The following is a 286998-nucleotide window of genomic DNA, read 5'->3' on the forward strand; positions in this document are numbered from 1 at the left end:
GTATGTTGTTGTTTTTTTTTTTAAAGACTCCGTGAGTCTTTTTTTTTTTTTTTAAGATTTATTTATTTATGATAGAGAGGCAGAGACACAGGAGGAGGGAGAAGCAGGCTCCATGCTGGGAGCCCGAAGCGGGACTGGATCCCGGGACTGCAGGATTGCACCCTGGGCCAAAGGCAGGCACCAAACCACCGAGCCACCCAGGGATCCCTTCATTGTATGTTTGAGGGATATTTTTCACTTCTGATTGTTGTGACAGTTTGCCTCCGTTCTTAATCTCATAAATCTGAAATATAAATCTAGCCCCAAACACCTTGAATCGTGATGCGGTGGCCCAGTTATATAATGCTTTGAATCACCCAGAGTGTAACCCATGCATGCTCAGGTAAGTCCCAGCTGTGTCCTGTAGAGAATGTCTCCAGTGAAAAGGTGGTCAGAGTCTGTTATAGCAGCAGGTCATGGTGAATGTCCTCTGGGGTTTGCAGTGGATCATGCTGCTCTCATTGTCCCCCCACCTCCAGTAGATTGGCCAGTGAAGCATGGAAGATAATAAATAGTTAATGAACTCTAAGTGAGACAAACTTACTAAAGTATAAAACAGGGGATCCCTGGGTGGCGCAGCGGTTTGGCGCCTGCCTTTGGCCCAGGGCGCATGATCCTGGAGACCCAGGATCGAATCCCACGTCGGGCTCCCAGTGCATGGAGCCTGCTTCTCCCTCTGCCTGTGTCTCTGCCTCTCTCTCTCTCTCTCTCTCTCTCTCTCTCTCTGACTATCATAAATAAATAAAAATTAATAAAAAACTTTTAAATAAACTATAAAACATACCGCTCAGACTCCAGGATCCTTATTCCTTTCTCTCAAATCCTAAATGTTCAAAATTTGAGCATTCAGATGCTCTCACACTTGTGTGTAGATAAGATCCAGGATGATAATGAGTTCTCTATACTCCTGGAACCTCAGAACCACAAATATAGCAAATGCAGGAATCCCACAGAAGCATCCTAAAGGCTTTCCCAAGTTCAACCCAGATGAATAAGTCTATCAGATACACATACGTTCATGGTTAAATACAAAAACTTATTCTCTTTTGAAGAGACCAGATGATGGCAATTAATTGTGATAAAACACTATTTTATAGGAAAGATGATTTTTAGTTGGGTTAGCCTGTTCTTGGTTGGTCAGTGGGATGTTCCTAGCATTCCACTGGAGGCAGGAACCCACTGTGGGGTGAGGAGAGTAACATAATCAAGATCAGGGGGGATCCCTGGGTGGCGCAGCGGTTTGGCGCCTGCCTTTGGCCCAGGGCGCGATCCTGGAGACCCGGGATCGAGTCCCATGTCAGGCTCCTGGTGCATGGAGCCTGCTTCTCCCTCTGCCTGTCTCTCTGCCTCTCTCTCTCTCTCTCTCTCTCTCTCTGTGACTATCATAAATGAATAAATTGAAAAAAAAAAGATCAGGGGATGGACAGATGCTCTATGTTGCTGCTAGCCTGTGAGAAGGGTCAGTTGTAAAAACAAAAATGAACCCTACAGTTTTGTTTGGATGCTATGAGAGAATTCTCTGAGTGCTGTTGTGAAAGATTGATAGAATTATGAAAGGCAAAAAAAAAAAAAGAATTATGAAAGGCAAAAAAGATATTGGTGGTGATCTTCCTGATTTGAAGACCTCTAAATGTATTCTGTTGGAATGATCCTGAGTAGAGATGGAAATGAGGCTTATCTGCAACGAGCCAGGACTGAAACCTCATGAAGGTGTATGTGCCGCTCTCTCAACAGCCCTATTATCAGCCACATAGACTACAGTTGCTTCATGTTGTTACCTGTGGAATTCAACTGTCAAAACACCTGGGGTTGGGTCCTGGTTGTGCCCTTTGAACTTTGAAAAAGACCCTTTAAAATCATTCTTTCTAATGTGTTTGTCTTTACCTTGAGAGGATCGAGTATGCTAATGTTCTGTCATTTTGAAAGAGTATAAAGTATTATTTACCAGTGGACCTAAATCAAGAACTAGAGTAGAACAAATGTTAACCCTTAACCTACTTTGGTTGGGAAGGGAGATTTGAAAGGATGTCTGGGCACAATCCAGCTAAAAGGGTTCTCAAGTGTCAGTCACTCAATAGGTCCTTTATGTCCTTCTCTTTTTATTGTGTCTGCTGTGGCTTTAGGTGACACATTCATCTCTTAATTCATCTGCCCTCATCTAACCACCCCCGAAAACCTGCTTTCCCAGTTTCCATTATCTTTCATGCTGGCCACTAGTTATTCTCTAGAATTTATTTAATTATAAAATTCCTATTCCAATAGCTCCTTTTAATTATCAATATGCAGAATATATAAAAACTATATTGAATATAAATATTTTAAAAATAAAAATTACATATAACATTTTACATATATGTATAAAATTACCTCCGTTTCTATCCCCTTTTCTCTCTGTGGAGATGAGGGATGAGGCTGAAAGTTCCAAACTTCTTACTATGGCTTGATCTTTCTGGTGACCCACCCTACCCCCCAGAAGCCCACCCAGGGTCACCTCAATAGAACAAAAAAACACTGCTGTCACTTAATGAAGGAATCGAAGGGATTTAGGAACTCTGTTCGAAACCAGGGTCAAAGGCCAAATATATTTTTAAAATAATTTATTTATTTATTCATGAGAGACAGAGAGAGAAGGAGAGAGAGAGAGAGAGACAGAGAGAGAGAGGCAGAGGCACAGGCAGAGGGAGAAGCAGGCCCCATGGTGGGAGCCCTACAGGACTCGATCCCGGGACTCCAGGATCACACCCTGGGCCGAAGGCGGCGCTAAACTGCTGAGCCACCCAGGGATCCCCATTACTAGGAATTTAAAAGGATTTTAAGAGTGCTGTGTCAGGACCCAGGGACAGAGTATATATGTATATGTATATGTGTGTGTATATATATATATATATATATATATATATATATATATATATATATATCTTTTCTATCCTCGCATTCACCATTTACTATACTTGGCTCCCTGTGTTAAATCCCATTATTATTTGCCTAAAGTGTATAGAAGCTTTCTTCTCTGGTCGTTTTTTCAGGTCTTCATTCTTTTCTGAAGCACCCCGCCCCTGCCATGTACACATAGAAATATAAGAACAGTTTTACACTTTTCTCCTGCTAATCTTTTATCAGTTTAATTCTTTGGTCCAGCCAGAGACCCTAAGAGGGTTTTGGAGAATTTTTTCTTCCCAAACACTAACATCTTCAGTACAGTGCTGAATAGAAGTAGTGAATAGCAGACATCCTTGTCTTGTTCTAATTTTGAAAGGAAGCTATATTAATTTGCCAGGCTGCTGTAATGGAGTACCACAGGTTGGGTGACTTAAGTAATAGGAATTTATGGTCTCACAGTTCTGGAGGCTAAAGGTCCAAGATCAGCATGTCACCAGGATTGGTTTCTTCTGAGATTGTGAGGGAAAATTGTTTCACGCCTCTCCTGTAGCCTCTGGTGGTTTACTGGCAACCTTTGGTGCTACTGGGCCATAGACATATCACCCTGACCTCTGCCTTCATGTTCACATGGTGTTCTCAGTGTGTATGTGTCTGCTTCTGTGTCCACATTTCCTCTTTTTGTGAGGACACCAGTTATAATGGATTAGGAGTCACCCTAATGGCCTCATATTAACTAATTACATCTACAATAACCCTATTTCCAAATAAGGTCACATTCTGAGATATTGGTTAGGACTTCAACATATTAATTTTTGTGGGATACAATTTAACTCTGACATTTTGCTACTAAATGTGTTTGCCATGATAACCTTTATTAAGTAAGTTCTTTCCCGTTTCCAGCTTGCTTAAAAGCTGTTATCTTGGATGTTAACCTTTAATCAATGTTTTTATGTACTTAATGAGAGTTAATATATGGCTTTTCTTTAATCTGATAGCGGGTGATTTATTCTAATAGCTTTTCCATTTTAGTCCATGCCTGAATTTTCAGAATAAATCCAAATTGATCATGATTCTTAATACATTTCTATATTCAGTCTGCTAATATTTTATTTGTTTTTTTTAATTAATTTATTTATTTATTTATGATAGTCATACAGAGAGAGAGAGAGAGAAGCAGAGACACAGGCAGAGGGAGAAGCAGGCTCCATGCACCGGGAGCCTGACGTGGGATTCGATCCCGGGTCTCCAGGATCGCGTCCTGGGCCAAAGGCAGGCGCCCAACCGCTGCGCCACCCAGGGATCCCCAGTCTGCTAATATTTTAGAAGATAGTTTCTGCATCTTTGTTCATAAGAAAGATTGGCTTATAAGTTTTATTGTTGTCGTTGGACCGTCTTTACTTTTTTTTAATATTGTTAAAATAGTGGGGACTGTGACAGAGGTTGTTGGTTGGTTCAGTTTGGGATAATGAAAACATTTTGGAGATGGATGGTGGTGATGGTTGCATGACATTATGACTGTACTTAATGCCACTGAACTATACACTTTAAAATGGTTAAAATGGTAAATATTATGTTATGTATGTTTTACCACACACACACACACACACACCAAGCCCACAGCTAACATGCTTAATGATGAAAGACTAAAAGCTTTCCTTTAAAGATTAGGAATAAAACAAGGATGTTTGTTCTTACCATGCCTGTTCAGCATCATACTAGACATTCTAGGCAGGACAGTTATGAAAGAAAAAATAAATAAAAAGCATCCAGATTAGAAAGGAAAAAATAAAACTGCCTCTATTTAAAGATGACATGATCTTATATATAAGAAATTCAAAAGAAAACACATACAAACCTAACAGAGCTAATAAATTCAGGATGGTTTCAGAATATAAGATAAATGCACAAAAGGTCATGGATTATATAATTCCATTCATATAAAATATCCAGAATAGGCAAATCTAGAGACAAAAAGATTAGTGGTTACTAGGAGCTGGGGGAAGAGGGGAATCCGGAGTGACTGCTTCATGGATATGGGGTGTTTTTTGAAGGTGATGAAAATGTTTTGCAATAAGTGGTGATTGTTGTGCATGTTTATGAACAACCTAAACCCCACTAAATTGTATATTTTAAAATGGTGAACTTCAACAAGATTATATAGATGAGAAGTGCACATGAAAATATACTCAACAGGGATCCCTGGGTGGTGCAGCGGTTTGGCACCTGCCTTTAGCCCAGGGCACGATCCTGGAGACCCGGGATCAAATCCCACGTCGGGCTCCCAGTGCATGGAGCCTGCTTCTCCCTCTGCCTATGTCTCTGCCTCTCTCTCTTTCTCTCTCTGTGACTATCATAAATAAATAAATAAATAAATAAATAAATAAATAAATAAATAAATAAAAGAAAATATACTCAACATATTAAGGAAGTGCAAATTAAAACCATTGTGAAAAGAGGAGCCCAGAGAGAGATGGACGAAATGTTATATGGTATCTGGGATGGAATCCTGAAACAGGAAAAGGACCTTAGCAAAAAAGTAAAGAAAGCTGAATGAAGTATGGACCTTAGTTAATGTGTTGGGGCGCCTGGGTGGCTCAGTCAGCTAAGTGTCTGCCTTCAGCTCAGGTCATAATCCTGGGGTCCTGAGATCGAGCCCCACATTGGGTTCCCTGCTCAGTGGGAGCATGCTTCTTCCTCTCCCTCTGGCCTCCACTTGTTCTTGCTCTCTCTAGTGCATGCTCTCTCTTTCTGAAATAAATAAATAAAAACGTTAAAAAATATAATGTGTCAATTCTGGTTCAGTAATTGTCCCAAGTGGACAGTACTAATACGTTTAAAAGGGTTTTTTGAGATGGTGAAACTGTTCTGCATGATTAATCTATCTATACATGTGTTAAAATTCATAGAAATGTACAACAAAAATAGTTTACTGAATGTTAATTTAAAAAAATAAAATTTTTAAATGATTTGGAGGAATTGGAGAGTAACTAAGAATCAGGAGAACCTGTAGATTTGGTCCCTGAAAGAAGCAAACTGCACTGGATGAGATCCATCTTTACAAAGGTTTCTCCTTAGGACACTCACCAGGCTGCACAGTGTAGGTGGCTCAGATTCATGCACAAAGCCACAGACTTCTTGGCTTAAGATAGCAGTGGATTTTAGTGGGGGAGTGGGAAAAATGGGTAAAGGTGGTCAAAAGGCACAAACTCCCAGTTAGATAAATAAGTCCTGGGAATGTAATCTACATCATGGTAACTATAGTTTAAAAAAAATACAAAAGATATCAGTGGATAAAGTTTACTGCTGCCAGAGCGGCTGAATATTGGAGGAGAATACCCAGAAAGGAGGCACTGGCAGGGAGGAAGTCCCCTCAAATCCTTAGAAGACCCCTTTCTGCACATCTACTTGGGTGAGACTCCAAGGAGTACAGTGGAAAGCAACAGTCAAAGGCAGGAAGCAAAGGCCAGATATTTCAGCTGATGCCTGCTCTAAAAGAGGTGATATTTGTAGTTTGCTTTTCACAAACTCAAAGGGGCATGGTAAATGCCTTAGACTGTCCACTGAAATCCCATAGGGGCCATTTGTTGGAAGACTATGTCCTGGGACTAAGGCTTTTACTCCAATAATAATGGGGAAACTTAAACCATAACAAAGGTTGAACCCAAACTACACAAATACAAGATCAAATTCCAGCTACTAATTTGACTGCCTGCTAATACAAAAATCAACATTCTTCAGAAGATAAAAGAATGTAGAATCTGTGTAATGTCATCCCAAATGTCTATTACAGAATTTTAAGAATCCTAGACATGCCTGCTCCCAAATGTAATTCAGTATTTTTTTTAATTTTTATTTATTTATGATAGTCACAGAGAGAGAGGCAGAGACACAGGCAGAGGGAGAAGCAGGCTCCATGCACCGGGAGCCCGATGTGGGATTCGATCCGGGGTCTCCAGGATCGCGCCCTGGGCCAAAGGCAGGCGCCAAACCGCTGCGCCACCCAGGGATCCCGTGTAATTCAGTATTAATAGAAAGGCCAGACAATAGCAGTAAATACCAAGACCACTCAAATGTTGGGGGGGGAGGGGGGGAGAATTTGAAGCAGGTGTTATAAATATCTACAAAAGAGTTTAAGGAAAAGAGTTATAATGAATACATGAATGAGGCATTTTAACAGAGAAAAAATTATTTTAAAAAATAGAAATACTAGAACTGAAAAAATAATTCAGTGAGTGGGTTTAACAGCAAATTGATGGTGTCCACACAAAATGTGAGATCAAATATCAAGAGACATCTCAGTTAAGGGACTGAGAACAAAATATTGAAAAAGAAGACTTATCAAACAATATTCAAGTGATGGGATTAATTGGAGTTCCAGAGGGAGATGAGAGAGAAAATAGGGTAGAAAAAAATGTGATTAATTAATGGCCAAAAAAAAAAAAAAATCCCTACATTTTGTAAAGACAAAATATTTCAGATTCAAACTCTCAGGGAACCACAAGACGATAAATATGAACAAAACCAATCTTAGACATGTCACAATCAAGCTGCTGAAAAGAGAGATAAAGAGAAAATACTGAAAGCAGCTAAAGATGATAAACACATGACACACTAGAGAACAAAATGACTGGACTTTTCACTGACTTCTCACCTGAAACCATGAAGGTTGATAATAGTGGGGAAGGGCGGGGGCGGGGGGTAGTATCTTCAAAATACTGAAAGAAAAAGATCATTAATAAAGAATTCTATATCCAATAGGATAAATGAAGATTAAATAAGTATCTTCAGATTAGAAAATCATCTAAATTTATTGCCAGCAGATCTGGACAAGAAATGCTGAAGGAAATTCTTCAGGCTAAAGGGAAATAATATCAGAGAAAATCTTAGACCTTCACAAATGAATGAAGAGGACAAACAAAAAAATACAGAGAACAAACTGGTGGTTTCCAGAGAAGAGGTGGATGGAGAGATGTATGGAATATATAAAGGGGATTAAGACTTGGCTTGATGAGCACTGAGAAATGCATTGAATTGTTCAATCGATTTATCGTACACCTGAAACTAATATATAGCACTGTATATTAAGTATACTTTAAAAGGAATGAATGAGCAGAAATGATAAATATCTGAGTAAACATAGAAGATGTTTGTCCTTTTCTCTAAAAGATAGGACACTTTAAAGCAAAAATTATGTTACCTTGTGGTTTATAAAGTATATAGTTATATATAACAAATACAGCATAAAGGATATAGAGGCGATGGGGTAAATGGGCCCATGTCTTCATACAACCCATGAAGTTGTATGATATTATCTCTAAGTAGTTGTGAAAAGTTCAGTAGGTGTATTGCAATATTTAGAGACACTACTCAAATATAAGACAAAGAGGTAGAGTTAACTATCAGTAGATAAAATGGAACTCTTAAATACCTGACTGTGTTAAAAGACAGGAAAAGGAGAACAAAGGAACAAATATCAAAAGAATTTTTTAGATGGTAGACTTAAGTCCAACCATATCAATTATTATATGAAATATTTGTGGACTAAACAGTTTAAAGGCAGAGATTGCCAAAATGAATAAAACAAGACTATATTCTGTCTAGAAGAGCTGCACTTGAAGTATAAAGAGACAGACTATAAGTAATAGGATGGTAAAAGAACCTGCAAATGGGGAGCATGACATCAGATGCAATAGATTTCAATGCAAAACACAGTAGCAGAGATAAAGAAGGACATTCATACTAATAGAAGGTCAACTCATCAGAAAGACATCACATGCATAAAGTGTTTATGTACCTAATAAAAGAGTTTCAAAATCCACAGAACAAACTTAACAGAATTTTTTTTAAAGATTTTATTTATTTGAAAGAGAGCACAAGTGGGGGGCGGTGCAGAGGGAGAGGGAGAAGCAGACCGCTGAGTAGGAAGCCCCATTTGGGACTCAATCCCAGGACTCCAGGAACATGACCTGAGCCCAAGGCAGATGCTTCACCACCTGAGCCCTAAATTCAATCAAATTAAAGGGAGAAATAGACCATCTCTCAATCATAGTTGGAAGTTTTAATATTCTTAACAACTGAAAGAACAAAACACAAAAAATCAGTAACGACATAGATGATCTGAACATTATCAACTACACTGACCTAATTTATATTTCTAGAATACTGTAAATGTGCAAAGTAAATATTTTTAAGTGCACATAGTATAGTCAACAAAATAGACCATATGTTAGTCGATAAAGCAAGCCTCAATACATTCAAAGGGAATACAGAGTTTCTCTGACCACAATAGTGTGGGAATGGGGCACTTGGGTACCCTAGAGGGCCAGTGAGGGGATAAGTATGGGTTCAGAGAGCAAGCACAAGCAGGTGTGGAGGTAGGGGCAGAACATTATGAAGAAGAGACAGAGGATGGGTGAGGGCACCAATAACCCACCCAGACCCCAGCCTCATGGTCATTGGCTGCCACCTGCCTTCAGAGCTGCCAGGAGGGAGTGCTACTATCAAAATGGCCTAGGCCTTAAAGCTCAGGACAGAGCCCCAGGGCTTCCTGCTTGGCTTCCTTGTCTACCTGAGGGACTAATAGCTTGTCCTCCCTGCTCTGGCCACAGAAGGAGAGCACCTAGCAACATGTGGAGTGTGGCCACTCCAAGGTAAGCTGCTTGGGCTGGGGGGCTGGGATTCAGGTGGGCTTACTCTGTGCCAAAAGGGAGGGATGAGCAAACCCTTTGAAAGGACAGGAAGGGTCAGAGCGGAGTTTACTGAGGGCTCAAGGGAAGGGCCTGCTCTGCCCCAGTAGGGAGCCTCAACCCTTGTTCTGACTGAAGGTACCAGTTGAAGGCAGCGACCCCAGAACCTTCCTCCCCACAGAAGAACTCTGTCCAGGGCTAGGCTGAAGGGGGATGGGAGGGGTTGGAAGTTCTGGTCGGACTACAGCCCCAGAACCAAGAGCTGCCACAGTGGCCCCACAATGTCTGTATTTAGTGACAGGACCCCATTGGGTTGAGGTCCAGGGCTACCCTCATCATTCTGTTCCCCTGAAAGCCTCAGGTGAAAGGAGATAAGCTCAGGCCCCCAGCAAAGCCCCAGTGAAGTAGGCAGCATTGTCAGGACAGTGCAAAAAGAGAGGTGCTTTGTGCCCCAGTCTCTTGCTCATGGGTCGGGCCCTGCTCCTTTCCTTTCTTACAAGGAAAATGGTGGCTTGGTTCAATGAAAGCCAAAGGGAAGAGCGGCTGTTTCTCCTGGTCAGGAAGGGAAGGATGCACTTCCTAGTGGGGGTGTCTGGGGGAAGGGGGCCATCGTGTGCTAGCATCATGAGAGCTGTAGTACTTGTACAGTGGTGGAGGTCAACGGCACTAGACCAGACCCTCTGGGGTTGAACACTGGTTTCTCCACCTACTAGCTTATAATCTCTCCAAGCCTTGGTTCCCTCGACTGTAAAATGGGAAAGCTAACGGCATCTATTTTATGACAGTTGTTGTTAGGACTAAATGGGGTTTTAGCACAGTGTTTTGGCAGTAGATATTATTATGGGTGGAGCACCACATGTAGACCTAGATCCTCTATCTGAACGGACATCTCATCCAGACTCTGACTCAAATTCCAGGGCCCGGTTGAAGGTGGCCGGAGTGCTGCAGGACTCCTACCTCCACTGGGGAACTTTCAGAGGGAGTCAGGGGTGGGACCCTGCTTGCCCGGGCCTTTCCAGCTGGGTGATTCTCTGAGAGCTCTGGGCCAGGGGTCACAGGGAGGCAGCCAGCCTCTGAGGGCCCATTGTTCTTCTCTGAGCTGGGAAAGATGCCTTCTCCCCACCTCTCTTCCCCCTGATGCCTGACTCTGCATGCTCAGGAGCAGACCAAAGGTAAACAAACACTGCCTTCTCTCCCTGTGCAGCTCACAAAGAGCTCTCAGTGTCTCACAATAGTCCTGTGATTCCCAGCCTTCTGAGCTCAGTGCCTCCAGTTCACAAATGAGGAAATTGAGGCCCACAGGGAGGAAGTGGTATATGTGATGCCCCAAATAGAGAAGTGGCTCATCCAGGATTCGGTCTCCCAGTCCTGTATCTGGTATTGCAGACTCAGGGGCACAACAAGTTCACAGCCATGCACCGACAGCTGCTCCCCCCCCCCCATGCACATACACACAGACACACACAGTACACAGCCCAGGGAGATACAAAGGGAGGGGCAATGGCCTAAACCCTCCCTCCTCAGCAGCCAGGTGATGATAGCTAGGTTTCTTTTTGTTTGTTTTTTTGTTTGTTTTCCTCCCTAGATGAGCTTCACAGGTAACTGGAGCAGCAGAAGTCCTCAGCTTGTCTTGTCTTCTCCCCAGGTGGGATGCCTGCTGCCCCAGTAGGGGCCAGGGTACAGCTGTGGCCACTACTTGGCCTAGTGTTAAAGGGGGGAGAGGGAAGCAGGAACCAAGGTGCCCTCCCTACCTGAGGGATTGCCAGAGAGTATGACCAAAGGCTGAGGGCTGTGCATGTGACTCGTTTAAAATCAAAGGACGTGGAAGGGGAGAGACCAGAGTCTAGGGTGACCATTCAGGTTTTCCTGGGTTTGGGATGTGCAACTTTCAATTTTAAAACCTGGAAAGTTCCAGGCAAACTGGGATGAGCTGGTCACAGTCTTCCACAGCTTCTAGTCTGGGAAAACAAGACCTCCAGGAATACATAGAGGAGACTACAGGCTAGGTCCAAAAAGGAAACAAGAGTGTCAGGGATGAGAGAGACACAGCCACATGGTGGTTGGCACCTCTGCAACTTTGGCTGAGTAGCACCACTCCTCCTCGTTTGCATACGGGTTCTTCCCACCCCAGTCAAATCTGTTGGAGTCAGGCCCCTCCCTTCCAACAAAGACACCCAGAGACCTGGGAGTGGTGGGCCACTTCCTTGCAGGTCCTTGCCAGCCTGGGATGGGTCAGTGCTCAACAGGCCCCAATTTTCACCTTCTTTCCTGGGGAACTGTCTCAGACCATATCTCTGGCACAGCCCAGGAGGCCATCTTTCCAAGTCCCCAGATGGCTAGTTCCCAGTAGATATGAGAAACCTCTTCCTTCCATATAGGGAAACAGAAGGTAAAGGTGACCAGACACACAGCTGTGTGCCTTGGTTTTCTTATCCTGAAAACAGGGATACTGTCCCTTTTTTGTAGAATTGTATTAAACATCAAATGAGCAGCTGCTCAATAGAGGTTTGCTGCCGAGCCTGTTGGAGGAGATGCCTCTCTTGGGTCCAGAGGTCATTTGGGTTTCTGTTTCTTCAGCTCAACTCGGGTACATGCAAGTCCCAGGTGTTGCCTCCAGGGAATGGCAAGATGGGAGATGGTTGAGGAAGGGGATGCTGAGGGTGGTGGGAGTGGGGGGAGGGAGATTGGAGAGGCTGGAATTTAGGATGAGAAGAACACACTGGATGAGGAGCAGGTCCCAATTGCTGGGAACCGAGGGGTTCTCAGCAGGCTCAGGGTAGGATTCATTCGTGATGCCCAGGTCTCTGGCATTCTTCAGCACACAGAGGCATGGGTCTCCTTGGGCCCTGAGAGGCCCAGCTGACCTGCTGCCCTCCTGCCCAGTGGAAGGAATGGGCTCCCCCGTCATCCCGGCCTGTGCAAACAAACCCCCAGCGGTCTGATCCCTGTTTCCTCTCAGGCCCTGACCAGGGCAGTCAGCACCATTAAGTTCTTCCTCTCTGAGGCTTTCCTGGGTCGCCACTTCGAGGCCGTGGAGTTGGAGGGCAGCGAGCCCGAGCCAGGAGACCTCTTCCTGTTCAGGCTGTTGTCCCCCACCGGACGCTGGTGCGGGGCCCACGTGGGTGTGTACTGTGGCCACGGGGAGATCATCGACTTTGAAGGTGAGCATGTCCGGCTGGGACACCAGTGGGTGGGGCAGCGAGAACGAAAAGCGGGTTCCATGCTGGAGGTGCGGGTCTCTGAAGATGGGCGACCCGGCACGCAGGGTGCAGGGCTCAGGGCCCCCAGGGCCTGGGAGATTTGGCTGCAGGATCAAGGCTGATCTGCTCCCACTGGGCGACCCCTGCAGGGAGGAATGTCGCCGGCCAAGGGCCTCACCCGTTACTGGGCTCCTATGAAGGCATCATATCCAAACAGGGGCAGCGCCCAATGCTGCGCTCCGGCTCGCTGTGGCGTGTGCTGCGTAGACGTGGCGGCGTGGACCGCGTGGCTCTGGAGCGCCGCGTGCGGGAGGCAATGGATGCGGACCCGCCCCCATATCACCCCACGCGCAGCAACTGCGTGCTGCGTCTGCTGGGCCCCATGCCCATCCTGGACCCCCTGCAAATAGATAGCGGTCCTATTAACTCGGTGAGTGCTGCCCAGCTACCCTTGCACCACCTCACCTCACCTCCCAAGCCAGTTACCAAATGCCGCTAACCAGTGTGCTTCTGCAAAATTCACACTTTCCCTCCCAGCCCGGGCCACGTTCCTCAAACACAAGGTCCACTTTACTCTGGCAGACCCAAAGCACCCAGAGGGAAACTAGGCCTGCCAGCTCGTGGAGATTCCACTTCTCTGAAACTCTTGGGCCCACTCCAGGAAGGCCCCAGCTCACAGATCTTGGCTACATCTGTTTCCTTCAGCCTACCAACTTCTAAACCCAGGCGCTGCCCTGGTCCTTGTTACCCTCCATTCCCGTTCCCCCAGGGGAACCTGCCTAGGAGCCATCTTCCTGGGCCCTGTCCGTTTACACCCAGGCCCAAAAATTCTGGTTCTGGAGACACTGGGATCCTAGTCTATAGATTAAGACTCAGCCCTATAAACTCTTCTTCTCACCACTTCTTCTGCTCACCAAGTCAAGCCCTCTTCAGCTCCTCCTTCAAGCCCAGGGAAGAGACCCCAGCCATCCAATCCGACGCCCAAACTCACGCCCAACTAGATCCCACCCCTTTACCAAACCTGGACACTACTTTCTAGATCCAGGCCGTCTTTCCTTGGGGTACTTCTGGCCTTGGGAACTGAGCTGGGGGCCTCACATGATCCAGGGGTCCTGACTGTCACAGCAGACCTTACCCCAGCCTCTTTCTTCCCTCTCTCCCTTCCTTCCTAGGTGTCGGTGGACTTGAACTTGGCTATGGACTAGGTGTGATCTTAGGCCCTCCTGAATAGGCACGGGGCCTCAGAAATGGCCATTAAACTATTTTGCAAAGATGAATTCCGGGCTCACTGCCGCTTCTATTCAGTCTCCGTTTCTCTGCCTGCAGCCTGCTGTAGGCTCCTCACTAGGACAGACCTCCTTAAATTCTGTCGCGTTCAGGAACCCCCACCCCCGGCTTCCTGGTGAGAAACCAAAACACCACCAGAGGGCCCAGATTTTGCAGGAAAGATGTTGCAGGGAGACGGAGGGTCCTTGGTCTCTGAAGTGGGTCTCGGGGTGCAGTGCCTCCCTCCCGCTCTAGGACCCCCCCTCCCCCCCAGCGCTGTGACACAGCCTCCTCTTCAGTCCCCTGCTTTCCTTCCTCTGCGTGGGCTAGCGTGTGTGGCTGTGTCTGGAATGAGCGGAGCCCCTAGAGGCCCTTCCACCGAGACCCTGCGTCTCCAGGAAGGCTGTGCCACCCTCAGTCCAGCGGCGGGGCGCGGAGGTGCATCCAGTCCTTCTACTGGACCGAGGGTTCCTGACGGGCAGGGGGAGGGGGCGGGGGTTTCCGAGGCCTGCGGGCGGGCCCCGCCCCCTTGGCTCAGCCCCGCCCCCCGCGGACCCGCCCTCCGCTCCGCACGCGCCGGTCCCTTTAAGAGCCTCTCGGCGCGGCCCGGATTGAGAAATCAGCGCTCCGCCTCTGCCCGCGCCGATTGCGGCCTCTGCGGAGCCCGGCCCGCGCTGCTTCCCCGGCCCCGGCCTCCGCCCCAGCCGCCCCATGTCGGCCGCCCCCGCCTACGGCGAGGACAAGGGCGGCTCCGCCGGCCCCGGGGAGCCCGAGTACGGCCACGACCCGGCGAGCGGCGGCATCTTCTCCTCCGACTACAAGCGGTGAGGAGCCCGCGGCGCGCCGGCACCATGGACAGCGCCCGGCCGCGCGGACCGGAAGCCCGCCCTGCCCCCTCCCCGCGCCCGGCGGCGCCCGGGCCCTGCCCCCACCCTGCCCGCACCCCGTCCCCAGCCCGTCCCCAGCCCGTCCCCGCGGCCCCAGCCCTGCTCCGGGGCCCAGCGGGGACCGGGAAGGGGCTGCAGGCCCACCAGGAGGGCCCGACCCCGGCCCCCCTCCCCCCTCCCCCCTCCCCCCGGGCGCCGGCGGTCTGTGGGCTTGCACGACAGCTTCCCCGCCTCTTCCACGCGGGGCGAGCTGGCTCCAGAAGACCGTGGGGGAGGCTCAGCGTCGGTGAGCTGAGCCTGGGGCCTGTCCGGGAAAGCTGGCCCTGCGTGTGCCCCCCGAGCCTCCCGAGCCGGGCCTCTCCTGCGGATCGTTTCCCTCGTTCTGGCCCCACGCTCAGGCCCCCAGCTCCCATCAGGCTGGCGCTCACACACCTGCTTCCCACTTTGCCCCTGGAGTTCAGCCCTACGAGGTCTTTCCACTCTTGCCCTCCACCTTTGGCTCATTCTTTGGTTCTTTCCTTTATCTGTAAATCCTGAAACCAGCATTTTTTTAAAAAGATTTTATTTATTTATTCATGAGACACACAAAGAAGCAGAGACATGGGCAGAGGGAGAAGCAGGCTCCCCGCGAGGAGCTTGATGAGGGACTCCATCCCAAGACCCCGGGATCACGGGGAGGGCCCCACCCTGGCCCTCTCCGTAGGCCTGCAGCCCCCTTCCCGGCCTGAGGCAAAGGCAGAAGCTCAACCACTGAGCCACCCAGGCGCCCCACGAAACCAGTATTTTAAGGGGGTGCTATGTCCATTCTTGTCCTAGTCACTGTGAATGCAGGACCATTCTCAGTCCTCATCCTCTAGTGACTCTAGACGGGAGCACAGAGGAAGAGTCCATGCTGTGGAAGCAGTCAGAGGGAGGGATGCGAGGAGTTGGTGCCTGGCCTGGAGAACAGAGGCAGGGGAGCATGAAGGGTGTTCTAGGCAGAGCAAAGAACTGGTAGGGAGAGGGGAGATGGAGAGCCAGGCTTTGTAGGTGCTAGTGGGATATGGCCCAAATCGTTGTGCAGTCCCCTGGAGTGACCAGAAATGAGGGTTTTGAGCAGGTTATACAGATTTGCATTTTAGGATTCTAGGCTGAATTATGCAGAAGAGATTGGGGTGTGCTAGTTTGAGGAGGAAACAAGGGGTGGTGTGGAAGTTGGGGGAGGGGACATGATGGTGGTATAGACTGTGGGAGGGGCAGAGGATTTGAGGGCTCACAGACCTGATTAACTGGGGGAAGAAGGTAAGTATAATACTCAGATTACTATTTCTTGTAACTGGATAGATGGTAGTGCCTTACAGTGTGTTTGGAAATAAAGATGTTACAAACAAATTTGTGAAAATAATGTGGAGCCCAGCTTTTGAGAGCCCGAGATTGTAAACTCTGGGGGGTATTTAAGCCTAGGAGCTAGGAGATTTTAGGATTTGGATTCCAGGACAGATTCTTTATATATATATATATATATATATATATATATATATATATATATATATATTTTAAAGCCACAGAAGGAAGTGAAGGTAACCCAGGGATATAAAATGAGTACAGACAGTGCACAGATAGGAACTTTAAAGACACAGACATTAGGGATGACCAGAATGCAGGGGAAGAGTGTTTCAAGGTAACTGAGAAAAAGTAAACTGAAGGCATCATGCGGTTTCAAGGAGGCAGCAATCCATAATGTCAACCCAAACAAGGGAAAGAAATCACGACCATTGGTTTGACAAAGAGTCGGTCAACCTCTCCCTGTTCTGCTCCCCACTTCCTGTTCTGTGGGACAAGTCTGGCGAAGTCAGAAGAGGGGGAGCTGGGTTATTTTTCCCCAACATTCTATTATGAACAATGTTAAACATACAGAAAAATTGAGTTCATAGTACAAGGAATACATACATACCCTCCACCTAGATCCAACCATTGTTGACATTGTGCCATGTTTGCTTTATTTATTTTTTATTTTTAAAAAATATTTTATTTATTTATTTATGAGAGACACACACACAGGCAGAGACATAGGCAGAGGGAGAAGTAGGCTCCCTGCAAAGAGCCCGATGTGGGACTCAGTCCCCGACCCCACCATCACGCTCTGAGCCAAAGGCAGATGCTCAACCACTGAGCCACCCAGGCATCCCTGCTTTATTTTTTTTATAAAGATTTTATTTATGTATTCATGAGAGACAGAGAGAGGCAGGCTCCCTGTGGGGATCCCGATGCAGGACTCCATCCCAGGACCCCAGATCATGCCCCGAGCCCAAGGCAGATGTCCAACCACTGAGCAACCCAGGTGCTCCTCAGCCCTAAATTCTTATCAGCGTCTCAAACCAGGTTAAAGTGAATAGAGGAGAAAATAAGAGATAAATAAATAAAACACAGTGAATGGGAAATTTGGTTTCCAGAAGTTTGTAAAGGGAGAGAGAGAGAGAGAGAGAGAGAGAGAAAAGAGTAGCTGGAGATAATTAGTTCAAGAAGGTTTATTTTATTTTTGTTGTTATTTTTGCTTATTATCTGGATGGGGGAGGGAGCCTGGAGCAAGTCTAACTGCTGATGGGAAGGAGCCAGTTGTGTGGGAGAGGCTGAAGGGAGCTGAAGCAGGCCTGGACCCCTGGGTGGTGGGAGGGGAAGCCTACAGAGCTGCCTTTGAGGAGGATCACTGCCCACGGGGAGGAGGACAGGAGAGGAGACGCAGATGTTTGGGAGCTGCAGGGGATTTTATCTGAGGCCTTTCATTTTCATGAGAAGCAGGTGGTGAAGCTCTCATAGCCAGAGAGCAAGGCTGTGGGTGGGGACTTGAGGCGTATTGAGCAGGTCTGAAATCCAGCGAATAAAGCCAACTACTCCTGGCAGGGTAGGGGCAGCAAGGATGGGAGGGCCCTGGGTATGAGAGAGAGAGCAGCTAGGACAGGCTGGGGGGCCTGGGCCAGGTGGGGAGGAAGTAGAGACCAGAGAATACTGAGAAGAAGGAAGGAATCAAGGACCTGGCTCTGGGTTCGGGTCAGAGTGGGAAGGGGGTGTACAGGGTTTCTGAGGAAGAGCAGTTCTGGGGAGGCAGGGGTCCAGATGTGGCAGGAGAGTGGGAGTGAGGAGGGCATCCCTCACCTCTGTCTGGATCAGCTCCCCTGGCCCACAGGCCAGAGATAGGGGTGGTTTTCTCCCCAGTCCCTGCCATCCTCCCCATCTGGAGTCCTATCTCTGAGCCACGAAAAGGAAACCAGAGCCTCCTTCCCTGCCAGTGTCTGGTTTCTGAGTTTCGGGGGCAGGCCGTCTAGGACAGGGACAGGCGTCCCTGGCTCCCTGGTTGGCTCAGTCTCATCTCAGAGCAGGACCCGGTGCCCCATGCAGCGATTCCTGCAGCTCCCGGGGGCTGTGGTGAGGCCAGGGGGCAGAGGGGCTGGCGCAGCTGACCAGGAGGCTGCCAGCCCTGTGCTGGCCCCTGAAGGCGGGCCCCCACCCTGGTACCAGGCCCTGCAGCCTGAGGAGCTCCGGTGGCTGCAGGCCCCTGAGGAAGACACAACCCCGGAGGCGTCCCTGGAAGGGCCTGGCCCGGAGCCTGGCCAGAGCCAGAGCCAGCTGCTAAGGTACAGAGGAGCTCCCAGGGCCCCTCACCCCCATGCCAGGAAGGGTGGACAGCTGCTGCTCTAGCTCAGACTCCACCTCCCCAGGAGGAGGTCTAGGCGGGTGGGGGCATCAGGGGTGCAGTGTGGGGGCTGAGTGTATGAGGCGATGAACATAACTCGGGCAGCTCTGGCGGGGGGGATAGTGTTATGGTTCCACCTGGACCTTCCCCCTCTCAGGTCCCGGCTGCAGTGGGCTCTGGGTGAGGTTTGGAGACAGGCTCAGACGCAGAGTTTGGGCAGCCCACCCCCACTTCTAGTGGATTGGGATTCTGGTGGTGAGGAGAGGGAGGAAGGTGTATATCAGGGAGGTGAGCAGTCTGGCCTCAGTGTCTGGGTGGCTCTGGCCACCCCCTGGAGAGTTCCTCTGCCAGGTCAGGCCAGGGGTCAGGGCAGAGAGAGTGCAGTGTAAGGGGATCTGACCACAGAGGCTAATGTTTCATGGCTTCGGAGCCTTGCTGTGCATCCCTCGCTCCCTCTCCCTCTCGGGCACACAAGATGATGGCCCAGGGGTGGTCACATCCCAGGAGGGGGCTGATGTCTGCTCATGGGCATTTGACAGTCCTGCCTGGGCTCCCTGTGCCGTGTACCCACAGGCCCTCCCCTCCCTCAAGTCCCCTTGGCCGGCTGGAGCCTCCAGGGCCTGGAGTATTTGCACCAGGCCGGGAGGGTGGGAGTAGTATGGGTGCTGCAGCACGGCCCCAGGGGTGGTGCATTTGACAGGGGCCTGTGGTATTTCTAGGAGTGGTGAGGACACTCCGGGTGAGGAAGTCTGCTTTAGAGAACACCCAGGCAAACTCCAGCTGCTCCCAGTCAGGTCACCCAGGCCCACCCCTCAGGAGGAGGCCGGAGGGTCCATGAGGCTGCCTGTGTTTGATCCTAGAAGCCTAAATTCATCTTCCAGCATCTCAAATAGGAGTTGACTGGACACTGGGGAATGAGGCCAAAGTGACAGTTTTGTCGGGAGGGTGTATGTGTATGTGGTGTGTGTTGTGGAGGGGCTTGGGTGTGGGGTGCATTGGGTGGGATGTGCACATCCAGATGGGGGTGTGGGGGAGAATGGAGAAGTCTTGTGGGAATGTGTGTGTTTGTGGGGGTCTAGGGATGTGGGTGTGAGATATGTGTTAATGCATATGTGGGTATATGTGTGTAGAGTTTCTGTGGGAAGTGTCTGAACGTGTGGTGTATGTGTCTGTGATCGTGTGTTTCTCCATGGGTCGTGGGTGTGTATGGGTTTATGTATGAATTGTGTGTGTCTGGGGGTACAGGTGTGTCTGGGGATGTGTGGATATATCTATGGGGTGGGGTTGTGGGGGTATGGGTATGTCTAGGGGTGTAGGTGTGAGGTGTGTCTGGGTGTGAGAATGTCTGGGGTGCAGGTGGTCTGTGGGGTGTGGGTATATCTGGGGGTGTATGTCTGGGGTACAGATGTGTCTGTGGGGGGGATGTCTGGGGTACAGATGTGTCTGTGAGGGGTACAGGCATGTCTGTGGGGTGCAGGTGTGCCTGTGGTACGTGTGGATGGTGCTGGAGCGTGGAGGGGGTATTGGGATGTGTGGGTGTTTGTAGGATGTGTGCTGTGAACTGTCCATATGGTGGAATGTGGCAGTTCAGCGGCCTGCACTCGTACTCGGGGACCAGGGTGGCCCAGCATTTATCCTCCCGCAGCCCTAATGGTACCCATGCTCAGCTGCACCGTCTGGGCCTCCTGTACCCCGGGGGCCTGAGCTCAGCCTGCAGGAGTGGACCACCTGGCCTGTGTTTGGGAGAGTGAGAAGATCCTCTGATCTGGGGGCGTTTAGATGAGCATGGCTGGGGCTGGACATTCTTCTGCCTTCTGTGACAGCAGGTCTTCTGTGTCCTGGAAGACATTAGCTTTCTACCCTGCTTTCCACCAAAAAATCTGTTCAGGAAAGACCCTTTCTAAAACCCTTGGATCATCCATAGCTTAGCTCTGCTTCTGTCCCTTCTGAGTGTGCGTTAGGCACTTGGGCATCTGTGCAGAAGGCAGCCCATGCATCACGTTGGCTTCTTCCCTTCCTCTCGGCCTTTGTCGCTGACTTGCCTCTCAGCACCAGCAGCACGGCCACCCTGGCCTGTCTGTGACTGTTGTCCTGCTCATCCCTGCTGTCACTATTCCCTTCAATTTCTGACATTCTGCTGTCTCTAAATATGTCATTGCTTTTTTTTTTTTTTATGGGTTGTCATTGCTTTTTAATTTCTACTGTTGGTGATAACCTTTCTAGGCTGGGTTCTCCTGCCTGGCTCAAAAGCTGTGGCTTATTATCTGGAAGATGAGAGAACTGTGCAGGACTCTGCACACACTGATCACCACATCTTGGAACCGTTTTGGCAACACATGAGCACATCAGTTGTCCCACAGCTGTCTTGGCTGTGTATAGAAGCATTTTTTCCATGAGTCTATTCACCGGTATCTGTTCACTTCTTTGACCACCTACCCCTAGACCTCTGAGTATGGTCAGGCAGGTTGTTCACTGCACAAGGGCACGTGGCTGAGGACTACCAGACTATGCTCCACTCATTGAAAGGAGAGCGATAGCTCAGGGCTATGTCTCCTTGGAGGGACTAACAGGTGTGGATATGCTTGCAGCAGCCCTTACAATGAAAGCTGGATATAGACCTTAAATCTATATTGGTGCTTTATTTTGTTTTTGTTTAAGATTTTATGTATTTATTCATGAGAGACAGAGAGAGGCAGCGACATAGGCAGAGGGAGAAGCAGGCCCCATTCAGGAAGCCCTATTCAGGACTCAATCCCAGGACCCCAGAATCACAACCTGAGCAGATGCTGAACCGTTGAGCAACCAGGCGTCTTAATGCTTTATTTTGAATATTAAATTTTTGTTTGCCATATCCCAAATACTTTCCTTTCTGTTGCTTTATAGGCTGTATTGTGTCCCCTTTAAATTCCTATTGCTGAAGTCCTAACCCCTGGTACCTCAGAATATGACTATATTTGGGGCAGGGGTCTTTAAAGAGGTAATTATGTTAAAATGAGGTCATGAGGGATCCCTGGGTGGCGCAGCGGTTTGGCGCCTGCCTTTGGCCCAGGGCGCCATCCTGGAGACCTGGGATCGAATCCCACGTCGGGCTCCCGGTGCATGGAGCCTGCTTCTCCCTCTGCCTATGTCTTTGCCTCTCTCTCTCTCTCTCTCTGTGTGACTATCATAAATTTAAAAAAAAAAATTTAAAATGAGGTCATGAGAGCCCTAATCCATTCTGATTGGTGACCTTATAAGAAGAGGAAATTTGGAGGCACCTGGGTGCCTCAGTGGTCGAGTATCTGCCTTCGGCTCAGGTCGTGATCCCAAGATCCTGGGATCGAGTTCCACATTGGGCTCCCTGCACGGAGCCTGATTCTCCTTCTGCCTGTGTCTCTGCCTCTCTGTGTGTCTCTCATGAAAAAAATCTTAAACTAAAAAAGAGGAAATTTGGACATAGGGAGACACAGTGGGAAGACCATGCGCAGACACAGGAAGACCACCATCTATAAGCCAAGGAGAGAGGCCTCAGAAGAGGCCACTCCCCATGCCCACTACCACCATCTCAGACTTCTAGCCTCTAAAATTTTGAGAAAATAAATTTAGGTTGTTTAAGCCCACACAGTCTGTGGTACTTTGTTATAGCAGACCTAGCCAACAAATACAGTTGCCATATTTGTTTTTTTTATCTTAAATTTAGTTTCATATACAAAAGTTTTAAAAAATTAAACCTTAGCCATCTGGTTACTGATAATTTTATGACCTTGAAAATAAGAATTTCCCTTTCCTCTTCCATAATTAAAAATCACTTCATGATTAATAAAAAATGTGGGGTTTATTTTGGTCAGAGACATGTACAAGTTAAATTTTTTGCTGCATAGCAGTTGTCCCAACAGCATTTATATATGGGAAGGAAAGGTTCTTCCTTCCATTGGTGAGTTGTTCCTAATGTATCACTTTAGATTCATTTATGGGAAAAAAAAAAAAAAGAAATTGCCCCCTATGACCTTTGACTTTCTATTGTTAGCCTGGTACCATGCAGTTTTGTCATTGCTGTGTTGATATGTGTTTGGAATTCCAGGAGGATGAATTGTCTGTCATTTATTCATTGTTCTCTTCTTTCCCCAGACTATTCTTTGGAGTTCTTAACCTATTCATTATTTTTAGATTTCTCCAGGCAAATTTTGCTGCCACTTCAGGATGTTTGACAAAATGCCTTCATTGAACTTGCAAGGGGCATTGCATGAAATTTATGTATTGGCCTGAGGACTACCTCTATTCCCTTCAGCCACGTGCAAGGGGTTATTTATCCAAATCTTCATTTATTTCCCCCATGAGGTTTTTATAACTGCCTGAAATCACTGTTGAATGTTAAGGGACAGCTCTGGCTTTTGCTGTGAAGCCATCTCAGTAGATTTCTGGAGCTCTGGGACCCATCCAGTCCCTGGGGTTAGATCAGTCTGTGGAGTCGGGGCTCAGGACACACCTGGGGTGGGCTAAGGGTATCCTGTTTCTGTTTGGATACCAGCTCCAGATCCTTCCCGTCTATCCAACTGGCCTTTTTCTGGGCAGGGTCCATACCTTTCCTACCCCAAACCTTTCTTCTTCTGGTTCTAGGTCCCCGGCTGTATAGGTTTCCTGGGGTGCTAGAAAGAAGTGCCACAGAGCAGGTGGTTTAGAACAACACATGTATTATCTCACAGATCCCGAGGCTAGAAGTCCAAAATCAAGGTGTCAGCAGGGCCATGCTCCCTCTGAAACTTGTAGGGAATCTGTGCTCATCACTTTGTAGCTTCCGGTGCTGGCGATCTTTGGTGCTCCTTGGCTTATAGATGGATCACACCAATCCTCTGGCTTCACATGGCATTATTTCCATGTCTCTCTCTTCACACGGCTGTCTTCTTATGAGGACACCAGGAATACTGTGTCAACCATTCATCCTAACTAATGACAACTGTAGCAAGTCTGTTTCCAAAAAGGGTCCCTGGGGTCCTGGGGGTTAGGACTTCAGAACTTTTTTCAGGGGCACCCAGCTCAACCTGCACCACACCCTGGCCCACGTTTCTCTGACCCCAAGTCCCCTACCCATGTTGCTTCTTTCTATCCTCTTGATGGATACCCCCACCCCCACTCTTGTGGCCTCCCCTGACCTCCTGTGCACCCCCAGGCATGATGACCTGAAGGAGATGCTGGATACCAACAAGGATTCCCTCAAGCTGGAGGCCATGAAGAGGATTGTGGCTGTGAGTGGGAAAGGGGTCCTCAGGGCAGGGTGGGTGGCGGGTAGGAATCAAAAAGCTGCTCTCCTTGTGTCCTTGTGGACTTTCCCCTAATGAGTGTGGGCCCCTTCCCTTCTCCTTCCCACCACCCAGATGATCGCCCGGGGAAAGAATGCCTCAGACCTGTTTCCCGCTGTGGTGAAAAACGTGGCCTGCAAAAACATAGAGGTGAGCACCACCCAGTGATGCTCACCTCCATCGGGAATCAACTCCGGCCGGTTGGGGTGAGGAAGGGAAGGATCCAGCCCCTGGGGGCCTGACTTGCTCTGAATGTTCTTGGTTCAGGATATGTCCCTGAATCAGATGTGGGTCCGAGTGGAGGCCCCAGGGCACAGTAGGGATGCTGCCCCCCACTGGGGGAATTTGCCTGTGTGATCACAGCCAGCCAGGTGATGGCATATCACAGGGTGGGGGGCACCAGTCCTGCTGAGAAACCTGCTCTCCCCAGGTGAAGAAGCTCGTCTATGTGTACCTGGTACGTTATGCCGAAGAGCAACAAGACCTGGCCCTGCTGTCTATCTCCACCTTCCAACGTGGCCTAAAGGTCAGAGGTTTCGGTTTGCCTCCCTGGCACCTGGGGTTGTGGATGCCATGTAGAAGGAGGCCGGGGAGAGGCTGGTGCCTGAGGGAAGCAGCTCTGGCCTTTCCTACCTGCCGAGAATGGGGAGGGTCAGCGTCAGAGAGAAGGGCCAAAGGGACCCTCGGACAGTGGAGGCTGGCTCAGTAGGGGGTTGAGACGCAGAGTGGGTGCCCTGAGAGCGTGCAGCCCCTCCTCTGAGGAGCCCAGGATGATGGTCGCCTCAAATGTGAACCAGTTAAAGCCCTGGAAGTAGAGAGCCCTGGGCTCCCTCCCAGTCGCACTGGTGTGAAGGATCCGGGTCCATAACCAGGCAAAAGCCAGCTTCCTTAGGACAGGACTGTGAGGGCCACGGCTGACCTGGGCTCCTCAGCTCTGTGTGTCAGAACCTGGGTGCCAGCAGGTGGGCCTGGGCTGGGTTTTTGTGGAGAACAATGAGTTTGGAACCTTTTCACCTGTGACTTGTTATGGAGGACAGAAGGGCTTACTGAACAGAAATGAGCTCTACCGACAGGAAAGCAACAGAGTTTACCCTGTAGGAGAGCTGCCTCAGACTCCGGGGTGGGTTCAGAGGTCAGCGCAGATGCCATAAACACACATGACTGTCCACTTCCAGTGAGTTCAACACAATTATCCCTCTAGAGCTGAAGCAAGCTCTAGGTGATCATTCTTCTTCCTTCTTTTTAAAAAATTTATTTATTTTTTAGAGAGGGCGAGACAATCTCAAGCAGACTGTGCACCAAGCATGGAGCCGAGGGCAGGGCTCGATTCCAGGACCCTGAAGTTATCACCTGAGCAGGAACCAAGAGCCCCGAGGCTTAACCCACCGTGCCACCTAGGCGCCCATGGTGACCGTTCTGTTTAGCACCAGAAGTAGTTGACTTGTCTTAGATGTCCTGGTGTATGCAAAATACCTGCTTTTAAAGGCTGGATCATGTCTGTTGTCCTGACAGGCTCTTTGAGGCAGGTAGAAATTGAAATCACCGAGGGGCACCTGGGTGGCTCAGTTGGTTAAGCATCTGACTCTTAATTTCGGCTCAGGTCATGATGTCTTGAGAGATGGAGCCCCATGTCAGGCCCTGCACTCAGGCAGGAGCCTGCTTGGGATTCCCTCTCTTCCTCTCCCTGTGTCCCTCCCCACCTTTTCCCCTTCTTTAGAAAAATCAATCAATCAATCAATCAATCAATCAATCATCACCTAAAGGAAAGAGCAGTGGGAAGATTCAAATCCTTTAGAATGGAGTGGGTGCTAAATCCCCTCATACTATTTAAACTGAATATTCTCCACTTGTGTTTTGCATATGACATGCATGCATGTGTGATGGTCTCCACAGCATGCTTTCCTGGTTGGTATATGTCAAGGAGACAGAAGCCAGTATCTCTGAACGCCATTCTGTTCTCTCTCCACAGCAGCATTTTCAGCTCAGATGACAACCATTAACTCCCCTAGTCTTTCTGCACATGTAGCTCACATTCCTGTGAGAGCATCTCTGAAAGGTCTAGCTTAGCTTTTCGTGATCAGCTGGTTCAGTAGGTTGCTGAGCAGCCTGAGGACTGACTGCCCAGATCTGGGCCGAGCCCTAGGTCACTGTGCTGTGGCCAGCAGGAGAGCCTGACAGGGTCTGCCTCTCAGGCGGGGCAGCGAGCAAGGGCACTTGCATTTACATTTTGTCAGCTAGCAGTACCTGGGTATCCCCGGCCACACATTGTGCAAGGTTAATTCTTAAAGACAAAACCAGAGGATCGATCTATCTAGATTGGCAAGTGATCTTTTTATTTGAATCAGGGTTAAATCCTCTTAGAAGAACTATTCTAGGATTTTTGCATAGGCAAGTTCTACATTTACCCAAAGCCTCCTTAGTCCACTCAGTGCAAGGATTCTCGAGAAGAGTGGTCAGCAAACTTTCTGTATACTGTCAGGCAGTAATTTAGACTGTGTAGGCCAGATAGCTTCAACCCTGCAACCACTCAACTTTGCCCTTGAAGTGTGTAAGAACCTGTCAATGAGTGGGCATGGTTGGGTTCCAATACATTTTTTTAAAAGATTTTATTTATTTATTCATGAGAGACAGAGAGAGAGAGACAGAGAGGCAGAGACACAGGCAGAGGGAAAAGCAGGCCCCATACAGGGAGTCTGATGTGGGATTCGATCCTGGGACTCTAGGATCATGCCCTGAGCTGAAGGCAGGCGCTTAACTGCTGAGCCAGCCAGGTGTCCCTAAATTTTTATTTATAAAAAAGGCAGAAGACAGATTTGGCCTGAGGACCATAATGTTCCAACCTTTGCTCTAGAACATATCCAACAGGCCATCTCCAGTGACAGAGATGTCACTCCTTCATAAGGCAATTTGCTCCAACTTAGGACAACTACAATTTCTTTTAAAACCATTATATTGTGGGATGCCTAGGTGTCTCAGTGGTTGAGTGTCTGCCTTTGGCTCAGGTCGTGATCCCGGGGTCCTGGGATCGAGTCCCACATCGGGCTCCCTGCAGGGAGCCTGCTTCTCCCTCTATCTATGTCTCTGCCTCTCTCTGTGTCTCTCATGAATAAATAAAAATCTTAAAAAAAATTAAAAATGAAACCATTATATTGTCTCAAAACCTCCATAGCTACATTTTTAAAAATTTATTTCAAACTCACAAAAGGCACAAAGAATAGTATGATGAATATCTATATGCCACACATAAGAAATGAAAAATTTATCAATAGCCAAAGCCCCTTATGTATCTTCTCCTGTTTATCGTTCATGTGCATGCATTTACTGTCTTACTACCTATTTATGCATTCCTAAATAACATATAATATTGTTTTGTAAATGGTATCATATGATACATGTGTTCCTCTAAAACTCATTTTCTTTCTGCTGTTGGGTTTGTTTTTTTTTAAGGATTTTATTTATTTTTGAGAGACACAGAGAAAGAGAAAGAGGCAGAGACACAGGCAGAGGGAGAAGCAGGCTCCATGCAGGGAGCCCGATGAAGGACTCGATCCTGGGACCCCAGGATCACTCCTTGAGCCCAAGGCAGATGCTAAACTGCTGAGCCACCCAGGGATCCCCATCTTTCTGCTGTTGTTAATGACTCTGGGCTCTCCTGTACATTAGAACCATTCATTTCCATCAAGGACTCTCCCTTCTTATCGATCCAGGCTGAGACTAGGTTTGGTTTCTCAGCAGCCCACTACTGTGTTTGGCTCAATTCAGACAAACCTCCAGTGGGCAGTCAGATAATCTAGGTCTCCCCACATACTGTCTTTATGCAGTTGGTTCCCTGAATCCCATATGACATCCCATTACATTTCATTTTATTGGTTTAGCACAGCATCCAATTCAGGGCAATTCTAAATCTTCATTTTTGTCCTCTTGAGTCTTCCTCCAAGATATTCATAAGCTGTACAGACCAGGGCAACAGACTGTGAGCCCCAAGGTTATCTGTTAATAAACGTTCCCCAAGTACAATGTTTTACCAAGTTGTGGATTCACCTAATTATACAGTCAGCTGGCATTTTCTTATCTTGTTAGAAGGGATCTTTTTCAATAGCAGAGAAATTTCTTAACACCTTTCACGGGCAAAGGGCTGTAGGGATACAGAAACAAAATAGACAGGAATTCTGCTCTTAAAATGCTTACATATTCAGTGAAACAAAAAGCCTGCATCAAAAATGGCAAGCCAGGGGACGCCTGGGTGTCTCAGTGGTTGAGCATCTATCTGCTTTTGGCTCAGGGCATGATCCCCGGGTCCTGGGATTGAGTCCTGCGTTGGGCTTCCCCCATAGAGCCTGCTTCTCCCTCTGCCTCTCTCTCTGTGTCTCTCATGAATAAATAAATTAAAAATCTTAAAAAAAAAAAAAAGGCAAGCCAGGAAATGCTAACCCTAACCCTAACCCAGGGATGCCTTGCTGAAATCAAAATACACAGTGTTAATATCGACCAGCCTAGTTACTCTATCAGAAAGGAAAATGTGTTTTTTTAGTAACTTCTTGTGAATCCATATTCATTTCCAAATAAAAAGGAAAAAATAGGCTAGAGCAGTGAGATATGACATGATTTGACTGAGAAAATACAGACTCCTGCTTTTTAAATAAGTGCTTCTAAACCATGTGTTTAAAAATCAGTTCTAGAATTTTGACAGGGATTACCATTATCGTCCCCTGTCATTTCGTGGATCTTCTTTTTCTGTTTTAGAACCTCAGGGAGTCATCTGCCATTTAGTGTTCCAAAACCTCTCCCATTGTCCACCATTCTCTAAAATTCACAGCAATTTACAGTAGTGCTGCTGCCATGATTGCAGTATACTAAAGGCTCTTCCCAGGTGTGTATTGGATGCAGCAGGAGCAAAGAGGAGGGACCTGTGCACCTATGTATTTTAAACACTGGAGGAAAAGAAGAAGAGCAACTTTTGGGAAGTTGCTGGGAAAAGGAGCGTTAAAGATGAACCCTGGGAAGAAGGCCAGTTTACATTTGCTTGCAGTCAGCTCTGGCATAAATACAAAGGCCCCCCTTCCCCCAAAAATCCCACGCAAGGACCAGGAGGTGTTTCAGGAACTTCAGGTATTCTAGAAGATTTTTACTCTTCCTGAAAGTGAAGCAACCCATTGCCACAACTGTTCAGGTATCAGATTTCTGCAGCGGGGGCCAAGAGCCAGTTCCCTCAAGTAGTACCCCCCAGGTACTAGCACTGGCACATCATTCAGGGAGTTGGGGAGGTAGCCAGGAACAGTGGGTTCCAGAGGTGTAGCCTTTCCTATCAGCGCACTGTGTTCTCTCAGGGCTCTGCCTCCACCTCTGCTCTTAGGACCCCAACCAGCTGATCCGGGCTAGTGCCCTCCGTGTCCTGTCTAGCATCCGGGTGCCCATTATAGTGCCCATCATGATGCTGGCCATCAAGGAAGCTGCCTCGGACATGTCACCCTATGTACGGAAAACAGCAGCTCATGCCATCCCTAAACTCTACAGGTACGCCCCAATCCAGCCCTTCACTCCTCTGGGAGCAGTTCTCAAGTCCCCAGCACCCCTGACCCCTCTCAGGTCTTGCAGATTGCCCTTTTTCTTTTATACTTGGGATGCTTTGAGATGGTTTGGGGAACTGACAGAGATGGAGGACGGTGGTGGTGGCAGCTCACACCTCTTCACCAATGGGGTTGGGGTGCGGGAGGTGGGCACAGCTTGGGCAGATATTGGGAAGGTGGGAGATGGGGCGAGGGGCAAATTCCTTTTCACTGTTTCTCCTTCAGTCTGGATTCTGACCAGAAGGACCAGCTGATCGAGGTCATTGAGAAGCTTCTGGCCGACAAGACCACGGTGTGTACACCTCACACACGGCCGGGCGGTGGAAAGGAGCGGGACAGAGGCTCTTGGCCCCTCCTGCGCGCCCTCTCTAGCCACTGCCCCTTCCCCAGTTGGTGGCGGGCAGCGTGGTGATGGCCTTCGAGGAGGTGTGCCCGGAGCGCATCGACCTGATTCACAAGAACTACCGGAAACTCTGTAACCTGCTCATCGACGTGGAGGAGTGGGGCCAGGTGGTCATCATCAGCATGCTCACCCGCTATGCGCGCACGCAGTTCCTGAGCCCCACCCAGAACGTGAGTGCCAGGGCCCCGGCCCTCGCCCGGGCGGTGCAGGGGGGAGGGCGGCCGGGAGGAGGCGCCCACTGCCCGACCCCCGCCCCGCCCCCGCCCCCAGGAATCTCTGCTGGAGGAGAACCCCGAGAAAGCCTTCTACGGCTCGGAAGAGGATGAGGCCAAGGGCCCGGGCTCAGAGGAGGCGACCACCGCGGCGCTGCCCGCCCGCAAGCCCTACGTCATGGATCCCGACCACCGGCTGCTGCTGCGCAACACAAAGCCTCTGCTGCAGAGCCGCAGCGCGGCCGTGGTGATGGCGGTGGCGCAGCTCTACTTCCACCTGGCGCCCAAGGCGGAGGTGGGCGTCATCGCCAAGGCCCTGGTGCGCCTCCTGCGCAGCCACAGGTGCGCAACCCCGCTGGGCCGGCTCCACGGCCCACTGGGGGCACTGCACGCCCTCCCGGCCGGGCCCCGCCCCACCTACACCGTCGGGATGGATGGGCTGGTGCGCGGAGCCTGCCCCGCCCGCTCTGCGGCTGCTCGGGCTGCTGGGGTGGATGGGCTGGTCTGCCCCGCCCGCTCTGGGGGCTGCTCCGCCCCCGGCACGGCCCACACTGGTGGCCTGCCCGCTGAGGCCCGCCCCGCCCCGCCCACAGAAGGCTGGGCGGCAGGGCTGGCCTGCCTTTGCCCGCCCAGCGCACTCCGCAGGCCCTCCCAGCAGCCAGCTGCTCTGGGAGCACATAGCACCCCCAACACCCCAGACCTTGTACTGACCCCATTCTTGCCCCCCCACACACACTGGTCCCCTCCTCTCCCTCCTGTTTGGCCCACCTCCCTTCCCTCCACTCGCTGCCCCTTGGCCTGGTGGAGGGGCCCAGGTACCTCTGACCTGTCCTCTCTCCGTAGTGAGGTGCAGTATGTGGTACTCCAGAACGTGGCCACCATGTCCATCAAGCGCCGGGTGAGCAAGTGACTGAAGCCTGCCCAGGAAGCCCGAGGCGTAGCTCCTGTGGGTGTGCGGGGCACTGGGGAAGGGCTGTGCAGAGCATGGCAAAGGGGAGACCCCAAACCCAGGAGGATAAGCAGGGCTTGGATCCTGGGGTCCGCTGAGAGAGGAAAACCCAGTGAAGAAAGACCTGGTCAGATCTGAGAGGGAGGATTCTGGGCCTTGGGCAGGAGAGTCGGGTAGCTCTGGGAGAGAGGCAGGTCTACTGCTGTGTTGAAGCTCCCTGGCTGCCTCTCTCTGCCAGGGTATGTTTGAACCCTACCTGAAGAGCTTCTACATCAGATCCACCGACCCCACCCAGATCAAGATCCTGAAGGTGAGTGATGGACAGAAGTGCATGGGGCCTTCCCACCTCACTCCCACTGCACTGACCTACTTAGATATCCACAGTGGCCACCTTGGGCCTGCCTGTTTCTGCAGCTGGGCCCGTGGCTGCTCCAGCCAGAAACGTTTGCTCAGGAAGCCAGGCTGACGAGAGTGGGAAGGGACTCACCCTTTGCCTCTCACCTATTAGACATCTGTTACTTTGCACACGTAAAGTAATCTGATTTTTGTACTAAACTCAGGAAGCATACATGATCTTCATCTTATAAAAATGTAGACCCAAGGAGGTGAGGTCTGTGGCCTGCTGACTCCAGAATGCCTACTTAGCTCCCACTTTGGGCAGGCTCCTGTGTTCCACCCACAGTGTTCCTTTCCCTACGCATCTACCCCCTCAGGCTTCCATGTACACATACACCCACAGAAGATGTGTCAGGAGCCTGTACCCACATTCCATTCCATCTCTGCTTCCTCTTTACTGAGTAATTTCATTCAGCAGCAGGTAGTCCTGACTCTGAACATCTACTATGTATCAGTCACAGCTAGATCTAGGGATAGGAGAGATGGCAAACTCGTCAGACACCTCACCCTTGGGTGCTTGCCGTCTAGTTGGGATGAGGAGGAGACACTGAGCAGCTAATCCCAAAACACATGGAAAAATTCACTTGAGAGATGTGGTAAGAAAGAGAATTGCAGAGGACCATCAGAGCATAGACTTGGAGAGCCTGATCTAGTCTGGTGTCAGGGAAGCTTTCCTCCAGGCAGTGAGGCTTGAGAAATGCCTGAGAAATGAACACGAATTATCTAGGTGAATGCAAGAACAGGAACGACAGAACAGCTTCACACAGAAGAAGCAGTATAAGCAAAGGTCCTGAGACAGGAAGCAGTCTGACAAAAGGCCAGTATGGGGTGTGGAGGCCAAAGGGGAATGCAGTGTGAGAACAGAGGTAGACAGCGGTCAGCTCATACTGGGATTTATAGACAATGATAAGGATGTTGCTCTTTATCCTGAAAGCAATAGGAGGCTTTGTTTTCAATGGAGGTGGAGAGGTGACATGATTGTGCTATGAGTGTACTCTGGCAGGAAATCCATTTACGAGGCAAACTGGTCCTCCTGCATTTTGGATGAGTTTCACAATCTGTCATCTCTTTCATTGGTTTAAGGATGTTGCAGGGCTGTCTGTAGGATTGTGTTCTGGTCTGTGGAGGGTGTTTGGAATGAGGGGTTGTGAAAGCACAGAGAGCCCACTGGCCATGCTGCCCATTTTCTGCCCCCCTGCAGCTGGAAGTGCTGACCAACCTGGCCAATGAGACCAACATCCCTACTGTCCTACGGGAATTCCAGGTACGGGCCAGGGCCCAGCTCCCAGCAGAGGGGCCCTGGAGAGTTGCCCTGTAGCCCCTGTGCTCAGAAAGAATCATCTCAATGGGCCAAGTTTCTCTTAAGGGCTGAAAAAGTGGAGAAACTTTTCTCTTCGGCTCCTTGCAGTGCCTTCTGCTGGCTTTAGACTGGGGAGTCACTGCATGATGGCTGAGGCTGTCACTCCCTCTCCTGGAGGTTAGTCTCCAGCATGATGAGTCGTTGAATGAGGGTGACAAGCTGCCCCAGTGGTCACCCTCAAGCCTGCAGAATCACTGAGGTCACTGCCTGCATGGTCACCCCCCAGAGGGTTCACTCTGTTGTGCTGCCCCACAGACCTATATCCGCAGCATGGACAAGGACTTTGTGGCAGCCACGATCCAGGCCATTGGACGCTGTGCAACCAACATAGGCCGAGTCCGGGACACCTGCCTCAATGGCCTGGTGCAGCTGCTATCCAACCGTGATGGTCAGTGTGTGTCTGAGTGGCCAGCTTTGATGACCAGTGGCCGTTGGCCTGTCTGTCCAGACACAATGCATGTTCATCTGTCTGTCCATCAACCTCATTTAGCATCTGAGTGTTGCTACACCTTTGGGGGCCATTGGAGAAGTGCAGGGAGTTGTGGAGGAGACCCAGGGGTCAGGGGCCCTTGCAGGTGTGTCTGTCCCCCTGCCTGTGGCTGTCTGACTACCCTGGGGCCCACACGCTCATGTCCCGGTGCACAGAGCTTGTGGTGGCAGAGTCCGTGGTGGTCATTAAGAAGCTGCTCCAGATGCAGCCTGCACAGCACGGAGAGATCATCAAACATCTGGCAAAGCTCACAGATAACATCCAGGTGAGGGAGGAACCCTAGTTTCCCTCCCATCCCAGCGCCCCCCACCCCAATGTGATTTTAAAACCCTGTAATTAAACACTTCTAAGCCTTCATAAGATCAATGTCCTTACCTTCCATGCTGGCTCTGAAAGGTCTGCAGGTGGAAGGGGAAAAAGGGAGCATCCACGTGGTCCCCATGTGTTGCCCAAGACTCACTTACCCCCTGAGGGTCCCTTGCTGAGCTCCATGCTCCTCTTATACCACTGCTCCTCTTTGCTCTGAAGCTCTGGCCAATTGACAAAGCTTATGTTTTTCTGTTGCACTGCGAAGCTGAAACATTTAAATAAGGTATTCCTTGAAGATTCAGGAAGAATAACACAAAAGTAAAACAGTGAAGGTGCAATGGATCTAGAAAATCAGTCTTCTAAACTAAACCAGGGCTGACTTTGGCCCTTGAAAACTGTGCCTGTGCTAGTAAACCCCTGGGGAGAGGGGAGACGCTGCCCAGGCAATGCTCACCTTTTAATCTCTCTCCCACCAGCCCCCTGACCCATTTCCAGAGATCCCCATGATTCATAAGCCAGCACAGTTGGTAGGATCGCCATTGGTGTGGCAAGCCACATGCCAACCCACATTTCCACATGTACACCTGTCTTGACCCTTCTCATACACCAACAGGTGCCCATGGCCCGAGCCAGCATCCTGTGGCTTATCGGCGAGTACTGTGAGCACGTCCCCAAGATTGCACCTGATGTCCTGAGAAAAATGGCCAAGTCCTTCACGGCAGAGGAGGACATTGTCAAGCTACAGGTCATCAATCTGGCAGCCAAGCTCTACCTGACTAACTCGAAGCAGGTAAGGATTGAAAGATGCCCCCTAAAACATGCTGGGCCCTGGGAATGGCTGAGGCAGGAATCTGTGGGCCCTCACCAAATAAGTGTGAACTCCAGCATCTCTTTTGGAAGAGAGAATGCAGAGCAAGAGTCTAGTGTATCCAGGTAACTGGTGTCCCCCCAGTGTCCACAGCTACTCTGAGGACGTGGGGCCGGTAGGGATGGTGGCCATCGTTGAAGAGGCTCTGCTGTGGGGCTGTGACCTCCAGTCACAGAGTGTTCCTACCTGCTACCTTGGGAGCAATGGGGCCGTAAGAACCACAGTGGAGTGGGGCTGAGGAAGGGGCCAGTGATGACAGACACTGGTGGGAGAAAATGTGTCCTAGGAGATAGGGTCTGTCCTTCCTTCCAAGGCTTGGTCATGTTCGGCCAGTCTGTGCCAGGGATGTAAGGGCAAGTCTCTGCTCGGCTGGGGCAGTACTGGTGTCCATTGTCATTCTCAAGGTTAAAGGTTATGAGAGGTACCATAGCCAAGGGCATGGCTCCACTAAGCTGGAATATCAGGATATTAAAAGCCTCTTAAGTGTCGAGCAACCCCTGAGATGGTTGAAAGAGATTGTCCTAAAAATACAGTGTAATGTGCAGAGTTTTCAAGGTGTTGGAGAGGCTAAGCACTGTGACAGTTCCTATACTCACTACCCCACTCAGTTAAGGGAGTTGGGAGTTGGTAAATGATCACCTGTGGACCAAATCCAGCCTGCTGCCTGTGTTTGTAAATAAAGTTTTATTGGGAATGGAAATGTCCATTCATTCGTTTATTGTATATGGATGCCTTTGTGCTACAGCAGAGTTAACTAGTTTCAAGAGTCCATATGGTCCACAAAGCCTAAAAGAGTTACTCCCTGCCCTTTCTAGAAACAATTTGGCAATCATGGAGCAGAGCTCCTGGGCGGCTGGTTGGGGTCAGCAACATGGGTAAACCCTAGAGATTTTGACATCCCTGCCCACCTGCAGGTGGTTTCTTTGCCTTCCCATCTAGTCTTTGGATGGTGGCATTTGTGCTTCTTCAGTGGCTCCTTTGATCCATGTGCCTACGGTGGGTGCCGTAAAGCTGGGGAGGCAGGGCCACCATAGGCTGGGACACTTGTCGGGAGTTGGGACAGGCATTTGTGCTTCTTCAGTGGCTCCTTTGATCCATGTGCCTATGGTGGGTGCCCTAAAGCTGGGGAGGCAGGGCCACCATAGGCTGGGATATTTGTCGGGAGTTGGGACAGGCAGCTGTCATGCATGGGACCAGGTCTGTGAGTGTCAGTATTGCGGGAGAAGTGGGTTGAAGAGAGAAATTAGAGCACTGTGGGGAGGTGTTCAGTCCCTGAACAAATATTTGTGTGCCTCCTTCGTTCAGAGAGGAGGAAGGAACAGGTGGGAGGAACATTTGAAAAGATGAAGCCGCGTGGGTGGGGAGCTGCCCAGAGAGGCTGAGGACCGAGCAGGACTCCTGAGCCCCAGGATGGTGATGTGTGATGTCGGCACATTCTCATAAGCTGGGTGCGTTCACATGCCATTTCCCTAAGCTGGCACTGTTAGCTATATGTACATTTGCTCAGTGCTTTACCTAACATGCATTTCCTGCATGCTTACTGTGCCTGGCACAGAGATATGTCCTGGGATAATGACAATGAGTGAGACATGTTTACTGACCTCCGAAGGCTCACAACAAAGTGGGGGAATTGGTACAAAACACAAAGCAATAAGAACTGTAGTCAGGGTTGGAGCAGAGAGTGCGGGTGTGTCCAGCTGAACCCCTCTCCTAGACAGGACACAGGGGTCCTACTCCCATCAGGGCGGCCAGTATAGCTGTTCTGGCAAATGGACATTAACTCCAGGTGCCCTGTACTAAAGGTGCGCCCTCCAAGGTACAGGCCCTATAGGATGGTTCTTTGATTCAATAAAGAGAGCTTTTCTCCTCCCTCCATTTTTTTTCCCAATTTTTTTCTTCCCAGCCTGTTCTCAGAGTGGTAGAGAAAAGGGAATCCCTAGCACACCAGAAGGGAGGAGGTTTGCGTGTGCATATGGATGTTCATGTAAAACAGTGGTGATGCTTCCTCCTCCTGCTACCATGGGTGACATTCTGGGGCTGCAATGGGCCATAGCAATCCCAGCCATTCCCAACTTACTGACCCCCAGCACACGCCAGATCCTGGCCCAGGCTGAGGCCAGAGGGATGACCATAGCTCTGCCTGCTGTGGCTCAGCAGATAACCAGGTTCCAGGCCACAGGCCACCAAAACTCTGATAATAGATGTATTAACAGAGGAACTGGGGTGGCGGCAGCAGTGAAGGTGCTCATTATAGCACCAGGGTACGGCACCAGGGGCAACTGCCTGGACTTCTTTTGACAGTGAGTTTGCTTTTTGTGTGCCAGGTGAGATATGTGGGAGGAGGGTCCTTTAGGAGCATGGTGGGAGCTAAAATCTGGCCTCCACGTTGGATGGAAGATTTTGATAAAGTTCTGCAGAATTAAAAATTAAAAAGGTAACTTTTTTTAATATCATGAAGCTTATGCATGATCATCATAACATATTTTGAAAACCCAGGAAAATAATAATTAAAAATTTAAATTAGGGAACCCTGGGTGGCGCAGCGGTTTAGCGCCTGCCTTTGGCCCAGGGCGCGATCCTGGAGACCCAGGATTGAATCCCACGTCGGGCTCCCGGTGCATGGAGCCTGCTTCTCCCTCTGCCTGTGTCTCTGCCTCTCTCTCTCTCTCTCTCTCTGTGACTATCATAAATAAATGAAAATTTAAAAAAAAATTTAAATTAGCCATAGGCCTACTACTTAGAAAAGACAACACCATTAATCTTATATTTTCTTAGCTCTTATTTATTTTTTAAAGATTTTATTTATTTATTCATGAGAGACAGAGAGACAGAGACACAGGTAGAGGGAGAAGCAGACTCCCTATGAGGAGCCTGATGTGGGACTCAATCCCAGGATCCCGGGATCACGACCGGAGCCAAAGGCAGATGCTCAACCACTGAGCCACACAAGCGCCCCCCATTAGCTTTAAAAAATACATTTCTGGTGCCTATAGATAGCCATCTAGAAGTTGCCCATTGGTGTCTTATTCAATATATTAATTTTTTCATTTCTCTTTCCTTCAAGTGCCATCATATTTAGAAAGTTTTTTCCCCAGTCATATGTCATTTAAAAATATCACCAGTAATTTCATCTAGATTTCTATTTTTGTGTTTTTTAAATCCATTGTAGTAGTTTTCTCTTGCTGTGTAATAAATTACCATAAGCTTAGTGGCTTAAAACAACATGCTTATTTTCTCACAATTTCTGTGGGTTAAGAGTCAAGGCATGGGGTTTCATTGGGTCTTATGCATAGCTACCATTGAGATGCTGGCAAAGACTGGGTTCTCATCTGGGATTCTACAGGGAAGGGTTCACTTCCAGATTGGCAGGGTCGGTGCTTGGGTGCAGTTCTTTGGGATGCTAGGACTGAGGCCTTGGCTGCTTACTGGCTGTCAGCTGGAGACCACTTCAGTTCAAGAGAGCACTCTCAGTTCCTTGCCGAGGGGGTCTCCCAACACCACTGCTTATTTCTTCAAAGCTACAAGGTAAAAAGTCTCTAGAGCAAATCTTATATAATGAAACATAATCATGGGATTAGATTTCACCCCATCACTTTGGCCATATCCTATTGGTTAGAAGCAAGTTTTAGGTCTTGCCCACACTCATGGAGAGAGGATTGCATAAAGGCACAAACACCAGGAGGCAGGAATTGTGGGGGAGGACCTCAGATCTGTGGGCCATGTCCATCTAGAGTTTATTTCTATATGTAGGGTCAGGATGTATTTTGTTGTATTTTTTTCTGAGGAGCTGGTGTCCCAGTGTGATTTTACAGGTGGTTGGAAGGTGGCAGGTATGTTAACATCCATTCTTGAAAAGGAGTCCATGTTCCTTACTTAAAAGTCTACCCCAGAAGCTGGAGCCCACTGGTCCATGGGGACCTGGTTCTGTTCTTGGTGCACTGTCACATGTCTCATAGGCCCTCTTGAGCTGCCCATAAATCCTGCACATCCTGGCTGAATGAGGTGACGGTCCTGCTGGTGCAGGCTGGATGCTATGATTTCTGGTGAATGGATCCTTGGTATGGAGAAGGGTAATGAGTTGTTATAAGCAAATCCTGCAGCATAGAGGTGGGTGAACCAACCCCTTCCTCTATTGGTTGTTGATAATACAGTGAAGTTTGTGGACAGACAGATCCAAATCCTTAACACTTCTTTCCAGAACTAGGCAAGGACTTGGGGGGGTAGGGGTGGGGGGGAGTCTGATCAGCCAGCTGGGAAGTCTGTAGAAGGGAATCAGCAGCATCTTGATGATGGACCATGTTGATGAGGGCATCCACCAGCCATGAGCAGTCAGACGATGTCTGGCCCAGGGAAGGGAAGGTCTGTGACAGAGTCCATTGCAAGGCATCTGAGGGGGGATGGAGTTGAGAATACTTACCTGTGATGGGAAAAGTGTAGCAGGCGCTGCTACTGCTAGGAGGGACTGAGCCGAAGTCCCTGTGGGCCGTGTCATAGGCACAAGGAAGTCACTGTAGCTCTCTAGCTTTGCCACAGCAGCAGCTCTGATCCTTTGTGATGCTCCCACTGGGTTACCCAAGTCAGCCATGTACTTGGCTGGATGTCCATAAACCTCAGGCAGACCAGGGCTGGTTCAGGACTACCTCCACTGGTTCCTGCTGCCCTGGGCACTCTGGCTGTAGGGACAGGAGATCTATGTACTTGGTGGTTCTGTCTTGGTCACAAGACATAGAGACCCAGCTGGGGATAGCCCCCTTATGTCATCAGTAGGCAGTGCAGATTGCTGGCTCTGGTGGGCCTGGGCCTAGAAGCAGCACCAACTGGCTCTTTAACCTGAAATATGTCGCTTCTGACTCTGCTTCTCCTCTGTAAGTGGGGGCAATAGTCCCTACCTCTCAGAAGGGCTGCAGACATTCCATGAGGTCATGTGAAGCACCATACATAACACACAGCCCTAGAAGGCCTCTATCAATGACGTCTGCCCCCTATCATGCTATGAATGCAAGTCAGAGCAGTCCAGGATCAAGATTTTAGGTCCTGGGATGTGGCTGCCTCCATTGCAGACAGCGGATCCTGCATGATTCCAGCAAACCCATAGGCAGCTCCAGTTTGCTGTGATCTCAGAACCTTCCAGGGGAGGCCATGGCCTCTGGAGACTCCAGGCTGCTCAGAGTCTACCATATGGGTTAATGGGGCATGAGGACAGCCCTTGCCCAGGGGATCCCTGTTTGTCCTCCGGTCTCCTTCTGTTGTCTACTTTTCCTCTGGGTGATGCTGGCTGGGAATTGTGGGATTTCCAGTAGAATGTTTCAGACCTTCACTCATCCTGCCACCCCAAAGTACCCGGCCTGGAGTAGGCGGGGTACAGTAGGGACCCCAGACTGAGGAATGATGGGGCCCACGGCCAAGAGGGAGGAGATTCCAAAAGGGCAACCTATTTTGCTGGGCCATGGCAGTTGTCAGAGTTCGGGTCAGGCATCAGCCAGGGACGTGAGGGGAACGGCAGAGTGGTACAACAGCAGGTGGGAGAGGGCGTGGTGGGGGCAGCTGGCCCTCAGCTGGGAGGGAAGCACTTGCTTGGAGGTGTCGGCTTACAGACTGCTGCTGGGCCTTCTGTGTCCCCACCCTTTCTGATGGCTGCTGATCATCTCTCATCCCCCAGACCAAGCTGCTGACCCAGTACGTGCTGAGTCTGGCCAAGTATGACCAGAACTATGACATTCGTGACCGAGCGCGCTTTACCCGACAGCTGATCGTCCCTTCAGAGCAAGGGGGGGCCCTCAGCCGTCATGCCAAGAAGCTCTTCCTGGCACCCAAACCAGCCCCAGTCTTGGAGTCATCCTTCAAAGGTGTGAGCGGAAATCAAGGGTGACCTCCTGGTGGAGGGGGAAGAATTGGTCAGAAACCCAGATCCAGACTGTGCCCCTGAGGTCCCAGTCTTAGCCAGACATCAGGACTTCTGGAGAAATGCCAGTCTCCCACTTCCCCCTAGCCCACCCCCTCTTGCCTGTCCTGCAGCACCCAGGACTTAATCACCCACTAACCCACAACCATACCTCCCAGCTGGTATGGGCTCCTGGCTCCTTCCCCATCTGGCTCCCCTGCCCACCTCCCTCCCTGAGCTGGCACTACCTATCAAGATTTAAATACTAAGGACCTGGGAAGGCAGGAAATCAAACAGCATTCAAAGGAGAGGTGTATGTTTGTAAAATTCCTGAGGAAGAAGTTGCCAGCACTCTGGGCTGTCCCTGGAGCTCGGCCCAAATGCTGGGTCGTCAGCGTTGCCTCTCTGTCCTTGGGTGCATCTCCTATGACAGGGGCCTGGGGAGAGGCCAGGAGGGGAGGGTCCTTCAGCTGGCTCTCTGGACCTTGGAATCTTACACAGGGGGGAGCCTCTATCACAAAGCTCAGTTCTCCGGGGTGCCTTTCGGTTCTGCATTTTCCCTTCCCTGGACCTCAGGAATAGGGAGATTCTGAGGGATGGAGCAAGTTTGAAAATCTCCCAGGAAGGAGGAATTCCTCTCTCCTCAATACCATCCCCATTCATCAGTCTCTGATTTGCCCTCCGATGCCACAGGCTGGACCTCAGGCCCCGACTCTTTCCCACTCCCGTTCAGACTGCACGTGCCTCCCCACGGGGTCCAGAGTCTGACCAGGCATGTCTTCCAGTCTTGATCCAACCTGCCCAGCCTCTTCCTCCTACCAACCAGGCCGCCTTTCCAAGCCTGGCTGTGCAAAAGCACGCAGCCCACATTGCCCCGGAAAAGGAGCCACGCTCTTATGTCTGCCTCCCCTTTAGATAGAACCAAGCAGAGGAGCTAGCAGCATCTTCTAGGCCTGGAGTCCACCACCCTCCGCCCTTCTCCCTCAGCCCTTGCTCTAGTCAGGCCAGACAACCCGAGGGTGCGATCAGGGTGGAAGAATCCTAACGGAACATGCTCACTGCTTTCATCTGCCTAGAGGGGGATCCTGACCAGAGTCGTGCTCCCCACCCCAGGAGATGACTCTCTCAGGGGATTTCCTAAAACCTACTACTGGCCTGACCTCTAACCCTGCCCCCAGACCGGGATCACTTCCAGTTGGGTTCACTGTCCCACCTGCTCAATGCCAAGGCCACAGGCTACCAGGAGCTCCCAGACTGGCCAGAGGAAGCTCCAGACCCATCTGTGCGAAATGTGGAGGTCAGCAGGGGTAAAGGATTGAATTGTATGTGTGTGGGGGGAGGGCAATAGCAGAGAGTCCTGGCAGTGCTGCCCGGCCCTCCTGATACCCTCCCCACATGCAGGAAGAAGATCTGTCTCTTATCGAGACCCACGTGGGCCTGTTGGGCGAATACACTGAGGTCCCCCTGCCTGTGTGCCATGTGCCCTCTACTCTGTGTGCAGTGCTCTCTCTCCCACCCTGTGCTCCCCTCTCACCCTCCTCGTGTGCTGTACCCCATTTCCTCCTTGGTTAGCAGTGCTCCCTCTTTCAGCAGCCTCTCCTCCCCTCCACGGACAGTGCCGCTCCACTCATCCCCACTTTCCCTCTTGGAGACTGGTCCAAGTAGGGCTCAAGAAGAGGCAGGTGCAAAGTTAAAGCCTTGTGCTTTCCTTCCTCTGCCCCAACCATGATTTAATGCTCCTCTTGCCCCACCCCCATCTCCAGGTACCTGAATGGACCAAGTGCTCAAATCGAGAGAAGAGGAAGGAGAAGGAGAAGCCCTTCTACTCAGACTCTGAGGGGGAGTCAGGCCCCACAGAGTCTGCAGACAGTGGTGAGGAGATTGGCAGAGCTGGGATTCTGTGCTCCTGCCTGTGTGTGTGTTTCACATGGTTTCATGTGTCTCTGGGGTTGTGCACCTGCTTGTGTAGACCTGTATGTGTGTTGGTAGACCTGAGGGATTGCATGTCCCCTACTAGTCCACCTGTGTCCTGGTTGGTGCAGGTGGCATCTGGGGCCAGAGGCAGCTCAGGGGGTTGCAGCTTCAGTGCTGAGTCAAGGTGGGGTCCCAGGGCACCTGCTCTGCACACAGGGAGGGGGCCTGAGACAGTTCCTCCACAGACCCTGAGTCCGAGAGTGCCTCAGACAGTAAGAGCAGCAGTGAGAGTGGCTCTGGGGAGTCCAGCAGTGAGTCTGATAGTGAAGACCAGGAGGAGGAGAAAGGGAAGAGCAGTGAGAGGTAAGAGGCCAGCCAGCCAGATGCTGGTGGGGTTTAGGAATCTCCTCTGGAAAAGAAGGGGGAACGCTCAGCCTTAGCCACTCTCCTAAGAGCCCCTGTGCTTCCTCATGCAGACCTCCTGCAAACCCCAGTCTACTCCCATGATCGCTGCTGTGGTTGGCTATAGAGGGTCTCTGTGCTCTCATGGGGGGCAGCCTGGAGAAGCAGTCTGGGGCCAGGGGCCCCAGCATAGGAGCCTGGGTGTGGGCTCCACTGGCTTAGGCTCCCTACCCTCCCTCCCACTTTCCTGGGCTTCTCCTGCTCTTCTGTGAGGCAAGAGGGGTGTCCAGGCTGGGTCTGAGCCCCACCTGCCCTCTCTCCTCCAGTGAACAGAGTGAAGAGGAAAGTGGGAAGAGGAAGATGAAGAAGAGGAAGAAGGTAGCCGAGGGACAAGGAGAAGGTTCATCCTCAGATGAGGGCAGTGATTCCAGCAATAGCTCATCAGAGTCTGAGAGGACATCAGACACCGAGGAGGAGCAGGTGGAACCTGATTCTTGGAGGAAAAAAACAGTGAGAACCTTGGGGTGGGAGGGGGGCTCATGGGCCAGGCCCAGTCATCTCCCTACCATCTAGAATAGACCATGGTATCACCTACCCAACCCAGAACAGGCCACATGCTCTCCTCCTGCACCTGCATCCCATTCTTCTCTTTCAGCCTCCCAGCAGCAAAAGTGCCCGCGTGGCCAAGGAGATCTCCCTGCTTGACCTAGAGGACTGTGAGTTTGGGTGGTAGAAGTCACGGGGAAGGACACCTCGGGAGGATGGCTTAAGAAGGTCCATGGGAGCTCTGGGTTAGGCTCCCCAGGGCTCCAGGGTAGGAGAAGCAGACGGAACACACTTCTGGGTTGAGAGGCAGCAGGGCGACCTCCCCAGGTGTGGGGTTGGGATCAAGGACCAAAATCTGCCTGGAGCCCCCAGGCGGCCATGTGCCTCGCTGTCCGTGGTGCTGAACCGTGTGCTCCCCGAACTCTGGGCTCCCTGCTCAATCCAAGCCAATTCCACATTGGCTGTCCCTCATCATCCCCTCCCTCATCTTACTCCCACAGTCACTCCTTCCAGTGTCCAGCCTGTGTCTCCCCCCACGATTGTGTCCACCAGTCTGGCTACTGACCTGGAGGGCCTGACGCTCACAGATTCCCCGCTGGTGCCCTCGGTGAGTGGGATGGTGGAAGGACTGCTGGGGCGGGTCTGCATAATCTCTGTGGTGCATCCTATAGTGTGGCTTTGTGTGTGGGGGGATGTGAAGTAGGGGATAGCATTGAGTCCCCATTGCTCGATGACTGTAGATGAAGACAAGGCAGGGATGGGCGCTCTCCTTGCTCTTCCTCCCCTCCAGCTGCTGAGTCCGGTGTCTGGTGTTGGGAGGCAGGAGCTGCTGCATCGTGTAGCTGGCGAGGGGCTGGCTGTGGACTACACCTTCAGCCGCCAGCCTTTCTCTGGGGACCCCCACATGGTGTCTGTGCACATCCACTTCTCCAACAGCTCTGAGACCCCCATCAAGGGCCTGCACGTGGGCACCCCCAAACTGCCCCCTGGCATCAGCATCCAGGAATTTCCTGAAATCGGTACGAAGGGCCTTGGACATGGTAGAGAAGGAGGCACCTGGGTAGAGTCCACCTTTCTGTGGCTGCCAATGCCCTCTCTGCCCTGGGCCAGGCTGTGGGAGTACATAGAGGGCATCTGATGTGATCATGCCCTGGTAGACAAGATAGATTGGGAAACCAGCAAGTCCATATCAGAGCAGAAGGCCTTTGTGGTTTCCGGACTGATTTAAATGGGGTGAGGGTGGGGTTGGGGAAAGGGTAGTTAGATTTAAGGAGAAAACCAGGAACCGTCTCTAAAGGCCCAGAAAGTCAGGAGTGCCTAGAGGAGTGATCAGTTCTGGCAGTGGTGGGTTCTAGACCTCTCAGGTGATGGTGTCTGCCCCTCTCTCCCTTTCCCTGCCTCATACCGCTGCAGAGTCCCTGGCGCCGGGAGAATCTGCCACTGCTGTAATGGGCATTAATTTCTGTGACTCAACCCAGGTGGCCAACTTCCAGCTGTGGTGTGTATCCAACTCCTGGTGGGGTAGAGGGTGGGCTGGGGAGAGGAGGGAGCAGAATGTCAGGGATACATCTTGAGCTGCTGGATCCAGAAGCCATCTCAAGCCATCAGATCTTCTCTCACTTTCTTGTTGCTTCCAGACAAAGTGGGGGAGTGAGGGGAAAGACGCTGGCCTCATTTCCTCTCCTTCTGTCTCCTCCCACCCTTCCCAGTACCCAAACCCGGCAGTTCTATGTCTCCATTCAGCCACCCGTTGGGGAGCTGATGGCTCCCGTGTTCATGAGTGAGAATGAGTTCAAGAAGGAACAAGGTGAGCGCTCCCTGGGGTAGAAGGGAGGGGGCTCAGCACCATCCGCTGGGGCTCTCAGTAAGCTCCCAATGCAGTCCTGCTGGAGGAGCCTCACCATCTTCAGACAGAGGGAGGCCTCATAGCCTGTGCCTCCAGCAGAAGCTTCACAGAGGGTGGGACACTTCAGTGAGGGTTTAGAGGGAGTGGGACTTGGCCAAGCAGAAAATTCTAGGCCAGTATTCCAACTTGGGGAGATACGATGAGTGTGTCCCAGTGAAAGTTTATAGGGAAGAAAGGAAAAGAGTTTGGTTTGGAGCTCAGGAGTCCAGCACAGAGGGGTAGTCAGAACAAAGCTGAAAATGAGATGTCTGGTCTAGTTTCTGAAAGCCTTGATTGCTATGCGAAAGGATTTCAATCTCAGAATTTCAGAGCTGGAAGGGGTCACCAAAGTTATCAGGTCCACCAAGACTGTGAGGGAGATTAGGACTGTAGGCCTCATTTCCCTAGCAGTGGAGGACCCCCTGAAAGGTGTCTGAGGAAGGGGCCAGGTTCAAATCTCTGTTTCAGCCAGGAGAATCCGGCAGCACTCATTGCTAGGACTGGATGGGGAGAGCCAGCACCAGGGACAAGATGCAGGACAGCGTAGGCAGTGGAAGCATGGCGTTTCGTGACTTGTGGCTCAAAATTCTGACCCCACTGCTCATTTGCTGTGTGACCTTGGCCTAAATTCTGTCACTGTGTGCAAGACTATTGCAGTAGCTCTGGTGAGGGATGGTGAGGATGGAGATGAGAGCCCCAGCAAAGGGACTGCAGGGCTGGGGCGGGTAGTGGTGCTGGGAAGGGGGAGCCAGGGGCTGCTGCCCTGATGAGGAATAGAGGGAAGTATCCAAGGATGGCAGGAAGAACTGTACCCTTCACCTACACCAGGAGTTGACAAACTTTTCCTGTAATGGGCCAGAAAGCAAATGTTTTCGGCCATATAGTCCCTGCTACAATTACTCAACTCTGCTGTTGTTAACACAAAGCAGCCATAGATAATGTGTAAATGAACAAGTGTGGCTATGTTCCAATACAATTCTATTTATGGACACTGAAATTTGAATTTCACATCATTTTCATATGTCACGAAATATTGTTTGATTTCTTTTCCCCTGACTCTTAAAAAATATAAAAAACATTGCAGGCCATACAGCCCACTGGATCAGGCTAGATCTGGCCTGCAGCCTGTAATTTGCCAAAGCCCTGATATGGGAGAAGGAGGAATGGGCTAGTCAGGGGAGGAGGGGAGATCATGGTTGGTTTCAAAGAAGCTGATTGTGAGGTGCATTTGGGAGATTCAGGAGGCAGCCTTTAGCAAGTAACTGAAGATGTGCGCCTGTGCCCTGGAAACACCTCTAGGCTAGAGTCATGAGTACAGAGGTGAGAGCTGAAGCTGTGAATGAGTCAGAGGGCCCTGGGGGAGAGACCGGTGGGAAGGGAAGGCCAGGGAGCATCCTTGCAGAAAACCTGCATTCCTCAGGAGAAGGAGGGGAGGGGTAAGAGAAGGAACAGAGTGAGAGGCAAAAAGAGAACCCAGAGAGAACACCAGAAGCGTGCCCTGGGGTCAGATGGTGACAGGCCAGAGCGCTGCAGCAGATCGCAGATTGGAGGCTGCTGCTTACTTCAGCGGGCAGGTCATTGCAAATGGGGGACAGAGGCCAACTGCAGTGGGTGGGAGGAGACCAGGGCTTGAGGCAATGGAGCCCTCTGTGGAGGACTTGACCATGCATGGAGAGGGAGACATGGCACTGCCATGAGGAACTCTTGTTCTGGAGAGGACTGTGTAGGGACTCAGAGACTTGGCCGCAGGAAAATAAAGGTACAGAGACAAATGTCGCTAGTCAGAAAGGAAGGGGATGAGGGCAGCAGGAGAGGGAGGTCTGTTCTCAGAAAGAGAAGAATGAAGGAGGACAGAAAGGCTGAAGAAAGGGCGGCAGGAGGGCAGAAGGAGGACATCACACGGCTGGCCTAGCATGTGTGAATGGAGGGTTGAGGTCAGACCTGTAGAGTGAGGGGTTGTAGGGGTTTCAGGAGCCCTGGCCAGGCTTGGAGCTCTTCCCACAGGTGGAATGAGAGGTCCACCTCTGAGAGCCTTGAGTGGCTGCTGGGCTCTGGCTTGTCCAGTGAGGACCAGTGCCCTGACCAGGAGTGTAACAGCCACCCATAATCTGCTTGTGAGGGCTTAGCTTCCAGGAGCTGGGAGGGATTTGAGCGTGGGTGGGAGAGCCAGCTAGGAAGGACCAGAGTGTGAGGGCTGGATTGGAGAAAACCTCTTCGAGCTGACTGGGCACCACGTCCACTGGTCCTTCCTTCCAAGGGGCAGATAGCCCAGATGTCTGACAGTGGGGAAGTGCCAGACCAGTCTTTGGTCAACAACATGGATAGAGCTTGGGGTGGCATAGGGTGGGGAGGCTGGCTTCCTAAAGGAGGGTGTGGTCCAGCAGGAAAGTAGCCCCTTAAGATCGAGAGATTCAGACCCCCTCTTAGCATGAGACCTGGCCAGACTAAGGGGAACTTGGTGCTCAGTGGACAGACTCAGGTGCCAGCCTATGGTCCCAGCATGGCCTCTGCCCTCATCACAATCTCTGCCCCCAGGAAAGCTGACAGGCATGAGCGAGATCACAGAGAAGCTCACGCTGCCAGACACTTGTCGGAGTGACCACATTGTGGTGCAGAAAGTGACAACCGTTGCCAACCTGGGTCGTGTACCCTGTGGGACATCTGATGAGTACAGGTACAAGGCCACCAGCAGAGGGGAAGAGGTGGGCTCTGGGGAGGCTGGCTCTGCAGGAGGCCCCAAGCCACGAGGCTGAGCCCCTTCCTCTACCCTCACCTCAGATTTGCAGGCAGGACACTGACCAGTGGGAGCCTGGTCCTACTGACCCTGGATGCCCGGCCCACTGGAGCCGCCCAGCTGACTGTCAACAGCGAGAAGATGGTGATTGGCACCATGCTGGTGAAGGACGTGGTACAGGCTCTGACCCAGTGATTCCCAAGGGCTAGGACCTCTTTGACCTCCACTTGTCGCTCCCTCATTGTATCTGGGCTGTTAGCCCCCCTCTTCTCTCTCTCATAGCAGATAGTATCCAGGGGGGCCTGTTGCCCTCTGCTCATTACCAGGCTCCCTCCACAGGGCCCCTCCCTATAAGTTCCACGGTGACCTATGCAGGGGGAGCCAGCAGCTGCTCCCCTCATCTTCCTGGCTTTCTGCAGCTATTTATGTAGCAATATCCCAATAAAATGTCTTCTCCCTATATGCTGGTTCAGCTTTCCTTCCTTCTGGGTTCTGATAAGGCAGTGGGTGACCTGTGGTCCCTGTGACTTTCTAGGGAAGGCTGTGGCTGATTCTCACAGGTGACTCCGCTTGGACTCTATGGTGACTGTCCCTGAATCTCCAGGTCTGTCTGTGGAAGAGACACCCAAGCAGAGACAGGGAGACCAAGCCGGAAGAACTCCCTGGTCATTTTTATGAGCCTCTGCAAAAGCAAGGCCTCTCCAGTAACCATCCAGCACTCTTAGGATTCTGCCTTGGTTTCCCCCATGGGCTTTTGGGGAAGACACATAATGTGGGGAACTCCCCAGATGTAGGTGTGAGGTTCAGAATATGTCTGCAGTGGAGCCCCCACCAGGATGACCCAACCAGCCATCGCAGTTGGGGAAGAACAGGAGAGGTGGAAGAGTGCTTCCCAGATGTCCCGTGTCCCATCAGCTGGGGATTTTATTAACATGCAAATTCCGGTCAGTGTTTTCAGGGGGGCTTGAGATTCTGCATTTCAACAAAGTTCCAGGGGCACAGGCTATTGCTCTGTGGACACTTGAACAATGAAGACATGCCTTCTGGAGGTGGCAGTGAGGGTCAGGGCCCTCCTTGATGCCTTTCCCCCTGACAAAAGAGGCTGAGCAGTGGTTCCAAAAGGTGTAAAAAGTATCACATTAGCATGTGTTCTATTAAAAAATGTCTATGATCAACAAGATTAGGAATAATGGATTTAAATGAAACAAGTTTATTTCCCACATACCTTCTCAGAGCCTTTACTATGTCAACTTGCACTGCGACCTATCCTTCCCCCAAAGAGGTTGGAGCAGTGTTACCCAAACTTGGTTTTGCTTTTGAAACACTTTTTCCCCAGAACGTGTTGATTGCCTGGGTTACAAGGAACACACTCAAATGATGGTTTGAGATGTGATGCCTCAGCCTCTGGTCCTCTGTGACCAAGACTCCACTCCCTTGGCCATACCTCCCTCCCCACAGCCCTGTCCCTGAGGCTTTCCTGAGCAAGTCGCTGCGGGGTAGAGACAGGTATAGCAGGTGTGCCCTCCTCTCAGGGAAGGGGGACAGAGGAAGTGCCAGGGGATGCCCCTGCTGCTGTCCTTGGAGACCGGCTGGGCTCCGTGGCACCAGAGAGCAGCTGGAGCCCCACAGTCTCCCTGGGATCACTGTTTTTGTCGCTGCTCTGCCAGTCAAGGGCAAACTGGTCGACTCATTCTCACTCTTGTCTCTGAATCAGCACTGCCCAGAGCAGAAGAAGGTGAGAGTGGTTTTCTGAGGAATCTGGACAAAGACCATCAGAGAATTCTAGGCTGACCTATCCTTTGCAACAAAAGCCCCAGAGCAGATTCTGTAAGAGCCAGAAGCGTATAATGCATAGCCCCCAACATCCCTCGAGCGGCTCCCAGCCCCAATTCCCACAGCCTCTCAGGAAGGGTCCTGGGGTCTCCGATCCTGAGTGAGAATCCTACGTGCTGGAATCTGGTTGTAGCCCTGTGCTGGGTCCTCTGGAGCATGTCCCAGCCTGTGGGTTTGGTACTCGCAACCCTTTATGAGCAAATGGTTCTTGTGCTGGTCTCAGGAGAGAGGCAGGGAGTGGGGGAGTGAGGTGTGGCCGGAGAGTGTGACTGGGCAGCTGGCCAGGAGGAGGAGGAGCCCAATGAGCAGAATGTGCAGCTGGGGCTGGGGATGCTGCAGCCTCCAAGCTGGGAAGCTGAAAAAGCCCAGGCTGTGCTGAGGGAATGATAGAGGGAAAGAGAAGCTTTGCCAGAGGAAGGGATCAGCTGCCCCAGGACCCAGCCCCCAGACCAGACCAGCCCTCCCAACACTCTAGGTCCCTGGCTGAACCTGCCACAGCCCTGCCATGTCAGCATCCCCCGAGGTCTCTGCAAGGGTAAGAAGGGGCCCACCCAGCACACACTGGGGGGAGCAGATGAGACATGCAGGGCAAGGGGACCTCACTCTCCCCTAGAACACTCTTCTTTCCAACCCATATCATACCCTGTATTTTGTCATGGACCCAAGGCTTTGCAACTCTGGTGCTGCTTTGTCCCCAGGGCCTCAGGGGTTTGGGCTCAGATCTCCTGGATTTCACACTGTCCCATTAGCAGCATCAATGGGGTGGCCAGGAAGCTGGCCCAGGGCTGGGGCCCACAGAGCACTAAGACTAGGAAGCACTCTTAGGATTCTGCTGGTGCATAAGGACGCTGGGAAGAGGTGCAGGTGGTTGGACTCACAGGGGGAGAATGTGCCCCCAGCAAGGATGGGGCACAGCAGGAATGCAGACCCAGGAGGTCTGAGTGTGTCTGAGCCTGACCAGAGGCCTCCACAGGCCAGAGGACAGTGAACTGAGTGAGGGGCTGGTCACAGAGCCCAGTCCAGCATGGCTTCAAAGTAGTGCCCTGGAAAATGCAGAAGAAATAGCTTCAGATTCTTGCCAGGCTGTGGCAACTGGCTAGCTGCCATGACTGGCAGACAGATCTATCTAGGGCTGGTAAGGAAGCCACTATGAGGCTGTGCCCACGCCAGGACCCCCACCCAGCCAGTCCCTAGGGTAAGGCTCTGCGCTAATCCTTCTGGGCATTCTGGGGGCACCTCCTCCTGGCATAGCCTGCAGATCAAAGGGATGGGTGTTGTGTGGGTAACTCAGTGTGACAGGGCTTTCCCTGGTCTGACCGGACAAGGAAGGGAATGTACAAAAACTATGCCCCACAAAAGGGCCTGGGCTCTGGATAGTCAAAATCCTCTCCACCAATTTCTTACCTGAACATTGCTGAGCCATATGCATATCCTGCTCAATCACCCCCATCTCTACTATGGCTCAAGATGACAGGGCTTAAAAGGGGTGGTTGGGGAGGGAAGGCCTGCCTAGGTCCCTCCTTCCTCTTCGGTGACCGAGCAGCTGATATGTCCTAGGTGCTATGGTGACAAAGCTATAAACTAATGACTATGACAGGACTGTGAACCACAGAAGGCCTACTCAGCCCTGTAGGTCCCATCCTACTCTACCAGATGCAGAGCTAACTGGGTGGGGAGAGTCTCAGCTCTGGGGTGCAGACAGGAGAGCTGGAGGAGGGTGCTCAAGGATGAGAGCTGTGTCTTCCCTCTCTGACTGCCTGCTCTGTTCTGTCTCCCGGGTCAAGAGAAGGACAGTGAACTAGGATCTGGAAGCATGAAACCCAGGATAGGGTATGGAGCACAGGGGGTACCAGCAAGGCACACCATCTTGGATTTTCTACTAGAAGGTCTGAGCCCACTGTCTCCCCTATCCCCCACCCCACTGATCTATTAAGAGAAAGTGCTTAGGGCTGTGCTGTTTGACCCTGACCATTAGGAGCTCCATCCTTGTTGCCCCATTACTGTAGAGGATGCTGTGGGATCTCACAGTGGGGCCTGGAACGGTGCTGGGAGTGCCCACACCCCCTGAACTTCTCACCACTTCTTATCCTGGTGTCAAGAGTCCTCCAACTTTAGTCCATTTTCAGATCTTCCACCCTGAGATTCTGCTTAAACAGAGATACTGCATGGCTTCTCTGTGGTACCTGGGGACAGAGGTTGGCAAGAGCACAGAAAGAATGCTTATCTTCTGGGAATATCCCAGACACCTCTATATTTTTAAAAGACTGTTTTAAAAATACTACTCAAGGGCACCTGGGGGGCTCTGTCAGTGAAGTGTCTGCCTTCGGCTCAGGTCATGATCCCAGGGTCTTGGGATGGAGCCTCACATTGGGATCCTTGCTCAGTGGGGAGCCGGCTTCTTACTTTCCCTTTGACACTCCTCCCTGCTTGTGTTTTTTTTCTCTCCCTCTCAAATAAATAAATAAAATCTTAAAAAAATAAAATGCAAATACTATTTAAAAGAATTATGTATAACATTCATATAGAAAATTGTGCAAATCACAAGCATGCAATTTGATGAGTTCTCATAGAATGACACCCCCTCCACCCCCGGCACGTAAACAAGAAACAGAGTGTGACAGTACAGCCCCCACATGCTTCCTTCTGGTTTGGGGCAGTGTTTTATTTCGCTGAGAGACCACGGAACTTTGAAGCCATCTGACACCCGATTCCAACTGGCAGTGGGATCCCAGGTGGCCAGCATGGACTTGTGTCTGGCAATGCCTGCACGGTAGTATATGCTACTCTCTGGGGCCACCAGAGAGGGCATCAGCGACCCCTGTAGCAGAGGCGAGGGATGTGGAGATAAGCAGGACTGTCTTCCTGTCTTACCTGAAGGAGAATGTGAGGGGCAGCTCTGGGGTCGGGGAACTCTTGAGGGCTTGGGCAAGGTGACTTTGATCTAGGCTTTTACATGCCAGAGCCCAGCATCTGCACCTGCAGAGGGAAGACAGGGAGAGATGGGGTTGGGAGAGGGTGTCTCCCTAGGACAATGCAGCACGGAGACCCCAGGATCCTGACAGGAATGGCTGCATTCTCTCGAGTGAATCCTGAGACATCTCAGTTTCCTTAACTGAGAACAGAGGCCACGGCCTCCTGAGTTCTGCTCCTGGTGCTGAGACTCCAGTTATCTCTAACCCACTATGAGCATCTCAGGATAAGCAGCTAGCCCTCCGCTTTCACTGTGATCAGTGTGGCAGTTCACCTCCAGGACAGCAAGCACCCAGGGATCCCTGCTTCTGGACATTTGTGCCCTTGGGCCACTCTCTCATACACTTCCTCAGGCTTGACGGGTGTGAACAACGGGAAACTGCAGAAGTGACGGTATGTCCTTCCTGAGATGAGGTTATGAGAGTCACCGTACCTCCATCCTAGTCTCCCTCTCCATCTGGTAATTTGCTCTAGAGAGGGCCAGGTGCCATGTCTTGAGCTAAAGCCAGCAGCCCTCTGGAGGGAGAGGCCCTTGTGACAAAGAACTGGAGTTTTGCCAGGGGCCACTTGAGTGAGCTAAGAAGTAGACCTGCAGCTCTGGGCAAAGCTTCCAATGACTGCAGTCCTGGCCAACAGCTCATCTGCAACCTCAGGAGGGATCCCAAGCCAGAGCCACCCCGCTAAGTCATTCTCGGATTCCTGACTATCAGAAATTGTGTGAGGCGAGACATTTTGTTGTTTGGAGCTATTTAGTTTGGCGTTAACTTTACAGCAATGAATTAATACGACTCAGCCCTGGACTCAACTTGTTGGGTCAAGGGAACGTCCCTCAGAGGGGGCCTGGGCCTTACAGGCCCTTTGCTCTGGCCCTTACAGGCCCTTTGCTCCCACATCATGTCGGTGGTGTGCTGGAGCGGGCGTGCTGGCTCGGAGCACTGACTGTCTGCTCCCAGGAATTCTGTGACACTGGTAGGGTGAAATCAGGTGTGGTGGGAGTATTTATGTCACAGAAATAGGTGACTATGGCAAATCACTCCCCTTCCCACAGCTAACCGTCAGACGTTTGCCAGCACACTACTGCCTTTAATCTCTGCCCCTTATTTCTTTAAAAAACTGTGATATTTAAAGAATATCACATAACAACCACGAATGTACTGATTCCCAGGCTTAAGGAAGAAAGCACTTATCAATTCAGGCAATACTCCTTGTCCTCATTTCACAAGCTCTTCTCTCCTCACCTGAAGTAAATCACTATTTAGAATTTTCCATTTATCAATGTCATGTGTTTGTTTTGTACTTTTACTACATATGGATATGTCCCTGAACAATAAATAATATGGTACTTTGTGATAGCAGTATACTGCATGTTTTAAATTTTTATGTAAATGGCATCATAAAGTTTGTATTCTCCTACCTCCTGCTTTTTTCACTCACTATTTTTTCTTAGTCATCTATGTTGATATAATTTGGCTTTATTTAATTTTTTACTTATATATAGTATTTCACTGTATGACTATACCAAAATTTATTGACCCACTCTCCTGCTGGTGGATATATAAGGTTATTTTATTTTTGCAATTATGAATAATACAGCTATTGGCATTTTTACTCATACCTCCTTTAACAAATACAAAAGTTTCTCTAACAGGTTACCCTAGGAGTTGAATTGCTAGGTCATAGGGTATACACACCTGCAAACCACCAGCATCACCAGAATAACAGCAGTTCACATCAAAAATGATCACAGTACCTTTGTTCATAAGAGTCTTCAAGCTGGAAGCAATTCAAATACCAAACTACAGGAGAATAGAGAAATAAATTCATTATATCCACACACTGGAACCCTGCTTAACAAGAGGACTGAACTGTTGCTACAAGTGACAACATGCGTGGGTCTCACAGATACCATATTGAATGAAAGACACAAACACTTATATGAAGTTCTACAACAGGCAGAGTGAATGTCAGGAAATGAATGAGAATAATTAGAGATACACAGTGGGAAGGGGTATGATGGAAACCTACGGGGTTCTGGAAAAATTCTATGCCTTGATGTGGGTGATAGTTACCTGGCTCTATATGTAGGTAAAAAATTATCGAGCTCGACACTTAAGATTTGTGTATTCTACACTGTGTGTGTTATCCCTCAAGTCAAAACAATGTAGAAAATAAAAGCAAAAAACTTAAGTAGGGGAGCCAATTTATACCCTCGCTGGCAGGGATCCTGCTGTTGGGAAAGTGAGACTTTTTCATTTTTCTCTCCTGTGGTTTCATTCGCATTTCCCTGGTAATTGCTTAAAGTACACATCTACTGATATGTTTGTTGGGCATTTGGGTTTTCAGTGTCTGTCAATTGCCTGTTCCCATCTTTTGCCTATTTTTCTATAGATTTGTCTTTTTTCCTCATTAATTCCTCATAAGGAGTTCTTATGCATTCTGGAAACTAGTCCTTTATAGATCTCACATTGCAAATATCTTCTTCCAACTTATGACTTTTTTTTTCCAGATTTTAAAAATCTTTTGTTAAATCAAAGTTTTAAATTTTAATGTGGCCTGGGGCACCTGGGTGGCTCAGTGGTTGAGCATCTTCCTTTGGCTCAGGTCATGATCCTGGGGTCTTGGGACTGAGTCCTGCATTGGGCTCCCCACAGGGAGCCTGCTTCTTCCTCTGCCTATGTCTCTGCCTCTCTCTCTCTCATGAATAAATAAAACCTTAAAAAAATAAATTTTAATGTGGCCAAATTTAACAATCTTCCTTATGTCTTGTGCTTTTTGTTTCTTATTTACAAAATTCACCCACACTCTGAGGTAACAAAATATTCTCGTATTTCCTTCTGAAACATTCCCAAGTAGTGCCTTTCACGTTTATATCTTTTTTTAAAAAAGATTTTTATTTATTTATTCATGAGAGACGGAGAGAGAGAGAGAGAGAGAGAGAGAGAGAGAGAGAGAGAGAGGCAGAGACACAGACAGAGGAATAAGCAGGCTCCATTCAGGGAGCCTGATGTGGGACTCCATCCCAGGACTCCAGGATCACGCCCTGGGCTGAAGGCGGCGCTAAACCGCTGAGCTACCTGGGCTGCCCTCACGTTTATATCTTAACCCACTTTAAATTTGCATTTGTGTATGATGAAAGGTGGGGCTGGTCCACATTTTAAAATCCCACTTTAGAAAACATTTTAAAAATACCCAAACCAAAGAACATGGTTTCTTCTCCACAGAGCTTGGGAAAAGTCTAGCAAAGACTTGTGTGCTTATTTTACCTCGTAGTTTTGAGTTCCTAAGTGAATCCCCCTTCTGATCTTTTTTAACCAGGAAAATTATTTCCTCCCAGCACTGCCTTCTCTTCTTTCAGTTCTCTGCCTGCGGTGGAAGCAGTGAGCATGACTACAGGGTTCCTCCAGTCCTTCTAGTACATGCATTTAAAACTTAGTCCAGCCAATTACCGTTACACTTAGAACCTGTACTGTAAATCTGGGGCTTGACTGCAGAGACAGTGCCAGGCATAGCTGGGCTCAAAGGCTGTTTGTTGACTCTGAGAATGGATAATGCTGCCTATTTGTTCCTGCTACTTCTGTCAGTGACCAGCTGTGGGGACTTGACCGAGTCATTTAATATCTCCACCTCTGCTGCTTTCCACACCCTACCCTGTGGATTGTGGACACCTTCCAGTCAGAGGTACTGTTCTTCCTGTTCTACCTGCAGGTATGGCCAAGTAAGGGCAGGGAGCAAAGGGGCATGGCTACACCTGAGGCCGTGACTGTATTTTTGACTCAGCCACCCCTTCCTCCACCATCTGCAATAAGCTCTGGGGTCAGTCTGAAGAACTGCACACATAAGGGTCCTGGCAGTTTTGTTCTGATCTAGTTAAGGCTCTGAAACAAGGATATTGTCTGAGTTTGAGTTCCCACTCTTCCATTTCTAGCTCAGAATCCTTGGGCTAGGGATCCCTGGGTGGCGCAGCGGTTTGGCACCTGCCTTTGGCCCAGGGCGCGATCCTGGAGACCCGGGATCGAATCCCACATCGGGCTCCTGGTGCATGGAGCCTGCTTCTCCCTCTGCCTGTGTCTCTGCCTCTCTCTCTCTGTGACTATCATAAATAAATAAAAATTTAAAAAAAAATTAAAAAAAAAAAAGAATCCTTGGGCTAGGTACTTTGCCTTTTTTTTTTTTTTTTTGAGCTTCAGTTTTCTCACCTAACACAGGTAAAACACTTAGAACTGTGCCAAGCACATAGTGCTCAGTGAAGGTCAGCTGTTATTACTGGGACAGCAATTTCTGTTCCAAGTCACCTAAAAGATGCCTTCGTTTTCTTATGGCTAGAAGCTTTAAAATATGAAAGACTTCCCAGATACCTACTCCCTTGGGCACTATTCCAGGTTTCAGATTCTTAGCTTGTTCAGCTTTGGGTCAAGGAGAAGGTTGTACACAAGTTGGCGGCAAAAGAGCTGCACGGGGACCCTAAATATACTGGGCTTTGCTCTTTTAATTTGAATTAGTGGCCAGATTTAAAATTAGGAAAATTTCACGTTTAAAAAACCCAAGACAACCCAGAGTGTCTTAAAAGATCTGGCTGGGTGGGGATCTCATTACAACATGGTATTTATCAGCTAATTACCCTTTTAGATACGCCCAGGCCTTCTCCATGCTCACTCACTCACCCTCATGTGGCTCCTGTGCCACGGGTGACCAGGTTATGACCCCCAAGAAGACAAGATACACCACCCCAGAGCAGCTGTCCTATGCTGTGTGTGGGCCAGGGTAAGACTTGGGAGTGGGCTGCTCCCCAAGAAGGGTGGGCCCCAGGAAGGACCCCCTGAGGGAGGGTCCCAGGGAAGCTGAACCAGGAGGTATGGTTTTCTGGATGGCTGGGGTGCACTACCTTAAGAAGGAGGGCAAAAAAAAAAAAAAAAAAAAAAAAAAGGAGGGCAGATGGCTGGGCAGGAAGAGGGTAGAATAGGTGACAGGTCGGGGATGCAGGACCCCCTTTTGCTCTACCCCTGCAGCCATCACTCTCTGTGCCTGTGACCCCCAGCAACCCAAGAAGTTCCCCGCACAAGGACCTAACTGTGAATGGAGATTGGCCAACTTTCACTGTCACTCTGAGTCCTCCTACTCCATCTGTTCTTACCCGGGCCACCTTCTCCCATTAATCCTCCTGATACAGTAGGTTTAGACCACTGACTTCCTCTCCTTCCACAGAAACCTGCAGTTACCCTCACCCCTCATCCCAGCCAGTAAATCCAGGCCAGCCTCACCGGTCTGCCAGGAACAGCCCCGTGCATAATAAATGCTTTCTAAATAGTGTTATGATGAGCTTACACAGGTAAAACCCTTAGTAATGCTTTACAGATGCTGGCTCCTCTCCTCGCTCCAGTCCCTGTTTCTCCTCAGCTTCTACAAGTCTCCAGTAACATCTCAACAGACCTGATACAGCCATTCCCGTTTACAATTCTTAATAGCTCCCTGCTGTCTGCAAAATAAAGGCCCTTCACAAACTGGGCCCAGGCTTCTTCCCTCCGGTGGTATCAGCACACAGGATCCTCCGTCCGGTCGGATCCAGCCGCTCCGTTCAATCCTCCCTCCCCGCCTTTGCTTGGTCTCCGCCTGGAATGCCATCTCCGCCTCTGCGAGCGCCCGGGGCTTCCGGTCTGCTCCTGCACCAGCTACCCCAGGTCGCCTTCCGTGGCCACAGCCAGGCCCACGGTGGTGCCTCCCGTCCTCTCTCCCTGTAGCCTCCCTTTGCAGGAGGGCAGGAGCGTCGGAAGCGGTTTGCCCAGGGAGCTGCGGTCCGAACAGGACCGCTGGTGTCTTTGGAACTTTCCGGAATCCCCGACGCGTCCCCGTCTCCAGCACCCGGTGCAGCGGAGTGGTGTGAACGCGCCTGCGGAGCCCGGGGACGAGGGCGGGGATAGGGGGGCGGGGGCAGGGGGGCAGGGGGGCAGGGGCGCGCAGGGCTGCCTACCGCCCTGGAGGGGTCCTTGGAAGAGCAGGAGCTTGGACCCGGGGCTCTGCTTGACAAAGCACCAGGTCGCCGCGTCGCAGGGGCTTGTAAGTGGCGCCCCACACGAGTGTACGGGGCGAAGTGGGGCCCCGAGGAGGTAAGTGACTTGAACAGGGTCACTAAGTGAGCGGCGCGCTGGGGCGTGGGGCTCCGGCCCCGCAGGCGCTGGCTGCCACCCTCCAGGTCCCCGAGCCCGGCTCCGGGTGGGCGGCGAGCCCTCAGCCCGGCCGGCTGGGAGGGGCGGGGCGGGGGCGGGGGCCCGGGCGGGGCCGGCACAGGTGCTTCGCATCCGGCCGCGTTGGGGGGGGGGGGGAGGCTCCACGGGGGCTTTATAAGCGGCCCGGGGCGCGGCGCTGCGCGCGGCTCGCTGCAAAAATAGCGCCCACGTGTCTGCGCGTCCCTCGCCTCGCCGGCCCGCCGCCCGTCCGTCAGCCCGCCCGCCCAGCAGGGCCACGCCGGCCCCATGGCGTTCCCGCTGGTAAGAGCCGCCCGCCCGCCGGCCCGCCGCCCGCCGGGGCGGGGCGGGGCTGGGCGGGGCGCGGTCCTGGCCGCGGCAGCTAACGGTCCACGCGCAGCCTCGGCCAGCCCGGCGGCCCCCTCTTCCCCGCCCCCCCCGTGAGCGCGAGTCCCGGGCGGGGCGCGGGTCACGTGCCCGCGGGCGTGGGGCCTCGTGGAGGGGCGTGTGGCGAGGGGGGCAGGGAGCCTCCTCGTGACTCAGGGCCTTTGGGCTTAAAGGCGCCGCGGCCCTCCGGGGGCGGCCGGCGGGGCCTCCAGGCTGCGCTGCGGGCTCCCAGGGGCCTCGAGTATATGTCCAGACGGGAGCCCACCGGGCGGAGGGGCGCCTCGGCGCCGGGAACGCTTCCTCCTCCCGCAGCCGTCGCACGTGAGACCCGAAGCCGCCAGCGCAGGGAGCTCCCGCGCCTCGCAGCGCCCCCAGCGAGTCTCGTTCGTACCCAGCGGGCGGCGGGGGCGGGGGCGGGCGGCCCGGGTGGGGCGGGGCTGCGGACGGCGGGGACCCCCGCGCGGGGCCTCGGCTGGCGGGAGCGCGCCGCGACGGCAGCTGGCGTGGTTCCTTTAAGGCGGAGGGATCGGCCCCTCGTGCGGGCCGAGGTGCCGCGGCCGGGGAGGTCACATGGCTTCACACGTTCGACTGCAGGAGCCGCGTTCTGAGAGCGGGGTCGTCTAGGTGGGGTCGCACGCGGGGGCGGGGGGCCGGCGGGCACGTGCAAAGGGGGCTTCGCGGGGGGCGGGGGAGGCCCCAGGCGGCGCCTGTGAGGTGAGTCCTGCGGGCCCGGAAGGACGGACGGACGGACCGACGGGTAGGCGGCACCTGCTTCTGCTTCCCCGGCCGGCCGCGCGGACGGAGGGCAGGCGTGCGTGTGGCCTTGGTTTTGTCATTCTCTCGTGCACCCAGGTCAGCGGGGCCAGGTGCACCAAGCTGGGAGGAGGTGGAGTTACAGACTCCGCTCCGGTTCAAGTGTGGAGCTGCAGCTGGAGGGCTGCTGGCTTGGAAGGCCTGGGCCGGTACTGAAGCCTGCTGGGGGTGCTGGGGACCCTGACTGAGGACAGGTCACTCGCTCACCTTTGGCTGTGCCACTCGGCGTCGCTCCTGGGCTTTTTCCTGGTGCCGGTGTTGTCTGTCGTCCAGGAGTCCCTGACTTCGTAGCCTCGTTCGCAGGAGGCCCTGGCCAGGTAGAGGCCTGGTGAATGGCCGGGTGCTGCCCGGGCGCCTGTGGGAGCTAAGGCACACCTGGGTGCTGAAGCACACCGCCGCACGAGCGCCGGGCGCCGGAGCTGGCGGGGTGCACCTTGCGGGCCTCGGTCCTCTGCACGTGCCTCCAATTGGGATTTCGCTCCGGAGGGAGGCCAGAAGCTCGGCAGCCTCCGTGGCAGCGCCGAGAAGCTGGAGGGGGGGGGGGCGCTTCTGGGAGCCCCGTGGGGGCCTCTCCCCCCTCTCCCCTCCCCCACCCCTACCCCCACCCCGCAGTCTCGGTGCTCAGCGCTGCATTTCTCTGGCAGCTGCTTCTGGTCTCCCTGGCTACCACTCCGAAGCCACACTCCCTGTTCTGGCACCTGGGTAAACTGCTCTGCGTCATCTGTCGGGGCGAGGGGCGAGTGGGCCACTTGGCTCTCTGGGAGGCACAGGTGTGCCGCCTGACTCGTCTGCGCCCCCTCGCCTCCCCGCCCCATCAGGTGACAGAGTGCGCCAGCTGGAAGTGCGACTGGGAGGTTGGGAGGATCGTTTGCACCCTCAGGCTCCATTTGAGCCTGGGATGCACGCTGGGTTAAAAATAAGTAAATCCAAACAGGCAGCACAAAATCTTGGAAACCTCAGCTTGGTGATTGTTTCCTTGCGTGGTTGATTTGGGTCATAGGGTAGGAGAGGAGTAAAAGTTCTCCTGGAGCTCAGGGGAGCCCCTAGGGATAGCAATGCTGCGGGGCTCAGCCCTGTCTGCCGTTCCTTGCAGGACTGGCTTGGAGCTGCACTGCCCCCAGAGCACGTTGCCATAGAGTTTGGTGTTTGCCAAGTGATTGAATTGAAACTTGAGGAGTGGCCCGGCCCTGCAGGTCAGTTTGTAGAACTAGAATTTGGGAGTTGGCTACCCCATATGTAAGTCAGTCTTTGTAATATAAAAATGGTTGCCTTGCCCCCTCCCAAGGCTTGCCGGCACAGTGAGAGCTGATGCAGGTGGTGAATGATCACAGATATGTTCAGTTTGGGATGGGCCATAGGCACCTGATAAAGGAGTGAGTCTTGTGCTGTGGTTCACCTCCCATGGCAGTGATCCTGAGACAGAAAGCAGAGGAAGGTGGGGAAAGTAGGAAGACTCCAGGCTTCACACCGAACTTGTTAGCAAGTAAGCCTGTGTTAATAGCTGTCTCACTAAGTATTTTCATGAGTCATCAAGCTATTTATTTTGTTTTTAATTCTGAAAACTGGTTGCATGCTCAGATCCCTGCAGGGAACTGAGGTAACGTAAATGAGGGAAGAAGGGAGAGAAGAGTAGTGCCTACTGAGCTACAGAGTTTGTGTCTAAAGGGAGCAGCTAGTAGCAGGTTAGTGTCACACACAGACATGCAGCCAGAATTGATAGGTCTTTGACTTTTTTCCTGGTTAAGTTGACAGTTGCGGTTTTAAATGTAGAGCTTAAAAAATTGTGGCCTGCGTAAGGTTTTAAGGTAACATGTCTCTGAAGAGGAGATTAAAACTCAGGGCTGGTTTGGGATCCCAGTCTTCAAATCTTCCTTTTAGATTTTTCCCCTATTTTGCAAATGATGAGACAGGCTCAGAAATTGTTACAAGGCTGTTGGGAGATTCAAGTGTGAACCTAGCTCTTTCCTTCTCCAGGTATGATACTGTGTGCAGTCTGGTAGGTCAGAGGGATCAAGGAGTTATTGGTGGTGGACATTGTATAGGAAATGCAGTGGTTTATGGGCTGGTCCCATTTATAGGCACAGCGAAACTTAACTGCATTGGATGGAATCTCTGGTTGTTATGGAAGTCGGTGTGGGTCTTCTGAGCATTTGTGCAGTGGTGGGGTTGATGTCAGGAGGAATGTGCTGTGTCTATCATTCCGGGATGTGTGTCAGAGCAGTTAGCTGATCTGAGAGAGCCAGAGGTTTGGAGAAATCAGGCTCCTCCCACTGTGGGGGTGACCCTCCCCAATCCTCTGAGCAAAAGACTTTCCTTTTTCAGGACAGTTAAAAATTTCAATAACTTTTTCCTTCCGAGATTAGGCAAATGTGATATTATATAATTGTTTTAAGACCTTTGAAAGTAGAATATGGCTTATTAAATCTCACCTTTTCTCTCTTAGCTAAAATTCCCATAATCCTGCCTCCTAGATTTTCAGGAAGAATTAATAAGGGTTTTAGCAGTATGTGCTTAAGATCTTCTGGAATAAGCTTCCAGAACATAAAGTAGCCCTGTGCCAAGAATGAGCAAATGGGTTTTCATTCTGGGTGAAACTTAGGCACACAGAAGTGTACATAGCCACACTAGCAGATGTAAAGGGGTATGTACCTTTATTTCCATATTTTTTCCCAAACGGCTTAAATCATAAAGCAGTAGAGACCATACTCAGAGCCTTTGCCAAAGAGATTTTTTTTCTAAAAATGCAGACTCAAATACAAATTAGATAACTTTTTTTTTTTCTTTTAAACCTGTGGTCTGGTAAGTTTTTGGAAAGACAGAAACTTTAGAATGTTTTCTGGTGTCCAGCTGATTCTCTAGCAAACATTTTTATTTTTATTTATTTATTCATGAGACACACAGAGGCAGAGACCTAGGCAGACGGAGAAGCAGGCTCCCTACAGGAAGCTGGATGTGGGTCTTGCTCCCAGGACCCCAGGATCACGACCTGAGCAGAAGGGAGGTGCTCAACCACTGAGCCACCCAGAGGCCCTTCTAGCAAACATTTTTAGTTCAGGCACTCAGTTGTGAGTTCAGTGTTTGTGAATTTGGGGGTGGGTAGGAGAAAAAGTAAGGTGACTAAAATAGCTGTCTCTTTGCATTTTAGTATTCATGTGGTAGACATTATCTGTGCAGACTTTCTCATTCATTGGTTTCCCGTCCCTTGGCTAAATGACCACTGCCTAAAACAATGTGTTTAAAACGCTAATTAATTAATGGGTTCGTGCTTCTGGCTTGAAGTTTGGGACAGGAAAGCATATTATACCTGGATATTAACGTGTAGGCTGTTGTCTTCAGCCGCTAGTTGTGGAGTCAGTAAAAGAATCCTAGAATCAAATAACAAATTATTCTTTTCCTATGGAAGAGCTGTGCTAATCCCATCCTGTTCTGCAAATCTGCGTTTCCTAAACAGTATCTAAGCTATACTGACTCTGGGGAGAACTTGCCAGAAACCCTGGGGACAGAGGGTGAAGGGTAGGAAGGGGGCTAGACCTAGAGGTTGGAGCAGAGGAGGTTACAAGAATTTTTGCTCCTGTTTGATTGAAAGCCAAGAAGTGTTGATTGCACCCTTTCAGTATTAAGCCTTTTGCTTACTGCCAACTCAGTCTCCCTGGCCCCCCACATTGCAGCTTTGGAAATACTCATTGTTTTCTTTCCTGCCTTTGTTGCTGCCTGTTTTTGGTTATACCTCCTCTTGAGAGCTCATCCCTTCTGCTGTAAGCACAGATTCTCAGGGCTGAAAGTTTTTATGTTCAAGATAGGACTCCCAAAACAAGGCTACTATCTCAATTATAGTAAACTGGCTGAAAGTACAGAACAAAAAGGCACATCATATATGTAATATTTTGCATTTTTCATGGGAAAATTTCTGATTCCATAAAAAGTCAATACCCAAATTTCAGTGTTGAATTTGTCTTGTAATGATAATTTCCACTGAGTTTTGTTATTGAGAGTTTAGAAGTGTCCTGTCAGGGATTGTTTTGCTTTCTTAACCTATAGTGTGTTTTTAAATAACAGACGCGTGGGGGAACATTCCTTACTAAATGGGTTGAGCTTTGTGTGCAGAAGAACACTTAGGCATGTTTCTACTTCGTTTCTAGTATTCCTGTATGGTTGGAGCACCCTTTAGATTGCAATGAGTTAACACTCTTTTGTTTTGATTTTTTTAAGGCATTTTGTGATGACTCGCCTTGAGGTAATTGTAGAATCCTCAGAGGACAGGTCTAAAGATTGATTTGTGTTTGGAAAATGGGTCACAGTTAAACCTAGCTGTTGACTCTGGGAGTAATTTAACTATACAAGTATTACTCGTTTCTTTATTCTTGGCCAGCATTATATGCAGATACATGTACCATCCTGATGGGTTTAGCATCTTGATCCAAAGTCTCCTTGGATAAAGGTATGGGAGTAGCTCTCTGTTGGAGGCAGGGAGTTACCTTGAGGGGCTGGTTGTGGTTTTTATTTTTATTTTTTTTTTTTTTGGTCTTTTTTGTCTTGTCTTTTGACGGAACACTTAATCTCTTGCTACTTAACACCTGTGCTCTCTACATTCTGGCTTTGTGCTCCTGGCTCTGATACCATCTGTCTCCTGAGTCCTTTCTCCTGAGATTTTTTTTTTTAAACTAATTCTGGAATTGTTATGAACCTCAAAAGATATTAGAGACCCATCTCCCAGGTATAACTCAAAGTTGACACCAAACACAGATTCTAACGTCTACCTATTTTGTCAGACAGGAGAACTAAGCTTAGCATGAGAGTGATTGTTTTAGGGTAATTCAGTGAATGGATGATAGTCATCTTCATTTCCATACTGGTATTTCTAGAATTCATGTACCTCGACCTTTGCTATATTGGTCTCTGATTATCTCCTAAAGTTTCCGTTTGTCTCTAAGATTCTGTAGCTCCACCCCCCCACCACCCCCAAGTAGATCTTTGTCCAGGCACTTACAAGTTTCCTCCTCCCCCTGAATGCCACATTCCCTACGGTTCATTCTGTTGGCTCTTCTTTCCCCTTATACAGAGGGCTTGTGTATTCCTGCTGTACTAGTTCTCTGAACAAATTTAAGGTTGAGCTCTAGCCCTGATTGTTCTCAAAACCCATGGTTTTGACTGGCCTACTGAACGAGTTGTCAGAGGCATATTAAATTCAGCAGGTTTAAAAACAACCACAGGGCAGCCTGGGTGGCTCAGCCATTTAGCACCGCCTTCCACCCAGGTTGTGGTCCTGGAGACCAGGGATTGAGTTCCACATCAGGCTCCCAGCATGGAACCTGCTTCTCCTCTGCCTGTGTCTCTACCCCTCTCTCTCTCTGTCTCTCATGAATAAATAAGTGGAAAAAAATTTAAATGCTAAAAACAAACAACCAGGATGTCTGGGTGGCTCAGTCAGTTAAGCGTCTGCTTTGGGCTCAGGTCATGTCCTGCATTGGGCTCCTTGCTCAGTGGGGAGCCTGTTTCTCCCTCACCCTCTGCCTGCCACTCTCCCTGCTTGTGTGTGCTTGCTTGCTCCCTTTCTCACTCTCGCTCTCTGACAAATAAAATCTTTGTAAAAACAGAACTAATTTTTTCTCTCTACTCCTCTCCTGGGGCTAATCTAATTCTATCTCCTCCACCCAATTAGTGTATTTTTCTTGGACTAGACTCTAGTGTTCTCTTGGGGGAAAGGACTGTATCGGGGGTGTTTTGGTTCTTATGTTTTGTATTTTTAGTCAGTGGAGGCCCCAGTACAGAAGGACGAATGCATACTTGTAGCTCTTCTTTGGAAACCTCTTCGCAGTTTCTGTAACTATAAAGCCTTGACGTGGTCTGTGTCTTTCTTTGCTTCTGCATCCTTTTATTGGTTCTTTTTTCCATTGCTACCGCCAGGTCAGATCTTCCTTGGAGAAGAGTTTTCAGTCTTCTCTTTCTACCTTCTTCCTCAGTTGTTGCTACCTATTCATACCCATTGCTCTGAGTGGAGCGCTATCATGCTAGTGATCTTCTTGCTTCCCAGACTTATCCTTCTGACCTTTGGTCCCTGGATGGGTGCATCTCCCAAACTCCTCCCTCTGTGCCCCTTGCCTCTAGGAATTGACTACTGAGGTATTTCAGCTTGATTAAATCCACGAAGTGGTTTTTGTTTTTGTTGTGGGGCTCCAAACTCATGATGGTGAGATCAAGGCCTAAGCCAAGATCAGGAGTCAGATGTTCAGATGACTGAGCCACTCAGGTTCCCATTAGTGTAGGAGTTTTAAGATGAAATTCAAAGTTGCTTTGGATTTTGGACTTCAGAAAGCTGAATTTAGTTCTGCTGGTCAGGATGTTATGTCTGCTCCAGCACCATCATGCTGCTTTGCTTGTTCCTGTTGCCCTGAGTTTGGGAATGTCTCTTAATGCCAAGGGTTCCAGATGTTTCACATGGAGCATTGAGAACAGTATTTCTCTTCCCTTGTGAGAGCCTCCCATACAGTTCCAAGTTGCCACAGAGCAGTTCCCTGGCCTGCCCTATCTCCTCTCCTCTCTCTCTCTCTCTCTCTTTTTCTGGCTTCCTTGATGCAGAGGAAGAAGACATTTGGAGTCTGGGATCCTCATTTGAGTCCTTGTGCTCTGTTAACTGGTTGATTTTTGAGGAAGATTTTCAAGTTCTTTAAGCATGTCGCGTTAATACTTTGCAATGTGAGATGGATACAGACTTATATTGTTTAGGCTAAAAGACACTCTCAGCTCTGCAGTTGGTCATCTAGTTGGTGTTCTTGCCTTCTCCAATTGGACTTGCTCTCATTATATTCTTTATCTTCAGCTATTGCAGGAGTGGCCTTCTCCCGGTTCAGAGAGCAGTTTGTGCATTGGAGTCCATCTTTCTCACACCCTCAGGACCTTTTGGTACATTGTTTCTGCCACACCTTTCACCTCTGTTGGTGAACAAGATTACTTCTCTCCTTTGTTTAGACCTTACTTTAGTACAGCACTCACCTCAAGCAGTCAGCCTCAGTGGCTTTGCTTGGCTTTTTCCTATCAAGCTTTTGTACATAGTACCTCCCTCCCCATTTTGGCCTGCCCTTTGCTCATCTCTTAAATCCTTGATATCTGACATCAGATGCTCCTTTCCTGTTTCACATGTGCATTTCTGAAACTTTTTCCCTAACACTGTGCCGTTAGGAGCATTTCTTCAGGCTTTATGGATGTTTGTATTTCTGCCTGGATGTTCCTATGTGATCTTTGAAAAGTGCCAGTTTGATTACCTGTTGTAATGCAGGGGTTCTCAGACATTTTCATCTCAGACTTCCATTACTGAGGACCTCAGTATGTGGATTGTATCTATTGTGTTAGTGGATTGTATCTTGATACTTGTGTATGTGGATTGTGTTTATTGATATTTGCCCATTAGAAATTAAAACTGAAAAATTATTAATCACTTCAAGTTACAAATCCATTTCATATTAATAAAGTTATATTTTTGGAGACAAAGGAAGATGAAAAGAGTGAGCAGTCTTTTGTATTTTTGCAAATCTCTTTAGTATTGGATTTATTAGAAGATAGCTGGCTTTTCCTGTCTCTGTGTTTAATCTGTTGCCATATGTTGTTTCAGTTGAAATATATGAAGAACATTTGGCCTCATACAGATGCTGGGTTGAAAAGAGGAGGAATATGGGGATCCCTGGGTGGCTCAGTGGTTTGGTGCCTGCCTTTGGCCCGGGGCATGATCCTGGAGTTCCAGGATCGAATCCCACCTCGGGCTTCCAACATGGAGCCTACTTCTCCCTCCTCCTGTGTCTCTGCCCCCCCCCCCATAAATAAATCTTTTTTTTTTTAAGAGGAATATTTAAATAACCTTTTCATTTAATTCTGGCTATTCCTTTTTGATACTACGCTAAAACTCAACAAGTATTAACTTCTTAAAGGTCAGTTGCAACATGGATTCCAAAGCCTTATAGGAGTACTCTTACTCTGTTAGATTAAAACACATATATCTCTCTCATACTTTGTATAGATCGTTCACCCATGCCTGATTTTGTAACACCGTAATCATTTGACAAATACTGGTTCATTGTTATGCAATATTGCATAGTAAATGTATAATGTCTACACATACACATATATACACTATGCTGACACACTAATTACACCATCAGTCTCATCAGAGGAGTCTTAAAATATTGAGGAAAGTGGCTGATGAGGGTTTCCCAGAGTTCTGTTTTTTTTTCTTCAAATCTCAAATTTTAACCGTTGGCAACAAATACTGACCATTATTTTATTTGAAGTGTCTGACTTGCTTTGTTTTCAAGAGAATGTTTGCCAAGTACCCAAAGTTGGATATAACTATAGTATATCAGTTGTGGTTTCAAGTGAAAAAGCTATTTCTTTAAAAAAACAAAGACTAGTTCTTCCTGAAACTCAGGCACATAAACACTTTCCCTTGAGACGACTATTAAACTTCAATATGCAGCAATATGGGCTTTATGCTTACTTCCCATTTGTCTCACAGAATACTAAAGGCTTGTACTCAGGATTTAATACATTTTTACTGCTTTCTCAAGGACCTCAATAAAAAAAAATCTGTCTCTGGGATTGCAGAGCATGAAGAATACAGTAACTGCTTACTATAGCTTATTGGCATTGCTTCAATTCCTGTTAAGGTGGTAGTTTTACCCACACTTATGATTTTTGTACCATCATTGCAAATGTCAGCATAGTGAAAAAAAAAAAACTTACAATTGTGAAAGTAGTTTTGGCTTAGGGGGCCTCTAAAAGGATCGTGGGGACCTCCAGGGACCAAGACCTCACCTGGAGAACTACCACCACACAGGAAAGGTCAAGGCCCTTAGTGGTAGCATACAAAGCCCGTTATGGTCTGAGTTTAATTTCTACTGGTCTCCTCCTTGAACTTTTTTAAAATTGAGAGAGAGAACATACACATAGTAAAAAGCACTAATTGTGAGTATATAGCATAATAAGTTTTTATATATTTGTTATTTTTACACACTTAAGTAACTACCACACAGATAAAGATCTGGAACGTTTTCAGTACTGGTTAAGGTTCCCGTGTGCCCTTCCCACTCTATCTCCCCACCCTCCCACCCCTAAATTAACTATTCTGACTTGTTTGTCCTTAATTGGTTTTGCTTTTTCTTTGAACTTCAAATGAAATCCTGTAGCATGTGGTCTTTGGAGTCTTACTTCCCCCCGCCCCCCACCACCACTTAATTTAGTATCTGAGACTTCTACAAGTCACAGTGAAGTCCCAAGTTTACTGCTGTAGTCCCAGAACCGATAGAGTGACTTACTACACCTAAACTGTGCACACAATGTGATTTATGCTGAGTACCTGCTCTCCTCCTGGAGTCTGGAATTTGGGCATATTCTAGGAAGAGGCTGCCTATGTGACCACTCTTCAAGAAAAATCCTGGGTGCCAAGTCTCTAGCAAGCTTCCCTGGTTGGCAGCATTTCATGTGTGTTGTCACAACTCATTGTGGGGGAGCTAAGTAACTGAGCTTAATTGTATGACTCCCTTGGAAGCTTGTACCTGGTTTTCCCCCCTGACTTTGTTCCAAGTGCCTTTTCCCTTTGCTGGTTTTTCTCTGTATCTTCTGGCTGTGATAAATGTTATCACATATGTGCTGAGTACAATTGTATACTGAGTCCTGAGAAATCTTCTAGTGACTCATCAAACCTGGGGGCCCCAGACTTGGGGACCACTGACACAATGGGCATCAGTTTTCAGTTTTTATTTCTTTTCAGTGTCCAAATGTAACTAAAATTGCTGTGGCTGTTCTTCTACATGCTTTTTTACAATCTCATGTACTCTTTTCTCTTGCATATAGGAGCCTGAGTGCAATTGCAGGGTCATAGGGTGTTCCTTGGCACTTAAAATTCTAGCAGTAGTGTATTTCTAGCTGCCTAAAACCATCCCTGTTTCATACCTCCTTGCCTTTGTACATGTTCTTTTTGTCTAGAATACCCTCCCCACCCCTACTGTGACTGGTAAAACCTTTTAATCTTCTTACTTTCCTACTACTCTTGTTACTTATATATTTATTGTTGGGCTTATATAGTACAGCATATACTTGTTTATGTGCTGTGTTCCCATTAGGGTAACTCCTTGCGTGCAGGGATTGTCTGACTTACCTCTGTCTTCAGAATGGCTCCTGGCATATGATGAAAATACAATCAGTAAGTGTAATTATAACCTTTGAGTCTGCAATCACCAGGTGATGTTGTTTATGGGTTCTTTGTTTTTTGTTCATGTGAATTGTCTCTGGTCCAAGGGACTTAAAACCCCAAATCCTGAAATGATTGTGGCTTAGAGCTTTGACAGAAGAGATAAACTTGATGACTGAATATTGATTCTGATCTTGTCTTAAGATTGAAGAAAGGAAAAAAACTGAAGGAGTCACTGCCATTGATGGAGCTTGTGATCGAAGTGGTGGAGCATACCTGTGAAAGGGGTGTGCTGTGGGTCTGCCCTTCCTATGCTGTCTGTATTGAGTACCTGGGAATGCTGCAGGTAGTACGCTGAGTGCTGCTTACTTAGATAAAGGCCTTAGAGGACCTTACCATATATCAAACACAGAGCTAATAGTGCATATAGCTAACAGTTTGACAAGTAAATGTGCCAAGAGCTACATTTACAGTGACCCTGTGTTCTGGATATTTTTGAGCAGTCAAGGTATTAAATATTCCCTTAACATTCTCATAAACCTGTCTTGGAAATTATATTTCCTTTTCCAGACTGCATTGAAACGAGAGAGAGCGAGAGTCACATTTGATGTACCCTGTAGAAACTGAAAACTAGAAAAGTAGATCGATGAGAAGGAATCCTGAATTAAGTGAGTGGAGAATAGTTAAGGATCGGATATCCAAAGATTCCAAGTAAAATAAACCTGCAATACTGGTTTGGTTTGGCAGTTATGAAGTCATCAGTTTAGGAGCAATTCTGTAGTGTTGTTCTGTTGTTTGTGGGGAGGGTGTCATACTACCAGGATATTGTGGATTGAGAGGACAAGCAGAAGGTTAGGAACTAAGTATAGCATATTTTCTAGAAGATTAGGAGTAGAGCAAGAGAAAGAAGGCAGTGGCTTGGATGTTTTAAGTCAAGGAAAGTGTGTTTGTTTTTTAAAATGAGCCTTGGGTATACTTACAGTGGAGAAGAAAGGTCAGATCATGAAGAGGAAGAAGGGGGTGGTATCTTGAGTCTTGTACCTGGTGATGGATTCACTTTGTCTTTCTGTAAGTAAGGACCTGCAGCCATTTATCCTTTATTCCTGGTGAACCTCCCTGTCTTCCACTTCCTTTTCTTGAGTTTATAGTGTTCTGTATCCACTCTGTGCATATTCTCTGCTTGTCTGTTTTTTCCCACCCTTGGAGAAATTCTGATATTTCATTCTTCAGTTTAGAAGTCTGAGTTGTGAAACCATTCCAGGTACCTTTTATTTACTACTCTCCTGTATATGTGGCATTTTGTACTTGCCTAGCTAGATTTCCTTCTCTTGCTTGACTAATTCTCCTTAGGGCAAGGATTATGCTTCCTCTATCTGTAATCTCAACATCCAACCTAACAGGTTTTTTGAATTTATGAAATAGATTGAACTGTGTGAATATCTTATTTTGTTGGTTGCAAAAGGTAGAATGTTGACAGTTCTGTGTCAATCAATCTAATAAGTTTTAGTTCGTATAGGGTTGCACAGAAAACTTGAGGTGGAAGTTCAGTTAAGATTAGACAGGTAAAGGTCAAGGAGAAAATTAAACATAACGAAGCATTTCTTAGCAATTGTAGAGTCAGTAAAGTTCAACCAGAAACTGACTTTGAATGGCCAGATGATTTAAATTCTTCCATAAAAGAAACCTGTCAGTTTCTCAGGTGAGTCTGTAGCATTTCCTAATCTTTGATCTGAATGACCTTTTTCTCAGTGGGTATTTATAGAAGGGGGCTGTTCAAAGTTGTAGTCAAACAGCATCTTCGAAATCATGAGTATAAATGCTATAGATAGGTTCTGTTCAGCTTTATTACTTACTATAAAAAGCAAATTGCCAAAGTACATCTCTGAACCAGTTCTTTGGGGGCATCTAAGTATATCTGTTGGTATGTCTTTTTTTTTTTTTTTGAGTAATCTCTATACCTAAGGTGGGGCTTGAACTCACAACCCCAAGATCAAGAGTTGTTTTACCAACTGAGCCAGCCAGGCAGGCGCCCTTCTGTTGGTATGTCTTAATTAAAAAACCTAAATGTTCAATATTAATGCTCTCATGTAAAAAACATTTAATTAGAAAATCTCAGAAAAAATTTCAAGGGTGAATACAGTTTTGCAGGAGACTTAGTAGATGTTAGTCTGTGGACTTCAGGTTAAAACTCCCATCTGGAAGAATAAACTGTATATCCTTCAGATAGTATTCCATAAATCTCTCAACTGACTTTTCATGAACATAGTAAATGGCTAGTAGGAATAGTCTTGAAGGGGTCTGCAATATAGGTGTTGTGTTTTTGACTAATGGCAAACTGAACTATTATCAACCCAGAGGTGGTAGACTTTGCATTCGTTTATGACCATCAGATATCCCCAGACCAGGATTTTGACCTAAAGCATGGCTGTCCCATCACCATATTGATGCTGGGTTGTATGGTATCTGAAGGCAAGGCTTGGATTTCCAAATTGGGCAATTCTAGTATACAAATAAGTATAAAATTTGGGGATCTTAGTCTATAAGTAGAAAAACCCAGCTAGATGATATGGGTTCAGATTTTTAAAGAGTTAATGAGTAATAGTTTCAAGCCACAAATGCAGAAAAACCTCCAGTTAGAAGTGCTAAACAAGTAAATGAGCTTCTTAGTGAACTTGACTGGGATGAGCCTATCCAGGCACTTCATAGATTTCTCATTACTACAGAGTCTGCAAAGTAGATGGTACTCCATTTTATACCTAAGACAACCAAAGCTCATAGCGGATACTCATATGATAGAGTTAGTATTTACGCTTCGAGGGCTGTGTTCTTTCTGCTTTGTGAAACAGTGGTTCAGTTTGGGGAAGATTTTTTTCCCTTGTGGAAAAGGGGAATGCTGCTTTCTGAATATTGTCTCCCTCTGGCTCCCAGTTGAGAACTATTACTGTAGGAGACCTGTGTGTCATGATAGGAATGTCAGCTCTTACCTGTTGAAGAGCAGAACATAGAGACCTATAAAATAGCATGTATTAGCGAAGATTCCTCATGAACCATTCTTTCTGACAATGAGGAGGTACAAACTGGTTTTATCTTGACACCATTTTTAGCCAGTGACAGTAAGCATTACTGTTTCTTTTTTCTAGCATTGCGAAGTAATTTGCTCTTTTGATCCATGGTTCTCAATAGTATTAAGATTTGCATTCCAAGTCTCTGATCCTCTTAAAATCTCCTTTCCTGTCCATTGTGAAAGACCAAATAAAGGTTTAAAAAAACCTTTGCAAATGATCTCATTTTTAAGACAAAATATGCCAAAAATAGGAAAATTATTAGACAACAGTGGTATAACCAAGGGGGTTACTTTTTCTTTATGGTAAAAAAAACAAACAAAAAAAACCCCAACAAAACATTGATGTGAACATAGTTGCAATAGAATATATAGAGTAATGGATGTGGACCAAAGGTTTATGTTTTGAAAATGAGAAACTGAATTCATTTAGCTGGAGAATTTGAAGGATCACTGAATTGTGGTGTTAGGTACACATTTTAGGCAGTTCAATTTATATCCAATCTTTAGTCCTTTTAATTAAGCTTTCTAAATGAAATGATTAGGAAAATTAGGCATGGAAGGTCTGGGGTCTTCAAAGAAATAATTGGCTTGTGTCCTCAGTACATTTTCTCCTCTAATGAGCAAATAGTCTTGTTTTCAGGGACTCTTGTGGTGGCCTCTGACCCATTGGTGTACTAGTAATGATACTACTGCTAGTCCACAGTTGTCTGTTTAGCATATCGTCATGTGCCAGGTACTGTGCCAAGAATGTTATGTGTATTCACAAAAAGCCATCTGAGGCATAGTATTAACTTTTATCCCTGTTTTGTACATAAGGAAGGTGGTAGATCTACCCCCCCCCGAAGTTGCTTGTTTTGATCCCCCCCCCCTTCCAAACCATTGGTACTTAGTGATGTGATTAAGCAGTTTGGGGTGTTAATCGAATGCTCCATTTCCTTAAGTTCTAATTACCCAGAGTCTTCCAGATAACTGGATTGGTGTACCTGAGAGGGAGGGAGGCATTCCAGACAGCATTTGCCTTGAGGTTCGAAGTTATGGTATTTTTTTTTTTTAAGATTTTATTTATTTATTCATGAGAGACACTGAGAGAGGCAGAGACATAGGCAGGGAGAAAAGCAGGCTCCATGCAGGGAGCCTGATGGGGGACTTGATCCTGGGATTCCAGGATCACACCCTGGGCCGAAGGCAGGCGCTTAACTGCTGAGCCACCCAGGCGTCCTTGGTATATGTTCCTAATGGGATTTGGAGTAGAGTTGGCCAGGCATATTTCTAAATTGGGTTTTTTTTCAGGCTGCTCAAGACAGTAAGATTCTTAGACCTTGCCCTCCTCCTGGGGAAGCCAGTTTCTCCCACAGGATCTCTGGGCCTGCATCTTCCCTGGATGACTGTGTACTTTCCTCACTGGTTCTTCCTGTCCTCTTTCACATAGTTGCTTGAGATCTCCTGAGACTTACATACTGTGTATATACCTCCTCACCAGGATCTGAATACATAGATTTATAGCATATCTGTACTACTAAATAAAAATCAAAAAGTATTTGTGTGTTAAGGGGGGCCTTTTAAAATTTGGAAAGCTCTGGGGTTACCCGGGTGGCTCAGTGGTTGAGTGTCTGCCTTTGGATCAGGTTGTGATCCCAGGGATCCGGTCCCACATTGGGTTCCCCACAGAGAGCCTACTTTTCCCTCTGCCTTTGTTTCTGCCTCTCTCTGTCTCTCATGAATAAATAAATAAAATCTTGGGAAAAAAATTTGGAAAGCTCTGATTATATAGGAGACAATTCTAAATCCTTAAGCTGTCATGAGGCATTCTTTCCAGTTTGCTTTTTTTTTTTTTTTTAAGATTTTATTAATTTGAGAGAGCATACTCACAGGGTGAAGAGGGAGAAGCAGACTACTGAGCAGGGAGCCTGATGTGGGGGCTTGATCCCAGGACCCTGGGATCATGACCTGAGCTGAAAGCAGACCTCCCTCCAGTTTGCTCTCCTGCGAACCCCATACCTTGCCATACTGGACCACTTTTGATAAAGCTCCTCTGTTCTCTTTGTGCTTCAGACTTTTCCTTCCTGTACTTTCAGGTACATTGTTGTCTTTGAGCCCCTTTGGCTGAGAGGACAATGTATGATCCCAGCAAACTATAGCTTGTGTGGTGGCTGTTGACAGCCCGATCAGATCTTCGTTTCCTTTCTAGACTTCAGAAATCTCTTTTGGTTGAGTCTGTCTAATCTGCCTACCCGTCAGGTACTTACTGTACATAGCAGACTGTTGGTTAATGTTCATGAGGCAGTGAGTGAATGAAGCATGTAGCCTTAAGACCTGAAGATTGGGACGCCTGGGTGGCTCAGTGGTTGGGTGTCTGCCTTTGGCCCAGGGCATGATCCTAGAGTCCCACAATCAAGTCCCACATCAGGCTCCCTGCATGAAGCCTGCTTCTCCCTCTGCCTGTGTCTCTGCCTGCCTCTCTCTCTCTCTCTCTCTCTCTCTCTCTCTGTTTCTCAAGAATAAATAAGTAAAAACTAAAAAAAAAAAAAAAATAAACCAAAAAAACAAAAACCTGAAGATTGATGTTAAATGCGTGCGTCTTAGCCTTTGTGATGTTGCCTTAGTGAGGTTGAGAATCCTTAGAAATCTACAGTTGTGGAAGGACCCTATGTCTGTGGGTTTAACTGCTCTCAGTGGTGGCTCTCTGGGAGGCTTGGGGAAACAACCTTGTAGGACGGAGTATCCTGGTCATCCTCACAGCTTGCAAAGGATGTCAGACTTCTCAAGAACTTGAGAATGATATGGGACTCAAGTTTGTCCCTTTAAGGCTGTCCTGCAGAGTTGTTAAAACTGTCTCTGGCCATACTCATGCTTACCTGAATTTCAATAGGCTAAACATAGTCACTCAACTTTTTAAAATTTTATTTTGAAGTGACCAGCTGTCTGATCCTAGGTTCTAGTTTCCTTACTTCGTCTGTTTTATGTTTTCCCCAAGGTAATTGGGAATCCTAGAGCTTGATAAATTAGACTTTACTTAGAAATGACTGTCCAGCGGTATTTCATTGCTTACTATATCAGGCATTGGATGTGATGAGTGAGAAAGAATGAAGAATGGTACCAAGATTTCTGTGAGAGACACCTGGTAGTGTTGTCTGCTGAGCTAGAGAATACCAAGGGAGCATTTTAATATATATAGGCAAGAAACTTCAGCTCCTTGTTACTTTATCTCATAGTGTTGGTTTAGGAGGAAGGAGGGGTACTTATCATAAAGGAGTATAGAGAAACCTAAGCATCTTTTCCTTAGTCTAGGAAGAAAACCTAAATATCTTTTTTCTGTGTCTAGGAAGAAGAAGCTGGAAGGATAAAAGATTGTCGAGACAACCAGGAAGCACCTGCGCTCTCCACATGTAGCAATGCTAGTATCTTTCAAAGGATAAATGCCATATTGGATAATTCTCTGGATTTCAATAGAGTCTGCACTACACCCATAAACCGAGGAATTCATGATCATTTGCCAGGTGACTTAGACTTGAAAACTTGAGCAAATATTTTTGTATATACACTATGTATGTATGTATGTAGAGCTGTTTCTGGGCAGCTTTCTCATGACCTGTGAAGAATGACTGAATCTTTGGTAATGCTTGCCCTTTTTTGTAGCTCACTTTGTGCATTGGGTTCTCTGGGTAAAGACTGCCTTTGATTTCTAATGCGCAAATCTCTTTTATGACGCATATAAAGACTGGATAAAAAAGGATAGGTCAAACATAGCAGGACTGTTTATATAGAGAATTATAATGGGAGTCATACATATATAAATGTAGCCACATTTTAAAGGTTTTTTTTAAAAGGGATGTTAATATTTTATCTAACATACAAAATATGTCAACATATAATCAATATAAAAACTATAAATGGGATACCATTTTTTGTTAGTGCTAAAACTTCAATATATATATTTCACATTTACAATGCAGTTCAGTTGGAAATAATTGTGTTTCAGGTGCTTTGTCACCATGTGACTAGTGGCTGCTGTATTGGACAGTGCATTTCTTGAATATTTTAATTGCTTTTAACTACAAATGCAAGTCATGAGCATTTAGTTTTGATGGTATGTAGGATACCCCCATAGGATAGTGGAGGGAGAAGGGAGCATCCCCTAAGATGATACTTCAGAAGGAGGCTTGGATGTCCTAACAAGTGTTTCATAATCTTTCGTGGAAGTTGCAACATGTTGTAAAAATATTGATGGAATGTTTCTTGTTTGAGTTACTTTAGTTGAAAGTGAACATGTTTTTAATTTTTTAAATGTACTTCTTTGAAGAAATTTGGCAGTAGTGGGGTCTGCAGAACAAGGACTGGTAATTTCTGTTTTTTCATCATAAATTCTTTGATTTGCTTCCTAACTTGATGTTGGAAATCTTATAAGGATACAGGTGTATGTGAACATAAAGTAGCTAAACGTCTGAGGGAGAGATTTTATTACAAACAAGATTGACTTTTGGTAACTGTGGAATTTATAAACTCTTCTAACTGGAGAAGTGGTGGGTGGGTCCCAGACCACTGCAACAAAGCAAATATGGCAATGAAGGGAGCCAAAGGAATTCTTTGGTTTCCCAATACATAAGAAAATTATGCTTACGCCATGCTGTAGTCAGTTAAGTGTGCAAAAGCACTATGTCTAAAAAATTGTACATACCTAAATACTTTATTGCTAGAAAATGTTAACCATCATTTGAACTTTCAGCAAGTCAGTCTTTTCACTGGTGGAAGGTCTTGCCTCGATGTTGATGGCCGCTGACTATCCAAGGAGGTGGTCACTGAAGGTGAGGTGGCTGTGGCAGCTTACTAAAATAAGACAACAATTAAGTTTGCCGCAGATGGACTCTTTCTTTCAGGAATGAGTTCTCTATAGCAGGCAATGCTGTTTGATAGCATTTTACCCATGGTAGAACTTCTTTCAAAATTGGAGTCAATCTTGTGTTACAGATGAGAAAATTAAATCTTCTCCAGAGGACTTGTGAGACTACCTAGCTAGTCAGTAAGTGGCTGATCTCAGACTCAGACCAAAACCTGCGGTCTCAGTCCATGTTTGAGTGGCACCAAGGCTACCTCCTAACACATGACTCCCACTAACACATCTTTAGGTACGTGCAGGTGTATTCCCAGCTTTGACTTTTTTTGTTTTTTAAAGATTTTATTTAAGAGTGAGCGCACGCTCCAGACAGCACAAGCAAGGGGAACAGCAGAGGGAGAGGGAGAAACAGGCACTCGTGCTTGGTCTTGGTTTTATTTGGGCTTCAGTGGATGCTGTGACTATTGCAGGTCGGGTTTCTGCTGAGTCAAGTGCTTAATACATGGAGCCCTAGCCTTTGCGCCTAGATCATGCCGCCCTAACCTTAGGATGGCTTGCTTGGCTGTTGGGCCAAGCAGACATTCAGTATTTTCTTCTGAGACATCAGTAGTTTCTTCTGAGACATCATGCCCTAACCTTAGGATGGCTTGCTTGGCTGTTGGGCCAAGCAGACATCAGTATTTTCTTCTGAGACATTTCTTCTGAGACATTTAACCATCCCTGGTTCCAGGGATGAAGACCTGGACGTCTTTGGGAGACCTCATTCAGCACTTACGTTAAGTAATGCAGATCAACTCCACCTTGGACCTGTAGTTCAGGTCATTCCTATAAAATCTAGCTTTAGATTCCACTTCTCTTACTATACACTTGGTCCCACTGCCACATTGACCAAATTCACCAGAAGTTCAACAGCAAATAGTTATGGAATGCATACTTCATGCAAATCACAGTTGTTAGGCTCCGGGGATTCCTGACTTTATGTGGTATCCTCAGAACCTGTTCTCCCTTCGTGGATGGGAAACAGAAGGAAAAAAACAAGCAGAGAAATAAGTAAAATAATGGCAAGTTTTAGTAAGTACTATGAAGTAACATTTTGAGTCACCTAGGCCAGAACTCTCTTGGGAGGTATGTTTAAAATGGAGTTCTAAAGGAAGAGAAAGAGCTAGATCATGTAAAGAGTATGGGCGAAAATGTTTCAGACGGAGAAGATTGGACTAAGGCTTTTAAGAGAGCTTGGCATGTTTGGGGCACTGAAGGAAGAGTAGGGAAGGAGGAGCACCTCATGATGGCTGCAGGGGTGATGGGGGTCAGAGTGTCGTGGGCTGTGCAAAGCCCCTGGAGGTTCCAGAGGTCCATGGCCAGTAATGTTAAAGGGCAGATTTGTCCTCCAAACTCTGTTACTCATTTCTCCAACAAAAAGGTGGAGGACAAAATGGAAACCACACCGCTGAGCTGGCTGCCTTCTGTGTTGGAGAAAATTAAGGTTGACTTGTTGTTTTTCTTGATGCTCAGACAGGGTTCCTGGCATTGCTTCTCTGCTGCTGCAGCTTCTTTATAACTCTGCCTCAAAGATCACTTTTTTTGCTTTACAAATCATCATGTTCTTTGACTTACTATGTTCAGATCTGAGTGTGTCTCCTTAGGAGTAATAATGAATATAGATAGGATTTATATAAAAGGATACTTAGAGCATTATTATGATGGTGAAAATTTGGAAAAGAAAAACACAAAAAACCTAAGTGTCTCCCAAGAGGAAAATATTTATATATTTTCAAGTATATTCAAGTGATGGAGTATTCTGTAGTTACTAGAATAATACCTTTTGAGAGTAGTATCTTTCTACATGTTTAGTTACATAAAAATCTGTATAACATGAAATTAAGATAAAATATTAATCATATATCTATATACATATAGAGTCTCCATTTTGAGACCTAAAATTAATATATAAATACAGTGGAAAAAATTGTGGAGTCTATCCTCTCAAATCCTCTCTCTACCTTATTAGCAGCTAAGTGTTTGTAGTATTCTGTTTGTAGAATCCTTTGTTGTCATTCCAACAGTCTTCACAGCCTCCTCACCAGGAGTAGATCCTATCTTAAGAAACTATTTTCATTGCTCATCCACAAGAAGCAACTCCTCATCTGTTAAAGTTTGATCATGAGATTACAGCAGTTCAGTCCCATCGTTAGGTTCTACTTCTAATCCTGTTCTGCTGTTTCCACCACATCGGCAGTGCCTTCCTTCACTGATGTCATGAACTCCTCATTCATCTGTGAGGATTGGAATCCACTCCTTCCATGTTGATACTCTGACCACCTCTTGTGTATCACGAGTGTTCTTATTGTCATCCAGAATGGTAAATCCTTTCCAGAAGTTTTCCAGTTCACTTTATCCAGATCCATCAGAGGAAGCCCTGTCTATGACAGCTATAGCCCTTTGAAATATATTCAGTAACGACTTGAAAGCTGAAGTTACTTTTAGATCCATGGGCTGCAGAATGGATGTTGTGTGAGGTGTGCAAATATGAGTCTCATTGTATATCTCCCTCAGAGTTCTTGGGCCAGGTGTGTTGTCAGTGAGTAGTAATATTTTGCCAGGAATCTTCTGAGCAGTAGGTCTTAACAGTGGGCTTAGAATATGCAGGAAACTGTGTCCTACTAAACAGATGTGCTGTCATCCAGGCTTTGTTGTTCCACTGATTGAGCATAGGCAGAGAGATTTAGCATCATTCTTCAGGTCCCTAGGATTTTCAGGATGGCATGTTGAGCACAGTCTGAACTTCAGGTCAGCAGCTGCATTAGCTCCTAATAGTCCACCCATCCTTTGAAGCTTTGAAGCCGGGCACTGACTTCTCCTCTCTAGCTATGAAAGTCCTAGATGGCATCTTCTGATAGGATGTTGTTTCGTCCACATTGAAAATCCATTGTTTAGTGGAGCCACCTTCACGAATGATCTCTACATCTTCTGGAGAACTTGCTTCCGCTTCTGCATCAGCCCTTGCTGCTTCACCTTGCAGTTTGATGTTACAGAGACACTGTCTTTCCTTAAGCCTCATGAGCCCACCTCTGCTAGCTTCAGACTTGTCTTCTACAGCCTTGTCCCCTCCCTCAGCCTGCACAGAATTGAAGAGAGTGAGGGCCTTGTTATGGATTAGGCTTTGGCTTCAAGGATACCATGGCTGTTGGATCTTCTCTTCAGACCATTAAGACTTTCTCCTTATCAGCAATAAAACTGTTTTCACTTTCTTATCACTCATGTGTTCACTGGAGTAGCACTTCTAATGTCCTTCCAGAACTCTTCCTTTGTGTTCCCAACTTGTCTAGGGTAAGAAACCTAGCTTTTGGTTTATCTTGACTTTTAACAGGCCTTCCTCCCTGAACTTAATCATTTCTAGCTTTTGATTTAAAGTGAGAGATGTGGGATTCTTCCTTTCACTTGGACACTTAGACACCTAGAGGCCATCATTGGGTTATTAATTGGCCTAATTTCAATATTACTGTACCTCAGGGAATGGGGAGGCCCAAGGAGGGGGGAGAGAATGGGAAATAGCTAGTTGGTGGAACAGTCAGAACACACATAACATTTAGCAATTAAGTTTGCCATCTTGTGTGTGCATGGTTTGTGGTGTCCCCAAAACTATTACAGTGGTAACATCAAAGACTATGGATCATCCTAACAAATACAATATTTCAAACTTATTATTATTGTGAGAATTACCAAGATGTGACTGAGACTCGAAGTGAGCAAATGCTGTTGGAAAAATGGCACTGATAGACTTGCTAGGGTCACCATAAATTTTCAATTCATAAAAAAATGCAGTATCTTCAATGTACAATAAAACAAGATATGCCAGTATTTGCCTTTTTCAATGTATTATTACTATTTTTAAAAGATTTTATTTGAGCAAGAAAGTGCACACAAGCAGGGAGGAGAGGGAGAAGCAGTTACCTGCAAGCAGGGAGCCCAATGTGGGACTTGATCCTGGGATCATGACCGAAATGCAGATGGTCGACCAACTGAGCCACCCAAGCGCCCCTCTATGTATTGTTATATTTATGATGTCTCCATATTAATATTTTAAGTCAAATCAGTGTGTTTTAATTGCTGTATAGTAGTAGTATTTTACAAAAATATCTATAATAATTATCTGATCCTATATTGGTAAATTATTTTTTGCTATTATAAATAGTATTTTGGTGAACATCCTTGTTTAGGTCTCCTTATGTGCATGTAACAAGAATTTCTTTAGCCTGTGTAGCTAGAAGTGAATTGCAGAATGGCTGGGGTTTATATTGTCTTCAAATTAAGTTACTGACTTTCTCAAAGTGAATTTCTCTGTTTACAATCCAGCCAGGATTTCATGAGAGTCTTTTTTCCCCTACATTTTTGCAGACCCCAGTTATTATTGTAATTCAAAATTCCAATCAGCCTTGGGTGTAAAACCTACTTAATTTTGTTTTTGTGAAATATTTTCTACAGTTCAAAGACTACATAAGCATATATGATCTGGTATCAACCTAGGAAAGATCTCTAGAACCTGGCTCTCAAGGTTCTTTTATCCTGTTCCTAAGTATTTTATTCTTTTTAATGCTATTGTGTATGGAATAGTTTTTGTAATTTCCTTTTCAGATTGTTCATTGTATATAGAAATGCAGCTGATTTTTTTTTTGTGTGTGTGTGTGTTGACTTTGTATCCTGATACTTTGCTGAATTTATTCTAATAGGTTTTCTGTGGACTCCTTAGGGGTCTCAATATATAATCATGTCGTCTACAAACAGGAACAATTATACTTACTCCTTTGTAACTTGGATGCCTCTTATTTCTTTCTCTTGACTAAATAATTTTGGTAGAACTTCCATTATGTTGAATAGAAGTGTAAAAGTATGCATCCTTATCTTTTTCCCCTCTGATCTTAGAGGAAAAACTTTTAGTCCTACCGTTGAGTATTAAGTTTGCTGTGGGTTTTTTTTTTTTTTTAATAAAAGGATTTTATTTGAGGGTAAGTTTCCTTTTATTCCTATTTTGTTGAGTGATTTTATCACAAAAGTATCTTCTCAGTTTTTCTGCATCATTTGAAATGGCCCTGTGGTTGGTTTTTCTTCCCTTCATTCTGTTCATGTGGCGTGTGTGTATGTACACACACATATATGTATGTATATGTATACATATATATGTATATATATTTTTTATGTTGAGCTATCCTTGCATTCCAGGAACAAATCCTATTTGGCCACAGTGTGTAATTCTTTCAGTGCACAGTGGAAATTTGTTTGCTAGTATTCTAGTTCAAATTTTTAAAAAGATTTTATTTATTCATGAGAGAGGCAGAGACATAGGCAGAAGGAAAACCAGGCTCCCTGCAGGGGGCTGATGTGGGACTTGATCCCAGAACCCCGGGATCACAACCTGAGCCAAAGGCAGACACTCAACCACTGAGCCACTCAGGCGCCTCTCAATTTTTGTTTCTGATCAGTGTTCATAAAGGATGTTGGTCTGTATAGTTTGCTTGTAGTGTCTTTGGTATCAGGATTATGCTGCTTTTATACAGTGAGCTGAGAGGTGTTCCCCCCTCTTCATTTTTTTTGGGAAAGTTTGGTATTAGTTATTTACATATTTAGTAGAGTTCACCAGTGAAGCCAGTAGATCCAGGGCTTTTCTTTTTTGGGAGATTTTCTATCTCCTTACTAGTCTATTCAGATGGTCTATTTCTTTGTGATTTAGTCTTGGTAGGTTTTGTGTTTCGAGGAATTTGCCCATTTCATCTAGATTATTCAATTTTCTGGTGTGTACAGTTCATGGTACTCTCACAATCCTTTTTATTTCTGTAGAATAGGTAGTACTGTTCCCACATTTGTTATTGATTTTACTAATTTGAACCTTCTTTTAGTTCATTTAGCTAAAGATTTGTCAATTTTGTTGATCTTTTCAAAGAACCAACTTCTGTTTTATTTTTTTGTCTTTTATGTTTATCTCTGCTCTTAATTCCCTTCTTTTGCTAGCTTTGGGCTTAGTTGGTTGTTCTTTTTACTTACCTTGTAAGGTTAGGTTGTTGATTTGAGATTTGTTTTTCGATAAGAATATTTATAGCTATAAATTTCCCTCTTTCCCTTTTGCTGTGTCCCGTGGTTTTGGAATATTGTGCTTTCATTTTCATTTGTCTCTAAGTATTTCCTAATTTCTTTGTGATTTCTACTTTGATTCATTGGTTGTTTAAAATGTTTTTAAAAAATGTTCAATTTCTACACTTTTGTGAATTTTCCTGTTTATTATTGATTTTTAGCACCATCTGTTGTAGTCAGAAAAGATACTTTGTATGATATATATCTTCTTAAATCTGTTGAGGCTTGATTTGTGGCCTAACATATGGTCTATCCAAGAAAATGTCCTATGTGTACTTGAGAATGTGTATTCATTTTTGCTGGGTAAAATGTTCTGTATATATCAGATCTAGTTTAATTATCTTTTCTGGTTCTTCTACTCTATTGTGAATGGGGTATTGAAATGTTGAACTCTTGTAGAACTGTTTCTCAGTTCTGTCAGTATTTGTTTCATACCTTTTGATGGTCTGTCATTAGATGTGTAAATGTTTATAATTTTTCTGTCTTGATATATTGAACCTTATATTAATATACAACATTCTTCATCTCTTCTAGCCTATTTTGGTTTAAATCTGTTTTGTCTGTTATTAGTACAGCCACCCTGGTCCATTTTGGTTACTATTTACATGGAATACATTTTCTGTCATTTCCCTTTTAACCTGTTTTAGTGTGTTTGTATCTTGAGTCCTTTGTAGACCTCGTATAGGTGGGTCATGTGTTTTTTATCCATTCTGCCAGTCTTTTTTAAAGTAGGCTCCATGCTGGGCATGAACTCCCAACACGGGATTTGAACTCAAAACCCTAGGATCAAGACCTGAGCTGAAATCAAGAGTTGGATGCCTAACCAACTGAGCCACCCAGGCACCCCGTGTGTCTTTTGATTGAATAGTTTGGGGACTTCTGTCATTGTGGTGTTTCCTATATGCCTTACAGCTTTTTTGCTTCTCATTTCTTGCATTCGTGTCTTCTTTTATGTTAAGTTGATTTTTTTTTTTTTTTGTAGTGAAATGTCTAAACCCCTTTCTGGTTTCCTTTTGTATGTATCCTATAGCTTTTTTCTTTGTGGTTACTATGGGGTGTTATATCTGACATCATAAAGTTAGAACACTGTAATTTGGATTTAGACTAGCTTAATTTCAATAACATACAAAACCTCTGCTCCTTTACAAGTCTGTACTCCTCCCTTTCAGTTGTTGCAAGATTATATCTTTATGTAGAAAACAAGATTTGGGGGCACCTGGATGGCTCAGTCAGTTGAGCATCTGCCTTTGGCTAAGGTCATGATCCAGGGTCCTGGGATTGAGCCCCACGTTGGGCTCCCTGCTCACAGGGAGTCTGCTTCTACCTCTCTTCCCCCACTTGTGTGTCTGTGTGTATACGCGCTCTCTCTCTCTCTTTCTTTCTATCTCTCTCTCTCTCTCTCTCTCAAATCTTTAAAAAAAAAAAAAAGATTTGGAATTACAAACCAGAGTTACTCATCTTAGCTTTTACAGTAATAGTTTTTCTTTAAATGTAGTAATCTTTGAAATCACATGGAAGAAGGATAGTTATAAACTGTCGTTACAATGATACCTACTTAAAAAAAATTCCAGAATAGCTAACCTGTAGTATTATAGTAGTTTCAGGTGTACAGTATAGTGATTTAGCACTTTCATACATTACTCAGAGCTCATCCTGATAACTGTGATATTAATCTGCTTTATTTTCCCACCTACCTCCTATTGGACAACCATCAGTATGTTCTGTGTTTAAATGTCTGTTTTCTTGTTAGTCTCATTTTTTTTTCATTTTCTTAAATTCCACGTATGAGTGGAATCAAAGGTCTTTGTCTTTGATTTTTTTTTTTTTGCTTAGTGTTATACCCTCTAGTTCTATCCACATCATTGCAAATGGCAAGATTTCATTCTTTTTATGACTGAGTAGTATTTCATTGCAATGACACCTGCTTTTGTAATTGTCCATGTAGTTACTCTTGTGGTGATGTTCACTTCTCCATGTAGCTTCAGGTTACAGTTGAATGTACTTGGATTTCACCATGCGGAATGCCTTTGAGCATGTTTATAGGTCATATCTAATGGTCATGAACTTCAGCTTTCATTTGTCTGGATATGTCTTAATTTCTTTTAAAGATTTTTATTTATTTGAGAGGGAAGGGGCAGAGAGTGCACGTGAGCACAGGCAGTGGGGAGGAGCAGGGGGAGGACGAGAGGGAGAGGTAGGCTCCCTGCTGAGCAGGGAGCTTGATGTGGGGCTTGATCCTGAGACTCCAGAATCATGACCTGAGCCGAAGGCAGATGCTTAACCGAAAGAGCCACCCAGGCACCCCAATTTCTCCCTCATTTTTGAAGGACAGTGGTTGTGTTATAGGATTCTTAGTATGTATTTTTTTCCTTTTAGCATTTTGTACTTACAGGCCCATAGTTTTCTGGCCTCAAATGTTTTTGATGAGATTCTGCTGACCATCTTGCTGAGCATCCTTGAATATGATGATTGGCTTCTCTCTTCCATGGAAATGTGATTATACCATAACGTGGTGTGGGTTTCTGAGTTCATCTGACTTGGGATTATTTTGTGCTTCTTCAGTGTTCATATTACATTTCATCACATTTCAGCAGTTTTAGGCCATTATTCCTTCAAATAGTCTCTCTGCTCTTTTTTCTCTGTTCTCCTGGGACTCCCACTGTGTTAGTCTCCCTGATGGTGTCCCATGTCTGTCCCTGAGAAGCTGAAGTCTCTCAAATCTTTTTTCTTTGCCCTTGATCATTTCCATTGTACTATCTTAAAGTTCACTGATTCTTTCTTCTCTCTGCTTAAATCTGCCTTTGAATCCCTTTAGTGAAATTTTCATTTCAGATATTGCACTATTTAGCTCCAAGTTTTTGTTTGTAGATTTTCTGTCTCTTCGTTGACCTTTCCATTTGGTTCATGCATTGTTTTCGTGACTTCACATCTTCCTTTTATTCCTTTATTGTCTTTAAAACCACTGTTTTAAAGTCTTTGTGTAGCAAAATTTCCAGTGTCTTTTCAAGGATAGTTCTTGATGATTTCTTTTCCTTTGAATAAGCCATACTTGTTTCTTTGTATGCCTTTCAATGTGTTGAACACTGGATTATAATGTAGTAAGTCTGGAAAGCAGATTCTTTGCCTTTCCCAGCATTTTCTGTTTTTTTTTTTTTTTTTAATGTTTCTGGACTTTTTTTCTTTTTTCTTTGTTTTGTTTTCCGTTTTTGTTTTTTGGTTGTTGTAGGCAGTTTCTGTGTGGAGGATCAGCCTGAGGTGTGTGTTTATGCTTAGGTGTCTTCTCTGGTCTGTCTTGAGCCTTTACCTGGGCATATGCAGGCACTTTCTGATATTCTCTATATATGTGGTTGTCTTAGAGTGTCCTAGCCAGTGTCTGGCTCTTGTAGGGGGAAAAAGTGGAAAATGAAGTGGGGAAGTGGTACCTGCCCTTTCAGTCCCCTGGAAGCCATTTCACCTGGAGGGAGAGGGGCAATAGCAATGGCTGACTGTCTCTGTGCCAGCACTTCTGTGGTCAGAAGCACCAATCCAGTGTTCAGAGCACATATCCCCAATATTTGGATGCCTGGGTCCTTGCTGGCCTTAACTCCTCCAGACTAAATACAGGCTGCTCCAGAACATGTGCGCAGTTGGTGGCTGGGGTGAGGGATGGGTAGCTGCTGGTATGCTGGGATCTGAAATTGACCAATATTAATGCAGTTGACTCTCAGGTTTTCCCTTGGAAGTTGCAAGCCTTCAACAGACTCCAGAGTTCTGAAATAATTACATCATGGGGGCACCTGGGTGGCTGTCAATTTAACATCTGACTCTTGACTCAGGTCATGATCTGAGGATCATGAGATAAAGTGCTGCACCTGCTCTGAGCTGGGTGTGGAGCCTGCTTAAGATTCTCTCTCCCCCTGCACCTCCGTCACCTGCTAATGCATGCTCTTCCTCTCGTTCTCAAAAAATGTTTTTATTTCTTATTTTTTTAAGATTTATTTATTTATTCATGAGAGACACAGAGAGGCAGAGACCCAGGTAGAGGGAGAAATAGGTTCCTTGCAGGGAGCCTGATGCAGGGCTCTATCCTGGATCCCGGGATCATGACCTGAGCCAAAGGCAGGTGCCTAACTACTAAGCCACCCAGGTGTCCCCCCAAAAAGTTTTTTTTAATGAAATCATTATATTACAGGAGATCAGGTAGTATAATTTTGGTGCACTTTTTACACTTCTATCTTCCAAGAAGCCTCCTATCATCTAAGGTTTTAGTTTTGTATGTTTATACATCACTTATTGCAACTTTACTTTTAGTAAGAAACCACTAAGTTTCTTAGATTGCCATCCCCCCCCCCCATTTTTGGACTAGTTTTCTTGGCTTTTCAAATCATTAAACATAGCTTACGTGTACAGGAAATTGCTAAAACCATTGTTTTACTCTGATTATACAGTAAACACCCAGATAGCCCTTACCTAGATTAAAAAAAATATATAGAACATAAATGGGGCTCCTGGGTGGTTCAATTGGTTAAGTGGCTGACTTGATTTTGGTTTGGGTCATGATCTCAGGGTCCTAGGATTGAGCTCTACATAGGGCTCCATGCTCAGCAGAGAGTCTGCTCTGCTTGAAGACTCTTTCTCTCTACTCCTCTCCTTGCTTGTGTGCTCTCTGTCTCTAAAATAAATAAATCTTTTAAAAAAATGAAATATTACCAATACTGCAGAAGTTCCCCATGTTTTCTTTAATGATCATATCCCCTTTTCCCCCAGATAGAACTATTGCTTTCCTATGATTTTTGTCTGTATAATTCATCCCCATGCATATATCCCTAAAAAGCATTTACATTTTGAGCTTTATTCCATACTGTCTTCTTTTATGGACGCCTTGTTTATGAAACCTATCTTTGTTGAATGCAACTATAGTTAAAATTGATGGATATATCTAGCATTATAAAATATCTCCTAATTTATCAATTCTAATATTGAACATTTGGGTTTCTAGTTTTTTTGCTGTTAAACAGTGGTACCATGAACATTCTTGAGGGTAGGTCTGGTACACAAATTCTCTAATATCTAGGAATGAGTATCTTCAGAATGAATAAGTAACGCCTAGCCTTTCCCAAAGACGTTGTACCAGTTAACTTTTCCACCAGCAGAGAGTATTTTGGTGCTAGCTGCTTCACACCCTTACCAACTACTGTGATGTTGTCAGTCTATAATATGGAGCTGTGGGATCCCTGGGTGGCTCAGTGGTTTAGCGTCTGCCTTCGACCCAGGGTATGATCCTGGAGACCTGGGTTCGAGTCCCACGTCGGGCTCCCTGCATGGAGCCTGCTTCTCTCACTGCCTGTGTCTCTGCCTCTCTCTCTTTCTTTCTCTCTCTCTCATATAAATAAAATCTTTAAAAAAAATATGGAGCTGTTGTTATGGAATGTAATACCTCATGTGCTTTTAACTTTTGTATCTTCCTGATTTCACTGAGGTTCAGCATTTTCAGATCTTTATTGGTCATCTTGAGTAATTTTCTGCAACATGCTTAAGCAGGTTTTTGTGCCTTTTTTTGGTTAGGGGGAATCAGATTTGTAGGACATTATTGTGGAGTGGAGTCCTTTGTCAGAGCTATGCACTGCTAGTATATCAAACTTTTGGCTATTGTCTTTTGATGAACATAAGTTAATTTTAAGATCTAATTTATTGAGCTTTTTCTGTACTGTCAGCATTTTCAAAGATTTAAGAAATCTTTTTCCTTTTTGAAGAAATGATATTTCTTGTGTTGTCTTTGAGAAGCTTTCTTAATTTTTTTGGATAATATCAATAATTTACTCTTAGGATCCTGTGGATTTTCTATATACAGTTATCTGCAAATTATGAATGTTTTATTCTTTCTTCCCAGTCCTTCTGCTTTTTTCTCCATAACTTATTTCAGTGGTTTAGATTACACAGTAGAGCATTGAATAACAATGATAATAACAAGACTATATCTTATTGCTAGTTTTGTGGAAGATGTTACAGGAATGGACGTCTTCAGCCTTTCTTTGTCTTAGCTGAAATTGAGATTTTTTTTTTTATCTAAGGAAATTCATTTTTCAGAGTTGGAGAGTGTGTTTGTAAATCACGAGTGAGTTTTTAATTCAATTTTTCTCAGTATTCATATGATCTTTCTCATTTATTATGTAAACACAGGAATAAAAAAATAAAAATAAAAAAAACACAGGAATAACTTTCAGAAAAGTTTGGTTTTACCAAAGTAAAACCAACCTGGCATTCCCAGAATAAACCCAATTTGATCGTAATATACTTTATTTAGTATACTGTTGAATTTGGTTTGCACATGTTTCCTTTAAGATTTTTGTATCCATGCAGGTAATAATCTCTTCCATAAAATATCCTTGGTAACAAGGTTATGCTAGCCTCTTGAAATAAATTGGAAACTTTATTTTCCTGTTGTTTAGAAGAGCTTGTGTAAAATTTGCAGTGGCCTCCTTAAATTTTGGTATAAATTACTGGTTAAGTCACCTGCACTTGCAGCATTTATATTTACTTGGTGGGTTTTTTTTTTTTTTTGTTTTTTTTTTTTTTTTTTTTGAAGAAAGGTTTTAAATTATTCAATTCTTCAGTTTCCTTTTTGGTTTTTTTTTTTTTTTTTGGGATTCAGTTTTTTAAATAGAATTATTCATACTTTTTCTTTTTGAGTTTTTCTAGGAATTTCTCCACTTTTAGCATTTCAAACTTCTTGGCATAGATTTATATATAATAGCCTCTTAAAGTTTTAGAATTATGAGTTTTTTTTTTTTTTATTGAGATACAGCTGGGGATGCCTGGGTGGCTTGGTGGTTGAGCGTCTGCCTTTGGCTTGGGGCGTGAATCTGAGGTCCTGGGATCGAGTCCCACATCGGGCTCCCTACATGGAGTCTGCTTCTCCCTTTTGCCTATGTCTCTGCCTCTCTCTCTGTGTGTCTCTCATGAATAAATCTTAAAAAAAAAAAAAAGCTGCAACTGATGTACAGCATACTAGTTTCAGGTGTACACCATGATTTGATACTTGAACATACTGCAGAATGATCACAGTATGTCTAGTTAACCTCCATTGCCCTTTCCCCTGCTCATGATCTTTAACTTTTCCTCTTGAATAAATCTCTTAAAAAATAATTTTAACAATTTAGTGGTTTCAATATATGTGCAAAATTGTGAAACCATCAGCACTAATTCTAAAATCTTTTCATCACCCGAAAAAAGAAAACTGATACCCATTTGTCATGACTCCCCTCCCTTATTTACCCATTCCCTGGCAACTACTAATCTTTTGGTCTCTATGGATTTGCCTACCTTGGATATTTCATGTAAATGGAATGATGTAATATGCAGTCTTTGGCTTTCTTCACTTAGCATAGTATTTTCAACATGCATCCATATTTACTATAGATCAGTATAGAATTCCTTTTTTCTGGCTGAATAATACTCTGTTATATAGACATGTCAAATTTCCTTTATCCATTAATCACTTGGTGGACATTTGGGTTGTTTGTTTTTGTTTTTTTTTTTTTTTGCTATTATGAATGATATTAACATTTCCTTATGGAAGTTACATACTTAGGAATGAATTTTTAGATCATGTGGTATCTTGGTGTTTAACTTTTTGAGAAATTGCTGAACTGTTTTCCAAAGCAGCTGCAATCATTTTACAATGCTACCAGCAATGAGGGTTTGGATTTTTCCATATCCTTATCAGTACTTTTTATTTTTTATTTATTTTTAAGATTTTATTTATTCATGAGAGATAACGAGGCAGGGACCTAGGTAGAGGGAGAGCAGGCTCCTCAAGGGGAGCCTGATGTGGGACTTGCTCCCAGGACTCTGGGATCATCCCCTGAGCCAGAGGCTCAACCACTGAGTCACCCAGGTGTTCCAGTACTTCTTATTTTTTAAATGGTTAGCCAAACTAATAGATGGTAAAGTGGTATTTGTATTTCATCATGGTTTTAATTTCTCTAATGATTAACCTGTTTTCCTGTTGTCTAGAAGAGCTTGTGTAAAATTTGCAGTGGCCTCCTTAAATTTTGGTATAAATTACTGGTTAATACTGAATGTATATTTTATTTGGGCAGATGTCTCTTTAAATCCTTGCTCATCTAAGAATTGGGTAGTGTTTTTTTTTTTTTTCTTACCATTAAGCTGTAAAAGTTCTTTAAATACTAGATGTTAGACCCTTATCAGGTATGATTTACAAATATTTTGTCCATTTTGTAGATTGTCTCAGCTTTCTAGGTAGTGTCCTGTAGCACAAGGTTTTCTTGATTCGGTTATTACATTTAGCTCTTGGATTCATTTTTAGTTAATTTTTGCATATGGTGTGAGGTATGAGTTTTAAATCTTTTTTTTTTGCATGTAGATATTCAGTTATCCAAGAACTATTTGTTGGCAAGAGTATTATTTCCTCATTGAATAGTCTTAGCATCCTTGTAGAAAATCAGTTGACTAGAAAATTAGTAATGTATTTCTGAATTCTCAGTTCTGTTCCATTGATCTGTGTCTATTCTTTAGGCAGTACCACACAGCCTTGATTATTGTAGCTTTGGGTAATAAGTTTTGAAGTCAGAGTGTGAGTCTTCCAACACAGATTGTTTTAGGCATTCACAGACACTCACAATTCCATATAAATTTTAAAATTGACCTGTCGAATTATGCAAAGAAGACAGGTCAGCCTTTGAATCTGTAGATCAATTTAGAAACTATTGCCATCATAATACTAAGTCTTTCAATCCATGAATGTAAGGTGTCTTTCCACTTAATTTCTTTCAAGAATGTTTTGTAGTTTTCAGTGTACAGGTCTTGCACTGTATTTGTAAGTATGTTTATTCTGTTTTGATGCTGTTGTAAATTGTTTAATTTCATTTTGTTTATTTATTGGTAGTACATACAAATATCATTGATTTTTGTTTGTTGATCTTGTACCCTGCCACTTTACTGAACTCTTTTAGCTCTAATTGTTTTGGGTATGTGGATTCCGTAGGATTTTTTTAAGTCCAAGATTATGTCAGCTTTGAGTAGTGTTTAACCTTTTCCTTTCCAATCTGGGTGTTTTCTGTTTCTTTTTCCTGCCTAGTTTCCCTGGCTAGAATATTTGTACAGTTTTGAATAAAAGTGACAAGAGTAGACATTCTTTTGTTCCAGCTTTATGTGGAAAGCTTTCAGTCTTTGACCATTAGGTATGATGCCAAATATGGGGTTTAATAGGAGCCCTATATCAGGTTGAAGTTGTTCCTTTCTATTGCTAGTTTATTGAATTTTGTTTTGATCATGAAAAGGTGTTTGATTTTGTGAAATACTTTTTATGTATCTGTTAAGATAATCATGTAATTTTTGTCCTTTAATAATATGGTATATTTCACTGATTGAGTTGTTTTTTTTTTGTTTTTTTTTTTTTTTTTTTTACTTATTTATGATAGGTACACAGTTAGAGAGAGAGAGGCAGAGACACAGGCAGAGGGAGAAGCAGGCTCCATACACTGGGAGCCCGACGTGGGACTCGATCCAGGGTCTCCAGGATCGTGCCCTGGGCCAAAGGCAGGCGCTAAACCTCTGCGCCACCCAGGGATCCCCACTGATTGAGTTTTATATGTTGAACCAACCTTGCATTCTTGAGAAAAATCTCATTTGGTCATGGTGTGTGCAGTCCTTTTTATACACTATTGCATTGGGTTTGCTAGTATTTTATTGAGGATTTTTATGTTATGGTCATGGACTTTTCTAATGGGAAGTTTTTGATCACTTGTTCAGGCTGTTTCCTCATTATAGAACCACTCAGACTGTTTCTTTTGGTTTTGGCAGTTTTTATAGGAATTTGTTCATTTCACCTAAGTTTTTTAATTTGGAGGTACACATTTTCACCTTTTTATTTCTGTAGGGTTGGTAGTAATGTTCACACTTTCATTTCTGGTTTTAGTAATTTGATCTTTTGTTTCATGGTCCATCTAGCTCAAGATTTCATTTTGCAGATGTTTTCAAAGAACCAGCTATGGGTTTTGTTATTTTTTTTTTTTTTTAAGATTTATTTGAGGGAAAGTACTAGCAGGAGGGGTAGAGAGAGAGAAGGAAGGAGAATCTCAAGCAGGCTCCCTGTTGAGGGGGGAGCTCCACACAGGACTCAATTCCAGGACCCTGAGACTGCAATCTGAGCCAAAACCAAGAGCTAGATACTCAACTGACTGTACCATTCAGGTACCCCATTATTGATTTTTCTCTATAGTTTTTCTAGTCTTTATTTCATTTATTTCACCTTTAATCTTTTAAAATTTTTCCTATGTGCTTTTTGGTTTTTTGCTTTTATTTCCCCTAGTTCCTTAAGGCAGCTTTAGGTTTTTGATTTAAGGTCTTTTTTTAAGATTTATTTATTTATTCACGAGAGACCCAGACTTGAGAGGCAGAGGGAGAAGCAGGCTCCTCAATCCTGTATCCTGGGATCAGACCTGAAACGAAGGCAGGCACCCAACCGCTGACCCACCCAGGTATCCCAAGGTCTTTTTTAATATAGGCACTTACAGCTGTAACTTTTCTTACAAGTACTGCCATATATTTTAGTATGTTGCATTTTCATTCATCTCAAAGTATTTTCTTTTTTTTATTTTAAAAAATAATTTATTTTTTATTTTTTATTTTTTTTAATAAATTAATTTTTATTGGTGTTCAATTTACCAACATACAGAATAACACCCAGTGCTCATCCCGACCAGTGTCCCCCTCAGTGCCCGTCACCCATTCACCCCCACCCCCCACCCTCCTCCCCCTCCACCACCCCTAGTTCATTTCCCAGAGTTAGAAGTCTTTATGTTCTGTCTCCCTTTCTGATATTTCCCACACATTTCCTCTCCCTTCCCTTATATTCCCTCTCACTATTATTCATATTCCCCAAATGAATGAGAACATACACTGTTTGTCCTTCTCCGATTGACTTACTTCATTCAGCATTAGGGTATAATGCTGAGTGAAGTAAGTCAAAGTATTTTCTAATTCTTTTTTTTTTTTTAAGATTTTATTTATTCATGAGAGACCCAGAGAGAGAGGCAGAGACACAGGCAGAGGGAGAAGCAGGCTCCATGCAGGGAGCCCGATGTGGGACTTGATCCTAGGATTCCAGGATCACACCCTGAGCCAAAGGCAGGCGCTAAATTACCGAGCCCTCCAGGTGTGTCCCGTATTTTCTAATTCTTGTGATTTCATCTTTGATCTATTAATTATGTTAATTTCCACATATTTGTGAACTTTCCAGTTTTCTGTATTGATTGCTAATTCCATCGTGGTCAGAGAACATACTTTGATTTCAGTCTTTTAAAATTTATTTAGACTTGTTTTATTGCATTACATATGGTCTGGATTGTAAAATACTCAAAATTCACTTAAGATTGTGTATTCTGCTATTATTGGAGTATTCTACAGATGTCTTTAGTTCTAGTTGGCTTATATTATTCAAGTCTTCTGTTTTGTTGATCTGCCTTCTTGTTCTATTCATATCGAAAGGGAGGTATTTGTTTCTAATTACTGTAGATTTATGTTTTATCCCATCTGTTCTATTTTTACTTCATGTGTTTCAGTACTCTGTTCTTAGGTTCACCTGTGTTTATAATTGTTACATCTTCTTCATGGATTAACCTTTTTTCACTATAAAATACCCTTCTTTGTCTCCAGGGACATTTTTTTCTAGAGAGGGTGGGGAGGGGCAGTGAGGAAGAGAGGACGAGAGACTCTTAAGTAGGCTCCACGCCCTTTGCAGAGCCTGATGCAGGACTTAATCTCACAACCTCTGAGATCATGATCTGAGCCAAAAATCAAAAGTTGGGTCTAAATCAACTGAACCCACCTAGGTGCCCCACCAGGGACAATTTTTATTTTAAGATTTATTTTGTCTGATGTTATTATAGCCACTCCATCTCTTTGGCTACCACTTTCAGGGTATATCTTTTTATAACTCTTTACTTTCAACCTATTTGTGTCTTTGAGTCTCAAGTGTATTTTTATATAACATATATTTGGATTATGGCTTTTAAAAATCCATTTTGCCAATCTCTGCCTTTTTAGTTGTAGAGTTTAGTCCATTTAAATTTAATTCATTATTGGTAAGCTAGAATATACATCTGTCCTTTTATTATTTACTATAGGTCTCATGTCCTTTCTGTTCATTAATTGTCCCTTTTTTGGTGTCAAGTATATATATTCTTTAGTGTACCATGTTGATTTCCTTGGCTTCTTTTACTATATTTTTTAAGTTACTTTGTTGCCCACTGCTCTGGAGATGACAAAAAGCATTTTAACTTATAACAATCTAGTTCAAATTAATACCAACTTCAGTAGCATACAAAAACTTGACTCCTCTATGGCTGCGTTCTTCCTCATGTGCTGATAGCATCACACAGATGACATCTTTTACATTTTATGCCAATCAACCCAGATTTATAATTATTGCTTTTATTCAGTTATCTTTTAATAAGATAGAAAAAAATGATACATTTATATTGTCTTTTTTAATTAACTGTGTACTTTTTGTGTATCTTTGCTACTTCGTGTGGATTAAAGTAACTGCCCAGTGTCCTTAAATGTCATTTAGGCCTGAAGGACTACCTTTAGTATTTATATAGGACAGGTCTGCTAATGACACTCAGTTTTTGTTTAATTTGGGAATGTCTTAAATTCTTCCATTTTTTTGAAGGATTATTTTCTTGGCCATAGAATTCTTGGTTGAGTTATTTCCATCAACACAGATGAAAGCCCAAATGTTTCCTCTCCCTGTTTTCTGGTTTCCCTGGGGTTGCTGATGAGAAATAAGCAGTCAGTCTTAATCTTATTGAGGATTCCTTGTACATGATCTGTGAGGAGTTGCGTTTGTTTTGCACATTTCAAGGTTCACTTTACTTCTGGCTTTGACACTTTGATTCTAACATCTCAGTGTGACTGTTTGTGTTTATCCTACTTGGACTTTACTGAGTTTTTTTGGCAGTGTAGGCTGATGTTTTTAATAAAATTTGGGGAGCTTTAAAAATGTTTTTCTTCATATTTTCACCCTTTCCTTTTTTTTCTCTCCTTCTGGGACTTGATTGTATCCCAAGGGTATCTGAGACTCGCTTCATTTTACTTCATTTTTTCTTTCTCTTCTGACACTGGATAATCTTAATGTACCTATCTCTTGGTTTGCTCATCCTTTCTTCTGCCTTTTTAAATCCTGAGATGGTGTACTGAATTTTTCATTCGTTATTGTACTTTTCGGCCACAGAATTTCTGATGAATTCCTTTTTGTAATCTTAACTCTTTGGTGAGACATTGTTCTCATACTTTAATATTTTAGATGTGGTTTCCTTTTAGCTATGTAAGCATATTTAAAACAGCTGAGTGACATTGACATCTTTGTCTAGTATTTGGAATGTCTAGTCTTTGTCAGGTAATTTCTTTTGATTTCCTTTTATTTCCTCTGTGAATGGACCATATTTTCTTGTTCCTTTGCATATCCTGTAATTATTTTGTTGAAAAGAGGTACTTAATTTAATAGGATAAGTCCGGAAATCAGATTATCCCTTTTTCCCAGGGTTTGTTGTTCTTTCTGTTTGCTGTTGTTCAGTGGCTTTCCTCAACTACTTCTGTAGAATTTCTACTGAGTTATCTTACTGGTTAGCTGATGATTGCAAAGAGATTTTCTTACATACTTGGAACCAATAAGTCTCCAGCCCTTGCTAAGGGCCTCAGCATACCTTCCACAATGAGCCATACAGCTTACAACACTACAATAGCCTTTAATTCCGTGCTTGTGCAGAGCCAACCTTAACCAGAAGTGAGATCTCAGGGCCTTCTTAGGTCTTTTCTGAGTGTGCACGTGGCCCTCTAATTACCCAGAACCATGTTGAACTTTTTAAATCCCCCTATAGAACTCTCATTCCCTAGCTTTTCTTTGCAAATAGTTTTTGGTAATCTGTTATTTGCCCACATTATTCACTACTTGAGACACCAAATGTTTAACAGTCGCCTTTTATTGTTGGACAAACTTCCCTGGAGAAAGGCTGTTAGTACTAAGTGAAACAAGGCAGGTAAAGCAAAGACATCCTTAATAAAAATGGAAACTGGCAGGGAACCACCAGAAAGGTCAAGTAATGACAGTCTCTTGAGCTCCAGCCTTGTTCTACCCCTGCCAGTGGCTACCAGGCTGCTAATTTTCACTCTTTATTGGGCTCTTTATTTTCAAGGTGACTGCAGAGCTAGGGAGGAGGAGATGGGGTAGTGCAAGGTAAAAGGCCACGAAGCTTACAGTTTTTACCAGGATCCAGCTGATGTTACCCAGTTACTATAAGCCTTTAATTTCCAGAAATCTGAAAAAGTTCATTTGAACAGGTTTTGTCAATGTTTTCATTGACCAAAAAAAAACTTTTGGACGTCCTTACTTGACCGTTTAGCTGATGTTACCCTGATCATCGAATTTTTTTTATTTAAATATATTTCCAATATGTGCACCAAAGTCTATAAATTTTCTTCTAAGTAGGGATTTAAATGCATTTATGACCTGTTATTAATTATCATTTACTTAATCTTTCTGATTTCCACTGGATGTCTTGTTAACCCCTGAAGAAGTGTGTAGTTTATCTTCAAAATATTTGGGACTTCTTGTTTTTGTAATGGAGTTCTTAATCTTCATTCCATTATGAGTTTAGAGTATCTTCCATATGATATGAGTCTTGAAATTTGCAGAGGCTTTCTTTATGGTCTAGCATATGCCCTAGTTTGTTAAATGTTCTGTGTATACTTGTAAAGAAAGGGCGTAGGGCACACGTTCATGACTTGTTTTATGTCCAAAAGGTCCAGTTTGTTGATTCTACATTTCACATCTTCTGTATTTTTCTTATTTTTAGTCTGTTTATCTGATCAGTTACCAAGGGAAATGTATTTTTTTGTTTTATAGATTTTTGTAAAGTTTTAGAACTGTAACCACCTGTGGATTGATTCCTTAGTGCTTATGAAAAGCCCTGGTTTTATCTCTTGTTTTTGCTTTGATAGTTGTTCACACCAGCTTTCTTTGATAGTTGTTCACACCAGCTTTCTTTGATTAGCTTTGGCATGGCCTTTTACTATATTTCTCAACCTATCACTGAACTTGCATTTGTAAGAGCTGACTCTGTTAAACAGCAAATAGTAGAAATTTTTATTTTTTTTTAAATCCGTTCTGCCAGTAAGTGTCTTAATTGCAGGTTTTTTTTTAACACCTGTCAATATACTTATGCTTAAATCTATCAACTTTATTGGATCTTCTCTTTGTCCTTCATGTCCTATGTGTCTTTTAGATTAATCAGGTATTCTTTATTCAGACTTCCTTCTTCTGTTGTCTAAACATTGTTCCACTATTCTACCCTAGTTTTTTCATTCCTTCCTGGAAAATGCAGGAAACTTGTACAAGTCTGATTACCCTGTTCCCACAGCTTTTGTAGTATTGTTACTATGCATTTTAATTGTGTGTATAGATTTTTAAATTCCAGAAGGAATTATTTTATATAATTAGTATTTACTTAGTCTTGCTCACATGTGTCCTTTTTCTTTTTTTTTTTTTTTAAGATTTTATTTATTTATTCATGAGCGACAGAGAGAGAGGCAAAGATCTTGGCAGAGGGAGAAGTAGGCCCCATGCAGGGAGCCCAACCGGGACTCGGGACTCGATCCTGGGTCTCCAGTATCATGCCCTGGACCAAAGGTGGTGCTAAACCGCTGAGTCACCTGGGCTGCCCTATTCTTTTCTGAATATAAATGGGTTCACTTTCCTTCTACCAGAGGAACATCTTCAGTGTTCTCTTCAGTGTGAGTCTACTGGCAATGAATTTTTAAAATTTTTCCATGAAAATGTCTTGATTTCACTTTGACTTCTTAGAACATACTTACTGGTTATAGGATTCTTGGTTGGTATTTATCATTCCATTCCATTCAGGTTAATTATCTTTAGGTGTTAAAGGTATTGTTGAGAAATCCGTTGTTCTTTTTTGAAATTTCTTGTTATTTGTCTCTTGTGCAGTTTGTTTTTATTGTACCCATGTCTCTTCTGCTGTTTCACTCTGAGTCTGCATACTATAATATCTTTATTTTTCTTGCTTGTGAGTTTGTGAGTTCTTGGGCTTCTTTTTGTTTGTTTTTTTAGTTCTTAGGCTTCTTTATGGATGGATGGGTTTTCCCTGCTTATTAGTTCAGTCATTGTCTCTTCACTTATGTCCTCTGCTTCATTTTTCTCTTTCCTTGTTACTGCAATTAAACATTTACTCCACTTATTCAATCCTTGGTCTCTCATCTTATTTTTGGTATTTTCTATTTTTTCTATTTTTTGTGTCTTTGTTTTGGACATTTTGGCCCAGTGTTCTAGTTCACTTCTTGTCCTGTGCTGTGCCTCATTGGCTGTTAAACTCCACCTGAGAATTTCTCACTTCCAGTATTTTGCTGAGAGCTTTTGGTCCCTGGCTTCATGCTGGTTCATTTTTACCCTGAAGTGCCCTTGGGGTCCTAGCCTAGAGGACAGGGTGTCCTGTTATAGACTTGTTGGTGGGCAGGGCCATGAATCTTAACCTCTTTCCCTTTGTTTTTTCAGGTCTTAGACCCAAACCCCCATATTGCTGAGCAGGGGCAGATGCCATCAGAGGGTCAGTGACTTGGGTGCTCTGGTGTTTGCTTTCTCTTCTGGGTTTCTGCTTTCTTTCTGAACTAAACTTGTAGTTCTCTACTGTCCTCTGTGCTCTCAGATGCTTTGGAGATAATGTCTGTCTTAATCGGTATTTTTTATTTTCTAGAAGATTAGTCTGAATAAACCTTGTCAGCCACAACTGGAAATGAAACTTGAATGGTTTTAAATTTTGATTTAACTTTGTTTTAACCTTCTCAAGGAACTGGTACTTATTGTGAATGGTTGCTGTAAAGAAATACAAAGAGAGAGCATGTGTAAAGAACTTAGTATGCATCCAGTTGCCTATAGTGCGTAATTTTTTCAACTTTTTTTTGTCCTCCTATTTAATATAATTCTTAGAAAACTTTGTCTTTCCACTTAAGTTCTTTAGCTCTATTACACCAAGCAGACCATTTGCTGATCTTCTGTAATCAAATTTTAACTTTGGAGGTCTCCTGTGGACCTTCTAGTTTTGGGACATAATTATTTTAAAATCTTGTTCTTTGCTTTTTTTCACCTTTATTTATTCAGGTGTAGATTTCATGTTAAGCTTGCTGCCTCATGATTCTGTTGGTCTGAAAAGACTTGATCAATATCGGTTGTAACTTGTATTTTAAAATAGCCTTTACATTTGATATTGCCCAAAAGCCAGTGCGCAGATACCATCTCCATTTACTCCAGCCTCTCCTCAGGATGAGAGAAGCACTTCACAGGTGACAGTGAGCCCTTCTATAAAGTGGCTGTGGCAGTGCTGATGGTCACCACCTGGATGCAGTAATTCATTAGGGATTGCCAGAGAGTGCTTGTATAATTCTCTTGCCTTCATTTATTAGCTGATAAACTTTTGTAAAAGCAAACTTCACTCATCATCCATTTGATTAAGTGGAAGAATGAAACACTAAGTAAAGCCACAAAAATGCTTGATTATTTTTTTTCACTTCTTTCGTAACATTGAGCCAATTCTCCAGCATTCTCTGCAGCTGACCAGTAAATTGTTTTTCCAGTATCATTAGGAACTCATGGTGTGATCTGTTTGTGTCTTGATCCATGCAGTCATCCCTTTTGAAAAGTTCAGATTGTCTAGTCTTTGAACAGTTAAGCTTCTCACACCCAGTAGGGTGACTGTAAGAAAAAAAAAAAAAAAAACCCAGGCAATAACAGTTGTAGAAAAACTAGAGCCCTCAGACACTGCTACTGCAAAATATTACAGCTGATGTGTTTAAAAAAAATGTTTAGCAGTTTAGAAAGATAAACATAGAGTTACTATATGACTCAGAAATATGATCCTGGCTATAGACCTAAAGAGAAATGGAAACGTGTCCACACAAAAGCTTGCATGTGAATGTTTGTAACTTAATATACATAATATCCCAAACATGGAGACCATTCAGATGTCTGTCAGCTGATGAGTGGATAAACTAGTGTGGCATATCCATACGATGATATACCATTTGGCAGTAGATAAGAATGAAGGCCTGACTCATGCTACAATGTGGATGAACTTTGAAAACAATATGCTAAAGTGAGAAAAGCTAGTTAAAGACCATGTGCTATATCATTTCACTTCTGTGAAATGCCCAGAATGAGCAGATATTGTAGATACAGGCTTAATAATAAAGTAGATTATTGGGCTGCTTTTTTTTTTTAAGAGGTTATTTATTTTAGAGAGTGAGAGCATGGAGAGGGCAGGGTGGGCAAAGGGAGAGGGGGAGAGAGACTCTTAAGCAGACTTCCTGCTGAACACAGAGCCTGACACAGGCCTCCATCCCACAACCCTGAGATTATGCAGGACCTGAGCCAAAACCAAGAGTCAGACGCTTAACCAGCTGAGCCACCTAGGTGTCCCAGTTATTGGGTTTCTTTGGACTGGGAGAAGTTGGAGGGAAATGGGGGTTTAGTGTAAAGGGTACCCATTTCTTTTTGGGGTGATAGAATGTTGTAAAATTGTGATCGCACAACTCTTTGGAAATACAAAAATCATTGAATTGCATGTTTTTAGTGAGTGAATGTGACTAAGGAGAAAGGAATATTTGCAGTACATAACACTTTCTTAAAGTGTTCTTATGGGGCAGCCTGGGTGGCTCAGTGGTTTAGCGCTGCTTTCTGCCAATGGTGTGATCCTGGAGACCCGGGATCAAGTCCAGTGTCAGGCTCCCTGCATGGAGCCTGTTTCTCCCTCTGCCTGTATCTGTGCCTCTCTCTTTGTGTCTCTCATGAATAAGTAGATAAAAATCTTAAATATATAAAGTGTTCTTATGAGTTAGACTAAACCCTGTTTTAAAATGGTTAGAACACACATGAAGAGACTGTTCTTTAGCCATCATAAAATTATCTGCTCTCAGGCCTGGGAATACAGATGTGAACAGATGTGCCTCTGTAGAGAAGAGCTATTAACTGTGTGCATGTAACCACAGGAGTCTAGTGGGTAACAGGGACACATAGTTCAGATTATGCTAAGTTGCATGAAAGCCTCTGGACTGGGGCTACATGATAAAAAATGGCACCATGGGGAGGGTTAGTGATTGCATGAATGGTTTCCTCACATACTGTTAAGGGAGATCCTCTTTCTAAGGAAGTGGCATATATATATAAGACTCCAATGATGAGAAGCCACCCTTATAAAGGAAGTGATTTAATACCAGGGCAAAGCAAGTAGAAATGTCCTGGGGTAAGTGGGATGGATCTGAAGTTAGTAGATGATGGGTGGAAAGGCTTTAGTGGGATGGGAAGTATGTTAAGTGTAAATCAGAGTTAATGGGAAGCTGTTTCTGTAGTCCAGGTGAGGCATGTGTTGGATTGGACTAGGATGGGAACAATAGAAACAGCAAGTGGACAGATTTAGTGTGAATTTCAGAAGTGGGTTCAATAGGACTTGCTGATTGTGGCGGATGAGAGAGACTAGAATCAAATTTGTCTGACACACTTAAGTGGATCCACTTCTTAAGATGGGGGATATTAGGAGAAAACAGAACAACTAACCAATGAGAGAATGCTAAATCTTAGAAAAGTTAGAAAGACAGGGTAGACTTTTCTCATTCAGTCGGAGAATCTTATCACACATTGAAACAATGGGATTCTATTTTTTTACCTATTAGATTTATACAAAGTAAAGTTTGGTAAGTGTATGGAGAAATAGGTCACATATAGTTGGGAATTAGGACTAGAATCACTCTTGGGGCAATTTTGGCCAACATCTATCCATTTTAAACCTACTGGATCATGAGGAATATGTATTTGTCAATGTTTGCATAAGAAAAATGAAAATAAATGCAGAGGGGTGTATATTGCCTTATTGTTTGTAGAAGAAGAAATAACTACTAGGAAAGACCTGAGTGTCCATCAGTAGAGACATAGTGCACGCTCACAAGCTGGATGCTGCCACGTGACTATGAAGTCGATCTCTGTACACAATGGAAAGAGGTCCAAACTATAGTAAGGGAAGAAAGATCTGAAATAATACATTTGACTCTTTGTGTCTATCTTGTAAAAGCTCTGCGTTTATGTGCTTTGTGCTCATGAAAGCATCTTCTACAGGTACTTCTGAGTTGGGGAATTTGAGGAAAGAGGATTCTCACTTGATATTTTCCTTTCCTATTTTAAGTTGTGCACATCGCTTCACAGCCTCTTGGCTAAGATCCAGTGAAGTTGCGCACAGCATTGTCAGGAGCTCTGAATGTGGCAGTGAACTTCCTGTGGGACAGTCTGTGATCGAATCCTAGAAACCTTGGACTGCTAACATCTGTATAGGATATAAACACAAAGAGACTCTGGATATATAGGATCAAGAGCATCCCAGAAGGTTTACCAAGTTCTTAAAAGACAGCTCATTTTTATTTAAATATGCTCTTTAAGTATATCTTGTGTTCCAGGGTGCCTGGGTGGCTCAGTCCGTTAAGTGTCTGTCTCTTGATTTTGGCTCACATAATCTCAGGATGTGAAATCGAGCCCCACGTCAGGTTCAGGTCAGGTTCAGCATTCAGAGCCAAGTCTGCTTAAGAGCCTGTATCTCCTCTGCCCCTCCACCCCTCCATGTGCACACATGTGTGCACCCACTCTCTCAAATAAAATTTTTTCAAATAAATATAATTTAATATTTTGTAAGTTTACCCAGATTTTAAATTCTTAAAATCCATCTTCTAAATTTTTTGTGTGTGATTTATATTTGCTATAGATGATTTCAAAAATGCAGTACCAATTTATACATCCTCCTACCTGTAGTCTACTTTGGTCATTTGGAAGACTGTTAGTCCCTTTCTGTGTACTTGTGGAAATTTTCATGAGTTGTAATCCTGCTTTTCATGGTTTATTCTCCCTCCCTAGCCACTTAAGCATTCTCCTCTATCATGTGTGGAACCAGGGATATTAATGGCTAAGTTCCTGCCTCTTAATGAGCGAAATAGTTATTTTCAGCTTCTCAACATTAATAGCTTTGTCACAAACATCTTGATAGGTAGGCATTTCTCTGCCTTTATGAGTATTTACTTAGAGATTCTTAGCAATACAATTACTAAGTTGAACAGTTTCAATTTTTAAGCTCCTTATGATTTATGGAAATGCTGTCTTTTTATGGTCCCTCCAGCAATTTGAGAGAGCTTGTCTTATGTATTATGCAGAGAAGAAAGTTAGTGAAATGACGCCTCACCACTGCATATTATACCTGTAATTTTTCTGATTTGGTAAGCAGAATTCTAAGTTGAATTCCCATTTGTTTTAAAGTGGAACAAGTTGGGGTTTTTTTGTTTTTTTTAAAAAAATAAAACAACAGTGTTGGCCTTTTATCTTTTCCCTGTTGAATTTCCTACTGACCTTCTTTTTCTCTTTGACTGGAAACTCCACCAGGCACTCTGGAAAACCAAACTGCCTGAAAGACCATTGTGATTCCTTCCTTTGTTGTGAAGTTAAAAGAAAATATGTAGCTTTTTAATTCATTGTTATCTAGTTCCTTTGAATAAAATCCCATGAGGAAAATGTGTTAAAATGGGCTTAAACTGGCAAACACTCTTTACTGGCAGTTTGAACTCTTGGACACGTTAAATGGTGATCAGGAATCGCAATTTTCCTGAGTCACACCTGTGTGGCTCCGTGTCTCTGTATTGGAAGGTGTGTGTGCAGGTGCGAATTCAGGTTTGGAATGGCTGTGGCTCCACCTTGAACCTCTGTCCTCTGATTCTTTCCCAGTGAATACAGAAGTATGGACTAACCTTTAGGTGTTCATTCGTAGGCACATCAGTGCAATTTCTGTTTTTTCCCAGCAATCCCTCTGTTTTACACAAAATGTAACTTACATAACGTTTTATTCTGACCAAAATTCAAAGAGCAGCAGAGAGATCAGATTTATTTAATGTGCCTTTTTTAAAAAGGAAATTAATATTGAAAAGTAAGGGTCTACATAAACAGTGCCATGCTTTAAATCTTAACCAAGTGCTTAGGAAAATGTAGTCAAATTTTTTAATGGTTTTTTTAATTTTTATTTTGACTTTTTACCTTGCAGAAGAAAATACCAGCTTATTAATGTAAAGGAAAGGCCACCTGATCTCATCCTCACAGAAAGGAGGGCAGGGTTATGAACTGAAAATTGATAGCTACTGGCTGTTTTTAATTTTTCTATTAGGAAAAAGTTTCAACTATCAAAGATATTGTAAATCAGATTAACAAGATATTTGAAAAGTGTTTTTCCTCAGGGACTTTTTTTTTTTCCTTAAACACTTTTTTTTTTTTAAGATCATTTATTTATTCATAGAGACACAGAGAGAGAATGAGAGGCAGAGACACAGGCAGAGGGAGAAGCAGACTCCATGCAGGGAACCTGATGTGGGACTTGATCCAGGGTCTCCAGGATCATGCTCTGGGCTGCAGGTGGCGCTAAACCGCTGTGCCACCTGGGCTGCCCCAAACACTTTGTTTTTAAGTAGTCTCTACACTCAACATGGGACTCGAACTCACAACCTCGAGACCAGGAGCAGCATGCTCCATTGACTGAGCCAGCCTGGCACCCCCCAGGGCCAGGAACTTCTTTATGTACTTATCTTTCCTCTTAGCACTTCACTCACATGGCAGTTCATCACTTGTATAAATCTTTAGATTGACTGTTCCACCTCTAGACTTGTAATCTATAAAAGGTGTAAGAGCTGTAGCTGTTTTTTTCTTCCTTATCATATTAGCTGGTACCTGACACATAAGAATCTCACTTAAGTACTTTTTTTTTTTTTTAACCTAACACATTGACAGAAATTGGATAACACAAGTGTTGGTAAAGGTGTTCACAAATGCAAAGAAAATGATACAAAAGAAATCTATTTTAAACTATTAATTTAGAGATTAGAATTGAGGATGAGGAGTGTTGCAGGAATGGAAGTGAGCTTTTACTCTCTACCTTGCGTTTGTGTATTATTTTGAGATGCTACCTTTTTTCTTTAACATAAAGTGTATGTCTGCCCTGAGAGCTAGCTGTGCCACCTTGGTCACTGCTTCCTCTTTTGAGCTTTGGTGTCAGTACTTATAAAATGGATATAGTGTCTTTTCCTTGTGTTTATCTTTTTCATTTTAATAATTTTACTCCAAGATATTCAACATGTAATTTACATAAACATGAGATATTTTGATTTTTTTCTTTTTTTTTAATTTTTATTTATTTATGATAGTACACAGAATGAGAGAGAGAGAGAGGCAGAGACATAGGCAGAGGGAGAAGCAGGCTCCATGCACCGGGAGCCCGACATGGGATTCGATCCCGAGTCTCCAGGATCGCGCCCTGGGCCAAAGGCAGGCGCTAAACCGCTGCGCCACCCAGGGATCCCTGATTTTTTTTTTCACACTGAGTCTTCAAAATACAATGAATATATGTTTTAAAAATTTGTGGGCAGCCCCAATGGTGAGGCGGTTTGGTGCTGCCTTCAGTCCTGGGCGTGATCCTGGAGACCCAGGATTGAGTCCCATGTCAGGCTCCCTGCATGGGCCTGCTTCTCCCTCTGCCTGTGTCTCTGCCTCTCTTTCTGTTTCTCATGAATAAATAAAATCTTAAAAATAAAAATAAATTTGTATTGTGCTATAATTGATATATAACATTACATTAGTATTAGATGTATATGATTTGATGCATGTATTTATTGTGAGATGATATGCAATTTATTCTAATCTGCATTATATTTCACATTTCTCAACTGATTTGATCTATAAATTTTCATCTGAAGTAGTTGATACATATTTGTCTGTAAAATACAAAGTTGAAAATGCAGATTCACATCAAGTTATTCTGAATTATACTAAAAGTGTTCCAATAACAGACCCAAGTTGCCAGTTTTTTATTTAAATATTAATTCACCTCCCTAGTTGGAACAGCTGCTTTTTAAGTGCCCATTGACCTCCTGTGTGCTCTGAATGGTCGACAGTTGTAGAGGAATGTGTGACAGGCAGGCCAGGGGATGGCATCCATCCTCTTTTGTTCGCCTTAGGATTCTTCAGCCTGGCAGCCGGTCCAAACTTGCTTGTGTCCTTGGCTCTCCAAGTGAAATTTCTGGCTTTCATATTTACTGTGGGGATTCCCATTGGTCTATACACTGCCCTCTGATGAGACTGTTTCAGGGTTTGACCAAGAAGCAGAGCCGCTGCAATGTTTATTATGGACTAAGGATTTATTACAGGATTTACATTTCATAGTTGGTGGGGTTGGGAAACGAAAGGTCACAGAAGCATCACTAAAGAGCTCTCTTAAAGGACTGGTGTAGGTGGACAGTCAGGGCTTATAGGGTACTCTAGGAAGCAGGCACATGTAGCTGCCAGGGTCAGGCCTGCAGGGGAGTTCGTGGAGAATCTGTACAAAGCCACAGACCTGGAGATAGGTCTGGACTTGCTCTTGTCATCAAGGCCTGTTCTGGGCAGAACCACAGAGGTGGAGTGAAGGAGGACAAGCACACACTGGATGCCAGCATCTTTGTGTCCATCCCTCACTATGTCCAGCTCTGCTGACCTCATGCTGTCTTACATTCTCAGTCGAGCTCTAAGTGAGGTTGGGACAGAACAATACTTGGACTTGAGGAACTGTGGTAGCAAGTGGGAGGGGAAACCCACTCTGAGACTCCAGTCCCAGGAAGGAAATGCATTTTTATGAGATTGCATTTTATGAGATTGTTCTAGAATCTGTCCATGGAGTCTGCTTTCTTTCTCACTTTGTAAAGTAGGGTTTTTGAGGTTGAATTTATAAAATCCTTGACCTGTGAGATGCCATCCCCATCTGCTGGAAGGGCAGGGCTTTGCCACTTAAAATGAAGGCTTGATGATGTTTTGAGCCACAGGTAAGACTACTACCACACGTAGTGTGTGCACTCCACCTTCTGAATGTAGGTGTTGTATTTCTTTCTGACTGAAGAAGCAGCAGGTCCAGTGATGGGAGCTGTGCAGAGGTCAAGGGTCAAAGCCAGAATCTGCACCAGGGAGAGTTTCTGCTGTGAAGTGAGAGGCGTGGATTAAGTGGACTCCAAAGTTCCTTTTATTTTTAATATTCTGTGGTTTGTTGTATTTAAATTGTAGTTTTAATTTTGTATTGTCATTGAACTCATAATGTGTGAAGTTTAAAATCTGTTAACATGGATTTTCCTTGTTTAAAAATTTTTAGACTTTTTATTTAGGGAATATTAAATCTTAGTTACCTTACCCTGTTTAATAACCTGTATGTTTTTCTTGTTTCAATGTGTTTATGGTAAAACGTTTGAAGAAAACAGACAAAAAAGAATCCTATGTAATCCCAGTACTCAAGGATAACCATTAACATTTTAGCATATCCAGTATTTTTCTAACATATATATTTATTAAACTGAAAGCTTTGTGAACACACAACATGATGATTTGCTTCTTTTCTCTTTTTTATAATCATTCACTTTTTTTTGTAAAGATTTTACTTCTTCATGAGAGAGACATAGAAGCAGGGACACAGGCAGAGGGAGAAGCAGCTCCCTACAGGGAGCCCAATGTGGGGACTTGATCCCAGGACCCCGGGGTCACACCCTGAGCCAAAGGCAGGGTAAACTATACATTTTCATTTATAGATGCTCAACCACTGAGCCACTCAGGTGCCCCTAGAATCTTTCTGTGTCTGTCAGTTACATAGCATTTTACTGTGTAAATAGACACAATATGGGATTCTTAATCCAGATTCATGGAGAGAATTCAGGGAGTCTAGGAACTTCAACAGGTGAATACATCTTTATTTTATCTTTAACCAATGTTTACCTGAAATGTAGTGTTTCTATCTATTGTAAATGTTGGCAACAAATCACAATAGTAACAGGGCCTAATTCTTTGGTAATAATCTTCATCATCCATTGGATGGTCAGACATTTTTTATCTGATTTCTTTAGTTATTGCACATATTTTGAAATGTCTATACTCATCATTACTTCAAAATTACTATTTTACATATTTAACATTATTCTCAACATTGATAGGCTTTAGGAGATTTCCAAATTGTTCATGGTTTAAAAAGTTAAGAATTTCAGGGGCATCTTGGTGGCTCAGACAGTTAAGTGTCTGCTTTCAGATCAGGTCATGATCTCAAGGTCCTGGGGTCAAGCCCCACATCAGGCTCCCTGCTCAGTGAGAAGTCTGCTTCTCCCTCTGCCTTTGCACCCTGCTTGTGCACATGCGTGCTCTCACTCTCTGTCAAATAAAATCTTAAAAAAAAAAAAAAGTTAAGAATTCCAAACTATTGGAGATCATTTGCTTACATAAGTGTGTATTTTAAACATTAGTAGGAAGTACCTAAAGGTAAGACTTTGGCTACATCTTTGGTTATTTGGACTTAGAATAAGTCTCTAGAAGTAAAATTCCTTTTCAGATAAGTATCTTTCAAAGTTTTGAGCGTATATCAGATCACCTTCCAGAAATCTTGTACCAGAGTCCTCTTTTCCATATTATATGAAAGCACCTACTCCTTTTAAAAATCACTAGCTTTTATATTCTCTAGATCTGCTGTGGTTTGGCACTGTAAGGGGTCTCTAACTTGGTGTCACGTTTAAGGAACCTGTGCAAACTTCAAATTTGAACAGAGCATCACACTTCATTGTGTTTTGATTACACTAGTTGTACATGCAACTCAGGCATAGCCTCTGGCAGCATGTTGTATTCCAAGACTCTGGATCAGGGTCTTCAAGCTCTGTTTCAGATATGGCCATACCAGGAGCCATAAATTAGGTCGAATCAGCAGTGCTCTCTTGTTTTCTATGGGGAAGAATTAAATTGTCACATTCAAAAATAATACACATAACACGCACATGGCAGTGGAATCTTGGAAACACCAGAAAGTGAACTTGACATTTTCCTGAAAAATTGGGAGATTTGGGGGAGGATAATAGAGAAAGCTATTGTTAAAAATTGAACCCTTGATAGGATGGGATGGGTTTAGTACAAAGCTCCATGGGGACCTAAGTGGTAAAAAGAGAATCCACTAATTTACTGATAAGTCTGAGTTGGGGCAGATATGAGTGCAGACTGATCTAGGAAAGTACCCCAGGGTAGGAGAGAGGCAAGAGAACAGGTGGTTCTCTGGATTTGGATCCCACCTCTGCCACTTAGTAGCTTTGTCACTTTGGCCCTCTCTGGGCCTTGTTTGCTCCCTGGAGAAAAAGGTTTTAACCAACTGTTTTTCTAGAGCCCTTCCTGCTTTTCTTTGTGGCTGACTCTTACTTGGTGACAGGGTGTTAGGGGCTTTTGTCCCAGAGCTCTCAACCCTGCCTGTAGTAATTACTTTCTTGGTCAATCCTTGCTTAACAGACCTGAATTATGCAGAATGCTCTTACTTGCAAATAACCAAACACCTGATTAGAACTAACCTTAGCATATTACGAGATGTGTTGGAAGGCTCTTGGTATATACCTCACAGAATTGGAAGAAATGGCCAGAAAACTAAGTAAGGACCCTGAATCCAGAGCCTTCAATGTTAAGATCCTCTCTTTTTGGCCTCTCCCCAAGTGTGGGTTTCATTTTCTCCTTTTGCACAATTGCCCCATTATCTGGGGAAGGGGTTATGCTTGTCTTCTCTAGCATCATGAAGCCAGGAAATGGTTCTTCCTCCACTATGTCTAATTAGAAAAATTGCAAAAAGGACGACCCCCAGGTGGCCTGGTGTGAGTTGTGCCCATACTTGGACAAGTGTCTGTAGTCCCAGGAATGGGTTATTCAAGCCCAGGTGGGGTTACATGTTCACCTGTGGACCATCACTAATCAGTGAAGCAGAATCCTGCAGGAGGGTGGCATTTGCCTTTAGGGACCATTTATAGGCCATTGGAAGAAAAAAAGATCAAACAAAAACCTGATGTATGGGAGATTTTTAAAAACATGGTCTGGGAGAACCATGAACAAGGTAGCCGCAATCTTAAAACGTTGGTTTGTATACATCCTATTGATTTAAAAACAAACAAGGATGCTTGGGTGGCTCAGCAGTTGAGCATCTGCCTTCAACTCGGTATGATCTTGGAATGCCTGGATTGAGTCCCACATCGGGCTCCCTGCATGGAGCCGGCTTCTCCCTCTGCCTATGTCTGTCTGCTTGTCTCCCTTCCTCCCTGCCTCATGAATAAATAAAATCTTTAAAAAACAAACCAATATACCCACAGTGAGATACCTGTTCACACCGATTAAGATGGTCATTGTTAAAACAGTAAAAAGTAGTATGTGGGTGTGGAGAATTTGGAACACTTGTGCATCATAGAATAAAACTAGTGCTGCCAGTATGTAAAGCTGTATGGTGGTTCCCAAAAATATTAAATGTAGAATTACCATCAGAGGTGTGTATATGTGTGTATATATAAGGGAATTGAACCCATATTTGTACAATGGTATTCACAGCTGTACTTTTCACGGTAGGCAACATGTGGAAATAACCCAAATGGCCATTGACAGTTGAGTGGATAAACAAAATGTATATACATACCATGGAATATTATTCAGCCTTAAAAAGGAAGTATATTTTGATACATGCTACAACATGGATGAACCTGAAACATCCTACAAAGTAAAAAAAAAAAAAAGTTGGACGCAAAGGATCAATAATATAGGATTCTGTTTCTCTGAATTACCTAAAGTAATAGAGAATTCATAGAGACAAAGTGGGTTACCAGGGACTGAGGATGGGGCTTGTAGGGTTAGCGTTGAATAGGTACAGAGTTTCAATTTGAGGTGAAAAAGTTCTGGCAATACATAATAGTGCTGGTAGGTGCACAAAAATGCAAATATACTTAATGCCTCTGAATTGTATACCTAAAAATGGCCAGAACGGTAAAATTTTATTTATAGTTTATTATCACAGTGAAAAATATTTTAAAAATACATCTTGCATATTTAATTTGATATCTAAATAATCATCATAAGTAAAATAGCCAGTGGAATAAAAATAGATGTATTAAATACCTATTATCTATTTAAAAATACATAAACCCATTCTTGAACATTAGGACACTTTTTCATTGTTCCTTTTTATTCCTCATATTTCTAGTCTGCTTCTCCTGTGGAATTTTATCCTAATGTATTTTACACTTATGAGTCTTTTGTCGATCATAGGTTATTCTTTGTAACAAAAACAGTACATAAATTGAAATTTTAAATTATTTTCTGTGACTAAAAGGCTATAAGTATCCTGGATTGCTGTAGCTTTGGTTTGCTAGGACAGTTGAATAAGACAGTCTAAATGTTACAAATTTTCATGAAATTTTCTTTAATGATTGTTTATTGGAAATGCTTCTTAATGAGATAGATGAGACATTTAAAAAACCCATTAATTTTAGAAGACTCACTTATTGCTGGAATGGCTCAGAGTTTTCAGCACCAAATATATTCCTATTTTTTGCTTTTTTATAGATCTGTGCTCTGAGTAAACTTATTCACATAAATAAAAAGATGGGAAATGAAGGAGTTATTAGAGCAGTGTCTTTTAGTTTGAACTCCTCAAATTCTCTGCAAAAAATCAGACATCTGTCATTATTTTTAGTCTTGTACTTGCTGACAGTTCCATTCACTCCATATTTGTGACAAAGGAGGAACTGGAAACCGTCTAATTTGTGAAAAGACTTGTTACCTAAGTCATCAGTTATTGAATTTCTCAGTTTTTTGAAAGTATACCAAGAGTGCTTTATGAAGGTCTTAGATAACTAGTATGTCTGTCATTCTTTGACTTAGAGACCTTGTTTACCTCCATTTACCTAAAGGGTCGAGAAAATTAATTTAAAAATACACCTTTGCCACTACAGTATCTTAAAACACTTTACCTTACACTTGCTTTAAGTATGTATTGTCAGTACTTGGGTCTATAGATTCTAACATGCTGTGCTTTTTTTTTTTTCATGCTGTGCTTAATAGAAAATGTCAACCATAAAATCTAATGAAGTCCGTTCTTGTTGTCAAACCACTGAGTTCAGTCAGACTTACCTTTTGTCAGAAGTCTTGCTTGATTTTCCCCAACATTCTACTGTGAATGTTTTCCAACATAGAGAAAAGCTGAATGAATTATGAAGTGAATACCCATCATACCTACCACCCAGATTCTGCAGTTGACACTTTGTAAGTTTGTCTTACCACATACCTATTTATCTGTCTCCTTAACCATTTATCACTTCATTTTACTTTCACCATACATTTCAAAGTAAGTTGCAGACATGGATATTATTCACCCCTAAATACTTCAGTATGCATATCATTAATGTTCAGTATTTGTTTACAATTTTTTGAGGTAAAATTTCTACATAGTGAAATATAAAAATCCTGTATGGATCACTAGATGCATCCTGACAAATGCACACACCCAACTCTAGGTCCCATCAAAATGTATATTGCCATCCTCTCAAAAGGTCCCTCCTGCCTCTTCCTAGTTAGCTCTCTCCACTCTCCTCCTCTGCCTCCCCCAGAAGTAACCACCAGATTTCTTTTCACCATATATTGGTTTTGCCTGCTCTAGAACTTCAAATAAGAGTATGTAGATATGATTCCATTTATGTAAAGTTTCTTTCAATGTAATTATTTTAAGATTCCTCCATGTTGCATCTATTAGTTTATTCCTTTTGGCTGCTGGGTCATATTCCAGTTGATACATCAGCCACATTTTATTCCTCTGTTGATGGTCATATGAGCTGTCCCCGGGTTTTGGTGATTATGAATAAAGCTGTCACCATTCGAGCACAGACCTTTTTGTAAATCCATGCTTTCATTCCTCTTGGTTGAATACCTAGGAGTGGAATTTCTGGGTCATAGAATAACGTTATGCCTAGTTGATAAGTGTGCAGACCTTTTTCAGAAGTGATTGTACTGCATCTAATAATGCACGGAAGTTCTGATCTGCAACATTAACTAAATGTTGACAAAATGTGGAACTAGTCTTTCTAATTTTATCTGTCTGGTGGGTGTGTAGTAGTTCCCTGTGGTCCAATTTGCATTTCTTTGACTAATGATGTTGAGCACTTTTTCAAGTGCTGTTTGACCAGTTATTTGTCTTTGTGAAATGCCTTTTCAGTATTTTGTGCCCTTTTGAAAAACACTTTTTTCTTTTACTTTTGAGTTAATATTTCCTATATACTCTACGTACTAGCCATTTATCAGATATGGTTGTGGATATTTTCTCTCATTTTGTAGCTCGTCCAATTATTTTCTCAATGGTGTCTTGATGAGCAGAAGTTTTTAACTTCGATAAGCTCAGTTTATCAAGTTTTTTTTTTTTTAAGGATTTTATTTAGAGAGTGCACAGGCATGCCCATATGTGCAGAGGAGCAGAGCAGAGGGATAAGAAGCAGACTGCCTGCTGAGCAGGGAGCCTCCATCCCAGGACCCTGACCTCATGACCTGAGCCAAAGGCAGATGCTTCCAGGCTCCTCCCAAAGCTTTTTTTCTTTCCTTCCCTTTCCCTTTCCCTTTTTTTTAAAGATTTATTCAGAGAGAGTGCGAGAGAGGAAGAGACACAGGCAGAGGGAGAAGCAGACATCATACAGAGAGCCTGATGTGGGACTTGATCCAGGGTCTCCAGGATCATCCCCCGGGCTGCAGGCGGCGCTAAACCGCTGCGCCACCGGGGCTGCCCTTTTTTTTTTTTTTTTTTTTTTTTCTAATGATCATTGCTTTCGGTATCCTCCATAGGAAACCTTTGTCTGTGCACTCCTCCCACCCCAAGTCACAAAGATAGTTTATAGTTTCTTAGAGAAGCTTTGTTTTAACTTTTTAAAGTCTCTGATCCATATTGATTTAATGCTTATATATGGTGTGAGGTACAAGGTCAAGATTTATTTTTCTCCCTGTGGATCTGTGGTGGTTCCAGAACTGTGTGTTAAAGGGGCTTTCTCCACTGAATTACTTGAAGACCAGATATATTATTGTATTATTGGGCTTGTATTGACCACGTGGATTGCTTTGGTGGATGGCTATCAACTTTTTGACAATATTTAATCTTTCAGTGTGTGAACATGGTATATGACATTTTGGAATCTCTAAACATTGTTAGTATTTAAGAAATAGGATGGAAATCACTTCTTACTATCATGGAAATAATTTGTGGAATTTAGAGATTATTAAAAGCAGTCAAGGCTAAAGCCAATTATCCCATTTTCATGGTGGGATGTAGAAAGTGAATTGGTTGTCTTTCATACCTTAATCTGTAATGTGATTTAACGTATAACTAAAATCATATGTAAGTTTTCTCTGAATGTCTTAGCCCCATGTATGTTCTCTCACCTCAACTATTGTTTCACTTATTAGCACACAGATTAAGAATAAATTATTCCCTAGAGTGTGAACTTCTGAGGAGTTGTCATTAATTCAAGCTTAACCTTTAATGTTTGATGAATAGTGTAAGAGTAAGTTAATAAGTAAGCCAGGACCTGAAGATTGGCTTTGATCTGAGAGGCCAGTGGGAGCAGTTGAAGGTACTTGTTCAGTGGAGCGAACATCATGAAGAAAGTGGTGTTGAGTAAGAATGGGGTGAATTGCCTGGAAGACACAATCTGGGGTAGAAAAACCCTTTTAAACTTGTGCTACTCAGAGTGTGGCCAGCATACCAGGACTGTTGACATCTTTTGAGAGTTAAAATTGCAAGTTCTGGGCTTGACCCAGACCCACTAAATCTGAATCAGTGTTTCAGAAAGATTCCCTAGTCATTCGTTTGCCCCTTAAAGTTTGAGGAGGACTACTCTGGAGAAGCTTGCAGTTCCCCTGGCTTATGAGTGATTAAGGGCCATAGTTCAAACAGAGGAGTTTAAATGATCTTGACACATGGCTGACTTTTTGCATGTTTGTACTTTATCTTTAAGTTACTAAAATGGATTTTCAAAATCATCATTTTGGTTTTCTGGATTTTTGGGTGAGAAAATTGTCTTTCAAACAGTCATTTTAGAAATACATTCTTAGAAATGCTACATTATAGGCTTGTTAAAACCTTAAGAACCATAAATCATTGACTTAAGTAGACTCGTCTGACTATAAAGTTAGTCATTTGAAAGAATGTAATGGGGACAAACAATCCAATGTCCTATCTCTGCTATTCCCGAGGACTATAATTTGGGAGTGAAGCTGAGATTTTATAAAAGAGCTTGTGTGGTTGCTAAACAAACTATAATAGTGTGCTGCTTTCAGGTCAAAAGAAGGAAAAGAAAGAGGACAGATTTTATTTTGCATTGTTATAATTGTACAGTAACTAAAGGAAAATCCATTAGCAGCCTGCTAACTTCACACATTAGCTGTTCTTATTTTTCTGTGTTCCTTTACCAAAATTTCCATCAGCATACAGAATTTTCACATTGTTCTACTCATGGTATTAGATGCACCTTTGCTTATGTCATTTAACATGGTTTCCTCGTCTCCAGCTCCTCCTCCAGCCATCCCTTCTCTTTCTCCTCTTCCTCTTATCCCTGGCCTCTCTGGCTTCCCTAACTCTGATGTCTGGTTCATCCCAGACCCTTTAGCACATTGTTTCCTGTTTAAGAGTTCAGACATTCCTTGTTGCTTGACTGAGTGTCAGTTTGAAGTTCCAACCTCTCTTCTCCCTTGGTTTGGCTCCTGCAAATACACCTTGCTTACCTTCTTCCCTGTCACCTCCTCAAAATTATGTCTCCTTTTTCCTAGAATCAGCTTGTGATCTTTTCTCTGAAGCCAATTCAGTTGTCCAATGGGCCTCCTAACTTCTTGCAGTCACCATCTGCCTTGTACTATGGTGCCTGCCTTCATGGTTTCACAAGTGAGGGCCTCCCAGCACTGTTCTTGTCTAACTTCCTGTACTTGCCAGATGCTCAGAAATGGTGGCTACAGTGGACCCTAAGAAGTTTTGTGCTAAGTTCCGCTGGCAGAGAAGTCCTGAGAGGACAGACAGGTTCTTAACGAAGATGGAGAAGCTGACGAAGCCACTCCAAGGTCTGGAGCCAGGGTCCCTGGTTCACCTCTGCATCTTGAGTCTGCCAAGGGATGCTGTATTTTAGATTATTGCAAACTTTGAACTTTGGGTCAGTTTATTTATTCCCTTATTAGTTGGCTGCTAAGAAATTTGGGAGATTAACCGTAAATAATATAACTGACATTTCAAAGGGAAATTATTTTAAAATTTTGAACCAAAGTAAAAACAATTTTTTTGAACCAAGTTAAACTTAAATCAGAAGCTTTATGTAAGTATGGATAAAGGAAACTTGTAGAAAAAAGCATTTAAGCTGAGAGACATTGTTCAATAGGTTGCCTTAGAATGAGAATTTTCACTTCATCTTGCACTGGTTACCAGTATTTAAAGTACTTCAGAGTGCCTAGTTGGCGCTTGGCAAAAAATTTTGAATAGCCTTTAGTAAAAATGGGCAGACTCCTGTCCAGCATCTACTGTGAGCTTGAGAAGCAGAGAAAAGCTTTTGCTTTTTGCCTCTTACTTCATGTAAGAGCCTGTGTTGACAGTATTTTTCAAACTGTCTTTCAATACAGAGGAAAGAGATGGAGCAGAATGGGTGAGTCTGGAGAGATGGGATCAGGCGGTCATTGGAAAGGAGGCATTTTGAGTAAAATGTTTCTGGAGGGGCACCTGGCTGGTACAGTTGGTATAGTGTGTGACTTTTGATCTCGGGGTCGTGAGTTCAAGCTTCACATTGGGTATAGGGATGCCTTAAAGAAAAAAGTCTGAGTAAAATGTTTCTGAACACAACTGGCCATGCTTAGAGTGATCATGCCTACCAGTTCACCTACAATCTCTGCTTGCTGTCCTTTTTAATTGAAGTATCCTTAACATACACTGTGATGTTAGTTTCAGGTGTACAGCCTAGTGATTCCACAGTTTTGTATGTTAGTGCTCAGCACAGTAAGCAGTGTCAGTGTCTAACCCCTACTACTTTACTAGTATCGTTGAGTATCCTATGCTGTACTCTTCATCTCCAACTTATTTTAAAACTGGAAGTTCATCCTGGTGTGATTATTAAAATTTACCCCCTTTCTCAGAAATGCCTTGGTTTGGACGATAAATTATATGGTCACCTTACTGAAGATACTGATAAAATACTACGTCAGACAGTGTACCAGACACTTTATGTGATCCTGATGAAAAGATACTCAGAGATGCTAAGTAACTTGGCCAAAATCACACAGTGGCAGACCTGGTGAGCAAAAGCAAGATCCATCAGACTTTTATTTATTTATTTATTTTTATATAAGTATTTTTATTTTAATTTATTCAGAGAGAGAGAGACTGAGAGGCAGAGACACAGGCAGAGGGAGAAGCGGGCTCCATGCAGGGAGCCTGACGCGGGACTCGAATCCTGGGTCTCCAGGATCAGACCCCGGGCTGCAGGCAGCGCTAAACTGCCGCGCTACTGGGGGTGCCCTATCAGACTTTTAAAGCTATTCAATTTTTCCCAGTCTGCTACATTAAGCATTTTGGGCTTAATGGGTTTGGGCTCCATTGATTTTTTTTTTTTTTTTTTTTGATCTAGTGAAGGAATCCTGCAGTGGTAAGTGAAAGCCTTTTTCTGGAGGAAATGGTAGAATGGAAATTGTCTGGATAAGGCCAGGGGTGATGCTTCTAGCAGGGATGCTGGGCAGGAAGGTCGGATTGTGTTTAGATTCTGGAGCATCCAGATGTGTGTAGCCGTCATTGTCCTTAATGAGCCCTGCTGCCCGGGCCTGGGTCTGTTAGCTCAGGGTGTGAAGGTTGTGGAAGTTGTATAGATAGTATCGCTCAGACTTCTATGTGCATAGATATCAACTGGGAATCTTGTTAAAATGTAGATCAATTCCATAGGTTTTAGGGAGGGGGCTGAGATTCTGTGTTTATAACAAGTTTCTGGTGGTACTGATAGTGTTGGTCTGTCACACGAGACTTTGGGCAGCAGTGTAGTTGGTGATTAAATTCTCTTTGCCAGGGGGCATGGGGGTAGTCACGGACACAAATACTCTCATTTTAGAGGTTGGGGGGCAGTAGCTTCTAGGCATAGGAGGCCTCACCCTGAGGTGGAAGGGACTATATGGATAGCTGGTTTATGGGACATGGGTACTTAAATGTGGATCGTCTTAAAGGTAGCATCACATTTTTGTAATTAGTACATAAAAGTTATTTTTAAAGTATATCCTTAGTTTGTGTGAAGGGTGAACATAGAGAAGCAGGAGGGAGTGTTCTGGGGTGAGGACAACAGCATGGTGCAGTGGTGAGAGGGCTTTAACAAACAGGGAGCAAGCAGAGTATCTACAGCCAGACAGGAATAACGTGGATGGATGACACAGCAGCAAAGCTCTTTAAAAAAAAAAGAGAGAGAGAGAAAAGAAAAATGGAAAAAACCACCTCCAAGGGGAGGAGTCCCTGCTATGGACTGGCCACTTTTCCCCTCTCTGCTCTGAGTGCCTAAGGACGTAAGGGTAGACAGTGCAGGTGGCTCTGTCTGGCTTCTCTTTTGGCTAACAGCATAATCCCTGCACCGCCCATCTGGGACTCTGTCGGATGGTCCCAGGTGGGCCTGGTGCCTGTATCTGGTTACTACTCATGTAGCATGGGAGGACACTCAAGGCGAGGTGCTACCAGCCTGGTCTGGGTGCCAGCGGCCTGTCTGCTGAGGCTGGGATTTTTGCTCTACCCTCTTTTTTTGGTGGGGAAGCCTTGTGACTACAGGTCATGATGGAAAGGGACTGATATAGGCGAGCATATTGGCAAAGAGCAAATGGCGGAGGTTCTGGAATCTCTGGGCAGAGCTGGACTTTGTGGCCGGAGCTGTGAGTGGCACAGAAGCAGGGCCTTGGTCCTGGGCAGCACCCTGAGTGAGACATCAGTGAGCCTCCCAGCTGGCCAGTGTAGCTCTGAATGCTCGGAAGGCCAGGGAAGGGTGTCAGCAGGGCCAGGTAGTAGGAGCCCCTGAACACTGGACACCCAGAATGCTGGGACTGCTTCTCTCCTTTCCACGTCTCTGAAACTGTTAGTGTGGCCCCAGTCTGTCCCTGTGGGTGCAGGAGTGAAGGGGAGCTGGACCTAACCTGTGTGTGCTCCTGACTTGTGCCCATCCTGTTGGGGTGCAGAATTGTCCTGGCCAGGGCACAGCTTATGCCGCATGTGGGTTATGGGACACACCTGAGCAGCCCAGTGACTCCCTTCCCTCTGCCAAAGCTGACCCCTTTTCTCTGTGATGAACTGTTGTAGACAAGCCTGTAGCACCAGGTGGTGGTCCCCAGGGTCCAGGTGGGCAGTGTTTTCCTGAAGGTTATCCCATTCCTCAGTGGTAAACACTGCTGTGTCAGGGTGCTGCTTAGGGGCCACTTGGAGCACATAGATTTTTGCTAGCAGGATTGTGAAGCTTTGCATTGGGCTGCAAAACCAGGGCTTGAGCAAGCAGCTGGAGAGAGTCCAGGACTAGAGTGTTTTTGGGTTTGGGGGTGGAGAGCACAGGGAGGGGAAGGGAGGGGCAGGAGGGCAGAGCTACACGAGCAGGCAGTCGGCTGCTTTGGCTTTGCTGTCAGCAGAGAGGACTTCAGTCGTGCCCGAGGGCCGCTTGGCCACCATTGCTGGAGACCGGAGGGCGCTGCCTCAGAACCCTGACTTACCGGCACTGCACCCGGACTGTTCCAAGTAGCTGTTGTGCTATCTTTTCCCGGGGAGGCAAGTCTCCTCCCTGTCGTCCCCTCCTGCTCCTCCCCCATTCTGTGAGGGATGATGCCGCTCTCTATTGCACGGCTCAGCCGGCTGATGTCACTGGCAGCGGGAAGCATCAGCAGCCTGATCACATGCTGGCCCAGTCTGTAATGCAGACGGGATAGGGGTGTGTTTGTGGGGAGGGGGGCTGTATGGCAACTGCTTTTGCTCTAACGCCCCCAAAAGTGCAGAGGCAGCGGCCGCAGCATCCAGCCAGCTTGGATGTCTGCTCCTTGGGCTTGGGGAAACTATTATTAATAATATTTATTGTTGATAATACTGGGGAAAACAGCCCTTAACTCTGAGGTTTCTGCTGTCCTCCTGTCCAAAGCAGACTTCCAGGACTCTGAAGAAACAGTTGCAAGCAGGATGCTTTTCCCCACCTCTGCGCAAGATTCTTCCCGGGGCCTCCCAGATGCAAATGACTTGTGCCTTGGCCTGCAGTCCCTCAGTCTCACAGGCTGCGACCGACCCTGGAGCACCCAGGACTCGGATTCCTCAGCCCAGAGCAGCACACACTCGGGTGAGTGCCAGAAAATGAGTTGGCTGGGGGAGGGGGGTGTATGGGGTGGTGAGCGAAGACATCCACAGCAACAGTTGTTCTTTTCCCCTTTGCATCACTCCCCCCCCACCCCAATACAACATGGAGCTGTTTTGCAAGAGATGGAAATGCTGGCTGTGAGTGTGGCAGGACAGATGGTTGCTTGTAAAGGCAGGCATGGCTTTTCCACTTACCCTGATAAATTCCCTGGAGTTATTAGTCTGCACCTGGGGTAGCCCTGAGAAGGGTCCCCAAGGTGACAGTCTTAATGCAGAAAAGATCCAGCTAACCTCCTCGAGCCCAGGCCTGTCTTGGAGATGATGAAGCAAAACACTTTTAGGTGGGGGAGGGGACCAGAGGGGCTGATCCCTGGATGTCCAGATTCTGTTTCTCAGTGGTTTTTAAAACTAGGGACCTGTATACGAGGATAGGTGGTCCCTGAATTATGGCAGGGGAATAATTTTAACCTCAGGTGAGGCTGGGTGGCACTAGGATATTGGAATTGACTTACCATCTGGGTGAGAGTCTTGATCCTGGAAAGAGATAGGCAGGGTCAGTGGGGTGGAGTAAGTCTAAGCTGCGGAGCCTTTGTTTTTCTTTGTGTGAAGGGCAACCAAATATATGGAGGAGGAAGAGCCACTCCCCTTTAGGACCCTGGACCCCTTATTGCGTTGAGAGGATTTGATGGGGACAGATTGAAGGGGCTTCTGGGCAACCCCTTGAGCTGCTTCTGGCAAGACCTTCCCAGTGCCCGTTCATTACCTTCTTGTGGTACACAGGGGACGGTTGACCAGACCAAGTCTTGGAGTATTCAGCAAGAAATGAACTTAGGAAATATGATAGGTAACTTAAAATCCATGTATTTTGCTTTATATAAATTGTGTCTTAATAAAAAGAGTACTAGCAGCAGATACTTTAGGAAGATGGAAAGGTAGTGGGGGTGGGGCAGCCATTTGCTGTTGGTGCTGATCCTGGGATTCACTGAGCCTGCTGTCCTTCCCTCGCCTCCCCCACTCCAGAAACTGGCAGTCATCGCAGCAAGGTACTGTCTTGTTGATTTCTCGGGCCTACACCCTATTTGGCACAGGTTTTTTTTTTTTTTTTAAAGAATGCTTTGCAGAGCCTGGGACTGTTGTGTCTGCTGGCATTTTAATGGCCAGTTGTTTCAGCAAAATCCCATTTGAGGGTAGGGGGTTGGATTTTTTTTTTTTTTTTTTTTTTTTTTTTTTTTTTTTAATTTGAGGATGGGAAAGAGCTTTGCCCTAAATAACTAACTCTGGGTCAAGGTAGAGTTTCTTGAAGTACTGGCCTTCAGTTGAGTCAGTTTTATCCAGAAAGGTTGGTAACTGCCCTGTTCCTCTGGGCAAGTAAGTGTGGTATCCTGTGCCTGGAGATCATGGCTATGAGGCCGTGGTCTCTGCTTTTATGTGGTACTCTGAAGTCGACCCAGTTGGCCTATGAAGCTGACCTTGCTCTCACTCCTACTGTATCTGAGCAGAAGACAGAAGAGCTCACAGAGGAGGTGGGCATCTGTCTGTGGTGATCCATGTTTGACTAAGGCACTGTCTTTCACTGATACCAGCTTGGGGCGTGGCCCTGCCTTGTCTCTGGTCTGTCTTAACTACAGGGGTCCTTCTGAAAAGTATTACAGCACATAAAATTGCAGGAGGACCCAATTTGGGCCTTGGAAAACATGGCCTGAAAGCTACTGTGAAATTGGGCTGTAAAAAATAGGATGGACCTGGCCGTAATTTCTCTGGCTTCCATACTACCTGAATGTCCTGTGCTTACAGCTACTTGTCTCCAGAATAGGGATGGATTTATTTCTTGACCTTTCATCTCAGGCACTTTATTGATAAATATTACATGATTTTGTGGATAAGGGAGGGACTTCAGTATGTGGCCCTAGCATTCATAGGGACCAGAGGGTTGCCCCAGTGGTATGATCTGGCTATGGGCAGGGCTGGTGTGACTGTGTCTTTCTTTCTGAGGCTTAAGGACACACGCATCCCTAACACATCGTGATGTTCTTGAATTTTGAAGCTTTGGTGATGGCCACCGCTCTTCTTTCTCTGAGCTCTGGGCCTTCTTGGAAAGCCCACATGAGGGTACTGCCTACTGGAGTAGGATGTAGCCCTCCCACCAGCCAGCTGCAGTGCCAGATCGGGCACCCTTGCCAGCAATGCGGGAACATGCAGCCCACATTCCAGTGCCTACACTGCCTTCCCATCTGAAGACCAACTAGCTCACTTTATTCAGGGAGGGAGGAGGTATTTCAACAGCTCTGGACAATCTGGGAGTTATCCTTGCATACAGCATGGTACTGGGCTGTCTCTGTGGAGCACAGCCCATTCCTTGGGCTCTGTGTGGTGATATATTGCCCCACGCAGCTATGGCTTCACATTTGACCATCTCCTGCCACTGTTAAGTATTTAGCAATGTTGGGGGCAAGGTTGGAGATAGCAGGGCCCTTGACTGAAAATCCTGGCTAAATTTATCCAACAAGCATTGAATCCTGGCTATGAGCCAAATACTAGGTTAGACGCTAGAGGTACATTGGTGAATAAAATCCCATGACTATGAAGGGAAAATAGGTGAGAAAGGTATACCAAATGCAACATAATAGTTGCTACAGTGGGTGCTTCCATTTTCTCCCCTAAGGATTTGATGTGTGTGTGTGTGTGTGTGTGTGTGTCTGTGTGTCTGTGTGTGTGTAGGGACAATCTTTCATTGGGTTCTCAGCATGAGGCTGGTACATGGAGACCTTTCTCAAGGGGCTTGGGTCTTTCTGCTACATGGGTTCCATTGGCCTCAGAGACCTGCATGAAGACCCTGAAGTGGAATCTGGGTTTGAGATTTGTGCATGCAAGGCCAGCGTTGGTTGGGATATGGCACTTCGTGGAGTCCCTCCCTCTAGGCTATGCCTACCTTGTGGCCTCACCTCTTGATGGGAGGGGAGCCCTTTGGGAAAAATGAATGTTAGAGGTGGCTTTTTCCCTGAGACCCCAGTGTCCAGCACTACCTTTGTCTTCCTGGCGGTGTCTTAAGTCCTGTAATGGAAGAGCAAGACTCTGAAAGCTGTCCTCAATACCTCAGGATGGGGGATAGAGTGACTAATAACCACTATCCAGCTGCTTCCTATGCAAAGTCCATCATGTGATTTTAATGCTTGCAGAGTCCTGTGAAGCAGGTATGGGCATTACTTCTATTGTAAAGATGAGGAGGTAGGCTCACAGAGGTTGTGAAATACCAGAAATCACAAAGCTGTCAGGATTCTACCCAGGTCTCTTTGGTTCCAAAACTCTTAAGCTTTCTGTTACATCTGTGTTTCTGTAAGCAGAACTCTAACATGTTGGACAAGAACTCTTCTGTTAAAGTACCTCCACGCACAGCCCTGGGGCTATCCGGCCAAAGATAGTGAGTTCTCTTGCTGAGACCCGTCAGGGCCAGGTTGTGCAGTGGACAGTTCTGACTCCTCTCCACATGAGTCTCTGCTCATCAGCACCAGCTAATGGCTGTCTTCCTGACTCCCCCCAGGGACTCTGGCATGCAGCATTACTCAGCAGGAATGGGGTGCCCTAGAATCTACTTTGGGGAGCCTGGAAACAGGGACTCCTAATGAATGCCTTGTACCAAAGCCTAGCAGGTAGACCAGATGCTCACTCAGTGTGAGGATGCCAGAGACCATGTCTTGTTTTCTCTTTACAAGTCCCTCAGAGATTAACCTGTCGATCTTCTCTGGTTTCTGCCCACCTGCTGACCAGTCAGGTTATGAATGGTACGTTCCCCATGCTGTGTTACTTACAAGGTCCCTGTTGGTGGGCATGCAGGATCAGCCTGGGATGAGAGGGGAGCCCTCGGTACTTTGCTTCTGCCACTGCAGTCCTTCCAAACAGCCTTTCTGAGGTGACGTTCAGAACAGAGTTGGACTCCTCTTCTGTAGAACATGGATTTCCTGGGCCCGACTAAGTTCTTCAAATCTAACTCAGTTATCTAGTTCATCACTATTCTATCTCCAGCATGTAGCACAGTGCCTGGCTCATGGCTTTTTATAAGGATCTTTTTTTTTTTTTAAAGATTTTATCCATTTATTCATGAGAGACACAGAAAGAAACAGAGACACAGGTGGAGAAAGAAGCAGGCTCCATGCAGGGAGCCCCATGTGGGACCTGATCCTGGGACTCCAGGATCATGCTCTGGGCCAAAGGCAGGTGCTAAACCACTGAGCAACCCAGGGATCACCAGTAAGGATCTATTGAATGAACGATGAATGCTGAGCCACTGTGGTGTTAATCCTGGGTAGTTTTGAACTGTAGAATACGGTCAAGGTCTCTCCCATTCTTCTGCCTCCCACTTGTTATGGTCAGCTGGATGGATAGATTTTTTTCAAAGATCAGTATCTCTGAACCTCCATAGCTTCTAAGGCATGAAGATGCATTTACAGAAAATTTTGTCATACACTGGAACGTGAATTCTATCACGGGGTCAGGTAGTCTGCTGAGGAATAGCTTTCAGTGCAAGAGAGGAGGGAGGGCCTGGGAAGCAGGGTGTCTCCTAGGTGACAAAGAAATGGGTAGGAGAGAGAGTGTGCTGACCTTACATGGGACTTGGGTATATCATTTCTTTAGGTAATGAAACTTGTCCAATGATCAAGATGGGAGAAAGGCTATATTTGGTACCACCTTGGACCTGTGGGATCCAGAGTCAGTAGAGGCACTGACACTCAGGAGACTGCCACTTAAGTTGGGGTATGGTGTATAGTTGCAGCATTGGAATTCTAGGCAAAGAGCAGTCTGTTGTTACACCTAGAATGAGTGCTGCCCTCCCCCTTCCTACCTCTGTGCCTTCAGATGGATTTTGAGCAAGCAGTCCAGTGCCAAGGGTTGTGATAGGAAAGGAACAGTTCTAGTATGTGGTCCTAAATCTCAGGCTAGAAATAATGACTCCTGGTCTGGGCTTTTTCCATGACTACTCCCCATAGATAGCAGGCATCTGACTGTAATGTCTTGGGCCTAGTCTCTCCCCTAACTAAGCTTAAACTTAGGGTCTTGCAATACCCACATCTAGTGCCAAGCTCTTACTACCATTGCTGCTGCCACCATCAGACTCTGGGTGACTTTGTACTTTTGGGGAAGGCTTCAGAAAATTCGAACAGTGACTCAGCTGTAAAACCCACAGGAGCTGGCGTAGAAGGGTGAAAGTGGAGAAAGTTAACAATCGGTCTAAAAATATTACTGCTGATTTGGTCTCTTGTACCCTCTGAGGTAGCATTAATGAGCTGGAACCCTCTGCCAGGTCCTCTCCTCCCCGTGACTTCCTGAGAGCTGTCTGTAGCTGATGCTGATTCTTGCCAGCATGTGAGTGGGGATGAGTGCTTCTGCTCCAGGAAGAGCACACTGCTTTTCTTTAGTCACTTTTGGAGGATACAAGTGCCATACGCTTGGCCACCAGGCTGGAGGCACTTGGTAAAGCTCAGGCTTCCTATAGTCCTGGAGCTGTAGAGTTCAGGAATAGAGCAGAGAGATCAGGGCTTGGCTCCTGGGGTGCCTATGGACTTCTCTCCCACACTCCCCACCCCCTAAGCCTTCTGGGTTGTTAATACTTGACACGTGGCCTTGGTGAAGCTCTGTGCCCTGTGATGGGGAGTGGACTTCGAGATAGGTTACTGGCCTGCAGTATAAGTGACCTATTGCTTACATTGGATTTAGGTTATGTAGCTTAGAGTGTGCTTTTCCAGTAGATAGACCTCCTACTTCAAGTTAGGAGTAGGGAAACCATCAGTTGCTAGCTGTTTGGCTCCTTCCCTCCCGATTCTCAGCTGGTGGAGATCTGTGCTGGCCACCCAGCACCCTTACAGCAGGGGAAGTATGGTCTCCTGACCTGAGCCAGGAACAAGACAGGTTTCCATCTCTTGAGATGAGGTCCCATCTTCCCTAGAAACTTTCCTGTGATCTATAGATATTCAAAGAACTACCTGGCCAGGCCCTGTGTGAGTTGACTATATCAGAATAGTTAGGTTACTCCAGGGCATCTGACCGTGCGTGACAGTTTCCAGAAACCTGGCTCCCTCTGTAGGTTGAAGGAAATATCAAAACACCTGGAAAATCCTAAGCCTTTTCATATTAGGTTTTCTTGTCTTCTTTGCATCTTGTAGCCAAACTCCTACAATATCCTTGGCCCCTTCCACTGTCATATTTGCAGGAAACTGCATGGAGGTGTTGATGTGACCCAAGTGTGTTAATCCTGGGGCACCCTTATCTTATGTCTGCTAGATGGCATTGCGCCTTTCTGAGCCATTGATCTAAGCTCTTTCCCTCTGTTCTTCTATGTGGTTGGGATGGTATTGAGCGAAGCACTCTTTCCTGCTCTTCATACTTGAAAATGGAAGTATATACCCATGGCTGTGAGGATCCCAACAGATGGCAGGGAGGTGACTCTTCTGACCTGCCCTTCCTCGAGCAGAGTAGCTCTCTTCCACCTATACCTATATATGTTTAGTTCTCTTTAAAGAAAGTATTTGGGGCAACCCCGGTGGCGCAATGGTTTAGCACTGCCAGTGGCCCAGGATGTGATCCTGGCGACCCGGGATCAAGTCCCACATCGGGCTCCCTGCATGGAGCCCGCTTCTCCCTCTGCCTGTGACTGCCTCCTCTCTCTGTGTGTCTCTATGAATAAATAAATAAAAATCTTTAAAAAAAAATAAAGTATTTGAAACCAGCGGAAGGGGTTTTGTCAAGTAACTCTATTTGACAAGGCTGGTAGCTACTTCTCTCAGCCTCTGTTTTGGTGATGGGCTGGGTTGGGATGAACTAAGATTTTTTTTCCCTCTAGTTCCAAGTTGCCTCTAAGTCAGTATTGTGTCCATAAGTTGAATAACCTTGATGGAAAGGGTGTAGCCTCAGTGAGCACACTGGCCCTAAGGGATGTGATGTCTCCTTCCTTCCAGTACTATTCAGCAGATACTGAACCCCTGCTCTCTGCCAGATGTTGAGCTCCACTGTTGGAGTGGGTTGGTCAGTTTGGTACAGAAGACAAAACTTTGTATACATGGGTGCCTGCAAATATCCATACAGATGTTTTTGAGGCTTTAAAAAGCTTGTTTAAAAGATTATTTTTTCTTATAAGAAGAGGCTCCAAAGGTACTTATCATGCCCTGCCCCTCCCACTGGGATTCTAGGCCCTATTACTTGTGCTTGATTCTTTTCAGGCTAGATCCAGTTACCTTGAAAGAGACAGATTCCATTGGGAATTGACTAGTTTTCCTTCGTGTCACTTAAAAAAAGTTTTTGTTTGGGAATAATTTCAGATTACTGAAGTTATAAAGTTATACAAGGAATACTTTTATTTCTTTTATCTGGACTCTCCTCTTGTGATTCTCAACTTCATCACTTGCATGTTCTTTTTCTGTCTCTACGTGAATTCGTCCTGGACCATTAAAAGCAGAGATGTTCTTATGTAATTAAAACCATTCTCAACTCTTTGTCAGCGTAAGGTTGATAACAGTACTTTAATTAAAGTCCTGTTCATGCTCCAATTTCATCACGTGACCCAGGATGTCCTTCATGGTACTTTTCTCTGTCAGCAGGTATCTTCTCAAAGCAGTAGGCCCCAGCTCCTTTTGCTTTGGCTCAGTATGAGCTTACAAAGTTTCTTGGTTGTCTTGAATATTTTTCACAACATCGGGCTTGCTTCAGTCAACGTTTTTCCTGAACCTGTTACCAAGTCTGTACCACTCTATCATAGTCTTTGTTCCTGGTTGTCACCCTCCCTCTCCCCTACTCCCTACCATGCACCCCACCGTTGTTTTCAGAGATCATACTCCTTGGGAATGTCCTGTATAGCCACCTTACTGCTGTTATTTTAGTTACTAGTTGCCATTATGCTGTAAGAGCTGTGTTTAACCAACAGTTTCTAAGGCAAGGGAAATAATGACATATGGAAGGTTTTTGGGGTGTGGTAAGGGGAACTGATTAGAAGCTTGACGTAGCAAGCCTTAGGTTTTTCTAGATGAGTGCTTCTCAAACTTTAATGTGCACACAAACCTCCTGGGGATCTTGTTCAAAATGCAGGTTCTGATTCAGTGGGTCTGGAGTGGGGCCCAAGATGCATTTTTAATGAGCTCCTACAGTGGCAAGGTCCTAGAGAAGTTTCATGGCCTGAATGATTTAGATCTCAAGGCACTGACTTTTGGAAGGAGGGAGAGCTTTGTCAGTAGTTGATGGTCTTAAAGGAATTTTGAACAAAAGAGGGACGCCTGGGTGGCTCAGTGGTTGAGCATCTGCCTTCGGCCTAGGGCGTGATCCTGGAGTCCCCGGATTGAGTCCCAAGTCAGGCTCCCTGCATGGAGCCTGCCTCTCTCTCTGCCTATGCCTATGGCCCTTTCTCTCTCTGTGTGTCCTCATGAATAAATAAGTAAAATCTTTAAAAAAAAAAAAAAGTGTCGATAACAGGAAGATAAAAAGATGTAAAGTCCTAAGTATTAAAAGGGAAAAAAAAAAGCTAGTAAATGGTATCACTGCAGAAGCTATAGTTCAGAATCAGAGAATTGGGTCCCACCCTGTCACTGACTAGCTGTTACTTACACAAACACTTGCCCTTTGAGCCTTTTATTGAGATGGGGTAATAGTACTCATGTCTTAGAATGTAGTGAAGATTACTTACCTAAAGTGCTTCTAACAAAGCATCTGACACGTGCTATATGTACAGTAAATGAACCTGGTCCAGATCGTAGAAGAGATGATTGACTATGAACCACGAGCACTTAAGGAAGTAGAGTTCATTAGTGGCCAACATGGATTGTCATGACATTTTCGTTTTAGACAGGCTTATTATCACATTGAGAAGAATGCTATAGTCATAATTCATAGCTTTGACACAGGAATTTGACAGAGCATCAAGATGTCTTTGTGGGCATGGTAGAAAAAAGGATTGCATGTTGAAGTAGATGATCTGTGGCTAGAACAGAAGTACCAACACAGTAGTGAACAGAAACTGATGTGAATGAGAAAAGTAGTCTTCAGTAGCACCCATTTTGCTTTTTTTTTTTTTTTTTTAAACTTAGGGTGAAGATAGTTACCGTAGCACATGTTTATTGTCCTCAGTGTCCTCAGACACAAGCCCTTTGGGCCAGCCATCTTCTCTTGAGCTTTGCTCTGCTGCTTTATGCTGTTTCCCTTGATAGCTCCTGGAGTTACCTACTGTGCTATACCTTTTTTTTTTTTTAGGATTGACACACAGCTCTGTGTCTTCTCTTTCACTGGGGAGTGCTCCCTCTGACTTGTGCATTTGCTAGGGGCTTTTCCTTGAAGGTGCTGCTTTGTCAAGCAGGAGATACACATTCTTCCAAGCCTCATCTACCACTTGTCTCACAGCCATTCCTTTTGTTCTTCCTTCTAACTTCCCAGTTCCTTCCTTCTCTGAAGATCTCAGTATTTGTTTTAACCCCAGGCCCAGGTATCACCATGGGTCCCTTGAATATCCATTTAGATGACCTCTCCAGTATTTCAGATTCCACACATTCCACGTCAACCCACTGTGGTCAGCATCCTGTATCTTGCCATCCTCAAAGCTCAGTGTTCGCCATCCCACCACCTTCTTATTCTGCCCCTTCATCCCTCTTAAAGCTGTCAGCACGTTGAAATGGCTGGTTTTACATTTGCTTCTACTCTGTTCACCCACTTCTGTGTTTCACCTGTATCGCATGACCTCCCCTAGAGCTGCTTCCATCAGTTCTTGTCCCACTTCCTCCTGCATAGCCCTATGTGGGTCCAGTGTGTCTCCAGGTTCCTAACACTACTGGAGAGAGTGGCCATCGGTGTAGACATGGTCTCTGTCAGTGGGCCCCGGTGTGGTGGTGGCCTTCCTGTCAGCCTCCTCTGCCACCCCCACAGCAGCTCCTCAGTGTCTGCCTGGGACCTTCACAATGAAGTCTCAGTGCCCTAACTTGGTTTTCAAAGTATGATTTGTTTGTTATCTTGTTATTTGGCACCCGACACTTAATTCTATAAAATGTGAAGAAAAATGAGGCCTTCTAGGGCATCAGTACCACTTTTAAGGCCAATATGTATGATCCGTTAGTTTTCACGGTGCTTTTATGCCAGGTTTTGCAGCACCAGGAAAGAGCCTTGAATAAATCTTCACACTTCCAGCCTTCTCATGGCATGAGCTCTGGGGCTTTGATTTTGTGCTTTGGTGAGGCAGGGGCTTGTCAAAAGTATTTGAGAAGTTTGACAAGGATTATTTTTGGTGGATGTCAGAAGCCAAGCATTGAGAGACACTTTCAGCAAACGGTTATGTGCTCATGCTTAGGAAACTGCTTTCAAAGACCTAGTTAAAAAGTTTTCTTAGGGGATCCCTGGGTGGCACAGCGGTTTGGTGCCTGCTTTTGGCCCAGGGCGCGATCCTGGAGTCCCAGGATCGAGTCCTGCGTCGGGCTCCCGGCATAGAGCCTGCTTCTCCCTCTGCCTGTGTCTCTGCCTCTCTCTCTCTCTATCATGAATAAATAAATCTTTTTTAAAAAATTTTCTTTAATTTTTTTCTTTTTATTTATTTATGATAGAGAGAGAGAGAGAGAGAGAGAGAGGTAGAGACACAGGCAGAGGGAGAAGCAGGTTCCATGCACCGGGAGCCCGACATGGGATTCGATCCCGGGTCTCCAGGATCGCGCCCTGGGCCAAAGGCAGCCGCCAAACCGCTGCGCCACCCAGGGATCCCCCAAAAAAAGTTTTCTTAAAAAACAGTGTAATAAATGAACAGATTCCTTGCTGTAGGTGGTATAGACTCCCCCACCCCCAGGACACACGCATATTAGACTGGCTGGGATTAAAAAGACAGACTATAGCAAGTGTTGGCATGATGTGGAGGGATAGAAGTCCTCTTCAGTGCTAGTAGGAATGTAACATGGTATGTCCCCTATGAAACCAGTGTGACCATGTCTTTAAAAATCAAGGGTATATTTACCAGAACAAAATAAACACACATACTCATAGTATGCCCCCTGCACTTAAAAAAATAAAATAAAAATCTGGGACGCCTGGGTGGCTCAGTGGTTGAGCATCTGCATTCAGCTCAGGTCGTGATGCTGGGATTCCAGGATCGGGTCCCACATTGGGCTCCCCAGAGGGAGCCTGCTTCTCTCTCTGCCTTTGTCTCTGTCTCTCATGAATAAATAAAATCTTAAAAAAAAAAAAAAACTAAATATATACCCACCATATCTTCATCTTTTGGCCACAGGAGAGTCAAGTGGTCGCATCTGGGACATGCACTCTGTTGTGCATGGTACGTGTGTGCGGTGCCCCGAGAGCAGGCTTCCACTTTGACTTCATGTTTGGAGAGGTTTATTCCTGCCTCTTGGTACCTAGCACAGCCCCCAGCAGTCGGTCAGACTGACTTGGAACCCCAGTTCCAAGTCAGCTCTGGAGACCTGTGTGTTACTCAGTGACCACTGCTGATTGAGCCCCTACACACACACACACCATACACCCCCACACTCCCCCCACACACACACCACACCCCTACACCCCTCACACACACCATACCCCCACACCCCCCCCACGCACACCTCTCACCCCTCACCCCCCTCACACACATACACACTCACACCCACCACCACACACTACTCACACATACACACACTTTCTCAGATACACTCACCCCACACACACGCACACACACTCTGACACACATACATACACACACACTACTTTGGTTTCACCTAACAGCCATTTTGAGGTGGACATTCTCCCTTGTCATGGGATGAAAACATTATCAGATGAGCGCTCCTTCCCTAGCCTTCGTGCTGCCATGCTCCGTGGAAAAGCCCTTTTATTCCTTATTCTCATGGATAAGAGATGTATTTTCCTTTGGATTCCTTATGTCTTCAAGCCAAGGATAGAAAAATGTCCTCTTCTGTCCACTTTACCTCCCTTACCTCTTCTGGCCTTTGCTTCACTTGTTTTTGATGTTTGGTATTTAAATATTTATTGTGTACCAGGCACTGCTCTGCTGAGCATTTTGCATGTGCTTTCTTAATTATCGAACCCTCCTGACAAAGCTATGAAACAGTTGGTATTCCACTCAAGATGTTATGAGAAAATGGGAGCTCCACGAGCTTCTCAGAGCACACAGCCATAGAGAAGTGGTGTCAGACGTGTGGGGTTCCAGCCCAGGTTTGTCTTTAGCCAAAGGGGGCTTAATCACACTGTCCTGCTTCCGTCTCCGTGTCTGAAGCTGGAGACCGTCTGTACAGGACAGGAGAGAGTCTGTACGTGCAAGGACTTTGCATGACGGAGCTTCACAGAGAAGCTGGTGTGCTCATGTTGAAACAGACTTGTGGAATATGGCATGAAATTCTGTGTATAGCTGTATAGTGTTAGAAAGGTGGAATTATTTGAATAGATATGCTGACAGGCAGGCAGGAAGGACCGTGGTTTGGGCTTCCTAACTGTGTTGAATGTGTCTCCTTTGTACAATGTGTGTACCCAGATGTTAAGAGCAGTTGTGACCAGGGTTCCTGCTGGCACAGCTTCCCAAATACCCTGCAGTCTGGGTGGCACAGAGCAGTTTTGCTGCTATTGCAGCAAGTACTCTGGTCTTCAGATAGCTGTCCTGGAACTGCCTCCCTGGTTGGCCATTATCTGCTCGTTCTACTCTCACTGTGGTTCTGTCGTGCTTTGGTGATTGTGCCTTTGTGTATCTTATTGGGCGGCTGTGGGAGAAAAGGGAAGGACTGTTGGGAAGAAAACAAGGAGGTCCTGAGACTTCTTTATTTTTTTCTTCTAGTACTGAGTGTGCTCCACAACCCACTGGGCAATGTCCTGGGGAAACCCCCCTTGAGCTTCCTGCCTCTGGACCCCCTTGGATCTGACCTGGTGGACAAGTTTCCAGCACCCTCAGTTAGAGGATCCCGCCTGGACACCCGGCCCATCTTGGACTCTCGGTCTAGCAGCCCCTCTGACTCAGACACGAGTGGCTTCAGTTCTGGATCAGATCATCTCTCAGATTTGATTGTATGTAACTTGTCACGGAGTTAGGTGGGTGGGGCAAGTGAGCTTCAAGGGGATGTGTGTCCTCCAGAACGTGGGTGGGGGGTGGGATGACGGAAGTGGTGGAGACCACTGTGAACGTGTATGGAACTTATTCTCTACGGAATAGAGGGTGCCTTATACACTCCTCAAGCCATACATTTCAGGACCCAAGCAGCAGAGTCTCTTTTTACAAGTTACTTCAAGGGCTTTGAGAAAGTTAATTTCAAATTTAATATGGGAGTCCTGGCATTGTTCTGTTTCTTGGCCTGCTTGGTGGTTTTCTTTAGCCTTGAAACAGTAACCATTTATGTACCTTTACATGTGTTATCTCAAAATTTCTAAGGGAAGATTTTAAAAATCATGCATTAGTAATTATCAGAGCCAGAATTTTAATCCCAGTCAGGCTGACTGTAGCTCCTTTATCCTCTTTACCTACCCATGCCACCTGTCAGTTTGAGGCCATGATGAAATGTATGAACTGGTGCCTCAGAGTTAATTTATATAGCACATGTTCTTTATCCACAGCCATGTGTGACAGGTGAGGCACATGTGCTAAAGTAGGATTAGCAAATGGATGAGAATAGACGAGGGATATAGGAGATTGTGGAAGTAAATACATGGGAATGACCATGAGAAATTATCGTAAAATAAAATACAATTTCAGGTGCCTTCTGAGCCTTTCTCCCCTGCCAAACCCCTGTCCAGTGACCATTCAGTGAATAGGATGGCTTTTCTTGCCCTTTTCTCTTCTATATCCAGGACTGGTACCTTTGGATGTGGTTAGTTTACTATCCATAGTGTGAACTTTTAGGGTCTGTCTCCTGTCAGCCTGTCCTAGAATATGAAAGCTGGTATTGATGTTCCCACTGCTTGTTGGTTTTATCTGTTTAGGCTATGTTTCCAGATGGGTAATAACAAGCAGGTCCTTTTGATTCTCTGGACTGTAGTTTACTCCCCTATAAAATAGGGTTGGATGCTTGGGGTTCTGCTTATGTTAATTCAGATGGGGGCATGCCTGGGTGGCTCAGTGGTTGAGCATCTGCCTTCAGCCCAGAGCATGATACTGGAGTCCCGGGATCGAGTCCCACATCGGGCTCCCTGCATGGAACCTGCTTCTCCCTTTGCCTATGTTTCTGCCTTTCTCTCTCTCTCTCTCTCTTTCTCTGTCTCGTATGAATAAATAAAATATTTAAAAATAATAATAATTCAGATGGAACTCTGTCTTGAAAATTTACCTCATAACTAAATTTGATATTTTGGGGTTTTGTTTAAAGAATTTTCTCAGATACCATACTCCCAAGGGTTAATTGGTGAAGGGATATGAGAAGACAGCTAACAGATGAAGGAAAGAAATAAGGGCACCTGGGTGGTTCAGTGGTTGAGTGTCTGCCTTTGGCTAAGGACATGATCCCTGGATCCTGGCATCGAGTCCCACATTGGGCTCCCTGCAGGGATCCTGCTTCTCCCTCTGCCTATGTTTCTCTGTCTCTCTCTCTGTATCTCTCATGAATAGTTAAGTAAAAATCTTTTTAAAATTTTTCAAAAAAGGAAAAAAAGAGGCGGTATTTGAATTTACAGGAAATATTCTGAGTAATTAGTTTGTGGGGTCTTTTTTTTGATAATGTATCATTTTTATCTACTTAAGTAAAATTTAGAACTTTGACATAAGCTTATAATAAAACCCACACTCTCATACATTTCTGGTAGAAAGAACCTCATAGAAAGCATGTTGGCATTTTATATCTAGGAATTGAACCTAGAAAAAAACCCCACCATACATATAAAGCAAGAAGAAGCTATACCTTAAAGTTTGTATTTATAATCCTGAAAACTTGGAACGTGTCTAAATGTTTAACAGTAGGGGAATAGGTTAGCGAAATGTAGCATGTTCCCTAAATAGATTATCATAAATTAATTAAAAATGATTATGAAGACTGACTGGGAATATGAAAAAAAATGAATTGGGGAGAAAAGTATTTGTTTAAATTATAGCATAGAACAACTAATCAAAAATGAATAAGAAGAAAGCCTAAAAGAAAATATCAGACCTAACTGGTATAATTTCTATATAGAGTGTGATTATTGATTTTATAACAAAACTGTCCTTTAAAAACCTGTATCTTCCTTTTTGCTTCCCTAGTCAAGCCTTCGAATTTCCCCTCCCCTCCCCTTCCTGTCTCTGACGGGGGGTGGTCCCAGAGACCCTTTAAAGATGGGGGTTGGGTCCCGGATGGACCAAGAGCAAGCTGCTCTCGCTGCGGTCAGCCCCTCCCCAACCAGTGCATCCAAGAGATGGCCAGGAGCTTCTGTGTGGCCATCCTGGGATCTCCTCGAAGCTCCCAAAGACCCGTTCAGCATAGAAAGAGAGGCCAGGCTGTACCGGCAAGCTGCAGGTGAGTGTGGGTGTGGCCATGCGTGGGGCCTGAGGCCTTGTTCTGGGCACAGGGAGTATGTGACCTTAGTTCCTAGACTGGTGAACTGTCCAGAAGAGGGACTTAGTTGTGTGGTGAAGTCTCTGGTCTGTTTTGTGGGGTAAGTACTAATGGGACAAACTCAGGAATTTCTCTGAGGCTGAATAGAGAGGAAAGACGCTGTGCCCGTATGGGGTTGGAGGCACCTCTTCCTTGTGGTCTTTCGTGGAGGTTGGCTGTGTACCAATGTAGCTTTTGATTCTTTTTACGGGTGGGCATCTTCAGGAGAAACCCTGGAAGTGATGCCCAGAATTCCACCTTTTCCCCTTTCTAATTCAGAAACCTGTGAGATAAATAATCTATGCTGGAGCTATTTTCCCTGAGGCTTTCTGTTTGGTATCAATCAGTTGTTTACAAGGCTTCCAGGAGATACTCACTGACTGCTCTTCTGAGGTTCTGGAGTTGATAACTAAGTGAATGTTCAGTTTATCCATTTGTTTTTTTGTAGGCTTCAGTACATTTGTCCCATCACAAAACTGGACCTGATCTCATTCTCCCCTGATAGTTCTGCTGCCCTGTTCACTTAAAGGTTTTGGCAGCCCATGATTGTACTAGTGCCACTGTTTGCCTGTGAAATGACATTACCTTGCTTTTGGATGGTGCTGTTATATTGATTTATGTTTTTGTTTGCAAAATATTGCTGATGGTACCCAAGTTCTTGGTGTAGCAGCACCCTGGATCTGTGCCTTTTAAGGAATGAGCTTCCATGTCATTGTCCTGGATGGAAGTGATGGTTTTTTGGCGCCCTGCCCCAGTGCTGAAGTACTAAAATGGGCAAGAACGAGCTAGTCCCCACTGAGCTTAGTCTCTGGTCTGGAAAGGCATAAATTGAGACAGGTCAAAGGCCAAACTGGTCGCCAAGAACGGAGAGGCCTCTAGGTTTTACAATAGACCAAACAGAAGATAGTTTCTACTCTGTACAGCAGGAGTGGTTTCTTAACAAGGTGTTTAAGTCAGAGAAACTTCACTGTGAGTTTAGACAAGCTCGGATTTGGTATAAATTGGAAGTGGGGTGGGTGGGGGAATAGCCATTATCTTACAGTGTTGGCATCAGGGAAGGCCCAGTGTCCGTTCAGGTGCTGTGAGACACCCGGCAGTGATGGGACATGGCTCTTAGTAGGTGGAACAGTGGAGACATTCTTGTCTTGTCAGATTGCTATGGGTGGTTTTTACTGGCAGTGTCCTGATTCCTGTGACTGAGTTCAGAGTGAAGACCAGGAAACAGTAGAATGTTCCTCCTTTGAACATTTGGGGACAAAGCCAGTTTGGACCAGTAAACTTGTAGGACATTGTATACAAAATTGCTCTGTTGATTTTAAAGTAATTGGAAATTTAAATTAGTATAGTAAGCCATGACTAGATAAAACTGCTTTGTGGCTAGCTTATCAAGAACATGTTTGAAAATAGCTTGGCTGTGATCACATCTGCTTTGCTATTTCTCTCTATTTTAGTGGAGACAGAATTAGTGATTTAGAGTTGTCACACTGGGCTGACTGGTTTGATAAAGTATAAGGTTTCTTGCCTTTCAGAATACTCATGGATGTTGTCCCAGGCAGCCAGGCCAGGGACCATGGCCCTTCTAGTTTTTCCTGGATAAGTTCATCCTCTGACCCATTTCTCTCTTTGTCGTCTCCAAAGCTGTGAATGAAGCCACCTATACCTGGAGTGGCCAGCTTCCACCGCGGAACTACAAGAACCCCATCTACTCTTGCAAGGTGTTCCTGGGAGGTGTTCCCTGGGATATTACGGAAGGTGAGCTGCCTCTGAGACCTGCTGCTTGAGCACTGAAGGTGGGGCATGTCTCTCAAGAGCATTAAACTTGGACTTGAGGCCAGGGTTGAAGCTGTGCCCAAGCACAGGGCTTTGCAGGAGTCAGTGAGAGGGCGGGGTACATTCTGTAGACACCCATATCATTGCTTCTGTTTTCCGGTGCTTACACTTGTCACCTGGGACCCAAGGTCAATTCTGAGTTTGGGAGAAGGACACTGGTGGTCCTGTGCTTGTGCCTTCCTGGGGATGGGGGTTCATCAGTTTCTGCCATTCTTTTTCATCTCTCTGCAGTTGGATTGGTTAACACCTTCTGTGTTTTTGGCTCTTTGAGTGTGGAGTGGCCTGGTAAGGATGGCAAGCACCCCCGGTGTCCTCCCAAAGGTAATATGCCTAAAGGTAATAAAGACATGGTAGGAGCTTTTTTTTTCCCCTCCCTAGTACGTAATTGCACTGAGGGATGCTGGGATGTCCCAGCTGCATGCTGGTAACCTGGTTTGGGCACTCCAGAGCACAGAACTTTCAGCTGTCGGCACTTCTCTCCAACCTAGCACATCCTTCTGCTGCTTCTGAGCTAAAGTTCCATCTGTTCAAACTTACACTGCGGTCGGAGCCACCTATGAATCTTGCTGTGTGAAACTTCCTTGTGCATTTCCCTCCAAACCTGAACCCCAGCAGCTACTTTTCCTCTCAAAATGAGGCATTTGAAAAGCTTTCCTTTGCCTGCCTTTCTTGCCCTGTTACATTGTTGTCTGACCTAATTCTGAGATCCCTTTGGAGTTGGTAGGAATGAGGACCAAGCATCTGATTCCTCACTGGTCTGAAATGAGATCCCTTCCCTGTAGAAAGGAGCAAGTGCTATTTTCACTCTGCCCCATCTTCACCAGAAATGTTCTGATGAACTGAACCAGTGGTCTAACTAGGCTTTTAAAGCAATACCTCCCTGCCCCCAGGTCAGCCTGGCTCTGCTGACCAGAACATGCTGTGTGTTCTGGGATGGAGTGCTGGTGCTTATGATGGGATCCTGTGTCCCACCTTGCTCATCCCTTCCCTCACTTGGGTGGGAGATGGTGTGCTTCTCCCTCCCTTGGCCTGGCATCTGACACATCAAGGGCGCCCATTTGAAAGACCTTGTTCCAAAAGTAGGACAAAAATGTATCTTAGACATGAGGCCATTTCTCATGGAAGAAATCCCCTACTGCAAAACCAAAGCTGAAGAGTAACCACCTCAGGGATGTTAATGCAGTTTCTCCTTTTATTGGAAATAGGGTATGTGTATCTGGTCTTTGAACTAGAGAAGTCTGTCCGGGCCTTGCTTCAGGCTTGCTCTCATGACCCGCTGAGCCCAGATGGCCTGAGTGAATATTATTTCAAGATGTCCAGCCGAAGGATGCGCTGCAAGGAGGTGAGTTAGCACAGTGTCCTCTCTGGGTCAGGGTGGGTGCATACACAGGCTGCGAGTGAGGCAAGAAGGCTGCTCCTCCTGTTTTCCAGTAAGGACGACAAAATGCTCTTTGACAATAGAAAAACAAACCTTTGGACCTTACTAGTATGTGTGTGTTTCTGTCTGGAGAGAAGACTATGTTCCAGCCCTTATTCTAGCCAACACTTCTGTCACAAACCTCTGGTCTTAGAAATGAAATTGAAAACAGCAGCTTTCTGTCCTTTGAATTAACTGATAATCTGCAGCTGTTTCTTTCTGGTCCTGCCTTCTGACCTCCAGTCTGTGGTGGGCAACTTCCTCCGTAGACCACACCATCCATGGATCACCTCTTCACTCCCACTCAGGGTTTGTCTATTGTGTGTTCCTTCATGTCTCTCTCTCCTTAAGCCTTTTCCACCACTGGCCTTGTGACCGTGCCCTTAGTATGGGATCTCTAGCACAGTTCCTGCACCTGCGACCCTCACTGCTGGTGCTGCCAAGGCTGCTGCTGGGTCCTGTCTCAGAGTTACTGGTCCGTTTGGGAGGAACTTAAGAATCTCCCCAAATGGTTCTCATGGATGATGTTTGAGAACCACTTGTCAGTTAAGTTTTGCACTCAGGAATCAGTATTGTTTTTTTAAAAATCGGGTTCCATTGGACGCCTGGGTGGCTCAGTGGTTGAGCGTCTGCCTTTGGCTCAGGGCGTGATCCTGGAGTCTAGGGATCGAGTCCCACATTGGGCTCCCTGCATGGAGCCTGCTTCTTTGTCTACTTGTCTCTACCTTCTCTCTCTGTGTGTGTGTCTCATGAATAAGTAAATTTAAAAAAAATGGGTTCCAGAGAATATCACTTTTGTGATACTGGACTAGATATGTAATATATCTGAAACCTCATTTCCTCATATATAAAATGGGGACTTGAAATGCCTATTTTAGTAAAAAGATCAGTGGTTACCAGGGATTATGGAGGAGGGAGGGACACATAGGTGGAACATGGGATTTTTAGGGCAGTGAGACTTTGTGTGATGCTGGAGTGGTAGGATCATGTCATTACGCATTTGTAGAACTCCTAGAATGTACAACACACACAGCAAGATTAAGCCTGAGGTAAACCATTGTCTTGAGGTGGTAATGGTGTGTTGGTATAGGTCCAATGATTATAGCACAGGAACCACTGGGGTGGGGATGTTAATGGTAGGGGAGGCCGTGCATGCATTGGGGCAGGTGGAACATGGAACCCTGTACTTTGAGCTCAGTTTTGCTGTGAGCTTAAAACTGCTCTAGGAAGTAAATCAGTTAAAATCTGTAGGGTAAAGGGGAAAAAAAAACTACTTGAGATGGTCACATTGGATTTAAAATACAACAAATAAGCCAAGTAACAAAGCTGGCTCTTTATTTTATAGATGCTTCCTGGTGTTAATTCATATTCTGTCATAGTGCAGGGTGAGTTTGTCTCCCAGCTGCCCACAGTGACCCTCGGCACTGCTAGCTGGCCTTTCTCACTGTGTGGGGCTCATGCAGGTCTCCCACCTTGTTACCCTTTAGGACTTGGTTAACATGTTCCGTTGTCCCTGTCCCCTGCATTCATGGTGAGCAACTGCCGTGGCCGTACCACAGACCCCTGGCCTACCTCAGTGCTCCTGCTGGCACCTCCCAGTTTCCTATTCCCCTTATCACCTTGCAGTGATTCCCGGTCTGTCTTTGATGCACTGACTGTCTTGGTTCTCTTTCCTCTCAGACTCCTCTCTCCTTGGGTCCCCTCCCTGCCACCAGGGCAGCCAGGATCTGACTCCCTCTTCTCTTCTCTCCTCATCACTTAGATCACTTGCTCCTATGGCTCTGCTCTCACTTCTGGACCTACAGTCACCTCTCTGGTCTCCTATCCTTTTGGAGCCTCACCTTCTTGTGGGGCCTTTCTGGGGGATGTTCCATGATCCTAGATTCTTGTGCTTAGTGTAGGAAAAAGCTTGGAAAGCTTGCTGGCCCCTGGGGTGTGGACCAAGATGGTGATACTTCTTCATGTGGTTCCATGGAAAAAGAAAAAATGCACGTTCATCTTTCCATGAAATGAACTGTCTTCCCTCCAAAAGTGCCATCAGTGCTCATCCCAGGGTCTTCTAGGCCTGGACCCCCTCAGCCCCGACTCTTCCATTCTCCTGCCAGGCCCAGGCCATCTGACTTGTGCAGCTTCCTCTGTCAAGGAATCTTCTTGGTCTTGGCCTGTTCTGTGCCCAGCACCACTAGGACCCTCTAGGTCCTCCTCACCTGTCCTCTCAGCTATAGTTCTGCCTCGCATCTCTTCCTGCTTCGAGACTTTTTGCTGTTGTCATTGTTGGATCTTCAGATTAACTTTCCAGAAACCCCAGTCATCTGTTAGCTCATTCCCTCTTGGAGTCTTCTGCCTGCCATGCCAGGTTTTGTTCTGGCCTCAGGGGCCCCAGGGGCAAAAGACAGAGGCAGTTCCTGCCCTGCTGCGACGCTGCCCTGTGAGCCCTCCAGTCACTCCCACTGTTCCTGACACACACCCGTTGATGCCCACATTGGGCCAGTGACCGTCTCCTAGTCGGACTTCAAGCATCCCAACCCTCTGACCTTCCACTCTTAGCCTTCAGTTTCTGAGTCCTTCCTGCCCTAAGGACATCATGCTTTCCATGGCTCTGTGGTCCTCTACTGGAACCATATAGTTGATGGTTGTGGCAGAGTGCTAGGTTCCTGGGTGTGACAGCTCGGACTGTTTTGCTTGCTCTGCAGATGGGTGGCTGCTGTTCGACTTGGTTTTCCCCATTTTGGACACACAGACCCAGTAAAACCCAGCTTAGGTTGGGGTGAGGTGGTGGCTGAGTGTCTGCCTGGGACTGGGCAGCACACCTGTTCCCCCACAGGATGGGCCTGGTAGGCCCGGTTTGAGGACCTCCTGAGCATGCACCTCACAGTATGAGAGCCTGTCTCTCTCTGTGCTCACGCACCTTTGGGTGGTTTCCAGGTGCAGGTGATTCCCTGGGTCTTGGCTGACAGCAACTTTATCCGGAACCCATCTCAGAGACTTGACTCCAGCAGGACGGTGTTTGTCGGTGCTCTGCATGGGATGCTCAATGCTGAGGCCCTTGCAGCCATCTTGAATGACCTATTTGGTGGAGTGGTGTATGCCGGGATTGACACAGATAAGCACAAGTATCCCATTGGTAAGTGTCCTACTTCTGTGTGGGAAAATTTGGTGGCCCTTGGGACCTTGCTAGACTGAGATTGTGATACTTCCCACGGGAGTGGAGAGGGAGGCCTGACCCAGGTCCACAGATCAGCATCTATCAGCAGCATACCATCTTTTTGTAGATAAGCCATTGGTACTGCCCCTTGCACCCACATCTCCTACCACATCCCACAAAGGGGGAGAAAGTGGTAGATCATAGGTAGTGAACATGAGACAGGAACTTTGGTTGGAAGCTCAGAGTGCATAGCCACACCAGTCTGGGACAAGAACAGGTAATAATTTCATTAAAAGACCAGGACTTCCCTGAATTTGCCTGGTTTTTTATACTAAGAGTTCTTGAAAGTAACCCTATCTCTAGGGTCAGAGACCATAGAAGGAGATGCTGGGTGACTTGGGCAACAGAGTATACTCATGGCCTGTGCCATCCTAGCATAGGGGAGTTGGTGGACCTAACTGTTGGGCTTTTGGTCAACTCCCCTGAGAAAGGAGCTTCATTCCTCAGCCAAAGCAGAATAATCTTGAGTGGTAGTTTGGAGGTGGAGCAGAGCAGAGCCTAAACTTTGTGATCAAGCCCTGGCTCACCCACCTCCCCGAGTGCTTACTCTGCCCACCCACACTGAATCTGGTCAGGAAGGAGCACTGTGTGCTCATAAGTGCTGCACTGCCAGCTGGGAACAGGGGCGTGAGAGGCTGCAGGGCAGAGGGAGCATTTGGCAGGATGAGTCGTCTTCTGGCTTCCCTGCTAGGTCTTCAGACTACCTCCAGGCCAGGAGGGGGTTGCCTGCTGCACTCCCTTCAGAGAGCTGTTCTCTCTGTACCTAGCTTCCCACTTGTAACCCTGCCTGCGCATCTGCCTGCACTAGAGGAGTCTCTCCCCACCCCCCATTTCATTCAGCAAATCCCTCCCCCACCCCTGAGTGGTTTGTGCCACCACGGTCTACATAACTACACTGTTGAATGAATGTGCTTGCTGAATGCTTAAGATATGGCTAGTGGCACATGTTGAAATGATAATATTTTGGATATACTGGGTTAAATAAAATAAAAATTCTACTACTTTATTTTCACTTAAATGTGGCTACTTGAAGAATTAAAATTACATGAGTATCTCACATATTTCTGACAGCCCTGATATAGAAACAGGGTTTCCTGAGTGTTGACAAGTAGCATTTGAGAGAATTTGGCTAGAAGGTCAGTTTGTTCCCTTGTTTCTAGGGTCTGGTCGCGTGACTTTCAATAACCAACATAGTTACCTGAAAGCAGTCAGTGCTGCTTTTGTGGAGATCAAGACCACCAAGTTCAGCAAGAAGGTGAGTGCGCTGGTCTCTATCATTACTGTGGGTCTTTACCACCCAAGGCAGACCTGGAACTGGAGCTGTTCATATGCTGGGGGTGCGCAGGGAGTGCCCGGCCGTGGCAGGCTCAGGAGGGAGGAGAGCTGGGACCGTGGAGCCTCATCAACATGTGAGGTGTCTCTGCTCACTGGGTATTTGACGTTGTCACTAGGCAGCCTGGCTTCCCATTCTCCAACCTGACCTACGTCTCCTCAACACTTACCGTTTGCTGGGTAATCAAATGCTGGCGTATGATTTCACCAAGAAATCCATGCAGTAATGTACGTTGTTGCCCATATTGTGGAGCCTGCCAGCCTGGCTTTGTGTGGTGTGTGCATCTGACCTCTAGGGGCTGTGTTTGTGCTCTGCCCATAATTCTCTCCTTTAAAAGGAAACCTCCTGCATTCCTGTGTATATCCCAGTAATGTCCTTTCTCGTCTGGCCCATTTGGCCTCCTGGAGAGAAGAGCCACTCATTCACCTGTTTTTGCTTTGTGCAGGTTCAGATTGACCCCTACCTAGAAGATTCTCTGTGTCACATCTGCAGTTCCCAACCTGGTCCTTTCTTCTGTCGAGATCAGGTGAGTCCCTTGGGTACTTGAGATGTCTAGTACTTGAGATGACAATTAAAAATTGTGCCATATTTGTCACTAGAAGGTTGGTGCTCTCCAGTACCTCGTGGTTGTCTGAGAAAGCACAAAGGAGGCAGCAGTAATGTTCCCTCATGGTCAGGCCAGGGAAACACTCTGGCAGCTTGATGCAAAACTCTTGGGAAAGCTTGTTGAGTCTTGACACTTTGATCTTCCCATTGGGATGTTGGTGTGCAGTGTGGCACAACTACTTAACAGGTCTCTGCAGATGAAAGGACCCTGGATAGGTATGGTTAGCAGTACCTATGAGCCAAGCACTGTGGTCCTAACTCAGACCTTTCTCCATTGATCTTTCCCCACTCAAGGATCCTTCTTCTCTTGTGAACCTCTGGATGCTTGAGATACGTACCCAGTTTGTATCCACAGTTGTCAGAAATGGGCAGCAAGCAGTTTGGCAGCTTCCTGTTGAGTGTTCCCGGGTGGTGGGGGCAGGGATCCGGGTGTGTTTGGGCAGAGTTTCTCATGTTAATGAACACACATTTGAGGATCTTGTTTAAATGCAGATTCTGACTCTGGGTTTAGAATGGAACCTGAGATTCCTTATTTCTGACAAGTTTCCAAGTGATGTCAGTGTGGTTGGCCTGGTACCATACTTTGCAAAGAGTTGGGAAGTTTGAGGCCTATTCAGACACTAGCAGTCAACCATGCTTGGCTTTTTTTGCACTGGTGCTTATTGCTCAGGGTCAGAGGCTCCAAAGCGAGAGTGTTAGGTACATTTGGGTTGCTGGGTTAACACCCGGAACAAGTATCTCTCTAATGAGCCTCTTCTAGCAGACTTGTGTGTATCCCTATCATTCACAGATGACCCCCATGTTCAAGTCATGGTTCCAAGGTTGGTGGGTTGGCTGAAGTTACACAGCTAGCCAGAGGTGGGACCAGGGCTGTGGTGTGTACCCTGTTGCCTCTCCTTATTTAGTGTGAAGAAGACGACATGTTGCCTAGCATTAGGACTTGGAGCTGCTATCTTTGAATGTTCTTCCAAATTAGCAGCATATGATACAGCTGCTCTGTAGGAGGTGAGATCAGGGCACCTGAAGGCAGCCCTGGTGGTAGGAGAGCGTGAGGGGAGCTAGTACAGTCTGTACACAGTAGGAACCCAGTATGTTTGGTTGAGTTGAGCATTTAGTGGGTTTGCCATGGTTGGTCAGGCCTCTGTGTTTGGGGTGAGGTTCGCCAAGACTTCTAACTGCAGGAGGCTCTCAGGAATCCCTGCTCCCTGTCAGGCAGCAGGGTGCATCCCCTCACCCCCACCCCCACCCCCACGGCTGGTGCTGACTCAGACATGGCTTCTCTCCTCCTTCTTCCTCAACCAGGTGTGCTTCAAATACTTCTGCCGGAGTTGCTGGCACTGGCGGCACAGCATGGAGGGCCTGCGCCACCACAGACCCCTGATGCGGAACCAGAAGAGCCGCGATGCCAGTTAGAGGAGCTGTGGCGCCCAAGGCTGGCAGGTCAGGCAGCAGCCTGCAGCATCCTGCCCCTGGCGACCAGGGAGCTGGCTTCCCAAGGACAAGGGAAAATCGTAGTCACCTTTGCACTTGCTGAATCTGTCTTTGTTTCTGCACTAATTAATGCACAATGAGTTTTGTCGGGTTTTGTTTTCAGGGGGTGTGCCGGGCAAGGACCCTCTGGTTCACCCTCCACGCGACTCTGTAGTTGTCCCAGATTTTAGTTCTTCATTTTGCCGATGAAAAGCAAAAAAAGAACTACGTGTCCAGAAGGTATTGACACGATGCCTACACCTAGGTTTATTTATTAAAAGCGCTTTTTTACATTCCTTGCAATACTGATGGTGATGATGCGCAGGTCTCGGTTTCATTCTTGCAGTTGCCATACAGTGCCTTTCCATTGATTTAACCCCCACCTGAACGGCATAAACTGAGTGTTCAGCTGGTGTTTTTTACTGTAAACAACAAGGAGACTTTGCTCTTCATTTAAACCAAAATCATATTTCATATTTTACGCTCGAGGGTTTTTACCGGTTCCTTTTTACACTCCTTAAAACAGTTTTTAAGTCGTTTGGAACAAGAGATTTTTTTTTTTTCTTTCCTGGCAGCTTTTAACATTATAGCAAATTTGTGTCTGGGGGACTGCTGGTCACTGTTTCTCACAGTTGCAAATCAAGGCATTTGCAACCAAGAATAATAAATTTTTTTTGGATTCGAAACTCGACCGGATAAACGGTATTTGAGCGGCTGCTGTATATAGTTCTAAATGGTTTATTGCACCTTCTTAAGTTGCACTTATGTGGGGGGGGAGGGTTGATAGAAGTTTTTAATCACAAAGTCACAGGACTTTTTTCTTTTGTAACTGAGCTAAAAAAAAAAAAAGGGCTGCTTTTTGGTGGGGGCAGGTGAAGGCTCACAGGAGCCCTTTCTCTGAGAGGGGACAAGTACCCTTCCCTTCTTTCTTTGATTTGAGAAGTGTATGAAGCAACAGTTGCAGTCACTGAAATGCTACTGGAATTTGAAAACTTGACTTTTTCTTTCTTCTTTTTTTAAAAAAAAAACAAAAACCTACTTGCCCCTCTTTGGGAAGCTGTGTGCCAAAGAACCAGTGTCATAACCCCCCCCCCCCTCCTGCTGAGCTGACGTTGCATTGTTGCATATCCCAGCTACTCTGTGGGTTTTGTGAAGCTGTGTGTGAAGTCTCTACCTCATTGTAGTATATGCAGGCAAGACTGCACTCTCCTACAGATGTGTGGAGTACGCTGTGGTGTAGTTTTTTTGGCACATAATAAACACGTTGCAGCAGAGTTCTCATTCTGTCTCTGTGTCTGAGGTGTGGGAGCCAAGGGGCAAGTTAGGGTGGCTAAGAGCAAAAATTTGTGTTTCCTTTGATTCTCTGTGATGGGATTCCAGCCCAGGTTGGTGGTGGGGCTGTGGGGAGATCTGCCCCTGTACTACTTGCTCACTTCGGTGCTCAGATGCACCTTGGAGTTGTGGGTAGCTTTAGTCCAAGCATAAAGAGCCCTCTTCTCAAAGTCCCAGACGCAGCTTCGAGAAACCAGAGGCACAGGCCACTGGTTCTCAGCTGCTCCTTGAGGCCTCAGGCTAATTTCTGGGGAGGCTGACCCTGTGCTGACCCAGTTCCTTCTGAGAGGGAGAAACTTACTTTCTACTGTTCTTTGGAGATCCCTGTTCATTTGGACTCCTGATTACAGGCTCCCAGGATTTGTGAGGGGGTCTGCTGATTTTCCAGATAGGTTGTGCCTGGGCCCAGCTGCTGGACTGGTCCTTTGGATTCCATTTTAGTCTGAGGTAGAGGGAACCTGGCACACCAAAGCATCCCTCCTTGTGAGAGGTGCAAGAACTCACTGTTGCAGGGGGTGGGGCGTCCTTCAGCAGGAGAAGAGGCTGCCTCCTTCACTCAGCCTGACTGGCAGCAGCTTGAGGGGAAGCATGCTGGTGAAGGAGGCTCCCTCAGGGGAGGCGTTCTTACAGAGGCCTCTCTCCTTCGCTCCACCCCATCTTGTCCAGGTGCCACTCACTTTCAGGTAGAGAACTTCCTGTCCTCTGGCCTTCCGTCCCCAGCCAGTTTAAGGTCTGACTGCACTGGCCAAGGTGACCAGAAGGGAGCTGAGGGGTGAGGCCCAGCCCCATGCCCCTTACTAACTGCAACCTGGCCAGCCCAGGCTTTCCTTGAGTCCGGTGGGGGCTTGGGACTTGGTTCAGCAGAGCTGGAGGAGGAGGGGGTGGTCTGCTCCAGTGGGCTCCAGAAAGGCCTGGTTGGGGCGTGGGTATAGCAGGAAGAGCCTGAGGACCCTGGTGGTTGGTGGAGGTGCCTCAGTGGTTGAGAGTGCTGCAGGTGATCAGGCCTCAGCTTCTACCTTTGAGAACTTGCTGAGGGTGGGGGTGGGAACTGGGAATAGCAAAGCAAAAAACGGCCCTCACTGTGGGGGAGCTCACCCCTAGGTGAAGAAACAGGTCATCATGAGGGGCACCTGGGTGGCTCAGTGGGTAAGCGTCTGCCTTTGGCTCGGTTGTGAGCCCAGGGTGCAGGATGGATGGAGTCCCACATCAGGTTCCCTGTAGGGAGCCTGCTTACCCTACGGCTCTATGTCTACTTCTCTCTGTGTCTCATGAATAAATAAAATCTTAAAATACAAGTTCACCATGATAAATGCCTAAGATGCAGCAGCTTCAAAAGGATCAGAGGGGGAAGAAAGAGCACCTCTGATGAGGTGATACTTGAGCAGACTTGGCAGAAACGAGATCAGCCTCTCTCAGTGGCCCCCTCTTCCCCCAGGCTAGAAAAGGCAAGCTTCTGAGGCCGAGGGTCTTGGGCGGGGCACCTCCCCTACCTCCTCACCTTCCCACGCTCCCGAATCGCCCTCCGTCTCGCGGGCGTGTGCAGAAGACATGCACCCCTTCTAGTCCAGGGCACATCAAACGATCCTGTCTTGAGAATCAAGGGAGCCGAAGCAACCGCGGGCCGAAGAACCCTAAGAGGGGCGGGAGGAGGGAGAGCCACGCCCACGGGAGGGCGGGCCAGTTCCTCACCCCACCCACCGGGTGGTGGCAGCCTCCTGCACTTCCGCCCCTCCCCGCCGGGGGTCGCTGTGGAGCTCCGGAGCCGGCTCTGCGTGTCCCGGGTTCGGCGGAAGCGCCTTTCTGGCCCGCGCTTTATAGGTCTCGCTTGTGCTTCCTGTTTCCTCTTTTACTATACCCGCCAACATGGTAGGTATCTTGGCCCGAGGCCCTGGTCCCCTGCAATCGTCGTCCATCCGCTGCTTTCGGCGGCCCCCAGCTCTCGAGGACGGGCGCAGGGCCCCGTCAGGCCCAAGCCTCCGCGGGCCACTGGCCTCGGTGCTGAGCCCCGCGCTCCGGCTTACCCGGCCCGCCCTCCGACCCGGCCCCGGCCCCGGCCCCGGCCCCGGCCCGCGCTCGGCCCTGCCCCGCTGCCGTCGGAGGGCTGTCGTGGCTCGCGGGTGACGCCGTGTTCTCCCACCCGCAGGGCCGCGTGCGCACCAAAACCGTGAAGAAGGCGGCCCGAGTCATCATCGAGAAGTACTACACGCGCCTGGGGAACGACTTCCACACCAATAAGCGAGTGTGCGAGGAAATTGCCATCATCCCCAGCAAGAAGCTCCGCAACAAGATCGCAGGGTGAGCTGGCCGAGGGCGGGGAGGGCGAGCTGCGGGCTTCCCTGCGGGCTTCCCTGCGGGGTCGGGGGCCCGGTGTGCCTGGCTTGGTGCATGAACGCCTTGTCCTGCCCGGGGGGTGAGGGCGGGCGGGGGCGGCGTATCTGTTGCCTGCGGCCCGGCACAGCCGCGCCGCCCTGTCCTGTCGGCGCAGGAAGGCCGGGGGCGCGCCGTGTGCGGGGTTGGAGCCCTGGCCCAGCGGCACCGGCGCCAACGCCTGCTCTTGGGCGCGTTTCCTTGGCAGCTATGTCACACATCTGATGAAGCGGATTCAGCGGGGCCCGGTGAGAGGCATCTCCATCAAGTTGCAAGAGGAGGAGAGAGAAAGAAGGGATAATTACGTGCCCGAGGTAAACTTTCCGGGCCGGCTGCTCCTCGAGGATGGATCAGGCTCCTGAGAACCCTGGAAGGGCCCTCGGCCGAGTTTGACAGCGGGGGTCTTGTACCCACAGCACCCCGCCGTCTTCTGCCTGTACCATGGCCTCGTTCTCCCTTCCGGGACCGTGAAGTCCCTTCTGGTCTTACAGGGCCGAGTCCTGGATGCTGTGCGGCTCTTGGTACCTCTTGGTACCCGAGCATAGGGTTTCTGAGGGCTTAGCCTCCTGCTGAGGTTTTCTGGAAAGTGGCTGGGTGGGAAGGAGGGAATTATAAAGGGAAAAGTAGAAGAATTATCCCGTAGGCAGACTGCTCACCTTGGGGGGGGGGGGGCGGTGTCCCAGCCTACCGTTTTCTTCCATTGAAGAATCTGGGAGAGGCGGTAGGGAGAGAGAGAGAGAAGCCACTGATTGGTCTTTGGGGTCTGCCCTGTTCTTGTAGGTTTCAGCCCTGGATCAGGAGATCATCGAGGTAGATCCTGACACTAAGGAGATGTTGAAACTCTTGGTAAGTGTTGGTGTTCCTCCAGCAGCATCCCTGGTCAGGGACCATCCTAACTCGCTCTGGGGTGTTCCACCATGTCCTTTGTCCTCGTGGTGCCCCCGGAGGCACACCCTAGTACCTACCTTTGCTGCCCGAGGAAATGGTAACTGGAAGATGATTGGGTGGCAGGGGTAGGAATTCCATCTGCACTGCTAACCACTGGACAGACTGCCTCCAGAATGGAGTTGGCTGGTTGTGGAAGGTAGAGATGCCGCTGCACAGGAAGAGGGCTCCCAGAGCCAGTAGCCATTCCCCCATGACTTGCAGGACGCTCCTCCTCCCTTCTCTCCTGTTTGCTCCCTGCTCCTGTGGCTGCTCCTCCATTGGCCTCCATGGTTCCAGCTCTGGTTGTCTTTTCATCCTTCGTGCCTTCACTCCGTGTCTGTATGCTGACCACTCAGAACTGTACTCTCCTTTCCACATGCTTACCGTATAGTTGAGCTTTCTTCTGGAGGCTTCTCTAGTTTTACATAGTTCAGTGAAGGTACCATGGCTTCAAAGTCCAGTACACGATTTAAAGCAGCTTTATTTTTTCTTATTTATGATCACTAAATGTTACATTCAGAGGTAATGAGCAGAATGAACTTCAGTGCTCTCAGCAGCCAGTTTCAGAAAAACATTATTAATATAGTTAAAGTCTGTGGTGGATCATTTGCTTCAGAAGTAACCACTCTCCTGAATGCAACTTTTTCAGTTTCATCTATAAATTGGCTTTGGGGGATAAAATAGAGGGGGACATTGGATTCCTGCTTGTCTCAGGCCCTTGGCAGTTGCATTAGTGACTCTTCCTACATGGGTCTGGCCCTGGAAAGGAAATGGCACTTATGTGGCCGAGAGTGGTGATTCTCAAAGGAACAGATTCTGACCTTCGGGACATTGGGGAATGTCTGGACACATTTGGTTGTTGGAGCTGAGGAATGCTGACAGCCATTAGCGGGCAGAGGCCGGGGATGCTTTGAAAACCCTACAGGGTACAGGACAGCACCCTTAGGTGTGGTTGTTGGGGTGCATGTGCCTTTGGCTCTCAGGTAGACCCCCTTGTGAGCTCTGGGGGCAGGGAGAAGGCCCTTGTTGGAGTTCCGTAGGGTCCCAGCCTGGCCCCAGGCTAGTGGACAGGCCTGCCCTGTCCCAGGCGGTGCTCCTGGGACTGATCACAGCTCTCACCGATACAGAACCACACTGAATCTTAACTTTGTTTTTCCAGGACTTTGGAAGCCTATCCAACCTGCAGGTCACTCAGCCTACAGTTGGGATGAATTTTAAAACACCACGGGGAGCTGTTTGAATCTTTCTGCTGTGCTGTAATATCTTCAATAAACCTTGGACAACAACCTTGTGTCCTGTGTGGGTTGGGTGCCAGTAGTGCTAAGGGCAGGAGTTCTTTCTCAAGGGAGAAATCCTGAGGAGCGCTCTGCAGTGTGAGCTTCTGTAAGTGGCTTCTGGGCGGTGCAAAGACTGACATGTGTATTGGAGAGGTGAGCCACGTGGGCTATGCTGCTTGCAGCCCCATCCTGCTTAGTCCTGGCAGGCCCTAGTACCAACTGTAGCTTCAGGTGAAGCCAGGAGATGGTTTCCTCCTCACCTGGTGTAACCTGAGCTTGATCCTCACCATTTCCCAGGTACACACAATCTGGGCTAATGAACCTGTCTTGAAAGGGTAACACTCCTCACGTGTTTGAGGGTTGGGCTTTGTGGGTGGGAGGTAGGATGACTGGTGCCCCTGAGATTCAAGTGTGAGGAGGGCCAGTGTAATGAGCAGGATGCTTGCCCACAGGATCCTGGATAGATGGCTCTGAGCTTGGGGGTCTGCTGAGGCTGTGGGTCAGAGGGCAGGGCTGGTGCCTGTTCTTGAGTCGTGAGGAAAGGGAGCTGTTGGTGAACTACCCATTTGTCTGCTTTTCTGTCCAGGGTGGAGCTGGCTATGTTCGCAAGCGTGGGTGTCAAGATCTCTGCAAGGAGGTGGCAGCCCTTTGCCCATCTGCCTCTGTGAGGCTGATAACAGCAAACAATGTAAAAATGTGTAACGGTTTTGAGAGAATTTCAGCCTTAGAGAAAGGTTACAAATATAGTTCAAGGAACTTCAGTACAAGATACTCAGATCTGCCTATTGTTCTTTTTGCCCTATATACTCTGAACTTGTGTATGTGTGTATCTATGCATATGTGATTTTTCCTGATCTACTGAGGTAACCCAGAGGTGTGCCCTTTTGCCCCAAATACATGTGTCTTTTTCCTAGGAACAAGAACAGTCTTATAAAACCACGGTAGGATGTTCAAAATGAGGAAATTTAATGTTGATACAATCGTAATCAATTTTGGCCAATTTCCCAATAATGTCTCTTACACTTCATTTTTTCCCCTGGCCCAGGATCCAAACCAGAGTTGCTGACAGCACCTAGTGTTCATGTCCCTTTAGCCTCCTGTGTCTTTCATGACATTTCTGAACAGTATTGCCTGATTTTTGTAGAAGGTCCTTTAGTTTGTCTGGTTTCGTGTTTCCTCGTAGTGAAATTAAACTTAGCTTTTTCTGTAGGAAGAGTCCAGAAGTGTTGCTGTGTTTTGTTTTTTAAAGATTTTATTCATGAGAGAGGCAGGGGGAGAAGCAGCCTTCTTCCTGCGGGGAGCCCAATGTGGGACTTGATCATGACCTGAGTCCCGTGATACTGTGGTCTTGGTCCATCATACTGAGAAGTGCAGGATGTCAGCTTGTCACATCTGTGATATTTACTTTGAAGCTCTTGGATTAAGGCACACCTGCCAAGTTTCTCCATTGTGAACTTTTCGACTATGTAATTATAAACTTGTGAGATTAGTGGTATTTTAACTCTGTAAGGAAGCTTTCTCATTTATTCGCAGAAAACCTTGGTTTCCATCCTTTAGTGTGGGGTTGGGCATTCCCAGCAAGTATTCTTGCCTTCTAAACAGGACGGTTCGTGGAGCCGCCCCCCTGACCTGGGTTTTTGGTCAAGGGCAGGGCTGGGTTCTGTGTGGGGGTGGAGGTTCGAGCTGGGTTAAGGAGGAAACGTGAAGGCTGTAGCGGGGCAGCTCCGTGTGATGTTCTCATGCTTCCCCCACCAGAAGAAAATGTCGCCGCTCCGGACTCGCCCGGCTCCTGCACCCCACGGCCTGGGGCGGGGCTCATGCGGAAGCTGGGGGGCTCCCAGAAGCTGCTTTGTGTTACAGCAAGCGCTGAGGACCTTCTCTAGGCCTTGGTACCTCAGAGGAGGGTAGGTGCTCCTTTCAACTTGGGGAGGCGCCTGTGGGAAGCAGGTGGCCACGTCCCGCCCCTGGGGCTGCGATTGGCGGGCGATTCCTGAGGGGCGTGGCTGGCGCCGGTGCTTCCCTCGCGCTCTGTGGGCGGCGGGAACCTGGTTGGCTCTCCTGGCCTGGGTTCTGGGGCCTACGGTGCCCTCGCCACCAACACAATGGACCGCCTTCCACCTTCAGTGTCAGGGAGACTGCTCCAGGAGCGTTTGTTTGGAGGTAATTTTTTCCTACTTTTCTATATCGTTCTTGGTTATTTGTGTTAAAGGATAATTTTCAACATAATACACAAAAAAAATGACCCTCCTACAGGTAGATACCAAATGAACACAAGGTAAGCCTTTTTTTTCCCCCCCTCGGAACAGAACATGTCACTACCTGTTCAATGGAGAAGTCAAAGAAGGATGAATGTGGAGTTAGGGAATGTTGAAATCAGTTTATAAATGGACACGAAACTGGCTTTTCCCACAGTCCGGTAGTAAATAAACTAACTCTCTACCCAACAGAATGGATGTATTTGCACATCTATTGATAAGAATTACTGGCTTGTTATCAGGTATCTGCAACTTACAGAGCTGTAGGCGGCAGGGCCTTTGGAAAGGGGGGCAGTGTTGCTGGAACCCCGAGCAGAACTTGCAGGGCTGTTTCTCCTGTTTTCAGTGAACCACAATTTTTCCCTTTGCCTCTGAGAATTTGTTCTTTTCTGTATCAAGTCTGCCATCAAGATTTTCAACTTTAGGAATCCCTGGGTGGCACAGTGGTTTAGTGCCTGCCTTCAGCCCAGGATCGAGTCCCACATTGGGCTCCCTGCATGGAGCCTGCTTCTCTCTCTGCCTGTGTCTCTGCCTCTCTCTGTGTGTCTCACGAATAAATAAAATTTTAAAAAAAAGATTTTTGATTTTATTAGTATAGTCCAGTTTTTTCTCAAAATTAGAAAAAGCCCCCATCTATCATTTTAAATGTTTTTTCTTTGCTAAATTAAACTTGTCAGATGTTTGACTATTTTATCGATCGTTTCAAAAAAACAGCACTTGAAGTTTTACCCTTCTTTTACTTTATCTGAGGTTACCTCTTTTTCTCATAAGCTATTGGAGGAAGGAAGACAACCTGATTGAATTGTGGAGGACGTGAACAAAGCTCATTTTCTCCTTTTCAACTGCAGGGGTCAGCAGACCACGGCTGGTGGCCTGTTTATGAGTCAGGAATGCTTAGGAGTGATTTTTTACATTTCCAAGTGGTTTAAAACAACCACCATAGGAGGACGGTAATGTGAGCAATGAAAAACTATGAAATTCAGATGTCCATAGGTTTTATTGGAATGCAGCCACATTGCTTTACATACTTTGTATATGCCTGTTTCCCTGTTATAATGGCTGAATTTAAATTGTCACAATGCAGACAATCCAGGGCATTCATCACTTGGCACTACAGACTGCAGTTACACATCTATCATTCATAGTGTTTTGAGGATCATAGCTATCACCATGAGATATTTTCTAAAAATTAATAGTCCACATTCAACATCAAAAAGAGAAAACTAGACTTTGTTTTACTTTCAAGTATGAATAGCTCATTCTCAAGCCAAGCAAGGAAAGCTTTTTGTCAATGGTGAGTTAATTTCTCTGGAAGAAGTATGTCCAGAGGATATAAACTTACTTTTTAAGACTATTAGCCTTTGAGTGCAAACGGTCCCTTGAGGAGGTGAGAACATTAGGAGCAATAAAAAATTTAAAAACAAGGCAAATGATTTTTAGTGGTTTTCCTTGGCTCTTGATGAGTCAGATAAAGGTTACCAAATACCACTCAGGTGTTTATGCAGGAGTCAATGCTGTTTGAAGAGACCGAGGAATTAGCCTCTGAATGGTCTGCTTGGAAGGACTACAGGTGAGAATATTTTTAAGGATGAGAAATAAATAATTCAATATAACCTGAAGTGGGAATTAGCTGAGTTAATGTTACAACTGGTGGTGGTAGAAATCTACCTGGGGCAGAAGAAGGCTGCTTTGGACACATTTCAAAGCTTGCAAAACTGTAAAATGTTTAAAACCTTATTCGCCAGTAGGTTATTTTGCATAAAAAAAATTTTTTTTAAGATTTTATTCATAAGAGACAGGCAGAGGGAGAAGCAGGCTCCATGCAGGGAGCCCCACGTAGGACTTGATCCCAGGACTCCAGGATTACGCCCTGGGCCTAAGGCAGGCACTAAACCACTGAGCCACATGTGTCCCGGTATTTTGCATAAAATACTTAACAATACTTGAATCAGTGTTGTTAACAATAAATTTCACTTGCTCTCATAGGCTTAGCCATCATCCATTCCATGAATTTCTTTTTAAATTGTGGTAACACATAATACCATTTTAACCACTTATAAGTGTACAGATCAGTGGCATAAATATATTTACAATGTTATGGTGACCACCATCACTGTCTCCAAAATGTTTTCAATGATTCTAACAATAACTTTACTCATTAAGCAGTAACTTCCCATTTCCCTAACCCCAGCCCAAGGTAACCTTTATTCTGCTTTCTGCCTCTGTCAGTTTGCCTATTCTGGATGCCTCACGTAAGCAGATTCATAGAGTATTTGTCTTTTTTTTACTTACTGCACTAAGCATGGTCCATCCATGCTGCTTTTGTCGTTGAGTTTTTGAAGGATGGCCTGTGAACCAGCTGAGACATTTGAAGATTTGGCAAATGTTTGTGCCTTAAAAGGCTATGCTTGAAACACTTAGGACCTCCAAGGGGTTTGAGGATCAAGGCACAGGGTTTGATTGCAGTATTGGCTTTGGTATGTCACCTAGGTATGGCTGATGACATCTATGAGCTATATCTGTTTCCTTCCGGTATCTTTACCTGAGCAAGGGACAGTCCTTAGGTTTTCATAAAGGTTTTTCTGAGTGCACTTAACTCATATGAAGGAGATGTAGAGTGAGATTGTTTTTCTGGTCATGGATAGCCTATGCTTTCATCCATCTTTTTGTCCAGCAGGTACTCAAACTGGTGACAACAAATACTAGTTCAGGTTCTTTAATGCTGTCTAGGTGTTGACATAACCAGCTGTCAGTCTTTTCAATAAATAGTGGAAAGGTGAGGTTAATTTAAATGATTCCCACCCCCTCAAGCAGAACAGACATTTAAAAGGAGGAAAATGTAGGTAGAAGTGAAGGTTTTTGAGACTATTTCCAGAGACTGGTGATTGGCACTAGAAATCTTACTTTGAGATCATCTACATCCTGAGAGGAATGGTTTTGGCTCAAGTCGTGATCTTGGCTTCATGGGATGGAGCCCTTGCCTTCCCTCTCACCCCCACCCCCCAGCCCAGTCAGACTCTGCCCAGTAGGGAGTCTGCTTCTCTCTCCCTTCCCCCCCCCCCCACAAGCAAACTCACTCTTTCAAATAAGTAATTTTAAAAAATCATAAAATTGAAGTAAGTTTGGGTTGTTTGAGGGATAAGGGATCTTGTGGCTTTGAAACCATTTCTGTAGTTGCAAGGAAGTCTTGGAATGGAGTGAGGCTCTCCATCATCAGGGAGAGGTAGTAGAGTAGCAGGATTTTAAGTGTTACAACAATGTACAGTGACAGAAGGACTGGTGACTAGGGCTTGTTCATAGGTGCCCTGCCTCCATGTAGAGAGGGCCTGTGTTTTAGGAAACTCTCTGGCTTTTCTGAAGTATCCCCAAGATCTCAGCTGCAACCTCCAAAATGAGCAGGGTGTCCCAGCCAATGATACCCTATCCTCATCATGATAACTGTAGGGGAGATAAAATAAATTTTCTCTACCTTCTTAGGTTCTGTGGTTGTAGCCTACAGGGTTAACAGTCTGTAGTTGAGGCAGCTGGTGCTAATCCTTTGCAAGTTGGCCACAGGTCATGCCTTTGCTTACACTCTGATTTTTATAAGTTAAAGCTTCAGGTCAGCCATCCTTTGTTTCTTTTTTGGCGTTCCAGTTTTAGGGAGAGTGTTTGCTTGGTAGTTAGCTGCTACAAACATGCATTTAAAGTTTTTGAGAAAACATGATGCAGCAGGGGGATTGTTATGATTACTCTAAGCAAGATAATCTACAGCGTTTGGAGTGCTCTTTGAAGCCGTGGTCCTCAAGACCCAAATCAATCAAAATCAAATAAGTTAAAGTCCAAGTGGAATGAGTCACCTTCTTAAGCCAAGCGGCTTGTTTTGTAATCTTATGTAATGGAGTTTCAACTTCCCCAAAGTGTCAATCCAGGTACAGCAGGTGGTGTTGGCCACAGCACAGATGCCTCCTTGCATAGCTAAAAGATGATCAAGAACTCTTCTATTATCAAGAACAGCTTTGGCCAGAGAGTCTAAGCACATTATGCAATAACTTTAAGAATTAAGTTCCTGGGGGATCTCTGGGTGGCTCAGCGGTTTGGTGCCTGCCTTTGGCCCAGGGCGTGATCCTGGAGTCCCCGGATCAAATCCAACATCGGGCTTCCTACATGGAGCCTGCTTCTCCCTCTGCCTGTGTCTCTGCCTCTCTCTGTCTGTCATGAATAAATAAAATCTTTAAAAAAAATAATTAAATTCCTGATCATAGACTCATTTACTTTTATCCCTAACCAGGTAAGTAGGAGAAGGATTCACTACCAAAAGGAGTGAATCCTCAATTATGAAAGCCTCTTGGCAAGTTCTTTTTTTTTTTTTTAAGTTTTTATTTTAATTTCAGTTCACAGTGTAATGTTTCAGGTGTGCATTATAGTGATTCAACACTGCTGTATATCACCTGGTGCTCATCACTGACAAGTGCCCTCCCTAATCCCCATCCCCATCACCTGTCACCTCTTTCCCCATGGGGGGTGGTGGGGGCGGTCCTACCTACCCTCTGGTAACCAGCAATGTGTTCTTTTTTTTTTTTTAATTTTTATTTATTTATGATAGTCACAGAGAGAGAGAGAGAGGCAGAGACACAGGCAGAGGGAGAAGCAGACTCCATGCACCGGGAGCCCGATGTGGGATTCGATCCCGGGTCTCCAGGATCGCGCCCTGGGGCAAAGGCAGGCGCCAAACCGCTGCGCCACCCAGGGATCCCTAGCAATGTGTTCTCTACAGTTGAGGCTCTGTTTCTCCGTTTGTCTCTTTTTTTCCTCCTCTGTTTGTTTTATTTCTTGAAGTCCATGTGTGAATGAAATCACATAGTATTTATCTTTAATGTCATTTAGCATTATACACACTAGATCCATGTTGCAAATGAACAAATGTTCATTTGTTTTATGGCTCAGTAATATTCCATTGTATGTATATACCACAGCTTCTTTATCTACTCATCAGTAGATAGTCTATGTTAGTCCATGTTGTAGCATATATGAAATTACATTCCTTTTTATGGCTCAATGATATTTTATATTTATATGGATAAACAAAATATATGTGTTCATGTGTTTTTTTATCTATTCATTTGTTTTAAGATTTTATTTATTCATGAAAGACACACAGAGGCAGAGGCATAGGCAGAGGGAGAAGCTGGCTCCCTGCAGGAAGCCAGATACACCACTCGATCCCAGAACCCTAGGATCATGATCTGAGCCAAAGGCAGATGCTCAACCACTGAGCCACTCAGGTGCCCCTCTCTACTCATTTGCTGATGGACATTTGGGTTTCTTCTGCTTATTGGTTATTGTGAATAATGCTGCTATGAACATAGGTGAAAAGATATCTATTTAAACTCCTTTCAGTTATTTGAGTATATTACCAAAAATTGGAATTGCTAGATCACACGGTAATCCTATGTTTAATATTTTGAGGAAATATATTACTGTTTTCTGCAGCCACTACTTCATTTTATATTCTCACCAGGAATGCACAGGAGTTTGAATATCTCCACATCCTTGCCAACACTTGTGATTTTCTGTGGTGGTGGTGTTTTTATAATAGCCATCCACATGAGTGTGAAGCGGTATCTCATTATAGTTGTTGTTGTTCTAAGATTTATTTATTTGAGAGAGCAAGCCAGGGGAGGGGCAGAGGGAGAGAATCTCAAGCAGACTCCCCACTAAGTGTGGAGCTCCATCCAACACAGGGCTGGATCCCAGGACCATGACTGGAGCTGAAATCAAGAGTTGGCTGCTCAACCGACTGAACCACCCTGGTGCCCCTCATTATAGTTTTGATTTGCATTTCTCTGATTAGTGATGTCCAGCATCTTTTCATGTGTCTATTGTCCATTTTCATATCTTCTTTGGAGAAATGTCTTCAAGTATTTTGCCCATTTTTTTTAACCTGGATTGTTTTTTGTTGTTATAGAAGTTGTTTGTATATTCTGGGTATTAGTCCTTTTATCAGATATGGTTTACAAATATTTTCACCCATTCTGTGAGTGGCCTTCTCTGTTGATTGTGTCCTTTAATAAACAAAAGTTTAAAATTTGTCTTGAAGAATTATCCCTGTGTTTTCTTTCATTATGGTTTTTAGCTCTTATATTTAGGTCTTTGATCATTTGGTGTTAGTTTTTGTATATGAAGTAGAGGGTCAACTCAATTCTTTTGCATGTGGAAATCCGATAGGCCAACATCATCTCTTGAAGAATCTATGCTTTCCCACACTGAATGGACTTGGCACCCTTGTCAGAAATGATTTGGCCAGAATGCCTGGGTGGCTCAGCGGTTGGACGTCTGCCTTTGGCTCAGGGTGTGACCCCAGGTCTAGGGATCGAGTCTCACATTGGGCTCCCTGTGAGAATCCTGCTTCTCCTTCTATGTCTCTCTCTGTGAATTAAACAAACAAACAAAAAAAAGATTTGGCCATAGTGTATGGGTTTATTTCTATTCCATTGGTGTTTAAGTCTGCCCTTGGGCCAGTAGCACAGTATTTTCATTACTGTAGTTTTGTAGGAAGCTTTGAAGTATGAGTCTTCCAGCTTCATTCTTTTTCAGATTTTTATTTATTTTTATTTTTTTATTTTTTTTGGCTGCTTGTGTTGTATTAACAAATACATAAGGCTAGGGCTGCCATAACAAAATACTAAAGACCGGGGGTATTAAAGAGATACCTATTTCCTTACAAATCTGGGGTCTGGAAGCCCAAGATCCAGGAGTTAGCAGGTTTGGTTTCTCCTAAGACCTCTCTCCTTGGCTTGCAGAGGACTGTCCTCACAGAGTCTTTCTCTGAGCGTGTGCATCCCTGGTGTCCTGCCCTGTGTCCAAACCTCCTCTTACAAAGACACCAGTCAGAAGTAGACTATGCCTACCCTAATGGCCTCATTGTAACTTAATTACCTTTTTAAAGGCCCTACCTCCAAATATGGTCACATTTTGAGGTCCTGGGGGTTTAGGACTTCAATATATGAATGAATTCTGGGGAACACAGTTGAGCCCAAGACATGGACTCCATGCAATTCTATTATGAATTTGAGGATCAGCTTTTCTATTTCTGCCCAAAAAATGCCTTTGGAATCTTAATAGGAATTGCACTGAATTTGTAGATGGCTTTGGGTAGTACTGTCATTAAGTCTTCCAGTTGAGGGGGATCCCTGGGTGGCTCAGCGGTTTGGCGCCTGCCTTTGGCCTTAGGTGCAGTCCTGGAGTCCTGGGATTGAGTCAGGCATTGGGCTCCCAGCATGGAGCCTGCTTCTCCCTCCTTCTGTGTCTCTGCCTCTCTTTCTCTCTCTAGATCTATCATGAATAAATAAATAAATAAATCTTTAAAAAAAAAAAAAGTCTTCCAGTTGAGGGGATGCCTGGGTGGCTCAGCGGTTTGGCGCCTGCCTTTGGCCCAGGGCACGATCTTGGAGTCCCGGGATCAAGTCCCGTGTTGGGCTCCCAGTATGGAGCCTGCTTCTCCCTCCTCCTGTGTCTCTGCCTCTCTCTATATATATCTATCTATCATGAATAAATAAATCAATAAATCTTCAAAAAAAAAAAGTCTTCCAGTTGATCTGCGTGGGAAATCTTTCCAGTTTTTAGGTGTTTAATTTTTTTTCAGAAATGTTTTTAATTTTCAGGCAACAAATCTTTTACTCATTGATTAAATTTATTCCCAGGTGTTTTATTCTTTTAGATTGTGATATTGTGATGTAATAAATAAATATTTGTTTTTTTGTTCCCAGTTCTTGGCACAAAAGTTTCTAAAACCCTTGAAATTTCCTGAGTGGTAGGGGTGGGAGGACCATCTTTTGTTATTCATTATAAGCCTCTTTCAACCTTACCTGAGTTTATGCTAATGAGGTCACTCTTGGGCTATTGATGACTGGAGGCTGGTTGCTAGAGGAACCAATTGTGCTATTCAAAAACTGGAGCATTCAGCCCTACCACCTGATCTCTTGGGAGGGGAAAGGGACTGGAGATTGTGTTAATCACCAACAGTCAATGATTTGATCAACTGTGCCTACATAATTGAACCTCCATAAAAGCTATGTGATTGGAAGTGCTTGGTGAACATGTGCCAGGAAGGTGGGGGACAGACACCCCTGTACTCAAGACTCTACCAGACATCACCTTATGTACCTCTTCATCTGGCTGTTCATTTGTATCTTCTGTAATTAACCAGCTCTAGTACAATTTTTTTCCTGAGTTATATAAACCATTATAGTAAATCATTGAACTGAAGGAGGGGATGGTGGGAGGCCCCAGTTTGTAGCCAAGTCAGACAGAAGTGTGTGTAACCTGGGACCTCACCACTTTGTGACTGGCATCTGAAATAGAGGAAACTGTGGGACAGAGCCCGTCACCTGTCTGTGTGTGTGTGTGTGTCTGTGCTAACTCTGAGTTGTTAGTGTCAGGATTGAAGTAAATTGTAGAACGCCCAATTGTTACCTACAGAGAACTGGAGAATTGCTCAGTGTGGAAAACCCACACATAGATGTTACTGTAAATGGAATTGCTTTCTTCATTTCTTTTAAAAAACTGTTCATAAATGGTGTATAGAAAGACAACTGATTTTTAAGTGATGATCTTCACAATTTTCTTGATTATTAGTTCTCATAGCTTTCTTGTGCATTCCTTGGGATTTTCTGTGTATAGGATTATGTCACCTGCAAATAGAGATATTTTTACTTTTTCATTTCTGATTTGGATGCCTTGTATTTCTCATCTAGTTGCTCTGCCTAGAACATCCAGTGGTACGTTAAATAGGAGTGGTGAAAGCAGGCATTCTTGTCTCATTTGTGAAATTATAGGAAAAGCTTTCAATCTCTTTTTTTTTTCTTTTAAAGATTTTATTTATTTGGAAGAATGAGGGGTCAGGAGGGACAGAGGAAGAGGGAGAAGCAGGCTCCCCGCTGAGCAGAGAGCCCAACATGGGGCTTGATCCCAGGACCCCCCCAGGATCATGAACTAAGCTAAAGGGAGATACTTAACTAACTGAGCACCCCAGGCACCCCTCTCTTATTTATTTTAATAACTTTATTTTCGGTTGAAAACCTCTAGGGCATTCTTTAGGTTTCAGGACCAATGGTTTAAGTTTGTTTGTTTGTTTTAGATTTTATTTATTTATTCATGAGAGACACACAGAGAGAGAGGCAGAGACACAGGCAGAGGGAGAAACAGGCTCCATGCAGGGAGCCCGATGCGGGACCCGATCCCAGGACTCCAGGGTCATGCCCTGGATTGAAGGCGGGCGCTAAACCCCTGAGCCACCCAGGGATCCCCCATGGGTTCATAGAATTCTTATAAAATGTTCCTTCCTGCCTACTGTCCTTGCACCCCATGATGTTCCTGTGCAGCATCTCTGAAAACTGCCAAAATTCTGTTGTTTTCATCTGCATCAGCCCTAACAGTATTTTCAGAAAGCCAGCTATCAGGTTGTCCCAAAGCAGGAGTGATTGCCCAGAAGACTGCAATACACACAAAAAAGGGAACAAGTTCCTTATAATGTAGGTAAGGGGCCAGGGAAAACTGCCCGCACAGATTGTCACATGGGCTGGAAGGACAAGAGCAGGTGAGAGCACCAGGTGCCTGATGAGTGAAGCTCTACTTGGTTGCTCACACTCCCTTCTCAGGATCTCTTTGACTCTACAACCCCTCGTAGTTTCCTGGATATTTACTGGAAGACTTTCATCCCATGACTTACTCATTTAGTTTCTTTGGATAAATACCCAGTACTGGAATTACTGGATTGTATGGTAGTTTTATTTTTAATTTTTGAAGGGCCTCCATACTGTTTTCCACAATGGCTGCACCAACCTACCATCCCACCAACAGTGCAGGAGGGGTTGCCTTTTATTCACATCTTTACCAACACTTGTTTTTTTTCTTGCCTTTTTGATATTAGCCATTCTGACAGGTATGAGGTGATATCTCATTATAGTTATGATTTGCATTTCCCTGATGATGAGTGATGTTGAGCATCTTTTGAAGTGTCTGTTGGCCATCTACATGTCTTCTTTGGAAAAATGCCTATTTAGGTCCTCTGCCCATTTTTAATCAGATTATTTGTGTTTTTTGGTGCTGAGTTGTAGAAGTTCCTTATATATTTTAGATATTAATCTCTTATCAGATATATCACTTGCAAATATCTTCTCCCATTCAGTAGGTTGTCTTTTCATTTTGTTGATGGTTTCCTTCACTGTGAAAAGCTTCTTATCTTGATGTAACCCCAATAGTTTATTTTTGCTTTTGTTTCCTTGTCTGAGGAAATATATCCATAAATATGTTGCCAAGACTGATGCCAAAGGAATTACTGCCTAAGATTTTTTTGTTTCTTTAGAAGTTTTATGGTTTCGTGTCTCTCATTTAGATCTTTCATCCATTTTGAGTTTATTTTTATGTGTGGTGTGCGAAAATGGTCCAGTTTCACTTTGCATATAGCTGTTCAGTTTGCCCAACACCATGTTTTGAAGAGCCTGTCTTTTCCCCATTGTATATTATTGCTTCTTTTGTCATAGATTAATTAACCATATAAGCGTGGTTTATCTCTGTGCTCTCTGCTCTGCTCCACTGATCTATATTTTTTGTGCCAACACCATACTGTTTTGATTACTTTTGATAGCTTTGCAGGATAGCTTGACATCTGGGATTGTGGTACCTCTAGCTTTGTTCTTATTTCTCCAATTCTTTTTTTTTTTTTAAGATTTTATTTATTCATTCATGAGAGAGAGAGAGAGAGAGAGAGAGAGAGGCAGAGGCACAAGCAGAGGGAGAAGCAGGCTCCATGCAGGGAGCCCGATGTGGGACTCGATCCTGGATCTCCAGGATCATGCCCTGAGCTGAAGGCGGCGCCAAACCACTGAGCTACCCGGGCTGCCCTTGTTTCTCCAATTCTTTGGCTACTATTTGGGGTCTTTTGTGTTCCATACAAATTTTAGGATTATTCATATTCTGTGAAAAATACAATTAGTATTTTCAGTAGGGATTACATTGAATCTGTAGACTGCTTTGAGTAGTATGGACATTTTGACAATCTTAATTTTTCTAATCTATGATCATGGTTTAGCTTTCCATTTGTGTCACCTTTAATTTCTTTCATGAATGTTTTATAGTTTTCAGAGTACAGATATATTACATCCTTGGCTAAATGTATTCCTAAGTATTCTTTTTGATGCAGCTATAAATAGGATTGTTTTCTGAATTTATCTATCTGCTACTTTGTCATTAATAGAAAAGCACAAATTTCTGTGTATTAATTTTGTATCCTACGACTTTACTGAGTTTACTTACCAGTTCTAATAGTTTTTTGATGGAGATTTTAGGATTTCTAGTATCATATCATTTGCAAGTAGTGATAGTTTTATTTATTCCTTACCAATTTGGATGCTTTTTCTTGACTGATTTCTGTGGCTAAGACTTCCAGTACAATGTTGAATAAAAATGGTAAGAATGAACATTCTTGTTTTGTTCCTGTTCTTAGAAGAAAAGTTTTGTTTTTTTGCTATTGAGTATGATGGTAGCTGTGGGTTTTTCATATATGGCCTTTATTATATTGAGGTATGTTTCCTCTAGATATATTTTTAAATTTTTTTTTAAATTTTATTTATTTATGATAGTCACAGAGAGAGAGAGGCAGAGACATAGGCAGAGGGAGAGGGAGAAGCAGGCTCCATGCACTGGGAAGCAGGCTCCATGCACCGGGAGCCCAATGTGGGATTAGATCTTGGGTCTCCAGGATCGCGCCCTGGGCCAAAGGCAGGCGCCAAACCGCTGCGCCACCCAGGGATCCCTATTTTTAAAATTTTTAAAATTTATTTATTCATAGGAGACACAGAGAGAGAGGCAGAGACACAGGCAGAGGGAGAAGCAGGCTCCATGCAGGGAGCCTGGTGCAGGACCCGATCCTGGGATCCTGGGATCAGGCCCTGAACTGAAGGCAGACGCTTAACTGCTGAGCCACCCAGGCAGCTCTAGATATACTTTTTTGGGAGTTTTCATCATGAACAGATGTTGAATTTTGTCCAGTGCTTATTCTGCATCTATTGAGATGATCATGGTTTTTATTTTTTATTTTATTGTATGTAATTTCTTTGCCCAGTGTGGGGCTTGAATGCATGACCCCAAGAACAAGAGTAGCATGCTCTACCAGGGAGCCAGGTAACTGTGGGAATGATTTTTTTAATGTACTGTTGAATTTAGCTTGCTTTTCTTGATGATTTTTGCATCTATGTTCATTGGAGATATTGGCCAATAATGGTCTTTTCTGTCCTGTGTTTCTGTCAGGGTAATGCTGGTCTCATAGAATAAATATGGGAGTTTTCTTTTGTATTTTTGGAATAGTTTGAGAAGAATAGCTATTAACTCTTCTTTAGGGGCAGCCCAGGTGGCTCAGAGGTTTAGCACCGCCTTCAGCCCAGGGCCTGATCCTGGAATCCCAGGATCGAGTCCCATATTGGGCTTCCAGCATGGAGCCTGCTTCTCCTTCTGCCTGTGTCTCTGCCTCTCTCTCCCTCTCTCTCTCCCTCGAATAAAAAACAAAAACAAAAACAAAAACAACTCTTCTTTAAATGTTTGGCAAATATCACCTCACACCTATCAGAAGGGCTAAAATAAAAACACAAGAAACGACAGGTGTTTTTGGGGCTGTGGGGAAAGGGGAGACCTCCTATATTGTTGGTGAGAATGCAAACTGTGCAGCCACTGTGGGAAACAATATGAAGTTACTCAAAAAAATTTTAAAAAATAAATAAGATAAAAAATTAAAAATAGAACTATCATAAGATCCAGCAATCACAGTGGGTATTTACCCAAAGAATACAAAAACACTAATTCAAAGGAATACATGTGCCCCTACATTTATAGCAACATTACTAACAATAGCCAAATTATGGAGACAGCCCAAGTATCCACTGATTGATGATGAATGAATAAGGAAAATGTGATACACACACACACACAGGAGTAATACTCAGCGATAAAAATGAATGAAATCTTGATATTTGCAATGATGTGGATGGAGCTAGATAGTATTATGCTAAGTGAAATAAGTCAGTCAGAAAAAGACAAATACTATATGATTTCATTTATGTGGCAGTTAAGAAACAAAACAAGCAAAGGATAAAAGAGAGAGGAACCAAGAAATGGTTTCTTAACTATAGAGAATACACTGCTGGTACTAAAGGGGAGGTGGGAGTGTTGGGAACAAATGATGAAGGTTAAGGAGAGCACTTAGGATGAGCACTGGGTTATGTATGGCAGTGTTGAATCACTATATTGTACACCTGAAACTAATTCACTGTATGTTAACTAGCTGGAATTTAAATAAATTTTAAAAATATTTGGTAGAATTCATCTATGAAGGTTTCTGGTCCAGGACTTTAATTTTTGGAAGTTTCTTGTGATCAGTTTGATTTCACTACTAGTAATTGGTCTGGTCTATTCAGCATTTCTGTTTCTTGATTCAGTTTTGTAAGCGTGTGTATTTCTAGGGAGTTATCCATTTCTTCTGGATTATCCAGCTTGTTTGCATATAGTTTTTCATAGTAGTGTCTTATAATCCTTTGTATTTCTGTGGTGTTGGTTGTTTAATTTCTTCTGTTTAATTTCTGATTTTATTTAGGTCTTCTTTTTCTTGACGAATCTTGCTAAAGGTTTATCAATGTTTATCAGTTATATTTACTGAAGCTTGTTATTCAGCCTAACCTGTGGTTTACCATTTGATCTAATGTGTCATTCAAAGCCACTATTTTTTTTTTAAGGATTTTACTAATTTATTTGAGAGAAAGTGAGGACACGCACAGGCACATGTGACCAGGGGTAGGGGTGGGGGAAGAGACAGAAGGGTAGGGAGAGGAAGGGGGAAAGAATCCCAAGCAGACCCTGTGCTAACACCTGAGACCAATATAGGGCTGGATCATGACCTGAGCTGAATCCAAGATTTGGATGCTTAACTGACTGAGCCACCCAGGTGCCTCTCAAAGCCACTATTTTTTTTTTTTTATGATTTTCTATCTAGTTGATCTATCCATTGATGCTTATGTGGTATTAAATTATCCTACTTACTACTGTCCTATGTAAAATATCCTACGTATTACTGTCGATTTCTCCTTTTATGTTTGTTAATAATTGCTTTTATGAATTTAGATGCTCCTAATTTGGGTGAGTAGCTATTTTTTTTTAACATTTTATTTATTCATGAGAGACACACAGAGAGAGGCAGAGACATAGGCAGAGAGAGAGGAAGGCTCCCTGCAAGGAGCCTGATGTGGGACTCGATCCCAGGACTCTGGAATCACGACCTGAGCCAAAGGCAGATGCTCGACTACTGAGCCACCCAGGCATCTGGAGTGCATAGCTGTTTGTAATTGTTATATATATACCCTTTTGTTGCGTTGATTCTTTTATCATAATCTAATGCCCTTCTTTGTCTCTTGTTACAGTTTGATTTAAAGTAGATAAAAGTATTGCTATATGGATATAAGTATTGCTACTAAGGCTTTTTTATTCCCCCACTTCCATTTACATGAAAATATCTTTCTCCATCCCTTCACTTTGAGTTTATATGTGAAATGAGTCTCTTGTATGCAGCAGAGACTGGTCTTGTGTTGTTTTTAATCCATTCAGTTACCCTGTGTTTTGATTGGAGCATTTAGACCATTTACATTTAAAGTAATGATTGAATGGTATGTACTTACTGCTATTTTGTTGGGTTTTTTGGTTGTTTTTATAGTTCTTCCCTTTGTTACTGTGTCTCTTGCCATTCTCTGTGTGGTCTCTTTGTCTTTTCTTGTACAGAAGCCATTTGGTCAGCCCACAGTTCTTCAGGAGAAATTGCTCTAAAAGTAAGCATAGATTTGGTGTGTCCGTGCAGGAAGTGAGCTCAGTGTTTTCCTATGTCGCCATATAACCAGTCAGTGTTTGAACTGAGGCAGACCCCCGACACCTGCTTTACCCATGGGCACTACTACTCTAAGCTGGAATGATCAGACTCTTCCAGCTGCCAATGTCAAAGAAAAGACAAAGTGATTTCACATTGTATTTAGGGTGCAGGAATCTAGTGGACAGATTTTTGTCAATGAGACTTAATGGTGAAATTATGTTCTCTCTGAGGAGTTACAAGGAGCTTTAAACAGCTATAGGAAACATTATGTTCCAGAAAGGAGACCGGGGAGCTTAGTACTGAATCTGTTTACTCAATGATACAATTTGTGATCTTTCCTTAATTTTCATGCTTGCTAGAGTTTGGGAGATTTTGTAATTTTTTTATCACAAGGTTTCAACAAACCTTGAAACTAGAAACAGCTTTTAGAGCCCAAAGAAGATTCCAGTTTTTTCTTTTGTTAAAAATTGGCTGTTTGGGGGCACCTGGGTGGCTCAGTGGTTGAACATCTGCCTTTAGCTTAGGTCATGATCCCGGGATTGAGTCCTGCATCAGGCTCCCCACAGGGAGCCTTTTCTCCCTCTGCCTATGTCTCTGCCTCTCTCTCTGTGTCTCTCATGAATAAATAAAATCTTTTTTTTTTAATTGGCTGTTAGGAGCTACAGAGTGAGGATGAATGGATGAATATAAATACTTAAAACTCATATGTGTCCTTTAACATCCAGTTTAGTACTTTACCTAACAAATTCAGCTAGCAAAGCATGTTACAGGTTAAAACTATTTTCCTTTTTTTTTTTTTTTTAAGATTTTATTTATTCATGAGAGACACAGAGAGGTAGAGACACAGGCAGAGGAGAAGCAGGCTCCATGCAGGGAGCTTGATGTGGGTCTCGATCCCAGGTCTCCAGGATCAGGCCCTGGGCTGAAGGCGGCGCTAAACTGCTGAGCCACCTGGGCTGCCCCGATTTTCCTTCTTAAAAGAATACAAGGGGATCCCTGATGGCTCAGCGGTTTAGCGCCTACCTTTGGCCCAGGGCGTGATCCTAGAGACCTGGGATCAAGTCTCTGCATAGAGTCTGCTTCTCCCTCTGCCTGTGTCTCTGCCTCTCTCTCTCTCTCTCTCTCTCTGTCCATGTCTCTCATGAATAAATAAATAAAATCATTTTTTTTTAAAAAAAGGAATACAAATTTGCTTCTTGTTTTTAACTTTCAAAATTATTCCATTTGAATAGGCGACACATTCACATGGTTCATGATTCCAGTAGAACAAGTGAGTTTACAGCATATGATCTCTGTCCAGCTGCTGACCTCCAGCCTCCTGGTTCCCCTTCCACATGGAGGAGCCATGTTGTCAGTTCCTAGTGTGTCCTGGATATGCTACATGCACGTGTAGTGGGTTTAGAATGTGTCCACGCATTACTTAACACCCCCTTCCTTCCAGAGGTGGAGCTTGCCTCCCTCCCCTTGAGATGAGGCTGGATGTGGAGGCTCCCTTAGAATTAAACGGAACCTGACAAAAGTGACCATGTGTAACTCCCAAGCCAAGGTCATAAAATTACTTTGACTTTCTCCTTCCAAAATCTCAAATCACTTGGCCCAACAGAAGCCAGCTGCCATGTTGCTGAGACACTTGAGCAGTGTTTAGAGAGGTGCATCTGCTTGAGGAGCTGGGGCCTCCTGGTAGGAGCAATGTGAGAAAGCCTTCTTAAAAGTGTACCTTTCAGCCCCAGGGAAGCTTTCGGATCATTGCTTGTTTTTTATTTTTTAAATGGAGCTATAATTCAAATACAATGAACTTTGCTGTCTTAATGTGTAAATACAGTTGACTCTTCAACAACACAGGCTTGAACAGTGTGGGTTCCCTTCTATGTAGATCTTTTACATACAGAACCGTAAATGCATTTTCTCTTCCTCATGATTGTCTTAATACTTTCTCTAGTGTACTGTATTATAAGAATACAATATATAATACATATAAAATATGTGTTAACTGTTTGTTATCAGTAAGGCTTCCAGTTAGCAGTAAGCAATTAGTAATGTTTGGGGAGAGTTCAGAGGCCTTTTTTTGTTTTTTGTTTGTTTTTTTTTAAGATTTTATTTATTCACGAGAAACACATAGAGGCAGAGACATAGGCAGAGGGAGAACCAGGCTCCCTGCGGGGAGTGTGGTACAGGACTTGATCCCAGGACCTTGGGATTATGACCTGAGCCGAAGGCAGATGCTCAACCACTGAGCCACCCAGGTGCTCTGGAGTTAAGAATTATATGTGGATTCTTGATTTCATGGGGTGGGGGGTGGGGGTGGCGGTGGAAGTGGGAGGGGGGTTGGCACTCCTAACCCTCCCATTGCTCTAGACTTCTCCCCACCTCCCACCCTATTATCTGCCAGACTGATAGTTTTCACTGTGATGGTAACAATTGGTTTCCAAGACTATCTCAGAGCCAGTGAGAGAGGATAGGAATAGTACAGTTAAATTGCCACAAAGCTCCCTGTTCTTCCTGAGATTTAGCCATTTTTCTTGATTAAAACTCCAGATTGCTTCAGTCCCTTGCTTAATTTCTAGAAAAGTTGATTCCAACAACCTTTGCCTGTTTTCTTACTGTCTTTATGAAGGAGAGCATTTTAGGGGGATCTTTATTTCTCCACTCTCACTGATGTCACTCCCTGGTCACCACCTTGACTATTGCCACATGACAGACACTGAACTGGAACCACCCCACTAAGCCACTCCCAAATTCCTGACCCACAGAAACTGAGATAGTAGCGTTTGTTTTGCCTTAAATTTGCTAAGTGTTTGAGTAATTTGTTATGCAACTATAGATTCTATACCATATGCAAAAAGTATATATATTTCTCCCCTTCTTTTGAAAGTTTTTATTTAAGTCATTTCTATATCTCATGTGGGGCTCCAACTCAAGAACCCGTGATCGAAGTTGCATGCTCTTCTGGCTGAGCCAGCAAGGTGCCCCTCTCCCCTTTTTAATACATATTAAAGCACCTTGTACATAGTGTTCTGCACTTTTTTCACTTAGTGTAAATGTTCTATTTTGTCAGATGGGTGCCAAAGAGTCTTTCCCATTCTTTCCTTATGGAACTTTGAGATTCCATCGTGCATGTATTTGACCAATAGCTTGTGATGGCTGTGTCCCTTTAATGATGGCTATTAGGATTGTATCCAACTTGTGTTCTTTCAAACAATGCTGGGACAGAGATTGTGTGCTGTAAACTCACTTGTGCTACGGAATCATGAATCATGTGAATGTGTCGCCTAGTCAAATGGAACAATTTTGAAAGTTAAAAACAAGAAGCAAGTATTCCTTTTTTTTTTATGTGTAGAAAATTTTCATGTCTCATTTTGTATTTTCCCTTGAAAAGTTAGGCTTTTACCTTTTGTTTTTGTAAAAATGGAAACCTGGAATGAACCAGTTGAAACCATAAGGGCAGGATTTTATCTCACTGGACGGCGGGAAGTCCAGAAATTGATGCAGCAGTTGGGTGCTGTTGCTGAAAGCTCAGCTTTCTTCCACCCGGCAGCATTGTCACTGCTGGAGGTAGCTTCATCACTGGGCTGGTAGCAATATGGCTGCAGCAGCTCCGGGTGTCATACTCAGACCCAACTCACCTAGAGGGAGAAGAGACTATCTCTTTCCATGCTCTCTGGTGGGAATGGCCCCTGCAGACTTCTTCTGCGCAGAACAGGGTCACATGTTCAAGCCTGAAGCAGTTCCTGGTGGGCATGGGATAAGCATCTAGAAGGGAGTAAACCACAGTCAGCGAAGCAAAAAGACGGTGCTCCTGTGGGCAATAAGGGTCAACAACAAGCCTGACCTTGGTGCTTTGTTCTTAGAGTCTTGATATCACAGTATGAGGACAGCATTTAGGCAGATGTCCCAGGACTACCTGGTAGAGAAGATCTTCTGAAACTTCTACCAAGAAAAGACCTCTCCATCACTGACTTATTTTATTTTTATCATTATTGGACTGATCTGTTTTGTTTTTACTCTGGCTGCTTAGAAACTCCAAGCTAAATTTGCTACTCACTTGTAGCAGAATGGGGCATATAATTTATCCTTGCATTAGCTTGTTTAATCTTCGCTTTTAATCTTGTGTGAGATTCTGGGAACTACAAGTTCTTGGAATGGAGCATGTTAATAATATCCTTAACTCTGAATTTTCAAAAATTATTCTTAAGGGAAACCTGAGTCTTCCCTATTTATAAAGTAATTTGAAAGGAAAATATATTTTTTTTCCTTCTGAAATAATTCTTTCTTTGGGAGTTCCATCCCACCTGCATGCAGTGATTGTAGCTAGGTCTGTGGCCAAATCCTTGCTACTGTTGTGGATTATTTATGCTGAACCATGAACTAAGGAGCTGATGCCTCATGTGGGGTCAGTCTCTGTCCTGAAGGAAACTTACCTTCAGTGTCTGAAAATCCTCAGATAAAATTCTTAAAACATTCCTCCTATTTTTAGAGACAGCACTGTCCGTTTTCCGTTTGTGTGATTTGCACCCAGAACTTCTGTCTTAGAGGCCTGACCACTGGGCTAAGCTGCCTCAGTAGCCCCCTGGTTTCTCTTGCATTGTTTTCCGTTGGCTGTGTTGGTTTTGGCCCGCAGGTTAACACTATTGCTTCCTTTTCTTGATCAAATAGGATCTATTTCATGGGACAAGAATGGAGTCTTTTGGAAAGCTGGGGTTTGAAGCTTTGGTGAGGGAAGCGGTGGGAAGAAAGGAGTGGTGGTAGAAATGCTTCCTTGCAAGGCCCATTCATTCATTCATTTGTTCTTTTTTTTTTAAAGATTTTATTTATTCATGAGAGACACAGAGAGAGAGGCAGAGACACAGGCAGAGTGGCGAGCCTGATACGGGACTCGATCCCCTGACCCGAGATCACACCCTGAGCCGAAGACAGACACCCAACCACTGAGCCACCCAGGGGTCCCAGGCCCATTCATATTTTAAGGAAAGCAACTGTCAATCCATGCTTCTCAAACCCCAGTGCACCCACGATGTGACATGTTGGGGTTCTGAGGGAACGGTCAAGAAAGAATTCTTGAGATGTCTTTGGTGTAAAAGAAGGTGGTTTTATTAAAGTACAGGGGACAGGACCTGCGGGCAGATAGAGCTGTTCTGGGGGGGGTGGTGGTGAGGAGGGACCCATTATATACTTTTAGGCTGGGAGGGGATGAGGAGGAGCAAGACTCCCTAAGGAATTTGGAAGCAAGGTATCCCAGACCCTGAGGGGTCATTTACTACTGTCTAGGAAAAGCTTAGCCAAGCCCCACAGATGGGTAATAGTGAGCCATATGTTTGGAGGATAATTGCTAACATATATCCTGGGTGAGGTAGAGATAAAGGACACTTCCAAAGGGATTTTTACGTGTCAAAGAAGACTCACAGGTTGAGGGGGAGGGGGGTCGGGCTAATGTCAGGCTCAGGTTTCCTTTTGCCCTTAGCCAAGTATTCACATCCAGGCAGTTGAACTCCTGGAGGAAGGTTATGGAAGGTCACTCCACCATCACTCCGTCTGTCTCAAGTACTGGTCAGTGGGCTGCAAAGGAACTTTTTTTTTTTCTGTATTTCTTTTGCCTTTTTCTCCCTATCACACAGACCCAGAGTGTTTGCAGGAAGGCAGGCTCCAGGGCAGCCAGGGTGGGGCCCGGCTCCTGGTGATGCCCGTGGCCCTACTCTGCCCATCCCACAGAGCTGGGGGTGCAGGCTGCCACGGAGGCACAGACCTGGTCCCCTTGCTCCTGTCGCAGGATCCCACCCGTGGGGTGAGGCACCGTGCAACTGCGTGCCCATGGAGGTTTTCAACTTGCTGAAATGTCCTCTTTTTATAGCAGGATGAGACAGATTGTTCAGTTTATTCAGCTTCTTCCTGAGCCTGTTGTGAGCTGATGGCTTTAATAATTCCTTTCCCCATTGTTTCTGATGCCAATCCTTGGGGAGAAGGCTTCCTTGTGACTCAGAAGTTGGTCCTTCCACAACCAATTATTTCTTTGAAGAAATGGAACAGCAAAACCATTTCCTCTGTTCCTTTTATCTTTCTCTGCCCTTTATGGGAGGACTCGGCTCAGGTGGGCAGTAACTTTGGCTTCTATTTAAAATGTCATCACTGGGCCCCTCTCGGTGTCTAAGGGACACACTAGTAGGGCTCAAGAGCCACTGTCCTTCCCAGGTGGAAATCCATCCCTTGGGAGGTTGCTCAGGCAGGAGGTGGAAAATCTGGAACACTCTGCTCGGCTGCTGTCCAGCCCTGGCTGTCCCCAAGGGTCCTGGGCCTTGTCCACAGCTGCCATGGGGACTCCAGCAGCCAGGGACCCCAGGGACCTTCAGCTGTCCCCTACCTACCTCATCCTGACTGCTTCAAGCTTGTGTCCTGTCTGTGGAGCTAAACGTGGCACAGGTTTCTTGTAGAGTCTGGGGTCCATTTCCAGCTGGCCCCTCTGCTCAGTGTCCACAGGCCCTCAGACTCCATTATGTTGAAATCTGCACCAGTTGTCTGTCCTGGAGAGTCTACTGTCTCCACATTGCCTGGTTAGGTGACCCAAATCTAGGCAGTCGTTCAGATGGCAAACCTTAGCACTTTGCAATTGCAAAAGCAATCAGATGTGTTAAGTTCAGGGGACTCCACCCCCCTGAAAAGCACAGGCAGGCAGGAAAGCACCTGGAGGAGCCCCAGCCTTCAAAGGTATGCTCTGTCCTCACCCTCCTATGTTTCCCCGAATCACACATATCTTACCCCTGTCCCCCCAAAATGGGTCATTCCATGGACACTGTCCTTCAACCTCTTTGCACTTAACAACACAGGCTTGACACGTCTGGTTTCACTGAAGAGTTTTCTAAATCATTATTTTTAGTGCCTGCAAAGAGCATTATTTGGAATCACATGAAACTTTTTTTTTTTTTTTTTTTTTTTACATGAAACTTTTCTTCCGAAAGATCATTTTCTATTGTGGGGCATGTGTGGTTGCTTCTAATCACTCAACCTCAGGAACACAGGAGCACCTGGGGGGAATTCTGCGTGGTGCCCACCAGCTGCATGTTGGTGGGTGTGGCAGCTCTTGCACCCTGTGTCTCCTCCCAGCCCCGGCCTGGGCCTGTGGTCCTGTTTCTTACAGGTGAAATTGGTAATTTCCTTATTCTTTCCTTTCTCTTCCCTTTCCTTTCCCTTTTTCTTTTCTCTTTCCTTCTCTTCCCTTCCTTCTTTTCCTTCCTCCCTTCCATGAACTCTGGTTCTTTTTAAAAAATATATTTTGTTGGGACCCCTGGGTGGTTCAGTTGAGTGCCTCCTTTCGGGGTGGGATGTGATCCCGGGGTCCTGGGATTGAGTCCCACATCAGGCTCCCTGCATGGAGCCTGCTTCTCCCTCTGCCTGTGTCTCTGCCTCTCTGTGTCTCTCATGAATAAATAAAATCTTAAAATTTTTTTTGCTTATTTGATAGAAAGAGAACATGAGCAGGGAGAGGGGGAGAGGCAGAGGGAGAAGCAGACTGCCTGATAAGCAGGAGCCCGATGCAGGGCTTGATCCCAGGACTCCAGGATCACGACCTGAGCCAAAGGCAGAAGCTTAACCAACTGAACCACCCAGGTGCTCCTCCTCTGCCCCTTTTTAATCAGATTATTTGGGTTTGCTTTTTTTGTGTGTGGTGGGTTGAGTTTGTATAAGTTCTTTATGTTTTGGATATTAACTTCTCAAATATTTCATTTGCAAATAAATTCTCCCATTCACTGGGTTGCCTTTTTGTTTTGCTGATGATTTCCTTTGCTGTGCAAAAGCTTTCTGTTTTTCTGTAGTCCCAGTAGTTTGTTTTTGCTTTTGTTTCTCTTACCTGAGGAGACCTATCCATAAAGATATGCTAAGGCTGATGTCCAAGAGATTTTTTTTAAGATTTTATTTATTCATGAGAGAGAGAGAGAGAGAATGGCAGAGAGGCAGAGATACAGGCAGAGGGAGAAGCAGGCTCCATGTAGGGAGACTGACATGGAACTTGATCCCGGGTCTCCAGGATCAGGCTCTGGGCTGAAGGTGGCGCTAAACCGCTGAGCCACCTGGGCTGCCTGTCCAAGAGATTTCTACCTATGTTTTCTTTTAGCAGTTTTATGGTTTTGGGTCTCATATTAGGTCTTTTTTTTTTTAAGATTTTATTTAATTGGGAGAGAGAAAGTGAGAGAGAGCAGAAGCAGAGGGAGAGGGAAAGGGAGAGGGAGAAGCAGACTCTGTTAAACAGGGAGCCCAATGTGGGACTCAATCCCAGGACCCTTGAGATCATGACTTGAGCTGAAGGCAGATGCTTATCTGACAGAGCCACTCAGGCACCCCTCACATTAGGTCTTTAATCCATTTTGAGTTTATTTCTGTGTATGGTGTAAGAAAATGACCCAGTATCATTCTTCTGAATGGAGCTGTCCAGTTTTCCCAGCTCCATTTGTTGAAGAGCCCATCTGCTCCCCATTGCATATTATTGCCTCTTCTATCATAGATCAATTCACCATTAGGTGTGGGTTTATTTCTGGGCTCTCTGTCCTATACCATTGACTTGTGTTTCTCTTTTTGTGCCAGTACCATACTGTTTTAATTATTAGAGCTTTGTAGAAATCTAGGATTGTGATACCTTAAGCTTTGGGTAGATTGTTTTGGGTATGCACAGTCTTTGGTGGTTCCATACAAATTTTAGGGTTACTTGTATTAGTTCTGTGAAAAATACCATTAGTATTTTCATAGTGATTGCACTAAATCTGTTGGTTGCTTTGAGTAGTATGACTTTTAACAATATTAATTCTTCCAATCCATGAACATGATATATCTTTCCATTTGTTTGTCATCTTCAATTTCTTTCATCAGTGTTTTACAGTTTTCAGAGTAGAGGTCTTTCACCTCCTTGGTTAAATTTATTCCTAGGTGCTTCATTCCCTTTGGTGCAATTGTAAATGAGATTTTTTTCTTAATTTCTCGTCTGCTATTTTGTTGTCAGTGTATAGAAATGCAACAGATTTCTGCACATTAATTTTGTATTCTGCAACTTTACCAAATTCATTGGTCAGTTCTAATAGGTTTGTTTGTTTTTTGGTGCTGTCTTTGGGGTTTTTCTTTATATAGTATCATGTCATCTGCAAATAGGGACAGTTTTACTTCTTTCTTATCAATTTGGGTGCCTTTTATTTCTTGTTTGCTGTGGCTAGGACGTCTAGTACTATGTTGAATAAAAGTGGTGAAAGTGGACAACCTTGTCTTATTCCTGACCTTAGAGGGAAAGCTCTTAGCTTTTCACCATTGAATATGATATTAGCTGTGAGTTTCTTCTTATATGGCCTTAATTATGTTGAGAGTTCTCATCACAAATGCATATATTTTTGTCAAATGGTTCTCTGCATCTCTTGTGGTGATGATGGTTGTTATCCTTTCTTTTGTTGATGTGATGTACCACAGTGATTGATTCATGAATACTGAACTACCCTTGTGTCCCTGGAATAGATCCCACTTGATTGTGGTGAGGGACTTCTTAAATGTATCGTTGAATTTGGTTTGTTTTTTTGTTGAGGAATTTTGCATCTGTGTCCATCAGAGGTAATGGTCTACAGTTTTCTTTTTTTATGGTGTCTTTATCTGGTTTTGGTATCAGGGTAATGCTGGCCTCAAAGAATGAATTTGGAAGCTTTCCTTCCAGGACCCCCGGGTGGCTCAGCAGTTGGGAGTCTGCCTTTGGCTCAGGGCATGATCCAGGGTTCCTGGGATCGAGTCCCGCACTGGGCTCCCTGCATGGAGCCTGCTTCTCCCTCAGCCTGTGTCTCTGCCTCTCCGTGTCTCTCATGAATAAATGAATAAAATCTTTAATTAAAAAAAAGATTTTATTCATTTATTCATGAGAGACACGGAGAGGCAGAGGGAGAAGTAGGCTCCATGCAGGGAGCCCAATGTGGGACTCGATCCCAGGACTCCAGGATCATGCCCTGGGCCAAAGGCAGGTGCTAAACCACTGAGCCACCCAGGGATCCATGAATAAAATCTTAAAAAAAAAAAAAAAAAAGGAAGCTTTCCTTCCTCTTCTACTTTTTGAAATAGTTTCAGAAGAAATAGGCATTACCCCTCTTTAAATATTTGGTAGAATTCACCAGTGAAGTTGCCTGGGCCTGGACTTCTGTTTGGGGTTTTTTGATTACTGATTTGGTTCACTACTAGTAATTGGTCTGTTCACATTTTCTGGTTTTTCCTGATTCAGTATTGGAAGATTTTATTTCAAAAGATTTATCCATTTCTCCTGAGTTGTCCAAATTGTTGGTATGTAGCTTTCATAAACTGTCTTATAATTCTTTGTGTTTCTGTAATATCAGTTATTTCTTCTCCTTTATATCTGATTCTATTTATTTGAGTGTTCTATTTTTTTCTTGACTAATCTGGCTTAAGGCTTGCCAATTTTGTTTATCTTTTCAAAGAACTACCTCTTGGTTTCATTTTTTTAAAATCTCTATTTCATTTATTTATGTTCTAATTTTTATTATTTCCTTCCTTATGGTAGCTTTTCTTTTGCTGGCTCCCTTAGGTGTAAGTTTAGGTTGTTTGAGATATTTCTTGTTTCTTGAGGTAGAGTTCTCTTAGAACTGTATTGCTGTAAAGTTCTCTTAGAACTGTTTTGCTGTATTTCAAAGATTTTGGATCATTGCATTTTCATTTGTCTTCATGTATCTTTTTTATTTCCTCTTTGATTTCATGGTTGACTCATTCGTTGTTTTGTATTGTGTTGTTTAGCCTCCATGTATTGTGTTTTTTCCAAATTTTTTCTTGTAATTGATTTCTAGTTTTATAGTATTGTGGTTGGAAAAAATGCTTGATAGGATTTCAGTCTCCTTAAATTTATTGAGATTTGTTTTGTAGCCTAACATGATCTGTCCTGGAGAATGTTCCATGTGCAATGGAAAAGAATGTGTATTCTGCTGTTTTTGGACAGAATGTTCTATGAATACCTATTAGGTCCTCTGACCAAATAAGTATCTGTTTCCTTGTTGATTTTTCTGTCTGAATGATCTATCCATGGATGGAAGAGGGTGTTAGAGCCCCCTACTATCATTATATTACTGTCAGTTTCTCCTTTCACGTCTGTTAATATTTGCTTTATGTATGTGGGTGCTCCTATGTTGGGTGCATAGATTTTTTTTTTTAAGATTTATTTATTCATGAGAGAGAGAGAGAGATTGAGAGAGAGGCAGAGACACAGGCAGAGGGAGAAGCAGGCTCCATGCAGGGAGCCCGACATGGGACTTGATCCTGGGTCTCCAGGATCAGGCCCTGGACTGAAGGCGGCGCTAAACTGCTGAACCACCTGGGTACCCAGGTGCATAGATTTTTCTAATTTCTCTCTTGATGGATGGATCCCTGTATCATAGTGCCTTTGTCTCTTATTACAGTCTTTGTTTTAAAGTCTTATTTTGTTGGATAAATGTCTTGCCACCCCCCCTTTTTTTACTTCCATTTGTATCATATGTTTTTACAGTCCTTTCCTGTCAGTCTTTATGTGTTTTTAGGTCCAAAGTGAGTTTCTTATAAGCAGCATATAGATGGGTTTTGTGGGTTTTTTAATCAGTTAAATCTTTTGGTTTTTACAATTTTTATTTATTTATTTACATATATATTTATATATTTATACAAAATACACACACTCACACACTCACACACACACACATATGTATATATAGCCCATGCAAGTTAGGGGGAAGGGCTGAGGGAGAAGGAAGGAGAGAATCCCAAGCAGACCCCAGGCGAAGTGCAGAGCCTGATGCCAGACCGGATCTCACAACAACAAGTTCATGACCTGAGCTGAAATCAAGAGTCAGACACTCAATCAACTGAGCCACCCAGACACCCCCACCGGATGTCTTTTGAATGGAGCATTTAGATCATTTGCATTTAAAGTAATTATTGATGGGTATGTACTTAATGCCATTTTGTTCATTGTTTTCTAGTTTTTTATTTTTCTCTCTTCCTTCTCTTTCTCTCTTTCCTTGTGGTTTGATGGTTTCCTTTAGTGTTATGCTTGGGATCCGTTTTCTTTTTTTTGTGTATATCTATTAAAGGTTTTTGATTTGTGATTACCATTAGATTCATATATAACATCTTAAATATATAGCGAAATATATTAAGTTGCTTAAGTTAGAACACATTTTAAAAGGCCTGAATTTTTACTTCCCGGTCTCCATTTTATTTATATGTCATATTTTTTTAGGTTGTGTATCCCCTGACTGATTTTTTTTTAAAGATATAATTGATTTTACTACTTTTGTGATTTTAACCTTTTTTTTTTAAAGATTTATTTATTTATTCATGATAGATGTAGAGAGAGAAAGAGAGGCACAGGCACAGGAGGAGAGAGAAGCAGGCTCCATGCCAGGAGCCTGACGTGGACTCGATCCTGGGACTCCAGGATCACGCTCTGGGCCAAAGGCAGGCGCCAAACCGCTGAGCCACCCAGGGATCCCCCTGATTTTAACCTCCTAACTGGCTTTAGAAATGATTAATCTATCTCTATATTTGCTTTCACTATTCAATTTTTTTCCTTTTGTAATTCTTTTCTAGTTATGGCCTTTTCTTAACAAAGAATTCCCTTTAAGATTTCTTATAAGGCCAGGTTAGTGGTAATGAGCTCCTTTGGCTTTTGTTTGGCTGGGAGACTCTTCAATTCTGAATGCTAACCTTGCTGGGTAGAGTATTCTTGGTTGCAGGTTTCCTTTCAGCACTGTGAATATATCATGCCACTTTCTTTTGGCCTGCAAAGTTTCTGCTGAAAAATCAGCTGATAACCTTATAGGATTTCCCTTGTATGTAACTGTTTTCTTTTCTCTTGTTTCTTTCAAATTCTATCATTACATTTGCCATTTTAGTTACATGTCTTGATGTAGATCTCCTTGGCTTCATCTTGTTTGGGGCTCTCTGTGCTTCCTGGACCTGGATGTCTATTACCCTCCTTAGTTTTTAGCTGTTTCTTCAAATAAATTTTCTGTCCCCTTCTTTCCTCCTGGGATCCCTGGAATACAAATGTTACCACACTTGATAGTGTTGCTGAGTTGCCTTCACCTATTCTATTTTTTTAGTCCTTTTTTTCTCTTTGCTATTTAGCTTGGTTGCTTTCAATTACTTTGTCCTCCAGGTTGCTGAACTATTCTTCTGTGACCTCTAATTTGCTGTTGATTCCCTCCAGTGTATTTCAGTTATTATTTTATTTTTATTTTAATTTTTAAAAGATTTTATTTATTCATGAGAGACACAGAGAAAGGCAGAGACATAGGCAAAGGGAGAAGCAGGCTTCCTGCAGGGAACCTGATGCAGGACTTGATCCCAGGATGCTGGGATCAGGACCTGAGCCAAAGGCAGATGCTCAACCACTGAGCCACCCAGGCACCCCTATTTCAGTTATTAAGTTCTTCTTCTCTGACTGGTTCTTCTTAATATTTTCTATCTTTGTTGAAGTTCTCATGGAGTTCATCCATTCTTCTCAGGTCCACTGAGTATCTTTATGACCATTACTTTGAATTCTTTATCAAGTCTGTTGCTTATCTCCAGTTTATTTAGCTCTTTTGCTGGGATTTGTTCTGTTCTTTCATTTGAGACACAATCCTTGGCTTTTTCATTTTATCTAACTCTCTACATCTCTTCCTATGTATTAGGGAGGCCACCTATGTCTCCTGGTCTGAAAGTAGTGGCTCGTGTAAAGAGGTCCTGCAGTGCCTTCTAGTATAATTGTTCTGGTGACTGGGTGCTCTGGGGTATCTCCTGTAGGGCTTTGTGTGCCCTACTGATATGGCTCAGCCATATTTGCCTTCAGCCCAGCTGGGCGCAGTGGTGTGCTTAGACTGCTGTGGGTTCACTATGCTGGGTTTGGCCCACGTGCTGTTGGGAAACCTGATGCTGCTGTGGCCTCACTGGCAGGTGGGCCCAGTAGCCAGACTAGCTGTCTGTGATTAGCCTCTCTGCTAATGAGAGAACGAGAACACGAACAGGGGATTGAGCAGGGAGCCCGATGGGGGCTTTGATCCCAGGACCCTGAGACTATAATCTAAGCCAAGGCAAACACTTTGCCAACCTAACCACCCAGATGCCCCAACTTTGCTTCAATTTAAAACCTCTGTGCTGCATGGGGAGCAACTTCAGGTCTTCCAATTTACTACTACTTTCTTTAGTTATGTCTGGCTTTCTGTTAAACCTGTGAAGTTTCCTGTTTGTTTCAATGACTATATTCTTCGTATCTAGAATGTCTATTTGGTTCTTTTCCCAATCTATCTATTTCTTAAATTATCTTGGTTTATCTTATGGTTTCTATTGCTTTTCTCTCCTCAAACATTGTAGGCATTCTCCTCTTAAAGTCTCTTCCAGATTATTGGGTGTTCTGGGCAGTGCAGATTCTAGACATCGCAGGCACTGCTCTCCCTGCTTCATGATGGTTGAATTAGTCATGGGAGTCATTTCCTGTTCTTTCCTGGCACCCTGGGGAGAGGAGACGAGAGGGCTTTCTTCCACCTTGGTCCACAATTACCAATGTTGGTCAAATGTCTTCTCAAAGGAAAAGGGGCTTTTGTTTCCTTAGAAAAAGGGATTTTTGAGGAGCCAGCCCTGACAGCCTCAAATGGGTACCAAGGGCTGAGAAGTTTTCACCAGATTCACCTGTCCTTTTGTGACATTGAAAATGTCATTTAACTATTAATCTTTTCTGTAATATAAAGAAAGGTATTTTATTTAAAGGGAGAAGAAATGAAATATTTTAAGTATTAGAAAACTCCAAAGAAAAGGTGACACATGATTTCTTAAAAACAAATAGTTTAATTTCATTTTTATCTGGGAAAAAAATACAACTTTAAAATAAAATGACAAGCACTCTGACATGTCATCATGTGTCATTTTTTTTATGGTACTACATTTATTCAAAACGTGAAGATACAGAACCTTTATAAATTTCTGGAATCAAAGATTCCCACCTCAGATGAAAACAGACTGGTTATAAAATGTCAGCTCACTAAATATTCCATTTTTCTTCTTTGGGAGGGAATATCTTGTAGAAACACTATAAAATAAGGCAGAGTTTTGGGAATTCAATTATAAAATTTTAGGAAAAATGTGTTAGGTCTTAATTTCATTGACTATGGGGAGGTGCCTGCAAAGCCCATCAAGCAGTTCCAGAGCTCTGCTTTCTATACAGAGGAGCAGCTCTTCGTGAGCGTTTCAGACTCAGACCCCACCCCCTGCCCCAAGACGGCTTTTCCCAATTAGCGTCAATCAGAAAAGAGTTTAACATACACAAATATTTCTGTAGTGCAATAAAAATGTGTCATTTTATAGTTTTAATTGGCGTTATGAAAATAAGTCTGTATACCAAGTAATACATATTTAATGAGTATGAATCATGTAAATTTGGTCATGGCATTTAAAGTTGGCTTTGGCTTTGAAGTATTTCAAAATTCATAGAAAATATTGAACTTCTAATAAAATAAATAAAACATTTTAATAGTTGATATTAACTTCAAAATTTCTTTGTATTTAATAATTAACTTCAAAATTTCTTTGCATTTTTCATTTGCTACTCAGTTTCAAAAGAGAAGTCACTTTCAGTAGTGTTCCAAAGTGAGTGATTGCACCTTCTATGATGTGAAAAAGTTGCTAAAGCTCCGATTGCCATGAGCTGTTGCTAAGTGCTGGACACAGTTGAGAGAAATTGTTTGCAACAAGACTGGCAGGAAATCCATCAGTGTCCTTTGGAGGGTCACTCTTGAGCTCGTTACAAGGAAAGCTAGCGCAAACCGGTTCCCCTGTGACTCTCTGAAGAGCCACAGGCGGAGTGTGGCAGACTAAGTCGCACTTGGTGGCAATGGCATCAGATGATGGCTCCAGAAGGGCAGTGTTGTCCCCATGTGCTTTCACAGGCTCTGAAGACCTGGGCACCATTCTGCCTAATACTGAAAGGACCGAGGGACTCAGCTGCCCTCAGGAATTCCAGATGAGGGGAGGGATGAAGCTTCAGGGCCCAGGCAGCGGGCGGCACTATTCGGGGGGCGGCCGGAGGCTCCGCAGCTTCATCTCATCCAGTCCTTTCCAGTATTTAAAGTTGTTGTCAAGATGCTGCATTAACTCAGGCAGGTCTACAAAGGCTGGAGGAAGAGACAGGGCTGTGAGCTCCTTCCCAGCTGCAGAGGAGGTGGTTGGGCCATTTGAAGAAAGGGGGGGGGGGGGAGCAGGGACTCGCATCCTGCTGCACCCCGACCCCGGGTTCACTCCACTCAGGTCCACTCTGCTTTGGCCCAGCGGCTGCCCCTCCCCCCCATTGCCCCTTTTCTGACCACTCAGAAAAGGGAGTAAAAGGGAGTGAATCTGTTCCTGTGTGTGTGTGAGGCGGGGGGGGGGGGGGTCAGGAAGGGAGTGAGCCCCCTCTGCCCCCAGCCCTGACTGGCTCTCCTGACTCCCCAGGGGCTTCACTTCCACCCTCCTCACAGCAGGTGGGGAACAGGCTGCAGGAAGCAGATGGAGGGGGGTTGGCTGAGGCAGTGAGCAGGGAAGGGGGCTGGCGGGAAGAACACCTAGGCCCCGGGTGTCCTCAGGGAAGGCTCAGTCCTTCTCAATCCTCCCTAAGAGTCTGTTCTAGAAGCAGCTGCACTATCCAGTCCCTAGCACGCAGCTCCCCGTTTGCTTCTGAGGGCGACACTGTAGGAGCGCTTACCGTCCCAAGCGTCGAACATGTCGGTGATGAAGTAGTCGATGAAGGAGATCTGGGATTTGGGGATGCTGCAGGTGTTTCTGTCAAAAACTGGCATCACCACAGGTAAGTCCTGCCGCTTCTCCTCATCAGTCTGTAAAGCAGAAAATGCCCAAATTGAGACTCTGGGGCCTGGCTGTGCTCACAGAGCAGCCCCAAGAGCCGGTGGGGAGAAGCTGACCATCATACCAGCCAGAGATCCAGCTGGGCCACGACTAGGTGTCCCCAGGGTGGGGCAGCCTTGCACCAGGAGGGCCTGACGATGGCCCTATCCCACCCTTGTTTTCCAAACCTAGAAGTTTCTGGCTGAAGCTCCTCAGTAAGAGCCTACTTGGCCTGTGATGTGCTTGGCTGCCAGTCCCCAACCAGCCATCCTTCCACCAAAAAGGTGTTTCCAGCCCCGGTGCTGGGTCTGCAAAGGTGACAAAGAAACCCCCCCTTCCTAAAGAAGGATCTAGTGGCTGCTGCTCACCTTAGACCAATTATTTTATTTGAAAAGTTCTGAACACCCTTGAGAGCCTTGAGGTAAAACAAGAAAAACAAACCTCTGAGCTGAGCAATTTTTATGCCTAGTCAGACTATTTCAGAACAGCTTCAGGATTCCAGAGAGATTTGCCAAAAAATGAAAATAAAGATCTGGGAAAAAGGTAGGTTTATCTTGAAAGAGATAAGGGAGCTAGTTTTTGTAAATCAGGTCTTGCTTTCACTGAAGTGTCCTGGAGAAAAGCGTGAGGGGAGGTCCACAGGGAAGCAGGGGCTTCTGGAGCCGGACGGGTGCCCGTGAGGGTCAGAGGTTCACACGGGGGCGGGTGACCAGAGGGCGGGAGAGCAGGGTCAGGGAGGTGGCCCAAGGCTCCATCAGCAGCTCATACAGAAGGGGGGGGGGAGGCGCGGTGCTCCCACCCCCCCTGGAGGGGAGAGCCTTCCCTCTGGGGCTCCCCTGGCACCTGGGACAGATAGCATGGAGGAGGCGGCAGGGCCTGTCGGGGGACGCCAGGGGTGCAGCAGGTGCCGTCGGCCGCCAGCAGTGCTGTGGAAGGGCGGGTCCGAGAGCCCTCTGCACCCTAGCCACTCCTCCCCTTGGACCCATCCCGGGGGCAAGTTGAGGCCAGGAGCTGCTGCCTCTGTACCAGCCCGCTGGTGGCTGCTGTCCCCGATGGGCCTGGGCTGCAGAGGCCCCGGACGACCATAGGCCCAGGCCCGAGAAGGGCGGCACCCCACAGCGCAGGAAGGGGGCTATCCTGGAGAGGGGCAATCTCCCGCTGAGGGCCTCAGGTAGCCTCAGGGAGCTGTGTTCCGGGGCGGGGGCTCTCCTGGCAGAAGCTCGCTCAGGCTCCAGGGTCTTTTTGGTCTGTGCTGCCCTTTCCGATGTGCACAGAAGCAGCCGACTTGCTGGGGGTCAGGGAGGACCCTCATACTCCGAGTTCTCTTGGGCCCAATGTGGCAGGTGCACAGAATGTTCCGGGCCCTTGTGTTCCCTGATGAGATTATCTGTGGCCCAAGCCCCCACCTAGGACACCTGTGAGCGCTCCAGGCCGGTAGAAGCTTCCTTTCTGGGACCTGGTCCATGGGACAGCTGTCAGCACTGTGCTCCAAAGTACAACATGACAGATGTCTGGTGCTCACGCCCTACTTCCACTCAGAAGGCAGAGACACCATTTCACCTTGTCTTCATGCCTACGCACTCTTGCTAACTAAGATACTCAACACAGGTGGCTGGGAGGAATGGACACCTATTATAGGGGCCCCACCTGACCAGCTGTATACAAAAGAAACTGACTTAATGGCTTTAAATGTTCCAAGCCTTCATCAGTCACCACCATGCTGGCTAAAATAACCTAATGGGAACTCTGGAAAAGAGTCAAAAGTTACAGAAAAAGCCAGTCAAGAAAAGCCACATTCAAAGGGAGCCTGAGTGGCTCAGTCAGGTGTCTGCCTTTGGCTCAGGTCATGATCCTACAGTCCTGGGATTGAGTCCCGCGTTGGGCTCCCTGCTCAGTGAGGAGACTGCTTCTCCCTCTCCCTCAGCCACTCCCCCTACTCATGCTCTCTAATGTTTTTAAAAAGCCAAATTCAAAATGGTATAAAGTATCATGGCATCACCCTCGCCCCACCAGGTCCCTGGCACAATCTTGGTCAGGAAGCGGCAGCCCTGTTTCTAGCTGCTTCCCTTGAACTGGAGGGAGGAGAGCTGATCTTATTTACAAAATTCTAACCTGTCTGGTGGCTGCCCAAAGGACTGGTCTGTTTCCCCTAGCTTTGCTCTCTCATGCAAAAGCAATGGCTAGTGCTTGGGAAAGGTGTGTGTAGTTGACTGACACATAGACGCCAGGGGCAAGAGATTATCGGTGGAGACCTCCAGTAGGCCGGGTGAGGCCGCAAGGACAAGCTGGGAGAAGACACAGATGTTACACATTCAAAAGCAGCAGTACATACAGTGGAAATGAGTGGACCACACATGGGCCTAGGCAAGATGTACAGAAACGACCTGAAGGGAACTTCAGCTTTCATGTGGGGCTAAGCCCAGGGCTTGGAGTGCCTGGCTCATTAGTGAAACTTCTCCAGCGCAGAGCAAACTGCAGACTGCAGTGTGGGTTCCCCTGCCCCAGAGCAAAGACTGTGAGATGGGTTCCCCCCTACTGCACCATATCCAATTTTCAACACAAAGCCGAAGAAACAGAGGAAAGCAGCCTATTAAAAAAAAAAAAAGAAAGAAAAGAAAATAAGCTAGCAGAAGCCATCCCTGAAGAAGCAGGCACTGGATTTATTAATGACTTTACAACAACCATCTTAAATATGCTCAAAGAGCAAAAGGAAAACATGGACAAAGGGCTAAAGGAAATCAGGAAAATGATATATGAACCAAATAAGAATAGCAACAAGAGAAATCATAAAAAGGACCCAAGCAAATTCCAGAGCTGAAAAATACAAAAAAAAAGATTTGAAAAATCCACTAGAGAGATTCAATAGGAAATATGAGCAGGTGGAAGAAAACAAAACAAAACAAATCTGAAGAAAGGACATTTGAAATGATCAAGTCTGAGAAGGAGAAAGAAAAATGACAAGAGCCTAAAGGACTTACAGGACATTATCAAATGGACCAATATATGCATTATCAGAGTCCAGTCAAGATGAAAAGGAGCAGAGGCTATCTGAAAAAAGACCTAAATCTATAAAACCAAGAAACTAAAGGACTCCAAATATGGTAAACTCCAAAAGAACCATATTGTGACACATTATAACCAAACTGTCAAAAGCCAAAAACAAAACAAAACAAAATGATAAAAGCAGCAAGAGAAAAGTGACTTCTTACAAGAAATTCTCTGTAGGATGCTCAGCTGATTTCTTAGGAGAAGCCTTGGAGGCTGGTAGGCAGGGAAAGAAATGATGTGAAGTGCTAAAGGACAAACCTGTCAACTGAGATTCTTTATCTAGGAAAACTGTTCTTCAAAAATGAAGGAGAAATGACAGCACTCTCAGATAAACACTAAGTGGGGAAGACTCATTAGCATTGGATCTGCCTTAAAGGAAATGCCAGAGGGAACTTGTCAGGTTGAAGTGAAAAGAAGCCAGACAGTAACTCCAAGTCATATGAAGCTGTAAAAATCTCCAGTAGAGATAATCACACAGGCAAATATAAAAAGCAATATTACTGTTACAAATTTTGATTTGTAATTCCACTTTCTACAGGATCTAAAAGACATGCAGGGGATCCCTGGGTGGCTCAGTGGTTTAGCACCTGCCTTTGGGCCGGAGTGCGACCCTGGAGTCCCGGGATCGAGTCCCGTGTTGGGTTCCCGGCATGGAGCCTGCTTCTCCCTCCTTCTGTGTCTCTGCCTCTCTCTCTCTCTCTCCGTCTCTCAGGAATAAATAAATAAAATCTTAAAAAAAACACAGAAGGAATCAAATGTGCCACTACAAAAATATCAAACAAAACAGCAGGCAGTAAGGAAAGAAAATGAGGGACCAAAAAAGCTTTAAGACACACGAAAACAAGTAAAATGGCAAAAGTAAGTCCTTCCTCATCAGTAATTATTTTAAATGTAAGTGGATTAAACTCCCCAATCAAAAGGCATAGCTAGCAGAATGGACAAAAGCCCTATCGAACTATACTCTGCCTATAAAATACTTTTTTCTTTTTTTTTAAGATTTTAACAGAGCACAAGCAGGGGGAGCAGCAGAGGGAGAAGGAGAAGCAGACTCCTTGCAGAGAAGGGAGTCTGATGCAGGGCCAGATCCCAGGACCTTGGGACCATGACCTGAGCCAAAGGCAGAGGCTCAATCAATTGAGCCACCCAGGTGCCCCTACAAAAGATTTTCTATCAGATATCAAGACACAAATAGGTTAAAAGGATGGAAAAAGATATTCCATGCAAATAACCAACAGAGAGCTGAGATGGTTGTGCTATCAGACAAAATAAACCTTTAAGTCAAAAACAGGCACAGAGAAGGACATTATATATTGATAAACAGGTTAATTTACCAAGAAGACACAACAATTATAAGCTTATATAAACCAATCATCAGAGTTCCAAAATACATGAAGAAAACACTGACAGAACTGGAGGGAGAAATGGACACTTCTATAACCGTTGGAGATTTCAATACCACACTTTCAATAATGGATAAAACAGATCAATATGAGATCGAGAACTTGAACAATAAAAACCAATGGGACCTCACAGACATTAAGAGGACCTTCATCTAACAACACTTAGGGTATGTAATTTTTCTTAAGCACAAGTGGAACATTCTCCAAGATAAAATATATGTTAGGCCACAAAACAAGTCTTAATAAACATTTTAAAGATTAGAATCATACAAAGTACTTATTCTACTTGGAATGAAACTGGAAATCAATAGAAGTAACCTGGAAAATTCACAAGTATGTGGGAATTAAACAATGCACTCTTAAACAACCAACAGGCCAAAGAAGAAATCACAAGGAAAATTATAAAAAACCCTGAGGCAAATGGAAATGAAAACATAACATCTAGAAAGTAATGGGATGAAATAAAAGTAGGGCTGACAGGGAAATTTATGGCTCTAAGTACTTACATTAAAAAGAAAACTCTCAATAACCTAACTTAAAGCTAGCAGAAATAACAGACTAGAACAGAGTACAATAGAGAATAGAAATACAGAGAAAAATCAATAAAACCAAAAGTTCTCTGAAAGTTCAACACAACTAAAAAATCATTACTAGACAGATGAGGAAAAGAGAAGATTCAAATTATTAAAAGCAGAAGTAATAGTGGGACAAAAGAACAAAATAAAAAAGTAGGGACATTACTACCCATTTTACAGAAATAAAAGGATTATAAGGGGGTGCCATGAACAGTTGTACCTCAACAACATGGAGAACCTAGATGAAATTAACATTCTTAGAAACCTACAACCTACTAAGACTGAATTGTGAAGAAATGAGAATCTGAGTAGACCTATAACTAGTAAAGATGTTCAACTCAGTAATTAAAAACTTCCCAACAAAGAAATGCCCAGGACCAGACAGCTTCACTGGTGAATTCTACCAACCTCTTAAACAGAATTAACACCAATCCTTCTTAAACTCTTCCAAAAAAATTGAAGAGGACACTTCCTAACTCAACCTATGAGGTCAGCATTACCAATACCAAAGCTTGACAAAGACAGGACAAGAAAACCACAGATCGATATCCCTTATGAATACTGATGGAAAAATCCTCAACAAAATAGCAAACAGAATCCAGCAGCATATTAAAGGATCATGTGCTGTGACTAACTGGGATTTAGTCCAGTAACGCGAGGATGGTTCAGCATCTAAAATCAGTTGATATGATACACCATGTTAAAACAATGAAGGAAAACAAAACACATGATCATCAAAATTGTTAAATTTTATGTGTATTTGATCACATACACATACACCCCTCTCCTGCTAAACTGCTTCCCAAAGAGGTTGTAGTGTTTTACACACCTATTACAGAATGAATCCCAGATGCTCCACAGCTTCATGAACATAGGTTGTCTTTTAAACTTCTAGCCACTCTAGTGGTGTATAGTAGTGTTTCACTGTGGTTCTAATGTGTATTTCCCTGATGACTAATGATGTTCAGCACTTTTCATAGACTTATTGACTGTTCCTACATCTCCTTTTGTGAAGTGTCCAAATATTTGGCCATGGGGGCACCTGGGTGGTTCAGCTGGTTGAGCATCTGCCTTCTGCTCAGGTCATGCTCCCAGGGTCCTGGGATTGAGCCCCACATTGTGATCCTTGCTCAGTGGGAGCCTGCTTCTCCCTCTTCCTCTGCCTGCCACTCTCCCTGCTTGTGCTTATTCTCTGTTAAATAAAATCTTTAAAAAATTGGCCATTCTAAATTAGGTGGTTTATCTTTTTATTACTGAGCTATGGTTTCTTATATATCCTGAATATGGCTGTTTGTCAGACAGGATTTGTGGATATTTTCTTCCAGTGTGGCTTGTTGTGTTTAGATGAGCATAATTTCTGGATTTTGATTCTCATTTTCCAAGTTTTCTTTTTATGGTGGTTTTCTGTAACTATGAAGTATGTATCCACTTCTAAATGACCAAGGATATTCTCCTATGTTTTTCTTTAAAAGCTTTATGGTTTTAGGTTTTGTATTTAGGTCTGTGATCCACTGTGAAATGATATTCCTCTGGCATGAGGTAGAAGTTGTGGTTCATCTTTTGTTGGACAGAGCTATCTAAGTATTCCAATACCACAGGCTGAAAAATTTTTCCTTTCCCCACTGATTATAGAGATGTGGTCTATTTCTGGGACCTCTATATTATTCTTTTCCATCCATGCATCTGACATCTTAATGCTAATACCATATTGGCTTGATTAAGTTCTAAAGACAAACAGTGTAAAATTTCCAACTTTTTCAAGTCTGCTTTGCTTATTGAAGGTCCTTCACCTTTCCATATAAATTTTAGAATCAGTTTGTCAATTTCTACCAAAACAACAACAAAAACCCTCTCCCAAACAAAACAACCCCGCTGGGATTTTTATTGGAATTGCACTGATATGTACATCAATCTGGAGAAAACTACCATAAAGATGAGCCTTTCAATCTGTAGACTTAGTATATCTCTACGTATTTTCAAGTGTTTTTTTTTTTAATTTCTCAGCAATATTTTGTGGTTTTCAGTGTAAAGAACTAGACTTTTTATTAAGTCTGTTCCTAGGGTAGCCCGGGTGGCTCAGCGGTTTAGCCCCTGCCTTCAGCCTAGCCTAGGATGTGATCCTGGAGACCCGGGATCGAGTCCCACATCAGGCTCCCTGCATGGAGCCTGCTTCTCCCTCTGCCTGTGTCTCTGCCTCTCTGTGTCTCAAATAAATAAATAAAATAAATAAATAAATAAATAAATAAATAAATAAATAAATAAATAAATCTAAAAAAAAAATCTGTTCCTGAACTTTATTGCTATGTAAATGGGATTAGGTTTTTACTTTCATTTTCCAATTGTTTTAGGCTAGTACAAAAATACTATTTATTTTTGTGTCTTAGGACGTTGCTAAATCAAATCCTTATTAAATAAGTGCTATTGTTTTGTATACTCCTTAGAGCTTTCCATATTAAAATATTGTGTCATCTGCAAATAGAAAAAATCTTGTTTTCTATTCTTTGTACCTTTTTTCTCTTGCTTGATTGCAATGCCAGGACAGCCGATACAGTATTCAATAGAGGTGGTACCTTTCCCTTGTTTCCAATCTTGAGAATGTATTCAATACTTCACCATTTTTATCAGTTGTAAGTTTTTGTAGATGCCTTTTTTTTAATAAATTAATTTTTATTGGTGTTCAATTTACCAACATACAGAATAACACCCAGTGCTCATCCCGTCAAGTTGTAGATGCCCTTTTTAAAATAAGTTCCCTTCTATCCCTGGTTTGTTGTGTTTTTTTTTTTTTTTTTTTTTTAATGGGTGAATGTTGAGTTTTGTCAAATGCTTTTTCTGCATCTACTGAAATAATGTTTGTTCTCCTTTAATTGGGTATGGAGACTGTAATTCTTGATTTTCCTGTTGCAAAACTGACCTTACATTTTTGGGGAAAAACTCTAACTTATGAAACAGTATTTTTTCTATGTACTATTCAATCAAGTATCTCTGCATCTATGTTCATGAAGATAATGGACTGTAATTTGCTTCTGGTATTGTCTTTATCAGGTTTAGATATCAGGATAATAATGGTTTCACCAAATCAGTTGCAAAGTGTTTCCATTCCTTTTTTTTTTTTTTTTAAAAGTAGGCTCCATGCCCAACGTGGGGCTTGTACTCACGACCCGGAGGATCAAGAGTCATATGCTCTACAGACTGAGACAGCCAGGCACCCTCCCTGCCTCTGCCTCTATCTTTTGATACAATTTTGTAAGACTGGTATTATTTTTGCCTTGAATGTTTGATAGAAGTCTTCAGTGAACCCATTTGGGTCAAGAATTTGCTTTGTGGGAAGATCTCTAATAGTAAATTTTGATGAATTAATACAGGGCTTCTCATGTGGTTGCTTTATCTTGTCAGTTTGGATAGTTTTTAAGGCATTTAAGTTGTCAAATTTATTAGTGTAAAAATTCACACCTTAAAATTATCCCTTTAATATCTGTAAGATTTATCATGACAATACCTCTTTCATTCCTAATATTGGTTATTTGTGTGTTCTTTCTCTTCTTGATTATTCCAGTTAGTGGGAAATTTTGTTAATTTTCTCAACCAACTTTTGGCTGTTAATTTTTCTCCATTTCCTAATTTTCTTGCTCTTTTTTTTTTTAATTTTTATTTACTTATGATAGTCACAGAGAGAGAGAGAGAGAGAGGCAGAGACACAGGCAGAGGGAGAAGCAAGCCCCATGCACCGGGAGCCCGACATGGGATTCGATCCCGGGTCTCCAGGATCACGCCCTGGGCCAAAGGCAGGCGCCAAACCACTGCGCCACCCAGGGATCCCTATTTTTTTCATCCTTGTAACTGTACTCTTTAATCCCCACTCACCTCCCCTCTGCTCACCATCAGTTTGTTCTCTATTCTTAAGTGTCTGTTTCTTAGTTTGTCTCTTTTTTCCCTCTGCTCATTTGTTTTGTTTTTAAAATTCCACATATGAGTGAGATAATATGTATCTGTCTTTCTCTGACTGGCTTATTTTATTCAGCACTATACTATTTTTTTTTTAAGATTTTGTTTATTTATTCATGAGAGAGAGAGGCAGAGACACAGAGGGAGAAGCAGGCTCCATGCAGGGAACCTGACATGGGACTTGATCCCGGATGTCTGGGATCAGGCCCTGGGCTGAAGGCGGCGCTAAACCGCTGAGCCACCCGGGCTGCCCCTATTTAGTTCTTTCCATGTTGTTGCAAATGGCAAGATTTCATTTTTTTTTTAAGATTTTATTTATTCATGAGAGACACCCAGAGAGAGGCAGAGACACAGGCAGAGGGAGAAGCAGGATCCATGCAGGGAGCCTGACATGGGACTCGATCCCAGGTCTCCAGGATCACACCCTGGGCTGAAGGCAGCGCTAAACCGCTGAGCCACCAGGGCTACCCGATTTCATTTTTTATAGCTGAATAATATCCCACTGTATGTATGTACCCCATCTCCTTTATCCATTCATCTACTGAGGGACACCTGGGGTACTTCCACAGTTTGGCTATTTGTAGACAATCCTGCTATAAACATAGGGTGCATGTGTCCTTTTAAATTAGTGTTTTTGTATTTTATGGATAAATATCCAATAGTGCAATTCTTGGATCACAGGGTAGTTCTATTTTTCTTTTTTAGAGGAACCTCCATATTTTTTTCCATAGTGGCCACAACAGTTTGCATTCCCACCAACAGGGCAGGAGGGTTCCTTTTTCTCCACATCCTCACCAACGCTTGTTTTTGTGTTTTTGATTTTAGTCATTCTGACAGGTGGTAAGATGATACCTCATTGTCGGTTGGATTTGCATTTCCCTGATGATGAGTGATACTGAATATCTTTTCATGTACCTGTTGGTCATCTGTATGTCATCTCTGGAGAAATGTTTGTGTCTTCTGCTCATTTTTAAATTACATTATTTGTTGTTTTGGGTACTGAGTTGTGTCAGGTTCTTATATATTTTGGATACTAACCCTTTATCAGACATGCCATTTGCAAATATCTTCTTTAATTCTGTAGGTTGCCTTTTAGTTTTACTGATTGTTTCCTTTGCTGTGCAGAAACTTTTTATTTTAATGTAGCCCCAATAGTTTATTTCCCTACCCTCAGGAAACATACCTAGAAAAATGTTTCTACGGATGACTATTGATGATGTCAGAAGGATTACTAACATGTGCTCTCTTCAAGGATTTTTATAGTTTCAGGTCTTTAATTCATTTTGAGTCGATTTTTGTGTATAGTGAAAGAAAGTGTTCAGTTTCATTCTTTGACATGTGGTTGTCCAATTTCCCCAACACCATTTGTTGAAGAGACTTTTTCCCATTGTATTTTCATTCCTCCTTTGTTGAAGATTAACTGAACATACAGTTGTGGGTTTATTTCTAGGTTTTCTGCTCTATTCTACTGACCTATGTGTCATTTTTATTCCAACACCATACTGTTTTAATACTATCACTTTATAATTGAAATCTGGAATCATGACACATCTAGTTCTTCCTTTTTCAAGACTGCTTTGGCTATTCAGGATCTTCTTTCATCCCATACAGATTTTAGGATTGTTTGTTCTGTGAAAAATGCTGTTGATATTTTGATAGAGACTGCATTAAATCTGTAGATTGCCTTGGGTAGTGTAGACATTTTAACAATACTTGTTCTTCTAGTCCATGAGCACAGAATGACTTTCCATTTCCTTGTGTCGTCTTGATTTCTTTCACTAGTGTTTTATAGTATTCAGAGTATATTAACTGACAGGTCCTTCACCTCTTTGGTTAAGTTTACTCCTAGATATGGTTTTTGGTGCAATTCTAAGTGGGATTGTTTTATTATCTGAACCAGGGATTATTCAGAAGTGGACTGTTCAATTTCCAAATACTTGGCATTTATCTAGATACATTACTGTTACTGAGTTCTGATTTGATTCCACTGTGGCTACAGAATATATTCTGTATGATTTCAGGTCTTGTAAATTTGCTGAATAATTTCGGTGTCCCCAGGATATGATGTACTTAATATATATTCTACCCACTTAGGGTGTAGTATTTTATGAATATTTAACTAAGGTAAGGTGACTGAAATAACAGTAAAAACAGATAATCCAGACACTATCAATCTGGATGTTCTCTCAATTACTGAAAGTGTTAAAATATCCAAATGCGACTACAGAATTGTCTACTTCTCTGTCAATTTTGCTTCATTTATTTTGAAGTTCTGTTATTAGGTGCATATACATTTATGGTTATTATGTTTTCCTATAGAACTGACCCTTTATCATTTTGAAGTGTCCAGTTTATCTCTGGTAATATTTTTTTCTGGTAATATTTTCTATCTTGATATCTATTGTTTGAGATTAATATAGCCACTCAAGTATGTTATGTTTACAACTTGCATGATCACTTTTTCCATCCATTTGTTTTGCATGAATCTGTTCCTTTTATTTTAAATGTCTTTTGTATACTGAATGTAGTTGGCTTTATTTTATTTTTTTAAAGATTTTATTTTTATTTATTTATTCATGAGAGAGACACAGAGAGAGAAGCAGAGACACAGGAAGAGGGAGAAGCAGGCTCCCTGCAGGGAGCCTGATGGAGGACTTGATCCCAGGGCCCCGGGATTACGCCCTGAGCCAAAGGCAGACGCTCAACAGCTGAGCCACCTGGGCGTCCCTGTTTCTTTTTAAAATTGAGGTATCATCAATATACAACATGATTCTGTACTTGTATATACTGCAAAATGCTCACCAAAATAGAACTAGTAATCTGTTGTATCTACGAGTTTTTTTTTTTTTAAGATTTTAGTTATTTATTCATGAGAGACAGAGAGAAAGAGGCAGAGACAGGCAGAGGGAGACGCAGGCTCCATGTAGGGAGCCTGACGTGGGACTCGATCCTGGGTCTCCAGGATCACACCCTGGACTGAAGGTGGCATTAAACTGCTGCGCCACCCGGGCTGCTGCTATGAGCTTTGTTTTTAAGATTCCAAATGTGAGATCATACAGTACTTGTCTTTCTCTGGTTTATTTTCACTTAGCATAATGCTCTCTCAAGTTCCATCCATGTTATCACAAGTGCCAAGATTTCATTCTTTAAGGTTGAATAATATTCCACTGTATATAGATCCACCATGTCTTTTTTACCCATTCATCCATTTATTTACACAGGTTATTTCCATATCTTGGCTACTGTAAGCAGTGCTGCAGGGACCCTGGGGATGCATATGTCTTTTCGAGTTAGTGTTTCATTTCCTTCAAATAAATACTCAGAACTTAAATAGCTTGACCGTATGATGTTTCTTATTTTCAGAGTAACCTCCACAGTGTTTTCTAGTGGCTGCACCAATTTACATTCTTCTCAACAATAATGCTTGTGATTTTCTTTTTGTTAACATTCATTCTGACAGGTGTAAGGTAATATCTCCTTGGGTTTTGGTACTTTTAATCCCATCCTGAGGATTCAAGTTTGTATCTTGTTATTCTTTCCTTTCAGCTTTAAAAACGTCCTTTAGCATGTCTGCTATTGCAGGTTTACTGGTGATGAACTGTTAGCTTTTCCTTATTTGACAATGTGCTTAGTTCCCCCTCATTCTTGAAGGATATTTTCATTGGATACAGAATTCTGGGTTGACAGTTGTGTCCTTAACAGCAAGTTAAAGATGTTATTCCAGTGTCTTCTGGCCTTCGTATTTTCTTTTTGTTCTTAAAAAATTCAAGTATAAATAATGTAGTGTAATATTCCTTTCAGGTGCAGTTTGGTGATTCAACAGTTCTGTATACTACTAAGTGCTCATCATGAGAAATATACTTTTTTTTTTTAATATTTGTTCATGAGAGAGAGAGAGAGAGAGAAACAGGCAGAGACATAGGCAGAGAGAGAAGCAGGTTCCTTGCAGGGAACCTGATGTGGGACTCGATCCCCAGACCCAGATCACTCCCTGAGCCAAAGGCAGACGCTCAACCACTGAGCCACCCAGGCATCCTGAGAAATATACTCTTAATTCCTTTTATCTATTTCACCCATCTTCCCTCCCACCTCCCCTCTGGTAACCATATTTGTTCTATAAAGTCTTTTTTTTTTTTCACTTAGATTTCACATAGGAGTGGAATCATACTGGTATCTGTCTTTCTCTGACTTATTTTACTCAGCATTATGCTCTCTAGCTCCATGTTGCAAATGGCAAGATCTCATTCTTTAAGGCTGAGTAATATTCCATCTTATACATATATACTACTACCTTATCCATTCTTCTATTTATGAACACCTCAGTTGCTTCCATATTTTGATTATTGTAAATGATGCTACAATAAACACAGAGGCACATATAACTTTTCAAATTAGTGTTTTCCTATTTCTTGGGTAAATACCCAGTAGTGGAATTGCTGGATCATGTAGTAATTCTATTTTTCATTTTTTGAGGAACCTCCATATCATTTTCCACAGTAGCTGCATCAGTTGGCATTCCCACCAACAGTGCACAAGGGTTCCTTTTTCTCCATTATCTTCACCAACACCTGTCATGTTATTTTAGCCATTCTGACAGGTGTGAGATGACATCTCATTGTAGTCTTTTTTTTTAAAGATTATTTATTTATTCATAGAGACACAGAATGAGAGGCAGAGACACAGGCAGAGGTAGAAGCAGGCTCCATGCAGAGAGCCTGACATAGGACTGGATCCAGGGTCTCCAGGATCACGCCTCGGGCTGCAGGCGGCACTAAACCGCTGCGCCACCAGGGCTGCCCTCATTGTAGTCTTGATTTGCATCTCCCTAATGAGGAGTCATGCTGATAATCTTTTCATGTGCCTGTGGGCCATCTCTGTCTTCTTTGGAGAAATATTCATTCATGTCTTCTGCCCATTTTTAAAATGGTTTTTCCTTTTCTTTCTTTTAAAGATCTTTAAAAATTTATTTATGAAAGACACAGAGAGAGGCAGAGACGCTGGCAGAGGGAGAAGCAGGCTCCATGCAGGGAGCCCGACGACATGGGACTTGATCCCAGGACTCCAGGATTAGGCCCTGGGCCGAAGGCAGGCACTAAACCGCTGAGCCACCCAAGTGTCCAGCGATTTTTTTTTCTTTCTGGGTTTTTCTTTTCTTCTTTTTTTTTTTTGGTATTGAGCTGTACAAGTTCTTTATATATTTTGGATATTAACCCTTTACGGGAGGTCATTTGCAAGTATTTTCTCCCATTCCACAGGTTATCTTTTACTGTTTGCTGTGCAAAAGATTGATTGATTGATTTCAAACTGTTTTATTATGGGGCTTCGGGGTAAAGGTGGGAGGGGAGGAGGGCAGAAAGATCCGACGTCCTCGGCCCAGTCGGAACCTCACCGGTCCCGCATCACAATCCACAAAAAAGCTGCGCAGAATCTTTTAATTTTGATGAAGTCCCAATAATATATTTTGCTTTTGTTTCATAGGAGACATACCTAGAAAAATATTGTTATAGCTGATGTCAGAGAAATTACTGCCTATATTCTCTTCTAGGATTTTAATGGTTTTAACTCTCACATTTAGGTCTTTTTTTTTTTTTAAGATTTTATTTATTTATTCATGAGAGACAGAGAGAGAGGCAGAGACACAGAGACACAGGCAGAGGGAGAAGCAGGCTCCATGCAGTGAGCCTGATGTGGGACTCGATCCCGGGCCTCCAGGATCACATCCTGGGCTGAAGGCAGCGCTAAACTGCTGAGCCATCCGGGCTGCCCCATTTAGGTCTTTAATACATTTTGAGTTTACTTTTCTGTATAGTTAAGAAACAGCCCAATTTCATTCTTTTCCATGTAGCTGTCCTATTTTCCCATCACCAACTGTTGAAGAGACTTTTTCCTATTGCATATTCTTGCCTCCTTTGTTAAAGATTAATTGACCATAGAATGGGGGCTTTATTTCTGGGTTCTCCTGTTCTATTGATCTATGTCTGTTTTTGTCCCAGTATTATACTGTTTTGATTACTTTAGCTTTGTAGTGTATCTTGAAATCTGGGATTGTGCAATATCTCCCAGTTTTGTTGTTCTTTTTCAAGACTGCTCTGGCTATTCAGGGTCTTTTGTGGTTCCATACGAATTGTAGGCTTATTTGTCCTACTTCTGTGAGAAATACTGTTGGCATTTTGATGCGGGTTGTTAAGTCTGTAGATTGCTTTGGGGAGCATGGACATTTTAACAATATTCTCTAAACCCAGGAGCATGGAGTATTTTTCCATTTGTGTTATCTTCAATTTCCTTCATCAGTGTTCTACAGCTTTCAGAATACACGTTTATCATGCTAACTTCGGCAGCACATATACTAAAATTGGAACCATACAGAGAAGATTAGCATGGCCCCTGCACAATGATGACAGGATACACATTTATCATCTCCCTGGTTAAGTTTATTCCCAGGTATTTTATTACTTTTGGTGCAACTGTAAATAGGATTTTCTTTTTCTGCTACTTCACTATTAGTGTATAGAATTGCATTGGATCTCTGTACAATAATTTTGTATTCTGTAACCTTACTGAATTCATTCATCAGGTATAGTTTCTTGATGGAGTCTTTAGGGTTTTCTTTATATAGTATATATCATGTCATTTACAAATAAAGTTTTACTTCTTTCTTACAGATTTGGATGCTTTTATTTCTTTTTCTTGTCTGACTGCTGTGGCTGGGACTTCTGGTACTATGTTGAATTAAAGCGGTTAGAGTGGGCATCCTTGTTTTGTTACTGATCTTGGGGAAAAGCTTTTAGTTTTTCACTATTGAGTATGAAGGTGGCTGTGTTTTTTGTTTTTTTTTTTTAAGATTTACTTATTTATCTGAGAGCAAGTGAGCACAAGTAGGAGGGGCAGAGAGAGAGAGAATCTAAAGGAGACTCTGAGCACAGAGCCCCAATGTAGGGCTTGATCTTACAACTCTGAGATCACGATCTAAGCTGCAACCAAGAGTTGGCACTCTGTACCAACTGCATCATCCAGGCACCCCAGCTGTGAGCTTTTCATATATGGCCTTTATTTTGTTGAGGTTTATTCCCCCTAAACCTACTTTGTAGAGGGTTTTTTTTTTTAAAAGATTTTATTTATTTATCCATGTGAGACACACAGAGAGAGACAGAGACACAGGCAGAGGGAGAAGCAGGCTCCATGCAGGGAGCCTGACATAGGACTAGATCTCGGGTCTCCAGGATCACGCCCCGGGGCCGAAGGTGGCGCTAAACCACTGCGCCACCTGGGCTGCCCTGTAGAGGGTTTTTAATCATGAATGGATGTCCTATTCTGTCAGATGCTTTTCCTGCATGATTGAAATGATATGGCTTTTATACTTTCTCTTGTTGACATAATGTATCATATTAATTGATTTGCAAATACCGAACCACGCTTGCATCTCAGGAATGAATCCCCCATGATGGTGGTGAATGAATTTTTTAATATATTGTTATTTAGATTTGGTTTGCTAATACTTTGTTGAGGGTTTTGCCTCTATGTTCACTGAGATATCAGCCTGTAGTTCTCTTTTATTTTGTAGTGTCTTGATCTAGTTCTGGTATCAGGGTAATGCTGGCCTCCTAGAATGAATTGCTTTCCTTCCTCTTCAATTTTTTGGAATAGTTTGGGAAGGGGAGCTGTTCACTCTTCTTGAAATGTTTGGCAGAATTCACCTATGAAGCTGTCTGGACCTGTACTTCTGTTTGGAATTTTGTGACTATTGATTCAATTTCATTGCGGGCAATCAGTCTGTTAAAATTTTCTATTTTTCTTGGTTCAGTTTTGGGAGGTTATATGTGTCCAGGAATTTATTTTTTCTAGATTGTTCAATTTGTTGACATATAATTTTTCATAATATTCTCATAATGCTTTATATTGCTGTGGTGGTGTTTCTCTTTCTGATTTTGAGCCCCCCCCCCCCCCCCCTTTTAACTGAGTCTGGCTAAAGGTTTAGCAATTTCGTTGATCTTTTCAAAGAACCAGCTCCTGGTTTCATTGATTGGTTTTATTGGTTTTTGTTTTGATTTTATTTCTGCTCCAATCTTTACTATTTCCTTCCTTCTGCTGGTTTTGGGTTTTGCTTTTTCTTCTTTTTCTTGCTCCTTTAGGTGTAATGTTAGGTTGAGCTTTTTTCTTGGTTCTTGAGGGAGGCCTGTATTGCTATAAACTTCACTCCTAGAACAGCTTTTGGTGCATCCCAAATTTTGGACCATTGTGTTTTCATTTTCATTTGTCTCCATGCATTTTTAAAAATTTCCTCTTTGATCTTGGTTGACCCATTCATTGTTTAGTAACATGTTTTTTAACCTCCATGTATTTGTGTTCTTTTCCAGATCTTCTCCTGTGGTTGATTTCTAGTGTCACAGCTTTGTGGTTGGAAAAAGATGCATAGCATTACTTCAATTTTTTGAGGTTTTTTGCCCAATATGTGATTTTTTTCTGGAGAATGTTCCATGTGCACTTAATATATTCAGAACATTCCATCCTAAAACATATTATCTGTTAGATTCACCGGGTCTAATGTGTCATTCATAGCCATGGTTTTGTTAATTTTCTGTTTGGATGATCTATCCATTGATGTTAAAGTCCCCTACTGTTATTGTATTACTATTGATGACCACCATTTGTTATTAGCTGCCTTATGTGTGCCCATGTTTGGTGCACAAGTATTTATAATGGTTATATCTTGTTGGATTGTCTCCTTTATGATTATATACTGTCCTCCTTTGTTTCTTGTTATAATCTTTTGTTTTAAAGTCTATTTTGTCTTACACAAGTACTGCTACCCTGGCTTTTTTTTCCCACACCTATTCGTATGATAAATGCTTTTCTGCCCCTTCACTTTCAGTCTGCATGTATTTTTAGGTCTGAAATGAGTTTTTTGTTGGCAGCAAGATGGGTTTTATTTTTGGATCTAGCTCATCCACCCTAGGTTTTCTCATTGTCTAGTCCATTTACATTCAAAATTATTGATGGGTACATATTCACTGCCACTGTGTTACTTATCTTATGGTGGTTTTTTGATTCTTCTCTGTTCCCTTCTTCCTTTGCTCCCTTCTCTAACCATTAGTTGGCTTTGTTTGGTGAGATACTTGGATTCCTTTCTCTTTACTTTTTGCTTATTGGCAGTTTTTGATTTGTGGTTACCATTAGGTTATATATAACACCTTATGCATATAGAAGTCTATATTAAGTTGATGGTCACTTAAGTTTGAACCTCTTCTGGGATGCCTGGGTGGCTTTGCCTTTGGCTCAGGGCATGATCCTGGAGTCCTGGGATCGAGTCCCACATCGGGCTCCCTGCATGGAGTCTGCTTCTCCCTCTGCCTCTCTCTGTCTCTTGTGAATAAATAAATAAAATCTTAAAGTTTGAACCTCTTCTAAAAGCACTAAATTTTTATTACTTTCTTCCCCACATTTTAGGTATATGGTGTTATATTTTACATCCTTTTGTGAATCCACTGATAGATTTTTATAGATATATTTAATGTTATTGCTTTTGTGCTTCCTACATTTCTTACTCCTGCTATGGTCTTTCCTTTCAAAGAATTCTCTTTCATGTTTCTTGTAGGGCTGCTTGAGTGGTGATGAATTCTTTTGGCCTACAAAGTTTCTGTTGAAAAATCAGCTGATAACCTTATGGGGTTTCCCTTTTATGTAACTATTTTATTTTGCTGCTTTAAAAATGCTCTAAAGATTACTATTTTTTTGCCATTTTAATTACTATGTGTCTTGGAATAGGCATCCTTTGATTGATTTTGTTGGGGCCTCTCTGTGTCTCCTGGATCTGGATTTCTGTTTCCTTCCCCAGATTCAAGTAGTTTTCTGCAATTTCTTCAAACAAATTTTCTACCCCCTTTTCTTTCTCTCCCTCTTCTAAGGTCCCTATAATGAAATGTTATACTTGATGGTGTCACTGAGTTCCTTCAATCTATTCTCAGTAGTCTTTTTTTCTTTCTTGTGTTCAGCTTGATTGCTTTCCATTACTCTGTCTTCCAGGTCACTGATCTGTTGTTCTCCTTCCTCTGTTTATTCCTGTTAGTGTATTTTATTTATTTTTATTTATTTTTAAAATTATTTTATTTTTTAAAGATTTTATTTATTTACTCATGAGACACAAGAGAGAGAGGCAGAGACACAGGCAGAGGGAGAAGCAGGCTCCATGCAGGGAGCCTGATGTGGGACTCAATCCTGGGACTCCAGGATCATGCCTCGGGCTGAAGGCAGACACTAAACCACCCAGGGATCCCCCGGTAGTGTACTTTAAATTTTAGTTACTGAGTTCTTTATCTCTGACTGGTTGTTTTCTATCTCACTGAGGTCTCCCTGAGTTAGCTCCCTAGTTAGCATTTTTATCACCATTATTTTAACTTCTCCATCCAGCATGTTATCTTTGTTCTACTTAGATCTCCTGTGCTTCTGTCTTGTTCCTTCATTTGGGACATGCTCCTCTGTCTCCACATTTTTTATCTCTCTGTTTGGAAATTCAGCTAAAAGTAAAGGCCTTATGAAGAAGAGGTCCTGTAGTACCCTGCAGTGCAGTGTCCCCTGTTCACCAGAACCTGGTACTTCAGGGGTATCTCCTCTGTGCGTTGCTGGGCTATGTTTGTCTTCAGTCCAGTTGTCTGAAATGGCTATCTCTGCCTATTATGGGTAGGTTTGGTCCCTACATTGTTAGTGGGCCTGTCTTGTGCTATAGTTGAACTGGTGTGTATGGTTTTCTTACCCTCTCCCTGGGGCAGGAGTCACTTTGGGGGGGGGTGCTGACCCCTATCCAGGTTGTTTGCACACTGCTATGCTCATGGCACTGATTTGGATGGACTCCTGCTAAAGGCATTTTGAAGGTGGCAGGGGTACTGGAGAATGCAGGGGCAAGGTGTTAGCAAGATTTGTGCCTGGTCTGCTGTAGGTGGGGACTGGAGCCACTCTGGAAAACTTCTGGTGAGGCTGGTTGGGAGGGGTCAGGTCCACAGATGAGTGTGGAAACAGGGTGGGGTCTGCATAAGTCTGCTGGGGGAGGAAATCTGGAACCAAGATAGGTTGGAGGTGGTATATCCACAGAACGTGGGACTGGGGCCTCCTATCAGCAAGTCCAGTCATGCTGATTCTCACAGGTGTCCAGTGTATCCAGGCTGAGGGGTGGGGGAAGGAAATTGTACCCAGCAGCTCTTGGTTTTGGAGAAGTTTCCAAAGATCCCTCCCCTTCCACCACTGGCTCTGAGATTAGTAAAAAAAAAAAAAAAGAAGAAAAAAAGAAAAAGCTCCCTCCCAACTGCTATTTCTACACTATAGGTCAGTGGAACTGTTTTGTTGTTTCTAAGGGTGGGAGCTCAGTTTCCTGTGGTGGTGTGCCTGCCTCAGAGCTGAGCCCGCTGAGTTAAAAAAAAATTTTTTTAAAGCTTTATTTATTCACTTGTGAGAGAATGGGTGAGCATGGGGTTGGTGGGGTATATGGTGAGGAGGGAGAAACCGAAGCAGACTCCTTGCTGAGTGTGGAGCCTGTCATGGGGCTTGATCCCACAACCCTGAGAAAACCAAGAATCAGGTCATAAGCCCTATTGATTTTAAGAACTTGAGAAGTTAAACCTCTCTGTTTTACAAAGCCAGATGTTACAGAGATTTGTCTTCCTGGTGTGGAGTTTGCCCCCTCCCCTCTCTGTGCCTGCAGTATCCTCCCTACTGTGGATGGTCCTACAGGTCAGTTAGGCTCCTTCATGGTGTCTATGCCCTTCCTATCCTCTTGGATACAGCCACATTCTCTACATTTAGCTGTGTAGAGTCTTTTCTGACAGTCTTCAGGTCATTTATACTGCTGTGGGTATTATCTAGGTGTATCCATGGATAAGGTATGGCTAAGATTCTCCTATTTCCCCATTTTCTGCAGAAGTCCTTCTTCTCTGGCTTTCATAGTTTGACATGCAGTCAGAAGAATGAGAATCACTATTCTCTTATAAGTTGCATTTCATTTTTTTCTGGAAGGCTTGGAGCTGCTTGACCATGACTGAGCATGGATGAGGGTGTGTTGGGTTTCTTGAATCTGTATGTATATGCTTTCAGTAAATTTGTAAAACTTTTAGCCATTGTATTTTCTAATTTTTTTTCTGTCCCACAATAATTTTTTCTACCCAGAGAGAATATGAAGGGTAGACTACAATGTAAAATACTGTTGGGAGAAAACTGTTAACCCCAGATTCTACAGCCAGTGAAGATATTTCTGTAAGAAGGCAAATACATTTTCAGATAAGGGAAAACTAATCGAATTCATTACCAGTAAGCCTGTGATATGAGTGTTAAACCCCTTACCTCTAATGGTCTTACTGTATTTCTCTCTCTTAAGGAGCCTAAGAGGCTGTATCTCACCTGAGAAAAATATTCTTCTGAGATGCGTGCGGCCCACTCAATGCACTGCTCTAGGGGTCGGCAGGGATTGGACACATCCGCACATTTAATCAGCATCCGTTTAATCAGAGTCCGGTTCTCTGGACTTCTAAGCATAGTGTTTATGGCTTCTTCATCTCTATTCACTTCCTAAAACAGAAGACAAGTTCAAAGCAATCAAAGTGGGTTTTCTGGTACCAAGCCCTGTCTTCTAAGTGTGGCTCCACTGTACACTTAGTAAAGCATTGACCAAGGCCTACAAGTGAAGCAGTTCACAGAACAGTGAGGAGGATAATCTGAGCATTGAGCTCAGCTCCTCACTTGACAAAAAAGAAAACCAAGGCTCGGTGAGATTCCAGCAGGACTTAAGAGTAGAGGGTAGCACTGGAGGCTGGTTTTTGTGCCCCCTCCCCTTCTTGGCTCTTCTCTTCTTCCCATTCCAGATATTGCTCAACAGTTGCTTTTTCTTTGTTCTATCTCTACTGCTCTCCCTTGGGACATGAGCAGTATCTTTTATAAAAAAAGGTTTCTCTGCCCTTCCCTCAAAAGGAATTGTGTGGTGCACCAGGCTCTTTGGTTTGCACAGCCCAATCCAGTCCCATGATAGATATGATCTTGAGAATTAGCTGGCAGTGTACCTGGATTTGTCAGATAGTGTTACTTCTTACTTCCTTAATAGTCATTCTCTTTTGATCTTCACTCACAAAAAGATTTGTGGTAGGCATGAAAAGCAGTATCATCTACTACTATATTTTATAGATGAGGACATTGGGACTTGTTCAGAGCCACCCAGATGAGCCAGAAATAAGAACTTCAGATTTACCTTTAGTCCTGGGTTTGCTCTGTTCATAGTACCACATGCTGTCCTGTTTAAAGGCGTGCCATTGGTATGGGTTCTCCACATGTGGTATAACAGACCTGGTGGTTACAAGCCCTCTGAAGCAAATTCAAGTTGGAAGAGGGAGTATCAGGGCAAAGAGCACTGTCAGAGACAGCAATGAGCTGGTCTCCTCATGCTTTCCAAGGAAGGGTCATGTGATTTCAATGAGTAATCACAATAGTCTAAAAAGGCCTGATGGTCCCATCTCAGTGGGGACAGATATGCCATCAAGACGGGCACATGCCCATCCAGAGCCCAGGCTGTCAAATTTCCCACCACCTATCAGCTCTGTGTTGACTCTCCTCTTGTCAGCTATGACTATGGTTCAGTCCTGCCAACTGTAAACCACTTTCTTTCATATTACTTTGTCTGTCATCTGACTGGCTCAACAGATTGATTTCCAGTCTCAGAAGTAACCCAAGTACTAACAGATGATATAGAACAGAATACTCAGTTGAGTCTGGCACCCGCCCAGACTTGATGAAAGAAACCAAGCCTGCAGAGTTGACTAGGAACGGTGGCCTAGGTGACATCCCACCCAGGATGGCAGGAGCCACTAAAAAAGGTTGGTGTGGGTACTCCACAATGGAAGTCCTTGGAAAGGAAGTCAGAAGCAGGCTGACAAACTGGGAGAACAGGGGTGGATGAAGGAAGCAGAGTCCTCAACAGATTTCAAATTAGGTTGAAGAGGAACACACACGAAGGGGTAATAAGCTAGAAGGCCAGGGACAAAGGCTATGACTGGATGAGTTGTACATGTCAAGTGGGGTTAGAATTCAAAGAATGGTGATCCTAGCCTCATAGGATAAACCATCTCTGTGCTTGATAAAGACTCTCAGGATGGTGATAGGAGTAGGGGGAGGAGGGCCATGGAAAAAGATTGTGAGCTGGTGCCAAGATGTTCAGTGTACATGGGATAGGTGGTAGGGCCTCAAAGGAAGAGGGTTCATGAAAATATATGCTATAGGTGCTGATCTCACACTGATCTAGTATAATAGGTACCTTTTATTCAGTGCCTACTTTGCCCTACGCCCATTAGTCCTATGCCTCAGCTTTATTCTGTTCATTTTACAGACAAGGAAATGGCGAAACAAAACTGGGATGAGAACTCAGATCTGTCTGCTTCTTGAGTTGTGGTCTCCTGCTGGGCAGCTGTGGACTCCAGGCCTCAAATCCAGAAATGTACAACAATGTCACCCTTGGGACCAAAATACAGGGTCCTTCTCAACCCCCCACCCTCCTGTGACAGAGACCAGCAGGGGAGAGTGGCTGCTGCCACAGCATGTACATAGTGGGGAATGTTGTGGGGGGGAGACCTCAAGGGCTCCAACTGACCCCAGAATGCCCAAGGAGAGGGGTTGGGGGCAATATGAGAACAGGCACAGGAATAGATCACCTGCCTGAAGTTAGTTTTAGCTTCCACATCTACTTTTGGAGGTCTAATTTTTTCCTGACAAGTCTGTATACTTTAAATAATTTTTCAACCAGGGATTCCTGGGTGGCTCAGTGGTTGAGTGTCTGCCTTCAGCTCAGGCAGTGATCCTGGGGTTCTGGGATTGAGTCCCACATCACGCTCCCTGAAGGGAGCCTGCTTCTCCCTCTGCCTGTGTCTCTGCCTCTCTCATGAATAAATAATTTTTCAACCAATGGAAATTAAATCCAAGGAACCTCCTGGGGAACTTTTCTCCAGCTCATTATGTCTTACCCTCTGTGTCTCCACAACACACAGGGATAAGGGCCTCAAATTTTACAGGTTCTCTTTGTACTCAGTTTCCCTTACCCCATTTACTTCGAGGGCTGCCAGGGGCTTGTTGATGCTGTTGACAAATTTGTTGACATGCTCGAAGTGCTTTGTCATTTCTGTGGCCAAGACCATGTCGATGATACCCTGGCGCAGCGTCCGATAGTCATTCCTGTTTCAGATGACAAACGAGAGGGTGCTATGGAGGATTCATCCAGACCAGACAGATACTCCTGAAAACAATCTGTTAGCTAGGATAGCATCCACTGGACCTAAATTCTAATGTCAGTGCAAGTCACAGGGCATACTTTAAAACAAGATTATTAGCAAGGGGAAACTGAATAGAAGTTAAAATCAGGAAGCTTATGGGCAAGACTTTACAGGTGCAACATTTGTCATTCTGTAGCAGAAGACACCTAGTTCTTAGCATAAGAGAACATGGTAGGAGTGAACAAAGGCAGAGATCTGTGGTTATGAAGAATGTACCCTCCCTCTATAGAGGAACCTTAAGATCCTTCAATGTCAGTGCCCAGAAACTTCAAGACAGCTGAGAAACTCACAGGGGATACTTGCCTACCTCTTCCCTCCAGCTCTTGTTTTTTATTCAATCATTTTGTAAAATTTATCTCTATTCAGTCTCTTTTTTCCAGTCACCCCACTGCTTCCCCTGGACACACCCAGGTTATCAGGGTCTTGTGTATCTGTCCAGAGCTAACTGATGTATATATACCAGCAACTATGAATAAAACCTAGTGAAATTCTAGAACAGTGCAAAAGGGAGTTTTGTAACAGAAATCTCCTTTTTAAAAAATCTCCTATAAAATGTTCCTTATGATAAATCAAAATTATCTTCTTCCACCTGATATTTATGAGGTTCCTCCCCTGGACCAGGCACCCTACTAGACATTGAGGGTACAGTGATGAACAAAAGGCACTGGCTACTGTGACCTTACAGAACTTAATCAAATCAGCCTTAGCCAAGTAATGAAGAATGATTATTTAAACATGTGATAAGTGCTATGAAGGAATCTAGCACCGGAAAATTAGTATGAGGAGTCAGGGAAGGCTTCCTCTAAGTAACATGTGAACATTGACAATGATGAAAAGTGTGCTGGGCATAGGAGGGCAGAGAGGAGTGTTCAGAGAAAAAGCTTCTATGAGTCTCTAGAAGCTCAAGATGTCAGCATTATACTTTGGTGTCTTGAAATGTCAAGACATAAAAGAGCTGAATGAACCTTGAAAGCATTGTGCTAAGAGAAAGAAGCCAGACAGGAACCACACACTGGGTGTGCTTCTGTTTATTACAAAATGTGTACAATAGGCAGATTATGGAGCCAGAACGTACACCAGTAGTTGCCTGTGGCTGCGGGATCTACTTGGGGCAGGGAAAGTGAGAGTCAATGAATGAATCTGAGGTTCTTTCTGGGGGATGATGGAAACATTCTTAAGTTGACTGCAGTGATGGCCACACAACTCTAAACATACTGACAACCCCTGTGCACTTTAAATGAATAAACTCTATAGTATGTGAATTGTATCTCAAAGTTGTTACAGGGACCAACATACACCCCTATTCAGTGAGTGCTCTCACCTCTCCATGTTTTTGAAGATATTGCATTTGTCATCCCGGGTGGTCAGCTGGAAGGCCAGAGCTGCATGGTGGCTCTCCAGCACAGCAGTGTCATTATACAAAATGGCCAGCTCGCTTCCAGCATTGCACAGGAAGGAGTTGGTTCTCCCAGGGTGGTCCACGTCGTGGATGGTGGCTGCGATGAGGGCAGCGACCTCATCAACTGGATCTAAAGTTTGCTGCAAACAAGAGATCTTTTAAAAACGAAGGCATGGTGGTGAAAGGAGGGAAGCCTCTGTATAGTTTTCTTTTTGCCCTATTACTTTAAGGTAAAACTATTCCAGATTTCTGAGAAAAGCATATTGTTGAACAAATCCAGTTTCCTTACCTTCACTGAGAAATAGCTGCATGTTTGTACTTGTTAATTAGGGAACATTATCTGATTCTCAATCTCACACAAGTTAAGGACTTACCAAAATACGAAGCGTCCTCAATAGACAGGAGTCACCTCCTCAGCCAGTGTGACTTTAGACCCATCACAAAAAGTCAGATACTGACTTGGCCCAAAGTAAACTAGTATTACTGAGAGAGAAATAATTTAAAATGTGCATCACTTACATTAGTGGGGTTGGTCTAGTATTTCCCTCCGTTTTGGTGCTTTGTCAGGTTGATGTCAGGGTTTTGTGAGTTTGGTAAAAATAATCTGGAAGTTGTCCATCATTTTTAAGGCTCTGAAAAGGTTTACGTAACATGGAAAAATCCCTCAAGGGGCTGAAGAACTCACCTGACCATCTGAGTCAAGAGCTGGATTAGAAGAATTTAGTTGATGGAGGTTAAGAACTACTTCCATGGTATTGACCTCTTGGTTTTCTACTTCTAGTATGTGATGTGAAACATTTTATTTTAAGACTTTTAAGTTAGTACAGAAGTGTCTGGCACTTTCTTCTTTCTGCACTTTTTGATTAGTTTGGCTAGAATTTAATTTTCTTGGTTATTTCAGAGAATCATTTTGCATTATCATTTTGGTCTCATTCTGTAGGTCTTAATATATAGATTTTTCATTGTGTTGGTTTCTAAAATTATTTAAAACATTTTCTCATTTGTAGCAGCTGACTTTTTTTTTAAGAGTTTATTTATTTGAGAGAGAGCATGAGCACTGGGGTGAGGCGAGGAGTAGAGGGACAGGGAGAAGTAGACTCCCTGCTAAGCAGGAAGCCCTCCATGGGGCTCAATCCTGGGATCAGGCCCTGAGCCAAAGGCAGATGCTTAACTAACAGCCATCCAGGTGCCCCGCAGCTGGCATTTTTTAATTTAACCTTTAGTTATTAAATTTTAGTTTTGTTCTGTGAAGGTTAGAAAATGTACCTATGAAATTCTGAAGTTTATCAAGACTTATTGTGTCCTAGCAACTCATTTTTGGAAATATGCTATAGACACTTGAAAAGTGCACATCTCATTGGTCCTATAAATTTATTTAAATTAAAACTTAATAGTTTTAACTTTAAATGGGTGACTTGTATAAATTATATCTCGATAAATGTTTTAGCTAAGTAAATATTTGCATTTTATCACTAGAGTGGTTTAAAAGCAATAAATTATAGCAAAAATTAGGCTATTTTTATATACTGAGACATGCTGACAGAGAGATGTGCCTACCTGCCCATTTGTTTTTGTATTTTATAAAATAGTCCTCTCTCTGGACTCTTAATTATGCCTATAGTGTTGGTCATGATCTTTTTTTAAAAAAAAAACAAAACTGGAGGGCAGCCCAGGTGGCTCAGTGGTTTAGTGTTGCCTTCGGCCCAGGGAGTGTCCTGGAGACCTGGGATCGAGTCCCGCGTCGGGCTCCCTGCATGGAGCCTGCTTCTCCCTCTGCCTGTCTCTGCCTCTCTCTCTGTATGTGTCTATCATGAATAAATAAATAAAATCTTAAAAAAAAAAAACTGGAAGGAACAGTGAATGGGCACCTGAAAGACCCAGATCTGAACACATCTGACCTCTGGGCTGAGGCCTTCACTGCTGCCCAGTAGGTCTGTGTGCCAGGTGTTACCCTCATGTCGTCCTCTCCACACACTACTCCTCCATCATAGAGGATAAGACTCTTGCCCTTGCTCTGCCTGACTGCCATGGCCCCACAGGGCTGTCTCCAGGTGCCAGGACACTAGGCAACGACATGGTGCTGCTCATTCCTCAAAAAGCCCTGCTCTTAGACACAAAAACCGCGGTTCTTCTGAAAGTGAAATGGCGATGCCACTGGAACTCCCTGGACCTTCTGTGCCATTTTATAATAGATGTTGAAGGAAAGAACACAAAAGCTTTGGCAGATCAGCATAAGTCTAGTTGCTGCTTTGAAAATTTTCCTAACAAAGTAATTTACAACATGAAAAGCTTTCCTAGGAACTTGGTTTGAGAGTGGGCAGTGAGTCCCGAACCTTGACTGGAACCTTTCTCCTGTGAAGCTCTTCTACCATAACCCCCTCTCCCTCTTCCTCCTCAAAGCTGGAGCTAAAGTTGCTGGACAGTGCCCAGGTGGCTCTGAGTCTGTGGTGACCAGCCACCAGTGGGTGCCAGTGGCGAGAGCACTGACTCAACAGAGCAGGACAGACATGGATAGAAAAAGAACCTGCTATGCAAACAGAGTACATGGACCAATGAGGGAATATCCCCAAATATGGGGAAAACGGCCTGCCCAAGTGGAGCACACATGGGAAACTGGGTCATCTAAGTCAGTCTTGGGGTGCAGGGTAGTTCAGGCAGGCCTCTCTGGAGAACCAAAGGCTGGTATGCATACCTGAAGGACAGGTGGGGACACAAGGAAGGCAGTACCAGCACAGGGAATAGCATATGAAGGGCAGGAGTGTTAAAAACAACATGTGGCCTGTGTGTTGGGAAGCTGTGAATAATCATACCGAGGAGTTTTAAAGTTTAAGTCTTGGGGTACCTGGGTGGCTCAGGTGGTTGGGTATCTGCCTTCGGCTCAGGTCATGATTTTGGGGTCCAGAGATCAAGCCCCACATTGGGCTCCCTACTCAGTGGGGAGCCTGCTTCTTCTTCTCCCTCTGCTGCTTCCCCTGCTTGTGCTTGCTTTCTCTAATAGATAAATAAAATCTTAAAAAGAAAATAAAGTCTAAATCCTGTAGGAGGTGGGAAGCTACTCCTGGGAACAATGGGGTCAGATGTGCTGTTTCAGAAAACTTGTGTGCAGCAGTGTGGTTGAGTTCCATAGATAGGAGTCAAGGGGTCAGGAGTGCTTAAGTGGTACCATGTAGATGAGAAAGCAGGGCCCTCCCTAGGACCGTAGCGGGAGCATTATGAGGTAAAGATAATCCTGAGGACGCGGGGTGTGTGTGTGTGTGTGTTTGTGTGTGTTGTCATGTGACCTACTAGATGACACAGGTTTAGGGAGAAGAGAGAACAGAAGTGCTTCCAGGTTTCTGACCTGGGTGTCCTCTTGACTGATGGAATTCTGGCCTGGGCTGGCAACCCCAGGGGAGCATAGTGCTGCGCAAGAATATAACTTGGCCTTAAACCTTGATGACACTGAGGGATGGGGTGGGTAGAGGGCACCTAAAGTGGTGCTCTACAAGTTATGGCCGTACTTCTGGGGGGTCTCACTCTGAACCTACAAATTGCAGCCAACTAACTGTTCTTGCTGGTTTTCTCCACGGGGACCAATCTGCTCCTCACACTCCCACAGAAAGGAAGAGGCTCATGTCATGAATTAACCTATCAAACCCACAGAGCCACAGCGTAGCTTCCTGCCTGACTTACCATGTGGCTGCACCCTCCCAGGGCTGGGCTGCACACAGGTAGGGACCACGTGAGCAGTCCCCCTATAGACTGGTGGCCCCCCATCCCCGGTGGAGTGGTGCCCCACACAGAGCACCTCCGTGGAAGCGGAGGCCACAGCCTGCCCCATTGTCCCTGCCCACTAAGCATGAAGCACATGCAGCTCACCTTTATCCTCTCTTTGCAGAGAAAGTAGGCAGTGGCATGAAGCACGTCAGCAGAGTGTGTGGAGTTGTGGTAGGGGTTAGAAGAGTGGTAATTGGCTTCAATAATCTGTAACCACGATCTCAGTGTTGTCTCGGAGCAGTTCAAGAATTCACAGATTCCGAAGCGAGCAAATATTTTGAGACCAAGATAAATCAAAGGCCTAAAGAGAAAAACATCCAAGACATTAAAACAAAGAAACAGGCAAAGTGTTGGGAGCCTATAGGTTCAGACCCAACCAGCTAGTGGAGTTAACCTTCAGAGAGCATGCAGGCAGAGGGTGGAGCTTGTCTGAGTGGCGCAGGGCAGCATCGCCCTTTCTCCTGGCAGCCACTGCCAACCTTGGCCGGAGCCCAGTGCCAGCTCTCAGACAGTGTTCCCCACTGGCTGGGGCGAGGTTTGCTCACCACCCCTCTTCCTCATTCAGACTTTAACTTGTACCAGTAGATTCTTCAAAATCAATGTGATGATGGGCTTGAATCCTGTCCTCACCTTTCCACTTGCTGGACCTATGATATGGGCCAGATGTCCTGTCTGGAAGCAAATAACACTTTCTGAAGATGGTGTATGAGCCAGATACCGTCACTTGTCATGTAATGATCTCAATCTGGAGGTAGGTGCTGCAGCATGAGGAAGTTTCCCCTGAGAAGGTGGTTAATGGGCCACCAAGTCAGGCCCTTCCTTGAGAAGTTAGCCTTGATCCAGCATCTGGCCTTCAGCTTGGAAGGTCAAGAAACGGCTCTGCTGAGGCAGTATCCTGAGGTCATCAGGCTCACAGGGTTTGAAGTGGCCTGCCTTGTCCTGATTCACATGAATGCAATGGCACTAGCATGTAAGCCAGGTGCTCAAAGATTCGTCTGCTATAGGAGTGTCCTTGCCCGTGAGGGGTACATGGAAACAGAACATACCAGAAGGCTGACTCCTGGTGAACATGATTGAAGGGCAGAGGCTGTCCTGGAAACAGTTCACCCAGACTAGGAGGAGATCTGAAGAGTTAGGTATCCTGTGGGCCACAGAGCACGCCTCTCCCGTAACTGCCCTCTGGGCCTGGCCAGGTTCGGAGCCCTACCGTCTTCCCTGTGTGTCATGTCAACTACACCCTTCTGGCCAACTGTTCTTTTCCAGCAAGGTACAACATAGAAGGTAAGATCCCTAACCCCACCCCCACTCTCTGAGCGTACTCAGATCAGGATGGAGTTTTGGGGGGCCCCAGGCCTGTCACCAACACAGCAGCTAAGATCTGGGGATGGCTGTCAGCAAATGAGTCTGTGTATCTCTATTTTTCAGTTCCAGCCCGAGTGGGACTCTGTGCTGCTGTCTCGACATATCACCACATACAGAAAAAACTAACACCTGTATTTTACAGGAGAAACCTGTGCCACTTGAAGAGGTAAATCCTGTTAAACTTCCCACTTGCCCTGAGTGTGCTGTCTCTGCAGGAGTCATGACCCCGCCGATCCTCTCTGATCCCTTGTCGGCCCAGGTGGTCAGAGGTGCCTGCTGCTCAGCTCCTCTTTCTAGAGCCTCCCTCCCTGACCAGGCATGGGCTCTAGAAGAACCCACACTCCTTCAATGGCCCTTGGAACCAAGCTGTGCTGTGTGTCTGCCAGGCTCCAGGTGGACTCACCTTTTATTTGTGGCAGCCTCCAGTTCAAAAATATTGAAGTCCCAGTACTCCTCGTTTTCCATGGCCCGAGCTATCCGTGGGGGGACATCGTGAAGGGAGATGGGGGTGATTATACTGCTGGGCACCTGCTGAAGATCTGCAAAGTGATGTGGTGGAGAACAAAATTAATAGGCTTTATAGTATTTACTGCTCTGGCGGGGACAGCTGCTTTGTTTCTGAGGTACAGGACATACCAAGAAACTTCTTACAGATGAAAAAAATTAACTGAAAACATATCTGCAAAATGTTTTCACCATTTGTGTTACTATAATATTAACAATGCCCTGAAAAATTAAAAAGTTAAAACTCACTTTTTGTCGAAAGAACATACTCATTCCCAGAGAGTCTTCGCAAACCATCCTGATAAAAATCAAGGAAACAAGAGAAAGAGAAGTCACAACTATTCCTTACTTCTTGAAAATGCCAGGACAGTAGGTCTCCGAGGAGAGCTGAGGGCAGCCTCTCCACCAATGCCCCGAGCTCCCCTGTGATTAACAACTGGACTCAGTCACCTGACACAGAGCGCAGGGCCTGATGCTGGGAAAACCGTCTAAGCTCAATCCACACAAGCAAGGTAAGCTTGCAAGATGCCCCAAAGCCCAGCATTGCTGGGGGCCCTCAGTGCCGCTTGGGTGTCTCAGGGACAACTGGCTTCTGCCCTCAAGCCTCCCCTCTGCCACTTCCTTGCCACCCTCCTTACTGCAAGGGTAAGGGGGCTGTCATTTCCAGCTTCCTCTGGAAAAGTGGATTCTTTTGCACTTCCACATACCTTCAGACCCCTGGCTGCCTCTTGGAGTGAGAGCCCTCCTAGACCACGACACGAGCCCCTAACAGCCCCCCTCTCCCATCTTCCTTCCCTTCCTCCCTCCTCCAAGGACATAATCCCACCTCACTGCCATTATTTTCACCCCTTACCCACAGGCTGGAGGCAGCTGTGCCTCAAATAGGTAGGACCATGGTTAGACATTATTGTCCCTGGGAACCACTGTACCCTACAGATTACTATAGAAGGTCTAGAGCCTTCTGTTTAAGACGTGAACTTCAGAAAGCAAGCACTGGGAGGGGAGCGGAGTTTTTGTTGGCATTTTTTTGGCGCTGGTGAGGAGGTAAATTTTACTTCTGGCCTAGACAAGAGGTGAAGACAGTGACAGAATGATCTGTTTCCCACAAAGTTGTTCTTCCCTGGTGAGACCACTCTGCTAGCTGGGCTGGAGGAGGCCTCCAGGACCCCCGAGAGCCCATGGTATGAAACCACCAAATCTATGCAGGTTGTTTTGAAAGGAAACTGTGCCCCATCCTCTGGTGCCTCTTAAAGCATATATAGTCTTTCTGTGTCATAATTTGGTATGAATCATTTCATATTTTTTTTTCTGCTGTAGTTTTCAAAATCTTTAAAACAATCAAGTTTTACTTAAATTCCTCATAGGACCCCTAAGCAAAAATGAAGAACCTAGCCCTGCAGACTGTCAAGAATATGCTCCCCCTTCTCTGCTTTGAGCTGAAGTCTCCCTGGGTGGCAGGCAACAGGTGGGTGACGGCTCTGGCCAAAGAACAGTCGAGCCCGGGTGATGGAGGGATTCAGGCCTCAGCTGAGCCCTACCCATGAAGAGCTCTGTGTAGGCCAGCCATACACAAATAATGTCTGGGGAAACAGACAAGAACAGGAGGCTCTTGCCAGCAACCGGGCCAAATATACTTACAGACATTAAGCCCCCAACAAGGTCATTGGCATGAGGATCATCATCCTTAGCACCAAACTGTGGTGAATATAATTCAGTGCTTCTCAGGATTTCCAGCACACGGTCTAAGGCTTCCGTCACAGGCATGGGGCTGCTCTCCTGGGCAGCGTTGATAATGTTGATTACCTACAGCATGGAAAGACCACATGAGTTTCAACCCTACATGTGGAGGGAGGGCGATGCAGAGGGGCAGGCCGGTCATGGTGCTCAACCAAACAGACCAGCCTCTGTGTTCATGTGACATGTCCTCTTTCATTAGAGGAGACTGCTCCATACAATGAGGAAAGCATTCTTATCAGGCGGGCCTGCTTCCTCTCACTGGAAACATGCAACCCCAAGAACAAGGGACTTCCCTGCACACTTGTTGGACACCGCCCACACATGCCCTACCTTGGTGATGGGCGCCTCAATCGTCATGGAATGTATCCGGGCCATGGAGGAGTGTCGTCTCTGACTGCCAACTGTTGAGAGAGCACATGACATGGAGGTCAGGGTACGCACAGCTGCAGGCACCTGCTGACCACGGGGGGCCCCGGGCCCTGCCTTGTTCCCTGCACCGCCCCCCCGACAGGCTCCCATGTGCTCAGCTGCAAGAGCAAGGGGGAGGAGTGGAACTGTGTCCCAACAAGCCTGGGGTTCTGGCAGAACCAACTGCCAGCAGCTTCCTTCAGTCCTAGGCACTAGGATGCACGTGCCCCCCCCAGACTGAACTTCTGATGTCACAGGCCAGAGAAAAAACAGGGTAAACAATCTAGCAAGTCAAGGCCAAACAGTTAGCCTCTTTTTGCGTTTATAACAATAAGGCTTTTAATATTCAGCTTGCCGCTATCCAGGAGCAAAAATGTTCTCGAAGACAATGCCACACAGGCTCTTTGTTTCATATATGGCAGGAGCAATAAGCACAGTCCCCTATCAACTGAAATACAGGAATTTTTGGTTAAATTTTTCAAGGCACCTTTTGGTGTTCTCCATGGTGATGCTTAATCAAAATCAATGAGGTAAACACCATCAATGAGACAGGCAGCAATGCCTCGGCTCTGTCTGAAGTTTGTTCATGTTCTGGTGCTCCTGTCATGATATGGTTCCTCTGGGGGTAAAGGGAAGGCTGGGTGGTGTGCAGGCAGGAAAAAAACATACACATAGTGTTCTGTGTGTCTCCCTGAAAGCCCCACTGTCAGGCCAAATGCTGTTTACCACAGACCTGAAGGGACCACAGACTGTTCAATGGCCTGATACGTCAGCCTTGTTTCACAAAACTGAGGTCTAAGCAGCACAGGGCAAGATTAACCATCTCAGGGCCTCTAAAGCATTTTAGATCTCAGGGACCTACAACACTCCTTACATCTAATTTTGGCAAACAGCATATGGTTGCCAACTCCCCATTCTACCCAGTTAAGGTCATTAAACCAAAAATAAAAACCACTGTTTTATCATTATGTCATAAAAGGACCCGGTCTCATTTAAAAATGTAATGAAAGTGACATATGCTTATAAAAATGAAATAACAGTATAAATAAAGTAAGAAGAAGAAACAGGGCATAAAGGCTGCCCTGTGTGCAGCAAGCCCAAAGGAATCTATAAACACTACTCTGACAACTGATGAGCAAGTGTATCAAGGTTACCGGGTACGTAACTATCAGGTAATTACATAGAACGTCAAAGTTCTATAAACTAGCAACAAACAATTAGGAACTAAAATAAAACATTATTATGAAAGCATCAAAACCCACCAATATTTAGGAATATATGTAAGGAAAGATGTGTAGAATTTATACACTGAAAATGCAAAATGCTGCTGAGAGAAAATTAAAACCACCTGAAAGGAAACACAGAAGGCATCCATGGTTTGAAAGATTCAGTATCACTGAGATTTCCATTTTCCCTAAAGTGATCCATAGATTCGAGAGACTCCCAGAGATACCACCCCAGGAGACTGTGTGTGTGTGTGTGTGTGTGTGTGTGTGTGTACGTGTATAAGTGAACTAACAAGCTGATGCTGTTGTATGGAAACACAAAGGACCTATAATAGACAAGACAGTTGTAAAGAACAGTAATTTTACACTACCAACTATGAAGGTTTTACTGGAGAGGCTCTAGAAGCTGATGGTGGTATTGATACACATATAGACTAACAGAACAAGGAAAAGAGAAGAGTCCAGAAAATGACCATCTATTTATCATCACCTGATTATAATAATGGCACTGCTGAAAAGACTTTTTTTTTCTATATGATGATGGGCTAATTGGACTTGCATGAGCGAGGAAAATTCATCCTTGATCCCTACTTTCATCAGATATAAAAATTAATTTGAAATGAATCACAGACCTGTGGTGAAAAATAAAACAATAAAGCTTCTATAAGAAAACACGGGAGAATATCTTCATGACCTCGGGCTAGAGAAAGATTTTTTGAACAGGACACAAAAAAGCACCAGCTATAATAGAAAACACTGATAAAATGAGCTTTATTAAAATTAAGAACTCCTGTTCACATTAAAGATCAAGAGAGTAAAAAGGCAAATCACAGACTAACAAAATATATGTGATGCATAAAGAGTTTTTAACAAACCAGTGAGATAAACAACCTGATTATAAAAACAAGCAAAATATCTGAACAACACTTCACAAGAGAATGTCCAAATGGTCAGTAAGCATATGGAAGGGGTACTCATCCTCATTTGACACCAGGAAAATGAAAATTAAAACCATATCCACCAGAATGGCTGAAATTTGAAATGCCAAGATAACCAAGTGCGGGAGATTGCAGAGCAACAGGACCACCCACACATCAGCAGTGGGCAAGAATGTGGGACAACACATCTTGGGGAAACATCTGCAGCTGCCCAGAGGCGCAGCAATTCCACTTCCAGGTAGGACAGAAACACACACGTCCACCAAAAAAGAGTTGCATAAAAACATTCACACAGCCTTATTCTTAACAGCTCCCAAATGGGAAGAGAACACAGATGCCTATGAACAAGAGAATGGATCCACGGTGACACATTCCTACAACAGAAGACTGCAGAGCAAAAGAGAAAGGATGAAGTCCTGGCACACCTAACAACATGAAGGGATCACAAGAACACGAACTGAAAGAAGGCAGATGCCAGGCATACATGCTATAAAATCCATCTCTCTGAAGCGTAAGAGGAGGCCAAAGAGGTTTACGGTGATAGAAATCTAGTGGCTGCCTCTGTGAGGTACAAGGTGTGTGTGCATGTTTGTTTTCTGTATCTGCTTTGCTTTGGGTGGTGGTTACACAAGTGTATGGAGCTGTCAAAACTCATGGAACCAAACACTTAATATCTGAATTTCACTGTGTGTAAATTATAATTCAGTTAAAAAGACTAGTGATTAGAGGCACATGGGTGGCTCAGTGGTTGAGTGTCTGCTTTTGGTTCAGGTCGTGATCCGGGAGTCCTAGGATTGAGTCCTGCATCAGGCTTTCCGCAGGAAGCCTGCTTTTCCCTCTGCCTATGTCTCTGCCTCTCTCTGTATGTCTCTCATGAATAAATAAATAAAATCTTTTAAAAAAAAAAGGCAACTAGTGATTATAAACCAGAAACATGGGGCACCCCTGGGGGTTCGTTGGTGGGTGGCCAACTCTCGATTTTGGCTCAGTTTATGATCTCAGGGTCCTGGGATCCAGCCCTGAATTGGGCTCTGTGCTCAGCGGAGAGTCTGCCAGGGGTTCTCTCTCCCTCTCCCTTGGCCCCTCCTCCTGTTCTAGCTCCCTCCCTCTTTCTCTCTCTCTCAATCTTTAAAAAAACAAACCCAGAAATATTAAAGAAAAACGTTTACCTCTTAAAAATACAGAAATGGACCAAGTCAGTCTAAGAATGAACAGAACATGGGAGGAAGACTGTTGTGGGTGGGAGCAACCTTGTTCCTGTCCCATTCTGCCTGAGGCCCATGGGGGTGCACGAGTGAGGGCCACAGTGAAGATTGTGGTGGCAGCTACCATCCCCCCTTGCCAGGCACCCTCATGTAACCCTCACACAGCCCTCTGTGGGCAGCATCACAGTCCCCATTTCACAGTGAGCAAATGGAAGCACAGAAGTCTACCCCCAAGGCTGTACACAAAATAGATGATGCTGGGACTAGAATCAAGGGTATTCTGAGGCCAAAGCCCAAGCTCTGGCCCGTGACACCACACTGCTTCCCTCGCAGGAGGGTGGGGCCTGTGTAGTCTTTCCAGTGTTTTCTGAGCCTCATAACAAACCCAAGGGCACTGGATCCCCGTTGTATTATCTTGGTTGCTATTACCTTGGAAAGTTGTGGCTTTTTATCTAGCACCAACCAACTCCATATGCCTCTGGGTCAAAGAAAGTACAGAGCTAGCAGTACTATTTGCCTCCACACTGTATTAGTAATTTTCTTTACATTTTAAAAACTACTATATCATCCAGACCACACATCTTCTGTAATCTTGAAAAATTATATTCCAATTAAAATTTAAATGATGTTTGCTTAGTCAGAGTCTTTCAAATCCCCAAAGGCAGCTCACCTCCCCACCAAAAGGTAAGTTTCCATGGCAAACTGCAACCCACAATGGAATATATTAAGAATTTCCAAATGCATTATGCATTACCCATGTAATTATAGCAGATAAATGGACATCCTCCGCTGTTAATAGTTTAGAAAATAAACTATAGAATAGATAGTAAAATGTAGGGTTTTTTTCTTTATTTCCTCACTCCATCAAAAGGCTGAGAATGGAGCCCCCTGGCAGGAGTCGGATGAGGGGGAAATGGACACGGGTTGCTAGAGGGTCCCCTCCCCTGTCCTGAACTGGTGTGGGCAGTGACCTGGAGAGCAGACTGAGGACAGAATGTCTGGTATTCATGTGTTCAGCATTTTCTCCTCCTGTCTTTGTCACCTACCTTCACTTGTTCGAGAAGCAAGAGTTCTGACATCTAGCGAGCTTTTCCTTCTGTCTTTATGTTTGCCTGACTGATTATCTGTGGAAACAAACTATAAATCACCTCTTCAAAAGAATTTTAACAATGTATTAGGAAAGTTACAGATCTAAATTTTTTCAATAACAAAATTTAAGAATTAGAACACCATTTAAGAAGTCACAAAAGTCAACAGAGTGCCCGGAGATGAAGACTTTGACCAATGAAGTTTAAAGGGGGGGTGTGTGATTTTCTCAAAATGTCCCACCTCGTACAGTCATAAACAACCTCTTATACTTCCACATAATCAAATAAAATGGTTAAAACATTTTGATTCTCACCCATCCTTGCCCCAAAGGTAATTTTTTTTTTTTTTTTTTACAATACATATTTTACAATGTCCCAGGGAAGAACATATCTCTCTTTTCAAGCGTAGTACAGGGAACACTGGTTTGGGGTCTACTTCAAAAGACAGTTTATCTTTCTCCCTGCTGCCCCTGCTTCCTGTGAGCTGCACCCCCTCTTCCAGCCTCCAGGAGGGGCTGGCTTTGACTCCTCTCACCCACTGACCCCATGGCAACCAATGACAAGGCAGAGCTGACCCTCCTTCCTGTGCCCTGCTGTGTGCTACCCTTGGTGCTGAGCCTCTCCAAATTGTCCCCATTTCATACATGAGGAAACTGGCAGCTGGCGCTCCAGCAGAGCCTTCTCCGCCTGCAGGCTGCATCTTTTCTACCCTCCCCTAGCTGCCTCAGCTAGAGTCCCTGCTCAGCAACAGGACCCGAATGCAGGCCCTTCATGTCTCTCCCCACATCAAGAAGCTGCTTCACGGGGTATCTGCTACATTCTCTTTTACATGGGCACTGACAGTGAACTTGTCATGTCACCTGGACCCTCCTTTTTGCTACATCTGAAGGATACTGTTCAGGTCTTACTATGGTACTAGACACACTGACCACTCTTTCTGGAAACTCCTGATTTTCCTTCCGTCTCTTACTCTCCCTTCCTCATTCCTCAACCCCCTTCCTCATGGTTCCCTCCTTCCGGCTCCCAAGATTCTGTTCTTAGCTGTTCTTGTCCTCCCAGCAACATGTCTCCTTGGGAGATCTCATTTATTCCCACAGTTTTAACTAACTCCTGTGTTGCTATCTCATCCCAGGCTTCTCCAGAGAGCCAGACTCCATCAGACACCCCTCAGGCACTCCCAGCGTACTCATCTTCCCCCAGATCCAGTAAAGTTGGAAACAAGTCATACGCTTCTCCCTTCCTCTCCCTCAACTGGTCAGCTGAATCTACACATTTTATCTCCTAAATAAATCTTTAGTCTACCCCTGCTCTGTCCTTGTCCTAGCTCAGGCACTCTCCCTCCTCCTCTGGATTATAGCAACAGCCTCCTTCACTGGTCCCACAGTCCCCAACCTTGTCCCCTTCATCCCATTCTCTGTGGGCAGATCCTCCTACGACAAAAATCTGACCAGATCACTCTCCCAATTAAAACATTTCAATGGGTCAACCATTATTTTTAGGATGTGACTTAAACTCCCCAGTATGGCCCCAGAGTCCTAGGATATCTAGACCTTCTCTCTCTGGCCATCACAAACTATTTCCTCTCACAATCTTCTACGCCTTGGCACCAACTGCTTACCTCCACTTGGGAATGGACCCCTCCCAGGCCACCTTCCTTACCGGGTTAACTCTCTATCCTCTTTGAAGAAGCAGTGAAGATGCATTTCGGGTATCATAACCTTTGGGAATGTTCCCCTAATGCCTCCCTGCACCCCTCAACATTGTCAGTAGCCAGCAATGTCCACCTTCCTCCCCAGCTATGGAGGACACAAGGGCAGAAACAGCCTTCCTTTCTTATTCCTGGGGGACCAGCACTGCCTTGCATGTAACAGATGCTCGACAAGCACCTGTGTATCCCTGTTCGGATATAAGGTCCACTACATAGAACACTCTGCTTCTGTGCCTCCCTTGCTCAAAAATGTTGAGCGCTGCAGAGAGAGAATAAATGGCTGGCAGTCAAAGACAGGACAGGCTGCTTGTCACAACCTGCCTCTCGCCTCACCTGCCATGACCACATGTGGCTGTGTTGGCACCCCCGCCACTCCTACCTCAACATGATGCTCTCTCCAGATTCTCTAGATGCTCATTCCCTCAAATTAAGCCCCTCTTCCGGCCCCCAGACAGACACAGATCCTGGCCTGTCTCCTTCCTCTGAGCTCTGTGGAGGTCACATTCACACGACCACCTGAGAAGACAGCTCTGAACCTACTGGGTTGGTCCTGTACTCTTTTTTCTCCCTTTTAGCCACTCCACACACATTCACTGGGCACCTCCCACATGCTGGGCCCTCTGCCAGGCGTTAGCAATGTGAAGACAAACAAGTTATGGTCCATGTCTACAAATGGGCTGGGATGCAGGGAAACAAATGCAGGTGAACCAAGAGGCAGAGTAACAGCTTTGCAGGGCAGAAGGGGTCCCGAGGAGAAAAGGCAGGTTCTCCTCTGAGAGCAAATGAGTTAGGTTGTGTAGATGTAGTCAACAAGAGAAGGAAACATTTCCAGGAGGAAGCTGCTTATGCCCATGGGGCAAAATGTGGCTGCAGAGAAGCAAAATGCATGTACCAAGGACCAGGCTGTGGCAAAAGTGGAAGAGAGGCAGCTTTCATTTGTACTGAATGTTTTAATGTTACTCTATCGCTGTGTAAATCCTCCACCTTCCTGGCCCCAGCAGCCCCACTGGGGTCCCTGGCTCCCCACCCAAATCCAACAACTCTGTGTAGACCAATCTCAAATAGCTTGCACCTGCTGGGATGCTGCTCCTGGGGGGAGGGAGGTGGCTGGCTTTCAGAAGCAGACTCAGGTACCACTGGAGGATGAGTGCAGGTTCATACCTGGCCAGACTGCAAGCCCTGAAGAAGCATGAGTCCAAGCCCTCACACCTAGTGAGTGTGCTCTGAGACGCCTGGCCGTCAATGGACAGAAGCCTACATGGGCCTCCAAAGACCAGGGCTTGGGCTCAGCACCCCTTCTGACTTCAGCTCTCTGCTTCTTGTTCCCTAGAACATGATCCTTCCATGCTTCCCCTAACAGGTCTTTAGCAGTAAACCCAGGGAACCGTGGAACAGCAGTGAGGGTGGTAAGCATTCAGTAGCCACTTCCACTGCTACATGAACATGGTGCTCTAGCGGGATGAGCTCCATTTTGGAGATGGGGAAGCCACAGACTGGATGTCTGCCAGGACTTGCTGGGAACACTGCAGACTTTTAGAGAACTTTCTGTGACACTCTCAATAGTTCAGGCATGAGAGCAAATTTGCTCTGCACCGGGACCACTGAACTCCCAAGAGCCAGCTTCTAGTTAGCCCTCCTTCTCCCTGGCCTCTCCACCTCCTCCACCTGAGGAAGCTCGCCTTCTCCGGATGCCAAGGAGCACTTGAAGGCTTTTCAGTAGTTCAGGACACCTGTATCCATGGGCTCAAACTGGCAGCCCCAGAGTACCTGTAAGATATACTGAAGCACCATGCCACGCTGCCTGACCTGGAACTTGTCACAGTTCTGGTCTGGTAATACCTTCCCCACCCTCCTACCCATGAAACACAGAGTACAGGTTTCCCACCAGCAGACATCTGCTGCCTGGTGTGCAGTGGTGGTACGAGGAATTTTGGCTGCACGAATGACTTCCACATCCTGCTGGCTACACATCCCCTCACTGTATGCTACTGCTGGCCTCCCACCCACAGTGCTCAGTCGGCTTGCCTCCCCACTCTCATCAGGAGCAATGCCCTGTGGCCCTGGACTCTCCATATGCCACCAGACATCTCCACAGGGCTCTTCCAGGCACCCAAGGTGGATCAAGTTCAAAGCTAAATTCAGATGTTGACACTCTACTCTCCTGCTCAAAAGTCCTCAGGCTCCCCCGCCTACAGAGGAAAATCCTAATCTCCTACTTGGCATCTGAGGGGGAATCCCTCATGAGCCCAATTCCCCTTTCCATACCGACCAGTCAAAATTTAATCCTGCTCTTTCTCGAACACACTCTGACCTTTTCCTCTTCTAGGGTGGTTTTTATTTCTGGAATGCTTTTCCTTTCACACCACTCTCCTTAGTCCAGTCCACCTCTCCCTGTCTGGAATTTTCTCCTCCTCCTCTAGGCCACCATGGCACCACCAGTCCTTTCCCACCCATTACTGATCACTGCTTATCATTACGTGTGTCCCCTGGTTGTCGACAGGTCTCTCTTCGTTCCAGCTGAAAGCCTCACTGATCCTGGAGTGAACTGCCCCGATGTATACTCCAAAGCTTTGGAGCCGGCCATCTGGATTCCAGTGCCAGCTTAACTGGGTTCTAGGTGGACTCTCCTGGGCAAATTATTTAGCCCTGCAATTTCCTTACCTGTCAAAAGGGAACTTCATCCACAAAATCTTTACCCTACTGGGTCATTGCAAGGCTTCAATTAAATATGCTTTAATTTAAGCACTTAGCATGGGGTCTTGTGCATGGTAAATGCTCAGAAAAACACATGGGACCCATTCCTAGAATGAATGAATGAATGAATGAATGTTCTGGTACTGCAGAAAATATGTCACCAACAGCTGAGGGGATGGAAGACAAAGTCTTTCCCTAAAGACTCCTACAGACTAGCTGGGCAACCAGAGCATTGCCTGGGCATGGTGGGTTGCTGTTAAACACCCACAGGGTGTGATGGAGCCGCCTCTGGGTGGAGCTGGAAGAACTCTGCACCAGCACAGCTCCACCCTCACCTATAACCACCAGGGGAGGAAGATGGCTTGCTGAGGCCATGGCATATGCTTGAGGGAAACAGGCAATGCTGGGGCAGGGAAAAACACAGATGTGGAGATGAGCAGGCGGCGTCCAAAGCATGATAGGGGACAGACACAGGTGAGCCAAGACTGTCAGGGTCCAGCTACCTCACTATAGGCTGGAGGGGATGACTATCAGGAGGTGGAGATATCCCTGCTGGAGTAATGTAGTCTGATACCCAACACTGTTGCCTCTTAAAGCATAGGTGAGGCCAACAAGTCACAGCTCACTCAACATATCTTTACAAGGTTCCTGAATCTGGGGTGATCAGTTTTCTCCCCACAGGCTGAGATCCACCCCAGGACAGGACACCTGTCAGAATGCCCACAGGTGCTCAGGTGCATCAGCTCATAAACCAGCCTGGGGCGTTAGGAGAGACATGTTATCATGGTGCTAAGAAAATACACCTTCCCCCTCGCCCCCGTGCATGAGGTGAGCTAGGCAGAGTAAGGGTCTGGTTTTGTTGTTTTCACCAGCCTTATAACCCCAAAGAATGGACATGGAGCACCATACCTGTATGAGTGTCAGACTGAACACATTCAGTTATTTTCTCAGCCTAAAAATAAATGTAGAAGCCATTAGTTCTGATTGCCTAGTCACGTAATTGCGGAAATCTTGCTGGGCACCCCTGGGGTCCCTAGGGCTCCCTTTACATACCTTATTACTGCCATTGCACACTCTGATAATGGACACATAGTGTCTAATTTTTCTGCAAGTAGAAAACAATACATTATTTCTCTCCTGGCTCTCTAATCTGATAGGAATGCAGCTAATTTTTATTATGAAAGAGCATCTCCCTTTCACAATACACAAAATGCTCTGAGGGGAGCATTTCTATTGTTTGTGGCCAAGGCCACCAATAAACAGGTGAGAGTCCGTGAGCCACTTCTGGTGTCTCTGCAGAAAAGAAGTGAGCTCTTCAGTAAAAACAACACAATTCTTCCAAGTTATCACAACATACAATAAAAAATACCAGTGTTTTAAACAACGGACTGCATGCTAACCAACCAAAAGCCTTTCATTCCTTGGCATGTTTTCATTTTCACAGCCCTTTGTATCTACATTCCTCCTAAGGTTCCAGCCAACATTGTGCTCCCTGCTACTAAGGTGGCACTGTGGCCACACTGAGCTCACTGGCAAGAGGCGGGGAGGGGTCCTCGACCAGGCACTCAGGGCTCATCTCAGAAGCTGCAGGCGGAACTCCTCACTACTCACTGGGCCTTCCACTTTTCCAGTTCTCCCCCCAGATCATCAAATCCCTAGACTTATCCCAAAAAAACTTGGAGGACGACATAAGAATTGGAACAGGGAGCCCACACAGACCCGCCTCCCTGAGACCATCACTCATGGGCGACCAAGCACGGGGCCCCTGTGGTCAGCATGGCAGCCCTGCTCCACCCCCTGCTGGTGAAACCTCCCACCTCAGGCCTCAGTTTCCTCATCTGTAAAACGGAGATGATCACAATACTGACGCCACAGTGTGTGTTGATGAGGAAACAAAGTGACATCTACCAGGCACCAAGCCTGCCCATGGAGGGAGGGCTCGAGAAGCAGCCGCAGCTGCTGTAACCACCGTGGCCACATCCCCTCCTGGTCTTGTGTTTCCTTCTTTTATTTTCAGGATAGAGATTATATTCTAGGTATGATTTCACATTTTGATTTTTGTGTTTACCTTAAGCATTTTTTCCTTACCATTTAATTTTCTATGATCGTCATTTCTGATGGTTGCATATTTTACTGTTGGGTATTCTACAATTCAGATTTATAATTTCCCACTGTTCATATCATTTAAGATATATTCTGAGGCAAACCATATGACATTTTTAGGCTCCTGATATATAATAGTTTGCCATCTGTAGTCACATCTGTTTTATATAAGAGTTGCTATAAATGGTAATGACTTAGACCTTTATCTAATTTGATAGATCTACAGAGAAATAATAGTCTTTCAAATTAGATAAAAATCTTTTAAATATAGGGAATCCAGCAGTTAGTGTTCTTGCCACATGGCATAATACTGTGGCATTCTAACTGAAATACTGTAGTCTCTCTTGTGTCCATGCAGCAGAAGCACAATTGTCTGGAGCCTGGAGGCCCTGGGTCACGAGCTGGAGAGGTCGGGCTGTAGCCATAAGGACGCTCTACCCTGGAAGGCCGTTCTTTGATGACACTTGACCTGTGACAAGTCTTCCTTTTAAATTTCTGCATGCAGTTCTTAACCTACTGAAGTATTCAGAGCAAATTCTGCCCTAAGCCAAGCATGGTATGTTGACTAGAGTACCTGGATTTTCCACTTACCCTCCCTGTCCAATGACAGGTATTATCTTCACATTTTGTTGCACATTATCTCCATTTTTCTTTTTGGCATGGTAGATTCCTTGCCACTCCTATAAATGGAATGTAAGCATCATTATACTGTGCGTTCAAAACATAAACCCAAGAACATCTTCTATGTGAGGTTCTGATTCACTTACCATGACTAAAGCAATTCAGACAAAAAAATGATCCCAACCCCAAACACAGCATTGGGCAATCTGTTTTCCCCAAGTCCATCTCTTCCTGCATGGGGGACAAACATCAGCTCGCCATGGTAGGAGTGGTCACAGGTTTTCAGGGGCTGTCCTCTGGCAAGAGGGCCTGGCCTCGGAATGAAGAATGGCCCCTGGCTGCAGCACACAGGTTCCTCAGACTGTCCTGGCTCTCACCCACGTGCTGCAGGGGAGGAGCAGCATGGTCTCTGCTCCCGATGGGAGAACCTCAGGACTGGGGCAGAGAAGGGGCCACTCTGCTGCCACTAGCACAGTGGCCTACTACCATCCTCTGGGACATGTGGGGATTCCAGTCCCTCTGCAGGGAAGTGGAAGAAGATGACAGTCAAGTCTGGGCTCAGGTAGAACAGATTGGAGACCTTAAAAGCCAGGGCTGCAGCGACATCAGCTGTGCTCTCACGGCCAGTCAGAACATGCACAGATCCTCTTAGAATGAATCTGCTGCAGTCTGGGAGAGCAGTTGTGTATGGGCCATGACCCCAGCGAGAACGGGGACTGCAGGTGGCAACCCTACTCTTGGGGTGGTGCAGCGAAGTCTGGAATGGAGTGGGGTTTTGTCATCACCTAAAAGGTTCTGAATTCCTGCAAGGGTCACCAAGATCCTTAAGCTATAAATAGCTTGAGGATTTACTGTAGGACACTCAACTCTTAGGGTGGTCCCTAACCCTCCTGACCTTCTTGATCCCTCAGGACCTAGGGCTGACCCAGGCAGGAAACAGACCACCGTGGCAGCCTTGGTGGCTTAGCTCACATCTGTCCAGACCCTTACACAGGGTCCATTCTGAAATCTTCCATGCTTATGGCTTAGTAACCTGCATGCAAATGCCAACAAGAGAATCTCCTCTCAGGCTCCTCTGAGAAAGTGGATTCAGCAGAAGCCAGGACATTCTGAGAGAAGCAAAGGATGGTTCCTGATGCTCCCCAGTGTACTTCTGAACACACCGTCCCCAGGAAAGGACTGAAGGAAAAGACAGCCTGAGAGTCCAGCTCCATGCTTATGGACCTCCGGAGCAGAAGGGAGGTGAGGGTCTCACACACCATAGTTCTGAGGGGAGACTGGCCTGTGCCAGGCAAGAGCTAAACAGAGGTCACTAGACAGGAAGCTACCACCTGCCTTCCGTATCTGCAGCCTGTGTATCCTTGCAGGAGGCTTCAGCAGATCGCTACAGACTTACTGCCAAAGCTCACTACCAACAGAAATGTAGGAAATTGATTGTGGTGACACTTACAAAACTCTGTGAATAGACCAAACACCAGTGAATTGCAGACCTTAATGGGTGAATTCTCAATTATTCTCAAGAGAGAATAATTCTCTTGATAGAGTTGTTATAGAAAAGAGAAAAATGGGAGACTAATTCAATCCATCCATCAGTCAGAACTTTAAAATATATCTGCAGGATTTTCTCCGCTAATCCTTTCTGGATAGACATGAGCAGCTGCCAGATCCCAAGCAGAGGAATAAGAAGCCAGTTCAGCTAGAGTTCAATGGTCCAGCTGAGGAACAAAGTGATTTAGTCAGTGTCTCTGCTTCGAGAACACTTTTGCCTGTGAGTTCTCCAGTCATTAACAGAAACAAAAATATTTACTTATCACAGATCATAGTTCTTATAAAAAATATTGACCTATCAGAAATATACGAGTTGTAGTTCCTGGAATAACATAGTACTACCTCAGAACGCACTCATAAAGATTACGTCTGGTAACACACAGAAATTCTTAGCCGAGTCCTGACACATAGCAAACATTCAGTAAATGGCCATTCAGTTCCCAGCCCAGGTGGTTTTGCACAGGCTTCTCTGGGCCATGCTCCCCTCAGAACCATACGAAGACCCATGCCCCGCTGCCGTTCTGGGGCAGGCCAAGCACTGAGTTGGGCTTCTGGGACTACTGAGACAGCCCCTCTGGGTGCCCAGTCATCCCCAGGGCTTGCACAGTGCCAGCATACAGTCAAAGTCAAGGGACACTGGGGCTCCTGTTCAGCCAAATGGAATTGGCAGGCCAAGGTCAGTCTGTAGAATCCTTGTAGCTAGGCCTAGGGATTGCACTCCAGGCCCAGGGAGCAGTGTGATCAGACTAACCACTTGGGAGCATAGGAAGCGCTGACCAGAGGTCTCCAGACAAACGGCCCTGACGGGATTCAACCACCACAGACCAAGGGTAGCAAGAAGGCCCCACACAAGGTCAGGTCCAGGCAACCGACACTGAGATGCAGGGATGTAACAGACATCATGGCTTAGCAATGGACTGGACACTGATGGGTGGAGAGGAACCAAAACCATTCTAGGAATGAGGCAAGTGGGAGGCCAACCAACGAGCAGAGATAGCAGGGGCTGGAGAGAATGGATTTTTTGGTTAACAAGGGATGAGGGAAAAATTGTTGTTAGACAAGGTGATTTCAAGATGATGGAGGGAAGTTGTATGAGACCCTGGTGAGAAGCTGAGGCTGAAAGTGGGAAGGTGTGGGCCATGTATGCAGAGCAGCAAGGTGCCTCACCAAGCAAGGAGATTTCTGAGAAATATGGCAGGGACGAAGAACCCTGGTAAACCTGGGAAGAATGGTGGAAGAAAGGTCAGGAGAGGAGGGGAGCCTGTAAGGAACCATGGGAGCTCCAAGTTTCGAAAAGCTAGAGGGCTCTGCAGCCAAATGTCATGATTATACGTAGGCATTGAGCAGCCAACATGTTCTAGGACCTACAAGACACAATTTCCAAGGGAAGAGCCCATAGAAGGCTCAGGCATGTGAAAAGAGGAGAGTGTGAGTTCTAGAGCCCTGCTAGAGAAGTCTTGGGGATGAGGAAAGGGAGGGAATTGGGAAGGATGTATACGGGTGGGGATGCAAAGAAGCATGAGCATGGAGGCTGAGGCTGAGAACAATAGGTAGAGGGGTTTGTGGAGAGCTATGTTTGCCATACTCTCTGTGTGAACATCATCAGAATTTCTTCTCTGTTCCCAACTGGCACATCTAGAATCTGGCCCTTCGAAGCTGCCCTCTTTCCATCACCAAACCACTTCCTGAGTCCCTGGTTCTGGTTCCCAGGGCATGTCTGAGCTCTCTCCACTGAGCCCAGTGACTCTGTCTTCCAGGGCTGGCTGACCCCTTAGCAAGTGCTTCTTCTTCCTCCCTAGGGAAACTCAATCAGAAAGGCCATATATCGTTTCATTTCACAAAAATTATCCAACTAAGTAGCCTGTCCTGCTGCAGCGTTGTCAGCAAACCAAGGACAAATGGCTATTCTTCTGCTCTCCCCAGGAACTCCAAAACACACAAATAAATAAACCATGCTCCTTTTTGGAATGAAGTGATGCTGAGGTCAATTATATGATAATCTTTCATATTCTGTGCTCACAATAAACAGGTTTTAGAGAACAGGTCTCCTGTTGTTCAAGTTTGAGGCCCCTTTGTACCTGGCACCAGTGACATTAGTTAGGAGGTGAGATGTTGCTCACACAGATTGGGATGGATCTCAAGGCCTCACGCTAATCCACTAACTGGCCCCTCCCATTCTCTACTTGCTCTCCTCAGTGTTCGTGTTGCCAGATCAAGGCGTACGAGGGCCATAATCTCTGGCTCATGCCTGGCTGACCCTCACAACAGAACCACTGGCTGACCCAGAGGCAGCCTGGGACCTCAGTGTGAGGATTGGGAAGGCCCTGGTAAAGCCCCGCCAGGGCTGCTCTTTGGTCACTGCCTTCTGAGGATGCCCCCTCTCTCACTGAGTGAGGGAACCCGGGGTCCAGCCCAGGCAGTATGCCTGAGCACCTGAGGGGCTCTTCATCCATCTCAGTCTTCCCTGCTCTCTCCAGAGGACCTGCCACTCTTTCCAGTAAGAAAATCATCATCCGTGACAGAAAAGTTGAAGGGAGAATGGGATTCAAGTAGTGCCCATTTTTATCATTCCCCTGGGAGTATGTCACTGGGCCCTCACAGCCAGCCTGCCCTTTCCTTGTTTTCACAAGGCAAACTGGTGTGCTCAGAGCCACAGGAGAACAAAAGGACACAACCCAAAAATGGTGTCTTAAGGGGCCCAGGTAAAGTAGGGTATAGCCTCTGCAGAGCCCTTCAGCCCCTCATGGCAGACCGCTCTGCTGGGCTATGGGGCGGGGGAGCGGGCAAGAAAGCAGGTCACCAGTGTTTCAAGTATTCTGAATGATCAGATTAATAGTCTCTCACCAACTTCCAAAAGTTAAAAAGAGCCCAGCAGAAAAGACTATGGAAAGCAATAGCCTTTCCCTTGTTTGTTTGTTTGTTTTTTTAAAGATTTTATTTATTTATTCATGAGAGACACAGAGATAGAGGGAGAGGCACAGGCAGAGGGAGAAGCAGGCTCCATGCAGGGAGCCCAATATGGGACTCGATCCCGGAACTCCAAGATCACGCCCTGGGCCAAAGGCAGGCGCTAAACCGCTGAGCCACCCAGGGATCCCAGCCTTTCCCTTGTCATCACACATGAAAACCTAGTAATAGTGAGGTGCTGGCAGAAGCCAGTGCTGAGAAATAACCTTTCAGACTGAGCCTGCCTTCCATCTATCCCTCCAGCACCACGATTATGTGACTTGTCATGTTCACACCCTGGAATAGGAGTTCCCCAAGGCAGCAGTTTATGTTTTGCCCTTTTTTCTATACCACAATCTAGCAGAGTGCCTGCACACAGAAGGCATTCCAAAAGAGGCCAAACAGATGCAGATGTGTTGGGCTCAGGTGTGTTCTGAGACCTTGGGTCTTCACTGGCAATCCTCTGCCCAAAGAAGCCACCTGACAACATCTACCACTTAGACAATCAATTATTAGAAAGATCAATGTACTTGTAACAAAGATGAAGATACTGACTTCAAGTGTCAATCAAAGCTATTCTGCATAACAGTTGATTGTCTCCTCCACTTCCTTGATCTTAGTTTCCTCATCTGCAAAATGGGAATAACAGGACCAACACTATCGGCACTTCCCTGGGCCTCAGTGAAGGGTGAGATGCAGATTATCCCGCCCAGGTGATGCTTGGCAAACACCTTCCTTTCCTCTTTGTTACAGAAAGTAAAAAAGGTACTAACCCTCTTACTTACCTTGCCTATCCTGATGCATGAATTTATAGTATCGAGCAAATCAGCCTTTTTTTCATTTATAGGCACTTCTGCTAACTCCTTTCCTATTAATTCACCTGCCTGATAGCCCATGGTTGTTTCAAATGCAGGATTTGCATACTGGGGGGAGACAAGAGAAACAACATCAAGCACATTAAAAGAGAATCTGGGAAGAGGACAATCCAGAGTATTTACCCTAAGCCATCATGTTTTCCACCCAGAAAGCTCAGGAGCTTGGAGCTCACTGTGACAGTTTTGAAGTCATAGAGCATAACCCCTGGAGATCCCTGGGGTCCAGAGAAGCCTCTACCCCAGGGATTTGACTGGGGTTCTGTCATGGTCCCTGAGGCCCCAGAGAGGAACTGGTCCAATCCCCTTGAACATCCACAGAGGAAGAAGCCACATGAATACCGGCTTGAACTGCTATAGGAGCACTTCTCAGATTATGACACAGTAGAATGAAGTAGTAGACTGAAGTGCAAAGCACCCAGGCCCCCTCCAGCAAGTCAATCAACCCCCTCTAAGTCTCAATCTGCATATCTGTTCAATGGGAATGAAACCCCTAGGTCGCCACTCTCAAGTGATACACATGAATCGTGTGCTGGGAAAGCAGGCTATGAACTGGGAAGTACTTACGATGGAAGGCTATATGGCTAAATTTCAGAGAGGACCACAAGACTAGAAGAAAATGTACAGGAAAACTGTGCTTGTGCTAATAATAGCAATAATAAAATAGCGGTGATGATAAAGCAATGACTGATAACACTTAGGGTCTGTTTTCCTTGCTAGACACTAGTAAGCACTCCACACGCACTCACCCACTTACAACATCCTGACAAAAGACAGGTTGTTGTAGGAGTATCATTCTTGTCTGTACAGCTCAGAGAGCACATTTAGGGAGACCAAGTAACTTGCCCTATGATGCTCCCCTAGGAAGGCGTGGCAGTTGCCTGCCACCAGCCTGCACTCTCAATGCCGGCCAGCTGCCTCTCTGGGCACTGACTCCTGAAAGCCGGGATCGGCAGCTCTTTACCAAGCATGTTGCAAGTTAAAGTGAAGAGCTAGAGTGCTTAGGGGAGACAGCAAAGTGGAGCTGATCTCAGACAAAAGGAGTATTTCCTTGGCACAAGCCCTCTTTTGTTATCTAAAAGTACAAGCTATATTATCTTAAGCTGCTTTTATGAATTCTCTTTGCTAATAATGAGTCATTTGTTCAGCAACTACTAGGTTATTCTGGCAATTCTGAGTAGTTTCTAATACATTTCTATAGGTGTAAACTATCTTCAAAAACAATGAGAAAGGCTAGAGCTTGAAGACCTTAGGGTTGAAAGCCTCCTCCTGCTCCTGCGGTAATCCCTTTGGATAAAAGCCTCCTCTTGCTAAATAAACAAAAAAGTAAATAATAATAAATGCAAATGTGGTATTTCCACAGAATATTTTCTGGCACCATAATTATTAGTAGCTTTACTTATTTAAAAGGAACTTATTTTAAATTACGTATTTTACAGATTTTGTTCTGATGATCCTCTAAGAAAAAATTGGTCTCTTGAACTTCCAAAAGAAAAAAAAAACATCAGACTGGAAGGGTTCAATGCTAAAGCAATACCAGAAATTCAGAAAAATGAACTTCCAAAATAACCAACCTGTATAACGCGGTCTTCACTTGTAATTTCAACTGCTTCTTGACTTTTCTCTAATGCCGTGAATATTGAGTTACAAGCCCTTTATGGGTAGGGGGAAAAAAAAAAGACTGATTAATGTAAACACTACAAAAAAATCTAATACAATCTTGAGTTATTGTATTAACTTATTTAAATGTGGTTTTCATTTGATAATAAAAGTAACAAATACTAATTCAGGAAAAAGGAGGAGGGAAATATTAAAAAGCATAAAGAAAAATAAACACCTTCTGTAACCATGCTACTTGGGACCATGAATATGCATAGCTGTGCCTTCCCTTCCAGGGTGAGGACCAGTGTGGGATACATGCCAGGGCAGCTCTGGGACCCTGCGCCCATGACTGAATCTCCTGAGTCTCCCTCCTCCCCATCTGGGAGAACCCTCTTGAGGGCTACCTGAGAGAAGAGAATCAAGAATCCTGCACAGAGCCCAACAGAAAGGAGATGGTCAATCATTTGTAGCTATTATTTATTTACTTTTTAAAAAAATTTTTTTTTAATTTTTATTTATTTATGATAGTCACAGAGAGAGAGAGAGAGAGAGAGAGGCAGAGACACAGGCAGAAGGAGAAGCAGGCTCCATGCACCGGGAGCCCGACGTGGGATTCGATCCCGGGTCTCCAGGATCGCGCCCTGGGCCAAAGGCAGGCGCCAAACCGCTGCGCCACCCAGGGATCCCTTTATTTACTTTTTTAATGTAAAAAAAGAATACGTATTTGGAAGGAGGAAAGAAATTGCAGCAAATTACAAACTTAAAAAGATGATAATCATCACAAAATCCAGAGAAATAACCATGCAGTTAACCTTGAACAAGGGTTAAGAGTGCCAACCCTCTGTGCAGTCAAAAATCTGCATATAACTTTTGACTACCCAGAAACTTACGTACTGTAGACCAAGAAGCCTTGTCGATAATATAACCAGTCAACTAACACAGATTTTATATGCTATATGTGTTATTTAATGTATCCTCACAATAAAGTAAGCTAGGGAAAAGAAAATGCTACTAAAAAGATCATAAGGAAGAGAAAATCCATTTACACTACTGTATTTATTGAAAAGAATCCACGTATAAGAACCCGTGATGTTTAAGGGTCAACTGTAATTTTATTAATAAACCACCTGATACTATAGAACATATTCCATATATACCTGGCAGTATAATCTTTGCCTATTCATATCACAACAACAAAACTTCTACAGTTACCAGAAAGATAACTCAGTCTTTTTTTTAAATGTAAACATATTTATTGCATGTGCTTTTGAAAAAACATCCTAATAATTTAATCATACATCTGTAGTGTTTCCTCTTCACTTTTACCAATAATAAAATCTATGCTTAACTGCAGATTTCACCAGCTAGAGTTTTCTGATTTAGTTAGTCCTTTTCTTAGTCTCTTCAGTAAAAATTAGAATCTGCTAATCCAAAGTTTTTAAAACTATTTCTACAGGAAGATAAAGTAATAAAGAGAGAGCATGAACTTTTCTGAACAAATAATATCATACTGGAGAGAAGTTTAAAGAATCTAACTTTTTTTTTTAAAGAATGTAACATATTTTAAGCCCATTTCTAAACTGTTCATTTTAATAAATTTATTTTTTATTGGTGTTCAATTTACCAACATATAGAATAACACTCAGTGCTCATCCCGTCAAGTGCCCCCCCCCAGTGCCCGTCACCCATTCACCCCCACCCTCCGCCCTCCTCGCCTTCCACCACCCCTAGTTCGTTTCCCAGAGTTAGGAGTCTTTATGTTCTGTCTCCCTTTCTGATATTTCCCACACATTTCTTCTCCCTTCCCTTATATTCCCTTTCACTATTATTTATATTCCCCAAATGAATGAGAACATGCAATGTTTGTCCTTCTCCGATTGACTTACTTCACTCAGCATAATACCCTCCAGTTCCATCCACGTTGAAGCAAATGGTGGGTATTTGTCGTTTCTAATGGCTGAGGAATATTCCATTGTATACATAAACCACATCTTCTTTATCCATTCATCTTTCGATGGGCACCGAGGCTCCTTCCACAGTTTGGCTATTGTGGACATTGCTGCTAGAAACATCGGGGTGCAGGTGTCCCGGCGTTTCATTGCATCTGTATCTTTGGGGTAAATCCCCAACAGTGCAATTGCTGGGTCGTAGGGCAGGTCTATTTTTAACTCTTTGAGGAACCTCCACACAGTTTTCCAGAGTGGCTGCACCAGTTCACATTCCCACCAACAGTGTAAGAGGGTTCCCTTTTCTCCGCATCCTCTCCAACATTTGTTGTTTCCTGCCTTGTTAATTTTCCCCATTCTCACTGGTGTGAGGTGGTATCTCATTGTGGTTTTGATTTGTATTTCCCTGATGGCAAGTAATGCAGAGCATTTTCTCATGTGCATGTTGGCCATGGCTATGTCTTCCTCTGTGAGATTTCTCTTCATGTCTTTTGCCCATTTCATGATTGGATTGTTTGTTTCTTTGCTGTTGAGTTTAATAAGTTCTTTATAGATCTTGGAAACTAGCCCTTTATCTGATACGTCATTTGCAAATATCTTCTCCCATTCTGTAGGTTGTCTTTTAGTTTTGTTGATGGTATCCTTTGCTGTGCAAAAGCTTCTTATCTTGATGAAGTCCCGATAGTTCATTTTTGCTTTTGTTTCTTTTGCCTTCGTGGATGTATCTTGCAAGAAGTTACTGTGGCCAAGTTCAAAAAGGGTGTTGCCTGTGTTCTCCTCTAGGATTTTGATGGAATCTTGTCTCACATTTAGATCTTTCATCCATTTTGAGTTTATCTTTGTGTATGGTGAAAGAGAGTGGTCTAGTTTCATTCTTCTGCATGTGGATGTCCAATTTTCCCAGCACCATTTATTGAAGAGACTGTCTTTCTTCCAATGGATCGTCTTTTCTCCTTTATCGAATATTAGTTGACCATAAAGTTCAGGGTCCACTTCTGGGTTCTCTATTCTGTTCCATTGATCTATGTGTCTCTTTTTGTTTTTTGTTTTTTTAAGATTTATTTATTTATTTATTTATTTATTTATTTATTTATTTATTTATTTATTTATGATAGACATAGAGAGAGAGAGAGGGGCAGAGACACAGGAGGAGGGAGAAGCAGGCTCCACGCCAGGAGCCCGACGTGGGACTCGATCCTGGGACTCCAGGATCATGCCCTGGGCCAAAGGCAGGCGCTAAACCGCTGAGCCACCCAGGGATCCCCTACGTGTCTGTTTTTGTGCCAGTACCACACTGTCTTGATGACCACAGCTTTGTAGTACAACCTTAAATCTGGCATTGTGATGCCCCCAGCTATGGTTTTTTTTTAAAATTCCCCTGGCTATTCGGGGTCTTTTCTGATTCCACACAAATCTTAAAATAATTTGTTCTAACTCTCCGAAGAAAGTCCATGGTATTTTGATAGGGATTGCATTAAACGTGTAAATTGCCCTGGGTAACATTGACATTTTCACAATATTAATTTTGCCAATCCATGAGCATGAAATATTTTTCCATCTCTTTGTGTCTTCCTCAATTTCTTTCAGAAGTGTTCTATAGTTTTTAGGGTATAGATCCTTTACCTCTTTGGTTAGGTTTATTCCTAGGTATCTTATGCTTTGGGGTGAACTCAGTCTTTTTAAATGAAATATAGTTGACATATAATATTCTATTAGTTTCATGTGTTAAACATAGTGATTTGACATTTGTACACATTGCAAACTGATCATAGCAAGTCTAGTTATGTGTTACCATACAAAATTAATATTAATAACAATACAATCAGCTCACCCATATATAATATACTGTATGTTAAATGACTGGTTATATTATCAACAGGGCTTCCAATCTACAGTAGGCTGTTAATACTCAAATTTCTGAGGAGTCAAAAGTTCTACATGGATTTTCAACTTCATGAAGGGTCAGTGCCCTAAGCCCTGCATGGTTCAAGGGTCAACTGTATTATTTGACTCTACTCCCCACGATGTACTTATGTTATAACCATAGGTCTGTGCCTTGGGATCCCCTTCACCAATTTGGCATCCAGCCCCAACCCCCTTTCCCTGTTTGCCACCACTCTGTTCTCTGTATTTAGGAGTCTAGGGTTTTTTGTGTGTGTTTTTTAAAGATTTTATTTATTTATTCATGACAGACACAGAGAGAGAGAGAGGCAGAGACACAGGCAGAGGGAGAAGCAGGCTCCATGGAGGGAGCCAGATGTGGGACTTGATCCTGGGTCTCCAGGATCACGCCCTGGGCCGAAGGCAGGCGCCAAACCACTGAGCCACCTAGGGATCCTCAGTCTAGGTTTAATTTCATTTTATTTGTTTCGTTATTTAGATTTCACTTATCTTTCTCTGATGGCAAGATTTCATTCTTTTTATGGCTGAATAATATTCCATTGTGCGCGCACACATCTGTGTGTGTGTGTATACACAGATACTATGGAATATACACACGTATATGTATTATATATAGTAGGTATATGTGTGTGTATATATATACAGTATGGAATGAATATATACATTATAATATGTATATATGTAAAACATCTCTTGTATTCATTTACCTATCAATGGACGCTTGGGTTACTTCCATAATTTGGCTATTGTAAATAATGCTGCAGTAAACACAGAGGTGCATAGTATCTTCTTGAATTCATGTTTTAGCATTCTTTGGGTAAATAGTAGTGGAATTACTGGGTCATATGGTAATTCTATTTTTAACTTTTTTGAGCAAACTCCTTACTGTTTTCCACAGTACTGCACCTGTTTGCATTCTTACCAATAATGATGAAGGTTCCTTTTTCTCTACACCCTCATCAGCATTTACAGTTTCTTGTATTTTTTATTTTAGCCATTCTGACAGGTGCAAAGTGAGATCTGTGATTTTGACTTGAATTTCCTTGAGGATTAGTGATCTTAAGCATCTTCTCATGTGTCTGTTGGGCATCTGACTTTTTTGAACAAAATGTTTATTCAGATCCTCCACCCAATTCTTAATCAGTTTTTTGTTTTCTGGTTATTTAGTTGTATGAATTCTTTATGTATTTTGGATATTAACTCTTATCAGATATATGATTAACAAATATCTTCTCCCATTCAACAGGTTAACTCTTCACTGTATTGATGGCTTCCTTCACTGCGCAGAAGCTTTTTAGTTTGATGTAGTCTCATTTGTTTATTTTTGCTTCTATGCATTTGCTTTTGGAGCTCGATCCACCCAAAAAAAGAAAATCACTGAAACCAGTGTCAAGGAGCTTGCTACTTCTGCGTTCTTCTAGGAGTTTTATGCTTTCAGGTCTTACATACAAGTCTTTAATGCATTTTGAATTAGTTTTTGTATATGGTTAAGATAATGGTCCAGTTCTCCTAACAACCATTTATTTAAAAAAAACTGTCCTTTCCCCATTTCATAGTCTGGCCTCTTTTGTTGTAGATTAATTGACTATATAAACGTGGATTTATTTTTGGGCTCTCTAATCTATTCCATTGATCTATGTGTCTGTTTTCATTCCAGTACCATGCTATTTTGATTACTATAGGTTTGTAGTATAATTTGAAACAGGAAGCCTAATACCTCTAGCTTTGTTCTTATTTCTCAAGATTGCTTTGTCTATTCAGGGTCTTTTGTGATTTCATATAAGTTTTTAGGATTATTCGCTCTAGTTCTGTGAAAAATGTCATTGGAATTTTGATAGGGATTACAATGAATTTGCAGCAGATTGCTTTATATAGTATGGACATTTTAAAAATATTAATTATTTTGATCCATGAGCAGGATATATTTTCCCATTTATTTGCATAGTCTCCAATTTCTTTTATCAATGTCTTACAGTTTTCAGTGTATAGGATTTTTACCTGTTTGGTCATTTATTCCTAAATATTTTATTCTTTTTGAAGCAATTATAAATGGGATTTATTTTTCTTTTGGATAGGTCATTAGTGTATAGAAATGCAATAGATTTTTTGTATATTGATTTTTGCATCCTGTAACTTTAGTGAATTGTTTTATTAGTTCCAGTAGCTTTTTGGTGGTACCTTTAGGGTTTTCTATATATAGTATCATTTTTATCTGCAAATAGTGACAGTTTTACCTTTTCCTTTCCAATTTGGATACCTTTTGTTTTTCTTGCTAATTACTCTGGTTAGGACTTCCAGTACTGTGTTAAATAAAAGAATGTGTGTGAGTGTTTGGGGGCAGGGGGATTCTTGTCCTGTCTCTGACCTTAGGAGAACAGCTTTCAACTTTTCACTACCGAGTATGGTGTTAACTGTGAGTTTGTCATATATGGCCTTTCTTACATTGAAGTATGTACCCCCATACCCACTTTATGGAGAGTTTTTATCATAAATGAATGTTATACTCTATCAAATGCTTTTTCTATATCTATTAAGATGATCATAGGTTTTTTAGTTTTCATTTTGTTAATGTGGTATATATCATGTTGATTTGTAGATTGAACTACGCTTATATCCTCAGAATAAATGTTATATGATCCTTTAAATGTATTGCTGAATTCAGTTTGCTAATATTTTGTTGAGGATTTTTGCATCTATGTTCATCAGGGATATTGGCCTGTCATTTTACTATTTCATGGCCTGCTTGTCTGGGTTGGTACTATGGTAATGCTGGTCTCATAAATTGAGTATGGAAGAATTCCCTCCTCTTCTGTTTTTTGGAAGAGTTGGAGAACTCTTAATACTCTGGTATTAATTCTTTATTCAGTGTTTAGGAGATGTAAAAATGTGAAGCCATCTGGTCCTGGACTCTGTTGTTGGGAGGTTTTTTTTTAAAAAAAATTTTATTTATTTATTCATGAGAGGCAGAGAAAGAGAGAGAGGCAGAGAGACACAGGAGGAGGAAGAAGCAGGCTCCACGCCGGGAGCCCGACGCGGGACTCAATCATCGCGCCCTGGGCCAAAGGCAGGTGCCAAACCGCTGAGCTACCCAGGGATCCCTGTTCCTGAGCATTTTAAAAAATTTCTCCTTTGATTTCTCTGGTGGCCCATTGGTAGTTTAGTAGCATTCTCCAAATTTTTGTGTTTTTTTTTCCTCAATATTCTTCTTATAATTGATTTCTAGTTCACACCACTGTGATCAGAAAAGATGGTTGCTCCAATCTCAATCTTCCTGAAAACACGGAGATTTCTTTTGTGGCCTAACATGATCTGTCCTGGAGAATGCTGCATGTACAACACTTGAGAAGAACACAAATCTTGCTGCTTTTGGATGAAATGTTCTGTATTGTATCTATTAAGTTCATCTGGTCTAATGTGCCGTTTAAGGTCAATGTTCCCTTATTGATTTTCTGTCTGGATGATCTATCCACTGATTTAAGTGGGGTGTTAAAGCCCCCTACTAGGATTATATTGTCAATTTCTCTCTTTACATCTGTAAATATTTACTTCACTTTATGTTGGTGTCCTATGTTGGCTGTATATATATTTATAACTGTTATATCTTTTTGTTGGTTTGGCCTCTTTATCATTATGTAATATGTAATCTTATGTAATATGTATGTAATATTGTAATATGTAATATTATGTAATATGTAATGTTAAAGCCTTTGTTTTAAAGCCTATTTTGTCTCATATAAATACAGTTACGCCAGCTTTTTGTTTCTAGTGTGGAATATCTTTTTTCTATCCTTTCCCTTTCATTCTGTGCGTATCCTTACTTCTGAAGCCAGTCTCTTCTAGGCAGGCACACAGAGAAGTCTTTTTGAAAATTATTTATTATTTTTTTATTCAAGTATACTGCCTTTTGATTAGAGAATTTGGTCTATTTACATTTACAGTAATTACTGGGTAAGTACTTACTGCCATTTTGTTCACTCTTTTCTGCATGTTTTTAGAATTACTCTCTGTTCCTTTCTTCTCTTTCTAGTTTGATAACTTTCTTTAGTGCTATGTTTAGATTTCTTTCTCATTTTCTTTTGTGTATTTACCTTAAGTTTTGCTTTGTGGTTACCATGAGGTTGACGTTTATTGTCCTATGCATTTAACAGTCTATTTTAAAGTTATGCCATAATTTATTCAATAAATCTCCATGATTGGACATTTGGGTCACTTCCAATTTAGTTCTCTTATATGCCTCAGAAGATAAAAAGAAAGAAAGCAACTGCCTATTTGTTCAAAAAATGTAAAGACAGTATTAAGGAAACTAACAAGAGCAATGCTTTTACATTATTTGGTATTAATAAACTATCTCACTAAATAATACAAAGGAGCTTAGCCAATAGGGATTAACTTTCATTTCTTTCTTTTTTTTTTTTTAAAGATTTTATTTATTTATTCATGATAGTCGCAGAGAGAGAGAGAGAGAGAGAGAGAGAGAGTCAGAGACACAGGCAGAGGGAGAAGCAGGCTCCATGCAGGGAGCCCGACGTGGGATTCGATCCCGGGTCTCCAGGATCGCGCCCTGGGCCAAAGGCAGGCGCCAAACCGCTGCGCCACCCAGGGATCCCTCATTTCTTGGTATATGAAAATCAAGTGATGTAATGTGAATTATACATCAATAAAGCTGTTATTTAAAAAAATAAAATAAAAAAACAATGAGAAAGAAGTTCCTAACTCTGATATAATAAGCTTAGAGGAGATGGATCTGTGAGAAGCCCTGCTTGTTTTTATCATTCTTTTTAAACTTTTTGCAGATTTGGTAAATAAAAAATAGTATACCATTTCATTTTTATTTCTTTGATTGCTAATGAAGCCAAACATCTATCTTTTCACTTTTACTGGCCATTACTACCCCCTGTGAACTGCTTGATCACGCCTTTTTAATTTCTTCTACTGGATGTTCCCACTTTTTAACTGATTGATCAAAAACACTTTATGTATTTGGGGTATTAACCTGTCTGTCCTATATGTTACAGATATATTCTCCCCAGTATGTTATTTATCTTAAAATGTAACATTATTGGGGTGCCTGGTAGCAGAGTCAGCTAAGCACCCAACTCTTGGTTTTGGCTCAGATCATGACCTCAGGATCATGAAATCTAGCCCCCCATTGGACTCCATGCTCAGCAGAGTCTGCTTAAGATTCTCTCTCCCTCTCTCCCTCCCATTCATGCTCTCTTTCAAATAAATAAATCTTTAAAATAAGACAAAATAAAAATGTAACATTATTTACAGTTTAAAAAAAAACTGTAGACAAGCTTAACATTTTTATATTTGTTTAATCTGAATCTCTTTCTTTACCCAATTTGGCTTTTATGCCATGCTGAACTTAAACAGACTTTATCATCCAGTTACATATGTACACTTATATTTTTAGTACTTATGTGGCCCTACTTTTTGACATCAAGTCTCTTAAGTCACTGGAATTTATTTTGGGTTTGGGTGTGAGATCAATATGAGCTGAATTTTCCTTCCAAACAGTTAACGAGCTGTCACAAGCGTATTCACTGAAAAGTCTGCCCTTTTCCATATTGATTTAAGCTGCTGTGTTGATCATATGCTAAATTCTGAAATATACTCAAGTCTATCTCTACACTTTACATTCCAGTTTACTGATCTAGCAGTAACACGAAGGCGCTTGTTATAGCTTGTTGGCGCATTTTAACATCTGGTGGAACAAGTCTGGATTTCTCCCAGCTCTCAAGCCCCGCATCTCCCCCTTCCCTCATATTGCCCTTGATAATGCACTTCTCCCTTGGTTGTCAGCTGGTGCAGAGACAGGTGGGGACAGAGGGGAAGGCAGGAGATGCACTACAGAGAACTGTGCAGGCCACATCTTAAAGTTCGGGCTTTAGCTTGAAGGAAATGGGGAGGTGCAGAGCTGAAGCACAAGTGGAGTTGCTTATTACCGTGGTGTGCAGAACGACAAGGACGAGTCCAGAATGATGTAGGGAGACTAATGGATGGTTCACTAATCCAGGTTAGAGGAGAGTGGCCTAAAGAGGAAGAGAAGTGGGTATATTCCACAGATACTCAGGTGGCAAAATCAATAGGACTTGGTGAGTGGCTGGAGTTGGGGATGTGTGAGGAGACATAGTGGTTTCCGTCTAGGACCACAGGGGAGATGATGCTGTGTTTCCTAGGTGAAGGTATTCAGGAAGAAAAGGTCAGAGGTTACAGTTAAATTTAGGGATGGAAGAGAGACAATGACTGCAGTTTGGAAAAGGCTGATTACAATCTGCAGGACTCCCTACGGCCGTCTGCTGCCTGTGAGGTCCTAGACCAAGGTCGCTTAATCTCCCTAGGTGTCAGCTGCTACATCTTGATAGGGCCAGGTATCCTCTAGTACCACCAACTGCTCCAAAACTCTGCTCTACCCTCAGAGTGGCTGGTAGCCTAATCCACTGTAGGAATGCCGCAGCCAGTCAGCATCGGAAGTGAGGGGTGAGCAGGCCTTAGGGCAGCCAGCCACCTCAGTTTCCTGGCAGAATCTGGCAATAAGACTCTTTCATACACTTTACTAGCCTCGAAACACATCTGCTCGTCAGAACTTCTCTGCTACCTCAAGCTTCATCTCCTTCAGCCTGTGAAGTACTTTCCTTCCCTGCATGTGGAGCCTGTACTGGTCCCTACCAATCTTCCTACTCCAAGGCCTGGTCCCCTTATCTCTGCCCTGGGAATAAACAAAGTGATTTCATTCTCTCCTTGATCCCTGGAAATATTAGAGAACAGCAGGCCCCCCAAGGAAGAAACCCAGGATGACAAAGGGCTGCTGACATTTTTCCCTTCTCTCAAACTCCTATAATTTTACTAATCTTTTTACTTTTCCTATTGTACAAGGACTTAGACTTCTAACACATTTCACTTAAAAAAAAAAAAAAACTTGCTCAGGAGCAAATCATAAAATGCCTTTCTGTGGAGAAGAAAACATGTCACTTAGCAAAGATAATAAATATTAGTAGGTTGGCTGTGTGTATATATTTCAACTTATTTTCTTAAAAAACTTAACAGATAATTGTTTTCTTTTGGAGCCCCATTTTTTTTTTTTTTAATTCATGAGAGACACAGAGCGAGAGGCAGAGACACAGACAGAGGAAGAAGCAAGCTTCCTGTGGGGAGCCTGATGTGGGACTTGATCCCAAGACCCCTGGAGCCCCATCTTTAAATGTGAGTCTCCCATCATTAACCTGACCAGTCATTAGACACCCAGGCAGACTCCAAGAGTCTGTGTGAGGAGAGCTGCCAGGTCACCACTCCCTCCCATTTCAGTAGGAGGTCAGTTAGGGCCAAAAGAGCCACAACTGAAAACCTCGCTCGAAAAGCTGCCCCATGGGATACCTGGGTGCCTCAGCGGTTGAGCGTCTGCCTTTGGCTCAGGGTGTGATCCTGGAGTCTCAGGATCGAGTCCCACATCAGGCTACCTGCAGGGAGCCTGCTTCTCCCTCTGCGTGTGTCTCTGCCTCGTTCTCTACGTCTCTTGTGAATAAATAAATAAAATCTTAAAAAAACAAAACAAAATTTGGGAATGGAAATCTCTAAATATGAAAGAAAGAAAGGAGGAAAAGAAAGGAAAGAAAAGCTATCCCACATGGTGTGGTGTGGGCATTCCAGAAGTAGCAGAATTAATTACCTGAGTTTCAGCTGGGACCGCACCTCTCCAAACTCCAGCTGGAGCAGTTCATTGTAACAGGCCATGAGGCTGGGGTTTTCCACATACCTCTACAGAGAGAAAGGAGATTTTGTGGATCAACAAACGTGTATCTTTAAATTAATATGCCTATCAATAAAAATAAATCTTTTCAATAGACTTCTCAAGTGGGTAACTGGAATCTAAAAAATACATTATCTTTAATGATGAACAGGAACTGAGATGAGAGATAAAGCCTATGGTTACCAAATTAACCTTCAGAAAGGCAGGGCTTGCTTAAGGATGCTTTGTTTGAGGTGGGAGGATTCTGGTTGTCTGCATTCACCATCAGAGGCTAGAATATGTAGAAGGAAGAATTTATTTAACTGAGGTTCTATAACTCCCAGAGCATATTCCCTTATCCAGGTTCAGTATATGGTTTGACTCTTCAAAGCTGTTCAAGCTCACAGTAAGCAAAAACATGCTTGTACTTCTCTTTGCACCTGTATTTCACAAAGATCACCCCCACTCAGGACATTCTCTTCTACACTCACCTCTAAGCACAGCTCAACCAAGCCATCAGAGGATGGCCCTTCCATGTCAGAGGTGCTGGCAGAGTCATGGCCTTGTCCAGGAGCTCTTCCTGCTGTGGACAATTACTACCTCATATAATAATGTTTACATAATGGAAGCATCTCACCACAAAGCAAATCATAGTTCTGAGAAGCATGGACTCATTCCACCACCAAACTATGTATTCTGTGAAGATATCTTAGACTTCACTATGTTCTGTTACATAGTTCCAGTTGGGTGGAAGAAATATTTGGGAACATTAACTCACCCCTATTTCTATGACCAGCTCTGGCTTTCACCTGCTCAATGCGTGGCTAATACTCGGATCAGCCAAGGAGCAGGCTGAGGCCTAAGAGGCAGGGCAGGGCAGGTCACCATCTGCAAGCGGAAGCCAGACAAACCCGGGACATGAGTCCCTCACGGAGCTCCTGTCTCTGCCACAGTGAAGGTGAATAGCTCCCCCATTTATTTTTTTTTTAAATTTTATTTATTCATGAGAAACACACACACACGTGGGGGGGGGAAGAGAGAGAGAGAGAGAGAGAGAGAGAGAGAGAGGCAGAGCCACAGGCAGAGGGAGAAGCAGGCTCCATGCAAGAAGCCCGACATGGGACTCGATCCCAGGTCTCCAGGATCACACCCCAGCCGAAGGTGGCGCTAAACCGCCAAGCCACCCAGGCTGCCCCTAGCTCTCCCATTTAAACAGTGATCAAGATCTTGCCTGAGTGTCAAACAAGCTCCAGGTTCATGGCTTATAAACCGTATGGCCCTAAATGAGGCACCCAACCTTCTTGGGCTGGTGTCTTCACTTACAGAACAAGACTATCCTGCTCCTAGCCACCACAGAGGACTGTAAGAACCAAGTGGACAAAAGCGCTTGAACTGCAAACTGCTATATGACCATAGAATATGATGACCGCTGTCCCTGGGAAGGGAAGAGAGGCAGCAAGGGCTGCTGGCCACGGGCATGGTGGTCCCTAACCTGCACACCAAAACACAGCCCTTCTCACTCACAGAAGTCTGAGAGAGGTGCCATGCCAACCAGCTCTCATCTACTGAGAGGAGAGCACTGGCCTGTGGTCCATTCCTCAGTTGGGCCTGACTCCACAGAACACCCAAGAATGCCATCAACCTGCACAGGTGTCCCCCTCTGTTAGAAGAGTATTATACATTCAGGTCTGCATTTTTCCTTTTAGGTCTAACATTATAGTTGGATAGATACGTATTATATTTTATTTACATTTCCTGTGTTATGTAACTAGAAATGAAGCCACAGTACACGTTACTCACGCACGCACGCACGCACGCACACACATGCCTGTGTCTGGGCACGCATGGTAGGGGGAGGAGGGAAAGCCACAGAGAGAGGGCGGCAGCAGGCGGCACGTGGGCACAGCACATTCACTGCTCACCACTTCTCCCACCTCATCCACCCTCCCTCCTCTTTAAGTTCCTGTTCCAGTTCATCTGCTGTGTCACTGCAGTCCTTTCTCAGTTTTCTGCCTCAGGGCACTTGGGGAAACAGGGCTCTGAAGTTCACGTACATCCCCTCTGGCCCTGTAGGGTGAACAGGGACCCGGCTGGGCCTCCCTCTCCTGCTGCCATCTCTAATCAGACTAGATGTGACTATTACTGTTTCATACAGTAAATGAGTGCTTACATTTATCCCCATATTCCCCATTTTCCGGCTTCATTCCTTCTTGTATTTCAAGGCTTCTGCTTGACATTTGCCTTCCTTCCACTTGAAGCACATCCTTTACAAACTCTCTCGGTTTCCATACTGCTGAACGTACGTCAGCCTCATTTTTGAAAGCTCTTCCTGCTAGGGTTAACACTCTAGGTGAGTAGTTATTTCATCACATTGAAAGCATTATCACACTATTTTCTACTCTCCATTTATCACTGCTGAGAAGCCAGCTGTTAGTCATCATTCTTCTGAAGGCAATCTTTTTTCTCTGGTGAGATTTTAAGCTCCCCACTTTTTTTCACTATGAAGTGTCTTCTTTTTATTTACTCTACTTCGGATTTGTTGGAATTCCTGAATCTATAGATGACAGTCTTTCGTCAGTTCTGGAAAATCCTCTTCAAGTATTGCCTCTGCCTCATTCTCCTTCCTGTCCTCCTGGAACTCCAACTACACATAAGCTAAACTCCACACTTCTTAACCTCCCTAACTTATCTTCTCTTACTGAATCTCTGTGCTACATGCTGGATAATTTCTTCAGACCCACTAAGTTTAAAATTTTTCGGTTATAATGTGTTCATTTCTCAAAATTCAATGGTGCTGTGCTTAGAATTTGCTATGTCACTTTTTATAAGGTTTTCTATTTCTTGCAGACATTTCCAAGCTTGTCTTTTATTCTTTACATATAAGAAGCATAACTGCCTTATAACTTGCATCTGATTACTCTGGTGTCTGTAGGCTGTGGGGGTCTGTTTCTGCTGTCTTTTCCCTACTAGTTCTCACTCGCAATGCATCATCTCCTATGTACCGCTCAGCTTCCATGGGTTGCTGCCTGCTGCCCTTGAGCAATTACTTGCGAAGATTCTCTAGGGCCAGAGACAAAGGCGTTTTCTGCAGGGGAGGATCTGTATTTGCTTCTGCCAGGTGCCCAGGAGTACGACCTACCACCTAGAACCCCTTTAAAGTAAATTTGTGGCTTGGGGTGTCTTGACAACCTCATAGACTGAAATTAGGGTCACATATCTGTCCCAGGATCAGCCTTTTTTTCAGTTCTCTCCACCATGATTCCCAAGGCTCATGGCAACCAGCTGACCAAAGCTTGTAGAAGCCCTTTGGCTTAAGGAAAACCAACAGGTTAGGGAGGGCTGCGGAGGGAGAGGGAGGCATGTTTGGGCTGCCTCATTTCCAGGATCCTTGAACTGCCTTTCAAATTGCATGTATACATGTCAGCATTATTTATAAACAACATATCCTATGGCATGACTTTTCATGAGTGTGCCATTAAAGATTTTATGATGTTTAGATGCCTTTAGCAAGCATAATTTTGAGAGAGCAAAAACATAAAATGTTGTAGATTATTAAGATTACCAAGTTCTAAAGTTAAACCAAACTGTAATAGCACAAGGAAAACAATTTTTTTTCTCCAAATGAATTCAAAACTTTTGGGGGCTCTGAAAGGAGATAAAATTTAATTTCTCATGCTGAATTACACTTGCATAGCAAAGAAGTGGGTACATACCCTTGTAAAGCCAGCAGCAATGAGGGGCATCACAGAGGACTCTTCTCTATCCGTCCTTCAAAAGAACAGAGTAAAAGGTTAGAGACAGTTATTATCAATTACAGTTCATCACTTTATTCACTAATTTCTATAATACAGGACTGTCGTATGTCAAATAACCTTAGATAAATTAGACTAATACACCAATCATTAGCATAAAATCTATTTTAGTTCTGTATGTTGCTTTCTGGCAATGCTTGAAATACGGAGATTTTGTACTAACATCCAAAATACAGAAATAACCACATACCTATTTGATACATAAAAATTTTAAGTTCTTCCCCATTTTCTTCTACTTCCGGTTAAAAAAAATGATGTCTTCCCCCCGAAAGCTCTGGAAAAAGTTTAAAGGACAAAGAATCTTTTCTTCTACCTACAAGAGCATATAAGCTAAATAACGTCTGAATACTGCCCTTCTCTTAACATATTTCTAGTCCTTCCTTTACCTCCAATTTCATTTTTTTTTTACCTCCAATTTCAGAAGAAATAAAGAATTCCCCTGTTTATACATGAATCAAACCTTTGTAGATACTTGGGAATTTGAAAGCCCTGGGTAACATCTGTACTTTTAGGAATGGCAATCTCTCGTGGTTGGCCTATTTCTAAAGTGAACGCCAGTCCAAAAATCACAAAACCTCACACAGAGCAGAAACTCCTACCAGGTGAAGTGAAAGAAAAGAAGAAAGAGGGAAATGCCAAATTAAAGACAGTCACACCTGTCATAGCCAATAAGTTCCTAGGCCCCTGCTAAGAGCAAGCATGACATTGACACCTGAGCTTCACCCTCAAAAAAAATGAGAGCTTACCTCCGTACTACACCAATAATAATTGTGTTTTCAGAGAGTTCTGAGGATCTGATAGACCTTTAAAAAAAAAAACACAAATTTTAAAGTAAATGTAATGCAATTCTTAAAAATGATAAATATACTTAATCTTGGTAGAACAAAGTTGGGAAGAGGTAGAAGAGCAAGCATGTCACTCTGGATTTACCTTCTTGGCTACCTGATTTCCTTCCTCTAGGGGACAAACTCTACTCAGTGAACGAGTAATCCTAACACCCACGGAGTGCAAATTTAGCAGCTGGCTGAGAGAGTGTACCTGCTACTCATTCTGGTCTTTGCTAATCCATGTGGTCTCAGGTGGAGAATGTTCCCTACCTTCAGCTTACGTGACTGGGTTTATCTGTCTCTCTCTGCCAAAGGGACATACGAGTACATGTGTGCTACCACAAGCTGATGGCCATGGTTACGGTGGGGACAAAGCCCAAAGGCCAGCTCCCTAAACAGTACAAACAAGAGTTCCTAGGTAGGCAAAAGCAGCAGCAACAGAAACTCAAAACTAGGAAATGCAAGATATTCTAATCAATCAGAAAGAAGAGAATCACCACCTGACACACGCAGTAAGAATGGAGGACTGGTCAGGAGAAGTGGCGGATGCTGCCCCACTGAAATTACCCACAGAGCCTGATATCTGCCCCCCAACCCCCTGCAGAGAGGGCATTCACCCCTTCCCAAGAAGGAAAGCCCAGCCAGGAGATCAGACAGGATAGAACTCAATATGAATCAGGAGAGGAAGAGCAGGAGGAGGGGCTGCACTGGAGATGGGTAAGAGCTCAGCCTATGCTGGAGGGGAAAGCAGGACTCTGCAGAAGAGGGGTCATGCCTCAGGAAGAGGGGGAAGGGAGCCCTGGGCTGCAAGGAAGACACACTCAACAGTGGCTCCAGCTCGGAGAACGGAGCAGACCGTTCCCGGGCGGCCCCAGCCATGCCAAAGCATGCTGGCTTCCTAGAGAACGTGCCAGGTTGGGGCAGAGAACAGTCAAGACTTCCTGTGTGACTTCCACTCTGTTAGTTCAAGAAACAGAACCACTCCCAAGTCACAGAACACACAAAACCATTTGAGTGGCTCTTTCTCAATTCTCCCGAGGACGGTACATAACATAGCCATTCCGAGGATGTCAATTCAGCATACACAGCAGGTACCTCAGTTTGGCAAGCTTCTTCTGTAAAGGGCCTGATGGCAAGTATTTTAGACTTTGTGAGCCTGGCAGACTTGTCACAACCACTCCATTCCACCACAGCAGCATGAAAGCAGCCACCAACGATGCATCAACGAATGGTGTAGCTGTGCCCCTTTGATGCAGCCCTGCCTCATGGCACCGGGGCTTCACTGTCTCAAGGCTGAGTCTAGCGACAGATACAAACTGCATATGGGGTACAGAAGTGGCTCACAGATGGACACACAGCTCTAGGGGCGAACCAGTCACTCTCATGGGCCGTGTGGCTCACACGTCTCTCTCAGTGTTTCTGCTTTTCCCAGTGTCCACTCCATTCATCCAGCTCCCACCTGCTCCAGAGGAAGTCAACCTCAAGGGTGCTGTGTGGCTGCTGTATTGGAAGAGCCCTCCCGACAGGTCACTGTGCGTCTGCCAACCGGATGCCTGTCCCTGGTTCCACCAGGATCTCCCTACCTGGAGAACAGCCATGCTCCCTCTTCCTGAAGAGGGGGCATAGGAAGGGCTGTTTAAGTATGGAAGGGCGACTGGTACAATGGACACTCACACAGACAAGGCCAGTTCACTCCTCAGAAGTGTGGGCTGCTGCTGACACTAGCACCGATCTTACCCAGGCAGAAACAGGCACCCACAAATGGTATTCCCGTGACTTCCCAGGGCACTGTACTTATTTCTTGTGTTCATATTTCTGTCATATCACAAAGATTTCTTTTTTTAAGATTTATTTATTTATTCATGAGAGACACAGACTGAGAGAGAGAGAGAGAGAGAGAGAGAGGGAGGCAGAGACACAGGCAGAGAGAGAAGCAGGCTCCTCACAGGAAGCCTGATGTGGGACTCGATCCCAGATCCCAGGATCACGACCTGGGCCGAAGGCAGGCACCCAACTGCTGAGCCACCCAGGCATCCCCATATCACAAAGATTTCAAGAAAGAAAAGCCAAATTTATGTATGCAGTCAGCTATCTCAAACCAGCTCTCATCTTTTTAGAAGAAAAACAGATCTGAGTGGTATACTAGCAAGTAAGTAACTGTGCAGGTAAACTCAGGAAGTGGTTTTGGATGACTTACTTGGGACACAGGAATGAGGATGGGCAGTGAGCTAAGGGCAAAGCAGAAGGGAAGGCCATGTTTACCTGGAAGCAAGTTGATACCTGCAAAGGAGGGCTAACACTATGAAAAGGCAGAGGTGTACTCTTGACTTTTTCTATCCATAAGGAGGAGGAACAGACTCAAAAATAGAAATGTAAGGAAACTGGGTTGGGGGAAAAATACCCTTTACTTTAGAATTCAAGAAAATGAAGAAAAAAATGACTTGGCATCATTAAAATGTATACCCAGATGTTAGGAAGGCAGGTTTCAAGAAGTTATAAAAAAGAGAGGGTATGAGTCTATAGCATGAGATTCTGAAAGACCGTGTGAGCACACTGGGAAACTCTCCAAACCATGCTAGTTGGTATAGCACCAGGATTTCCTTAGGTTATGCATAAAAGAAAACTCCAAACAACAGTGGTCTAAACAAGTTATTTCTCTCACATAAAAGATGTGCAGAGGCAGTCCAAGGCTGCAATGGCGTGCAGTGGCATTGGAAGCCTGGTTCCTTCTGTTTTCCCGATTCTTTTCTTTTTTTTTTTTAAGATTTTATTTATTTATTAATGAGAGAGAGAGAAAGAGAGAGAGAGAGAGAGAGAGGCGCGCAGAGACACACACAGGCAGAGGCAGAAGCAGGCTCCATGCAGGGAGCCTGACGTGGGACTCGATCCCGGGTCTCCAAGATAAGGCCCTAGGCTGAAGGCAGTGCTAAACTGCTGAGCCACCTGGGCTGCCCTACGTTTCTCTATTCTTGACTCCACAAGGTTTCTTCCTCATGTTCTAAGACAGGTGCTACACTCTAACCACAACATCCACACTCCATACAGCAGGAAGAAGAGCACACATTCTCCCTTCAAGGATACTCTCCAGAAGATGCACAGGACATTCCCACTGGCCAGCTGCCAAGAAAAGCTAGGGAATGCATGCATTTTCTAGGTGGCCATATGCCCAGCTAAACACTAGAAATTCTGTTATTAGGAAAGAGTACAAATGGGTATTGGGGGCAACTACCATTCTCTAGACACACTGGCAACTACAAATAAATCTGATGATGGTCTCAACACAACCCTAGAAAAAAGGTCAGGTGATGGAGGCTGATCGCAAGAGCACAGCAAAGCACTTCGATGAGTTAAATTTGACAAAAGTACAACTCCGTTACTTGTACTTTGCAACTGTACCCTCTGCCATGTGGAAAGAATTTCAGATCAAAAAGAATGGAATTTACAATGGTAAAAAGAAGCCAAGGACCAGAGATGGTAGCAGGTGTCCAGTACCCCAAGTTGAGTCCTGCTCCTGCATTCACTCTAGATCTAATTCTGCTGGTACACTCTGGGTTCCCGTGCAGGGCTTTATCAAGTCTTCCCTTTCACTACAGAGCCCTGCTCCTAGTGCACACAAAGGAAGAGTTCATTTCTTCTGAGTATACTAGGCATATGTCTTCTAAAAGGTTCTTCGGTTTCTTGGGGTGAATAATTTTCTTAGTCTTTAAGGCTATTCTTTCCCCTCCATCATCTGGCAGCTTTTTACAGGATCCTTTCTTTTCTTTATCTTTTTTTTTTAAGATTTTATTTATTTATTCTTGAGAGACAGAGAGAGAGAGATTGAGAGGCAGAGACACAGGCAGAGGGAGAAGCAGGCTCCATGCAGGGAGCCTGATGTGGGACTTGATCCCGGGACTCGATTTAGGCCTGGGCCAAAGGCAGGCGCTAAACCGCTGAGCCACCCACAGATCCCTGGATCCTTTCTTTATCCTGTTCATTCATCCTTGAAGGGAAGTGAGATCAAGCCCATTGGGAACCTGCTGCAGAGGGTCACAGGAACTTCCCTCGCACACCTTTGCTAGGCCCTTGGCATGAGTGGCCCTCCTCCTCTGAGGTCTGGGCCTGTAGATCAAGCCAGCAGATGCAAGTTCCTGCTCAGAGACTGCTGCCAGCAGGCAGGCAGAGGTTAGCTGCACAGACTACACTCCTGCCTGGCTCTCTCCCACTCTCTAAACCTGAGAACCGATGCAGTTGCTGTTCTGAAATTGCAACACATGAAGGACTGTTCTCACACTCCTTAGGCTTTTGCCCCTCCTTACAATGAGGGAAAGAAACCCAGGTCTCTGTCTACCTCCCTATGCTCTAGGTCTTGGATATCCCAGGGGACACAGAAAGTAAAGAATGAAGAGGCCACAGGGAATGGGGTGCTGCTGGCCGGGCTCTGGCCGCTCACAGAAATGCTGGTGTTCAGCTAAGGCAGGGCCATCTGTTTCTCTGGCCAGCACAATTCCAGCGTCCCAGGGTCAGCACGACAGTGGAGTCTCTTCCCAGCTCCTTCCTTTAGGTTCATTTGGCACTTCAGCTTCAGAGACTGAACTGCAGAGGGCATTTCAGGATCAAGCTTCCTCATTAGGCCCCAGAGTACAGAGAGACAGTGGGAATTCTGGGTCTCCTCTCTTCTCCCAGCTCTTAACATAACTGTTGGATTATCTTTGGCTTCTTAACTGCTGTGGTCAGCTTTTGACTGTTACCTTCATGGCTTTCTTGACAGGAAGCTGGGAGGCAGCGCTGTAACAGGTACAAGATGGCCTCCAATAGCCTCACAACTGATTGACTTGCTTCAGCTACTCTGCCCTTCTATGCTATTCTCCAGCTGACAGCCAGTGATCTTCCACCTACACAGACCATGTCAGTGTCTTAACTGCCTACAAGGTGAAGTTCAAGCCTTTGGCTCAGCACCTACGGCCCTCATGATGGGCTCCTGTCTGTTCCTCCAGCCTTAGAGCCACATCCCATGCCTGCCTACCCCAAAGGCCATCAACACCAAGCAGAGAAGCCCTGTACACCCACCTGTTCCTACACATGCTGTTTCCTCCACCTGGAATGTTTTTTCCACCTTTCTTTCTTTCAAAACTTCTATTCAACCCAAATATCCTCTGTAAGCTCCTCCTGACAGAGGCACCTGCAGCCCTTTGTATATATATCCCTGTGGGCACTTAGGAGCCTGTACTGAAATCACTCATTTGCCCTGTCAACCAGAACATTAGCCCTTCAGAGGCAAGAACCATGTCTTATTTACCTGTGTAGCTCTAGTACAAAAGACAGTGCCCAGAATTGGTATGACTTGTAAAGTAGGGTTTCTCAACTGGTAGATTTGGAAATATCACAGACACAATATTTGGCCTTCAGCAAGGCATTTGATAAGGAGTGTAAGGAGTTCTAAATGTCCCCAGCAGAGAGATACAGATGAATGCTACTCGTTTATATAAGTCAGCAACTGACGGAAAAACCCTTCACAGGTGGTACTGATTAGGTGTCCCAAAAGGAAGAGGAAGGAAAGTAGAGAGCTGTGCCAGGGCTAAGGTCTCATGAACTATCTAAGTCATCAGAGGGACAGAGCACACAAACAAGTTCAGGAGGGACAGCCAGAAAGGATTCCTTGAAGGAATACTTCAGAGTGGGCAGGTTCCCTTAAAGGGATGATCTTAAGGGAGATAAACCAGACAGGGCCAGAATCGAGATGAAAGTGACCTAGGAAACTAAATCAGGGCATGCTCTTCCTTCTAGAAAACTCATGAACCATGAAGCAAGGACTTCCTACCCTCACCCCCCCCAACACACACACACACACACACACACACACACACACACACACACACCCTTGGCCAACAAGATGGAGATGATGTTGCAGAACACAGCTAGCAAGAAAAAACTTGAGATTCTTGGCCAGGGCCGTGACACAGCCCTTGGGAAAGGAACGTGCTCGGGGGCTGCATTTGTCAGCATCTGTTCTCTGGACAACATAGGGAAGACGGCTATTCTCCTTACTCTTCCAAACCTGGTGAGTTTGGACACTGGGCCATCCAAACCTGGTGTGAGATTTTTGTTTCTGGAGCCATGCTTTCAAGGGCTACTGCCTGGAAGAGAGCACTTGGAGGAAGCAGCCCTGATGGGGCTGGAATATGAAATCACACTGAGAGCAGTGAGGATACGCTCCATCCAGAAAAGGCCATTCCTGCCCTCAAATGCTGGAAATCTGAGGAAGGAGATAAGCTGGGTTCAGTAAGAAAGAGAATTTCTGCAGCTCAGAGCTTTCCCCTGGGAACACCCCCACCCCGCAGCCCTCTAGGCAACAGAGGCTGGACGTTGGGGGGTGGGAACTTTGTAGAAGACATGCACACATGACAATCTATGCTTCTCTAAAACCTCCTCTTCAGCAACCCAGTTCACATGCTTTGATATTCTGCAAGTACTATAAACAGGGCACATCTGCCTAACATTAGAAGACAATTTTCCACTTTTTATAACTTTAAAAACGTCTGGAAAATTTTATTAGCTCCTGTTGTAATATGCAGGTGGCTGTTGTGGTTAATTAAAGACTGGGTTTCATCTTAACCCCTTCATGGTTTTTATTCATATTTTTTCACTGTTTTAAGCAAAGTAAAACAAAAGCAGGAAGATCAGTCCCAGAAATAATGATGTCCTACTGTCTTACTTCTTTTACGTGCATGGAAGGCAACTCAGGAGACAGTGAATTTAACTTGGGCTGTTCTGTCACACACACCAGGGGACTGCTTAGGCCCAAGCTCCAAGCTCACCTGCACAGTGCCTCTGCGTCCAGCTGCCGGGGGTTTCTGTGGTCAATGATGACAATGTCGTGATGTTTGTCCAGGAAACAGGCAAGGACAGCCTGAGCCTCCTTGGTAACTGTGCACTTAAACCCTGCTTTTTCGCATGCCCTGCAGAATCCATTACACTGGTTATCTTCTTTGGTAAACACTAAAAGTACCTGAATCAAAAAAGCGCAAACACTTTTTTTTAAAAAAAAGCTGTTGTTATAATGGTCGTTTCTTAACATGCCACAGAAAACTCCCAAGTGTTTTCAAGGCAAGTACGCAGATGTGAATATAACAATCTGTTGATAGAAATCCTCCTACATGTAACTCAGGGACATTATCACTCCGCTCCCCCAAATTAGTACTATTTTACATCTCTGGTCTGGAAGTCCAAGTGCATGGGTCATATACTTTTAATTTTGCTAATAAGCCCATTAGGCAGAACTCAACAAAAGCCTGATTAAGCATTTTATCTTGAAAGTATTTTAATTACAATACACAATACTTATTTTGGTTAATAGTAATTAACTAGATAAGTCCTTAGATAGCAAAAACTATAATTATTTTAGTCAAACTTTTAGAATAATTGAAAACTTTATTTTTTAAAAAGTTTTTATTTATTTGAGATTGAGCAAGTACAAGTGGGGGGCAAAGGGGGAGGGAGAGGGAGAAGCAGCCTCCCTGCTAGGCAGAGAGCCTGATGCAGGGTTCAATCTCAGGACCCCAAGATCATGACTTGAGCTGAAGGCAGTCTCTTAACTAACTGAGCCACCCAGGCACCCCAAAAACTCAAAACTTTAAATAATGTATTTAAATGTTTTGACTCAAGATTTTATATAATTCCTCCAACTTAAAAAAGTTACTTTGGGGATCCCTGGGTGGCACAGCGGTTTGGCGCCTGCCTTTGGCCCAGGGCGCGATCCTGGAGACCCGGGATCGAATCCCACGTCGGGCTCCCGGTGCATGGAGCCTGCTTCTCACTCTGCCTGTGTCTCTGCCTCTCTCTTTCTCTCTGTATGTGACTGTCATAAATAAATAAAAATTAAAAAAAATTAAAAAAAAGTTACTTTGATGATAAGACATTTCAAGTAGACCAAAATATAGCACTTCAACCTCCTTTCCTTCTGGAAACCACCAGATTGTTCTCTATAAGTCTGCTTCTGCTTTTTGTTGGTGGTGATGGTTTGTTTTTTAGATTCCACACATAAGAGAAATCATATGATACTTGTCTTAGGGGAAAAGGATTAAAAGGTAAATTTCTAGGGGCGCCCGCCTGGGTGGCTCAGTCGGTTAAGCATCTGACTCTTGACTTTGGCTCAGGTCATGGTCTCAGGCTTATGGGATCGAGCTCTGTGTTGGGTTCCATGCCCAGCAATGGGTCTGAAGCCTGCTTAATATTTTCTCTCTCTCTTTCTCTCTCTCTAATAGATAGATAAGGTAAACTTCCAGTCATAAAATATATACGACCCGGGGATATAATATATGACACAGGGAATATAGTTAACATTATATAAACAACATTATATGATGACACATGGTAACTAGAGTTATAGTGATGGTCACTTCCTAATGTATATAAATGCTGAATGACTTTGCTGTACCCCTGAAACCAATATAATATTGTAGGTCAACTGCATTTCAATAAAATCAATTAATAAAGTTCTGATCGATAGCAAATGACAAAATAATGAAAACCATCAGTTAAGTGACTCAGGCACAGCACCAGGCCCAAGAGGTGGCACCTGTACCTCTACCCAGGACGATGACGGCTGGCTGTGCCCATGCCTGGCCTGGATCAGGTGAGGTCTGCACCTGCTTGCCTCCCCCATCTCCAGCCAGGACTGGTTCAGAAGTGCACTGTTCTGTCCCATTGGACCCAAACAGACTCATGAGGGCAATGGTGGTAAGGTGGAGGCGGCCAGCCTGTGAGAGACTGCAAAGCTGGCAGCAACCCTGTCCCCCAAGGCTTAGCTCCTCTAAGTTTATGCAAGTGCACAACTACCACAAACGCAAAGAACTAAGAGAGCACATTTCTGACCTTTGCACGTGTTTTTAAAATGTAACAGTAAACATGGTTTGTATGCAAGAAACATCAAATAACTTTGGAACTCAATTTCAACTGATTGTCTAGTATTTTGGATTTGATCATTTAGGTATTCTCAGGTAGAGCTGATTTAGCAACACAGAAAAGATCATGCTTTTGCTTTTTTTATACTGGAAAATTTCAAACCTATATAAAAGCTGTGAGTGCAATGAACGTTAGCAGACCCTTCTATTTTCATCAGTTGTTAACATTTTGTCCCCTTTGCTCTCTCCACCCCACAATTATGCACATTCTTTTCTTTATTGCTGAAACTTTCAAAGTAGGTTGCACACATCTCTTCATCTCTAAATACCTCAATATGTGAATCCAAAAAAAGTACATTCTCTTGTATAACTAAAGTACTATTATCAGCTCCAGGAAATTTAACGTCAATCCAATACTATTATCTAAAATAGAAAACTGTTTTCACTGTTAGGCCCACTCCCTCCCTCTCTTTAAAGAAAATCAATATGTAAAAATTACAGCATGGTTTATTATTACCTGGAGTTGATCTGGATGAAATCTCATGGGGCCAAACTGCACATCAGTTACTGCTACCTGTAAGAAAAAGATTTGCCTTAAAAAAATGTTTTTAAAAGATGAGCTGACTTTAAAATTTCTCTCTCCAATCACTGCCACAGATGAAAGTGAGATTTTTACTCCAGAGGAAAAATCACATAAATAGTTATTACATAGAATCCTAGGGATCTCTTTATAACCCTTAGGAAAGGTGCAGAGCAGAGAGGGAGAAATAAAATGAGTCTGATCCTGGCTCTTCTTTTCCTAGATGTGTATAACTTTAAGTGAATTACTGAACCTTCCTCAGCCTTAATTTCCCCTTTGTTACAAAGATCAAATGAGTTTACAGTATAAAGGACCCCCCAATCAGACACTGAATGAACATTGGTTCCTTTCTTCTGATGGCCAACGAAATCTTACATCAAGAATGGCACATACATAATGAAATCCAGCAGTCAGAATCATGCAACATCAGAGCCAAATAAATCCCACTGAAAAGTAGTTAACACTTTCATTTTACAGGGAAGCACAGTGTTTATCGATAATTGCTTATCTGAGAACTTAGCACTAAATGACACAGATAAATACCATGTCATAACTAAATCCCAACAGCACCAATGGAGGGGCTCAGCATAGACTGGGCATCATGCCAACTGCTGAACATGTTATCTTGCTCAATTTTCACAGCAACACAGCGAGGCTTACAGTTGGAAAACTGAGGTTCCAAGTACCTTGTTTACAGCCACAGAGTCAGCAAGTAGAAGCTGGGATTTATTTCACTGCAAACTCAGGGCCACTGGAAGGTTCGGGCAGTCTGTGCATTGCATAAGCGAGCCCAAGGAAGGAAGAATATTGGGGCTGAAATACAGCCCTGAGTGATGGACGCTGGCATGGCAATGAGTTGCTACCCAGAGGAGGAGACACATTTCTGTAACTTTTCCAGAAACACTATGTACTGAAGGGCTCCACAGGCCTCTGGGTGGTGGTATGATTCCATGGCAAATCTGCAGCGGAAGACCTAGATCTATAAGCCTTCCCATAAAATATTTCTGACCTGACTGCCCACCTCCCATGTCTACCCTCAGGCAGGGATCCGTCCCACAGTAAACACATGGAACAAGGCTTGCTGAGTGATAGGGAAAGCCCATGTCTATTTCTCACTGCAAGAAGCTGATGTCTACCAACTATGAGACACCAGCTTGGTTTCTCATACGCTTTGTAACAAACAGAAGAAGGAAGGCCGTCACTATTCCAAGACCTAAGACTGAGGAGGGGTCTGTGACAGTGGGAGCCTGAGGAGAAAAGACCCCCCACATCCCAGTCTTACCCCCCACCATGCTGGGTAACAGCAGGCCAGTCTCACAGCGAGGGGTGCAGCTGATGTCAAAGCCAGCAACTCTGAGAGATAATCCAAGGGGGCCAGGAGAGTCTTCAAAGAGAGGTTTGGTCTATTGTACAGTCATATGCCTACGGTGCACTCAGACACTGAGAGAGACCAATCTCAATGATGAGTTTTCTGTCGATTTTCACTAAGTTTAAAGGAATGAATGAAAGTACGTACAAGGAACGATACAGATGTACTGCTTGGAGAATGCAGTGGAGCTACTCAGGAAAAAGAAAAAAGGAAGAAAATGACAGGAAAAAGAAAAAGAAGGAAAATCACCTCGCTGATTTTCTATAGCATGGGGGACTCATGAACAGGAAGCCCACTGCTACTACCCAAGATAAAGCAGCCTAAGTACTTGAGTCCCTTATGTGAGTGGGGAGTGGGAGCTTCTGACAGGATACTTATGAAACTGGCTCTGAGGGCCAAGTAGATTAAAAAATCTCAAAGGAGAAAAAAAAATATTTATGAATTATATACAAGCATATGATATACTAGGTCACACAGAAAAAACACATTCCTGAAAGTAAAAATGGTACCATTTTTATTCTTCAACACAATGCCAGCAAAACAGAAATTTAAAACATGAGTTTAAGCAAAAATCAACAAACACCACTGCCATGAAAAATTTTTAAATATTAACTTGTAATTGCTGGGTCAGAGAGGGAAATGGAAATTATACCTACAGATTACCTGGAAAATAATAAAAATGAGAAGAATATCATGTAATGAAACTTATGGGACACTGCCAAATTTTACTCAGAGACAAGATTTATAGACTTAAATCCTTTTGTCACAAACAAGAATTAAGGGAACTTATCAAGCTTTAAAGTCACCAAGTTTGAGAAAGTCAAAAGTACAAACTTAAGGAAAACAAGAGGAAAAAAATAAAGTTAAAGGTAATAATAAAAATTTTAAATGTTAATGACTACCACATTTTTTTTAAATTTTTTTTATTTATTTATGATAGTCACACAGAATGAGAGAGAGAGGCGCAGAGACACAGGCAGAGGGAGAAGCAGGCTCCATGCACCGGGAGCCCGACGTGGGATTCGATCCCGGGTCTCCAGGATCGCGCCCTGGGCCAAAGGCAGGCGCTAAACCGCTGCGCCACCCAGGGATCCCATGACTACCACATTTAAAAATACATACATACATACACACACACATATATATACACATGTGTGCATGTATGTATATATAGCATTGATCACAAGCTGAGAAACAAGATAAAAGTATGAATGGATCAGGGCAAAGCCTCATCCCTTCCAGGAAAACAACTCTCAGCATAGGGTCCACACCAAAAGTGGGTGAAATAACTTTCACAAAGGACAGTATAACTTTATGATCTCAACTTACAAAAACAACTTACCACTGCATTAATTTTAAGAAATAAAAGCAGATATAGATTTTTTAAAAGTTGTTAATTTTGCCTCAGTATAATTTCAATGATATCATTTTAAAACATTAATGTTTCAGCAATTCTATTTTACCACCCAACACTTAACTTTATTTACTTAACTAGACTGCATTTTAACCTTACATCCTGTCTACGGGGTATATCCGGCTCTCAGGACCTCTGTCGAGCAGTGTCCCAGCAGAGCCGGACAACTACTTACCACTGCCCCCCCAAAATAACCACCACCAGGAAATCTGATGACATTACTCAGTGTGCGGACGTCAGCAGTGGGCCCTCAAAGAGTAAACAACTTCCCAACTGCTCTGGAAAAGGGGATCAGAACTATAGAATTCTTGCATTCTTCTTTTCTTCATGTATGAAAATCAGAATCAAACTGATCGAATGCTTCAAGGTCACAGCCCTCTTAATAATTTGCTGAGCACATTAACATTTAAAAGAGAAGTCATCTTCAGGTTAATTGTAATATCACAGCTTTGATTTAATCTTTCAGTTTAAAAGCAATGGATACTTTAGACAATACAGAAACAACACTGTGGATAATGGTAATCATACAAGCTGTTTAGTCTTCTGGACTTTTAGATATGTATTTATTAAACTGTTAAAGAGATTATAAAAACTCTTTGTATTTTAATAAAGTAATATTTACAAATATGGCTGACAGAAGCATGAAATTTAAATTATTATTGAAACTGACAAAACACATAAAGATCTCTTTTGTTGCCTAACCAACCTAACACTTAGTAAGTGACACTAGAAGGTGAAACTAGTTATGAATCTTGTTTGTGGATAGGGGTGGGAAAGAAAAGAGATATATAATACTAACCTGCCTACAATTTCTGTTCCCCCAAACCAACTCTATCCCTTGCCTGCTTTTTTTCCCTCTGCAGCTCTCAGTCATCATTTGCAAAACTCTGTATTTTACTATTTATCATCTTTATCATCTGTCTCTCTCACTAGAATGTAAGTTCTACGAAGACAGGGATTTATCTGCCTTATTCATTGCTGTATTTCCAAAATCCGAAACAGTCCCTGGCACGTGGGAGGCATTTAAGAAGTATTTTTCAATCAGTATTACTCAACAGCTAATCTTTTCTAATCACTCGTTTATCCGGAAATCACACTCATGCTAGTTTCTACATATGCATGTATATGTGATACAGCACTTCCAGTTTTAGAATGTTTTTATATATTCATTTCATAAAGGAACATAAAGGAAGGAAGGACTCTTACGAAAGTCTAAGCACTAGGAACCACAAAAGAATCATGTGATTTTTTTTTTTCCTACATCCCCTTTATTAGAAACAAAGATACACTGGGATCAACTTAAATTAATTGTATACAAACCTAGGAGCTATAGCAAAGTCAAAAATCAGATTTTGTCCTGAGCCTTGCTAACCCTCCAGACTTTCCCTGTACATCCAGTGGCCTTCTTGTCTTTCTCTCTGGGCAGAGTGGTAACTTGGTCAAAGGGACATAGCTTAGACAGTCAGGAGACACTAGTTCCTGGGTGGGAAGAGTCAAAATTAGTCCAGACATCTGTGTATCACTTACTACTATGCTTTAAGCCAAGCACTGAGCAAGGTGCTGGAAGTGCAAAGATGTACCTAACCCTGCCCTTGAGTTGCAGGAGGGGAAAATGTACACAATGACAACATGATGCAGTTTTAACAGAGAAAGGAGTTGCCTATTACATGCTAAAAACTCTGCTTCCAGAGTTTAGTCATAAATCATACTTAAATCCAGTTTAGTCCTTCCTCTATGAGTAAGGTAAACTCATTAACTCCATTTTATTGATGAAGAAACTGAAGCTCAGAGCATTGTGGTTAAACAGCTGGTAAAGGACAATGATGAGACTAAGACCCAATTCAGGGGGACTGAATTCCTGTGGTCTTTTTATGCTCCACTGGGATTGGCCTAAAATCACCTGACCCTAACCTATATCTAATGGAAATAAGACCAAGAACCTAGGAAGCAGCATTCACCCACTTGACAAATCTTTGTTGCCCACCCACAGTGTGCTAACTGGTTTCCTAGGCATTAGACATTCAATAAAAAATAAGACAGTACCTCTACCTACTGGGGGAAGGTGATAGAAACTAGCTGGGGTGCTATTTTGTTTTTTATAGATTTACTTATTTGAGAGAGAATGTGCATGAGCAGGGGAGAGGGGTAGAGGGAAAAGTACACTCTCCACTGAGCAAGGATCCAGATGTGGGACTCCATCCCAGGACCCTGAGATCATGACCTGAGCTGAAGGCAGACGCTTCACCAACTGAGCCAGCCAGGCACCCCTATTTTAAATCAGAATCCAGGAAGGCCTCTCTGAAGCAGCAATGTAGAAGATGAGATCTGAATGAGAAGCAGCCAAGCCAGTCACACAAGGAACAGAAGGAGCCCCAGGCAGAGGGAACAGGAATGCATGGGTCCCAGGGTGGGAATGGGGAGCATTCAAGGAAAGGAAGGGAATGAGGACAGGAGATGAGGTCATGGCTGGGTAGCGGCCTTACGATGCAGAGCCTTCTAAGCCCAGACAAGAAACCTGGGTTTTAGCCTAAATTTCATCAAAAGTCACCAAAGAGTTTTATATAAGAAAGTGATAGAATCTAATTTTTATTTTTTAAATAGATCCCTGGTGAGGAATGGACAGTGGGATGGTGACAGCAGAGGCAAAGGAGACCAGTGAGGAAGCTTCCATAGCAGTTCAAGTGAGAGAGGATGGCCCTGCGGCCCAGGAGATGAGCAGATAGCTTTGGGGTATTTTGGAGCTCAGTGATCAGGACTTCTTGATAGATGGGACATTATCTAATCTACTGGTTCCTAGACCAGAGTTCTGATATCTGACTTGAGGTTTTTATTTAGGTGTTGTATGGAAATTTGGGGTGCTGCAAGGCATCCTGGTAGAAGTTGGTGTGGGTCTCCTTGGTCCTTTCCAGATCCACCCACAAGATGGCACCAAGATATACCTTGAGGCAAAGCTCCCAAATGCTCTCCAAGAGCAGGCCAAATGCTCCACATCCATCCCCACTGTGTTTCTTTTTTCTCTCCTTACCTGTTCCTAATTGTCCCTTTGGTCAATTTAAACAGCAAATATTTACAAGGAGACTTTTATATGTTTCCCCAACTGAATGCCAAAATCAAGTCACATACTTGGGTAAAACTGCTCAGGTCCTTTTTTCCCCTCAAACCCATAGTGTAGAGCAAAAAATGGTCTGGATTAAAAGCACTATCTAGAGTTTAAAGCCTGACTGCGAGCAAAATGCCTAATAAATTCTCAAGTACCTACAAAAAAGATTTTCCAAGAAGCTTTTGCTATGAAACTACAACTTTACACACACATACACACTTTAAGGCATGCTTAAAACTTTATTTTTCCGAAGAGCTATTTTTTTTCAGAGCACTAAGGTAATCTCTAATAAGAACCATTAACTTCATGACACCTTGAAATATCATGTGTAAAAAACAGGATCTAGTTCTTAAATATCATATTTATGCATTTGGTACGAGGGACAGATAAAGATTTTCCTGAAACTCTGAAAGATTGCTTTTAAAGGTGAAACAAGAAAATCAATCCATAAAAAATGGATTTGGCCAATTGCAGGGTAACCTAACACTAAGCTTCTCTTTAAATGTGCCACTGAAATTTAAGAATCCTCAAATCTCAACTGGGGAAATCTGAGGTATAAGATAACTAGAACCTACCTCTCTCCAACCCCTCAAAAAAGAGGCAACTGATCACTATGTATCATCCCGGCAGAATGAGGAGGAGGGTCTACAGGCTGCCAGGGAAGGCGAGCCAGAGGTTGAGAACGCAGTGCTATTTATTCAGCTCCTTCCAGGAAAAACTGAATCCAGCAGGTATAGATGATTCGGATACTGAAAAAAAAAAAAAGTTTCCTAACTATAAATTAACAAATGAGCATCCTGCTTCTCTCTGGGAGGAGTCTATTCTAGTCCTATGTATATCTGTTGATCATGTTTATATCACACTCCGCACACTTAGACAGCAGTGAGCCTTGTTCAGGAGGGTGTACAGCTGCCTGCCTGCCCACTGCCCACTGCTAAGCATCCTGACTCCAAATGCCAGCCCAGGCTTTACCGGGTTAGCTCATGAACCTCAATGATATCCAAAGGGACTACACTAAGAATCACAACCCACACGATATGATAAATTATCCAGAATCACCCAGTTTCCACAACATGCTACCTGAGACTGGATAGATTGGGGGGGAGGGTATTTTTTATTTTTATTTTTTAAGATTTTATTTATTTATTTATTCATGAGAGAGAGAGAAGCAGAGACACAGGCAGAGGGAGAAGCAGGCTCCATGTAGGGAGCCCGACATGGGATTCAATCCTGGGACTCCAGGATCATGCCCTGGGCCAAAGGCAGGCGCTAAACTGCTGGGCCACCCAGGGATCCCCCAGATGGGGGGTTTAAACTCTGACCTTTCTCCCCTGAAAACCTGTGTGTCTTTAGGCAAGTTTCCTCACTTTGCTGAGGGCCCTGCCTAGAGAACAGTGATTGTCAAGATTCAGTGAGAGACAGACATGCAGTTCTGCAGGGCACCTGGCCTACGGTCAAGGGCACCATAATGTGTGGCCGTTATTACTGGTGGAAGGGGATGCATGAACATTCACAATGCCCCTGCTGTAGTTCTAGAGCAATGAGGAAATTCTTACCAGGTGTGGAGGCTCCACACATCGGTTTTGGCAGAAAGCAGGTTTCCAGACCGAATGTTATTTGACAGAGTCTGCCAGAGTCAAATTGCTCATCCCTAGCACCTTCCTGTGTCAAACCATCACACCCTCTGAACACAGTCCACGGCCAGAGGTTCTACTGCTGAAACCATGTCTTTTATGATCCCTGTGTTAGGAGGGCTATCCAAGTATTCTCCTAACTGACCTACACGGTTTTTCATAAATAACACTGATTTCCTCAAAGCTTCTTTTTGGAATACTTTCACTACTAATTATGTCTAATTCTAGATTTCAAATAATTAGCTCTGAAAAATCAAGGAAGAAGTTGTTTCTTAAGTCCCAAGGAAAACAACTTTGGGTTTGAGAGGAGAGGAGAAAGCACAGGGGGTTGAGGGAAGTACACAGCAGGGGTACTCACCCCACCAGCAGAGTGTGAAGCACCCCTGAGGCAGACAAGGCCTTGGGTCCAGAAGATTAGGGATGGATGCTGGAGGGAGAGAATACCTGGAGCCTTGGCCCCCAGCTTCAGATAACTACTGCCTTCACCCCTTCAATGCAAGTAACAGCAACATCCCAGGCCAGAAGTTTCCTCTGGAGAATGTACTATCCCAGGGCTGCTGCTTCCTAAGGGTTTTATTTTTTTTTTTAAAGATTTTATTTATTTATTCATGATAGTCACACAGAGAGAGACAGAGAGGCAGAGACACAGGCAGAGGGAGAAGCAGGCTCCATGCAGGGAGCCCGATGTGGGATTCGATCCCGGGTCTCCAGGATCGCGCCCCGGGCCAAAGGCAGGCGCCAAACCGCTGCGCCACCCCAGGGATCCCTTCCTACGGGTTTTAGAACAAAATCTTGACCAGAAGTAATCTGGTACTTACATAGGAAAAATGTATTATTTACATCCTCCAAACTAAATACATTTTTAAGACTTTTTTTTCAGTGGTTTTAGGTTTACATCAAAACTAAAAAGTACAGAGATTTTCCTCATATCCTTTACTTTCATACATGTATAGCCCTCCCCATCAACATCATCATCATCATCCACTAGGACGGTACATTTTTTACCAAGGATGAACCCAAATGGACACGTCATAATCATCCCAAATCTGTATTTTACCTTAGGCTTCACTCAGTACTGTACATTCTATGGATGTGGACAAATGTATAATGATATGTATCCATCATTAGAACATCATGTGGAGTATTTTCACTGCACTGAAAATCCTCGTTCCACGTCATCATCTCCTCCCCACCCCTGGCAACCACTTATCTTTTTACTGTCTCCACAGTTGTGCTTTTTTCCAGACTGTCCTATAGTTGTAATCATCCAAGTATCGTGCCTTTTCATATTGGTTTTTTCCACTTAGCCAATGTACTTAAGGTTCCTCCACATCTTCTATGGCTTAATAGTTTATTTCTTTTCAGTGCTGAGTAATATTCCATTGTCTGAATGTATTAGTTTATCCATTCACCCACTAAATGACATCTTGGTGGCTTCTAAGTTTTGGCAGTTATGAATGAAGCTGCTATAAACATCTTTCTGCAGGGTGTTGTGTAGATTTAAGTTTTTCAACTGTTTTGGGCAAATACCAAACAGAAATGGCTAGGCTGTATGATAAAGTCAGTTTAGTTTTGTGAGAAACTACCAGAATGTCTTCCAAAGTGGTCATGCCATTTTGCATTCCCCCAGCACTGTATGAGAGTTCCTGTTGCTCTAACCTCATGAGCACTTGGTGTTGTCAGTGCTCCAGATTCTGGCCATCTAATTAGATGTGTGCTGGGGCACCTGGGTGGCTCAGTGAAGTGTCTGCCTTTGGCTTAGGTCATGATCTCGGGGTTCTGGGATCAAGCCCCATGTCGGGCTCCCTGCTCAGGGGGGAGTCCGTTTATCCTTCTCCTTCTGCCTCTCCCCTTCCCTCCCACCCTTGCTCTCTCTCATTAAAAAATAAAATCTTTAATTAATAAATAGAAGATAGATGTGTAGTGGTATCTTGCTTTTAAATTTGTATTTCTCTGATAACATATGCTGTGGAATACCTTTTCCTGTGCTTATCTGCCATCTGTAGATCTTTGGTGAAATGTCTGTTAAAGTCTTTAGCCCACTTTCTAATGAAGTTTTCTTATTAGTAGGTTTTTAAGAGTTCTTTGTATATTTTGGACAACAGTCCTTCATCAGATACATCTGTTGGAGATATTTTCTCCCAGTCTGGGGCTTTCTTTTAATGTTCCTGATATTGTCTTTCACGGAGCAGAAGTTTTTAATTTTAATGCAGTTCTTCTTATCAATTATTTCTTTTATGGATGTTTTATCTGTTTATTGGTGTTGCATCTAAAAAAGGCATTACAACACCCAAGGTAATCTAGGGTTTCTCCTAAGTTATCTTCTAGAAGTTTCATGGCTTTGCATTTTACTTTTAGGTCTCCAATTCACTTTTGAGTAGGTTTTTGTGACAAGTGTAAGATCTGTATCTAAATTCATTATTTTTTATGTGGATGTCCAGTTGTTCCAGTACCATATCTTGAAGAGACTATCTTTGCTCCATTGTACTGCCTTTGTTCCTTTGTCAAGATCAGGCGACTATATTTACATGGGTCTATTTCTGGGCTCTCTTTTCTGTTCCTTTGATCTATTTGTCTATTCTTTTATCAATATCCCCAAAGTATCCATGAAGTTGAACCAAGGAGAGTTGTTCCTCTCCTTTAATACTGTGCTGGCTATTCTGTGACTTTTGCTTCTCCGTGTAAATGTCAGAATCAGTGTGTCAATATCCATAAACTAACTTTGCTGGGATTCTGACTGGGATTGCCTTGAGTCTATATATCAAGTTGGAAAGAACTGATATCTTTACAATATTGAGTCTTCATATCCACAAATACGGAATATCTCCCCATTTATTTAGTTCTTCTTTGATTTTACCCATCAGAGTTTTGTGGTTTTCCTCATATAGATTATGCACACACTTTATTAGATTTATACTAATAAATGTTGTTTCTTTTTGGGAGTACTAATGTAAATGATATTGTGGTTTATTTTTTAAGTAGGTTCCACACCCAACATGGGGCTTGAACTCACAACCTTGAAATCAAGAGTCACATGCTCTACTGACTAAGCCAGGCAGGCACTCCCAATATTGTGCTCTAAATTACAAATTCTATTTGCTCATTGTTAGTAAACAGGAAAGCAAAGGTTATATTTTAACCTTGTATCCTGCAACCTTTCTATAATCACATATTAATTCTGCCAACTGTTAGTTTTTCTGTCAATTATTTTAGATATTCTATATAAATGATGTCATCTGTAAACAAAAAACAGTTTTAGGTCTTCCTTCCTAACTGTACACCTTTTATTTCCTTTTCTTGTCTCATTGCATTAGCAAGAATTTCCAGTATGATGTTGAAAAAGACTGGTGAAAGAAGACACATCACTGCCCTACACTTGATCTTGGCAAGAAAGCCTCAAGTTTCTCACCATTAAGTATGATGTTAGCTGCAGGTTTCTTGTAGATTTTCTTTACCAAGTTGAGGAAGTTCCTAGTTCTATTCCTAGTTTACTGAGAGCTTTTTACCATGAATGGGTTTTGGATTCTGTCAAATGCTTTTTCTGCATTTAATGATATGATCATGTGATTTTTCTTTTTTAGACTATTGATGTGATAGGCTATATTAATAGATTTTTCTAATATTGAACCACCAGGCTTGCCTGAGATAAAGCCCACATGGTTGTGGCACATAATTCTTTTTATACTTTTTTCATTTGATTTACTAGTATTTTATCGGGAATTTTTACATCTATGTCCATGAGAGATATTGGTCTGCAGTTTTCTTGTAATGCCCTTTATCTAGTTTTGATATTAAGGTAATGCTGGCTTCATAGAATGAATCAGGAGGTATTTTCTCTGCTTCTACTTTCTGAGAGAGACTGTAGAGAGTTAGTATAATTTCTTCCTTAAATGTTTAGTAAAACTCACCAGTAAAGCCTTTTAGGCCTAGTGCTTTCTGTTTTGGAAGGTAATTATTGGCTTAATTTCTTCAATAGATAGAAAGCCTATTCAGAGCATCAAGTTTTTTTTTTTTTTTTAAGATTTTATTTATTTATTCATGAGAGACACACAGAGAGAGAGAGAGAGAGGCAGAGCAGAGGCAGAGGGAGAAGCAGGCTCCATGCAGGGAGCCTGACGTGGGACTGGATCCTGGGACTCCAAGATTATGCCCTGGGCTGAAGGCGGTGCTAAACCACTGAGTCACGGGGGCTGCCCAAGCATCAAGTTCTTATGTGAGTTTTGAAAGTTTGTGTCTTTCAAGGAATTGGTTCATTTCATCTAGGTTATCAAATTTGTGGGCACAGAATCATTTATAGTATTTCTTTACCAACCTTTTAACTTCTATGGAATCTGTAATGAAGCTCCTTCTTTCATTTCTGATATCAGGAATTTTTATCTGCTTTTTTAGCTAGCCTGGCTGGAGGCTTATCGATTTTACTGATCTATTCAAAGAACCACCTTTTGGTTTCATTAATTTTTCTCTATTGATTTCTTGTTTAAAATTTCACTAATTTCTGCTTTAATTCTTTATTATTTCTTTTCTTCTGCTTATTTTGGATTTAATTTGTTGGTTTTTTTCCCCAAGTGTCCGAAGGTAGTAACTTAGATTATTAATTTTATTTTTTATTTTTTTAAAGATTTCATTTATTCATGAGAGACAGAGAGAGAGAGAAGGGTGGGGGCAGAGACAAAGGCAGAGGGAGAAGCAGGCTCCACATAGGAAGCCCGACGTGGGACTCGATCCCGGGTCTCCAGGATCACACCCTGGGCTGAAGGCGGTTCTAAACCGCTGAGCCACCCAGACTGCTCTCTTATTTATTTTTTAAAGATTTTATTTATTTATTCATAAGAAACACAGAGAGGCAGAGACACAGGCAGAGGGAGGAGCAGGCTCATTGAGGGGAGCTCGATATGGGACTCGATCCCAGGACTCCGGGACCATGCCCTGAGCTGAAGGCAGATGCTCAACCACTGAGCCACCCAGGTGTCCCAGATTATTAATTTTAGATCAATCTTCTTTTTCAATTACACATTCAATGCTACCAATTTCTAAGCACTTTTGCTGCATCCCAGAAATCTTGGTAAGTTGTATTTAGTTTTCATTTATTTCAAAATATTTTAAAATTTCTTTTTTGACCCATGTTGTTTCATCTCCACATATTTGGGGAATTTCCAGTTATCTTGCTGTTATTGATTTCTAGTTTACTTCCATTGTGAACTAAAAGCAGACATTGTATGGCTTCTATTCTTTCAAATTTGTTAAAGTTTTATGGCCCAGAATGTGGTCTATCTTGGTGAATGTTCTATAAGAGCTTGAGGGGGAAAAAAAACCACATGTACTTTACTATTAGATGAAGTATTTTATACATGTCAATTATATCCAATTGATTGATGGTGGTGTTGAGTTCCATTCTGTCTTTACTGGTTTTTTGTCTGCTGGATAGGTCCATTTCTGAAAGGTGTTGAGGTCTCCTGCCATGATACTGAACTCATCTATTTCTCCTTGCAGTTCTATTAGTTTTTGTCTCATGCAGTTTGATGCTCTGTTGTTGGGTGCATACACATAAAGGATTGTTATGTCTTCTGGGAGAGCTGACCTCTCTATCATCATGTGGTGTCCTTCTGTATCCCTGATAATTTCCCTTACTTTGAAGTCTGCTCTGAAATTAATATAGCTATATTTGCTTGTTTTTAATTAATGTTACCATGGTATGTCTTTATTTATTTTTAATGTAGATGTCTTTTTTTTTTTTAAGATTTAGAGAGAGAGCAAGCAAGCAGGTGTGCACCTGAGCTGATATCAAAAGTCCAACACTTAACCAAATGAACCACCCAGGTGCCCTTATATGTGTCTTTATAAGTAAAGTGAGTTTCTTGGGGTGTCTGCCTTTGGCTCAGGTCATGATCTCAGGGTCCTGGAGTTGAGCCTCACGTGGGGCTCCCCACTGAGCAGGGAGCCTGCTTCTCCCTCTTTCTGCTCCTGCTGTCTCTCTCAAAGAAATAAATTCCTTTAAAAAATAATAATAATAAAGTGAGTTTCTTGTAGACAACATAGTTTCTTTCTGATATTTACTATATAAATCTTGTCAAACTCTTGGAGGCAAACCTCACAATACTGTGGGGCCTCCCCTCATACCACAGTCCCTCAGAACATTCTAATTCTCTCAGAGTTGTCTGCACCAAGCCTCCAGTAATTCACAGATTACAGTTCAGGTTTTCCTACCCCAGCATTCCTGAACTGCTTCTACTCAAGAGCCTCTGGGAAGCAGGGAGTCCCTGCATTTGCCTAGCTCTCCAATCTTGGGGGTACTGTGTCTTCCCCTATGGATTTAAGAGTTGTTGATTTTTCAGTCTCTTTAGCTTTTTACTTATTGTTAGGATAAAATGTTGATTTCCAAGCTCCTCATGAACAGAACTAGAAACTAGAAGTCTAATACGTTTTCAACAAAATTATATGCAGGAAGTCTCAGATTACAGTCCAAATACACTCGTTCAAACAGCAAGTAGTCATAATTGCATAAGCATTTTGGAAAGCATGGAGTGTCAAAGGGGATATGCAGCTTCCAAAACTGCCGGTGCACATAGGGCATCCCAACACCATCCTCCATGGGGCCACTGCCTTCCTTTGGAAGTCACAGGAGAGCAGGCAAACTGTTCTTTTGAGTGCATTCAAAGCAACCACTTCCCCCTCCCCATAAAAAAAAATAAGGATATTTTTAATTTCCAAGTTTTTGGCAAGAGCAAAATTAATGCAATGCAAACTGGAACTAAGTAATAAATTTTAACAACAAGCGAAAGTAATTTTGTTACACAAACTAATTCATTTATTATAGGCTAATGCTGTTCCAAGTAGTGGGGCTTCTACTGGTCTTTCAATTACAGTTGTCTGAGGCTGACTTTACTGTGACAGCAGAAGTGGCCCAGGCACCACCTTACACCGTCTTCATGCAGGAAAAACAGTGCCAGATCCCCATAGCTCATCATTTCATCTTGGTTTTGCTACAGAAGTAGCAAGTGTACTTGGCATGCTGGCTCATTTCCATCTCTTCACCATTTTCCTGAGGGAGACACCAAAACTAGTGCCCTATTTACCTACGATTCCGCCCTTCTTGGTGTTTAGCCAAATAACAGCAAACTAGGTCTGAGCCTGAGCGGAAGAGATGCTCTGCACAGGTGCAACCTCTTGTCAAGAACCACAATATCTGACAATTAGAAAGTGATGTTTTAAGCATTTTACATCCTAACGTGCTAGAATGCTATTTATGTATATGGCTTTAGTAAATTTCAGTTATGCTTTAGGAAGCAGTTTGGGGGTTTTGAGTTGACTTACGATGAATTATAAAATAAAATTTTCCCATTTAAGAGTAAGTAATGGCTCCAAGTCGAAAATTTCACTTAGGGTACATGCTGTTCAGGAACTAATTACTAAGGTTAAGCCAAAAATGCCTGTACCTGCATACCCTATCACCCAGAAGTGAGAATTTGAGGTCTATTAACAAAGATCTGTAAGGGGTTATATGCAAAAATGTTTGTCCAGGGTTATTCGAAGCAGCAGAGCTGCAGACAATATGGGTATATCTAACTGGGAAAGAGTAATATGATGAATCCTTTTTTAAAAAGATTTTATTTGTTTATTTGAGGATACGAGAGAGAGCACAAGCAGGGAAGAGGCAGAGGGGCAACCAGATTCCCCAATGAGTAGGGAGTCTGACCTGGGGCTCCATCCCAAGACCCTGGGATCATAACCTGCACTAAGGCAGACGCTTAACCAACTGAGCCACACAGGTGCCCCAGTAATATAAATCTTAAATACTTATGCTAAGTGAAAAAGAAAAAAAAAAACATAATGAGATCTGTAATGCCATTTACAAAATTACAAATACATAAGCCCTCAAAAATACATACTTTACAACACCACACAAAAACGAAATAACATACATTAAACACATTAGAATGATTATGTACAGTTGGCAGGGAGAGAAAAGAAAAGAATCAGATGAAGACCACCAAACTACAAAAAAAGTGAGGAACCGTCAAAGACAGGCAAGGATTTCTTAAACATAAAAAGACTAATAAATTAGATTTTAAAATTAAGAACTTCTGTTCATTAAAAGACCCTACTAAGGGAGTAAAAAGATAAGCTACGGAATGGGAGAAGGTATTTGCAAGACATATGACTGACAAAGGGCTCGTGATATGTAAAGAACGCCTAAAGATCCAGAAGAAGTAAGGAGACCAACCAGAGGGAGCCTTGCACAGCCAGGTGATGCTAATCTGTTAAGAACTGACAGGGTAATTCAGCCCTCTGAGTCAGAATTCAACTAGGAAAAGAAAGCAGCTTATCAGTGATTGTTAAATTCCAGCAATTTTGTAAGAATGCAAGTAAGCAGGAAATTTGAACATTTTAAATTTTATAAAACATATAAACAAATGTCACTGGCTAAAGTCTCTTCTATTTTAAGAGAGTTCTTGAGAGAAAATGGAAAAAGAAGCATCCGCATCTACAATTTGTATATCTACAAGGGGGAAATGAGTTACTTATGCAACTACTACACAGTAGAAAGCTTTGTTTCCATAGAGATTATGACACAACTGATTTAGGCCTTAAATTAGAATATTCCGATTTGAATGGAGAAATGATCTTTTTGTCTAAATGAATAGTGTATTCAGTGTGAATAAAAGCTCCGCACATCTGCTGATATCATTTCCTCTTTACTTCGGTAATAATAATGAGAATACATCCATACAAGTCCTAAAAAGGAATTCAGACACCCGAAAATTTCACAAGTGCCTGAAAATATATAGAGAATGACATCTTTCTACAGGATGTACAAAAATACTGACCATAAAGAACATAAAACATTTCAAAGTATCTTTCTGCTCACTTCACAACTATTACGCTTAACCATTCTCTTGTATTATTAACTAAACAACAAGACGAAAGTCAATTCTGTCTACCTTCTATCACTACTACCTGAATTCAACAGATAAACTGTAGACTGTGGGGGGTGGGGAGAGGGAGGAACACTTGCAATTATTAATCCAAAGTCACAAAAACATCAGAATGTTAAGTTTCAAAAGGAAGTGGAATGTAGGATGCATAAATCGAGTACATATAAAATCCTTCAGGGGATCACACTGCCCTGGACAAAGCCTGGACTCTGACGAGGCATTCAAGGTTCCTATAGTGTTTGAAGCCTAAGCTTCAACGGCCCTAACAACTCAGGACCCTCCTGAGAGCCTGAGTCTCTTACTACTATACCATCCTTGTGGCTCACTGAGCATGGCACAGTCCTGCTTTCTTCCTCTTCTCCCCTAATTCTTCCTCATATTTCAAAACTCAAACATGCTATGCCTGTGGCCCCAACCTCCATCTGGACGAGGGGCCAAGCCTATGTGTTCCCAAAATTATCCTGGGCTTATTTTCATCACAGTGGAATTTCATTCCCTTACTTCCTCTGCCAGGCTGAGCTTGAGTTCTATTCACTTTCATAAAACTGGAACCTAAACAAATACAGTGCTTAGTAACTACTGAATAATTACTGAATAATTGAAATCCCCAACATTTCCTCATGTTTTGATAATAAATGTTCCTAAAGGAAATATCCAAGAAGAAAGAATAAACAAATCCCACATGATAGAGTAAAATGAAGAATGACTACATTTCCTGATTGGCTTATATTATAAATCATTCTGTTCTTTTTCTAATTCACTGTGAAATCCTCTCCAGCCGAATGGATATTCTAATTCATTCTCAAAGGTCTCCACAGAAGTGATATAATCTTTATTTTTGTTACAGTTGAGTATATTCTCAATAAGCCAAATTTTCAAAGTTGTTTGATTAGCTTCTTGCTTTGTTGCTTCTCTGAACATTTTAGCACCCTACATCAATTGCTGTTTTCAACCACATTTTCTTTAGCTATCATAGAAAGTGCCTGACCTCCTTTTTAAAAAAAACCTGTTTTCCATTTAAATTATAACATATAACTAGAAGTAAAAAACAGTATTGGTTTTGAGCATACATAACTGAACCTGAAAATAAAGCATGATGCACAAAAAACAGGAAGCGAGCCTTCTAGTTCAACCAAAGACACAGCTTTCATATAAAAATGTCAGGCTATGACCATGTGATTTTGTAGAAAAATCTGTATGACAAATAACAAAAGCAAAAAATGTAAAGATTAATACATTTTGGATGTATATCTATATACCCTCAAAATGTCTTTAATATTAAGCTAAAGGAAACTTCAATATCATGCTGATTTAATACTGTAAGAAATTTTCCCAATAAAAAGACTTATTAGAATGGAAAAACTCTCAAACATACACAGTAGTAATAAGGAATAAATCTAAAACATGAAATTCTAATTACACTCAGAAAATGAAATGAGGGCAGACCACTTCTGCAACTGGCTGGTTTCACTTATTACATGTTAATTTCCCCTAAATAGTTTCCGGGACACACAGATTCCCAGCACACTGAAAACCCCTCAAGAGAACAACGGTGCAGGGCAGGTCTGCAGAGCTAGCTGAATCTACCAAATCATATGCCTGAGGAAAGACTGGTAGCAGGAGCAACAAGAAGTCTGAACATGTGGTTTTGTGTTTATCACCTCTAAGCTTTGATTAGTTCTATTGACTCTGAGGCAGGGCAATCACTTGGGGGCATCTGAACTGCGGTGGGTCTAAGGACAGGGCCCCCATCAAGAATCACTGAAGCCTCGGTGTCCATCGAAAGATGAATGGATAAAGAAGATGTGGTTTATGTATACAATGGAATATTACTCAGCCATTAGAAATGACAAATACCCACCATTTGCTTCAACGTGGATGGAACTGGAGGGTATTATGCTGAGTGAAATAAGTCAATCGGAGAAGGACAAACATTATATGTTCTCATTAATTTGGGGAATATAAGTAATAGTGAAAGGGAATAGAAGGGAAGGGAGAAGAAATGTGTGGGAAATATCAGAAAGGGAGACAGAACATAAAGACTCCTAACTCGGGAAACGAACTAGGGGTGGTGGAAGGGGAGGAGGTTGGGGGGTGGGGGTGAATGGGTGATGGGCACTGAGGGGGGCACTTGACGGGATGAGCACTGGGTGTTATTCTGTATGTTGGCAAATTGAACACCAATAAAAAATAAATTTATTATTATTAAAAAATAAAAAAGAATCACTGAAGCGCTTCCCAGCAGAATCCACTCCCAGAGGTTTATGTGCTTGGGGACATCTGACTCAGTAAAGGAGCTTGGTAGTAAATGATAGTGCATGAAATAAATCTGGGCAAGGTTTTGCTTCCATTGCCCTGCTGTACACATAAGATTCTGATATTCTAGTAAGCCAACAGTTTCCTTCCATAATTGGAAGGTTGAATATGCAGGACTCTTCTTGCAGGGTAACCAAAAAAAGTGATTTTTTAAGTCATTTTCCCACTTTAAACCTGTTTAATGGAAATAGCGCTTCCTCCATGCTTAAGACAAATGTCATAAAATTTCTGTCCATTCTTTCTCAACACAAAGCCCCCAGAATTGCATTCTGTTAGTTTCTGAAGGCTGCCATAACAAATGACCACAACCCAGGTGGCTTAAAACACACAAAGTTATTTCCTCACAGTTCAGGAGACTAAAGGTCCAAAATCAAGGTGGAGGCAGGCTGATTCATTCCAGAGGCTCTGAGGGAGAAAGCAGCTCTCCTAGCTGCTTCACACTCTCTCCTAGCTCCTGATGGTTGCCAGAAATCTCCGGCAGTCCTTGGCTTGCAGCTGCATCACCCCAAATTCTGCCTGTAGTCACATGGACTTCTTAGAAGGATGCTCGTCATTGGATCAAGGGCCCAGCCTAATCCAGTATGACCTCATCCAAACGGATTCCATCTGCAAAGACTATTTCCAAATAAGGTCTCATTCTGAGGTTCCAAGAGACATTAATTTTGGGAGGACACTATTCAACCTGGTACACTCTTTAAGTCACACAAACAGCTTTAATTAAGTCATTAAAATGATTAATCTACTTCATTTACATAGAGATCAAATTAGGCAAAACTATAGTAATGTTTGTGGGGGGTAGGGGGTGGCAGAGAGAACACAAGGAGGCCTTATAGGGTCCTGGAATGTTCTATTTTCCAGGATCTGTGTGCTGGTTACAAGAATTCATCAAGTTGTACACTTAGGATTTCTGCATTAACTTTCAAAAAGCGTTTACTTTAAAAAGAAAGCAATTTGTCCAATATCTTAACAGCACTTCAGTTTTCATCTGAAGACTTCTCTCCACCAGCAAGGGCTGGTTGCAGGGGCAGTATGCCTCTGGAGAAAGGGGGGTGGCTGCCTCTCTCTCCCTCACTTCTTCCCCCACCTGCTAGCTGCTGTTTGAGGCAGGGAGCGTAGGAAAGGGCCAGAGAGAAGTAAGTTCTCACTTGCCTGGTACCATTACATGATCTCTCACTGTTGGAGGCTGATGGATTTTTAAAGCTTTTCTCTTTCAGAACATTTTTGTGGGTTCTTTGGAGATTCTCCTTCTGTGTCCTTAGCCCTGCAACTGCTTTAGATGGGCAGTGCCTCTCTTCCAGCTGGTTTTCCCCAATCCTCCCTTATCTTCCACCCCAGTGCATACGGCACAGCCTTTACTGCAGGGGTCCCCTCAGCCTGGTCAGCTAACATCTTAGGCAGGAAGCCTTTGAGAATGACCCTGTATCAACATTCTACCTAGATCTGGCATCTGCCCAAAGCCAAGTTGTGCTCACAGCTCTGCTCTGAGTTGCTTAGTGGGAGGGAGGTTGGTATATTCATGTTCAAGTCCACTGTGCTTTCAGGTGAAGTGGCTCTGTGTGGATGACATGAGCCCTTTGTCTTCTAATGTCTGGGGTGCTTCCTGTCTGAGCCTCCATTTTACTTACAGGCAATTTTGAAGAAAGCATCCTCATTCACTGTTCAGATGTGTGTCAAGAGCAGGAGTCTCTGAATGGATACAGAATGAAGAGTCAATGGGAAGTAGGAGGAAGAAAAGGACTGCTGTGAAAAGCAGAGGAATCTGGGTGGCCACCAAGGTGAACAGGAGGTAGACCACGAGGAAAGTAACAGATCTTCCGATCTTCTTGCAAGTTGGCAGGGCTGATATTCCTCCTGCATTGCACGTTTGTTGTTCAATCCAGCACCCTCAGCCAGTTCTATGAACTCTAGTACTAAGTAGTCTACTAGGCCTACTTTCAGCATTGTTGAGTTTTCAACCTTGGAGAGTCAAGTTGAAGATTTGGGAGGGTGGTATTAAAGACTGCTAAATGCCATTTAAACTAGAATCCTCATGTACACTGCCATCTGTTATATACACACATTAATTTTTATGAAACCATGGATTAAATAGTAAATAAGGCTTTCTTCTGTTGGTGAAACAAAGAATGCCACTGCACACACATGAAAGGACGAAATATTTTAACACTTCAGGATGAGAGCCTGTTTATATTTCAGGAGCTTCCAAAAACAAAATATCATATTTTCCTGGTCCTCAGTGATAGCTCTTTTTTTTTTTTAACTTTTTTTTTTTTTTTAAGGTTTTATCTGTGAGAGAGTATACACAAGCAGGGGGAGGGGCAGAGGGAGAAAGAAAGAATCTCCAGCTTACTCAGCATTAAGTGTGGACCCCCAACACCATGACAGAAGCTGAAAGCAAGAGTCAGATGCTCAACCAGCTGAGCCATGAGCCATCCAGGCACCCCAGCCCAGTAAGTTGTAAGGACTTCACCACAAAAAAAAAAAAAAAAAAAAGAACTTCACCAAAACCTCCCACATAGTATTCAAGTTAAGTAACAATGTAGCCTTTTCTTTTTTAAAATTTCACTCATCTATTAGTTTGGGATTTTTAATTTCTTCAAAGGAAGGAAGATAATCACCTTAAACCAACACTTCATTGTAGCTGGCTGAGTGGAAACAAATAGTATAAAGTGAATAACCAGAAGTGAGATAGTATTTCTGTGACTTCAATGCTCTTGAACAGTAAGTTGCCTCTTCTGTTATAGGGACCTGTATTAGTGGAATAAGTGGTTTGACTTCCTGATGACCAAGATTCTGGATGCCATCTTGTGACCTCCAATTCCAATTTATATTTATTGATAGAACAGATATTGACCTTAGTTCTATCA

The 286998-nt window shown here is 44.3% G+C and overlaps 5 protein-coding genes, 1 long non-coding RNA gene and 1 other non-coding gene across 18 annotated transcripts in view; 5 read left to right on the top strand and 2 right to left on the bottom strand.

Annotated features, from left to right (window-relative positions):
- Positions 1 to 12471: 12471 nt before the first annotated feature.
- LOC129510200 (uncharacterized) lies at positions 12472 to 14042 on the top strand (the record flags this gene model as incomplete). The annotated part of the gene is made up of 3 exons (XM_055326182.1): positions 12472 to 12766; positions 12955 to 13235; positions 13978 to 14042. Coding segments are annotated over 3 exons (609 nt in total), but the record flags the coding sequence as incomplete, so codon positions are not given.
- Positions 14043 to 14710: 668 nt separating this feature from the next.
- Positions 14711 to 48280, top strand: AP3B2 (adaptor related protein complex 3 subunit beta 2). 3 transcript variants are annotated; one of them, XM_055326664.1, is made up of 26 exons: positions 14711 to 14895; positions 23775 to 23850; positions 23980 to 24054; positions 24335 to 24430; positions 29258 to 29418; positions 29697 to 29763; positions 29862 to 30044; positions 30145 to 30428; positions 30930 to 30984; positions 31274 to 31345; positions 32633 to 32695; positions 33047 to 33179; positions 33437 to 33546; positions 34204 to 34380; positions 40118 to 40304; positions 41518 to 41636; positions 42103 to 42211; positions 42499 to 42616; positions 42982 to 43165; positions 43311 to 43371; positions 43702 to 43808; positions 43992 to 44220; positions 44615 to 44699; positions 44911 to 45008; positions 47622 to 47760; positions 47865 to 48280. In XM_055326664.1, the coding sequence occupies exons 1-26, from the start codon at positions 14783 to 14785 to the stop codon at positions 48013 to 48015; spliced, it is 3252 nt and encodes a 1083-aa protein (XP_055182639.1). In that variant the 5' UTR covers positions 14711 to 14782; the 3' UTR covers positions 48016 to 48280. The 3 variants fall into 3 exon arrangements, with proteins under 3 accessions (XP_055182639.1, XP_055182640.1, XP_055182641.1); XM_055326665.1 differs by lacking the exon at positions 23980 to 24054; XM_055326666.1 differs by lacking the exons at positions 14711 to 14895; positions 23775 to 23850 and having other exon boundaries at positions 24048 to 24110.
- Positions 48281 to 49039: 759 nt separating this feature from the next.
- Positions 49040 to 60535, bottom strand: LOC129510412 (uncharacterized). The gene is made up of 5 exons (XR_008664586.1): positions 60210 to 60535; positions 54315 to 54419; positions 52525 to 52629; positions 51731 to 51836; positions 49040 to 50696 (listed from the first exon to the last, which is right to left on the bottom strand). It is a non-coding gene; the product is annotated as an uncharacterized LOC129510412 (long non-coding RNA).
- Positions 58595 to 149108, top strand: CPEB1 (cytoplasmic polyadenylation element binding protein 1). Of its 8 annotated transcripts, none has more exons than XM_055326567.1 (12): positions 58595 to 58724; positions 76566 to 76740; positions 122268 to 122459; positions 135258 to 135484; positions 137643 to 137895; positions 139612 to 139725; positions 140035 to 140139; positions 141009 to 141145; positions 144146 to 144344; positions 145586 to 145680; positions 146204 to 146284; positions 147667 to 149108. In XM_055326567.1, exons 3-12 carry the CDS (start codon positions 122306 to 122308, stop codon positions 147775 to 147777), a joined length of 1476 nt encoding a protein of 491 aa, XP_055182542.1. In that variant the 5' UTR covers positions 58595 to 58724; positions 76566 to 76740; positions 122268 to 122305; the 3' UTR covers positions 147778 to 149108. The 8 variants fall into 8 exon arrangements, with proteins under 8 accessions (XP_055182542.1, XP_055182541.1, XP_055182539.1 ...); XM_055326564.1 differs by lacking the exon at positions 58595 to 58724 and adding an exon at positions 59032 to 59105; XM_055326559.1 differs by lacking the exon at positions 58595 to 58724 and adding an exon at positions 59312 to 59572.
- Positions 149109 to 150946: 1838 nt separating this feature from the next.
- On the top strand, positions 150947 to 153746 carry RPS17 (ribosomal protein S17). The gene is made up of 5 exons (XM_055326228.1): positions 150947 to 151032; positions 151310 to 151461; positions 151742 to 151847; positions 152314 to 152379; positions 153620 to 153746. The coding sequence occupies exons 1-5, from the start codon at positions 151030 to 151032 to the stop codon at positions 153698 to 153700; spliced, it is 408 nt and encodes a 135-aa protein (XP_055182203.1). The 5' UTR covers positions 150947 to 151029; the 3' UTR covers positions 153701 to 153746.
- Positions 153747 to 185673: 31927 nt separating this feature from the next.
- Positions 185674 to 286998, bottom strand: part of PDE8A (phosphodiesterase 8A) — a 152004-nt gene continuing 50679 nt past the window's right edge. The window contains exons 1-22 of one of the 3 annotated variants that reach the window (XM_055326231.1): positions 271823 to 271900; positions 265306 to 265358; positions 262704 to 262894; positions 255826 to 255882; positions 254981 to 255035; positions 251208 to 251296; positions 239663 to 239741; positions 238002 to 238139; positions 232693 to 232781; positions 231052 to 231103; positions 230908 to 230950; positions 225555 to 225632; positions 221062 to 221132; positions 220633 to 220797; positions 219244 to 219292; positions 218894 to 219029; positions 217231 to 217429; positions 213295 to 213512; positions 211743 to 211875; positions 209065 to 209232; positions 187576 to 187705; positions 185674 to 187009 (exon numbers count right to left, since the gene is read on the bottom strand). In XM_055326231.1, coding sequence (XP_055182206.1) covers positions 186903 to 187009; positions 187576 to 187705; positions 209065 to 209232; positions 211743 to 211875; positions 213295 to 213512; positions 217231 to 217429; positions 218894 to 219029; positions 219244 to 219292; positions 220633 to 220797; positions 221062 to 221132; positions 225555 to 225632; positions 230908 to 230950; positions 231052 to 231103; positions 232693 to 232781; positions 238002 to 238139; positions 239663 to 239741; positions 251208 to 251296; positions 254981 to 255035; positions 255826 to 255882; positions 262704 to 262894; positions 265306 to 265332 — 2274 coding nt within the window. In that variant the 5' untranslated portion in view covers positions 265333 to 265358; positions 271823 to 271900 and the 3' untranslated portion in view covers positions 185674 to 186902. Of the gene's footprint in view, positions 187010 to 187575; positions 187706 to 209064; positions 209233 to 211742; positions 211876 to 213294; positions 213513 to 217230; positions 217430 to 218893; positions 219030 to 219243; positions 219293 to 220632; positions 220798 to 221061; positions 221133 to 225554; positions 225633 to 230907; positions 230951 to 231051; positions 231104 to 232692; positions 232782 to 238001; positions 238140 to 239662; positions 239742 to 251207; positions 251297 to 254980; positions 255036 to 255825; positions 255883 to 262703; positions 262895 to 265305; positions 265363 to 271822; positions 271901 to 286998 lie in introns of those variants that run through there. The other 2 variants (XM_055326229.1, XM_055326230.1) reach the window with 2 other exon arrangements.
- Positions 203006 to 203112, top strand: LOC129510674 (U6 spliceosomal RNA). The gene has a single exon (XR_008664645.1). It is a non-coding gene; the product is annotated as a U6 spliceosomal RNA (small nuclear RNA).

Source organism: Nyctereutes procyonoides, unplaced genomic scaffold, assembly GCF_905146905.1.
Source record: "Nyctereutes procyonoides isolate TBG_1078 unplaced genomic scaffold, NYPRO_anot_genome, whole genome shotgun sequence".
NCBI lineage: Eukaryota > Metazoa > Chordata > Mammalia > Carnivora > Canidae > Nyctereutes > Nyctereutes procyonoides.

What these genes read in the sequence shown, in the direction of transcription:
- AP3B2 (XM_055326664.1), top strand. Translation starts at nt 14,783, where the DNA reads ATGTCGGCCGCCCCCGCCTACGGCGAGGACAAGGGCGGCTCCGCCGGC. An exon ending in TCCTGAGCCCCACCCAGAAC is followed by an intron (nt 30,045 to 30,144) that starts GTGAGTGCCAGG and finishes CCCCGCCCCCAG; the next exon opens with GAATCTCTGCTGGAGGAGAA. An exon ending in GCTGCTATCCAACCGTGATG is followed by an intron (nt 33,180 to 33,436) that starts GTCAGTGTGTGT and finishes CCCGGTGCACAG; the next exon opens with AGCTTGTGGTGGCAGAGTCC.
- CPEB1 (XM_055326559.1), top strand. Translation starts at nt 59,435, where the DNA reads ATGTCCAGACGGGAGCCCACCGGGCGGAGGGGCGCCTCGGCGCCGGGA. An exon ending in AATTCATGATCATTTGCCAG is followed by an intron (nt 76,741 to 122,267) that starts GTGACTTAGACT and finishes TCCTGTCCAAAG; the next exon opens with CAGACTTCCAGGACTCTGAA. An exon ending in CCACCAAGTTCAGCAAGAAG is followed by an intron (nt 145,681 to 146,203) that starts GTGAGTGCGCTG and finishes TGCTTTGTGCAG; the next exon opens with GTTCAGATTGACCCCTACCT.
- RPS17 (XM_055326228.1), top strand. An exon ending in CTCCGCAACAAGATCGCAGG is followed by an intron (nt 151,462 to 151,741) that starts GTGAGCTGGCCG and finishes TTTCCTTGGCAG; the next exon opens with CTATGTCACACATCTGATGA. An exon ending in AGGAGATGTTGAAACTCTTG is followed by an intron (nt 152,380 to 153,619) that starts GTAAGTGTTGGT and finishes TTGTTTTTCCAG; the next exon opens with GACTTTGGAAGCCTATCCAA.